Raw genomic sequence first — 233,787 nt, forward strand, 5'->3', positions numbered from 1 at the left:
CCCAAAAGGGTAATATTTAACCCAACTTACAGATTTTAGGGGGGGGCCGGGCCCCATGGGCCCCCCTGTGTATCCGCCACTGACGGTTTTTGAGTTATCGTGTTACAGACAGACAGACAGATAGACAGGCACCATGAAAATATTTTGTATTTAGGTCATTTATAACCCAAATAACTAATTTTGAGTGAAATTAAAAAAACTTTTTTTTTGCTGATCTTAATAGCCTACCATACCTCTTGGTATGGACGGCTAAAAATAAGATTTCATAACCAGTTTTTTTTATATTTAAAATTCAATATTTTATTCGCCTTTTTCTTTAACTTTATTCTTTTCAGTGTAGGTATTTAACAAGTTCTACAAATCGTAAACCTATAATAACGTATGACCAACCATTTTAAAATATCATACATATGTATATAAAATTTTCCTAACAATAGCAGACAATTATATATTATTATAACAAAAATGTCTTAAAAGGAGTGTTTTTTCAACGAATATTTCCGTTCGATGAATTTCTACGAAAAGTTCAGCATCCTTGACCCGTGGCCACGGCCAAAGACCGCCAAACTAAAAGGGATCTCCAAACCAAACACATTCGCACACACGCGGACAAAAGTGTACCCACCGTCTAAGCTAAGATCTATGCAATTTTTTTTGTGCGCGAAAATTTGTACACAGGAAAACCGGTCCGATCGTGCAACAACCAACCTACCACCGCCCAGGGGACTTTCTATACGGCGTGTTTTTAGACCCCTTTTTAAATTCGCAATGGGAAGCAGACCAGTGCCCTTTTGTCTATTAGACGCAGAAGAAGCGCCGTTGCCAAATTTATAAATTGTGCTATTAATTTAGAACTTAAACATGCAAAACATACAAAAACAACAAAATAGAATAAAAAAAAAATTAATCGAGATAGTCTAACCTGACAACACCAATAGAAGAAGTATACATAAAAAAAAGAAGAATTCAACGAGACAATTAATAAAATATCATAATATATTACTTCTAAACAAAAGGAAACATAAGTTAATAAAAACAACTATAATTTTGAAAACTAATAAATAAATACAAGCTTACAAAACTAGAAAAAAATTATCATACATCAGAACAGTGAAGAGAACTCAAAGAAAACTTTCACAAAAATTAACAACAGAAACTACTAAAAAATACAATATGTTACCCAACACAATTAAATTAAAAAATAATTAAAAAGGAGTATACCAAAGAACCCAAGAATTGAACATAAGATATTTAATAAAAAATCATAATGTATTACTTCTCCACAAAATTAAAAACAAGTTAATAAAAACAACTATTACTTTGATAACCAATGAACAAATACACACTTAAAAAGTAAAGAAAATAAGACATCAGTAACCTAACCTAACAGCCAAGAGAGCGCAAAAAAAGCATTCACAAGAATTAACAACAGAAACTGCCACAAAATACAATACGTTACCTAAAGAAATAACACAATTAAATTATAAAAACGAATTAAAGAATTAAACATAAAACAATTAATAAAATATCATAATATATTACGCCTACACAAAACTAAAATAATCTGATAAGTTAATAAAAACAACTATTATTTTGAAAAATAATAAACAAATACACACAAAACTAGACGAAAATCAGACATGAAAACAGCCAAGAGAACTTTCAAAAAAAATTAGGAACAGAAACTATAACAAAATACAGTATGTTATCTAAAGAAATAATACAATAATTATTAGAAGTATACCAAAAAAAAACAAAATTAAACATAATACACTTATAGACACTTAATAGAAATCATAATATATTACTTCTAGAAAAAATTAAAAATAAGGTAATAAAAACAACAATTATTTTAAAAACTAATGAACAATTAATAATAATACGCATAAAAAGCACTCCATGGGAGGTTCGCTGCCAGTATTGAACAGCAGGATGTATGCAAGACCATGTCAGTCACCTACCTGAAGCACGGATACCTCTTCCCAGAAATAGAAGGAGCATTGGCGGCTATAGAAGACCAAGTAGTACCTACAAGAACTTATAGAAAATACATACTAAAAGAAGACGTACCGTCAACAACATGTCGGTTAGGTTGCCCTGCTCAAGAAAGTATACAGCATATCATATCAGGCTGCACATCACTAGCATCAACCACATACCTTAGCAGACACGATAACATGGGGAAAACTTTACATCAAGCACTATGTCTTAAACACAAACTGCTACAAACCTACACACCGGACTAGAAATACACACCTTTGGCAATACTACAAAATACCAGCTACAAAATTTTATGGAACATGGATATCATTACTGATAAGCCAGTGCATCATAATCGCCCAGACATGGTTTTCCAAGACATAGCAGCGAAAAAAGTCACAATAATAGAGTTTGCAGTTCCATTAGACTCCAATATGACACGGATGTATGACGAAAAATATCTATATACCAGGAACTGGCAACTGAAATCAAAAAGCTATGGAATCTAGCTAAAGTTGAAATTCTACCAATTGTTATATCAGCTAACGGACTAGTACATAGAAATATGCAAAGCCACCTAAAAAATCTTCAAATCCCGACCAGCACAATTTTGGCGATGCAAAGGGCTGTGGTACTCGGCACAACATCGCTAGTACGAAAGGTTATATCTCTATAATGAACAGCACGCTTTGTATCTTGGTATACGACCCGATACAAGGATTATTCCAGAGAAACCTGTGATGACAAAAAAAAATACGCATAAAACTTAAATAATACGCATAATACTAATACGCACCTACAAAACTACAAAAAGAAATTAGACATTGTCTTGTTCTCCCTTGTCTTGTTCTTAGTTTTGCAGGGATCAGGCAGAGTACGTAGACGGTCTACGTACTCTGGTTCAGGTTTGGTCTTAGTTCATGGTCCAGGTTTCCAGCAAGACCACGCTTGTACTTTCTCATCAAGGCTTTTACTACATCAACGTTTGTATAGATTTTTACTAAAGACACTTTCTCCATAGAAAATCTTTAAATAAATAATATTTTAAGTAATACCAGTAAAACTTTAAAGAAAGAAACTGTATTTGTCCCATGATTTTTTTATTTTTCAATATGGCACTAGTTGATCGGAGGAAACCTTTTTTAATTTTTATTTAATGAATTATAAGGGGAAGGAGTAAGTAGCTGCGCATTCTCAAAATTAAGGGTTTTAAGAAATTTCGAAATACTATTTGACATGTGGAATTTGACAGATAATTGTTTAGTAATGATTAATGTTTATGCACAAACAAGTGAAAGTTATCATTGTAAAAATTAGTTTCTCCAGTTTTTTCTCAATCCTAAAATTATTGTAAAATTAGGTGGACCCATGGAAACCCCTGGATTTAATCAATATAGATAGTTCATATACAAAAATTTGATCCAAAAATAAAAATTACTTACGTGTCAAGGGGTCACCCATAGACTATAGACCATTTTAAAAATTACCTGTGATGGAAGATCTGTCCAGGAAATATTCCGGCAGACCATATCCAGAGAATGGCTTGGTTTAGAAAATTAAATTTAGTTAATTAGAGTTACAGACAATAGTCACTGTCATGTGTCTTACCGTGAGACTATAAAACCAACATCCAAAAAAGCTGTTGTTGTTGTGTTTACTACGATTTTTATTAAATCTGCAGTTATAGAACAATCAAAAGAAGTAATTGCCATTAACATTAACAACATCTGCAAATTGACAAGCAATGATGACATTAATTTATATTTGATTAATGAATTAGAAGGTCTCAGTTACACTTCCATTAATAGGACTCCATTATCGTTTGTTCTAATTAAAGATCATAAAAGTGATTTAAAAAATATATTTCCGCAATATTTTTTTAATTATGATTTATCAGCATTCATGGGACAATAAACTTTAATAATTCTAAAATATATACTTTATTTTTACTTTTACATGAAATTATATCATCTTAAAGTAAACTTAACTGTAGTAACCTTTTATTATAAAAATATGAAAATAAAATGTCTTAAGCACTTCACAAAAGAAATAGTTTTATTCAGTTTTGATGTACTTTGTTAGTAAATTTATAAGATCAAAATGGTGCGCGTTAAATTTTATAATCCGACACAAAAAAACGACTAGTAAATACAAAAAAATGACAGGACGATTAAATAAAAGGCGTGATACAGACACGTTGGATTAGTGACGAAAAAACGATATAGGCCAAATATAGAATAGATTATCAGTTAAGTAAGGCTAACTAGTAATATGCGATAGGCTTAAGTAAGTTTAGACTAATAAACTTAATCGTCATTCAACACTTAATTACCTTTTAGTCTTGAAAATATATGGATAATAAAATAAACACGATTCTATTATACAGTATGTCCTTGGATTGTCTTTACAAGAGGATTTTTTTTATTACTGACATTTTGAGAAAAATTAATTCTTTATAAAAATTTTTGGTTGTTCTAAAATACTTTTAGAGAAAATTAAAAAAAGATACATAAAAAAATTAAGTCCTGAGAATCAAAAGGCGTTTATTCTATGGTAATGTAATTTCGATTTCATTCTTTGATAGATGGTTACTATTAATTTTGATTAACGGCATATTTTTCCTGTTGTTAAAGTATCACATTTTCTGATAACTATCATCGCCCTTTCCGTAGCATTGAACTAAATAAATGTTGTGCTTTTTTAACATTTTAAAACGGCAAAAAATATGACGTTAATTAAAATTCTATCAATAACAATCTATCAAAAGATGAAAACGAAATTATATTACCATTAGGCTTAGAAAAAATTCAACTATATTTTTATGTTTTTCTTAATTTTCTCTAAAACGGTATGGAAATTTGTAGAACAAGCAAACATTTTAATGAAGAATGCATTTTTCTCAAAATGTCGATAATAGAAAAGTGTTTCCTCTTGTAAAGATAATCCGGGGACATACTTTATATTAATATTTTTGTTAAATATTAAATTATGCGCTATCCAGATATGGCAATATTCATAATATATCCTATTTTGGATATTTAATACGGAAATGCTTAAGGTATAAATAATACAACCAAACATGTATCCCAGATCCCAGATTTTACCTAGAAGTTGAAATTGTATAGCTTTTGAAGACATTTATATATTTCTTTTATTACAAAATTTTACTAAAATTCGGTTATAATCAATTCTTGATAAGTAAAACAAGAGTTTTTGGAGTAGTTTTTAGTTTTTTAGTATAATAGAACTTAACGGTAGAATTCAAAACGTAATATGTTGATACTTATTTCGTAGATCTTAAGATTGGATGTCTGCACTATGGCTAAACAATGAACTTATATTTAATTTAGTGTTTACCTATATATTTTTTTCGTGATAACCAAAAGTTTGGTTACAAATATACTTTTAGTGAGTGATTCCCATCGACACTAATACTATCCTTAATTTTCTTTCGATATGACAATACCGGAAAAAATTGATTCCTGATTGTTTTTGATATACAGGGTGGCGCACCTCATTCGCCTCGGTTGATTATACGAAAACGGAAAGATGTAGAAACAAAATATTTTATGGGTATATGTGGGGAGGCAACGTGCACAATTTAAAATTATTTTGAAATATACAGGGTTTCTAAGAACTAAGATTCATACCAAAGTTATATTTTTTCTTATGGAACACCCGTTTTTTTATTTCATTTTTGGATTATTATGCCCAAAAAAAGGTATTTATTATAAGGGTTAAATATGTTTAAAATCTCTGGTTTTTGAGATATTTAAAGATATTTAAAAATGCATGCTAAAATAGAATATATTATTCATACCCTGTACGTTGCTTTTCAGAATTAATTCTTGTGCTGAGTATAAAGGTAGAGAAATAAACTTTACTTAAAAATTTGATTGCTTCGTTTAATGTATACAGGGTATCAATAATTGCTGGTCTAATTTAAACATTTATTTTACATAAAAACTTCGTTATTTCAAATACAACACCCTGTATTTTTTAAAATAAATCGAGGCAGATTCAAATGCTCTTTTAAACTATATTAGGGTTTCCTATCTGGCTCAGGTTCTGAATAAAAAGCGATTGTTCAATAAAATTGTAATCAAGATGGCTGGTGTTGCCATGGCAATTTTCTAGTGACACTTTTTAGTAGCTATTTTCAAAGTCGACATTAGTTTATGGAGTTTATTTAAATTTATAACAGGTTATTTTTATTTAATTTACCTGCAATAAAGTTAATTAGTAAGTATTTATTATTTTATCAAGAAAAATGAAGGAGCATCCTCTGGCGGAATGAATGGATATTTTACTATTTATTTCATTTTGTGAGGACAATTGCTTGGTTGGCTTGAAGGGTTTATGCCCAAAGATATCTAAATAGGAATTTTCTTGACAAGAATTCCTTTGAAATACTACTTTTCCGATTTCGCATAACTGATAGTGTGGTATGTGAAAAATCTGGCAGAAACCTGTCGTTGGAAGTAAGAAAATGAATTTGCCTTAATTGGTTCTTTTATATAGAAAATCCAATATATCTACAAGTCATCGTAATATAAATCAAAGAACTACTTTTTTATTTTTCTTGATAAAATAATAAATACTTCTTAAATACTTTCCTATTAAACTATTGTAGGTAAATTAAATAAAAGTAAATTGGAAGTCCATAAACTAATGTCGTTTTTAAAAATAGCTACTACCTGTCACTAGCAAATTGCCCTGGCGACACCAGCCATCTTGATTGCCATTTTATTGAAAAATCGCTTTTTATTCAAAATCTGAACCAGATAGGTATAGGAAACCCTAATATAGTTTGAAAGAGCATTATTTAAATCTGCTTCGACCTATTTTAAAAAATACATAGTGTTGTATTTTAGTTTTAAGTTTTGATGTAAAATAGATATTTAAAATAGACCAGCAATTTTTGATACCCCTGTATACATTTAAGGAAGCAATAACATTTTTTTGTAAAGTTTATTTCTCTGGCTTCAAAGTCAGCACAAGAATTAACTCAAACTCAAACCCTTATAATAAATGCCTTATTTTATACTCAAGAATCGAAAAATGAAATAAAATACCGGGTGCTCCATAAGAAAAAATATAACTTTGGTATGGATCTTAGTTCTGACACACCCTGTACATTTGAAAATAATTTTAAATTATGCACATTGCCTCTCTACATATGCCCATAAAAGTTTTTGTTTCTACATCTTTCCGTTTTCGTGTAATCAACCGAGGCGAATGAGGTGCGCCACCCTGTATATTGATTGAAGTTATTTATCGGGAAAAACTTCTATCTATGTTAAATTCCGTTAAGGAAAGAATGTAATAGAATTAATAGAAATTTACTCAATCTGGAGCTAGGTCAGTTAATTGCATCAGCATAGACAACACAATATATAGGAAGAGTGTTAAATAAATGAAAAATTTTTGGGGTGACATATATCGACCCCAGAAATATATCTGTACTCCAGAAGCACGTATTTAAAGTTTTTGGAAGTTATTTCTTAATTACTCGGTTATTTTTAAATCGATGTTTATAATATTTGGTATACGAACAACTTATTTCGAACTTAAATGAAATGTAAAATAGTTTTTTAAATAAATTATACTAATATTTTTTGAGCGACTTTCTAATTTGCATATTAGAAAAAGAAAGCATTTACAGAACTTAACTTATTAAGTTTATTAAGTAGTACCACAGATTAGGTATCCTATAAGTATACAGATAAAAATCTTGTCCCTAATTCGTGGTACGAAAATTGTTTTTATGACGATGTGCAAACGAGTAAAGTTTCCTGTGCGCAAAAATAAACTCGTGTAAAATAACAATAAACAGCGTAATAGAGAGATATCGCTAAACCGAATAGCGTGCATGGACGTTAATAAGGCCAGGTGTTATTTCCTTTACGTGAGGTGGTATTAACTCTCTTCATTTATAGTTATCGGATCGGAAAGAATTCTGTTCGAGTCGCGTCCGCTATTTAAACTTAATCTAACTTTGAAATTATTTTGTTTACTAGGTATTTTAAAACTAAAGGGCTAAAGTGCTTATTTCCAGTGCTTTATTGTTCAACGTATGCCAGTGGGTTTAGGGCAACAAGCAACAAATTCTCTTGGAAGGGCTAAGTCGTCACCTGCTGTAAAACTAAGCCTCTTTATAGGTTCTTTAATATTGGAAGAGGTGGAATCCAAATTTTGGGCCATATTTATTTAATTAAACCTAATCCCAGCTACTTAAATATCAAATTACCTAATAAAACTAAAGTAATAATTCAAAACAATTCAAACATAACCTCAAATAAAAGATCTCGCCGGCCGGCCCCGGTTGTCAAATACCCGCACATGTCCATTTAAGCAATTTTTAAACGTTATTTAGAAATAGCGCTTGGTGTAATTGATCCGCAAATTACGTCAGGCGGTAACGTTATTAGCGGGCGTTGCGTTAAAAATTGACTCGCGCATATCGTAACCATGATAAGGTACGCGTAAATACTACATGACGCTATTCGGTTTTCCGATATCTCTCTAATAACTATGCTGGTCAGGCGCTTTGCACAATTTTAGAGGCCATAAGTGGGCGTGCTATGTGCGAAAACTAGTAACCTAACTAGTGCCCGATTCCGAAAATTGGAACCACGAAAAACAATAAAGAAAAAAGTTTATAATCTGTATAATCTGTGGTAGTAGGGTGTACAGATACAAATACATATAAAAATAGTCCTTATTTTTATTTTCACTAGCTTTAATATCAATAAAACAACTATATTACGGCATTAAAATGATACATCCCCTTTAAAACACAATCAAACTTACTTAAATCAGATATTTTATGGAATATCGTTAGAAAAAATAATTGAAAATCGCTAATACATAGAAATATATTCGACTTACCCTTTTAAACTGCCTAAAAACACTAAACACAGGCATAATTCAACACAATTTTCAGTTAAAACACTTTAATCAACACTTAAATTGTTTTATTCTCTTAAATTTAATCATTTCTGAAACTATTTTGTTGACTGACAACGATAATAAAAAAACACTGGCGTTTGCACTTGGACACGCGCAATATAGCGTCATAGCCTACCTTTTGAAAATATTGGCTTTAAGATCTTAAAATGGTCTTGAATAAGAAAAATGTATATGGAATATACATTATTTTTTATTTAAGACTATATGATACAAGGGATAAGGGTACAATTTATGCTAAAATGAATAAAGCAAATCAATTTTAAGTCCAAATAAAAGTGTATTATTGATATAATAAGAAAACATTTAGCAGGAAATTTTAAAAACAGGTACCTATCTTATGTATGTTGCAATTTGGAACCAATTTACTATCTTTATAAAAATTTGTAAAAAAGATAATTTACTATCTTTATTAAGTTTAAATTGACTACCCTGTAATAGTAAAATATTAAAAAAAAGTGAAGGAAAAATAGTAGAAAAATAGAACTAGTAAAAAAAATTAATGGTCATCAAAACGACGAAATAAATGAATATACGGCAACAATGCCCTCATAACCCTCCTTTTTCTATTCAGATACCTGTTTTATTTGCGCGTATGCAAAAAAAATATTAGCAAACCTTTGTGCCGCTATTCTATAGGGCACAAACCTGATGTCTGACATATAAAATGATATTCAGAGGTAAAATCCAGTAGAAGAGAGGAGAAAAAAATGGACGGTAGATTCTTCTTTGCAAAAGTTCACAAAGGGTACTTGCAAGAACTAAAGCGTTTTTTATTGGTATATTTTTATATTCGATTGAATCTAAGGATAAGAAGGAGCTTCATTTCAATGAGAATGATACCGACCAGTCACTATCGCTTTATTGGGGTCAGTTAAGTTTATCTTTTGGTCTATTGAAATGCTCAAAGACGATTCTAAATTGTCATTCAGAGATTTGATAATAAAAAAAGTTAACCTCAATAGTATTTGGCAGTCTTTAAATAAAGAGATATATTATGGTATTCGATTCTTTAAATAAAATTAATATTTAAAAAAAAATATTTTAATAAAAAAGCTTTTATTTAAATGAGGCGTCAAGTTGCAAAACCAGCCTGATCCATTTTTTTTAATGTCCTAATGACATATATTAATAGTGGGGATCTTGAAATCTACATAAACATAATCCCAAAGTGCAGTAAAAATCGCCTATTCCTATATAAAATTCACTAAAAATTACGTTACTGCAGCAAAATCCGTCTTATGCCGGGACCCCATTAGCCAACATGCCACGCGCCGCAACGCTATCCTATGCGACGTGGGAAAGAGTGTACATATGGGATCTGGGACAGACGAGACGTGTGATAGCGTGTTATGGCGTCGGATGGCGTGACGTAGGGTGGCGTGTTGCCTAGTGTGTACGCAATACATGTAATTAAATGGAAAAACATATGCACAGATCTTCATGGCGTGGGGTAATATGGCGTGGCGTGCTGACTAATGGGGTCCCGGCATTATCTACTTATATTTACTTTACTTTTTTATAGTCATTATTATTACAAATTCCGCATTTTTTCATACAAGTTTAATATTAGATGAGAGACGTCTGTTCAAATCCTTACTTAATTTTAATAAAATAATATATTTAATAAATCAAGTTAGAATGCATATACCGTATGATCGAAAAAATCGACGTCCAGTTGGCTAGCAAATGACCATCGATGACATTTCCCATTATAAATTTACATATAAAATAACGCCGTTTTTTCTTGATCATATTGTAAAACCCGCAATATGCATCATACTGCAACAAAACCCGCCTTATCCAATTTATTTTTGTATTTTTTCTGTTTAAAAAATAAATATTAATATTTAATTCTAGAAAAACGATATACAAAAAAACGATTCCACTCAATGAGCATGTTTTTTGTAAATTATCGCTTCAAACATTTCCTAAAACAGTTTTTGCTTTTTATCACAAAAGAACGCGTGTGGGATAAGGCGGGTTTTGCAACTTGACGCCTCAAATGCTCTAAATTGAAGAATATAAACTTTAAATTAACAAATGTATCTACTAATTTATTATATTACACAATAACAATAATATTTAATATCATAAAAAAGTTTGTCGAGAGATAGGAAATATACAGGGTGTCCCAGGCTGAGCGTGCATTAAAAGTTTCTAGAGAACTAAAATATCTAGATAGGAGATTTTTTGCACATTATTGTTTCACAATGAGATCTATTAATTAAAATATTTTCAATATGGCGGCACTGCCGGAAATTCCGGAAGTTGGCAACAACTTCCTTATTTTAAATGGATACCCCCATTTTTTAGCACATACTTATATTCTCTGTAAAATTTTATAAATTTTGATGTTAAACCACTCTATGTCTAACATTTGCCGTTTTGAGAAAAAAAATATTTAAAATTTTTGGAGCGAAAAAACTGCCTGGCAATTTTTTTTGATGTTTGATATTGGATATGGTCACTATAAATGTTGATAGGTAATTGAATAGATAAATAATCAATAACAAAGTTGTTGAATAGGTACTTCCACAGACACTAACTAAAATAATTGCCTTGGTTTTACCCGAGGTCAGGCAACTATTTGTAGTGGAAAAGCTACGTTGCGAGACTTGGCTTTTTCTACATTTTATTTTTTTGATTGAATAGAAGAATGACACAATTATATCAAACTTCGGCATTATGTTATATTTGAAAAATAAAGGCAATGGATGTTATACATCAAGAATTTTGTTTTTTAATAGTATCTTGATAATTAGAAGTTTAAGCTTTTAAAGAGTTATTTTAAATAACTAATATGTACTTATACTACATATAAATTTCTTCTTTAATAGGCTATAAAAAATGAATGGCTTAGTGTCCAATTTATTTCAAAAACTTATTGTTCTTTTTCTTAGAAAAGTGTATAATTTTAAATGACTCCTTATCGAAAAAAATAAGTACAACTGATAAATTCAAAAATATATAGATTATATATTGTTTGATTTAAACTAGTAAAAACCGTCTGATATTCAGACAGAATGTTTTAAAAACATATTTTGAATCATAAATAACAAATGAAATTGTCAAATTATTCATTTAGAGATATTGCAACACGAAAAATATAGACTGTAGTTTGACCTTAGCTAAAGTCATAATTGAACCAATGTGCATATAGAAAATATTTTTGTATTTTTATTATTCAATGTAATCTAGCTTAAATAAATTATTTTTTATCTGGACTTTCAAAAGATGTAGCCGGAAATTTCTGGTTCTAAATTAAAAGAAAACAGATATATCTCAAAAATCGAAAACTTTGTACGTTGTATATTTGCTATATGCAGAAAACTAAGAATTAAAGACAAAAAAACTAGAAATTTATATACGGGTAATCCCCATAAAAAATATTGTAAATCTTTTTATATTGGGATGTAAGCTTTACATTATAAATGTTATTAGCTGAGTCATCTAAATAGTTCTACTAAGAAAGATGGATCACAATTTCAATTTATTGTCTACAGTTATATTAATTATTATGATACATTACTTAAATTTGTTATGTTTTAACATTTTCTGAATAACAGTCTCTTACATTACTTAAATCCACCATCATCGTCATCATCAACTATCCGTTTTTTTGTCTCTGCTTATCGGATCTACCGTAAATTTTAGTGAGTGTTCTAATATGAATACGAACATATACAGGGTGAGTCTTAAATAAGTGCAAATATTTTCAGGGCTAGTAGATCAAAATTTTTTCAAAAAATTCCAAATTTAAAAAAAAACATTTTCACGAAAAAAACTCATAATCGAATTTCTGGGGTGGTCAAAATATGCACTTATTTAAGATTCGCCCTGTATCATCGTCATCGTCATTCTCAGCTTATTCAACCATTTCCAATTATCCTGTAACCTCCCTCACATATTTACATACTCTCTTTGTAGTTCGGCCTATTGTTGTCTACTGTTAGCTGTGCGGGCCCAAGTTATCCCTGCTAATTTCCTAATATCATGGTCCCATCTCCGGTTTGGTCTTCCTCTAGGTCTCTTAATTCCTCGTTGGCACCATGTTGTAATTTTTGAGGTATAATCTCCTGTACTGAATAGAGGAGTTAGGCAGGGATTAGGAGTTAGGCAGGAATACAGGAGTTAGGCAGGGAGTTAGGTAGGGATGTGTCTTAGCGCCTCTCCTATTTAACATATTCATGGCAGCGCCCTCCATTATAGTGGACAGCAAACTGCAGAAGAGAGGATTGGGCATTAGATACAGATACGACGGCGGTCTGTTCAACATAAAAAAAAACTCAGGGCAAAAACACGTACAAAATTCATCACAGAACTTCAATACGCTGATGACTGCACTCTAGTTGCAAACACATTACAACGTTAACAAGAAATGTTGGACACATATACCTGGGCATACGAAGCTTTGGGCCTTAAGCTAAACATCGACAAAACCAAAATCATGTGCACTCCCCCGGAAGATCACAACAATGCTATAAAAATCGGAGAGGAGCTATTGGAATATGTAACGGAATTCAATTACCTCGGCAGTTTGATTTCGGAAAAGGCCAATATCGAGCACAGGATTATCAGCGCCTCAAGAGCATTCTGGAAATTAAAAGACAGGGTTTTCTACAATCATGACTTGAGTACAAAAACGAAACTTGCAGTGTACCGAGCAATTATAATCCCCACCATGTTATATGGGAGCGAAACCTGGGTGCCGATGCCTTACCGCCGACACATGAAAGCATTAAACAAGTTGCAACAGAGACACCTTAAACAACTCTTAAGAATCCGACGGTTCCATCATGTTTGCAACTCCAACTGCGAGAGCATTGAAGTCATGGTTATAAAATCCCGCTTAAGATGAGCTGGTCACGTATGGTGAATGCAAGAAAACCACATACCAAAATCTCTGCTTTACGGTGAGCTTGTAGACGGTAAGAGGAGGGCGGGTGGACAACTCAAAAAAAAAGGTGAAAAAGGACATTTTCCACGAAAACTTAAAGGGAATTAACATGCAGAATGAGTGGGAAGAAGCAGCTCACATAGAACTCAATGGAGAAGTGTTGTAAACTCAGTTAACAGCGACAACCAAAAAGTAAAGAGGCAACAAAGCAATGAGATTTTTGTCCGGAGTGCGGTAGGCAGATAACATCACGTATCGGGCTTTTCAGTCGCAGAAAGGCTCATGAAAGAAAACGCCTTGCGTGACCATCTTCTGATGCGTGTCAAATACTCGTCAGCGAGTAATGGCAGCGTGTGTGTGTGGTATAATCTGTTGTCCATCCTCCTTGCCAGGTGTCCTGCCCATTGACACATGACCGATTTGACTCTGTGGATGACACCTATTACCTGGGTCTTTTGTCGTATCCACACTATTCTTTTACCGTATCTCTTGGTTATTCCCAGCATATTTCGTTCCATTGAGCGTTGTGCAGTTTCCTTATGATGTCCGTTTTAAGTGTCCAGGTTTCGTTGATGACTGGTAGTACACATTGGTCGAATGTTTTCTTCTTTAGATAAAGTGAAATTTTGGATTTGAATATAATTGAGTTTCCTCCATAAGTACTTCATGCTATCTTAATTCTTCGGTTGATTTCTGGTAGTATTGTAGAGATCCCGAGCTGTGTATTAGTTATCCCAAATAGCTATATACATCAACTGATATACACCCACTGTTTTGCAGCAATTTTGTAATTGCATTTGCAGCAAAATTATTCTTCATATATCGAATAAAATTAGAATAAAAAATTTAAATATGAAATATACGTTAATATGATATATTGATGTAAACTTAAAGCTTCTTTAAATACTGTAGATAATAAAATAATTACAGTTAAAAAATAGCAGTATTTAATTTGTAAAGCTGATAATGACGAGCAAATTATTTAACGATCAAAAAAGTGCAAAAATGTATATAAATAATTTTATATCTTTATTTTTTTCTTTTATTGTATTATTACTTAATTCAACTCTGCGTTCTGCGGCTGGCTCAATGTATACGATAAGTATCCGATAAAGCTTTCTGCCTGTTTGCATAGACTTATTGCAAAAAATCCGCCAAGCGCAATTTTTTATATTTGCCAAATTTATCTGCTAGTGTTTGAATTATTATAAAAATTATCTCCTATACAAATAAAAAACTAGAGTTTTGCGTGACCGTGTCTTGATAAAAATGCGATAGTAACAAACACACGTAGCAACGAAAAAAAATTGCGCTAATTTTCGTATAGTGGATTGATAAAAATTGCATGATCTCGTTTCAAGGAGAAATCAGTGTCGAAACGACTATGTAAAAGAAATAGAAATGCGAATATGAAAAATACTTTTTGATTTAATTGTTTATTACATTTTTGTTTCTATTTCTGTACCGTTTTCACAGGGTTCCTTTTCGAAACCTAAAGAGATAACCAATATCAATATTATTATGTCGAAAAAAGTTTGAATATGAATATGATAGGACATAATCAAATCTGGAATGCCACTTTATCTATAGAAGAAACCATGCAATCAGTGAGATCGAAAAAAATTGTGATGGAATGCCGAGAAGCACTGTCCTGGCTGCGTCGGGGCGGGGCTACTCTGTGCTGGGTGCCAGGCCACAGCAATATGGTGAGCAATCAGGAAGCAGACAGACTCGCCAAAGACGGGGCCAGGGGAGAGGCCGTGCCAAATGACCCACCACTTGTGACGATCAACACACTGAAGGAAGCTATAGGAACTGCCATCAAAGCCAAGCAGCAAGAGACGTGGCAACACCGTGAGGACTGCGCTACAACTCGAAGACTATGGCCAGTGGTAGATAACAAAAAGACAAAACAACTACTAGAGCACAAAAAGGACCTAGTACGCATAATTGTAGGTGTCGTCACTGGAAACTGTCCCACGGGGGTAAACCTCGTAAGATGGAAAGTTTCCGACGACGACTACTGCAGAGAATGCGGAGAGGAAGAAGAAACCATAGAGCACCTGCTGTGCCACTCTCCAGCACTGGAATACCGACGCTTTAAAACTTTAGGGCAAGGTTTTTTGGAGGGACTAGAGGAAGCAGCAGAAGGCAACATCAGCGACATCGGGAACTTTGCAAAGAGCTGGAAGTGCTTTAACGCAAAGAAAGAATGAGAGGAAGGTTTGGTAAAACAATACAGGGGTATCGCAATGGGCCCAAGGCCTCTGAGTGAGGGATCAAATATGATCCCAAACCCCAGCAACCTAACCTAACCTATCTATAGAAGAAAACATTCGGTCAATATGCATCGACGGAACGAAACATGCGGGGAATAACAAAGCAATATATTCCGCATTTCGATCGCCATTTTTTGTCTATTTTGCCATTCGTCGTCTCTAATGGTCCTATCACTCATTGTTCTTCTAATTCCTTCTTCCCATGATATCACTGGTCTTCCTCTTCTTCTTCGATTTCTAGGGGCATATTCTATAGCTCTTTTTAGCCATCATCGGTGCCTAGCACTCATCACATGTCCATACCAGGCAAGTTGTCTTGTTTCTATGTTGTCTGTAATAGTTGTGTATACCTTTCCTGGCTTTCTTCTTATATCTTCATTTCGAATATGTTCTGTTCTTGATATCTGACACGCTCTTCTCAAGAAATCAATTTCCACCAAGTCCACTCTTTTCCTGTTTCTTTCTGTCTATTGTTAGCATTCTGACCCATACGATAAAATAGGCTCTACCGAGGACTCTACTATCGATTTGTAGATTGCCATTTTTGTTTTTAATTTTATTTTATTCCACCAAAGTACTGCATGTAGAATTCGGATACATTTCTGCCCTTGCTATGTTCTATATTGAATGTCCTTTCTTGAAATATTGTAGTTCCTAAATATTTGTATTCTTTGCATTGTTTTATTATTGCTGAGTTCTAAATTCCGTTCTACTTGTCCATCGTCTGCCGTTTTTAGATGTTCTGTTTTTGTCATGTTCGTTTCCACAATCCCCATTTTGCGTACACATCTTTCAATTTTCTGAGCATATAATCAATATCTTTCTCATCATTAGCAACTAACCTGATCCTCGGCGAACAACAAGGTTGTCAAGCAATGATTATCAATCTGTATCCCCATTCCTGAGCATTTACGTCTCTATACATCAAGAGCCTCCTAGATATAGATTTTAAACAAAGTAAGCGACAATTAACAACCCTGTTTAAGTCCTTTCGAGATATTCTGGGGTATATATATATATATATATATATATATATATATATATATATATATATATATATATATATATATATATATATATATATATATATATATATATATATAAGGGTGCTGATATATTTTTGCCAATTTTTACAACGCTTGTTGCGTTTTTTATAAATGTTATGGATTGCGCGGACATATACTTAGTTTAGACCGATTTTCGTCAGAGTTTTGAAAAGGTTTGCTAAGGGTACCGATCGATGGTATGCTTTTTTAATATCGATAAAAATCAGATGAATGGGTAAGTTTCGAAATTCTCTTTTCAATAATTTGTTGTAAGGTGAAAATACTATCTAAGCACGTTCTTCCTGTGCGAAAACCACTTTGCTCATCTAGTTCTTGGCATTCCATTTCGGTTCTCGTTTTCAGAATTCTGCCATACAACCTTCCCATTGCACTGGCGACACTGACACCTCTGTAATTTCCACATACGTTCCTATCTCCCTTCTTACAGATGGAACTAATATATGAAGAAGAATATATAACAAATACCGTAAATAATAGAGTGGATACAACAAAAAACCTAGGTATTAGATGTCTTTCTCAGAATCAACTTGAGGGATAAGTGGTAATGGGCAGGACACCTGGCAAGAAGGACCATCAAAAGATGAACATAAAAATTACAGCATATCACCTACGAGGAATTAAGAGACCTAGAAGAAGACCAAACCTAAGATTAGACCATGACATTAAGAAATTAGCAGGGATAACTTGAACCCTGATAGTCACCAATAAACAACAATGGGAGATTGTCTACATATGTAAGGGAGGCTACACCATAATATGATTTGCATTGATTAAGCTGGAAATGGTGACGTTGTTGATGATGATGATGATGTTGAAGAAGATTCTCAATAAACAGGGATGATATATAGGCTTTATCAATTTATAGTTAAGATTCGTTGATGAATTATTTATAACTTGGCACAATGATTAAAACAACCTGCCCTGCATCAATTTGACGGCTAGGAATTAGGAATATATGGCTGTATATACGTAATTCGTATTCAAGAACTCCTAAAACATATTTTTAACAAATTTAATTTTACCTCCATTTGCAGAAAATATTTTTTTAGCTTTAAAACTTTTCCCCCGCCCTCTTAACTTTAGGGACTAAAATAAAATTAAATTGATTTTAGATTAAATGATGTGCGAAGTTGTCGCTCATTGCTGCCACTTCAAAACGCCTTTCAACATTTTTGGTGTTTTTATAGCGGCTTTATATACTAAAAAAACTTTTAGAAACTAATTCACAAACTGGTTATTTTTTCTCAAATTTTGAGCTTATGTGCGTTTATTTCAATGTGAGTGTTAGAAATATATTTATTCTGATGTAGCATTTGTTTGAAAGTACCGTATGATCGAAAAAAAAACGGCATCTAAGACGGCTGGGAGTGACAAACGAAGATAATTTTGGCGAGGTCAATCTCTAGATGTTATTTACTAAAAATTGCCATAAAACTTGTCAAAAATGAATACTGATTAGAACTATTATAATTTTTGCCTCTTCAAACTCAGGATTTTTTTAACATCCGTTGAACTGAGACAGTGTAAAAATGTTAAGAAAACTACCGATGAATTGTGACAGACAAAATGTTGATTGGATTATTTCGTTAAATATATAAACAGTATGATAATATTAATTGAAAAAATCAAATCAACACATCACAACAAATTGAAAAATAATAAATCAAACATCTAATTCATAATATTATTGTTTGCGCGGTTATAATTGTATAATGTAAATAAATTGCTTGATAACTTTAGCGCTTTATTGATATCCAATTTTAAATAAACAACGGATAGACATAATCATAATTGTAGACAATCTGATTATGCCTATTTTTAAAAAAGTATTGGCAACTTTAGACAAAGAAAATTTCTGATGGAGTTTTGAATTATTTGCATTTTAAAATAAATAGTATAATATATACTTAGTATACTTTTATATAATTTACTTGCGCAAATTCTCAAAACGAGGTGTAAACATATAACTTTATAATATATTCAGCTGATGTGATTTGGTAACAAGAATAAACCTTTCAGGGATCCCCTAATAGAACAAAAATAATGAAAAGTTTATTCTGAGAGGCTCGAGAATCCAAAAAACAAATTTCTTACTGGCATTTTACTTGAGCTCTTTCATAAGCTACAGAACTTTCCTAAGCTACAGAAAACACGAAAACATAGAGTATCACTTTAATTTTAAATACCTCTTAACAGACACAGCTAGTAAAATATAAGATAATATCTGGTAATTTTGACACAATACTGTACAGTCCAAATATGTAGTATGTGTAGTATCATATTCATCTAGTCCAAATATCTAGATGAATATGATATTTAAATTTCGATCATTACTTTTAAAAAACCTTTTCTAGTGTATAATCTAAGTCAGCAAAATACTAATTCACCACAATACACCAAAATACTTTGCTTTTGCATTGGACACGCGTTTCATTAACCATGTTAGCATGGCTAAAACGCTAAAACTACTAAACTCTAATCATCTCCTGCGAACTAAAACCAAAAGTGAGGTGTTTTGGGGTATTGGGGTAATGTATGTTGTATGGGGTAATGTATGGGGTAATGTATGTTTGTATTTTATTTTGCTTTTGTAACATCAAAGGTTCCAACCCCCAACTGTAATATAAATGAAAATTTATGCCTTCATTTTACTTGGCATATTTATACGCCGTATCGCTTATACGCGTCTGCATTTTTGACACTATATAGTGACTTAGCATTGTTACGCAGTTCACATAAACGCGTTTTTGTTCATTCCATATTAGAGAATTTCATTCCAAGTTCTTGGATTCAGTTCTGCTTTAAGCTAGTTTCTGCTTGAAAAGCAGAACTGTTCTGGTCCAGTTAGTGGAGTGCTTGCCCCGTTTCTACCTAGACCGTTTGCTTTTTCATTGCCTTCTATCCCTTGGTGAGTGGGCATCCAAAGTAGGGGGGAACTTTATTTTCTTTGCCGAATTTGTTCAGCTTCTCTAGCCATTCTTTGAGCAACTTCGAATTGATGGTTACTGAGTTGATCGCTTTTAGTGCTGCTTGACTATCGGATAAGATAGTTCCTATATAAGATAAATTGTACGCATCTTTCGATAGCGTAGATTTCTGCCTGAAGGAGGCTGGGGTAGGTGCCCATTGGGTTCTGAGTATTTAGTTTTCGGCTCAAATACCTACTCCTATCTATGTCCCCTCCATCTTTTACGTGCTGAGCAAACGTTTCTCTCTTCCAATCCTTCTTATTGCTCAATACTACAGTGAGATCTTCCTCAAAGTTGTAAATTTTCTTTACAAACGTTCTGCCTTGCTGCACAGACATACTGTATGTCCGTATTTAATTAAAAAAAAAATATACCGTCTCAAAATCGAGAGTTGGATTGGAAAGTTAGCTTAGAAGTTTTGTAGAGGAAATAAATTACAACGGCAAAGTAGAAATCATGAAATGTCATCTGATAACATTTTATTATTATAAAAATTAGAACCAAAAATTTCCAAAATAAAAGTTTATATCTAATAGTAAAGTATATATTATAATATATAATTTAGATAGTTAACATAATAACGGTAAACTAGTTGCTATGAATCGATCAGTTTCATAACACAACTAACAATAATTAACAATCCATATCGAACTAATAAATAATACTTATATGACCTACACCAATATCATCGTCTAAAAATATGTCTGGAAGAACACAAATATAAACAAAATAGATTGCAAGCCTACCGCAACAAAGCAAATTTTGGTTCACACATTTACTTATGTATGTGCGAATATCGAGTCGAAAATGTTATCAGCAGCGTTTCTTTGCCCGGTCCGATAGACGCAAAATATACGTACATATACATGTCTAATTGCGGGTCTACATAGTACGTTTTTAATCTATTAGCAAAACAAGGATCGCGAGAAAAAATTGTTTTAGTTTTTAGTGAGCCCGGCATTGTCTAGGCGTGCGAACGCAAAATCCTCTCGTTTTCGCATATGCGTGTGCGTGTGTGACGGTACAAACTCTTCGTTTAGTGATTATCGGTGGACTTTTGGACCTCGAATAATTTTTGGATGTCTTCGCTGGATCAGAGCGTAAGTTTAATTAATTCGTATGTTCTCTCTCTCTCTCTCTCTCTCTCTCTCGCTTTCTGACGTTTTGTTGAAAGAAAGATAAAAGTTATTTTTTATTACATGTATTAAAAATTATAGAAAAAAATATAGGTAGAGTAATAGTTATTTTTTATACAAGAGACGATAATGCAATTTTATCGTCGTGTATAAAACAATATTTTTTTCCATGGAGAATTACGTTTTAAAAAATATTCAGAAATTATTATTTCAATGAATTTATTACGAGTTGAAAAAAAAATTGTGCTGAGTTGGCGTTGGTTTCTAGTGGTTCTTTTAGTTGTCAGTTTTGAGTCAATATTTTTTAATTCTCTTTCGTGTCGATTGCTGATTGAATTGGAGCCAGAAATGGCTCAAAACGAAATAAGTAAATTACCAACAGATATTCAGGCTGAGGCGACAAACGCCATAGCCAAACTACTTCCATTTAAATCCCGAATAACTTATGAAAAGGAATACAAAAATTTTCAAAAATGCAAGCAATTAAAAAACGTGCGAGAAGAAATACATTTTCTAACCTATCCTCGCTGTTAATGTATCATTTAATCTACCCTTGCGGTTAAAGTACTATTTTATCTACTATTTTTGATAGATATAAGGCAATTTTAACAGTTGCTATGGAAAAAAATAAATTAATACATAGGCAGAAAAAGAAATAGCATTTTAACTTTGTACCTTGATTGAAATGATTGAGTACTTTGGATAAGCAATATCCAAAGTACTCTATATCAAATTATTTAGTTAATTTTATTTTTCGGGAGTTCTTGATTTAATACCGACTTTTTTGTCCTAGATCCAAACAATATATATTTTGGTTCTTTTTTCTTTAAATAACATATACACAATGAGTTATAAATAAATGGAGATATATTTTCACGGGGCTGGTAGATCTTGATAAAAAAACATTTCCTTTTTTGACGTTTTTCAAATATGTCCAAAATAGCCAAATTATTTTATTTTAAAAATAAAAAAAGGAAGTTTTAGTTATATTTTGAAAATCACTGGATTTTTCAGTGTTTTCTTTGCTCTAAATTTAATCTACTGTACCTATGTTGCCATATTATAAAAAAATATTATGCGTTTTAAGTGGAAATTAAAAAGAAAAACATTTTTCTTTTAATGCCAAATTTTCATTTTATTTTCACAAAAAAACTCATAGACAGAAATATACCACCCCTAAAACTATTTCCTCCTATTTAGGACTCACCCTATACAGAGTGAGTATTAAATAAGTGCAAATATTTTCAGGGCTGGTAGGTCTCGATAAAAGAACCATATTTTCTCTTTACCGTTTTTTTTTAAGTCCTCGGGTATTTTAAGTCCAAAATACCCGAGTTATTTTACTTTGAAAATTTCCAAAAAAAAGATTTTTTGATTAAATTTTGGGAACCAGTGGATCTTTTCTGGGTTTTCTTTCTTGTTCAATTTTTTTTTCACGAAAAGAACCTTATAATAGTGTTTCTGGGGTCGAAATATATCAACCCTAAAACATTTGCACTTATTTAGGACTCGCCCTATACCGGGTGCGTCTCAAAAGTGGCTCACCCCTATAACTTTTTTGTTTTTTAGATAAAAAAAATAGATTTGGTATGTTATTGTATGACATAAATTAGGATTGATTGATCTATTCAATTGTTTTTGGTCACTTCCTGTTTCACCGGAAATGACAACAACTTTAGATTTTTAAATGAACCGTCGATATTTTTTTTTAATTTATTTCATAGAAAATGACAAAAAAAGAGAGAGAATGTCATAAGTTGACATATGATATGTCATTCTATTCAGAATGTAAAAGTTGTAGTCATTTCCGGTAAAACAGGAAGTGACCAGAAACAACTGAATACATAAATCAATTCTAATTTATGTCATATTAAATACTAGCATACCAAATCTCGTCTTTTTATCTGAAAAAATAAAACAATTACAGGGGTGGGCAACTTTTGAGACGCACCCGGTATAATTGAAATTATTTTTATGAATAACTCGATATTTCGACTTTTTTTTATGAAATTCTTTATCATTTATCTATATAACATCCGTTTTGGGTATAAAAAAAACAATTACCTACTTACGATAAGTAAGTATAGTAATATAAGTGACAAAAAATTCTAAAATTATTTTTTTGTCATCTGACTATTTTTGGGCTTTCCTAAATTCAATTGAAAATGAACAATATTTCTTATATGGCCGTAGATAAATTAAAAAAAACTTAAAAGTGTCAAAAATCTGTACAGCTAGAGAGAGCTATTTTGACAAACAATATCCAAAAAATTACGGAAAGTACATGCTTTTGAATTAAACTGCCAGATAACAACTCGATTGTAATTGCTTTACACTATTATAAATGAATGATATTTCTTAGGAATTGCAATTGTAGTGCTTATAGCCCTAGAGCTTAAAGTTAGTGGTCGTTATTTTTTTGTTTCTTATTATATTAAAACAATACTTTAGAAACATTAAGCTAAAAAGAATATACATTTTTATTATATAAATATAAGTTATTTTTATACATTAGTATATGAATCTAAAATCTCTTCATAGCATTTTTTCTATATCCAAACTATGTATAGCTACATAAATAATATTACTCATACAAATGATCATTAATGCAAATTAAATAAAAAAGCACTGTCATGTCTCGAAAAATTGTATGTTTTCCTCGTATTATTGAAAATAATTTGAATATTACAAGAAAAAATTCGGTTGAGGAAGTTGCGGTTAAGTTTGGCATAATTTGGTTATTAATCAGCGTCAAATACTTACTCCTATTACTGGAATTAATTTCACAATTCGGTTTTACAGTGGCATAGATATTTCTGTTGGGCCATATTTAAAAAATTGCCGACGTTTCGACGTGTATTTTCGTCTTTATCAAGGCTATTTCCAGCTAAAAGATTCTTTTGTCAGAAGTAATCAAATAACTTATCCCGATAGTATGGGTACAATCAACACTACCCATACTAGCGTATACGTATACCAGGTGATGCATCGTCGTTCGGAACATAGGAAATCTCCTGCAAGGCCAATATTTAAACAGTTCAAAATTTGCATGGGATTTCCAACGACGATGCACCACCCGGTATACCATCGTATCGTATACCCATACTATCGGGATAAGCTTTTGGTTACTTCTAACATAAAGATCTCTTAGCTGAAAATAGCTGGTTCTAAACCTGCCAACGCTTTTTTTTTCTCGATATACCCAATATACCCGGTATATTTCATATACCGGGTGGTGCATCGTCGGACTTCGTTGGCTTCCCTAATTATTTTAGAGAATAATTATATTTAAGTTTATTGAAGAGCACTAAAACCCACATTCAAAAGAATAACTTTAGATATTTTTGATTAGCCCGTTTACGAGTTATCGCCGATTTCTTTTTAAATATTCCTCCTTTCTTATGGCCCTGTATTTACTTATGAGCACCAGTCAAGGTAAAAGATAACTGTCAAATGAAGTTGTCATTTCGGAAATTTACCTATTTAGTCCTTTATTATTATTGAAAACTCATTCCTACATCGGAAATCTTAACGATGTATTTATAAATACAAATTAATATGAATTAAAGTAAAATAAAGTAATCAATTACAAGGTTAATTATAGTTTTATTACAATATTCAATAACTTATTAATTTAGGTACTATTAAATTGTTAGAACTTTAGGATTTAAGAAGATGTTCAAATATACCTCCATCGACTGCTAGACAATAACCCAGGCGATCATAAAATTTTCTTCTTACATTCGCTAGTTGGTAAACTGAAATTCTATTGCATTCGGCAGAAATAGCATTTTTTAACTCGTTTAGATTTGGGAATTTTTTTATCCTTGTATATCCTGTTTTTTAAATGGCCCCAGAGAAATAAATCATTTGGCGAAATATCAGGAGACCTTGGTGGCCAATTTACTGTATGATTTAGGCCAATAAAATTTCCGTTAAAACTACTGTCTAAATATTCCCAAACAACCAGGGTACTATGTGCCGGGCAGCCATCCATTTGGTACCAAACTTCCTGATTTTCCCTAGGGGCATCATGTAAAGCAGGTAAAATATGATTTTCGAGTAGTTCCAAATAATAATCTGCATTTTAATTTCGCGTAAGAAATAATGGCCCGATAATATTGTGTCCGAATATCCCTGCCCAAACATTTACTTTCTGTGGATATTGCGTCCTTGTTTCGACAAACCTGTGTTGGTTTTCTTTGTTCCAATATCGATGATTTTGTTTTTGTTTGTGATTATTTAAGGTAAACGTGCATTCGTCAGTGAAACATATGTTTTTTAAAAATTCCCTATCCGTATTTGCTCTTTCCATCATATCAAAACAAAACGCCTGCCGCCGTCTTTCGTCCCCATCTCGTAGCTCTTGGTGCTTTTCATATTTGAAGGAATAGTATTTATGGCATTTCAAAATTCGAAACGCTGTAGTGTGATCTATTCCTATTTCATCCTCAAGTTTCCTTGTGCTGATCTTTCCATCGTTCTCTTCCACGGACAATAAAACTTCCAAGTCGGTATCATTTCTTGCATCTTCTCTTTGTTCCTGCCTTGCTTCACATCTGCAGCTATTTATTAGGGTACCTTTGGTCTCAAATCTCTGGATATTCCTTGCGATTGTAGATTTTCCAGGTATCGGTCTATTCGGATACAGAGCAGCAAATATCATGTCCGACACCTTTTGATAACTATTTCGTTGATAATACCATTTAATCATCAATACTTTTTCTTCGGTAGTCTAATTCATAGCTAATATTTTCGATGTAGGTATGAGTTTTTAATAATAATAATAAAGCATTAAATAGATAAATTTCTGGAATGACAACTTCATTTGACAGTTATCTTTTTCCTTGACTGGTACTCATAAGTAAATACAGGGCCATAAAAAATGAGAAATATTTAAAAAGAAATCGGCGATAATTCGTAAACGGGCTAATCAAAAATATCTAAAGTTATTCTTTTGAATGTGGGTTTTAGTGATCTTCAGTAAACCTAAATAGAATTATTCTCTAAAATAATTAGGGAAGCCAATAATTGACCCCATTAAAATTTACATGGTATTTCCTATGTCCCGCTCGACGATGCAACACCCGGTATAACATAAGGACGCAAATCTACCACATTATTATATTTACCGTAATTATCAATAGATAGCATGATTGTAATAAGAGTAAAAAAATAAATGAGATTACTTATTAGACTGCAAGCCTCCTTGGTTATCACTGTAATATTAATCTCCACTAAGTAAGATTTTGTCAAATGATATCTGAGCGAATAGCACCAATTAAGAGACCTGCAAGCTGCAGTATAAAGTCAAAAAGCTTCTTAGTTTTTACTCCGAAAAGAGATCAGCTAAAATGACCACAAAACTGTTACAGTCATTACATGCCCTGGCACATAAATCAGAATCAAATTATTCTGATTGTCCAGTTGATTTAGAGATTGGCTCACCCCTATAACTTTGTAATTTTTTCAGATAAACAAACGAGATTTGGTATGTTAGTATATGACATAAATTAGTATTGATTGACGTATTTAACTATTTTTGGTCACTTTCTGTTTTACCGGAAATAACTACAATTTTTGGGTTTTAAATAGCACCCTCGTCTCAGTATGTTTTTACTTTATTTGATAGAAAAGAAGAGAATGACATATCACATGTCAACTTTTGACATTTTCTGTATCATGGCTGTGTTAAACACACTAATTTTTAATCATGGAGTCTTGGAAGTAGTGTCTAATGTTTTTCGTGTCTTGTTCTAGCCAGTTAAAAGATGCCCAAATCGCATTTTTAATCATATCTCAATTTTTTCGAATAGAACAAGGGTGGCTCATTAACATATTTGGAAAAAGCATTTTTTACGAATAATTTGGTACCACACACTTGGTATTTCGAGACAAACTGTCGTTATGATCTGCATGTTACAATTTCAAATAAACCATATGAGAAAATGTCAAAAGTGGACATATGATATGCCATTCTACTCAAAGTGTACTTTTTTATCGAATTAAATAAAAAAATACCGAGGGTGCGATTTAAAAATCAATAGTTGTTGTCATTTCCGGTGAAACAGAAAGTGGCCAAAAACAATTTAATACGTCAGTCAATCCTAATTTATGTCATATACTAACCAAATCTCGTTTTTTTTTATCTGGAAAAATAAATAAGTTATAGGGGTGAACCACTTTTGAGACGCACCCGTATGTTAGCTTTTGGTGTAAAAGAATACAAGTTGAATGCTTTTAAGGCGACTTTACAGTATAATATTGTATTTATTTTGCACACAATGATTACCAGCACAGTTGTGAGCTGTGAACCATCCTAGTGTCTGAGCTACAGTTTAGCCTTTTTTAGCATTCCCGTTTTTTATAGTCTTTAATAATCATGAAGTATTAACTAAGATATGACTATGATTTTCATTTTGCTGAAACACGATACATGTACCAAATTTACCACAGATTCCACTTATGTTTTCCATCTAGATATATATAACTCCCCTTCCTAGTCATTCTACGAGTACTTTCTACATTCTACCGATTCTACATTTTTGATGGATATAATATTGCTATTGAATATAAAAGCCTGGAAATCAAATTAAGTACCTATATTTCCAATATTTTTTGCAAAACAAATTTTAAAGCATGACTAAGATCAACTCTGGTAAATATACCGTATGATCTAAAGAAAACGGCGTCACCGATGGCTTTGAAAAAGATCGCTGTCATTTTATATGTAAAATTATATGGGGAGTGTCATTGATGTTCATTTCCAAGCCAACTGGACGGTTTTTTTTCGATCATACGGTAGTAATACATTGGTAATATATCACGGTTTCAACTTCCATTCACAATAATTAGACGTCTATAATTAAAAGTCAGAAAAAACGACAAACCGAAGACACTATTGATTGTATGCGCTACTAATTGCGTTAGCCTCATTTTTATTTATATTGCTAATTCCATATCGCATTTTTATTTATTTTGCAGCGAGTATCGTTGTTATTCTCTCCTATTTTGCCTTAGATAACCTTCAAACTATTTAGCTGGCTGTTTATTAACCGATTTTTCTCATTATCGAACAAGAATAATATTTAATTAACTATAAAAATATCCAGTAATTACAGTTGCAACACCGAGATTCAATTCTAATTTCTGTGATGGAAATATTTCGTTTTTATTTATGGATTTTTTGCTTTTAATGTTGGATTTTTTCCATATTTTCCAAACATTTTCTTGATGAGGCATAGAATCATGTTTTATTTATACCTAAAAAGTTAAATTTATATTTAGTTTTAAGCAGTTTTAATATAAGTTTTTATCTTCTCTTTAATAACTCTCTTTTAACTAACTGTAAAAATGTACAAAACAAGTATAAGTATAGTTAATAGGGTTACAATTAGATACCTACAAAGTTTTATAATAATCATAAAATATTTAAAGGAAAATTAAAAAGTATTCACCCCTAAAAATTTTGGAAAATTGTTAATATTGAAACAAAGATAAAAAGTATATAGCCAGTTGTTTCATTCATTTTCCTTATATTTTTTAACTTTGAATTATGATATGCCTTATTTTTTGGAGACTAGATTTATTAATTAATTAAATTTTTATCTGCTTTAATATTAAATATATAAATTTAATAAGATTTTATTAAAAGAACATCATATAATGTTATTTAATAATTTGGTAAAACTAGAGGAAAAGTTTGAAGCAAATGTTTATACTTTAATTTATCATGTTTACCAGTATTTGATTTACTTAAAATAAGAATTAGATTTTCTTACTGTAAATATTGATATTTCTTAATTTTATAGCACTACCACAAACATCTTTGTTTTTAATGATAGGCCCAATAGGAAATCAAAGATCAAATTTTCATGGTGTTTCTTTACAATGTTTGTTAAAAATTAGTTATGTAGTACTATGCGGAGATGACTATGGGATAGTCTCTGAACGTTTTAGTTCCCGTTTTCAGTCCAATCACTAAAAGGGATAATAGGCCACTGTTTTTCTTCTTGAGTACCGATAAAGTATAAAAGATAATAAGGAAACGGAAAATAATACAAAAGAGGAAAAAAGATAAATTTTTAGTTATTTCCAAAGTAATTATAATCAATGAAGTCGAGTGTATTAGCTAGAATCAAATTCGATTAAAAGCGAAGCCAACATATACATGTAATAATTATAAAATTAAAAACGATATTACATTAAAAATTTGACTCTACTTTAAATTAAAAAATATCTATAAAAGAAGAAATATATAGGGTCTCTCCAAAAAAATTCTTTATGGGTATTTCGCCACTGCACTACAAGAAAATCTACAAAATAAAATAGTTATTTTTTGTAAACACTTCTGGCGTTAAACCTAAACGGACACTGCTTGTCAGAAGTTATGTTTACAGTAATACAAATTTGCCTAACAAAGAAAAAATGCTTACGACGGAAAGTTTAAAAAAAAGTTTATCTCTTTCTCTTTCCGTCGTCGGAAGCAAAAAAAAATAAAAAAAGTTTGGGGCTTTTTGGTTTTACCTTATTAAGTAATTGTTATCAGGTAGTAATTGTTAATTTTCAAGTATAACTTGGATATAATGTCATTTTAACAGAACGTCAAGGGTTTCTTGTAGACGTATCTGTTTTAAAAAAGTAAAGTGTTCTCGAATAGTTGGATTTAAATATTTTAAATAGTTTTTTTCTTTATTCTTTGTATTTTTTTTGCTTCCGACGACGGAAAGAGATAAACTTTCCGAAACGTTAAGCATTTTTTTCTTTGTTAGGGAAATTTGTATAACTGTAAACATAACTTCTGACAAGCAGTGTCCGTTTAGGTTTAACGCAGAAGTGTTTACAAAAAATAACTATTTTATTTTGTAGATTTTCTTGCAGTGCAGTGGCGAAATACCCATAAAGGATTTTTTTGGAGCGATGAATCCGCCACATAGGTATAGACATTTTTTAATATATAGGGTGTCCCAATATTCCCTGGACATAAAACTACTAAGTATTTTTGGAAGCAAAATAAGTTAATTGGACACAAATTACCTGAACTTCAAACTTTAAAAAAATAAACAAATTTTTTCAGATATTTTAAGAACCGTTATCCCGATTTGAATGAGATTTTGGGTGTCTATGTTTTGTTAAGTGCTTTAACATTTGACGTTCATAAAAATCAAGAAAAAGTACGAGAAGGGTGAAAACTGCCCCCAGCCTTACATAAATTTTAGTATAAATATTTTCCAACCCAACCGGCGACAATTTTTTTTCCTAAAATGATCCCTCTAGTATTTACTACATTTTTTGTATCTTGCAAAAAAACGCCACATCGTTTTGAGAAAAAAATTTTTGGAGAATTTATTTTTCCAGAGCAGACCTACAAAATATACAGGTAGTTCCAATATTCTGTGGACATAGAACAACTACGTATATTTTGAATCAAAATAAGTTTACATAGTGCACATAATTTACTTTTATTCAAAAGTGCTTCGTTTGTCCGTTAGAGGGCATGAATCAAAAATAAACCCGAATGTTAATTAATCTAAAATGTATTATTTTTTTAGAAATATAGAATATTGGAAGTCAGCTTTGAAAATATATTTTATCCGTCAAAAAGTATGCGCGGTGGCGTTTTTACACAAAAGGCAAAAAATGTAGTAAATACTAGACGGACCATTTTAAGAAAAAAAATCGGTTGTCGCGCCGGCGCCGCCGCGCCGTTTGGTTTGGAAAATATTAGTACTAAAATGTATGTAGGGGTGGGGGTAGTTTTCACCCTTCCTGTACTTTTTCTTCATTTTTGTGAAAGTCAAATGTTAAAGCACTTAGCAAAACATTGTAACGTTTTTAGTTCGTTACATGTCTTTTTTATATATGATATATGATGTCCGGCGTATCATTACCGGATTCCGTATCGTTCAGGCCTGATAATTTGTTTGAGGCACTTGGCGTAATTTTTGCGTTCTCTAGTCAACAACCCTGCTATCGTTTCACTGCTCTGTGGAGGCGCTGTCAACATCGCTCCAAGGTTTCGCTCTCCGCGTTTAACCTCACTTTTGGTTCTGGCCGGTTTGCGGCGTTTGCGGCACGGTCGCAAACCCGACTTTTAGAAATGGTAATTTAAATCTTGCTGCATGATTTGAATCAGCTGCCATTTCGAAGCTACAGGTAAAGGTGATTTATTATCTTTATTAGATTCGTTATTATTACTGCGTATTTTTAGGGTAGAGTTTTGGATTGGCCCACCTTAACTCGTATTTGTATTTTGCTGACACGTGTACTTTTGCTGTGGTCCTCCAGAATGTTAAATGGAAGAAAGGACAGTTCTTTTGTTTATTATTGAGCCCTCGGAAGTGTTTCGAGGTAGGTTTATTTTGTTTATTAGACCTTGTTTGGTTTTGAACAAGAGTTTCGTATTTTTGGGGTCTTATGGTTGGATGTCCAAGGTACGGACAGTATCCAAGGTACGGGCATTATCCAAGGTCCTAGTACTGTTCCAAGGTACGGGTAGTGTTCCCATGTATAGTTTTCCTATGGACAGGTGTCCGATGGACGAGTGTCCACTGTACGGATAGTTTATCCTATGTACAGAGTGCCCCAGCGTGGATGTGGCGTAGGTCCCATGCTGCTTTGTTCCTGTTTTTAAGCCTAGTCGATAGTTACGGCTGTATTGGTTCATGATGTCCTCATCCTGGCCCCTTTTGAAAGCACTTTTGTATAGAGATCAATTGTGTCCAATAAACTTATTTTGCTTCCAAATATACATAGTAGTCCTATCTCCACGGAATACTGGGACACCCTCTATATTCTTCCCTCAGTATGCTAAACAGTAACGGTTTGAATGTGATTTATAACGTAACCACCAGTAAATTTCCTAAACTATTGATAATTTCTTTAACGTGCCTAATAACTGTTTTTTATGATATTATAAAACACGTTGCTATTGATTATACAGAGTAAGTCTTAAATAAGTGCAAATATTTTCAGGGCTGGTAGAATGAAAAGACTAAAAAAATTTCTTTTTTTCCAAATTTTTTTTCAAAAAATTCCAAATTTACAAAATCTTTTTTTTTGCGAAAAAATCTCTAAGACGTTTAGGACACACCATTCATATGAATCACACCTCTAAATATTAGCATGTCTTTAAGGAATACCCTGTATATACAGGGGAGTCTTAAATAAGTGCAAATATTTTTAGGAGTAGTATGATTCGACCGCAGAATCACGATTATGAGTTTTTTTCGCGAAAAAAAAAAATTCAAAATTTGGAATTTTTTTAAAAAAAAATTTGGAAATTTTTTTTAGTTTTTAGTTAAAAAAACATAATTTCTTGATAATATCGCAATATAGGGAGAAGATTAAATTTACAAGAAAGAAAACCCAGAAAAGACCCAGTGGTTCTCAAAATTTAAGCAAAAAATTATTTTTTTAAAGTAAAATAACTCTCTTAATTTGGACTTATTTGAAAAACGGTAAAGAGAAAATTTGTTTCTTTTATTGAAATCTACCAGCCCTGAAAATATTTGCACTTATTTAAGACTCACCCTGTATTATATTGTGATTTTGAATCAAGTCACTTTAACCATGTCGTTATCATGACAATTTTAGAAATTTAGCAAGTAGAGTCCAACTAATACTTAAGCAGTTTTAATATTTTTCTATATCGTTGAAAAGCAAGTTTGTTGTCACCCTATAAAATACAAAAATAACGATATTATTCCACTAAATTGAAGAAATTTAGAAATTACGTAAAACTGTTACATTATGTATATCTTAATGTAACTAAGAATATCATAAAATTCATTTAGATCATAAATTTTCAAGACATAATTGATAATCTGTAAAACTTAATATTATATTTTATATTACAATTTTACCAAGTTAAGATGTCAAAAGATTGTATTGTTATACTGACAGTTAAAACATATTTTAAGACTTTTTAATAGTATACTCTAGTAGAAATACATAAACTCTTTCAGTGTTAGAAATCATTAATTACATTCTCATTTAAAAATTATTTTATGCCAAAGAATCAGTCACAGAATATAACATTCGTTTAACTAAACTACCATTCCGTGTTATGATTTAGTCAGTTTGCTGGTCACATAGAGAGTGGCGACAGTAAGATGCTTTTTTTTCTTTATCAAACTATTTAACCATTACTCTCATTAGAGATGCCCCCTTGACCTGTGAGATAGAGATTGAGTGCTATTTTTTGTACGGTTACTGCAGTGCAGTTTAATCAGCTTAGATGTTTATAGTCGGTGATGACCTGAGGAGGTTAAGATACAGTTCTAAGACAGATGAATAGACTTTGGTAACGTACGTAGACCTTGGAACGTCCAAAATATAATTTGCAGGAGCGTCTGAAATAATAAATTTATTTTCGGCTTTCAAACACATATTTTTGTTAGTAATAAATCACTGTTTTACATTAATCTCTGAGTTTTAATTGCTATCTATAGTTCTCTACTTCGACAGCGATGGTGAGACACACTTGAAACGTAAAGCTTAGTAAGGTAAAATTTCGTCTAAGCAAATAGTCACTTAGAAGTTTGTCCCCGTGAATATTCAGCCAGCTGGTATTTACACAAAACGGGTATTTTGATTTTTAAGTGTTTAGCTTTGCTAACGAAATTTCCAAATGATTACTGTTCTAGATTTATCGAAATTTCATATTCAATACAGGGTGTCCCAGAAATAAGTGCAAGTATTTTAAGGGGTGGTAGATCTCGATAAAAGACACATATTTACTCTTTATCGTTTTTCAAATAAGTCCAAAACAACGGAGTTATTTTACTTTGAAAATTTCCAAAAAAAACGATTTTTTGCTAAAATTTTGAGAACCACTTGATTTTCTTTCTTGTAAATTTAATCTAATACCTATGTTACCGTATTATCAAGAAATTATGTTTTTAACTAAAAACATTTTAAAAAAATTCAAAAAATTTCGAATTTTAATTTTTTTTTGCGAAAAAAACCTCATAGACGTGTTTCTGAGGTACTATACTACCAGTTAAAATACTTGCACTTATTTCTGGAACATCCTGTATTTATTATATATACAGGATGTCCCAGAAATAAGTGCAAGTTTTTTAAGGGGTGGTAGGTCTTGATAAAAGGAACATATATTTTCTTTATCGTTTTTCAAATAAGTCCAAAATAACGGAGTTATTTTACTTTGAAAATTTCAAAAAAAAATATTTTTTTGCTAAAATTTTGAGAACCACTGGATCTTCTCTGGATTTTCTTTCTTGTAAATTTAATCTACTACATATGTTGCCATATTCATTCATTATCAAGAAATTATGTTTTTTAACTAAAAATTAAAACGAAACAAATTTTATTTAAAAAAAAATCCGAATTTTCAAAACTTTTTTTTGCGAAAAAACCTCATAGGGGTGTTGAACTATACTACCAGTTAACATACTTGCACTTATTTCTGGAACACCCTGTATATTACAATTCATAATTAAAATTATATCTTAAATCTTTGTTTATCTTAAATCATTGTCTTTACAGTAGGTATGGGGGCACCTTAGACAGACAGCCACTTCCGGTCCAGACACCTAATTCCAGGAACCCAATCAGATAAGAACATGTAAAATACGTTAATAAATAAGAATAAACAGGTTTGAGCCGTGGTGAACCGCTTTAAAACAGAAATAAACAGGTCTAAACAAAAAATGAACAGGTCTGTTGTTTTAAACTAAAAGCTGTTCAAAGCAGTTCAAAAGCGGTTCACCGCGGCTCAAACCTGTTTATTCTTATTTATTAACGTATTTTACATGTTCTTATCTGATTGGGTTCCTGGAATTAGGTGTCTGGACCGGAAGTGGCTGTCTGTCTAAGGTGCCCCCATACCTACTCTTTACAAAAGGAAAAACTTTTTTATTATTGACATTTAGAGGAAAACGCATTCATCATAAGTATTTTTTGCTTGTTCTAAAATGGTTAATTCCGTTTATACTTTTCCAAATTTCCATACCGTTTTAAAGAAAATTTAAAAAACCGTGAAAATATGCTTGAATTTTCCGATATATGATAATATCGTTTCGATATCATTTTTTGATAGAAAATTTAGGAAAATTCAACTATTATTACAGTTGAGGTTTGGAACCTTTGGAGTTACACAGCAAAATAAAACACTAAATCACCACAATACACCAAAACACTTTTAGTTTTACACTGGACGCGCGTTTTGCTAACCATGTTAGCATCATCAGCAGATGATTAAGATTGATATTTTTCATCTGTCGTCCAGTGTAAAAGTAAAAGTGTTTTGGTGTATTGTGGTGATTTAGTGTTTTATTTTGCGTTATTTTGAAATTCAACTATATTTTCATGTATTTTTTTATTTTCTCTAAAATGTTATAAAAACTTCTTTAAAATGGTTTGGAAAAGTATAAACGGGATTAACTATTTTAGAACAAGTAAAATTTTTATGAAGAATGAAATTTTTCTCAAAATATCAATAATAAAAAAGTTTTTCCTCTTGCGAAGTAGAAAATATATTAATTTTTCGTTATTATAATTTAATTTCTTTTATTTATTAGAATCATAGACCTATATAAACGTATTGCTAAAAGTATTAACAATATTTTTCTATATCCATCACCTGATTATACAGAATGAGTCTTAAATAAATGCAAGTATTTTTAGAGATGGTATATTTCGAAATTCCCAGAATCACCTCTATGAGGATTTGTGCGAAAAAAATAAAATTTTGTATTTTTCCAAAAAAAACTTATTTTTTTTAATTTTTAGTTAAAAAAAATAATATCTCGATAATATGGCAACCCAGGTAGTAGATTAAGTTTAGAAAAACAAAACCCAAAAAAAATCCAGTGTTGATTCTCAAAACGTAAGCAAAAACATATATTTTTTAAATTGTTTAAAGTAAAAATGGTTTAAGTAAAATAATTTGGTTATTTTGGATTTATTTGAAAAACTGTAGAGAGAAAATATGTTTCTTTTATCGAGATCTACCAGCCCTGTGTGAAAATATTCGCGGCGATAGTAAGTTAGACGTTTATGCAGTGATAGGCTGGTCTTTGAAAATTTGGATTTTTATGTTAAGGCAGAGGGTATTTAAACTTTTTTGTTGACATTTTGATCAGCATGAAATTGCGCAACTTTACTTCCATTTAACCAACCTCGTATCTGGTCTAGTTTCTAAGATGCCAATAATAAGGCTCGATTTAGTACCCCTATACATATTAAAGATATTTTCTCTTTATAGGTATATTGTTTTGTCTATTTTATATTTTTGATGAAAACTTCCGATTAGATCTATAAAGAATAAACTACTTCTAGGGAATGCAATCCCGCAAATGCGGGATCCCTCTGAGATTCCGCGGGATCAAAGTTGCGGGATTTACCATGCGGGATCCGCGGGATCGACACATTACTACTGAGTAACCCAATCGATCTCGATCAAAGTCAAACCGCTTCGTTCCGGCCAGATGCGTCGACGCTAGGAACCCGGGGGATTCCCCTTACGGTTTAGCCATTAAAAATAAGTGAAACAAACAGGTTAGTTGTTAGATTTCTTTCTGGCGTCTGTGTGTAAGTGAAGAAAAGCGTTTAACTAGTACTTGTGGACAATTTCGTCAAATAAACTGCCCGACATAATTATCGGGATAAGCAAAATTTTAGGGTAAATTTAAAGTTGAATATCTCTTGAACTAATAAAGATTTTGGGATGCGGTTTGGACCAGGTATTAGATGCATCTAGTGTGATTAAGATGCTATTTGGTTTTCGAAAATATATTTACCGAATTCTCGTATACAGGGTGTATTATAAAAGTGTAAAAATTTGATCAAGAATCTTTTTTACCGCAAATTTACAATTTTTAAAAAATCGAAATTTTTACCAATCTGTATTGATATTAGAAAAATTGATTTGATCGGTTTTTTAATTTTTTTTAAAAAAAATACGACGTTTTTTCGAAAAATATGCATTTTTAGTGCCAAAAAAATATTGATATAGAGTGTATCTAAAAGCCAGATAATTAACACAAGTTAAAAAAACCAACATCAGAATAATATTTTTATTTATAAAATAAGTAGATAAATTATAATAAAATTTAAGTTTATTTAATATTAAATATATTTTTTGAACACCCTGTATACATCGGTACAAATTTCTGTACAGCTAGTTTAATATACACGCTATATCAATATATTGTGGGCCTATGCAAAATGTACACAATACCTTTTGTACCATTTGGGACCAAATGTATGATTATTGTTTACAGTCCCGCAATTTTGCGGATCCGCGGGATTGACTGGTTTAATCCCGCGGGTTTGCGGGATTGAGATTTTGGTGCGGGATTGCATTCCCTAACTACTACCTACTTATCCATTTTGCTTTTTTTATAACCCTATTGATTATCAGGATATTTCTGGGCAAAGTAAAATTCTGTTTTTAAAAAGATATAGTAAAAGAAGAAAGAAGTAATTTTTATCACAAATAATCAATTCAAGCTTCCGTTCGTCTTTCATAATAATAAAGATAAAGTCCTTGAATTATAATAAATAATGTATATAAGACCCAATATTTTCACATTCCTATTTAGAACAATAGATCTTATTTTTGCAAATATTATAAATTTAATATAATATGTATGTGGTAAAAAAATTGTGTTCTGTTGAATTTACTATTCTAAGATATCTTGGTAACGGAGGTGATATAAAACGAATGTCAAGTGTCAAGAATAAAATTAGCCCATTGAGATAATGCAGTTTCTGTAAGAAAAATATTAATTATTTCAATTAATTCATTTAAAATGATACGGGGTGGCAATATTTATTTTTAATTAATAGGCTTACTTCAGCAGGCGTAAAATTTAAATTTTAATATACATTAAAAATTAAAATTAATTTAGAAAATTGACTAGATACTTTCATTAATATGATATAAAAGAGAGATGTTTAGTGTATATTGTATTGTAATAAGTATTTTAAGACTACAACTGAAACTAAAGTTATAATTAAAGCACACGAAACTAATAGATATAAAACAGAAAATTAAAAGGTAGTACTTATTAAATATGTATAAATATATATTCCGCGTTGCAATAGTCCTGAAGAACTACAAGCACAAATTAACGAACTAAATACAGCCAGCAATAAAGTAGGTTTCAAAATGAATTTAGCAAAAACTAAAGTAATTTACACCGAACTGGTAGACAAACAATTCTAATAAATAACACAACACTGTTCGAAGTAGTTGAATAAGCTGGACAGTGGAAGTGACTACAATGAAGAAAATCGGAGCTTTTCAAATGTGGTTATTTCGTCGGATGCTGAAGATACGTTGGACGGAGCACGAATGACTACAATGAATCCCTATTACATCGCATGAAGACGCAATGAATCTCTATTACATAGAGCAGGTTTTAGCAACTATTACATAGAGCTGGTTTGAAGTGGAGGCTAAGAATCAGTTTGAGTATTTTCCAAGAGTATGGTTTAGGTATGTGGATGTTATTTTTGCTGTTTTTGACACACATTCAGACACCATACATAATTTTATTTCTAAGTTAAATAATCGTTTTCCTTCCATTAAATTTACGCATGAAATTGAGAACAGCGATAGATTACCATTTCTAGATGTATTAGTTATTAGAAATACTAATAATTGCCTGGAATTTGATATCTATAGGAAAAATACCACCACACGCAGATATATTCCTAATGAATCACATCATAGTGTTGAACATAAAATGGCTAGTTTAAATTTCTTAGTTCATAGATTACTTAGTTTCCCACTTTCCAACGAAAGATATGAAATAGAAAGAGATTACATTAGGAATGTAGCTGAGTGTAGTGGATATTCTCCTTCACTAGTTGATAAATTGATTAGAAAACGTAGGTATAGGTTAATGCTTTCTGAAAATTCGACTTTTCAAGTGGAGAAAGATACGTCTAAATATTTTTCAATACCGTTTGATAGAGAGTTATCCCCTGGTCTAAAAGGAATTTTTAAGAATGTCAATTATAAACTTGTGTATAGTGCTAATAATAAATTACAACAATTATTAGGTAATCCAAAGGATAAACACCTCCACTGCAAAGGTCGGGTATTTATGAAATTTCTTGTAAAGATTGTAATCAGAAATATGTTGGGCAAACTAGAAGATCAATATTAACTAGATTTAAAGAACATTTAGCTCAGATAAGATATGGTAGACCGGATAAATCTTGCGTTGCCGAACATATTGTTGATAAAGAACATTGTATAGATCTTAATAATTTAAAATTAATTAAACAAGTCTCAAATTACAGGCAATTAGATGCATATGACAGCTTAGGGTTTTTATATAAACAAATTTATCCGTCAAGACTAAAAGTTCTCAAAGATAAACACAATATAATCATACACAACGAGCTTTCACATCACATAGCACATTTCACATCCTTGGCCAGCTAAATAGATTGACAGTGAGCTATCGTGGATATAAACACACATTCCTAATGTAGTTTACAATTTGCTTCCAATTTAGAATAATTATAATTATTATACAGGGACAGTCTTAAATAAGCACAAATATTTTCAGGGCTGGTAAATCTCGATAAAAGAAACACGTTTTCTCTTTATCATTTTTCAAATAAGCCCAAAATAAACCGAGTTAATTTTACTTACTAAAAATAAAAAAGTATGAATTTTATGCCCATGTTTTGAGAATCACTTTTTTTTCTGGGTTTTCTTTTTTGTAAACATAATCTACTACCTATGTTGCCATAATATTAAGATATTATATTTTTTAACTAAAAATTAAAAAAAAATCATTTTTTTTTTCGAAAAATACCAAATTTAAAAAAAAACGCGAAAGAAACCTTATAGACATGTTTCTGGGGTCGAAATATACCACCCCTAAAATATTTGTACTAATTTAAGACTGACCTTTGTTTAAATCTATAAACTCTCTGAACACTTTTAGAGCCCCCACAAACGCACAGTTATTTATTTTTATTTTTATTATTAAACACAGGCAGACTGTGCAGGCCAGTCTGCGCAGTTTAACCTGTTACAGCCTGTCGCACACACACGCAATTTTATAGCACAATTTTATCTATAACGAACTGAGTTACGGACTCACTTCGGCACATTTTTTCTAAGTAAAAATGGCCTCCCGAAATACACATCTGTCTTGGATAACGAAGCGAATAAACGCTTATGCAATAAGTAAAAACGCAGAAAAACAACGGTTACTTAAAGGAAATAAGTATTGCCATGTTAATTTGCTTGCTGATTTAACAGTTGTAAAACAGGATTGGTTTAACTACCTAAGAATGAACGACGAAACTTCCTTAGAACTACTGAAATTGACGTCTGGAATTGGGAATTGGGCTCGGTGAGATGCAAGTGTCTTAAAGTTGCTAAACTGATTAGTTTTGATGCTTATGCTCGTGGGTGCTCCGGACCCACTAATTTTCTCTCGTGGGTACCTGAGCACCCGAGCACCCACGTAGTCGGCACCCCTGGCATGAACCAAGAGAGAGAGAGAGAGAGACTTCGAGGTATAATTAAGAAAAGGAAATCGGTATACTTTCGTCATATTCGTCACATCTTATCATCAAAGATAAAATTGAAGAGAAGCTAGGTCCAAGCAGAAGACAGATGTCGTGAATGAAAAACATAAAAGAATGGACACTAATAAATATTCAAGCATTCCTCAGAACAGCAGACAAACAAGAAGAATTTGCTGTAGTTGTTTCTTCTCATCTTTGATTAATCACGATTCTGCTTAAACTGCTTGACGTTTAAAGCTGATTTTTGGCAAGCGGATTGACTGTGGGGTGTAGAGGTTCGATAAGGAGGGGTTTCTCGAACCTCAAATTACAAGAGGGTGAAAACGTCCCTCAAATAATCTATACTAATATATAACATTCTTAAATGACTCACTGATTAATCACGATCCTGCTCAAACCACTCAACGTAAGAAGCTCAATTTTGGCATACAGGTTGATTCTAGGGTGTAGTGGTTCAATAAGAAGGGATTTTTTGAAATCCCAGTTCCAAGGGGGTGAAACCACCCCTCAAGTATTACCATATTTTTTATTTAAAAAACGATCAAGTTTCCGAAAAAACGCTCGTACACGTATATTTTATTTTGTTTTTTACATATTTTAAGATTTTTTAAAAATGTATACAGGGTGTTTCGAAAAATCTGGTCATTGATTAATCACGATCCTGCTTAAAGCGCTTGACGTAAAAAGCTGATTTTTGGAAAACGGATTGACTTTAGGGTTTAGAGGTTCGATAATAGTATTTAAAACCCGGTGAGTTTTTCGGAAAAACTTTTAAACACGTATATTTTATTTTGTTGTTTTACATATTTTAAGGTTTTTTATAAATTTATACAGGGTGTTTCATAAAATATGACCATTGAGTAATCACGATTCTGCTTAAACTGCTTGACGTTTAAAGCTGATTTTGGTAAACGGATTGACTGTGGGGTTTAGAGGTTCGATGAGGAGGGGTTTCTCTAATCTCAAATTCTAAGAAGAAAACGCCCCTCAAATATTACAATATTTGTTATTTTAAAAACGGTTAGTCTTTCAGGAAAACGTTTGGACACGTATAATTTATTTCGTTTTTTACATATTTTTAAATTTTTAAAAAATCATACAGGGTGTTCCAAAAAGTTGGGTAATTGATTAACCACGATTCTGCTCCAGTTTGTATGTTAATGGAAATTCTTGCTTTGCTTTATCATATCACCATTACAAATGATTAATTCGACGCGAACGAAGTCGCGGGTACATGCTAGTATATCCATAAATATTTTGATTTTCTGTGATTAGCAAGATATCTGTCTCCATTCCTTTCTTTTACTTCCACTTGTAAAATAATAAGTTTATGTTACTAAATTAGAATATTGTTTATTAATTTTGTAGGTAGTTTTTCTAGTTCTACAGTGAATGTAAAAATAAATCAGTCTATTTAGTAATTATTAAATATCAAAACTTGCAAAGTTAACTGGTGTTAGTTTTGATTATATTAACAAAAAAATAGGGTTTGTGTGATTATATTTACTAATATCATAATATATTAAAAATAAAATTTAAAACTAAGGAACCGTTTGGAGATATATTTTATACTTAATTTTAGCGTTCTAATTTTTACTTTAATTTTTTTATTATGCAATCTATTATGTTTACATTTTTATTATGTAAATACGAAGATTTTAATCAATTGAATCAATTAACCTTTGCCAATTTTAAACGGTTTAATTAATAACCATATTTTGATTAATGTTTAGTTTTTAATAAGCAAAACAAGGAAGGAACCTACATTTCTCATGTATATCAGAATTATTATTGCTGACACTGGAATAATAAAATCAATAGAAATATTTAAATATTTTAATATCATCTCATCATATCAAAATGTTAAAACGATACATTACAAAAAGGTTTTTTTTGAAATTATTTATTAGTATTTATTATCTACATAAAAGGAGGTGTTGTGTCTAATTAATTATTTTTCTGTAACATTTGAATACATCACTGTTATTTATAATATATTCACATTAAATAAGATGGATAGATAGATAACAAGTTTTACTATGTCACGTAGGTCAACTTATCCTATAAATTTTAATATTTTACTAGAAACAAGTTTGCCAACAAAATATCTTTTGGAAAATACCTATGTTGCCTAATCCCAGCTAAACTACGATCTATAATAATTATATATTATTAGTAATTAGATAATATATTAATACTTTGCTTATGGAAAAATTCTCACGTATAAAGTGTGTTATTTATGGTTGTTAAAATCGGATGACTATCAATAAACCTTCTGACACATCATCTGCTGATGATGTTAACATGGTTAGCAAAACACATGTCCAGTGTTAAAAGTACGTGTTTTGGTTTATTGTGGTTTCAGTGTAACATGTGTGCAGTAATAATACAGTAATATAATATAATACTAATAAACATATCAATACACAATAAAATTATATAAGGATTCTTGCCACTTAGCTGCTTTTATAGAAATTTAATTCTACGCTGTGTTTGTCATAATGTGGATCAACCTGCTAATCCACAAAATAACAACAGATTCACAAAATGACAACCACAGCGCAGAGATAGTTAGATCAACCTGCTCTCACTACCGGTTTCGGAGCCCTACTCCATCATCAGGTGAGCTTGGGAGATCCACAATATGACAACCACAGCGCACAGATAGTTAATTCCGACTTGTCGAAAAGTGTCGGTTAGATATTAAGTCCCGAACGGGAGATAGCGGCCTGCGTGCAATGGTAGTACTTTTGTACCACCGGGGCGCAACTATCGATAGTAAAAGGACGGTAAAAGGTTTTTTTTTCAGGCAAGCCAAATTATAAAATAGAAAACAAATTTCTTGCAGTATAGGTATATAATAAAATTATATAAGGATTCTTGTCACTTAACTGCTTATATAGAAATTTACACATTATGACAAACACAGCGTAGAATTAAATTTCTATATAAGCAGTTAAGTGGCAAGAATCCTTATATAATTTTATTATATACCTATACTGCAAGAAATTTGTTTTCTATTTTATCAATAAACAGTAACATAATATTATATTACTGTTAAACAGAATGTCTTAAGTATTTGTTTGCATTTGGTGCGTTTTGGTGTTGAGTAGTTTGCTGGTACAATAAGCAATAATTTTTGACTAAATGAAATATGACGAATTTCTTTATCTTAATTATTATTTTTAGTTAACCCCTAGGTTTTCTAAATTCAGAAAAATAAATATTTGCCGAAAAAAAGTTACAATGAAATTTTAGTATAGACTCGAGATAGTAGATAGTATAGACTAACCTCACATGTGTATTAAAAACGAGATTAAGAATAATTCTTCAAATATCATAAAAATGGGACAAACTGTAAAAGTCATAAGTTCCATATGCAGTATTATCGGTCATAATGATGGACCAAGATATTTTTGATCAAAAAATTGATATATGGAATAAAATCATATTTCTAAACGACTAGAAAAACCTACTCAAAAGCTTGAAAGTAAGTAAAAAACCTGTAAAATTACAAAAAGAAGTTGGAAAATTCCAAAAAATACAAAAAAAAATAATATAATGCATAATTTTGAACACGATACTTAAAGAAATGCATAATTTTTGTATATATGATTCACACATTATAACTAATAAAAAACGACATAGAAATATGAACAGAAACAGTTGAGTAAATTCAGATAGTAGAAATATATAAAAGAGTAGTAGAAATATATATAATATCGTAAAAAGTTTTGCAAAGTCCATTTGTAATATGAAGCACCAGAAATTTTTGAACAACATAGAACTTAGACCGTTTCTCGAGTCAGCAAGTAAAAAATATAAATATATCTGAAAATTGTTTAATTTTTGTACAAACTCAAGGGCATCATTTAAGATTTGAACAATGGTTAACTTCATCCCTTTTTTATGTTTTTTTTATACTGAAAAAAAATTCAAGAAAAAAATTGAGATAATTACAAAAAGTTGTAGTCGCTATGATTCTGTTTTACAGTTTTCGGGGAAAATCGGAAAAAGTACAACAAAAAATAATAATCTGAACAAAAATGATTCATGACAGAAACAGCATTTGGGTTTGACAACAAATGGCGGGTCAAATAGTAAATGTGTAAGGAAATTGAAAATATAAAAAGCATTTTTTTTTAATAATAAATCATCGAAACTATCGAAATATTTCTTTGTAATAAACTGCGCTTCCTCATTATTTATCATATGGGATGTTCTTCATTCAACAGAACACTCGGAAATTGACTGACCTTCGTTCAGCCTAGAGTTAAATATGCTTGATAGATATTAGTTTATATAGTCTACTGGGGAATTTCTTCTACTAGAAGGTGTTAATATTGTTACGGATTCCGTGGGTCCACTAATTTAAACGCACGATAAAATACTTAACGAATTTATTTTCTCACTTTATACACAATTACTAACTTATAACACACAACAAACTAACTATTTATAAGATTCCTTCACCAAATTGTCCGATTTTCAATTTCCACGCGGTATATTCAAATTTCAAAAACTGTCTCAGTTGTCGATGGCTCCGGCTTATATACTCTGCGGTTTGAGCTGAAATGTTTGGTTTGGTTTGGTTTGGTTGTAAACAACATTTTCAGGTAAAAACAACATTTTTACCTGAGATTATTAAGAAAGAAAAGATTTTTTAAACGAGTCCTAGTTTGTTTAAATCGGTTAACCCAAACCAGAGTAATCCTTATTTTAATAAAGCAAGATTAACCTTCCCCCACCAATTTATTTTATGAGATAGAGCAATATACGCTACAACAAAAAAATACACATTTCCCATTGATTACAATAGCAACATTTAAAATGCCTCTTCGCCTGCATATTATTGAGAAAAATGTTGTTTTCTTATTGGCGCTCCCTGACGGATCTTTTTTGAACTTGAAAATTATCTTCAGCGATTTCTCTTGGTCGATTTACTTACTACAAGTTTTTTTTCCCGAAGTTATACGATAAGTAGTTTCTGAGATACAGCCGGCGTCCATTCTTAGTTGACCACCCGGTACATAAACAATTCAATAAATTGAAATACATTCATATTAAAAATTATTTTTAATTAGAATAAGAAAACTAGTTGTTCCACTCGCGATAATAAAACTTTTCTCTATAGAAATTTTATAAAACTCTTTGCAAATATCCCTACAGAGAGCTGCTACCGTATGATCGAATAAACACGGCGTCAGCGATATAAATTTACATATAAAATGACAGCAATCTTCATTTCATAGCCATCGCTGACGCCGTTTTTATTCGATCATACGGTATTATAAAACAAATATGTGTCCAGTATCTAGATATTTTTTTATCTATACGCAATGTACGAAGAACTATAGTAAAGGTACCTACAAAATTATAAACGAAAAAAACCGCTAAATCCTTTTTTAATGAGATCCCCAAAAATCGTACCGCAGGATCTAATTATTTCATTAGGCAAAAAATCCGGGCTCCGCATCCCCATCACAAAACCAGATGTTCTATCCACGATAATAAAACTTTCCTTTACGCAAATTTCATAAAACTCCGCCCGAGTCTCCCTAATGAAAGTGAAAAACCCAAGGGCACGCCGCACCTCACCCCCCTCGCGGAGCTTCCACCTTCCCTCCCCCTGCCAGCTTACCCCTACCACCTCCCTCATCTCCTCTCGACTCGCCCCCCACCTCGCGCGCCACGCACTTTTCCCTCATTTTCTTTGCATTTCCCGGGCCAGCTAGCGCGCGGTGCTTAGTTTTAAAACTTAAATTTCGTAGGGAAGAATGTCTTAGTTACACAAAATCAATAAAGCTAGAAAGCTTCGACGAGGGGTGGAAGTAAGAGGGAAGGGGGAGGGAGAAGTATATTTTAAAATACTCCGGTTGCCAGAAAGAATCTTTATGAGCGAGATGGTGGGTCGATCTAGTGAAAGGGAGAGGATTTTTTGACGTCGTCGAGTAGAAACAAGGGGGTGTAGTAATTGGAGTGACTACTATATTTGGAGCGTTTTTGTTAGAAGCTTGTTTACTTCATTCTAATACAATATCTAAATTCATTGGTTAATTAATGCTATGCTCTTTCAAAACATCTCTCTCTTTTTTGCTAAAGATCACCCACTTGAAGAACAACTCCAACAGCAAAAAAGAGAGGGGACAATTCCAAAAATTGACATAATAAATTAATGCTGAATTAAAATGGTAGACAACTGTCACTTTTCTATTGTGATTGATTCCCGAGTCTCATTTTTATAGACTATTACTACTATTACTACTGCCAGTTGACGAGTATTAGCCACGCATCAGAAGTTTTGTTCCATGAGCTTTGCTATGATCGAAAAGAACGATATGTAATGTTCTCCGCACATTCCAAAATCTCATAAATTTGTTGTCTCTTTACTTTTTGGTTGTCGTTGTTAACTGAGTTAATTAATTCCTTTCCATTGCGTTCTATTGTGCGCTGCTTCTTCCCACTGATTCTGCATGCTTATCCCCTTTAAGTATTCGTGGAAAACATCCTTGTACCTTTTGAGCCCTCCACCTGGTTTTCTCTTACCGTATTTACGTTCCATATAACATGGTGAGGATTATCATTGCTCGGTACACTCCAAGTTTAGTTTTTGTGCTCAAGTATGATGTATGTATTTAGGCAGAGTATTGTATTTAGACTATATGTATTTAGGCAGAGTTAGACATTCTTAGACAGAGTTATACCGGGTGCGTCTCAAAATTGGGTCACCCCTATAAATAACATATCATGTCAACTTTTGACATTTTCGCTTAGAAAAAATCATGTTTTAAATTTCAATCTAACCAGTATCATTGATGACCATCTCAGTACCACTGATGTGTTAATAACACTAAAATTGTAGTCATTTCCGGTGAAACAGGAAGTGACGAAAAACAATTGAATACGTCAATCACAATCCTAATTTATGTTATATACTAACATAACAAATCTCGTTATTTTATCTAAAAAAAAATAAAAAAGTTATAGGGATTAGGCACTTTTGAGACGCACCCGGTAGACACGTAGTCCACTTGACAATATTGTAACTAATATAAATCTCTATCTAAATATAAATGATTTTAAATGAGAACAAAAAGTTAAGTATGACATAAAAACGGTTGTTTTGATTTATCATAAAAGATACAAAGACTGTCCAATAAGAGGATACATGTCAGCGAGTGTTATTGTCTGTCATTTGACTTCATAAGTAAAGTCGTTATTGGAATGTTGCTTGTCAAAATCTTCCCTGACTCATTGGACACACTTTAGATTAAAACAATGTTAAAATTAAATTTATTAGTTTCTAACACAAATTATAAGAAACCAATCATAATTTGGAGGAATGTAAATTAACGCAATGTACATAATTTCTGTAGTTGATGACAATAGGTGACTTTTCTCTCAATTATTCAGAAAGGAACATTTGCGGATTATGGGCAAGATCATATAGATATCCGAAACTTCGAGCTTTTTAAATGATACCAAGTATTCTATGAAAAAATCGAGCACTACTACGGCAGATGAAAACATTGAAAAGAAATTCACGACGCTTCTAGATCTCTTCTACCAGATACTATATCTTTAATAAATATCCGGGACTGTAGCGCTCAACTGACACCAAACTAGGCCGAAATCAGTTGAAAAAAAAACTTTAAAAAGGCTCTCAAAGGTACTAGAAACTCTTCAACACCTGGCCCATATGGAATTAATAAATTCTAGCAAAAAAAAATCCCAATATCCGAACATCTATCAATCATATTGAATTCTAAACGATTGGGTTTACTACAATTAACATTAAAAATGGATTTACTACAATTAATTACATCATTTGTAATTTATATACAACTAAAGACATTATGTCAAACTGTAATTTTCCAAATTTTACTTACTTCACTAATTCCAAAAAAACTTTCACTGACTTTTTTTGCTACTACATAAAACTACAAAAAATTTCGAAGTTCTTTAGTCATTGGTCATAACAATTAATTTTTTCTTATTACTTATAATTAATTAACTTCTCTATTAGATTGCACTCAATAGCTAACTTTTCCCGACTAATTATTAGTACTACAAAAAAATTGGACTTACTACAATTAATTGCATCGTTTGTAGTTGGAAATAAGCCAAAAAACGAAAGGTTTAGTTTAAAGCGGGTTCCAACGTGACGGGAGCTGAAAAGCCTGGATGCATATCATGGGCTTTTCAATTTGCAGCATAAGAAATAGCCAAACTATAACAAATGTCTAAAATGGATGGGTCTAATAGTTTCAAACAATTAGTAATATTAGTTTTCAATATTGTTAAGGTATATTTTCTTACAATATTAATTTCGCTCAAACTTGCAAACTAGTTTCTATTTCTAACTGCTCCTGTAATAAAAAATTATCTTATGTCCTATGTGGCCCATCTCTAATATAATCCAAATTTTAGTGTATTTCGTAATACCTACATACAAGGCGTTTTATTTTCAAAATATCAAAAAGAAACCGGTAAAGCTCGGCTGATTTATTTTCCAAGTCTAAGCCCAAAAAAACTACGACGATTTTACGAAATTACCAACCCACACGAAATCCGTACTCCCAACGAGAGTGTCTTGACCTTTAAAATAGCTCATGCATAAAAGTCGTATTAATATATTTTCGTACTTCGTCAATGTTGACCCGATCACGTTCCGTCTCTTTCCACACCCCTCAGACAGCCATATGCTTTCTCCGTCTGCAAGGGCCGGTGAAGTTCACTCGGACGTACCGAAGTAACCGAACGACCAACGATTTCTTTTCGCACGGAACCCTTTTTAGAGGGGACCAATGCGCTAATCAAAATTTGCACGCGGGGTGCGACAAGGACGGCGCGATTATCTTCGACGGTTTCGGAGGAAGATAGAGAAATTTGGATAGGCAGGGTTGGATTGGAACATTTTTTGTTTTATCTCGATCAGTGGCGCATCTAGAGGTTAAGTCTGGGAGGGGTAGTGGCTATATTAAAGTACTGTAGGTTTAAATTAAATCTGCGTTGAAATTTTTTGTGACTGCTTTAATTAAAAAAAATATTTTTTTTAATTAAAAATAAAAAAATAAAATATTTAGGTACCTCTGAATTAGACTCCGAACAAAAACCAATAAAACAAAAAATTAATTCACATAATTTATTCATGGACAGGAAACAGTTTCAACAGTTTCTCCGACAAATTTGACTTTTTTTTATTTATAAACGATTTACATTATAAATATACGACAGACAATCGTTGATTCGCCCTATATATTAATGATAAATAATAATAGTAATAAAGATACATACTTATCGAACAAAAACGTATTAAAACAATCCAAGCACCCTTTAACGTAAAATATTAGAAACATTTTTACCGAGGAATTATTGACATTAGTCTATTGTGCGTCATTATTGTGATAAACTCATAGTGCGTTTTAGACGCATTATATAAAAATAATACTGATATTATTCTTTATTATGAATATATATATATTACAAAAAATATCTAGACCTATGTGGCGGATTCATCTTTCCAAAAAAATTCTATTCGATATATTACATTTATAAACTTATATGTCTAAATCAAATAGTAGTATTAAAAATAATTTTAGGAGTATCCAATATAATAATTGTTAAACATTATTCAGATTTGTTCAATTAAATAATCTCCTAAGATTATTATTGAGTTAATAGAATAAAGCAAATCGATGTGGCTCGGAATGAGACGTGCAGATTAACTACTGGCCGCATGAAGGTAACTCAGCTAGACAGATTATACAAGGCAGCAGGCTTCGACACCCCCGCACCCTATATATAAAGGTTCCGGGAATCGTTCGATGACAGGCATCCGCTTTATGCAGTTGAAACACCTCCGAGACGGCTGAAATCCCGTCGAGGCTTCCGAAACATTGTAAATGTAGAACGCCCAGACGAGTCCCCCCTACATCAAGATCCACCAACGGGAATCCACTTGGATTGGAAAATCTGGAGAACACTTTATAATTAGGACCAGAGCGGCATCGCTCCAGTAAAAACCAACCTAGTGAAGTGGGGTATAAATCAGAATGGGGACACACAGTGTGAATGCGACAAAGAACAGGCCATGGAGCTTGTTACCAGATGCAGAAACTGCCCTTATACTTGTAGTTCTCAAGATTTATGGCATTTTTTTATTCAGATTATGCGTCAAATTCTACAACTTTGATGTTATATATACCTAGAACTAGTATTTCTTTAAATGCATGTACCCACCGCATAATAGGATATTTACCTGCGCAGTTTTCGGTTTATTAGAATCGCAGTTGGCCAACTGCCGCATGCGCGGCTCCGTTATAAGATGATTATAGGTAGGTATAGTTTTTCTGAAGTCAGCTGAAATAGATTGGGGCTCATAATTTCGGCACTGTCTTGTCAGCGCTGTTGTCGGCGTCGCATCGGCTGGACAAAGGTATTAAGAATCTCACTTCTTCCAATTGACTTTGGAAATACTATACGCAGATTTCCATGCAAATGATCGTAAGTTCACAGGCTGGTTATTAATAACCTGTGATATTCCCTACGACCACTATGTAAAACACACAAAAACATTTACGTTTTCTAAGCAAAACGCACAGAATAAGATATTACTATGTAATAATAGCTAGATATAACAAAGCTGTCATAGAAGCAACAACTAAAAGTTTTTGACATTACCTACTAAATATTAAGCTTAACGGTTTAAATACCGTATGCTCGAAAAAAGGCGTCAAAGACGCGGCTGGGGAATCATGATAGATGATAATTTTGGCGAGGTCAGCCTCTAAACGTTATTTCCTAAAAATTGATATATAAAACTTGTCAAAAATTAACACTAATTATAGATTAATTAAAAAAGGCACAAAACGTTTCCAGACGTACAGAGATTTCCAAAAAATTATTGTTTTCTGGTATTTTGAACTACATCATTTAAAAATCATTTATACTCGATACAAAAATAAATAACAATCTTCTTAAGGCCAACTGGTATTAAGTGCCATTAAGAAATAAAGAAGAGTGCAATGCGGACCAAACAAATGACATCTAGGGCTTTACCTTGTCAAAAGTATCATGGATTGTCATTCCTCAGCCGTCTTCGACGCTGTTTTTTTTCTGTCGTATGGTATTATACTTGGTATCACATCATATACCGGATGCGTCTCAAAAGTGGCTCATCAGTATAACTTTTTAATTTTTTTTAGATAAAAAAACGAGATTTTTTATTGTTTGGTAGTATATGACATAAATTAGGATTGATTGACGTATTCAATAATTGTTTTTGGTCACTTCCTGTTTCACCGGAAATGAATACAACTTTTGATTTTTAAATGACACTCCCGATTGTTTTTTTACTTTATTCGATAGAAAATGACATTCTTAATAGAATGACACATCATATGTCAACTTTTGACATTTTCGCATATGTAACATGCGGTTAGTAACAACAATTTGACTCAAAGTACCAAGTGTGTGGTTTCAAATTATTCGTAAAAAAATGCTTTTTCCAAATATGCTAATGAGCGACCCTTATTCCATTTGAAAAAATTGGAATAAAAATACGATTTGGGCATCTTTTACCCGGCCAGAACAATACACGAAAAACATTAGTCGATCAAATCTATTTTCCGAGGCTCCTTGATTAAAAATTAGTGTTTTTAACACAACCATGGCACTTCAGTTTAAAATTTAAAATACGATTTTAAAGCGTTTTTTAAAATGTCAAAAGTTGGCATATGATATGTATACCGAGTATAATATATATACCGAGGGTGACATTTAAAAATCTAAAGTTGTAGTCATTTCCGGTGAAACAACAAGTGACCAAAAACAATTGAATACGTCAATCAATCCTAATTTATGTCATATACTAAAACACCAAATTATGTTAAAATGTTATAGGGGTGAGGCACTTTTCAGACGCACCCGATATACTGGTAGGGTAAGTTAAAGCACGTAATTAGTGTTTCAAAAGCCTATGCACTCATGCCAGCCTGTATTCCTATCCAAAAACAGAACTTTTAAAGTAGCCTAGCGAATCCGACTGGTCTAAGTCCGGTTCTGCGTTCATGTAGGGTCGGTCCATCTCTCGCAGCGGAGAACACTTGAAATTTGGGATGGCTGAAATGTTGCATGTTGCAAATCTCGATTTTTGCTAACTGTACCGTGGCCCGAGAGGGGGCTGGCCGTACGCGTCCCCCTCTGCCCCCTCCGGCCGGCTCGCTACGCTGCGCTGGCTGGCTGGTCGGCAGGTAGGTACCTACGAATTTGCGATCTGCCAAATAAAAAGTGGTCCTACAACTTAGGGGTTTGGGAGTACCAAAATGATGAGGTCGTTAGAGAGTATTGCTAGAGTCTACGAGCGCTCGGTTAGACGTGGTGGCCGCTCGCTGTAAGTGCCGTGCTCCTTCTGCTGCTGAGTGAATCTACTGACTGAATGGAAGTGGCGCAGGACTTGCTCGTGCTCTAAGCTGCTTTTGGACTAGATCATGGTGGCTGGAAGCGCATAGATTTTTTTTGAAACGAGGCGCGCGATTATCCTTTTTTATATTTTTTCTGATTTTTTTTTGGAAATATTAGGTAAGTGTTTTTTTATATTTTTTTATTATTAATTTCTTCGATATTTAGAACTATTTATTAATCAGATTAGTAGAGAAAATGATACTTAAAGTATTTTTATTTTATTTTAACATTAATTCATATTATTTAAGACTGAAGTCTTTTAAAATGAAAATCGTGACTTGATTACATTATATATTACCGAGTATATTACATAATATATTTCAAACGTCTCAGATTTTGAATAATTTTACAACTAAAAAAAAGATATTCAAAATATAATGAAAATTTATATGTAGAATAATAATTTCTGTTAATTTCCTAAAAATTACTACTGTACTGGGAATATGGAAATGTAATTAACAGATTTTGACGGGTAGATATGGTATCTTAATCCTTTAAGTGTCAATATCTTAAAACTATCACTCTTCATTACTCGCCTTAAAACAAAGAGACACAAAAATATATTTATTTCTATTTTTGTTTTGTTTTTTATATAAATTAGCAACAAATAAATTATTGGTTACTTACTTATTCATATGAGATATTCTCTAGATAATTCTTGTTTACTTCTAATAAACAGGTAGTAAACGTCTATTTTACGTACTTTACAAATTAATTATTAATATTTTCGAATTTTAGATTCGAAAAGATATAAAAATAATCATAAAACTAATAAAAAATTAATATTATTTTTAATTTATAATTAATGGGAGTTTATTGTATTTCGTTTGATTGGATTACTTAATTTTGTATTTACTGCCTATCTAGCATTTAAATTAGTTTACGACAAAAAATGTTTTGCAACTATTTTGCAACTTTTTTGCGATTATTAGTTAAAAATAAAGTAATTGATATTTACAGTTTTATAAAGTAAAGTTAAAATTATAATATTTGACAATATTAAAAAATATTATGTTTTTTTATTAAAATTAATACCATTTTATTTTTTACTTTTGGTTTAGTTATATACTCTTAAAACGTGACTTAAATACTATACGTTAGGTCATAATACATTTTTAATACACTATAAATATAAATTATTTTTTAATTAAAAAAGTTTGCAATAATTTTCAGTCAAAGCAGTCAAGTTAAAATTAAATTAATAGGTTTCAGGTTTGGGGGTTAGAAACTTTGGTGTTACAACAACAAAATATGTATATGCAAGAATAAACTAGTTTAAGACAATACCCAAAAACACTTTACTTTTAAACACTGGACGCGCCATTATGAGTTTTAATCATTTGCTGATGATGATGTGATGGTGTTAACAGGGTTAGCGAGACGCACGTCCAGTGAGAAAATTGTTTTGATGTATTTTGGTGAATTAGTGTTTTATTTTGCTTGCTTAAATTATTGCCAGTTAAATTAGTTGAAATACAGGGTGAGTCTTAAATAAGTGCAAATATTTGGAGGGGTAGTATATTTTGATCCCAGAAACACGTCTATGAGATCTTTTTGTTGATAATATGACACTATAGATAGTAGATTAAATTTACAAGAAAAAATCCAGTGGTTTTCAAAATTTAAGCAAGAAATAAGTTTTTATTTAAATTTTCAAAGTAAAATAACTCGGATATTTTGCCCTGAAAATATTTGCACTTATTTAAGACTCACCCTGTATAAACTAATAGTTTCCTAAGTTTATAAAATATTGTAAAAATTATTATAAAGGCTAAGAAAATGGGCGTGATTAACATTATTTTAAGGTGTACACACCTACCTTAATACTATTTCATTAATTTGAAATCTATTTTTTATTTTCACTTTTCATTAATTTTCACAAAAAAATCATTTATTTTAAGTTTGTTATTGTAAAATTAATATTGTGATCTTCATTTGATTGTTTTATGGTTTAATTTTTTTTTTAATTTTAAGCTATACGATTGATGGAAATATTCGAGTTCACAAATTAACAGTTTTTTCTACATAAAGTGGAAATAAAATAAATAAATTAATTATCAATGACCTGCGCAAGTGAATAATCTTGTTCTGTAGATTCTTTCTAATATACTTTATAATGGGGAAGAAGGGTTTATATTATGTTCGTGAGTAGTGTACTGCCTTTTTCTGAAAATGAACGACATTACAAAACACAAAATACATTACATGTTTATGTATTAAATTTATATAAAGTGTATAACTTTAATGTATTCAGGTTTAACAACAAGTAAAATAAATTAACGAATATTAGCCATTCGTTTATTATAACTTTTTTAAAATATAAATTGATTAAACTTCTAGAAAACATGTATAATACATATCAATTATACTTACAATTAATTACTGTATTATAAATTACAAAAATTTTGAGAAACTAAAAAACTAACAAATTCAAAACTAGCAAAATGAAGAATCTAATTCCTCTATTAAATCTATTTTTATATTTCCCCATTTAATATTTTATAACTACTATAGAGCAATACTATATTAATCAATACTGTGTATTTTTTTATTCTTTTTGTATTTTTTTAAACATTTTATGATAAATAAAATTATAAAACTAGCTATTACATTAAATCTTGATTATTTGCAGGTTAAATATCATTTCTTTGATTTTTCAATTAAATTATTTTATTTTATTAATTTAACAATTCACTTACAATAAAGTAAAAATAACAATATTTTAACCAATTATTTAAATTATTAATCAATATTTTTTCTCCAATTTTTAAGTAGGTATCTTCTTAAATGATTAATTCGACTGATTATTATAATAAAACTTAATCATTATTATTGTTTATTATTATACTCTGTGTTATTTCTGGTTAAAAATTGAAAGAAATATGATGATTTCTTTAATAAAAGTAAATGTCTGTTTTAACAATAAAGAAATTAGCAAATATTACTCACACGTCTGCTATGTTTAGTTTAAAAATTAAATAAAAGTTGATTAAACTTTCAAAAAATAATGAAGATTTCTAGACTGTTTCTATACGGGAAACAGTATGAATCAACAAGTGGGACATGGAGATTTACTATATTTTACCACCATTTCATTAAATATGTGAAAACAATATAATAATCTATAAAAACAAATATTTTTATATCCTGTATAATTTTTTTTAATTTTCATATTTTTATTATTTAAATAGAATTTTAAATAGAATTAACAATTGATTTATTTTAGGCTGTCCAATTTTTTTTTCAAAGACGAAAAGCAAATCAAACGAAATTAATAAATATAAATTAACTGTTTGTCAGTAAATAATTTATGATTATACTTTCTTAAAAAAATACATAATTGTATCATAACCAAAACAGATTGATTGAACTAGATTTTGTCACAAATTTTTGGCGACACAATTGTCTTTTTCGTTAGATTAAGCTGAAAACTTTGTGTTAACTTAATTATGTTTAATTAAAATTTGTTCTGAAGTTTAATTTGACACCAATAAATTCCCCCTTATTATAATTTACAACTAAAGTTTTTACAACTGTTTAATAATTCTGCACGTTTTTTTAAGCAAAATAAAAACCAACTTAAATAAAAAACTAACTATATTTAAAAACTAATAAATAACTAACTACATTTAAAATATTGTTATTTTATTGTTTAAATATTGCTAATAAGTGATAACTTGTTAAAGAATATTTTAAAGAATGGCAATATATCACATTATTAAATAGATAAGGTCTAGTAGATTGATTGATTATATATAAAAATGGTAATTTTCATTCTCACGTTTTTGGAATCTTCAGCATTGATTTTAAACAAGTACTAGCGATTACATCTGACCTTGTTCGGGTGGTATACTTATAAATAAAGCATAATAGTCTCACAACGACTTATCACACACTAGCAAAACAATGTAAGTACCGAAATTATCTAAGAGGTCCTCAACCTGTTATAGAAGTCTGGTCAAAACGTTTGTCGTTTATGAAAATTACGTTTTTTATTATGCTGTTTTGCTACATCTCTCCAGTATTTCTCTTCAGCTCTGATGAGAGTTGGATACTCTTGATGTACTTGTATCATCGTATGCTACGTGTATCCTGGGGTAGGTAAAGTATCGAATGCGATAAAGAGCTCCTATCAAAGCAATTAAGAAACGGAAACTAGTACAACGATTACATCATAAGATGTAAACGTTACATGGTGCTCAGACTGTTTATTGAAGGTAAATTTGGGGGCTGGAGATTTCTGAGTACTGCTAAATGATCTGAGGTGCAGTTTCATATACCATCATGGTCAGTTGGATCGTCAACCTCCGAAGGGAGACCGTAATCTAAAAATAAGAAGAATGAAAATTACCCCTAATAAATAACAGACATAACAAAATGATCAAAAATATTTATACAGAGATTTATCTTTTGATGATCAAAATAATCTTATAGGGTTAATAGATACGAACGTTATTTTTTCTTTATTTGTTTTTCACACACTTCAATTTTATAAATAAAACTCGAGTGTCGTTTTTGTCTGAAGTTACTTTTATACTAACTAACAGACAATATCAAGAAACTGAGTAATTTGTTAGAAAAAAAGGCTATATACCTATGTGGCGGATTCATCCCTTCAAAAAATCCTATATGGTTATTTCGCCACTGCAAGAAAATCTACAAAATAAATTAGTTATTTTTTGTAAACACTTCTGCGTTAATCCAAACGGAAACTACTTGTCAGAAGTTAGGTTTACAGATACACAAATTTGCCTAACGAACAAAAAAATGCTTAATGTTCCGGAAAGTCCATCTCTTTCCGTCGTCGGAAGCAAAAAAAATACAAAGAATAAAGAAAAAAAGTATTTAAAATACCTATTTAAAATGGTTTTTTTTGTTATATATTTTTTAATTTTTTTAATATTTATTTTTTTTTATTTTTTTTTCTTGCAGTGGCGAAATACCCATATAGGATTTTTTGGAGTAAAATGTTAGAATAATTATAATAATAAAATAAAATATTAATGAAACAAATTTAAGCAGATTCAAAAACAAAGTTAATGTGAAACATAAGCCAATGAAACATTTGGCTTATGAAACATTTCTTGTCTAGGTATACAGGGCGTTTCAAGAAACATGTGCTATCTCTCGTGGATTTTTCACCTTCAAAATTTCATTCGGGTCGCTAAAATCACTTGGAAAAATTATAATAAATCGAAAAAAAATGAACACTTTAACCCCCTGTAGGTACGAAACCAAGCAGAATCGGACCTGTGTTGATATGAAAAATAAATCGTATTTTTACGAGAGGAATCTTCCCAGGAGAGATGGCACATGTTTTTTTAAACACCCTGTAGAATATTTTTCCAAATTGCAGTTAAAATTAAGTATTAAAATTGTTGTTAATTGCATAAACTACCATCTATAATCTACCATTAGCAATTAGGAATAGACTTTGTTAGATTTACATTGTTATACAAGGTCCGGCAATAGTGCGTCGGGCATCTGTAGCTCCTAGAAAAAGAAACTTGGGAATTTCGTTTAAGTGCAAACAAAATAAAGTATTTTCTAGGATGTATTTCGGGAAAATATTTTAACTTCTACAGAGTGGCTCAAAAAAGTGTGAATGGATCAGGATGATTTTATTAAGTGGAACACCCTGTGTATTATGCATTTTTGTCTTCCTTTCAGACCACTTTACATAATCCTAAGATATGAGTAAATATATTTCGATAGTTTCAGAGATATTATTAAATAACTAAAAAATATATATTTTTCGGCCTTCATAAAAAAATTAAAAATACAGGAACTGGCCTGAAATCAAAACTATACTAGGTATTTAGTTCAGATGGTCTGTACTTACTGTGCTATAAATATGGCAATCGTAAATCCTACAGGACGTTCTAAATTCTACGCCAAACTTTCTAAAATATAAAATATTTTTTCTTCGTTTTTTTTAAATGGCACACCCTGTATATTATTTTTTCAATAGATGGAGAATTAAAAAATGAACATTTTTTGTATTTAGAGTATTTCAAAAGTGTTTAATGGTTTCGCAGATATTTGCGGTTTTATATTTCATATGGCATTTTCAACTTCTCCATCTAATAAAAAAATAATATAAAGAGCGTTCCATTAAAAAAAACAAAGAAAAATTATTTTACATTTTAGAAAGTTTGGCGTAGAATTTTGAACATCCTGTATGATTTAAGATTGCGATATTTATAGCAAAGTAAGTTTTGACCATCTAAAGTAAATACCTAATATAGTTTTGATTTCAGAATAGTTTATTTATTAATATCTCCGAAACTATCGAAAAATATTTATATGTAAAGTGATCTGAAAGGAAGCTAAAAATGCAATAATATACAGGGTGTTCAAAAAAATCATCCCGATCCACTCACACTTTTTTGAGCCACCCTATTGAAGTTAAAATATTTTCCTGCATATATCCTCGTACATACTTTAGGTTTACACTTAAGCAAAATTTCCAAGTTTTTATTCTATAAGAGCTACAGATGCCCGACGCACTATTGCCGGACCCTGTATGTAATTCAAATAGTCAATTTACTCATTAGTCGATTTCAAAAAAAAATTCGTTGCGAACTTGAACCCCTCAAAAAATCGTCTTAAGCCGTTCCCACACGGTCGCGGTCGGTGTGGGAAACAACCAACGTTAGACACATATGAGCATGTGCCACATCGTATAGGACACTTGCCAATTGCAATATTGTCGAAACCTGTGCCAAAGGTAAGTACAATTACTGTCCTCCATTCGCGAACTTCAAGTTCCAGTGCTTTACGTCCTGGGCTACTCGAGAACGGTTCTGAAAGGAGCTGTGCGCAACAGCCTGGTGCCTCCATATGGCGCAGAACAGTTCTGAACTTTATGACTCGATTGAATGGAGTGAGAGTATCGCGTTTTTGAACAGTTCAGAGCTGCACAACTGCGTGAATGGAAGGCAGCAAATATCGGAAGCAACATCGTTGATTCGATTCGTTAACTTTTTTTATTTTCTTTTAACTTATTATGTAGTTTAATTCAGTTTTTAAACAAACCGGGCATACCAGTTTTTTTAAAAAAGTTATTTAAAACTGATTCTAAACTGACCAAACCAACAGTTTACATTAAATTGTAAATTAGTTTAGAATTAAAATAGCAAAAGTTTGTTGTTATTGCTTTGCAGGCATCTAGTATTGCTAGTAATTAAAACTTTCTGATTTCCGAATGTATTTTTTAACATTGAAAATGTTTCTGTTATCCTATATAAGGGAGCCCAAATCGAATTAAAATGCTACATTTGCCACACCATGACGTCATATATACAAGGGTATAGGAAATCTCGGCGCAGCGGCGGCAGTCGGCCAGCGCGCGCAGAAACCATTACATCGCTAATTGTTTATTGATATATCTTTATTAGTTTAAAAGCAAAAAATATGGGGTTTGCTTTGATACCTTGTCAAGACATGAGCGAAACTTTTAAATTGTTTCTTTTTTTCATTTAGGCCTTCGTTTTTCGTTAAATGAAAGTTATATTAAAAAAAAATCTCTATTTTTAAACCAAATTTTCGCATGATTGAAATGATTATTCATGTTTAAAGTTTTTTTTTGGTCATAAGCGCTAATGGAAATGTTTTTTTGTAAATAATTATAAAAAATTACTCCCTACGAAGACTTTATTCTGTACTGGATCAAAAAATAAGTATTTGTTTTCTCTATACGGTGGTATTAATATATCGATTTTTGATGATAGTGCCTTTTTACCCTGTTTAATTTTGTACTACTTTCGGAATAAGGGTCCCCATATCATGTACTGTGATGTACTGTACTTCCATCCCTGAAAAATTCAGCTTGTGACACCGAAGTGAGAGGTAACGTCAAAATAAGCTTTAATCTACCTACATCATCATAGGTAGGTGTAGGTACTCTAGGTAAATTCTACCTAGACAGTAGCTGAACTAGCTGACAGTAGTAATTAATTTGTTATCCGATAAGTAGTTGTCATTATATAAGTTTAATCGTCTTATACCTCCTATAACGGTAGGTTTTGGATTTTTCCTGATTGGTTTGTTAAACAAAAATATACTGGGCATATAAATGTCTGTTACAGGTTAATTCGTTAAAGAAATATGTTACACACATATTATTTTAATAATAATAGTATAATAGTAATGGCTATATTATGTTATAACACATTATTGAATTAACAATTGAAAACAGTATTGAATGTACTTATTTTAACCAATGCATTGTTTTGTTTTTTTAATCTCACAAATAAGAAATATTTTATAGTTTTTATTATAAAAAACAGTGATTATACAATTTATTTACACCCCTTACACTGTTTTCTGTAAGGGGTGTAACCAGGAGTATATTTCGTAACCTTTTACGATATAAGAGGGCACAAAGTGTTTTATTACTTAATGCTTAAAATTTAATAATATATTTGTACATAAAATAAAATAGACTAGAAAGTCAATTAATTAATATTGACGTAATTACTAAATAAGTACAAGATTTTTTTTCTAATTATTTTAGTGTATTTTTAGTCACCGAATTATAAAGGAGAGATATCCAACCATTGCATTATTTTACTCACAAATAAATGTTTTATGGTTTTTATTATAAAACAACGATTAATTTATTATACACCCCTTAACCCAAACACTCCAAGGAGGATATTTCGTGACCCCGTATTTAAAGTGGACAAGGTTTATTAGTCAATGTTTTAATTACCCAGCGTCTTTAATAAAAATCTAATGTAATTTTTCATAGAAATGATCTGACATGAAAAGCAAATTTTATCAAAAAACTTTTTGATTATCTACAAGGAGTAAACCGCTGACAAATGTCTGTATACTAATGCCAAAGTAATGCCAAAAATACAAATTAAATACCAAATTTCTCATATAATGCCCCACTAATGCCAAGCTGATTCCAATATAATACCACTAATACCACGAATAATATGTAACACATTTGTTTCACGAATTAACCTGTAACAATACTGGTAGGTACGTGCACAGATTTTTTCCTAGGTAACTTAAAAGTCGTTAAAAAGTCTAATTATATTTAAAGAAGATATAATTCCAACAAATTACATTATAAGGCCAATAATGCACAAGTAATACCATTAAAATTTTAGCGTTTTTAACTTGTGTAACATATTTCTTTAACGAATTAACCTGTAACAATAGTGGTAGGTACGCGCACAGATTTTTTCGCTAGGTAACTTATTAAGTCGTTAAACAGGCCTATAAAAGCTATAACAACATAGGTAACTAATATTTATAATTTAATTCGAGTTTTAATCTCAAATAATAAATGTTTTTACTGGTGTATTTCTGAAGTGTTCATTATTAAAAGTAGATATTCTTCAAGTTATGCGAAGTAATAAGTAATGTTTCCGGTGAGACCGCGTATATGTCACCGGATTCTGGTTAGTATAAAGACTTTTTCTATAGAAAGAGTTTTTTCTATATTTTCCTTTCAAAATAAGACTAATTTCTTCTTATTCTTTTAAATATTACAGTGTTTCTTTTTCCTAAAATGTTATACTTAATTTTCGCTTAAAATTAAAAAATCACAAATGGAGGAAAATATACGTTATTGAATAAAGTTTATACAAATCACTTTACCATAACAAAAAAGTAAAAACATGTCATGGCGGAAGATATTCAGGTGGCATTTCACACATTTATCTATTAAAATCGAGATTAAAATAATAAACTTGCGTAACATGTTATACACGAGATAGAAAGTTTCAGAATCGATTAATACGCAATACGCTACGCAGTCAACTTATTCCTATGCGCGGATGAGCGTCTTCAAGACTCTTCCTTCGGCCAGGGTCACGACGCCGCCGAAGAGGAATCGGCCTACGTTTGGCTAAACAGGCTGGACACGGTGGAGTACGATATTGGCGAGTCTGAATATTTATAAAAATTTGCAAAGTAAAATATGTTGGAAAAATAATTAATCCATACATATATAAAAGCTCAAAGGGTTTTTTTGTTGCATCCATCCCGCCGAAACCGCTTTACCAATCTTGATGATTCTTTTTTTAAATGAAAGGTATATATGTGTAGATTTGTTATGAAGTATTTTTATAGTGCTTAATGGCTATTTCTTTGTGTAAAACGACTAAATACTAAAACATACCTGAAAAACACCTACACACAATACCTCCAGAAATAAATTATTTGTCATTGTCAGTGGTGTGTCAGTTAGATTATATATTACGTTTTTAGATATTTTAGAGTGAGTTCATGCCGCCAGCTTTAGATACATAAATATTAGCACAAAGGTTCGTTTAAACGACATTAGTGAATTAGCTACACAAAGCGATTTTAGGAAATTCATCCTCTTAGAGAGTAAAATTATCTCGGAACAGTTTGTTGTATGAAAATTCCTTACTATTTGGTCTAGAAGAATGAAATCCTACAAAAAGAATTAGAAGAAATTTTTGAAATTCATCAACCAAATGGGTAAAGTTAGTAAAAATTTATATAAAACTTGGTGACTCTGGATTATACACATAAAAATTGGCACAAAGGTAAAGCGAATTTATGAAATTTATACCCTTAGGGAGTAGAATAGGGAATGAAAGTTTGCTGTACGAAAATGCAATACTATAACATTATAAACCAGACAGTATAAAATTTTATACAAGGGTTCATTTAGTGACATCATAACGAAATATATCTTCCTCAATTATCCTTCAAAGAATAAAAAAGAACCTATAAAGAGAGTATTAGTGCTCTTAATAAATAAAAAAAAAGATGAAAAATAAAAAACATCTATGCTCACTAGCTCTCTATAAAGAAGTAAAAAATCATTTAAATCAATGCATGAACTATTCGAGGTGTAACGCGAACGTAGTCGAAAAAGCTAGTAATTTATTAAATTATTTTATTTAACTCATTAATTTTCATTGAAAAGGAATTTTTGTAATTCGCCACTATATTAGTTAAAAACTAAGAAACTCATATCAAATTTAAGTTTTGCGATTTACTTACTTTTTGCTTATACTTTTTACAAAATCTGAACACATTTTAAAAGAAAAAAAGTTTTTGATAATATTTGTGTAGATTGACTACAAGTTGTATAACATAAATTTCTACGACCGGTCTACCTAGTGGTCTGCAGCATCGCCTTGTGGTGCAAACGTGAGCCTGTTAATCTGTGACGTGACGCACAACAGCCAAGAAAAACAGAAGCGTGGCTAAGAATTTAATAATTTAAAAAAAGTCTTATAGATACAGTAGTAGGTATTAAAATCAAAAAAAGGTTTGCCTTTAACAGTTAAAAAATTATATCGTAAAGTGTAACTTTCAGTAAGAATTCTTTATCTGTCATTGATCATGATCTGTCATCATGTTAACCTGATGTTTTGTATGTTATTTTGTTTTTTTCGAGGTTTTTTGCTTGCTTGTTTTACGGATAGGTGCGATCGCATAATTATTATTGATAATGTTTTATTTAATGTTAACACTACTACTTTTTCAGTGAATCTTTAAATCTGTTGTTTTATGTTAAGTTCGTTATTTAAACATATGTATTTAATACACTCATATTAACACTAATCATATTTTTACGTTTTTATTCATCATTTTCAATGCCCCCCCGGTTGCATCTTTGTAAAGGACTGTGAATTTTTTATTTTAACTGTTAATTTTAGTGAGAATACTGGATTTAAAAACAATATTTAGTAAGGTTTAAAATTCTATTTTTGTCTAAATATATATGAAATATACATGATATTATTAATAGTTAAAAATGTAAGATTTTAAATACTTCTTTCTTACATATTCCAATGCAATATTGAAGGCCAACATATACGAAGTACAGGGTGTCCCATTTTAGTTGAAATCATACGGTATCTACGTTATTAGTAAAGATAGGAGGATGCGGTTTGCACAAACCTGTCCCACCTTTTTTGTCAAACAGAAGATGCTGTCAACAGCATCATAGCCCTCTTCGTTTCTGAGCTACAGGGCCTTTTCGAAAATTTTGCAATTTGGGACAGCCCCCGTATCTCTGTTATTATGGATGATATGGAGAAGGTAAAAACTGATTCTTGTAGAACTTTTTACGTAGAATACAGCGACGTAGTTTACTAGTGAATGTAATTTATTAGTGGCTTTCAAAATAAAACAAGAGACAGAGAGCAGTATACTTTTAATAATTCTTTAGTTTCTTTTATTATCAATCATGGCCTACTCATAAATTTGGTTTTTTAATATATTTTTTTTAAATATTGCACTAAATAGTGAAAATAAATATAGAGCGATATACCGGGTGCGTCTCAAAAGTGGCTCACCCCTATAACTTTTTCATTTTTTCAGTTAAAAAACGAGATTTGGTATGTTAGTAAATGACATAAATTAGGATTGAGTGACGTATCCACTTGTTTTTAATCACTTCCTGTTTCACCGGAAATGACTACAATTTTTGATTTTTAAATGGCACCCTCGGTATTTTTTTACTTTATTCGGTAGAAAATGACATTCTGAATAGAATGACATATCATATGTCAGTTTTGACATTTTTGCATATGGTTTATTTGAAATTATACCTTGCGGTTTGTAACGAAAATTTGACTCAGGTTATTCGTAAAAAAATGCTTTTTTCAATATGCTAATGAGCCACCCTCGTTGCATTTGAAAAAATTGAGATATGATTAAAAATACGATTTGCGCATTTTCTAACTGGCCAGGACAAGACTCTAAAAACATTAGACAATCAAATCTATTTTTCCAAGGCTCCTTCATTAAGAATTAGTGTTTTTAACATAGCCATAGCACTCTAGATTTAATTTTAAAATACGATTTTTTATTAAGTGAGAATGTCAAAAGTTGACATATGTTATGTCATTCTATTTAGAATGTCATTTTCTATCATCGAATGAAGTAAAAAAATACCGAGGGTGCCATTAAAAAATCAAAAGTTGTAGTAATTTCCGGTGAAACAGGAAGTGACCAGAAACAACTGAATACGTCAATCAATCCTAATTTATGTCATATACTAACATACCAAATCTGTTTTTTTTATCTGAAAAAATAAAAAAGTTATAGGGGTGAGCCACTTATGAGACACACCCGGCATATTTTTGAGAAGCTTATGGTAAGCCAGATCATATAATTTATAAATATACAGGGTGTTCCGTTTAAGAAAACGTAACTTTATTTCATATCTTTAAAAATATTATTTTCGTACAATAACAGACTACTACACTGTATTCTACGTAAAAAGTTCTACAATGAACAGTTTTCACCTTCTCGATACTTTACCTACTAATAAGAATAACTTCACCTAACAATAACAGAGATACAGGGGGTGTCCCAAATGGCAAAATTTTCAAAAAGACCCTGTAGCTCAGAAACTAAGAGGGCTATGAAAATTGTGCAAACCGCACCCTTCTATCTTCACGAATAACGGAGATACCGTATGATTTCGTCCAAAATGGAACACGTACATTATCGATTATTTTTGTTTATAGAGATCATTATAAATGTACTTATAATATAACGTTATAATATATTTTAATTATAACATATAAATGTCCTTATAAAATAAATAAATTATAAGTATACTGGTAAAAATGCAAATATGATTTTAACCAGTTACTTGTACAAAATTTTTGAAATGTTCATACCATAATAAAATGGACCTAAAATGTCAATTACAATTTTATTAATCTTTTAACAATGTATTTCTAAAGATTTTTTCTATATCTATTTAATTTTTAGAGATTTTTCAAAAATATTTATACCATGGGGTCAATAACTTTGTAAATAAATTTGAAACAAGGACAACACATTGCTGTTTCATTGAATAAAATCAAATTCATGCTATCTGATTTTTCTCAGAAAATAATAGTGCTAAAACAATAATTTTATCTACTAGTAACTTCCATTGACAATTACCTTAATCTATTAATTTATTATTCAACGATAACATCTTATCTAAATTATATTTCTAGGATGTATCTCTGACTAATCATAATTTATGCCTATATGACGAACAAGTTTTGCTTTAGTAGATATATTAGACAAAATAATTCTTTCAAAACTAATAGTCATTTACCTATGTCAGAGATGTAACTATTATTTAGTGATAAAAATGTCTCTTAAGCTAATAGTTATTTTTTATACAAGACGATAAAATGGTATTTTATCGTCCACTGAAAAGATTAATTCAGAATTAATTTCGGGACACGATAATGCAATTTTATCGTCGTGTATAAAACAATATGTTTTCCATAGCGAGTTACGTTTTAAAAAATATTCAGAAAATATTATTCCAAGGAATTTATTACGAGTAAAAAAAATATTGTGCTGGGTTGGCGTTGGTTTCTATGTAATTTGACAAATAAATAAAGCTGTCTCTTTAGTTGTCAGTTTTGAGTCAATATTTTCTAATTCTTTTTCGTGTCAATTTCTGATTGAATTGGAGCCAGAAATGGCTCACAATGAAATAAGTAAATTAGCAACAGATACTCAGGCTGAGCCGACAAACGCTGTATTCAAACTACTTCCATTTAAATCCCGAATAACTTATGGAAAGGAATACAAAAATTTTCAAAAATGGAAGCAATTAAAAAACGTGCGATAAGAAATAAAGTTTTTAACCTATCCTCGCTGTTAAAATATCATTTAATCTACCAATGCGGTTAAAGTACTGTTTTATCTACTATTTTTGATAGATATAAGACAATTTTAACAGTTGCTATGGAAAAAAATCATATTATCTATTTATAAATTAGTTTAGTTGATGTTTTCAAGTTAACGTTTCCTTTTTAACCCCCTATAACAGCCTCGTCTTCACATATCTTTGGCATAACGTTTACCTTACGTTCTTAAACGTAAAAAAAACGTTTACGTAAAAAAAATATGCAGCAACACATTTATTACCAACGAAAAAAAAACGGATATTTTACTTGAACTGAATTGATACACAAGACTACCTCGAGAACTGGCTTCCGTAATTTCAGGAGGCACAGATACACGAATCATCTCAGAAGATCTTTTGAAGGCTATTGGATGGATGTAATGTTCTACAAGCAGAGGCACAGATTAGGTATACTACAAGTTTTTTATGACGATGAGCAAACGAGTAAAATTTCCTGTGTGCAAAAATAAACTCGCGTTTAAACAGCGTAATAACTGGGCCGGTCAGGCGCTGTGCACAATTTTAGAGGCCATAAGTGGGCGTGCTATGTGCGCAAACTAGTAACCTGACTAGTGCGCGACTCCGAAAATTGGAATCACAAAAAACAATGCTTTTGACGATAACTTTATTATCTGTATAATCTGTGGCATAGGTTTACGCGATAAAGAAAAATGACCAGTTGTATACGACAGAAAATCGCTGATAGGCCAATAGGAGATATCAGGATATACTCTCACAACTTGGGCGCGCTTTAAGAAGCATCACCATGCAATCAGTGAGATCGAAAACTGTGATAGAGTGCCGAGAAGCACTGTCCTGGCTGAGTCAAGGCGGGGCCACTCTGTGCTGGATGCCAGGCCACAGCAATGCGGTGGGCAACCAAGAAGCGGACAGACTCTACAAAGAGGGGGCCAGGGGAGAGGTCGTGGCAGATGACCCACAACTTGTGACAGCTCGAAGACTGGGGCCAGTGGTAGATAGCAAAAACCAAAGCACAAAAACTAGTACTAGGGCACAAAAAGAACATAGTACTCATAATTGAAGGTGTCGTCACTTTATATCTTCAGTTGTTACATATATTTAACTTTATAAACAATAATTGTTTCTGTGCCTCTCGTTAGTATGCCAAAATGTTTAATACGTAAATAATTCAAATTGGTATTGCATATTAAAACCTATTGCATATTTTGCACTGATGTGTTGCTTATATTAACCTGATAATATTGAAATTCGAAATATTTGGATTTATAGTCAAAGTTAGTTATACAAGTTGTTTAATATATTGAAGTAGGGTATAAAGTTTAACAGACACAACAGCAAAATAATAGAGGCTTTATAGAAAGTTGTCTTTTCTTCCACAAAATTAAGTAATTCTATACACCTAGAACTAGGATGCTTTTATTGTAATTAAATACTGATTTATAGCATTTGTTAGAGAAGTTAGAACAATTTATAGAGAAGAAAATAACAATTATTCAGAAAATTTTGAAAAATAAGGAAAAAATAAAGGTGAAAAAATCTAAATTTTCTAAAAAAAGTCAATAAAGAGTGAACTAATCTAACCTTAAACTTATACTTTACCCACATTAGGGTTTGACCCACATTGGTTAGAGGTTTTAGTAAATAAAATTTAATTTTATCAAGTATTAAAAATATTTAATTAAATTAAAATTATTAACTGCATTGGCGTGCCACTCGACATCCCAGGAGACACCTTATCAGAAATAATTGAGAAAAAATGTACACCACTGATTTTTTTGTCAATTTTTATATTTATGAAGTAAGGTAACTAAAATTACAACTTTTTTTCAGGTATTATATGCCTGTCCAAAACTCTTTTCGAAAAAAATAAATAAAAAAACAACTCATAGCAGGTTATGAACTAACTACCTTTGCTGCCATAACATCAAGTAAAAATAAGTAAAAAAGTTCGTATAAATGTATGTCCTAAAACGATTAGTTTCGGAGATACAGGGTGGAGAATTTTCATTTTTATTTCGATTTTTTCCTAATAACTAAATAACTAAATAATTTCTGAAGTAACGTCAATATTTGGATGAAAATTGTTGTCTGGAAGTTTTTTGACATGAGAAATTTGATTTTGATATCAATATGACTCTTATTTGTAGGGGGCGCCACCTACATGTGTTTAAATTGTTATGAAGAGTAATAACTTTTTGTCCGTACCTGTATAGAACTACTGAGTATAAAAATGTATATTTCCGTCATTTTTTACGTAAAAACTGTCTCTTAGTAAAAATCACTACGAGCAACCGTTTTCAAAATATGATAAAAAATCGAAATAAAAATGAAACTTCTACACCTTGTATCTCCGAAACTCTGTATATTGTTTTTTTAAAAAATATTTTTTTTTTCGAAAACTACCAAATTTTACAAAAAAATATAGACGTGCTTCTGGGGTCGAAATATACCACCCCTAAAAATATTTGCACTTATTTAAGACTTACCTTGTATAAAATACTTGATAACAACTTACAGTAATTTATAACACTGAACATTGGTATCTTGAGCATATCAAAAAAAAATTATTACAAAAATCTTATATTTTGAAGGTTTAACATCCTGTAAATGTATAACAACGTATTTCCTATTAGATATACCCATTTATACAAGAACTTTTTTAAATTTATTGATAAAATTAGGCCATGCATTTTTCAAATACGTTGTAAACCTTTGGCTTGTTCCAGGGTTGATTGGTAGTGGAGTATCCCTTCTTATTACTTTTTTTTTAATTTTTCAAATGCTGGAATCAACAAGAAAATATTTCTTAAAATATTTTTTTATCATATTATGTTTATTTAAAGAAAAATCGATGTAAATACGCGCGTATCGCCTATGTCTACGCCCATGAGTTGCTTACATGCTGCATTTATTACTTTTATCTCACTTACTTTAAATATTGTCATTTTTTTTATCAGCCTGGTCTCGTCGAGTTCGCAAATATAAAAATTTTGATAAATAGTTTCCAATGGATTTTTGCACTAGCGATCTTGTGCTCCGTTATCATATACAGGGTGGCTCAACAAATTCGACGCTCATACGAACGTAAGTAATAACGTTTTTATTTCCAAGATATTTCTGATATTTCATAGAACAAATAAAGCATTTTCCGGAATAATTATATACAGTGTGTTTATTTCATTAGCTTTGAATGTTTGCTTTATTTAGAATTAATATTGGCACTTTATAATTGAATTTTCATTCTTGTAGAGGAGTCTTAAAATTAGTATCTTTAGATTACTATAAAAAAATTTACACTAATTATGAAAATTATGTATTTTTATGTAATGCGTGATTTACTTTATAATTATTTAGTGTTATTTCTTGGTATTTGTTTACCTAACGGTTGTCACCGTGTAATTTTTATCTCCAGATAAAAATACTCGTTTTATTATTTGTAGGCCTAATATCGCTTATCTGCAGCTGATAAATGTTGGTAGTTTGATTCACTTTATTTAAACAAAAAAAGTTCTTTTTCCAGTTAAAATAAAAAAATAATTTCGCGAAAAAATGTGTGTAAGTAAATATTATATTATGTCAATATAAATTATATCCTTTTGATAAAGTATTAATTTTACTATGTAAAGAAGACACTATACAGGGTGAATCTTAAACAAGTGCACAAGTGGTGGTATATTTCGACGCAGTAACACGTCTTCGCGAAAATTTTTTGAAAGAAATTTTTGATTTTTTTTAAATTTTTTGGTTAAAAAACATAATATCTTTATAATACGGTAACATAGGTTGTAGATTAAATTTAGAAGAAAGAAAATCCAGAAAAGATCCAGAGGTTTCGAAAATGTAAGCGAAAAAATATTTTTTTTTAATTTTTAAAATAAAATATCTCGGTTATTTTGGACTTATTTGAAAAACGGTAAAGAGAAAATATGTTTTTTCTATCGAGATCTACCAGCCCTGAAAACATTTACACTTATTTAAGGCTAACCCTGTATATAAAAAACTGCATGATTATACAAATATATATTTTTTTAATATTTATATTAAAATATTTGAACTTATTTAAACTAACCCTATATATAAAAAAACTGATTATATAAATATATATCTTTTTTCATATTTTTAAATTTAATTCATCTAAAAATTTGTAATCTCGGAAAAAATTATAAAACACACAACAATTATAAAAAGCAGTAATTTTTGAATGTGTTTCAATATGACCTCCCCCCTATATTTAAGTCATTATAAAATATAAACGTCTCATAACATGTCTGGATCATATTAGGTAATAGAAGATAATACAAAAATTAAGACATTAATGGACACATATACAATTAAATAACAAAAAGTGATACACATTATTATTATTTAATTGCTGTATAATATATTAAGGTATCAGTAGTGAAATATTTGGAAAATAAATTACTTTAAATTCCTATTAATTCAAATTTTGAGGAATTTTCTAAATACCTAATATTTAGAAAATTCCTCAAAATTTTATTTTGAATTATTTTTCAACATTAAATAGTTTTGTAGTAGACTTAAGTAGCCTCCTTTAAGCAGATATATTTGAGCGACTTTTTATAATATTTTGATTAATAGATCCGGTTACATTAACTGATATAAATGATGTAAATGATATACTTAAACCATATATAATCTTAATTACTTATTTAATGTTAATCTATTTATGGAATATTCTAAACGTATAACTATTTTCAATTTTTTATATTCGTAAATAATTTCTTTCATCAACTAAGTAGGTATTTCATTTATGAGGAAAAAATAACTACTCATTACCATAATCATCACTACTCATTACAGGTACCTACTGAATTAACTCGGTTGTCTTCTTCGCGAGTTCCGTGTGGACAATATTAAAGTTCTGAATAACACTAATTTATTTACGAACTAATGAAATAACACAAACACTAACTTAAAACTAATTATAACCAAACACTAACTGAAGTAATTTATATTTGGTTTAATAAGTTGAAGTTGTAAGTTTAATGGAAACACAACGATTATATAATTTAGAAATTAAGTTGACTATGGTGTCAGAATGTGTATCGACCCCCAACTATCTACGATTAACATATTTATACTATATTAATGTTGAGTTATACATCTTGATCCCTTGTTCGTCCATAGTTGTCCCCTCTAATTTATAAAAAAATAAAAAGTAAAGTAAAGATTTCAGTTAACGTCTCCTTTTTGCTACCAGGGCTAATCTGGGGCCTACTTTGCTTACGCGGAATCCGAACCGCGGTCCTCGGCCATATCATGGTCAATGGCCTACGAACTTCGCAAGTGTCTAAATCAACTCTTACTCACGAGATATCCGATATCATCCGGCCTCGAACCGGCGTGAATGAGCAGTGTGTGTCAATAGATTTTACACTTTTGCCTTTATTGGACAACAACACGATACAGACTTTCAAATCGGTCACCCGTCTATCCACTAGTATCGCCTTACGTCGCTTAACTTTCGGTGTTTCTAATGAGAACCGGTATTTCGACGTAGCTGGGCCGTTGCCCTATAAAAAAAATATATAAAAAAATACCCCTGACCCATTCTTATAGCACGCCACTGGCGACTCTAATTCTCCGGCTCCAGCGTTCAAGGTCGCACTAGAGCAAACGCTGCCCCTCCTCCCACCCGACCGGAATCCCTTCGCGCTCCCTCCCCTCCTCGCCCTCCTCACCCTTTGACATTGCCGCCAAAAAGCCCGGTCCCATTTTTCGTAGTGCCCGCCGCCGCTACCGCCGCCACCGCCACCGTCGTCGTTCGCGAAATATTTTTAATTGCTCCGCCTATGCTAATGAGGGCTCTCCCTTCGCCCTCCGGTCCTCGCCGCCGTCCCCCTGCCCCCCAGACCCCCGTCAATTCGGGCCCAAAAAATCATTAAATTCTTCGCGGGCTATTCCCGTTGTAGTTGCTTGCGCGCACTCAGCGGCAGCAGCCTCAACATTTTAATTCCGCTCTGTTCTTCTCTTTTGGCGAGCTTCGTTTTTCTCGTTGTAGTTGAGGAGACAATTGCTGGATTCTGCGCTAATCTAAATACACGACTTAATTTTATGGTATTAAAATAACTCGATTTAACTAGATTTTGTAGCATCTTATTTTTCTATTTAGTCCGAATCTGTTCTTTTCTGCTTGTAGTCAGAGATAGTGTCTTAATCTACATAGAATAGGACATAATATATCCCAACAGTCGATTAAAAAATCAGAGATTCTGTTGCATCTGCGGCTGGCGGCAACACAATAGTGGATGACATACCAAGAATGTACAACTTTGAGAAACACCTCAATATGTAGCAAAAAAAAGAACTGGAAGAGAGAAATGTGTATTCAGCAGTTAAAAAACCATTGAACCGTTCTGCTTTCCAAGCGAAAACCAACTAAAAGCGGAACATGCAACGGTCTGAGACACTCGAAAAAAATCCTCAGAACTTACGACCAAGGAAAATCAAAGACTTACCTTGATTTAAGTAAAAAGCAATTATCGGATTGTCACGGGGTTTTTATTGTCTCCTCAATGCACGGAAGCTAAGGAAATACCGCGAATGCAGTTTCTGTGGGGAAAATAGGGAAACACCAGAACACCTCATCACTGAGTGCGCCGAGACGACAACCATTCGTCCATAAATTTTGGTACAACTGATATTGGAGATGGAAAATTATCCTCTATAAAACCGTCCCAGATACTGGCTTTTGTCAAAGCCCTGGGATTGTATGATGAGTTGTAACTCCAGGAAGGGGGACGCAATAGATCTGTAGGTCGCAGTGATTAACCCCCTACCCACTCATTCTACATTCTACATCAGTGGCAACAGGCTCAACATTTTAATCCCGCACTGTTCATCTATTTGGTTCGATCGTTTTTCTCGTTGTTGTTAAGAACGCAATTGGTAGATTTTCCACGACTTAATTTTAAAGCATTAAAAGTAGGTAACTCCTTAAAGATTCTGATGCATCTAATTCTATTTTGAAATATCCTTTTAGTCTATGTCTGTGTTGTCTGTAGCAGTCGGAGTTAATATCTTCAGTTTCTGACATGAAGCCAGAACATTAAAATATTTACTATTCCAATAGTCTGTTAACTCTTAAATATTCTTTTGTGTCTAATTTTACATTTTTTTTTCTTTTAGTCAGGGTCTGTTTGTAGTCTGCTTGCAGTTGGAGTAATGTTTTCATCTGCTTACAAGGCGTCATACTTTTAAAGATTTAGAACTTTGTTTTGCCACACCTGAAATATTTTGGTATTGCTTTTACTCGTGCTTTAAATCGTAAACGTCAGAAGTCCAGACTGGTTTAATAAACTGTTTGAGTATTAACTTTTTTCCAAAATCTTTTCTTCAGAAGCTACAGCTTCGCAGATCTTGAAGATATCGCCGAGAAAAGCATAACGGAAGTCCATTTCCTCAATGGCCACCGGTTATAAACTACATTTAACAAACCAATTGTACCGAAGATAAAATATAACCTCTAGAGATTTATAGAATCTCTTAGGTACACCTAGACAAAGAACAATCAAAGCTTCGTCATAGACGATGCTAATAGTACCGAGATAGGATACAGTATGGAATTTATTAAGCAACCAATGATGAAGAACTTGAGTCTCAACTTATTGCTCTTAGCAGGGATAGAACGCGCATCTTTGCAATCTTCTTCCCAGAGAAGCTCTGGTAAAAACATTGAATGGGGTAATTTAAACGAAACCCTTACAGTACATTCTGTAGTAATGAACTAGAAATATCAAGGAACAATATCTATGACTGCTGGCCAGTAGATTCTAGATTTTAGTTTGCATGGGAGGAGGGAAGTTAATCACTGTGACCGTATAGATCTATTGTGTCCCCCTTTCTTGAGTTCGTATACAGTCCCAGGGCTTTGAAAAAACGCAGAATTTAAGACGGTTTTATAGAGGATTTAATTTCTAGTTCTAGTACAAAGTTATGGTACGAATGGTTGTCGTCTTGACGCACTCGAGATGATGAAGAGTTCTGGTGTTTTCCCATGTTATACGACAGAATCTGCTATCGGTACTATTTCTTAGCTTCAATCTTGAGTGTGTTCAATCTTGGAGGAGGTGTTCATTGAGGAGACAGAGTCCTGTTAAAAACCTCGTGGTAATCCGAAGATTGTTAAATAAAGGAAATCTTTTGATTTTTCTCGATCGTAAGTCGTGATAAATTCCTTTAAGTGTTTTAGAGCCTTGTTGGATTCCCATTCCAGGTTACGGATGGAGTCTTCCAGGTTCTTGACTTCTGCTTTAAGTTGGTTTTCACTTAGGAAGCAGAACGGTTCTCGCCCAGTTAGCGAAATGTTCGCTCTTTTTCTAGCTAGGTTGTTTGCTTTCTCATTGCCTTTTATCCCTTGGTAGGCTGGCATGTAGAAAAGTAAGAGGACTTTACTTTCTTTTCCTAATTTATTCAGCTTCTCTAACCATTCTTTAACCAATTTCGAATTGATGGTTACTGAATTGATCCCTCTTAAAGATGCTTGACTATAGGAAAAGATGACTACTTCTTGTTTCCGATTGTTCCTATCTAAGATAAGTTGTACGCATATTTTGATAGCGTAGATTTCTGCCTGAAGAATGCTGGGTAGGTGCCCATTGGTTTGGAGTATTTAGTTTTCAGCCGCAATACTCCTATCTCTGTTCCTGCTTTTGGAAGCATCAGTATACTACTTATGGTATGGTCTTTAAATTGCTGAGCAAACTTTCCTCTTTCTTTATTTTGTTGCTCAACAATACAGTAAGGTATTTTTCAAACTGGTACATCTTGGTATGTCATCTACTGGGAGTAGATTATTATTATATTTTGCCAACGATTCTATTAATATACAGGGTGATCCTTAAGTAAGTGCAAATATTTTCAGGGCTGGTAGATCTCGACAAAAGAAACATATTTTCTCTTTACCGTTTTTCAAATAAATACAAAATAACCCAGATTTACTTTGAAAATTGCAAAAAAAAATTTTTTTGCTAAAATTTTGAGAACCACTGAATTTCGAGAACCACTTTTCTTTCTTCTAGATTTAATTTACTACCTATATTCCCATATAAACAAATTATGTTTTTAGCTAAAAACTAAAAAAAATTCTAAAAAATTTTAAAAAAAATTTAATATTTTTTTTCGCGAAAAGAAACTCATAATCGTGTTTGTGGGGTCGAAATATACTACCCTTGAAAATATTTGCACTTATTTAAGACTTACCCTGTATAATGTATTAATTATTTACCTGTATTAGTTATTTGTAATGAATTAATTTTACCTGATCAAGATTGTATATTAATCGAAACGTTAACGATATACAAATCTAAAAGCTGCAAAGTATTTTACTGGCCTATAAACAACTGTACCAAATAACAATATTTTACAAATTGCAAGTAACATCAAACATACCACATTTGACAAACATACAAACGCGAAAATATCCGGAATCGGATTTTAAATAAAGCTCCCCACTCTTTGTATGGTAATAAAACATGCCGAGTTTATTTTTCTCCAGAACAACATCTCATAATAATCAGGGCACCACCACCCCATCATTCCTACCCTTCCCCTATCACCGCGGTGTCCAATGTCTCCCCCTCCCCCACGCTTCCAAGTCTCCCGTCCCCCCGGGCGCGTGTTTTAATACCGGCAGCAGTCGCCCAGGTAACAAAAAGCGCGCGAGGGGGGTAAACAGATACTAGTAGAGTATCGCGCGTATATACGGACACACACAAAAAGTAGGAGCGCGAAGGGGGGACCGCGCGCTCTGCGCCGTAAGGGGGGCGGGATGCTGAGGGGAAATAAAGATGAAAACATTGCAGGTTTTATTGCGGTATTGATTATAAAATCAATAAAATATGGCCCAGGCAGGCAGCCGGCAAAACGAAACGGGAAAAATATAGCTGATTCCGCACGGCACAAAAGTTTATCATGTACAGAGAGAGCACTAGGCAACATTCGTCAAGCGGAAGGGCGAGAAGAGAAGGAAAAGTTGGGGTAGAGGATGGGGGTCGGTGGGGCCATTAGAAGGGCGCGCGGGGGAGTGGGCGGAAGGCGGCTAGGGAAAATACGGCCGGGCTTTAAAATGGGTTTCTTCGGGGTTTTTAGGGCGCGGGATTGTGTGTACAACTATATTTTTACTATATATAGTTACTGACTGGTTTATTTAATACCAATGTGACATACACTTTTTATTTATTACGACTCTGATGGCTTACAGTTATTTGATATGCTTACTAATTACTATGATAAATATACAGGGGGTTACAAATTATGAGTTTTAGTTTTGTCTAGTGATGAGCGAGACTGGTCTGGGTTTTAGTCTTGTATAAAAAGCAAGACCAAGACTAAGACAAGCGTTTAATCTGCAAGACCAAGGAAGACCAATGCAAGGTTTCCGCAAGACCAAGACCAAGCATGCAAGACTCTTGAGGCCTTACGGTCTCGCGTATTTTTTCACCTTTATATGATATAGCAAATTACTTATTTATTCAAAATTATTGTTTTAATTAATTGCATATAGTGTTTTCCGACTATTGCATAAAATTTGAAAAAAAGCTAATTCAATATAATACCGGGGTAAAAAAATGCTTTTTCCAAATATGCTAATGAGCCACTCTCGTTCCATTTGAAAAAATTGAAATATGATACGATTTGGGCATTTTCTAACTGGTCAGGACAAGACACTAAAAACATTAGACAATCAAATTTCTTTTTCCAAGGCTTCTTGATTAAGAATTAGTGTTTTTAACATAACCATGGCACTCTAAATTGAATTTTAAAATTTAATTTTGTTTTAAGCGAGAATGTCAAAAGATGACATGTGATATGTCATTCTATTCAGAATGTTATTTTCTATCGAATAAAGTAAAAAATACCGAGGGTGCCATTTAAAAATCAAAAGTTGTAGTCATTTGCGGTGAAACATGAAGTGACCAAAAACAATTGAAAACGTCAATCAATCCTAATTTATGTCATATACTAACATACCAAATCTCGTTTTTTTATCTGAAAAAATAAAAAAGTTATAGGGGTGAGCCACTTTTGAGACGCACCCGGTATTTAATTTCCTAATAAAACTGTCAAAAATCTGACGATTTTTCTGTCAAATACTGTTAATCAGGTATCTTTAAAATGACATATTTTTCCATAAAATATAATAAAATTTTGAAAAGAAGAAGATAATTCTCCCTATTTATTTATAGTACAATCATAGAGTATAGGTATATTGCTTAAATTTAAAACTTACCAAAACCTAATATAAGAAAAAAACACTCCTTTAATTAAAATACAATTATTATTGCAGTGTATGGTCTATAATTAAAAATATGAATAAGTAAAAATAGAATATGTAATATAGATAGATATAAGAGTAGGAAATACAATAGATGTAAATAATATACATAAAAATGAAGCTTATTGATACAATAATTATGTAAATAAAATTTAGTTGGAACTTTCAAGCAACCTAAACCTCATAAAAACAAACTCACGATACCCCAAAAAAAGCGTCATCTGGATATTATTAATTATCTAGTGATGATGAGCGAAAAGAATTATATGAAAAATTCTTTTACTTTATTCCTGCTCTGTATTATAGAGTTTACGTAAAGAATATTAGCATCATTAATATCCATCATTTTTTGTAAATCGTTCTAATTTATTGTTCTCCCCCTATAACATACATATATTTAAAAATGGGTGGTATATGATTAAATATTTGAAGCCCATGTTTAATAATCTTATATTTTTAAAACAGATAATTACACAAAAATGTAAAATGTGAATAATAGAAACATCAATTATTACTTTTAACTCCATAGGCGAAACAAAATTAAATAAAATAACCTAACCAAACTAAGATAGCATAAAAAATATCTATTATTCAACAAATAAGATATAAGAATATCTCGGTATCGCTTATCTTTATATTTCTTTAATATGATAATTTTAGATTGCAAATTCTAAAAAAAATAATTAGAAAGCAACATTTTCATTATATTTTATTGCGTTAGGTAAGGAATTGCATTTTTAGGTCCAGAGATAACATAAACGACCTCGTAATCTAATTTTCTGATATCTCTATATATTTTTTATTTTTTTTTATGAGTGTTATCCCTGTATACACAAGGTGGATAATGAAGAGAAAAAATGATATTGAAAATTTAGTACATAATTCTTTTTTAGATTTAATTATTGAAAATTAGTACATAATCATACAGAATACAGATATACCGGGTGTGTCTCAAAAGTAATTCACTTTTTTCAGACAAAAAATCGAGATTTGGTACGCTAGTATATGACATAAATTAGGATTGATTGACGTATTCAATTTTTTTTGAGCCACTTTTGATAAACACCCGATATACTTAAAAAATAATTATCTTTTTTAGTGTGTAAGGGATAAATTATGTCAACCTCTATACACTAAATTAATGTATGCAAATTTGTATCTTATTTTCAAAATGGATTCCAATTTACAGATATCAGATTAGGAAAACTGAAGAGAAAAAAACAGTAATTTTGAGTGAAAAAAAACTTCTATATTTTGGAGGGTATAAGTCCACGACAGATAATTTTTATTAATTAATATTATACATTACTAGATTTCTAGTTTATAAAAAAGCTCGTATGTTTGAAAGATGTACAAAAACCTATTTCACTGAACTTAAAAAAAGTCTATTAACATATGATTAAATAAAAAAATGTCTATGGATACAATACTAGACTCAGCATTTAAATTTAATAATCGTATTTTAATTTCAAATTTTACTGAATAGGCGTCACATATAAAACTTTGAGATATTGACTCTTTATATATTAATGAACTTTGAACAAATTGGGTGGTTACATAAAATAAGTAATAAAATTAAATAACAAATAAAATAATAAAAATAGTAAAATAATAAGGTTTTATATAAAATATGCAAATAGTAAAAATTGAAAATAAATAAAATCATCACTAAGTGCTCTAATCGAAAAAATGTACAAAAAATAGAATTAATAATAGAAAATAAAAATAGAAAATTTAAGCAATAAAATTAGTAGTGAGGGTAAACAAATTGTCGTAAAATATTGCAAATCGAGTAGCTAAACAACTGAACTGTACAACAGCCCCCTGTATACAGGGTGTCCCAGAAACAAGTGCAAATGTTTTAACTGGTAGTATAGTTCAACCCCAGAAACACGTCTATCAGCTTTTTTTCGCGAAAAAAAAATTTGAAAATTCGATTTTGGAATTTTTTTTAGTTTTTAGTTAAAAAACATAATTTATTGATAATATGGGGCAACATAGGTATTAGATTAAATTTACAAGAAAGAAAATCCAGAAAAGATCCAGTGGTTCTCAAAATTTTAGTTTTTGTTGTTTGAAAAACGATAAAGAGAAAATATGTTTCTTTTATAGAGATTTACCACCCCTTAAAATACTTGCACTTATTTCTGGGACACCCTGTATAACATAACCAAATCAACAAATGTCAACTTTTTAATTTGAATCGGTTTTTAGTCTTATGTAAGTTAAAATATTTATTCTGTCTTTAGAATCATATAACTTTCTATAGAAATGCCAAATCGAAAATTTTATATACGAATCACGAAAAAAATTTTTTTTTTCCATAGCAACTGATAAAATTGCCTTATACCTATCAAAAATAGTAGATAAAATAGTACTTTAACCGCAAGGGTAGATTAAATGATACTTTAACAGGGAGGATAGGTTAAAAACTTTATTTCTTCTCGCACGTTTTTTAATTGCTTCCATTTTTGGAAATTTTTGTATTCCTTTTCATAAGTTATTCGGGATTAACTCTCCCCCGACTCTCGGGACTCCCGAAATTAATTCACTCGCGATTTCATCGCTCGTGAATTAATCTTTCCGATCGACGATAAAATACCATTTTATCGTCTTGTATAAAAAATAACTATTTATTATACTATTTTATTTAATATTATTTTTAAACAAATCCAAAAAAATTACTTGTTCCTTTACATCCTGTATATGTCTTTCGCCTTTTGATAGAATCTCAGGTAAATCCCCAGACACATGCGAGATAAGCCAAGCTTGTTGCATAATCCCCTCTACGAATCGAGGGAACAAGAATAATTTTACAATCTTGGATGAAAATGGGCTAAAAGAAAGTTGATCGAAAGAGTAAACATCTAGAATTTTTATAATCGTCAACATGCAGTTAAAAATATTTGGAAGATGTTTATCAAAAACAATGATGCAAGGATATGTGAGAAAATGGTACAAAGAATTTAACCTTCAGTATAAAAAGAAAACTTTCATATAATTTAAGTTTAAAATTTCATTAAAAAAATTGTTCTCAAATAATTAATACGATTAAAACGAATTAATACCAGTGGTGTACCGATTATTTTTGTTTTGGGGTACATAATTGGATATACTCTTGAATTAATACCTTAACAAAACTCCTGAAAAAGTTTAGAAAAGAGTGCATGAACTTATCACTGGGATGACCAATAAATACCCCTAATTTATACATACAAAAGTATAGTTTTTGCTTTAGTAAATTTTTGCTTTACTTTTTTTAAGTAGTTTTAAGTTTAAGTCAGAAATTGTTTTAGCATTATAGAAAAGGTGGTACCATGGGCATAGTCTTGGTTAGGTTATACTTTATAGAGATAATAACTAGCAGAGCTACAAGCTCATAGAAAACTAAAGTATTTTTTTATTTAAATCATTTTAATGACTTAAGTCATTTGATTTTAAGTCATTTTTCGAAAACTGACTTACGATTTAAAATTTGTCTTTTTCAAAGTGATTTGTGATTTAAATTTTTATTCCGAAATAGAAAAAGATTTAAGTCTTTTTAGAAAAGGCCTAAAGCGGCGGCTACACGACAGCGACTTGCCTGCACGGTATAGTTTGCGCAAACTAGAAGGAACACTGTGCGGTGTCCACACAATGCAAGTAAGAGCGTACATTCACAATTATTTTTATTCTGAATTTGTGGTTCCGTTCGTGGAAATGTTTAGTGACGAATTATTGTATTTTATTGCTGAAACGGTATAGATCGAAGTGGAGTAAAAACTGACTTAAATAGAAAAACATTTTCTTGTACGCATCATTTTTTCTGTTTTTATCGGAATAATGTTTTAATTTTATCGATCAATATATTTCAATAAAACTCGTCATAAACTCCTTATTGGAATAAGTACGAATATCAGACATTTTCTAAGAGTTGATAACTTATAACACAAAACCCACAAAAGTCACAAAACTGTACCTTGAACTCGCTGATACCGTCTACACGTATGATATCACCGCACAAACTGGTTTGCGCAAACTAAAATCTTTAGCAGCGCGACGCGACGTTGACGCAGGGCGCGCTTGTTAGTTTGTGCGTGCTACCGTTTTACCGTCTACACACAGCGAGTTCCCGATACAAACAGGTTTGCGCAGGTATGCTCGTGGTAAAGCTTGTACGTGTAGCCGGCCCTTAAGTCAGATTTTTATATATTTTTATGATACATTTTTAACAGCCGCGTTTCTTTTTAAACTGGGCGGCAGCCAAGTAGCAGAATAAAAAAACAATGCTCAATACCACTAGCTAATAAAATGTTAGTTTTTCGGAACCGGTTTTAAGTATTTGTCGTGTTACGCATGCGGAGTGAGTCTGTAAATCCCCGACTCCTTTATATAGCCCGAAAGACGAACAAAAGAAATTTATCTCGAATATATTGAAGACCACCTTAAAATCTTCCAGCCCTTAGCTTATGCCATCGATATATTACATAGTGATCAAAACTCATCACCATTTTTTAATACTACACACTTTTTATCACCACTACATGTCGATGACATCTAAACTGTAATGGATACGTATAAAGTATTACAAAATTGATTAAATTTTATAAAAAAAAACATATTTTTGTGTTTGTAGTTGTTCTGAAAATTAACCGTTTTATTTTATTTGGTTTTAGTCTCATCTGTACCTACAATAAATTAATAATATGATACTTACTAAGAAAATTGCTAATTGGTAATACAAGAAAATTATATTAACATTTAAAAAGGTACTTAAATTGAATTCTGGTTGTCTTGACTTGAGGCTAATTATATTGATTTAAGTAGTATATAATTTTACTAACTTAACTTGCAGATCATCATGATTTAAGTCAAAAATATTGATTTTAGTCATAAAAACAACTTAAATAACGTTATATTGATTTAAGTCTAAAAAAATGACTTGACTTGAAATAAAATGATTTAAGTCAAAGACTTAAGACTTAAATAATTTTGATTTTACTTAAGACTCAAGGCTTAAGTCTTTTTAAAACTGGCTTGTTGCAGCTCTGATGACTAGTCATCGCACATTCTTCTAGTTCTCAAGCTGTTGATTTCATCATCACCGTCTAATTACCTCTAAATCTCATAATGATTTGGTTTGGCATTTTGTTCCTGCGTTTCATTCATATCCGAACGCTTTGTTTCCTGTTGTTAGCTTTCCTGTCAGGTGATTAGCCTTCGACGACTTACGTCTTACAATCACTAAACTGAGCAATACGCTTTGCTCTGTTCACTAAATATTCACACTAAATAACAACACCAAAAATTATGTGCATCTCCAGAAACTCAAATATGTTTGAAAACTCCACCATAACATAACAATCCAAGGTCCATAGAAAGAGTATATAAATTTAAGTACTTGGGCTACTGGCTTTTCGATTGGACATCTAAAAAGGAAATTAAATGTCGCATCGAACAAGCCCGACAGGTGTTCCTGAGGTTTCGAAGAGATTCGATTTTGACTTAAAACTAAGATTCGTTAAGTACTACGTGTGGCTCCTTTATTGTATGGAAGGTTAACAATGAAAGCCATTTACTATTAGATTAGCACCAAGCGAGTCAAAACCAATCGAGCGAATAGAGAACTAGAAGAAATTGGACCCTTGTTTCTGTTCATATGATCTTTACATTTATTAATTTGGATGCTCTCGTATGCATCTAATTGCCTGTAATTTGAGACTTCTTTTATTAATTTTAAATTATTAGTATCTATAGAATGATCTTTATCAACAATGTCTTGAACAATGCAAGATTTATCCGGTCTACCATATCTTATCTGAGCCATATGTCCTTTCAATCTAGTTAATCTTGTAGTTGACCAACATATCTCTGATAACAATCTTTACATGAAATCTCATAAATACCCGACCTTTCCAGTGGAGGTATTTTATCTTTAGGATTACCTAATAATTGTTGTAATTTATTATTAGCAATTTACACCAGTTTATAATTGACATTCTTAAACATTCATTTTAAACCACGGGATAACTCTCTATCAAACGGTATTGAAATATATTTTGACGTAACTTTCTCTATTTGAAGAGTCGAGTTTTCAGAAATCGCAAACTTATACCTACGTTTTCTAATTATTTTATCAACTACTGGAGGAGAATATCCATTACCCTCAGCTTCATTCCTAATGTAAATTCTTTCTATTTCATATATCTCATTGGTAAGTGGAAAACTAAGTAATCTATGAACTAAGAAATTTATACTAGTTATCTTGTGTTCAACACTATGATAAGGCTCATTAGATTAGTTTAGTTTTAATCATCTGCTGATAATGCTAACATGGTTAGCGAAACGCGCATCCAGTGCAAAAGTAAACCGTTTTTGTGTATTGTGGTGAATTAGTGTTTTATTTTGGTTTTGTAACACCAAAGGCGTAATGGATTTCGTAATTTTGAATTCGCAATTTTAAGCATTTATTATAGTACGAGAGCTAGCAACGTCGGAAAACAAATATTTTAAGACGTATGGTTCTTTGATATATCTTTTACTATGCTCTCTAGAACAGTTTAGAACAATTTATATCTATATAGGATCTTCTTCCAATGCGCAGTAATGAACGCAATGGGTACCGGCAGCCAGACGGGCCGCATGCTGTTCCAGAGAGCATAGTAAAAGATATATCAAAGAGCCAGACGTCTTAAAATACTTTCTCGAAAACGTTGCTAGCTCTTAGACTAGTAAATAGATTAATACCGCAAAATGGGGTGAATAGAAACAGTTTCGTAGGCTATTAGCGATATACCGGTTGATAAAAATGTGGTATTATTTTCCCGAATATTTTAAAACATGGGTCTTTGTTTGTTCTTTGCGTATACATATAATTTGATTTTTGAAAAATATGCATATAAATATTAAATAAAAATAACATTTGTGTTTCTATAAGGTTTTTATCTATTCTATTTCCAACAAGGTGATTAGAAACAGTAAATTATTACATATTTAAGTAGGTTTAACAATAATTAACAATACATATAATATGACAACTTACGTGTATCAGCTTATGTATTACTTTAAAAATAAATATTTTATTTATAAAGTTTTCACGCCATACAAAATAGGTGTTAATCGATCTCACATTTATTGATCAGCTGATTGACAGAAACAGTGCTGCAACAGATAAAAATATAGTTTTTACATTTTATTGTGTATTACCAATGATAGAAAAATTAGATATGTCGACTCTTTTTACTTTGAATATTTTTAATCATGATTTGATTTTTTTCAGAAATTTTGTTTCTATTCACCACCATGTTTCTATTCCCCCCATTTTACGGTACTTCTATATTTCCACATAAAACTATAATAGATATATAGAAAATAATAATAATATCATTATTAATATTTTTTTTTGGTTTCAAAAACAATCTGCTCGTTAGAAACCGATTATTTAAAATAGACCAAGAGTTCAGACACGGGTTTTCTATACTGCATTTTTGCTTTGAATTCGGACAAGTGTTAAAAAACACAGTTATTTTTAAATTTATTACTATTAGTTTAATTTTAAAAACCATGACCTTGCCAAGAAAAATAATGTAATGTAGAAAAAAATCTATTTTTGCATGCTGTCGTCTTGGATAGTTTTCAAGAAAAAGGGAAAAAATAGAAAAAACGAATATTTTATATTTTGCAATCAGTCGCGTTGCAGACGCCGAATTTATGGCCTTCGAAATTGCTTTTGTAGATTTTTTTAGTAAATAACGTAATTAAAAAAATTCTTAGAAATATCGGATAAAAATATTTTAAAAAACTAGACAGGGACGTTGAATCTAAAAATTCATCGCGCATGTCAAGGTTAAAGGACAATAACGGGCTACTCGATGAACATTTCCTGCCAATACTTGCGAAGTTCCGAAATAACTGTATAATCCAGACTTTTGAAGACAAAAAGATTAAAAAATAAACAATTACAATTTCTTTGCGTCTACCATTTTTTAATAAACCAAAACAAACAGCGACATTGATGCAGGTGATGCGTCGCATTCCTTCAAAATACTGTAATTCGTTTTTATTTAAAAAAAGTCACTGAGATCTCCTATAATGAATTAAAATTCTCAGTAAATGTATTCAAATAATTAAATTCAGTTTCAATTATTTAATGTGTGTATTTGCGTTATTTATAAAGCTCCACAACGTTATTTTTAATGTGGTGGGGCTTTATAAATAACGCTAAGACCTACGCTAAACGCTAAAAATAAAAATATCTCGACAGCGCCATGATGTGACTGTCCTCTTTACACCTTGAACGCCGCCGAACGCGAACCGGGGTTAGCGAACTTTCCGGCCGCGATCACGTCTTTCGTTCGCTGTTTTAGTCGGTGGGTGATGCGGGTTTTTAAACACATCTCGTTCGCGGTTTAAGATAAAAAATATAGTCGCGCGTCTAGATGATTCTGAGTGCGCGGCTGTAAAATAGAAATAATTTTGCAATCATCCTTCCGTTCTATGGTGTATTCAGAAAGATTAAAAACTATTGAAGAAGGACCTCCAAATCATATTTGGAATATTAATACTAAATTAAAATCGTGTATTCGTCATTTTAGTGAAAATGTTTATTAAAGTGAACACTTGTTATGTGGTTGTAAGGCACCCAATAAACTTTTTTTTGGCATTGTCTACTATTTTTTCTAACAGATACGTTCACATCTTTGTTTTTTTTTTAATTAAATTTAGCTCTTTTTTTAATTGGTTTGATTATTTTTGTTAACCTGTTTTTTTATAATAATGTAATTTTTGTAACTTCAAAATAAACATTTTAATTTTAAATTTTTTATTGTGTTAGTAGTGTTAACTGCAGTTATTTATTACATCCCCTTGTATTGACCCCCATGCTACGCCGCTGAAAACTAAGTACTTGGCATTCAAAAGTATTTATAAAATCAATCACTATCGATTTTTTTTATAACTGGAATAAATACAAATAAATTCAAATGGAATAATTAAAAGCCCTGACCTAAGACAAAGCTGAATATCTTTAAATATCAATATATTTTTTTTATTAATAAAAAAATATTAAATCAATTTATTAAATATTTTCTGAACTCTGAAAGACTTAAACGGCCTACATACGTAACGATTTATCGTACTGCGCGTTGAACTGCAGATCGTAAAGAAAATCGTACGGCTTGCAGTACAGCCATTTTTTTTACAACTTTTTGTCGAGAAGGGCTACCGTTATGTCAAGAATTTCAAAGAAGAAAGCTGCCGTGCTTGTAGCTGCGGTATTGCTGATAGATGAAGATGATGAACAAAAAGAAATCAAAAAGCGAAATGGTGTAAAAAGTGGTTGCTGGAGAGAAAGATTTTTTTTTCATTTTATTTGCATAATCTTTTAATTTCACGTCCCATAGGCATCTATTTTCTCTATATAAATCAATAAAGTCTTCCCAGAACGTCTTATTTTTTAAATCCATAATATTGATTAAACCAAAAATAAATAAAAATTTTATCGTAACTGCGCGCTGCGGCAGGGAATACACTCCACGCGTTCAAACCCCACCCCAGACACGACCCGTTGATACGATATTTTACGGAAGCTCCGTACTGCAAACGATATGACGACTGCATACTGCAAACCATCCAATTTCCCTACACACGCTACGATTTATCGTTAATGCGGCAGTTTCGATGGATATCGTACTGCATGCAGTACGATAAATCGTTACGTGTGTAGGCCGTTTTAACCAAGACTTTTCCCATAAGAGAGAAGGTGGGGCTTAGCTATATGATTTGAAACTACAGGTTAAGCCGGTCCCACACGTTGCGTCCAACGTTGGTTCCAGCGTTGTAACCAACATTTGTCCTAGGTTTTGACAATATTGACACATTTGAGAAAGTCTGTCTCATACACTATGTGGCAAATGTTCATGTCGTGTGGGACCGGCTTTAGTCTGTTAACCAGCGAGCATACAGTGTGTTAGGATCCAAGTGGCACAGGACCGAGAAGAGTGGAAAGATTTGAGGGAGGCCTACGTCCAGCAGTGGACACTTCAGGCTGGTTGATGATACAGTGTGTAAATAAAATATAGTAAATTTTCTTCTAAAAAATTGGCACTTATGCAGCGTGAATCTTAAACAGGTGCTAATATTTTGAGGGGTAGTATATTTAGAGCCCAGAAACCAGAAACACGTCTGTGAAGTCTTTTTCGCGAATTTTTTTTTGGAAAATTTGGATTTTTCTTTAGTTAAAAACATGTTATCTTTATAATATGGCATAGGTAGTAGATTAAATTTACATTAAAGAAAGCCCAGAAAAAATCCAGTGCTTCTCAAAATTTAGGCGAAAAATCAATTTTTTTGAAAATTTTCAAGTAAAATAACTCAGTTATTTTGGACTTATTTGCAAAATGGTAAAGAGAAAATATGATTTTATCGAGATCTACCAGCCATGTAAAAAATTTTCATTTATTTAAGACTCGCCCTGTATATTAAAATTTATTTTTTTTCTCACATTTTCCCAAAATAACTAACAAATTAAACCAATCTAAAGAACACTAATAATATATACTAATAAAATTAAACTATTAGAAAAGTAAATCTTAAAATGTCTAATTCCTATATTTATACATAATTTAAAAAAATGTAATAAACATTATATTCTTACAAAAACAATATATCTAGATTAATCCATAACCATCTCAACTATCTACAATTTTTTCCTCAATAGTTTTATCTCAGCATTTTTTTACTCGGCAGTTTGAGATAAAGCAGATAGCTTAGAAAATTTAGTTTGAAAGTGTTTGTTCCAATAAAATTATAGGCTGTTTTTTAAAAATAGTTTTATCTCAAAAATATATTTTTTTTATTTCGAAAACCTAGACTAAAATGTGAGAGATTATAGATAAAGCTGTTGTCTGTCCTCAGGCAAAGGTGGTAGGTGAGTGATAATAGTCTAAATAATATTATTTAAAAAAAGTAATATGTTTAATGACGTGTAGTGTTTGTAATCTTAGTTATAACATGTAGATACAATCGTAAGTATTCATAAATAGTAATTTACATACTACATACATATAAGGTTTTTGTTTATTTTTCTTTGGTCTATGAACAATTTATCAAATGGGCACAGATTTTATTATTCTTGTAAGAGAAGTATGTTTTTATGTCGAATTTCCTAATATTCTAATATTTATTTAGCGTATTTCAAAGACTATAAGCCAGCTTATCTGGTATAAAAAATAGCGAATTTATAATAGGAATATAGTTTTGCTGATAACCTAGATTTTAGATTGAAAACCTTCGCGAACAAATCCGCGAGAACACGTAATTTTCCAACAAATAAATATTTTATTAGTTACACAAATATTTTTTGCTTTATTAGAATCAAATTTAATAATTGGTTTAAGTAAAATATTTATAAATAAAATTTTCAATGTTACTTGTTATAAAATACTTTATTATTATACATACCTTCTTTTTTATTATTTTTAGAGAAAACTCAAAATTTAATTGAGGATGCAGTCAATAATCACCACACAGGCTAATACAACTACTTTTTCAAATTTGTCAAGCTGTCGAGAATCTTATTCCCATCATCAGAACAGTTTGACTGAGTCAATTAGCAAAAAAAAACATCCTCTGCACATAAAGGCCTTAAAACTAGCATCATATGACATTGGAATACAAGGAAATGTCCTTGTATTCCAATGTTTGACAGATTTGAAAAAGTAGTTTTATTAGCCTGTGTGGTGATTATTTATTAAGAAAAAACTCAAAATTTAAGTGAGGATGCAGTAATATCCTCACTTAAATTTTGAGTTTTTTCTTAACTTAGTCGGTCACGACTAACCTGCTATTTTCTATTTTTATGTAAAATTCTGAGTTATTATATTGTTTTAATGAATGTCTAAAAATAGACTTGAAATTTTAAATATGGCCTAATAGAAATTATATTTAAATGTCTTCTATAACAATTATAACTATCCAATTTATTCAGTTTAAATTAGCTATAAGTTAATTAAAATTTCTTTATAGAGTTTTTATCCGCGACAATGTATAATAATATAATTTGATAATTTTCACTAATCGAATATCATCTGTAATAATAATATACCAGGTGATAACGAAGTAGTTGTAAAAATCGCTATTGGGCTTATTTTTATCGTATACATTTGAAACTTGTACCTTGTACTCACACTTTTAGTTAAACTGAATTTAATATCAATTTCGGTTTTTCTAAGTGGATATCAGATGTTACTTAGCCTGTATATTTTATTTTACTTGCAAATTCAGTATGAGCTAATTTTGAAGTTAATGATAAGCCCCAAACTTAAAAACCACCCTCTCAAACATCACCGTCCCAAAAAACTACCCCCTAAAAAAACACTCTTTTAAAACATAAACTAAAAACCACTTCTTAAAAAATCATCCCCTTAAAAACACCCCTAATTTTATTTTGATCCGTTCAAAGATTATATGTTCACAATAAGTTCAAAAATTATACTAGCCCTTGTCATTTTATTTCTGTGGTCTGTATTATTATAATGCATAGGACAGAAATAAATACAGGGTGAGTCTTTAATAAGTGCAAATATTTTCAGGGCTGGTAGATCTCGATAAAAGAAACATATTTTCTCTTTACCGTTTTTCAAATAAGTTTAAAATAACCTAGTTATTTTACTTTGAAAATTTCCAAAAATGTCCTACCTATGATGCCACATTATAAATAAATTATGTTTTTTAACTAAAAACTAAAAAAAATTCCAAAAATTCCAAATTTTTGCGAAAAAGGCGTTATAATCGTGTTTCTGGGGTCGAAATATACTATCCCTAAATATATTTGCTCCTATTTAAGACTCGCCCTGTATATACGACCAGTTGTCAGACAGAGAGACAAAATAAAAAGCGGCATACAGTGTTGCCGATTCGTACGAGAAATAAAATAGTATACGAAGATAATATATCTAAGCTATTCAATAATGCTTATTTGTGTTAGACAGTTGTTTAAGCATCTATTACAACTGTAGTAAAATGAGTAATTAATTGTAAAAAATAAAGTCCAACCCTACATGCAACATTTTTCGTAAACACCTACTTGTGCGGTTTGAAATTTTGATGCAAAATCCGCAATACTGCATTGAATAAATGTATCAACTTAACTTTTATCTCTTCCATTATTTGATTTTTTATTTAAGCTGTCTACATCACTGTCTTACAAGTTAAAATCCAGACCACGCAGTTCCGATGATCAGATCAGTATATGACATACAAGTAACAAAAAAATTTTGAAAAAGAAATAATATACCAAAAAAAGACAAATAATAGAAACATTCGGGGAAAGTCCGACCCTGTGCGTTTCATATTTTCGCAACGCGAAGGTGAACTATCCGAGCGGCAAAAAACGCTAAGGGCGCTCTCTTCAGCCGGCGAAAGTGCGTTACGACTCCGATCGCAGTCGGCCAGGAAATAGGAACCGAAGCTCTATTATTCCCGATCCGCTCTAACGGGAGCACAGGACCACCGATGCTCGCTTTTACTTTTAAAAAATCGTTGCCGCCAGCAGCACCGAGAGAGAGTAGAGCAAGCAGGCACCCAAAGCTGCTCCGCTCGATTTTTTATTTTGATATTTTTAATTGCGGGTCTGTACTCGTTATATTCTGCGCATTTTCATTCGCGAATAGGCGGGGTGGTCTCTCTCTCTCCCCCTCCCTCCCCTACCCCCCGCGCTCCGTGTTCCCGCTGCACGCACTATTTTTTAGTGCCGGCTTATTACAGCAGATGTCTCATGGCGATGTCCCAATAAAGAATAAGCGCGGTCCTGGTCCCGTCATTTTTTGCGCGCTCCAAATTTTCATATATTCGCTCGCCGTCGCCCGCGTCGACCTGACGGTATTTTCGTACATTTTTGCGGATGTAGTAGTTAGTTTTTAAAGACGGCCGGTTTTCGAAGGACGCAACTACTCAACAGCGCGCCAGTTTGAATCGCGCGCGGACTTGCAATTTTTTTTCGTTCGAATTTCGCCGCTTTTCGCGGCTTTTCCCTCTCGCGACGGTCAGTGCCTTCTTCAACCCTTTGACGTTTCCGTATAGTGCGAAAACACATGAGTCACGCACAAACACTGCTAGCCGTCGAGTAGACATGGATTTTTCCGAGGTTTCTCTATGACTTTTGGACTTTTCGTTGCATCAAGGTAAACTTCTTCATTGATAAAGTTGCAGGAAAGATATGCTCCATTTTTATTATTCTTTTTTAACGTAAGTTTTTTTTATTCTCACACGTTTTTATTGACTTAACGGCATTCGTAAATATGAATTAATATTTTTAATTTAAAATACTAAAAAAATACTCCAGAATCTGTATTTTTTAAATACATCTTTTATTTGTATCGTACAAATTAAAATTCTTCTTTGATGCCATTGAGGGTGTCTTAAAAAAGGTAATTTACCATATTTTTAATTGTTTTTTTGTTTAAATGTGTCTTTTTTCTAAGTTTTCGTCAATTAAAGATATAATTTTAACTCCTAAAATAAGCAACAAAAACTTTCACTGTATTTTTTATTGTTATCTTATCTTTTTTATGTCTCTTAAACTTTTCATGTCATATATAAAAAATATTTAAACTTTCACAAAGATATTTTTAGGTTTATCTTTTAGGTTATTTTTTATTTTTCGATTAATTATTTCATTAAATATCTTTTAGATTCCTAACTGCATTAATATAAAGGTAACATTTCTCGGTATACCCATTTTTTTGTTAGCTTTCTGTCAATATTTTTAAAGTAGAAAAGCAACAAGAAAGCAATTTGAGAAAAGAGTCCAGTAATATCGCTAAAAAACTCGGAAGAAAAGCTTTAACTTACTGTATTCTTTATTGTTATCTTATCTTTTTATGTCTCTTAAACTCTTTTATTAAAAAATATTTTAACTTTCACCAATCTTTTGGGTTATTTTTTTTTCGATTAATTATTTCTTTAAATATCTTTTGGATTTCTAACTGCATTAATCAATGAAAAAAAATTACAAAAATATGCTAACAGATATTTTTGTTCAATTTTCTCAAACATTTTCCTGTGTCTTCGTTTTTTCTTTTGTCGTTTTCATCAATTAATGTAATATTCTTTTATTCAAACCATTTAAAACATAAAATACCATTAGTTCTTAGAAATTTTCTAAAAAATATTAAAATTAGATAAAAAAAATGTTTTAAATTTTATTACAAATAAATATTAAAAATTATAATTCCTACTTTAATAAATAGTCTTCAAATCGAAAAGAAGCAAAATAAACATTCAATAAAAAATAATATTAAAACCAATTTTTTTTTGCATCTTTATAATTTTTTTAATAATTTATTTTTTTTTACTCAATTACTGATCATTTTAACTTATTTTTTTTTGTTTATAATAATATTTTCCTACCTGTTGATACGATAAAACTCAAAAAAGACAAAAAAAAACACTATTAAATATGGACAACTACCTGTTAAAATCACCAACCAACCAAACAAAATAGAAAATAATTATCACCGTTTATTCTGATCTATGCAAATTTTATTGGCTTTATGAATCACTGTGCTTTTTCTTGTCTAGCTGTTCGTCTGTGTGTACCTAAACGAACGAGTCGGTTCACATATCCTGCTGCTGCAAGCGACAGATAGATTCTGTTCCCTGTTGTCTCAAGGTGTTTCTGTGGGCTGGGGAGTTGCTCTATTTCAAAACAAATAATGCTGGCCCTGACCAGCAAGATTAGGGTCGTTCTACAAGTGATGCGGAAAATTTTGAGAAAGGCTTTATGTGTTTAGGTGTGGATGTAGAGGAAATATAGAGAAATATTTGAGCGATTATTAATTTAATTCGCTGTAACCTTCCTATTAAAGTGATTCTACGAAATTCTTGACTAAGTATCTGAAAATAGTCTAGAATGGTGTTATTATTATTTATTTGGTCAGTGCCGTCAGTGGCGGGTATATTACGTGGAAAACACCGAGATAAATAATGTAACTTAAAAATAATTAGTCTGACTAAAAGATTATAAATTAGATATTAAAATTTCTATAAACTATTATTATTTATTTAGTCAGTGGCGGGTACATACATAGCATTATGTCAAACTATAATTGAATAATAATTAATTTGGGTAAAAATTTTATTGTACTTAATTTAAATAATTATATTTTATTTCTTTTAGTAGTACCAAGTATAACTACACATAATATTAACTGAAAATAATAAAACAATTAGTGTAAAACATAGATTATTGACTAATTACAATTTAACATAAATATTCTGTATCATCATATAACAAGACAAAATTTATTTTATATCAACATTTTTAAAAAAATGCTGAACAAATTATAAAGTGCACTAACCTTGCGATAAAAATTGTTCTAACTACTGATGCAAGAAGATCTATTTTAAAATCATTTTTATAATGCAGATTTACATCTTATCTAATTCTATTTAATTTCAGTAAACAAAATTTGAAATAAAAGTCTGCTATAGAAATACGAGGCAAAATATACAATATATATCATTTGTATTATGATATGTAATTATATTATTAGTATAGGATAGGCTTTATTCATCACTATTATTTTCTTTTTAAAGTACAGCTAAGAATTTCAAGAAAAAATAAAAAAAATAGTAAACCATTGAATTAATTAATAACACTATTAAAAAAAATGCAGAAAAATAGCTCACTAGAAAATGTAACAAGCTGCTTATAGCTCTATATCTCACTAAAAGAGTGTATTTCAATATATTATTATTTTTTTTTCTGTTATTTTCTTTCATAACTACTATGTTTAATATAAATTTGCATTTTACTTCTATGTGAAAGTAATATTTAAAAATTTTAATAATCAGAGTGTAACACCACAGGTAACACTATGAAATATTTTATATCCTATATTTTTTTTTTGAAAATGTAGTTACTTTTGTTTTTATGTCAAATTTTAAATTTGATATAATAAAATTTCCTTCACCACATTTGACTCAAAAAAATTGGCGCTGGGAGGCACGTATAGCCGCCCATACTAAAATATGTTAATAAAAAGTTGGTAGGCAGCTTTTAGTTTCAATTATCTCACTGCGACTTTGACTGATTTTGATATTATTACAAATTTGGTTGCAAATATTATTCCTAATCTTAAATTGAAAACCGCGTTTCGCTAGCTACTGTAATTTTGGAGTTACGATTTTTTTAAATTTTTAACCCACTCCCATATACCCTTACCAACCCCCCACCCCCACCAAAAACTAATGGCCAGATGGGTACCACAGTATTTTTGTGCCAAATTTGGTTAAAATCGCTTTAGCGGTTTTTGAGTTATCGTGTTACAGACGGACAGACAGACAGACACCATGAAAATATTTTGTATTTAGATCATTTATGACCCAAATAACTCATTTTGAACCTAACCTAACCTAACCTCCCTCCCCCCCTCCTCACTCATTTTACATTCTACATTCTAGAACATAACTGGGTGCTAGTGTATGGAGTCTGAAGAGTCTGTCGCGCTATTGTTCCATGGCAAGAGTGTAAAATCTATTGACACTTGACACCCACTCATTGCCGCTTTATAAGATATAAATAACAAATTTTACTTGAATTTTCATTAGTTGAAGGGGGCGGCAAAATAAATGGTGCCTAGGGTATCACTTTAATGCGGCCCTGCACCCACTACTTATTCGGGTCGGTTCGAGGCCAAATGAGATCGGATATCTGGTGAATAAGAGTCAATTTAGACAATCGTCAAGTCGGTAGGCCATTGACCATGATATGGCCGAGAACCGCGGTTCGTTTTCTCCGTAAACAAAGTGGCTCCGTCCAGATTAGCTTTAGCAGGAAAAAAAGAGACGTTAAACACCATTTGTCTATGCAGACTTCAGTATGCAAGTTATTACACATTTTGAAAAGGCTAGTATACAATGACTAAAGAATACAAGGACATATAACGCCCATATACGGGCTGCAACAGAATTTGTGATGTTAGACGCCATTTTTTTGGTTGTAATGAATGAGTCATCAGCTGGGCATCAGCGACAATCTTAGCGATTTTTAATAGTTTGTGTGCAGTGAACTTTGTATAAACTGTATTACAATGGTGATTAGTTGTTCAGCTTTCAAGTGTAAAAGCCGCAGCGATAAGAAAGAGCCAGGAGTTACGTTTCATAGGTAAATAAGCAGCCCACTCCACCTTTTTAGCGTTTTTTTTTGCCAAACCACAACCTGATATGTGCTATACGTCGATACTAGTTTTGTAACTTTTTTTAATATTTTAATACATTTTTTTTCGTAATTAATTAGTATAAGACCACCGTATACACCATAAGCATAGTCAAAAATTTTATTAAAAATATAAATATCTCTTCAAGCGGCTATGTTAAGAAAAATATTTGCCACGGCACTGTTTGGTGGTATGGTAACAATTTGGTAGCAGGTATTATTCGTCCTTGTATTCTTTAGTCATTGATAGTACAGGAGAATGTAACCTAGAGATCACAAGAAAACAACAATAAATCTCAAAATGTCACAGTGGAACAGGGCGAAAACCATCTAAAATGTCTAATTTAATGTAATCTACACCAGTATATTTTTGACACCGTCCCGACACACCAATAGTAATTCCACATTCGTTATAATTATTTCTAGTATATTTCATCTCCCACGCCTATCCCAATATTACCAAACAATGGAAAAACATTGCTCAAAATTTTACGTCGACTTTTACTCTCGTTTACAAAGATAGAACGGCATCGAACGACTAAAAAAAACGTGAAAACAAACAAAGCACCGCGTCCTTTTTTTTCCTTTCTCTATCGGTCCCGAACCCGACCCAATTCCAGAGAACGACCCAGAACGCCAGCGCGCCTGTTCCTTTCCCTTTCATTGTAGAATGCGTAGCGCGCTGGCGGCGAGTGTGCGTCCGCAATTTTTTCCCTCTTTCTCTCCGTGCCGGCTCTATTTTCCGCGTTTCTCTTCTATTTCCCTCCCCCTGCGGCGCTCCATCGCTCGCTTTTCACCCCCTTGTTCCCCCACCAACATCGCGTTGTCCAATCAAATTTTTTATAATGAACTTTTTTAATGATCGGGAGCCTGTGGAGCAGGAGGGCGCGCGTAATATGAAGCGGAGACGCTCTAGGATTACGATTGCCGAAGGGCAGAGGGGGGAGGATGGGGATGGATTGAGGGGAAGAAAAAGTAGAAGTTCCAGGGCAGGACTCAAAGAAAATATATAAAAGGAATGGATTTTTAACCAAAATAATTTGTCAATACTTTAGACGGTTTTAATTAGTTAAGCCTGGTTACACGATCAAGGTGTCTTGGATCAAATACACTCGTTTGGATCGTATCAACTGATTTAACACTAGAATTTAGAGTGTAGAATGAGTGGGAGGGGAGTTAATCACCGCGACCTTGCAGATTTATTGTGTGTCCCTTTTTTGAGTTATAACTCATCATACAGTCCCAGGGCTTTAATAAAAGCCAGTATCTGGGACGGTTTTACAGAGGGTAGTTCTCCATCTCCAATATCAGTCGTACCAAAGTTTATGGCACGAATGGTTGTCGTCTCGGCGCACTCAGTGATGAGGTATTCTGGTGTTTTTCCATTTTCCCCACAGAATCTGAATTGACCGTTTTTCTTAGCTTCAATCTACTGAGATGTTCATGCACTGAGGAGACAGTGTCCTGCTAAAAACACCGTAACAATCCGAAGATTGTTCTTACTTAAATCAAGGAAAATCTTTGGTTTTTCTTATTCGTAAGTCCTCAGAAAGTTCTTCGAATGTTTTAGACTGTTGCAGGATTCCCATTCCAGGTTAGGGTTGGAATCTTCCAAGTTTTTGAGTTCTGCTTTTAATTGGTTTTCACTTATGAAGCAGAACGGTTCTGGTCCAGTTAGTGGAGTGTCCCCTTCTTTTCTAGCTAGATCATTTCCTTTCTCATTGCCTTCTATCCCTTGGTGAGCTGGCATCTAGGGTAGGAGGTAGGAGGGTTTTGTTTTCTTTGCCCAATTTGTTCAGCTTCTCTATGCATTCTTTGACCAACTTTGAATTGATTAATACTGAGTTGATCGTTTTTAACGCTTCTTGAATATCAGATAAGATTTAACCCTAGAATGCGAACCATTCGTAAATTTTACGAAAATACCCAACTGATCAAAAATTGAAAACTATACAGGGTGAGTCTTAAATAAGTGCAAATATTTTCTAGGCTCACTAGGCTGGTAGATCTCGATAAAAGAAACATATTTTCTCTTTCCCATTTTTCAAATAAGTCCAAAATATCAGAGATATATTTTACTTTGAAAATTTAAAAAAATAATGATTTTTCACTTACATTTTAGGTTCCGCTGGATCTTTTCTGGGTTTTCTTTCTTGTAAATTTAATCTACTACGTATGTTGCCATATTCTGAAGAAATTATGTTTTTAACTAAAAACTAATAAAATTTACAATTTTTTTAAAAAAGTTCCAAATTTTTCATTTTTTTGCGTAAAACCCCATAATCGTGTTTCTGGGGTCGAAATATACTACCCCTAAAAATATTTGCACTTATTTAAGACTCACCCTGTATATTTTTTCGTATAATTTCGAGTGTTCGTCTAGCTTCCTTAATCGGTTAATTAGTTTATTGTGCATAACCAAAATCACCATTGCCTCGTATTTTTTGGGAAAAGTTAGTTAGTATGAACATTAATATTTTTTGGGGACATTTTGGTGCTGCTCTTTATTTTAAAGGCGAATTTATGAAAAAGTGTGAAAGAGGTGGGAAGATACAAGACCCCTAACACAAACGGAATTAGAAATACTGTCTCTGGCACTGTCATCAAATGATTGACGGTATTGTGATTCGGACAATTGAAGAAAATTATGCTACTACGTGTATTTTATGGGATTATCAACATGGCGTCTGCAAATGGTTGTTTATTTTTAATCACTATCTGAAAAGAAAGGGGGAGAACTTATAACAAGCAAAAATTGTATGATAAAACTTCATGAGCAACTTACAAGACCGTAGCTAGAGCACCGCTTAAATGTCTCAACTTTAGAATTTCGCTCGAAAGATCGCTCACTTCACAATTTCATAAGATCTAACAAATGAACAAATCAGATTATTTTTAATAAATAAATACCCTCATTTTTTTCTTTTACACTCTGTATATTAGTTTCAGTTCATTCTTACTGCATCGTCTACTAATTTTGCTAATATTATTCTATAGAATAGACACAAATATATGTATTCTGTGGTAAAGCGTCGATTTATTGTTTAAATTTTGTTCTATTTCAAGGGTTTTGGTGCATAGTGGTATAGAAGCTACTAAAAGACAGCTAATTAGTAATGTAGAGTAGAGTTTTGTACTAAAAATTAAAAAAAACATCCAAATTTAAAAAAAAAATGTTTGCGAAAATAAACCTTATAGACATGTTTCTGGGGTCGAAATATACCACCCCTAAAAATATTTTCGCTTATTTAAGATTCGCCCTGTATTAAGCTCAAAATTGTATGTGCTATAAATTTATCATGTATCTATTACAAATAGACTTGTGATGCAAGATTTATTTGACAACTAGAAATTATCCCATTTATGAAAAAAATATCTTTAGAATTTTTAAAAAACTATTTGATTTTCATTATCTTGCTAAATAATCCACATCATCATTATTCTGATATTTTAATAAATAATAATAGCTTTCTAATCATTATAGAAAATTATTACTAGTGTGGGACCTAAAATTTTTACATGCTGTTTAAATCCATTTCATATTTTTCACATTTTGCTGACTTAGAAGAAGAATCTAGACAGAATTATGACATATTTGGTTTTTTTTTAATAATAACAGAATAATAATATTTCAATAATATTTAATCTACAACCGGAAAAAAAATTAAAAGTAGTTAAACGGCCCACAGACGATCCAATCTGTTTTTCAACAAGTTGGACGATTTGGTTTGATTCAACTGTTTGAACGATAATCGTAACGTCTGCGGGCTTGTCGTCTAACTTGTCCTGTTGTTGGTAGTTCAGCATGTTTAAAAATTTGTCGTAAAACTTGGTTGGATCAACGACAAGTTTGAACATCTGTGGCTTTTTCGTGCAGTGGCGAGATACCCAAATAGGACATTTTTGGAAATATTCCATTATAATATTAACTGTATTTATTTAGTAACTTTCGGGTAATTTTTACCTTCTTAATTCTACTATTTCGTTTAATTGATTTTATTATAAAAACAATGGACAAACTTTAATTTATTTATATTTATTTATTATTGTTGATTTAATTTAGTATCAGCTCCACATTACAAGAAATTCAATTATACTATAAAACTTTTTACTACTGTAATTTTAGTTATTTAATATGAACTCTAAATTCTGATCACTTTTATAAACTAGATTAATCTTGTGACTCCTCTAACTCTATAAAAAATTAATTGATTATAAAAACGATCATTATTTTTCTGGTAATTTAAATCGATTATTGATCTTATAGCTATCGAAACAAAATATAAAAATAAAGCAAATACTAAAAAATATAAATAAATTAAAAATAAACTAAAATATAATAACCCCAGTAAAAATTGAGTCAAGGGAAATATAAATTCATTTTTTATTGACATCATTGATAGTTGCCAGATCTAACAAAAGAGCTTAACTTATAACTCAAAAAGGAACGAAAAATCTATACAGGGTGTCCCAGAAATAAGTGCAAGTATTTTAACTGGCAGTATAGAATTCCAGAAACACGCCTATGAGGTTTTTTTCGCGAAAAAGTAAATTGAAAATTCAAAATTATTTGAAAATTTTTTTTGAATTTTTTTCAGTTTTTAGCTAAAAAACATAATTTGTTGATAATATGGCAACATAGGTATTAGATTAAATTGACAAGAAAAAAAATCCAGAAAAGATCCAGTGGCTCTCAAAATTTTAGCAAAAAATCATTTTTTTTTGGAAATTTTCAAAATAAAATAACGCCGTTATTTTGGACTTATTTGAAAAACGATAAAGAGAAAATATGTTTCTTTTATCGAGGTCTACCACCCCTTAAAATATTTGCACTTATTTCTGGGACACCCTGTATATAAAAATATAAATACTATCAAAGTTTAAGAGAATATTCTGTAAATTTTGCTACTATTTAATAATAAGCTCTTGGTTGATTTTTTTGTAGATATCTATGTTGTTCTTTATACACAAATCAAAATTTATGATGATAAATGAAAAGGTGTATTCAAAATACGTCATAATTAGCTACAGTCAAAATAAGTATATTTATTTGCTGATAATGTTTTAGCGAAGTGGATATTTTCAATACTAAACCGTCAATACTAAGATAAGTCTGTTAGATTTTCCGGAAGAGTCAACACCTATCACTGTGAGAACTGGACTTTTTGCAAACCTATTGAAAACCATCGCTCGAAAAGCTTACTTAGAAAAACATTATGGACATGTTTTACGATATGTCTTGATTTCACTTTATTAATAATATTTTGAATCGTCCAGACTACTTCCGTTACTCTTGAAAGATATTTTGTTTATCAAATAGTTATTTTTTATCAGCGTTAATAATAACAGTAAATAAAAATATGATGAAATGACATAGGGAGTAGTTTTAGGTTTTATCGAGTACCTAATTAAATTATAATTAATTTGGAGGAAAACAGAATTAAATATACACTCAGATGCAAAAAAACGCAACGGAGAGTTTGTTCGTCAAATTTAAAGTGTTACATTTTTTTTATTTTTTTCTTTGTTAGGCAAATTTGTATTATTGTAAACATAAATTCTGACAAGCAGCGTCCGTTTAAGTTTAACGCAGAAATGTTTACAAAAAATAACTATTTTATTTTGTATATTTTCTTGCAGTGCAGTGGCTAAATACCCATAAAGGATTTTTTTGGAGAGATTTTTATATTGTCAGTCATGTCGCAAAAATTAATACTTTTGTGACGTTTGAAAGAAAACCTATTTCCTTTTTTTAATAATTTCTAATAGGCTTAGCTACGCCACTGATTTCCAGATAATTGAGACTCCATTGCATACACGCACCTATAAAATCATCTACAAATAAGTTTAACCTTCAGACAACAAAATAAACCGTTGTGTTGTTTTCGTTTAAAAACCGCAAATGTATAGTGTCAAAAAACCCATAATTGTTCCATCTGAAAATGTGATTCGTCTAACCTAATATTTGGGTTTCTAGTTACAGAATATACATACGCCAGACAATCTAGAGTCTAGAGTACCACCTAAAAAATGATAGGATTGTATGTGTCACAAATTATTATATTTGTAATTGAGTAATTTGAAGTGAATATGGCGTTAAAATTCGATCATTATTTGAGATTTTTCCCAATAGATGAGAGACCAATCGACATGCGTTATTCAATAATTAATGTCTGATTAGGTAGTGTGTGTTTGACAAGTTTGTTTAAATCCAAAATAATCGTATAAAGTTATTCTACTTTGAAAATTAAAAAAAATTGAGAACCACTGGTTCTTTTCTGTTTTTTTTTCTTGTAAATTTAAGCTACTATCTATGTTGCCAAATTATCAACAAATTTTGTTTTTCAATTAAAAACTAAAAAAATTTCCATTTTTTTTTAAAAATTCAAATTTTCAAGGAAAAAAAATTCGCGAAAAAAAACTCGTAATCGTGTTTCTGGGATCGAAATATACTATATACCCCTAAAAATATTTGCACTTATTTAAGGCTCAGCCTGTATATCATTAGATGGTGTTATTACTTTTGAAATCACTTAACCCAAAAGGAATTTTTTAATTATACTTTTTAATTAGAAGTATAATTTGGTGTGCGCTTTTTTTCTATTCATTTTTGGTGATACAATAAATACAATTATGTTTCGAGATTAAAAGCGTAAATGTTCTTTATTTAATTTAAAGAATGCAATATACGTACATAACGAAATTGTCATAATTAAAAATATTTGGTAGAATAAGTTATTCTTGCATATTTGACATGCTTGTCTTTAATTAATATATTTATACCCATATGTTTTTGAAACACATGAAATCGTAATCTCATTTAACTAACAAAATTTTATACATAAAATAGTACTGAGTCTGTGGTTGGTTTCTTGTGAAACATTGTTGAAATATTAGTGTTTTAATAAAACATGAATTTAGATGTATCAAATTTAATGAGAGTGGCCTTTTTCAAGAGTTTTTTAAAACTAACCGTCTGATTGCATTATAAGGATATACAGGATGGCCCAAACTGTTTCCGGAAACTTCAGCAGCATATTCTGCAGATAAAAATAAATAAAAAAGTTCGTTTAAATATATGTCCTAAAATGCTTAGTTTTAGAGATACAGAACGTCACGGAAATGATATTTTTTTATTCAGTAGTTTTATACAGGTACGGTCGAAAAGTTATTAATCTTCAAACCAGTTAAAAAATATGTAGGTGGCGCCCTCTACAAGTAGAGGAGTCATATTGACATCAAAATCAAATTTATCATGTCAAAAAACTCCCAGACACCAATTTTCATCCAGATATTGACGTTACTTCATAAATTATTTGGAAAAAATCGAAATAAAAATGAAAATTCAACACCCTATATCTCCGAAACTAAGTATTTTATGACATATATTTATACGAACTTTTTTACTTACTTTTATCTGCAGAATATGCTGCCAAAGTTTCCGGAATACAGTTCGGACCACCCTGTATATTTGCTGTGGTGGTGAGTTTAAGGAGTTTACAATAAGGTTAATAAAAAATGTGTTTAGGAACCCTTGCTGGTTGTTTACATTATTATGGTAGTAATGTACCATTGGATTGTCACGGGGTTTCTAACAGGAGGTTCTTAAGGTCTCCTCAACGAACAACTCAGTAGGCTGAAGCTGAGAGACAACGGCGAATGGCGAATGCAGATCGTGTGGAGAAATTGGGGAAACACCAGAACACCTTATCACGGAGTGCGCCCAGACGACGACGCAACGACCGTTCGTGCCATGAACCTTGGTACGGCTGATGTCAAAGATGGAGAGCTGAGCTCTGTGGAGCCGTCTCAGATACTGGCCTTTGTTAAAGCCCTGAGACTGTATGATGAGTTATAACGCGTTATAACTCATCTAACTAAAAACACACTAAAAAGGGGAACACACAATAGAATATAAGGTCGCGGTGATTAACTTATTTAGTGATCCTGACAATGTAGTCAGACGGTTAGTTTTAAAAAACTCTTGGGAAAGGCTTAACAAGCCGAAACATAGGTATGTAAAGATAAAGTTACTCTTATTAAATTTAGTACATCTAAAAACTTCTTTTATTTTTTTGACATTTCAGACATTGATAACTAATTTTATTAAAAAAAATCTAGAATCTCAAGACGCTCTGTTTTCTAAGTCATGTTCTATGAAAAATGAATGAAAATTGTTAAGTTCTCTATTATTGAAATCAAATATATACAAAAGTAAACTAAATCCAAATACTCAAAAAAATTTCGAAAATAATTATTTAATAAAACATACAAACTTTTATCATGCACTCAAGAGATTATAATTATAGAAAATATTGATCAATATTTGGTAAAATATTTTAAATTAAATCAGAAAACAACGAAATTAAAACCATTATTGATAATTAGTATTATTGGCTGAAAATATCCGATATGCTTGGCTAACACAATTAAAATTGGGATAGGTCAGTGTACAAAACAAATATATAAATAGAACACACGCAATAAAATTGAAAGTTGAAAATGTTTTTTTTCTCACCTATAATGAACTCGTTCAATGCCTGGTCTGGGCCAATTTCAAATTTTCCTATGAGATCATCCAATACATTTATTTTTTCAACAAATACCTACATATTCTCTTTAAAATTCCACTACGTGACGAATAATTAATTTATATGATTTTGTGTTTTGTTATCAAAAAGTTAACATAAATTTATCAAAAATAAAGTAAAAGTAATTGTACCTAATATCATGGAAAAAAAAACGGCGTCAAAGGCGGCTGGGGAATGACAATCGATAATAATTTTAGCGAGGTCAAGCCCTAGACATCATTTACTTGGGCTCTTGTTTATTTTTTAATGGCGCTTTCTGCCAGTTGGCCTTAGAACGTTGTAATTTATTTTTATATCGAGTTAAAATAATTTTTAAATGGTGTAGTTTAAAATTGGAGAAAAAATATTTTTTTTGGAAATAGTGTTTCTGGAAATGCTCTATCCTTTTTTTGTTAATATTTGAAAAGTTTTATGTCAACTTTTAATAAATGACGTCTAGAGAATGACCTCGCCAAAACTATCATGAATTTTCTTTCCCCAGCCATTTTTGACGTCGTTTTTTTAATAGAACGCCCTGTGTATTATTTTTATATTAGATGCAGAATACAACTGGACAATCATTTGTATTTAAAGCGGTTCGATATTTTAACGGGTTTTGCAGAAATATTGACGATATTATACCTAGTGTTCCTGAAAAGTGGCTCACCTCTATAACTTTTTTATTTTTATATTTTATCAGATAAAAAGAGGAGATTTGGTGCTTTAGTATATGACATAAATCCGGATTGATTGATTCAAATTTTATTATTTTCGGTCACTTCCTGTTTTACCGGAAATGACTACAACTATTTTTTAGCGAAAATGGCAAAAGTTGAATATGTCATTCTATTTGGAATGTTGTTTTTTATCAAATGAAACAAAAATACAGTGTGTCATTTAAAAATCAAAAACAATTGAATACAGTCAACCCTAATTTATGTCATATACTAACATACCAAATCTCGTTTTTTTATCTGAAAAAATATTATAGGGGCGAACCATTTTTGAGAAACACCTTGTATTGCATATGGATCTTTGAATGGTAAAATATAAGACAAAAAACACTATGGAGCTACTCTATGACAAAATTTTACTATGGAACAGCCATATGTAATATTACCTCCAATATCTGCAAAGCCGTTAAAAAATTCTTTAAAATACTTTAAAAATTTTTTAGTTATAATCTTTAATTTTTAAAACTTTTTAAAATACTTTAAAAATAAAAAATGGTCCCCTATTTAAATTATACGTCTAAAAAAATATATACAGGGCATTCCATTTAAATAAAAACAATAAAGTTTAGAAGAATGACAATGTGGCATTTTAAATTTGGAGGGCTCAGGAAGTCAATCAGTGTAAGTCAATCAACATGTGCATTGATATAATGAGGTTTAAAAACAGGATTCAAAAATAAAGACTTGATTTGTTTCAAGTTAGTAAATAATAAATACATTACAGAAGTATGATAACCAGCATTCGTAAATTACAAATATATTTCTAATACAAAGAGATAATATAGTTAAATTACTAAAGTGAACGAACTGAATGAATCTTATGTGGTTTTTATTATGTGGGGTTTCCATAATATTTTAATCTCAAAACTATTGCTAAATTTTGTGGATTGTGGTGAATAATTTGTTTAGAATAGAAAGGACATTGCTATTTGAATGACTAATCTAAAACAGGGACACATCAACGTGAGAACAATTTAAAAGCTTTTTTGGGCCGCTTATAACATAACTTTATAATTGCATGTCAATAACATCATCAAAAAAATCCACTAATTTATTTAAATTTTATTTTGAATAATTAACTTTCGCTTAACATTTCATAAATTGATTTTTTATAAATAACGACTCAAGTTTTTCAAATATTTTTTTATATAAATATACATAAATAATTAAATTTCTTTAATTTTAATAAATTCATGTTAATTTAGGGCTTAGACTGTTTCGGGACAGTATGATAGAATTTCAAGTGCATCTTGACTTGTAATTATATTGACGTCTTGGAGTTTTATGCGTGATACAGGGACAAAAAAATGTTAATTGTTCTACGCAAGGTGGTACTTTTATTATTATATATAATTTATATACAGGGTGGCCCATCGAAAACGTTCCGCAAGGCATAACGGTCAGGGTAATTTTTTTTTCAGAAAATTCAAAAACACGTCAATTTTGTTAGTGAGGGGGACAATTTTTGCCCCAAAAATTATTGCAAAATCTTCAACTCTCTAAGTGGGGGTGTCATCCCCCGATTTTTTTTAAATGGGAAGGGGGGTCAAGGGGCACCGCAATGAAAAGGGCTTTCTATTCTCTATACTTTCCTGCTTCGTTTTTGAAGATCGGTCGAGTCGTTGGGAAAATATGAAGGATTGAAATTGGAAAAGTTTTTTAAACATTTATCAGAGTAAATGATAAGGATAAATTCCTTAGGTTGCGCAGTTGCGCAGATATTCAATGAACGCCATCCTGACAAACACCTTTATGGCAAAATTGTTCGCCAGTTAGTAGCAAAATTTCGCGAAACTGGTTCCGTTATGAATAAAAAGAGGCAGATGGAAAATCCTGTAGTAAATGAAGCTATGGAGGTATTCCTATTGGGCCAAGTTGCCATGGACAGTATTCTGAGAAGGAGAAAATTAGCCAATAAGACCGGCGGGAATCGTACGAGTTTCCAAAGGATATTAAAAAAACACAAGTTCCACCCATACAAAATTCAGTTGGTACAAGAACTCAACGAAGACGATTTTGATCGTTGCTTGCAATTTTGTGAAACTATGAGTGAACGAGTGGCGAATGATAATAATTTCCTATTTAATGTGTGATTTTCGAACGAGTGTACTTTCTTTTTGAACGGTGTAGTTAATCGGCACAACTGTCGGTACTGGGCTGAGGACAACCCCCAGGGTTTTTCACGAGGTGCACACACAAAACCCTCAGAAATTGAACGTGTGGGCTGGTATTTTTGGAAATTCTATTGTGTGTCAGTTTAACGATATTGAGAAGAACTTCAACATACAAGTCACAGAACAGCTATCTAGCAACTACCACACCTGATCGTTCAACGTTGTGGCAAGTGAAAAAATGCGTAAACATCTAGAAATAATAAGAAAAAGCAGCAAATTGGTCGAATTTATCCTTAATTATCATTTACTCTGATAAATGCTTAAATAAACTTTTCAAATTTCAATCCTTCATATTTTCTCAATGACTCGACCGATTTTCAAAAACGAAGCGGGGAAATATAGAGAATAGAAAGCTCTTTTCATTGCGGCGCCACTGGACCCCCCTTTCCATTTGAAAAAAGTTGGGGGATGACACCCCCGCTTAGAGGGTTGAATATTTTGCAATCATTTTTGGGGTAAAAGTTGTCCCCCTCACAAACAAAATTGACGTGTTTTTGGATTTTTTGAAAAAATAAATACCCTGGCCGTTATGCCTTGCGGAACGTTTTCGATGGGCCACCCTGTATATTAGTTACTGTGTACAAGAAAAATATAACAAATCAAATTTGTTTATTAACCCCTAGACATAGCCAAAAGTATCTTTTACATTAAAGTTGCTTATGTCATTGTTTTCTCCGATAATAACAAAAAATTAATGTTTCCCCAAAAAATCGTTTTAATGATGCCAAATTCACAAGAAGTCAAGTTGGAAACACTCTGTATATACTATATAACAGTAGGTTTTAGTATGTATTTTAGGTGCACCTCTAGTAACATTGATTAATAAACAAAAAACGTATTTTAGGTTTTCGACATACTGATTTCTATTTTAAAGATAATCAATTACATGTAAGTTGAAATTCGTGGTTTATTCAATAGAATGCTTTCATATAATCTTAACACTCATCTTATCACTACTAAGGGTTTCCCCATGTATATAGGAAAGAATTTTAAAATTCCGCTTTAATTTATTAGTGAAATTGACTTAAAGTAAGTATACTTATACTCTATCATTTTGAAAATCAGGCTAATACAAAAAAACGCTTTAGTGCTATACTGTATACTGGTCATTGAATGTATAGATCCTACAAACTTTTAGTCACATGATTAAGCTTGACCGACAGAGCGTTGCCAACTTTTACATATTTTATTTTATTCAAAATATTTCCGAAAACAATGAATTAATCTACATATATACATATAAAATGCTAATGTTTATCTGTATCGTATCTACTGAAGTAACGACTTGCTCTACAAAGTTGCTTTTTTTACTAAAAGATAGCTAATTGGCTCTTCTGAAAACTGTCGTCGCCGGATTTTTGTTTTTCATTTAATTAAAAACAAATAAAAAGTATTTTTTTCCTGATGTCGCATGTCGTGGCGGATGCGCCAGGCTTCAACTAGTTAATAAATAATAAATAAACTGCCCGTGTCAAATTAAATACCACAGCGATTTTTTTACTCATTTTCAACGAGTTGTAACTTTGAAAAAAATGGACCAATTTTGTTGATTTTTTAGCATATTAAAGATCGTTTTTCGCAGATTGATCTGATTTTTCTAAATTTTGTATAAGATTGTATTTTTCCTACCTTTCTTAAGAGATATGCTAACAAAAATACAAGTTAGAGTAAAGATTGATTATCTTTTATTCCAGATGAGTTATCGTAAAAATTCCAAATACGTCCCGAGATATTAGTCTTAGCTATACCCAGAACTTATAATTCTAGTTAATTTTTTTTTTCAAAATGGCAGCAACACAAAAATTACATTCCCTTTTTTCCCACGCTGTATATCATAGAAAACTAAATCTTATACAAAATTTAGAAAAATCATATCAATCTACGAAAAACGATCTTTAATATGCTAAAAAAATCAACAAAATCGATCCATTTTTTTCAAAGTTACAACTCGTTGAAAATGAGTAAAAAAATCGCTGTGGTATTTAATTTGACGGGCAGTTTATATAAACAGGTATTATATTTACATTAACAAAACTCCCCTCCTTCATCACACATAAGGGGCATAAAGGGGCATTATTACCGCCAGTTTTTTGCAAAGCCTGTAAAGCTGCATCGGCACTACAATCGGTTCTAAAAAGAACACTGTTTGACTTAAAGATCTGCTAGTACAAAATCTTAGGCTTAAGGGATCACAACATTCACTTAAACCAAAAACTCGTAATACAAAACTAAAGTGTCAAAACGAATCAAAATGTCAGGATATAAATAAATATATGTGGCAATTTGACATTTTTTACAGCAGAGCTACCACCTGAATCGCCAGCGGGAAATTTAAATTTCAGGTAGTCAGCCCGGCGCCGAATATGTTCATGGTTGGCAACAATGAATTTAATAATCGCGCCCTCGATGGCATAACTAAAAGTTTATTTGTTATCGACTATATATTCTACTAAGTATACAGGGTTGTTCACCACATACGACACGGAGTATTGTAGCTAAACGATTAGATTTTTACAAATTGTAAGTTTTGGGTTCGTTGAAGAACTATTAGAGCTACAATTTAGAAATCATTTTACAAGATACAGAGTGTCCCAAATAAATAAAAAATATCAAAGTTGTATTTTTTTAAATGGAACACCCTGTATATTATTACATTTTTAGTTTCTATGATTAAAATAAAGGTAAATTTGATAAAGGTTTATTACACTTAAACCTTACCGTTTTTGAAATATTTTCAACTTTGTGAAATTGCAGTCAAAATGTTAAGGCTTCATTTCTCCAAGGCCTATCGAAGTTTTTAATACTAAATATTTACTGAAGTTTATTATTGTGTTGCAATAATAAAAATTATACTACCTTATACAGAGTGTCTAAAATTTTATTTTAAATAATGACTAGCTTTAAACGGCAATAACTTGTTTAATTTAAATAGAACACCCTGTATATTTTATGAGAATCAGATGCACAATTTAATTGTCTATCAAATTGTGTTATACCATTTTTTACCTATAGCTTCAAGTTTCCGTAGAAAATGCATTTTCTTGTAATTTTAAATTCATTTATCAATATACCCATGGAATACTGACATTTTACTGTCACGTAAACATTTTAGATTATTTTTAAAAATGTACCAAATTTTTAAAGAGTACAGATATTAATATTGTCGATATAGTTTGTTTATTTTATTAAAAAATAAAAAAAACTGTTTAAATATTTGTTAAAGAGGACCAATTAAGATGATTCCAGTATTCAAACTACATTAATTGACTGTTTGCGTTGGTTAATAATAATTGCTCCAAAAACTAAAAAACTTAATTTTCTTTGTGTATTAAACAGTGTGGTAAAAAGTAACACCTTAAAAATGATATTTTATTTTTTAACAAATGGTTATTTGTAACAACAGAGACATTCATTTTTATAACTTATTATTATATTGATTTCGGATTCAAATCCACATTTATTTAGAATAATTTATTCACGAACATAATTAAGTATGTAATTAATTAGTCTTTGGGCGGAAATAATGCTGGTATGTTTAATTAATGGTGTACTCTTTTATGAAGATTTAAATAGATTTCTTTTTGCATACAAATGGGCTAGTAATATTATCATTTTGTTAGAAAACAATAATATTACTAGCCTGTACATTTTATACATTTGTTGCTTTAAAAACAATCTAAAATGTCAATATTCCATGGGTATATTGATAAATGAGGTCTAAATTATAAGAAAATGTATTTTCTACGAAAACTTGAAGGGATAGGTAAAAAGTGGTATAATACAATTTGATAGGTAAAAAGTGGTATAATACAATTTGATAGACAATTAAATTATGCATCTGATTCTCCTAAAATATACAAGGCGTTCCATTTAAATTAAACAGGTTATTGCTGTTTAAAGCTAGTAATTATTTAAAATAAAATTTTAGACACTCTATACAAGGTAGTATAATTTTTATTATTGCAACACAATAACTGATCAATAAATAAACTTCAGTAAATATTTAGTATTAAAAACTTTGATACCCTTGGAGAAATAAAGCCTTAAAATTGTTACTGCAATTTCACAAAATTGAAAATATTTCAAAAACGGTAAGGTTTAAGTGTGATAAACCTTAATAAAATTTACCTTTATTTCAATCGTAGAATCTAAAAATAGAATAATATACAGGGTGTTCCATTTAAAAAATACAACTTTATAATTTTTTACTTATTTGGGACACTCTGTATCTTGTAAAATTATTTCTAAATTGTAGCTCTAATAGTCCTTCAACGAACCCAAAACTTAAAATTTGTAAAAATCTAATCGTTTAGCTACAATACTCCGTGTCGTATGTGGTGAACAACCCTGTATACAATAACCTTGTCAGTTGTGTGCTATAGGCTAATAAGGCAGAGGCACATATTATTTTTACCCAGCTATCCAATTTAGCCTATTTTAGAGAGTCCGCGTGTGACCTTATGTGTTATTCGAGGGAATAGAGAAGATAGATAATAGTTAGAAAACTAGTCTCCTGGCCCACAAGGCTGGCTGGTAACTCAATATGCTGTACTAGATCCCTTCGTTATAGAAGACTTAGTCTCTTACATGTTTGACGTTTTCTTTCAAGGGCTATAGTTCTAGTTTTCATCCATCGTTTCTATTTCATCCGTTATTGTTAGTGTTCTAGATAAGTCAGAACGACGGAGGTTTATTGTTATATTCTTAATAATACCAATGTAAAAAAATTATTAAGGGAATTTTGCGCTCTACCATCTTATGGAAAGGTATCATTTTTACCACTTTTCCATTGATCAGGAAATGGACAATCGTACAAGAAGACACTTATTATATTTGTTATACAGAGGATTCTATAAGTAATAACATGTTGAAACTTATCCCATCTGCACTAGCAGCTGTCTACTTAGTACTTACTTTACTATAATAAGATATTTTATTGTGCCTTTTGATAATAGCTATAAGTATTTAATGTTTAAAGAAAATTTAGAAGTGGTTGTATGAAAGAGTAGCATATGGTTTTATTATATTCATATCAAAGACGCCTTGGGGAAATGAACATTACTGAACACTAGATGCCGTTATTTTCGATCATACATATGAAGGGTCTACGGGAAAACTTGATAAGCGCCAATTTTCTAATTTTAAGATTTTACAATATTATAGTAGGTCTAACTGGTCCTTAAAATGGTTTACGGTTTATCTATCTAGTTAAATATGTTACTAAATTTAAGCTAAAAAAATCGAGCTTTTTAAATTTTGAAATTGATCCAAAGTTCAATTACTTTTAAACTATGATTTGAATTAACTTTTATATTGTATGTTTAAAAATATGCAAATATGTCCAGCTGCAATATAAATGTGCATTGTCAAAACTTTATGGCTATAAATTCAACCGATACTAATCAATTTAAGAAAGTAAATGAATAGGGCAGGTGTACATGCATGCCTATTTGCTTAAGCATTGGCGTTTCCTAAGTGAATTTTCTTCCTAAAGAATAAGCCAAACATTTAAATAAAATCGATGGTCTGAGAAGGAAAATACATACCTACATACTGCCATTACTCGCTGACGAGTACTTAACACGCATCAGAAGATGGTCACTCAAGGCGTTTTCTTTCATGAGCTTTTCTGTGACTGAAAGAGGAAAGAAAGAGGAAGGAAAATAGATTCTACGGTTCAAACAATTACAAATATCATCCAGTATCATTTATGGATTATATTTTTATGGGGTTTAGTAAAAAATCTACTCCAAATTGCAAAACCAGTCTTATCCCAAAAACGTTGTTTCGAGATTATATGCAGACTGCTTTAGCAAATGTTTGAAGCATTATTTTACAAAAAAACGACATGTCCATTGAGTGGAATCATTGTTTTGTATCTCGTTTTTCTTAAAATAGAAACTAATATTTAATTTTTAAAGAGAAAAAACACTATAATATACAGGGTGAGTTTCCTAGGATCTCTATGGGTATCTCGGAAACTACTGGAGATAGAGAGTCAGTTAAATGGGGAAAGAATTGCAGTTTTGTGGGGTCATAAATATGCGCTTTTCAGATTTTCGAAAAAGTTCATGGCTTACTAGATATTTTGAAAAAAACAAATTTTGGCTATTTTAAAAATTGTCCCTAATTTCATTATAATCTGTTTTAGACAAAAAGTTTTCAGATAAAAGTTGTAGATAATCACATCCCTAATGAGACTGTGCTCTCCGATTTTTTCTAAAGCCTTTCATTTTTGACATATGACACAAACATATGTTTTTTTAAATGGAAACCATAGTTGGCCATGACTTCATAAATAGCGCCATTTTTTAAGCTTTTCAGCGATATAAGCTATAATATGTTTCTTTCACAAAATTACTGAGTTATAGCCAATTCTTATATTTCTTGACTAATTTCACTTAGTTAGCCATGGAAACAAGTTCAATTGTCGTTGCTCTCAGAAATGTAAAATTGCCACATCCAATCTTTGTAAATTAAAATAAACAAAATTGTAAAAGTTTTTCAAATCAATAAAAGCGTGTAGGATTATTGGTTCAACTTTTCTTGGCCATACAGTTTCTAGAATACGTTGACCGGTGAACGTTACTTATGTTTTTTAGAGAACGATTTTCAAGACATGTTAGAAAAGTTAAATTAAAATACTCGCTCATTAATAGAGTGGTTCCAACATGACTTTCATTATGACACACCAAACTCCCCGCCCCCCATAATATAAGAAATGTTAAAAATTATTTCATTATCATAATTATGTAGACTCAGGGATAGAAAGAGGTGGACCAATTGCATGGGTCTCCTCAGTCACCTGACCTATCCATTTTAGATTTTTTTTATGCGGTATGGTAAAAGAACTTATGAACTTATGAGAGGCACTCGAAGAGGCGGAACAGGAGAAGTTTAATTAAGTCGACCGGTCGTTCTGTGACAATAGCTAGAAATTCAGTTTTAAATAGATGCATTTAGGTACTCAAAGCAATTGCGGATTTTTTTGAGCATTTTCTAAAATAACTTGTGTATGTATTGATTATTTTTTTAAGTTTTAGTTTGTGTAATGTAAATTGTAAAGAGCCCTTTAATAATATATTTTGTCTTTTTATAAGTTATAAATCATAACAAAATTAGAACACCATTGGAAACCGTTCTCTAAAAAACGTAAGTAACTTTCACTGGTCAACGTATCTTGTATGGTCAAGAAAAGTTGAACAAATAATCCTACACGCTTTTCTTCATTTAAAACAAAATATTTATAATTTTTGTTTATTTTAATTTACAAAGATTGGATGTGACAATTTCACATTTCTGAGAGCAACGACGATTGAACTTGTTTCCATGGCTAACTAAGTGAAATTAGTCAAGAAAGATAAGAATTGGCTATAACTCAGTAATTTTGTAAAAGAAACATATTATAACTTATATCGCTGAAAAGCTTAAAAAATGGCGCTTTTTATGAAGTCATGGCCAACTATGGTTTCCATTTAAAAAAACATATGTTTGTGTCATATGTCTAAAATGACAGGCTTCAGAAAAAATCGGAGAACACAATCTCATTAGAAATGTGATTATCTACAACTTTTATCTGAACACTTTTTGTCTAAAATAGATTATAATGGAATTAGGGACAATTTTTGAAATAGCCAAAATTTGATTTTTTTCGAAATATCTAGTAAGCCATGAACTTTTTCAAAAATCTAAAAGGCGCATATTTATGACCTCACAAAACTGCAATTCTTTCCCCATTTAACCGACTCTCTATCTCCAGTAGTTTCCGGGATACCCACAGAGAACTTCGTAGGAAACTCACCCTGTATATGATTCGGATAGGGCGGGTTTCGTTGCAGTATGATGCATATTGCGGATTTTGCTACAGCAAGATACTTGCATCCTAACTTGATTTATTAGATATGCTATTTTATTAAAATTAGGTAAGGATTTGAAATGGATAAGACGTCAGTAGTAATATAGTATAATTGTGTAAAAGACAGATTTTGCTGCAGTAACGTAATTTGTAGGTGAATTTTATATAGGAAAAGGTGACTTTTTGGGAATTTGGGACTATGTTTATATAGATTTCAGGGTCCGCTATTAATATACATATATGTCATTCATGCAAATTACAAAAACAAAATATTAATTTAATAACAATTTTTTGTTTTCTTTCCAGGTGAACATTCATTACGATGGTCGACACTCAACACTTCTGTCTTCGTTGGAATAACTATCAGAGCAGCATCACTTCTGCCTTTGAGAACCTGCGAGACGATGAAGACTTCGTCGACGTCACGTTGGCCTGCGACGGCAAAAGTCTGAAGGCTCACCGAGTTGTTTTGTCCGCATGCAGTCCATATTTTCGAGAGTTACTTAAGGTAAACTGTCATAAAAATATCGTATTCTATTGAATATATTTTATACCTTTATATTATACAGGGTGTTCCAAAGACATGCTCGTATTGGAAGGAGTGATTCTTGGATCTATTCTAAGAAGAAACAAAATCATATGAATGTATGTCCTAAACATCTTAACTTGGAGTGGGACAAAATTCATATTGAACGAACATTGCCCCCATTTTCTCTTTTAAGGGCAAGTTACTATTGTACTTTAAATAAGATACCCAGTACATGGCATCGCCATTCGATGCAGATATTATATCTGTATATGTGTCTGTACCCCGTGGACTATACCGGGTGCGTCTTAAAAGTGGCTCACCCCTTTAACTTTTTTATTTTTGCAGTTGAAAAAAACGATATTTGGTATGTTAGTATATATGGCATAAATTAGGATTAATTGACGTATTGAATTGTTTTTGTCACTTTCTGTTTTACCTCTGTATTTTTTATTTTATTCGATAGCAAAATAAAACACTAAATCATCACAACACACAGATGATGATGCTAACATGGTTAGCGAAACGCACGTCTAGTGTAAAAGTAAAAGTGTTTTGGAGTATTGTGGTGATTTAGTGTGTTATTTTGCTGTGTAACACCAAAGATTCCAACCCCCAACTGTAATTTATTCGATAGAAAATGACACTCTAAACTGAATGATAATATATGTCAACTTTTGACATATTCTCTCAAAAACAAATTGTATTTTATATTTTAATCTAGAGTGTCATGGCTGTGTTAAAAACACTAATTTTTTTTTAATGTTTTAGTGTCTTGTCCTGGCCAGTTAAAAGATGCCCAAATCGAATTTTTAATAATATCTCAATTTTTTCAAATGGAACGAGGGTGACTTATTAGCATAGGTATTTGGAAAAATCATTTTTTTACGGATAATTTGATACCACACACTTTGTATTTCGAGTCACATTGTCGTTATGAACCGCATGTTATAATTTCAAATAAACCATATGCGAAAATGTCAAAAGTTGACATATGATATGTCATTATATTCAGAGTATCATTTATCATTCAAATAAAGTAAAAAAATACCGAGGGTGCCATTTAAAAACCAAAAGTCATAGTCTTTTCCGGTGAAACCGGAAGTGACCGAAAACAAATAAATATGTCAATCAATCCTAATTTATGTCATATACTAACATACCAAATGTCTTTTTTTTATCTGAAATAATACAAAAGGTATAGGGGTGAGCCACTTTTGAGACGTACTTGGTATAGTGTATTGCTCTACAGACTATGCTACCAGAATATATGGTGTAAATTCTAGGATTATACCCAGCTTTCCCATTTCTATGAGATTTTTAACTTAAAAAATGTTTTTCGTGATAGGTATATTCCATACTATACAGCAATCACTGTAAAACTAAATTTAAAGCAGATTACTCAATAATAATAATATATTATTCATTCTAAATGACCTCGGGTCAATATTTGCTAGTTACTTGACCAGTAATTTTGGAAAACGCCATCAACAACTGGACTAACAAAAAAAATTACAATATAAAAATTAGATTTATTAAACAAAGGCTAAAGCTTCATTGAGAACCTCAAAGTTATTGTGAGTAAATTAGTGATTTTGATTTTTTAGCGTAGAAGTTTGTTTCTCTAATTTCAATGTAAACTTTCAGAACGTCAAAATTAGTGGTGGACTACCGCAAGCTGTCCCTAGAATGCTCTAATAATTTTAATTGTTTTTTAAACATTGTGCATGATCGCAAATTCTTAAGTATAAAGTAAACATGCCCAATAATTGTAAAATCATTAATTTCGAGATTCTGAATAAAGCTTAACTCTACACCGAATTTAAAATATCCACATACCTAATATACCTAATATACAGACGAAGTATTTTAATAATAACCGTATATAACTTATGGTACAGTAATTTATTCTTCTTAGACAGTATTAAAAAATTTGCAAATTTAGCGAAAACCACAAAACGTGATAAACCTGTTATCGAAAGGCTAGTAGACAAGAAAACAATTTAAAAATATTTCGTTTATTTTTTAACCATAACGCTTGACGTTTTGATATTTCATAAATATTATATTTTAATAATACAGCTAATTAGAAGAATCTAATTTTCTGACTTTATTAAAAACCTATAATTTATACCATTGATGTTCATAAAAAAGGGTTCGTATAAATGTATGTCCTAAACTGCTTAGTTTCGGAGATACAGTTTCGCTCCCTAAAAATAGTAATCATATTGACATCAAAATCAAACTTCTCGCACCAGAAATCTCCCAGACACCAATTTTCATCCAAATATTGACGTTACTTCAGAAATTATTTGGAAAAAATCGAAATAAAAATGAAATTTCTACACCCTGCATCTCCGAAACTAAGCATTTTAGGGCATATTTTTATACAAACTTTTTTACTTATTTTTATCTGCAGAATATGCTGCCGAAGTTTCCGGAATACAGTTCGGACCACCCTGTATATAATATAAATAAATAGAGATTTGCTATTTTAGATAAATTATGTGTCACCAATAGGGAAAATTTGCTACTTTGGTTGGAGATAATTGTGAGAAGTAATTTATAAATAACATTTGTCGACCTATATGAAGTATAGTAGAACAAAAAGAATTGTGGTTTAGTCTTCAGGGAATATCGCTACTAAAATAAACATTAAACTATTATTATTTTAAATATTATTACAAAATTTAAATATATATAGTTTTTTACAAAGAACTGAATTGTTTTATTAAAGAGTAGTTTTAAGTAAAATATTAATTATTATTGAAAATCTAACAGCCGTCAAATTTAGTACACATCAGTTGAAAAGAAAAGGACAAGTGAAAATTTTAAAATATGTATGCAGTTTTGTCTTTTGCTAATGTACGAATTAATTATATCGGTTACCAACAAAGAATGGACGTCAGCTGTATATCAGAAACTAGTTGTCGTTTAATTATAAGGAAACAATACTAATAAATACATTGGCCAAAACAGATCGCTGAAAATTATTTTCAATTTGAAAAAATGTCGCGCTTCAGAAAATATTGTTTTTGTAAACACTGGAAAATTTGTATTTTTTTGACAAAGTGCATTTATTATATTATTAAAATTTAGTATAACTCTGATTTGGATTAACGAAATTACAAAAGTGAAAAGACTAGAATATCATAGATGTTTAGTTATGAAGTGACTATAGTAATGCATAGCAACAATATTTGTCTTCTCTGTGACACGGTGTTTTGTAAGGATTTTTTATGAAGAAAATAATGTTTGAGAATTTTATAATAGGTACATAATATATATATTCTTTTTTGGGATAATTATTCAAATAAGTTTTATGTTTAATTTTTACCAACGGATAATATTTGCCATTAAATAATAAAATACATATTTTCATTTTATTAAAAGCTATTTCATGAAGATATAAAAAAATCTATTACCCGTTATATATTGTTTTTAGTCCAGTTTTCAATTCTATCAAATAATAATTTTTGAATAGTGAACAAAACACAATATCAATCAAAATATTTTATAGCTTAAATTTAATTATATAAAATGGATTTCTAGTAATAAAACCACATTTGTTCCATTGTTATAATGCCGTTTCATAATCCTATATAATATTATATTGTTGTTGATAATAGTCACATTAATTTACATGTTAAACAAAAACTTAACGACATATTCGATCGTTGTTAGATTTTGTCACGGCTTCTTAAAAATATTTAAGCATGTGTATAGTTCAACAAGTTAGGGAAGATTTAAACAGAAAAATAAATTTCTCTGTGAATTAAAATGACAGGCGATTACGATTATTCACAATAATTCACACTAGGAACAGCTTGCGGTAGTCCCTTGTATCCATAAAGAAAGGCTAACATTTAGCTTATAAAACAATCAAATTTTGATTTCTAACCATAATTTTTCTTGACGGATGATAATCAAAGGCAAAAATGACATTCCTCGTAAATTTATAAGTGTAATTAGTGGAAAAGTTTATTCTTTTTCTACTAATTGAAAATGTCTACCACAAATTTTGACGTTGTGAATGCTTACATTGAAATTAAAGAAACTAATTTCTACGCTAATTCAAACCACTAATTTATTCCACTAATTGCGAGGTTCTGAATGGAGCTTTATACCAAAAATGTCATACGCTATCAAATGTCAGCTACTAGTTATACTGTTACATATAAAACTGACCTTATCGCAAACAAAACTATTACTTTGCTATTACTCTATATTTCCGTTAGACGATTATCTCAAGACGGATAAATTGTCGAGTCATCATTAAATTTCGCGCTTGTAAAATAGATAAATGAATCTATTATTAACGTACCAATCCAAACCTGATTAACTATTCTGCTAAGTTCATTAAAACATTAGATAAAACTAGATATCAGTGGCGTCTAGTCAGCTTGTATAGTGTATTGTTTTAGTTCGAGCTTCAAAATAAAATTGTGGAAGTATTTTAATATTAAATACTCAACTATTTTTTTTTTTTTTTGGAAATTATGATTTCAACTTAAAATGTAATAATTATTTGGTTGTAGAGATAACAACTAGGCAGAAAGGTTTAAATATACATAAATAATTACAGGTAAATTAAAAAATGGCAATTGAGAGATTATTAATAGAATAAAAACTCTGACCCATTCCATGGCTTGATTTAGTTTGGTTTGGTTTAGAACTTATTTAGATTCTATAGAACAAATTATTTTAGAAAAAGATGGCCCTTACCAATCCTTACATAGTCTGGCGTTTATTTTTTATGCAGACGCGTATGAATTGTTTTATGATGATAAACAATTACGAAAAAAAAAATTTTTTAAAATAAATAATAATAAATTTAATAATAAAAATTTATTAAAAAATACTTTTAAACATTTTGTTAATTTCCGTTAACTAGAGTTATACTTAGAAAAGAGAACCAAGAAAATCACCACTTTTGAGATGTGGATATACAGGAGAACCATGAAAATACGGACTGCAAAAATGAAAAATGTCGAGGTTTTGAGGACATATATACCGGGTGCGTCTCAAAAGTGGCTCACCCCTATAACTTTTTTATTTTTTCAGATAAAAAACGAGATTTGGTATATTAATATATGACATAAATTAGGATTGATTGACGTATTCAGCTGTTTTCTGTCACTTCCTGTTTCACCGGAAATGACTAAAACTTTTGATTTTTAAAAGGTACCCTCGGTGTTTTGTTGCTTTATTCGATAGAAAATAACACTCTGAATAGAATGACATATCATATGTCAATTTTTGACTTTTTCTCATATGGTTTATTTGAAATTACAACATGCGATTCATAACGACAATTTGACTCGAAATAAAAAGTGTGTAGTACCAAATTATTCGCAAAAAATGCTTTTTCCAAATATGCTAATGAGCCACCCTCGTTCCATTTGAAAAAATTTAGATATAATTAAAAATACGAATAATTAAAAATACACGATACGATCTGGGCATCTTTTAACCGGCGATGACAAGACACGAATATCTTAATATAATATATTAGACTACCAAATATATTTTTCCAAGGCCCTTTGATTAAAAATGAGTGTTTTTAACACAGCCATGGCACTCTAGATTGAAATTTAAAATTCATTCATTTTGTTTTAAGCAAAAATATCAAAAGTTGACATATGATATGTCATTCTATTTAGAATGTCATTTTCTATCGAATAAAGTAAAAAAATACCGAGGGTGCCATTTAAAAATCAAAGGATGTAGTCATTTCCGGTGAAACAGGAAGTGACAAAATACAATTGAATACGTCAAACAATCCTAATTTATGTCATATACTAACATACCAAATATCGTTTTTTTATCTGAAAAAAATAAAAAAGTTATGGGGTTGAGCCACTTTTGAGACGCACCCGGTATATGTACTGCCAAAATATTATTTTATTGCCAAGCGATTGCCAATGACAGCTAAGGAGACTGCCTATGTCTGCTTTATAATAGTCGACTGATGCTAACGACTGCCAAGAAAATGTACAGGGTGTCCCATTTTGGTTGAAATCATACGGTATCTCCGTTATTAGTAAAGATAGGAGGATGCGGTTTGCACAAGCCTGTTCCACTTTTTGTCAAGCGGAAGATGCTGTAATCAAAATTTTCATAGCCCTCTTCATTTCTGAACTACAGGGTCTTTTTGAAAATTTTGTAATTTGAGACAGTCCCCGTATCTCCTTTATTGTGAATGATATCGAGAAGGTGAAAACTGATTCTTGTAATACTTTTTACATAGAATACAGTGGCGTAATCTGGCTCCCAAAATAAAACAAGAGACAGATAGCAGTATACTTTTAATAATTGTTTAGTTTCTTTGATTACCAATCATGGCCTACTAATAAATATGAACTTTTAATAAAAACTTTTAAATATTGCAGTATATAGTAAAATAAATATACGGTGCTATATATTTTTCAGAAGCTTATGGGCAAGTCAGATCATATAATTTATAAATATACAGGGTGTTCAATTTATGAAAACATAATTTGCATAATAAATCCATATCTATATTAAAAATATGTTTTTCATAAAATAACAGACTACGCCACTGTATTCTACGTAAAAAGTTATACAATAAACAGTTTTCACGTTCTCGATATCTTTAACAATAATAGAGACACAGGAGGGGGGGGGGGCGGTTCAAATTGTAAAATTTTCAAAAAGACCCTGTAGCTCAGAAACGAAGAGGGTAATCAAAATTTTGATTACGGCAGCTTCCGGATATGGTGACTGATGAATCTCAGGACCTGATTCAACAAAACATCTTCAGAACTCTTCCGGATTGCTGCGAAGTCCGGATCGCTATGATGATCGCCAACTGTTTATAAAAGCAAATTTAACCTTTCCCACCTCTTTATTTTTTGAGACAGAGCAAAATGCAAAATTCTGTGCTACCAGAAATTATAGTATGTGCTACTACCACAAAATATAAAAACTGAACTGTATAGCAGGTATATAAATTAATAGTAATTTTGTTTTTTCTCTTTGCTGCAGTCTACTCCCTGTAAACACCCTGTGATAGTCCTGCAAGATGTAGCGTGGACGGACTTACACGCCCTGGTGGAGTTCATCTATCACGGCGAAGTCAATGTACATCAACGATCTCTCTCCTCTTTCCTCAAAACGGCGGAGGTTTTAAGAGTTAGCGGTCTCACACAGCAGCATGGCGACGGTCGTGAGCAGGTCAGTATATTACTATAACAGGGTTGGCATACGGTTCGTATTTTTCCGGGTAGTATGTCCGGGTGGAATTTGAAAAAAATATCTGGGAGATCTAACAAAAGCAACTTAAATTTGTTGAATATTTTAATTGTTACCATGTCACATGTCGACTAAACCAATATTATCCAAATGTACCCGCATATGCCTGGATTTTTTTTTGATTTTCGATGCCACTTGCGGATGTGAATTTTGTGAATTCCTTTGTCTTACTGTTGTTATGATTGCGTGCGATTTATTAATATACGAGGACTCATTACAGTGACAGTTATTAGTAAATTAATTACTAGTAAATTTTATTTCCTATCATTTTTTGAACGTCGTCATATTTTCTATCGAAATTTTGCCTGACTCGTTGGACAGATTTTATCTCATGAAAATTCTATATGCAACAGGTAAATTGGTTTAGAAGTATCAGTATATAACGTGCAATAATTAATTGCAGTATTTAAGCATTTAATAATGCCAAGACAAAAGTGTGTATACCGAGTGCGTCTGAAAAGTGGCTCACCCTCTATAACTTTTTTATTTTTTCAGATAAAAAAACGAGATTTGGTGTGTTAGTATATGACATAAATTAGGATTGATTGACGTATTCAATTGTTTTTGGTCACTTCTTGTTTCACCAGAAATGACTACAACTTCTGATTTGTAAATGGCACCCTCGGTATTTTTTTATTTTATTCGATAGAAAATGATATTCTGAATAGAATGACATATTATATGTCAACTTTTGACATTCTCGCTTAATAAAAAATCCTATTTTAAATTTCAATCTAAAGTGCCATGGCTATGTTAAAAACACTAATTCTTAATCAAGGAGCCTTGGAAAAACAGATTTGATCGTCTAGGTGTTTTTAGTGTCTTGTCCTGGCCGGTTAATAAATTCCCAAACCATATTTTTAATCATATCTCAATTTTTTCAAATGGAACGAGGGTGGCTCATTAGCATATTTGGAAAAATCATTTTATTACGAATAATTTCATACCATAGACTTGGTATTTCGAGTCAAATTTTCGTTACGAACCGCAAGTTATAATTTCAAATAAACTATGCAAAAATGAAAAATGTCAAAAGTTGACATATGATATGTCATTATATTCAGGCTGTTATTTTCTATCGAATAAAGTAAAAAAAATACCGGCATTTGAAAATCAAAAGTTGTAGTTATTTCCGGTGAAACAGGAAGAGACCGAAATCAATTGAATAGGTCAATCAATCCTAATTTATGTCGTATACTAACATACCAAATCTCGTTTTTTTAAACGAAAAAATAAAAAAGTTATAGGGTGAGCCACTTTTGAGACGCACCTGGTATAATAACTAATGAAATACTCAAAGATTAATGTTCTATTAAATTGATTGTTGTATTATAATTAATTAACTATTGAATTAAAGGCAAAGGATTACACTTAACACTTTTTGCCTTTAATTTCCCCTTTAAGGTAAAAAGGTCTATTCGTCTGTTTAAAACGAGTTAGGGAAGAATATCGCCATTTCCAAGCCATCTTTATGCCTTTTTTTCTTACACGGTATATGTATAATAACTAGGAATTTCTAACAGCACATAATCAAATAAGAAAATAGTTTGAGAGGTAAAAAAATTATTTTTAAGCTATATCTACTTGTATATAATAATTTTATCTATTATAACAGAATACCAACTGTTAATTAAAACATTAAAATTGATATTTTTCTTTTATAATGACACTGAGATTAAGAAAAATCTATTATTGGAATTTCGAAAAACAAAAACATCAAATAACTAAAGATATTTTTTATCTTAAACATATAAAACACTCCTTTATAACTATGACGGGTCATTCACGATATCAAATTTTGAATTTATAGATTTATAATTTTATACTTATTTTATTATAGCTACTATGTTATTTTACTTAGAGTCCATTTCACTAGTCCAAAAAAGTAGCAAAATAAACGTTCGGCATTTAACGTTTTATGTAAAACTGGCTAGATATTTTTACACAAATGAAGAAGGAAATTAGAGATTATACTGTATCCGTATTGTAGCACATTTCTAGACAATGTACAGTGGTGTTAGGTCTAGAATGACCTCCATTGCTGCTGTTTGACATGTTCTCATGGCATCTGTGATGCAGATACATGCCAGTCTCTGTACTTTGCACAGGTTTCGCCTTGTTGTACGTTGCTCTAGTTTTGTATACCAAGCAACTGCTCCATAAGTAATCATAGGTCTTACTATCATGGTATACATCCAGCGCAAAATGTTAGGGGCGCAGCCCCACCTATTTCCCGCCAGTCTTCTGCATATCATGAGAGCCTTTGTGGCTTTGCTGGTAAAGTTCTTAATATGCCTGTTCCAGAGAAGTTTACTATCCAGGGTTATTGAATGGAACTACTGCGGTTTTATCTGAGTTAATACTCAGCCCGACAGTCCTGCACCATCTCTCAGCGATGCGGAGTCCTCTTTGGATAATATCACAGGGTGCCTTCATGTTTCCCCCGTGCAATGATGACTATGTCATCTGCATACCCTATGCAGTGTATTCCCGCTAGAGTTAATTCTTCCAGTAGTTCATCCACTACCTACAGTAGGGGGGAGGTCACTCCACCTTGTGGAGTTCCTTGCGTTGTTTTAACAACTGCAGTTTTGGTACCTATCTCAGCCTCTGCTGTTCGCGTTGAGAGCATTTCCCAAAACCAGCGAATTATCGTACCTAAATGATTTGGGGTTAGCCTAGTCAGTTTTGCCTATTTTGGGTATGAAGATGACTTTCGCACTTCTCCAGATGGTTGGTATATATCCCATCGCTAAGCTGCTTCTTGTAATGTTTAATAGATAGAGTGTAGCTATTTCCTGACCCTTCTTTAGAAGGGCAGGAAAAATCCCATCTATTCCTGCTGTTTTATAAGGCTGAAAGGTGTCAATAGCCCATTTCAGTTTTTGTTCTGTTATTACTAGCTTGGCCGTCTCCCAGTCTTCCCTGCGAGGATTGTGGAGTTCAGTCGGAGCTACTTGCGTATCAATAGATATGCTACCTGGAAAGTGTGTATGAAGTAGGAGGTTAGCTCTCTCTTCATCTCCTTCCGTGTAACTTCCGTCAGGTTTCTTAAGTGCCATGTTGGGGATGGGCCCACTCTTGGCCATAGCTTTGTGTAGCCTAGCTGCATAAGTAGTTGAAGTGATGTTTTCACAAAAGTATCTGAAGTCATACCGCTTTGCCCTTCTAATCTCCTTATTATACTCAGTTAATTTCTCGGCGTAGAGCTGCCATTCGCCGCTGGGTTTGGCTCTGTTGAAGAGTCGTCGGACCTCCGATCTAAGATTGGCCAGCTTTTTGTTCCACCAGGGCTTGTTGTTACTTTTTTGTATGCCCTTACTTGTGGGGCAACTAGATTCATATGCATCCGATATTGCACCACTGACTTCCTTTGCGTACCATTCTAGATACAGGTGGTTCCTAGCCCTACCTGCATCTATTTGGTCCAGGTTGTCTACGAGATTGGTGTGGTATAGTTCCCAATCGGTTTTTCTTGGATTCCCCTTCGAATTTCAGTTTGGAGTATGATTCCTCCTAATTTGAACTCGATGATTTTGTAATCTGATAGGGAAGGTTCCGTTGAGACCCTCCAATCTTTCACGTAACTAGTTACACTAGCACTCCCGATTGTTAAATCTAATACTTCCGCTCGCGTTTTTGTCACAAACGTGGGGGTGTTCCCTATATTGAGAACTTCAAGATTGTATGCTATGCTGCAAACCTTAATCAAGCCTTAATCAAAGCACGTGTGTTTGGAATTTTGGGTGTGGCCTAACACGACAGGATCGGTTAGGTTAGGCAGATTTCTGAAATATAATATATATTTCCTTCGGCCACACACCCGCTTTACCCGATCCCTGAGAGAGACCCGAACAGTACGCGTAATAGACTTAAGAGACTTACTTTTATTTTGAAGAACATATTAAATCTTATATAGACACCATTTATTTATTACTGCAGTGCATGTTGGACTAGGATAAATCATTTATTATTATTCTTGGACCTTATTAGTCCAAATTCCTTTTGTTGCTTCAGATCTGCCTGTCAGATAATAGCTTAAATTAAAATGTTAATGAAAATGCACATTTCTTGTATTTGACATTTTTTAAAGTTTTCATCCTTTTTATATTTTCTTACAGTTGGCTCAAGTTCAAAGTCTGATTCGATCTCAATCACAACATCAACAACAACCCCAACCACCTACACCTCCCGTGCAAAACCACCACGGAAACTACACAGACAGGCTGGTAGAAGACGCACTGTTTTCTTCACCGTCATCACCTCCACACGGAGCCACTGTCAATCAGCTTTTAAGAAGGGCAGCAATGCAGTACAGAAGAGATAGGTACACATTCTTCACATTTTTAAATTAAATAAATATTTGTTATACCAGGGTGTCTTGAATAAGTACACATTAAAAGAAACATATTTTCTCTATACCGTTTTTAAAATAAGTCCATAAATATCTGAAATTATTTTACTTTATAAATTTTCTGCAAATTGGTCATAGTACGACGGACAACAGAAGATTATTGAATAATCAACGAGTTTTCAAATTATTTTATCAAAATATAAAGTTGATTAAATACTCCAGTAAAATACCTTATCTCATTTTCATTCATCATGTGTATTGTACCGAGTGATCGAAAAAAAAACGGCGTCAGCAATGACTATCAAATGAAGATCGTTGTTATTTTATACCGGGTGCGTCTCAAAAGTGGCTCATCCCCTATAACTTTTTTATTTTTTCAGATAAAAAAAGGAGATTTGGTATGTTAGCATATGAGAAAAATTAGGATTGATTGACGTATTCAATTATTGTCTTCGGTCACTTCCTGTTTCACCTGAAATGACTACAACTTTTGATTTTTAAATGGCGCCTTCGGTATTTTTTTACTTTATTCCATAGAAAATGACACTCTCAATCGAATGACAACATATGTCAACTTTTGACATATTCGCTCAAAAATAAATTTCAATCTAGAGTGTCATGGCTGTGTTAAAAAAACAAATTTTTAATCAAGGAGCCTTGGAAAAATAGATTTGATCGCCTAATGTGTTTAGTTTCTTTTCCTGGTCGGGTAAAAGATGCCCAAATCGTATTTTTAATCATTATTTTTATCTCAATTTTTTCAAATGGAACGAGGGTGGCTCATTAGCATATTTAGAAAAAGCATTTTTTTACGAATAATTTGGTATAGTCTGTGAAGCGAATAACTTTGAATTTGACAGTTCCCGCGGGCTTTTCTAGTGTTAATTTTATTAGGTTAGCAACTTGCGGCCATGCTGACGCAATGCCGTCTCTAATAGAACAGCCCCGGAGCGAGATTTATGATGTTACGCTAGTTAGATACTACGGATCAATAAATATGTTGTAGAATACATGGAAAACATAATTATTCCTCGTATTTTTGGATTTGTATTTTAAAAATGATATAGTTTACATGAAATATACATATAAGTTTTGTGAATGCAAATAATAATACATCACTATTAGTAGATATTGAATGTTTTTTGTTAAATTAGATCGATTTTCAAACCCCAAAATTTAAAATATATTTTACATTTTACCCATTATCTTATGTACCTATTCATTATTTGTATATTGTAAAACATATGCTGCATTTTTATGGTTCATAGTTTTATTTGCCAAAGTATTTATTACTATAAATAGGTATATATATTGTATTTATTAACTGTATATTATGTATATTTCATGTAAACTGTATCATTTTTAAAATACAAACCAAAAATACGAGGAATAATTATGTTTTCCATGTATTCTACAACATATTTATTGATCCGTAGTATCTAACTAGCGTGACGTCATAAATCTCGTTTGACCGAGGCTGGTCTATTAGAGACTGCATTGGTCTGATATTTAGAAATGCCAAAAGCTGATGACATTTTACTTTTGACAATTATGACATTTTGTGGTGATTTTTGCAAGAAGACTGTGACTTGTTTTATTATTTTCCTTGTCTATTTCACGAAAGTAAAAAGAGTTACCTATCTGATTCGTTCAGGCACTCATTTTAAAGAATATCAGTAACTTTTTTGACAGAGGGATTTTATATTTGCCATATTGGTAAAAAATAACGGTCAAAATTCAAAGTTATTCATTTTATAGACTATACCACACACTTGGTATTTCGAGTCAAATTGTCGTTATGAACCGCATGTTACAATTTCAAATAAACCATATGCGAAAATGTCAAAAGTTGACATATGATATGTGATTCTATTCAGAATGAAATTTTCTATCGAATAAAGTAAAAAAACACCGAGGGTGCCATGTAAAAATCAAAAGTTGTAGTAATTTCCGGTGAAACCGGAAGTGGCTAAAAATAATTGAATATGTCAATCATTCCCAATTTATGTCGTATACTAACATACCAAATCTCGTTGTTTTATCTGCAAAAATAAAAAAGTTATAGGGGTGAGCCACTTTTGAGACGCACCCGGTATATAAATTTATATGGGAAACGTCATCGATTGTCATTTCCCAGCCAACTGGGCGCCGTTTTTTTCCATCATACGATATATACCATGCAAAATAGAACACCTGATATCTACTTTTTTAGCAAATATTTTTAGGTGTAGTATATTTCGACCCCAGAAATACGTCCATGAGGTTTTTTTCGCGAATAAAAAATTTTGCAAATTTCAAATTTTTTGAATTTTTTTTTTGAAATTGTTTTTAGTTTTTCGTTAAAAACAATAATTTCTTGATAATATGGCAGCATAGGTAGTAAATTAAATTTACAAAAAAGAAAATCCAGAAAAGATCCAGTGGTTCTCAAAATTTAAGCAAAAAAGCATTTTTGTTGTAAATTTTCGTTTTAATTTTTGTTGCAAATTTAAAGTAAAATAAATTGGTTATTTTCCACTTATTTGGAAAATGGTAAAGAGAAAATATTTTTCTTTTATCGAGATCTACCAGCCATGAAAATATTTGCATTTATTTAAGATTCACCCTGTATAATAGATGAAAAATGTTAATGGCGAATGTCTTTTATTATAGTAGGCGAATATCGGCTGATCCAGAAAGCGAACACAAGCGAGCCAGATCAGAACATATCATAGGTAATAATAACAATAACGAATTGAATTTATCACACAATCCGCCACAGACTCAGCCGGCAGACTTCTCACCCAGCGCAATGAAGAACAACGCTCTCAACCTAAACGTAAATTCCGGCATTAAATCGGACATTATTGAAGGTAATTCAAACTTTTTATATATATTTATTCTTAGATTGTTCACTGTGTATCTAGTATCTACCAAGCTATGGTAATCGCAAAACAATTTCCGATGCACGCGTCAACGAGTGTTTGAGTAACAAGCGATGACGACAGCGCTGTCAAATTGTGATGGATTTATGAGATGAATTTTAATTTTAAAAGTGACAAACAATATATTTATTATATCATTTTTTAAAGATTTTTAAGTTTTATTTTTAATTTAATAACTAATATTTTAGTAATTAATTGATTTATTTATTTTATAGCTTATTTTACTTATTACATTTTGGCAAAAACTAGACCATTATGAAGATTATTCTAAACGTTATTATGGGTTATTTATTTATTTATTGATGTACATATTACAACGCCATAAATGGTAATAACAAGCCAAGAGGGCGCTATTAATGCACAAACTAATAATCACAGAATTTGATAAAAATTAACGTAGAAATAACTTGAAAGTGATGTAATGTGCTTATCAAACTTACTTCTCTGACTGCAGCCAAGGGTAATAATAAAGGACCTTTATTGTCACGTTCTCATTCAAAATAGTTTATTAGTGAAGCTACAAGCTCTTTCCATCGACTGTTTAAATGCTTCGGCATATTTTTAACACCTAATTTCAAGAAATGCAATACAAAAACTCGAAATTTTAGTTCTTAAAAGAACTGTTTGTGCTTTTAAAGTAAAATTAAAAAAAAAGACTATAAAAATAGGCAAAAGAACGAGAATTACTCACAGAGATTCAACAACAACACGATATTATACTACGAATAATGACTGACATTAGGATAATTGTCAAATAATAAACGACAACCTTGCTGAAAACGGCGCAATGTGACCAACATAGCGATAATAAAATTCGGTTTAAACTAATTTTTGCAGCTTTAGTCTAAATAAAATATCTGTTACAATCATTTGCTCTATAAAGTCAAATGAAGAGCTGCTTGGTATCTTAAATAATACAACAAATTTAAACATTTTTGCCAAAATTTAATTTAGTCAGGTTTACAGACTTTAGTGTCAATGTCGATATGATTGATGACGTGCATCGGAAAATGTTTTGCGATTACAATATATACAATCAATTTGCGATATTTGCTTTTGAAGAAGACACTAATTTTTTTCCTAATTTTTACATTAAAACCATGGCTTTTGGTCCCAATCAACAAACCTATGAAATAGTGTTGTAATGTCACTGTCATTGAAAAATCATGTTATTATTGTCTGTTGGCTGTTGGGCTTAGACACTCTAGCAGAGATGGTTTTAGTTTAAAGTTCCTTTCAAAGTTTTCAGATAAACTCTAACCATAGTTTATTGTCTTTAGTTAATATTCTTTGCTATTACATTTTATAATTTTTATTACAGAGCAGTTTTTAGTTTCTTAAACGGGCCAGACATTATACGATTTATCGTACTACACGTTGTACAACACCAAATCGTTTCGACCGTTGGATCAATGCTTGGATAGTTAAACGGCCTACACACGTAACGATTTATCGTACTGCGCGTTGAACTGCAGATCGTAAAGAAAATCGTACGGCTTACAGTATAGCCATTTTTTGTACACACGATGCAACAGATTGTACTGCCGCAGTTCAGATTATTCACTTTTCGTCGAGAAAGGCTACCGTTATGTCAAGAATTTCAAAGAAGAAAGCTGCCGTGCTTGTAGCTGCGGTATTGCTGATAGATGGAGATGATGAACAAAAAGAAATCAAAAAGCGAAAATGGTGTAAAAAGTGGTTGCTGGAGAGAAAGAAATATTAAAAAAATTAAAAAATAAAAAAAATGTCATAACTGGAATTTCTTTTCATTTTAGTTGCATAATCTTTTGATTTCACATCCCATAGGCATCTATATTTTCTCTATATAAATCAATAAAGTCTTCTCAGAACGTCTTATTTTTTAAATCCATAATATTGATTAAACCAAAAATAAATAAAAATTATATCGTAACTGCGCTCTGCGGCAGGGAATACACTCCACACCTTCACACTTGCGTTCAAACCCCACCCCAGACACGACCCGTTGATAGGATATTTTACGGAAGCTCCGTACTGAAAACGATTTGACGACTGCATACTGCAAACCATCCAATTTCCCTACACATGCTACGATTTACCGTTAATGCGGCAGTTTCGATGGATATCGTACTGCAAATCGTTACGTGTGTAGGCCGTTTTAGTGGTATTGTAGTAGAACTTGCAGCTCGACTCTGTCGTATGGTACGGAAGTACAGCATGCATAAAATCTGTAGTACAACGCAGTAGTAGATACGATAGATTTGATAGTTTGTGTGCAAGCACTTCTTGTTGAAACGAAATCTAAACATTTTTCGTGGCAAATTCAGTACAATACAGTTCATAAAAATTGAAAATAAAAAGTTTTGGTCAGAATTTATAGAAATATATCGTTTCCATGCATGGGTGTGTGGGATGTAAAAAATTACGAATACTTAAACAAAAATTAAAGAAGTGCATGTTATGAGAATCTATTGGAAAAATTAAAAGAAATAAAAGCAGATGCTACTTTGAAATATTTGATTACAATTTTTGGGAGGGTTTTTCATCTTCGACAAAAAAACTACCACACTTGCAGCTATTGTCCTTTTTGACGAACACAAAGCCACGGCGAACACGACAAAATCAACTGGGAAACGATTTATTGTACGACTGACTTTAAACTAGTAGTTTAAGTTCGTGGACAACAGTGCATCCGATCTGTCGTTCAAACGGTCGAATCAAATTTGTGTTGTACAACCTGCAGTACGATAAATTGTATGTGTGGCCCGTTTTAATAAAGTAGTTACTCGATACAACTTTCTTACTTTCATTATCATTTAATAATAGAAGAAAATTTTGAAAACTATATCAACCAAAGTATAAATATTTTTATATTTTGTAAAACAAAACCATATTAGCTGCATAGTTTTAATTCTGTTACAATTAATGGCATTTAATTCGATTAATAATTTCCAGGTAACGGTATAAGCAGTACGGATAGAGAAAACTCACCGTGCTCACCCTCCCCTACTCTACAACACTCAAGATGCCACAGTGACAGTAACGAGAACAACGTCAAAAACGAACCAATGGAATTGCTTTGTAGTACAAATCAACCTGATGACAACAGGTAATAATGATGCCAACAGGTAATGTTGCCTGGGTATTTTGCCACTGAAAGTAGAGAAATCAAAAAAATATTTTGTGAAATAACATTGCGTAGAATACAAACGGAAACTAGCTTTTTTTATACACTAGTACAGCAACCTAATATTTTTCTCAGTGTCTATCTCTTATTGACTGACATTACATTGCCGAGCAATTAGATCAAAGTCCAGCCTTATAACTAAATAGTAGCTTTCGTTTTTTCAGTAACGACTCGGGCGAGCCCACCACCCACGAGAACGGGCCTAACAACCTGCCTCACGGGCCCCACTCAGGGGGCAGTTCAGGGGGAGACCACGAAGACCACGACAGTCCTATAGGGCCCTACCTGACGTCATCGGAGAGCAAGTTGTTCGCCACGGCGGCCGGCGGCTTCAATTTCAGCATGGCGGCGCTGGCAGCCGACCCAGCTGCCCTAGGAAGTAAGTTCGGTTAGTGTGCTTTTTGTTTTGTTTTTTTTATTTTGCTTTTTATTGACTCTGGTTTATCTTTTTTCTTTTTTTTTCATTTTTCTATTTTTTTTTCATTTTTATCTCTATTTGTTTCAGTTTTTATTTGGTATCATTAGTTTTACTTTTAAATTTTCATGTTTTTTTGTCTGTTCTTGTTTGTTATTATTAATATTTTGTTTTTTCTTTTTATATTTACTTTTCTTTGTTTTTATGGTTTTATTGCCTGCTTGCTTTTTTTGTTTTGTTGCCATTGTTGGTTTTCTCGTCTTTAGTTTTCATTTTTTTTGTATCAAATCTTTCGAGATTTGCAACCTACTATGATAAGAATAACCTTGACATAAATATAATTAAAATAAATATATTGAGCGGTAGTACTTGTACATAAGAGTATCGGCTCTTCGGAGCGCATATGAGTGAGCTATATTGAGATTAAATTAAGATAAAAATAGATTTATGGCAACGAACTCAACGACATACGACCTACGCGCACATTTCAGCTGAAATATCTGATGCCTTTGTTGTCCTGTCCATGGTTTTCTTTATGATGCAACACTCGTAAAGAATCATCTAGTTTAATATCTTTTAAATACAAAATGATCTTGTTCTTTAAAAAATTAAAGAAAAAGTTTAAGCAACAGTTAAAGAATAGAACAATTTAAAATATAACATTAAAAATAAAAAGACTAAGAGAAGACTAAAAGAAAACAATTTAGAATTGAATTGTATATCAAGAAAACTGAAATATTACAAGGAGAATGTATTTGAAAAACGCCAAAGAAAAAATATTTTTCTTTTATCGAGATCTACCAGCCCTTAAAATATTTGCACTCACTTAAGACTCATCCTGTATTTCTTTTATGTCTTTGGGTCATTCTGCTCTTGTCATATTTCAGTTTTCTTGATATACAATTCATTTCTGAATTGTTTTCTTTTAGTCTTCTCTTAGTCTTTTTATTTTTAATGTTACATTTTAAATTGTTCTATTCTTTAACTATTGTTTAAACTTTTTCTTTCGTTTTTTAAAGATCAAGACCATTTTGTATGTAAAAGATAATAAACTAGATGATTCTTAAAGACATAAAAGAAATACAGAGTTAGTCTTAAGTAAGTGCAAATATTTTCAGTGCTGATCTCGATAAAAGAAATATTTTTTCTTTGACGTTTTTCAAATAAGTGCAAAATAGCCCATGTATTTCATTTTGAAAATTTGACAAAAAATGAATTTTGGCTAACATTTTGAGAACCACTGGATTTTTTCTGTTCTTTCATTCCTCTAATTTTAGTATAACTGCACAGCATATTATCAAGATATTATATTGATGTTTAACTGAAAATTTAAAACAGAATAAAAAAAGATTTGGAAAAATACAACATTTTCAATAAAATGTTTCGCGAAAAAACCTGATAGATGTTTTCCTGGGATCGAAATATATCACCACTAAAAATATTTGCACTCATTTAAGTCACGATTTTATACATTGTTTAATGGTTTAGCTTTATTTGTTAATGTTGTGTTTTTTCATTTGATTTTTTTTTATTACTTGATAAATACGCAAACAATATAACCAAACACTTTTTTCATTCCTTCAAAAGCTAACCTAAATATTCTATTTTTTATTGTACCAAGGCAGTTAACTGTAAAGTTAACTGCAATAATAAACGTAGATCTGTTTGTTCCAGGTTTAAATCAATCCCTCCAAGGAAACGACTCAATGGCCGGTACCTCACAAGGTAAGACTGCTTTTCTTCTTAATACTTTCAAGAATAAAATAATATACACACACCCCTATATATCTTATTTTATTCTTGTATTCTACAATATTCTCAATTATTTAGTATTAAATATATCGAATTTTGATTTAACACTGCTTATCACTTAACGAAAATAATAAAATATATCTAAAGCAGTGTTTATCATAATAAAAATACATAATTGAATTAAACATGTCAAAGCGTTAGTCCAAAATTTCTCTATTAGTATATTTTTGCCTCCTTTTATCTTTTTTATTTGAGAATGTTTTTGATGAGTGTTACTTTTAACTCTTTCTCTGCAATATTTATGTGCTGTTGTGTATTGTGTGGCGTTAGCGTTTTGTTTTTGATATGTGACGTAAATTTTGGGGGAGCCAATAGTAAAAATGATGATTTCCTTATTTAGTATTATTCACGTTTTTTTTTATTATATTTAATAAATCATTCATTTCTTTAAGACTTCTTTGGAATTGTAAATTTTGTAAAACAACACTATTTAAAATTGCAATTATTTAAACGGATATATTCAACTAGTACCACAAACCAAAATATATTATTACCCATCACTCGTTAGCCAAAATTATCTTAAATATATATTTGTTTATTTTTTTTCACTTTTAAAATATGAGAAGTATTATAATATTATGTAAGCTATATATAATTTATTACTTTTTTCACTTATTTCTTTTTATTTTTTTCTAATATCATAATATATGAATATATCATCTAATATCATAAATATAAATATAACATAATATATCATGTTACGATTCAGCTTTAATTAATAAAGTTTTTAAACTATACAACTAGATCTGAATGCACTTCGAGATATGTATAAAAAACAAGTATAAAATATATTAAAATAATTGTTTATTGTTATTGTTATTCTGTTTTATAAATAAAATAATAACATAATACAAGAATAAATTAATATTTTTTTCGAAAATTGTTGTATGAAAAAGATATTCTATTTATTTTGCAACTACTACTTTCTCTTTCTCTCTACTTATTACTTAAATTATATACTATAGATCATACCAAATAAATCTGTAGTCACGTGATTAAGCTTGACCGGCACAGCGTTGCCGACTTTTATATATTTTCTTTTAATCAAAATATTTCAGGAAACAAAAATGAATTAATTATAAAAATATAAACAGTTATTATTTACATCAACAAAACTCACATCCTTAACAGCACTTAAGGGCCATTACTACCGCTTTTCCGTTCAAAATGTTCTAATAAGGTTGTAGAATGTAGAATGTTTAGGAAGGGAGTTAATCACCGCGACCTTATAGATCTATTGTGTGTTCCCCTTTCTTGAGTTATAACGAGTTATAACTCATCATACAGTCTCAGGGCTTTAACAAAAGCCAGTATCTGAGACGGCTCCACAGAGGCCAGCTCTCCATCCTCGACATCAGACGTACCAAAGTTCATGGCACGAATGGTCGTCGTCTCGGCGCACTCAGTGATAAGGTGTTCTGGTGTTTCCCCATTTTCCCCACAAAATCTGCATTCGCCGTTGTTTCTCAGTTTCAGCCTACTGAGGTGTTCGTTGAGGAGACAGTGTCCTGTTAGAAACCTCGTGACAATCCAAAGATTGTTTTTACTTAAATCAAGGAAAACCTTTGATTTTTCTCGGCTTTCTTGAGCTTATCTAGGCATTCTTTGACCAACTTTGAATTGATGGTTACTGAGTTGATCGCGTTAAGTGCTGCTTGACTATCGGATAGGATGGCAATTTCCTGTTTTCGATAGTTCCTATCTAAGATAAATTGTACGCATCTTTCGATAGCGCAAATTTCTGCCTGAAGGATACTGGGGTAGGTGCCCATTGCTTCGGAGTATTTAGTTTTCGGCCCAAATACTCCTATCCCTGTCCCTGCTTTGGTTTTGGAAGCATCAGTATACCACATGATGGTATGGTCTTTTATATGCTGAGTTAGCATTTCTTTCTTCCCAATCCTTTTTATTATTCAATACTACAGTGAGGTGTTTCTCAAAGTTGAAAATTCTTGGTATGTCATCCACTGGGAGTTGGAGAAGTGGAATTTTCTTTTTGAGGGTTTTCCAAGCCCCTGACCTGAAATTTCTCTCAGTACTGTTTCCGTCAATGGCCATTCTAATCATTATCGCATTGGCATAGCTACCGACGACAATGTGCAGTGGTGTTAGGTCTAGAATGACCTCCATTGCTGCTGTTGGACATGTTCTCATGGCACCTGTGATGCAGATACATGCCAGTCTCTGTACTTGCATTCTAATAAGGTTGCTTCGGCATCTTGTACACTTACACTAAGTGTGGTTCTAAAAAGAAGAATTTTCGACTGCAAGGTCTGCTAGTAAGAAATTTTAAAATTAAAGTAATGAGCACAATTCACTTAAACAAAAAACTCGTAATACAAAACTAAAGTGTCAAAACGGATGACAATATCAGGAAATAAATAAATAAATGCGGGAACTTGATATTTTTTACAGCAGAGCTGCCACCTGAATCCAGTAATAAATTCCAGTTAGTCCAGCTGCGAATATATTCATGGTTGGCAACAATGAATTTAACAATTGCGCCCTCGATGACGTAGCTATAAATTTATTTGGTATCCCTTATAGTTGTGTTAAAACTTGGTTGACACAGTCAAATTGTACTCGGACCAAATACACCTGAACGCTGCGCGCGTCTCACTTGTCTCACTTGTGAGACGTGCATAGCATTATTTGATCATGTCACTTGGTACACTTTGATCGTGTGAACTAGGCTTAAAAAGTGTTTTCTATTCATAATCTCCGAAAAATACTAGAAATGGAGTAATAATATATAAATAAATAGAATTAACTGTTTCAAAATGGAATAAATATACAATTAGACGGTCAAAAAAGACGGTCAGCTCATATATACTAATAATTCATCAAAGATTCGTATATTTTTGATTAATGTAAACATTCATTATTTTACTCGTATGTACATTCAGTCTGGTTGCAACCCTACTTACCTTCAAAATTATTAATTTTTTTATATTTAAAATTGTACAGAGTTTAAATTTAATAAGACAGACTACACAAAATATAAAATTATTGTTTGTGAGTACTAGTATAAAAAATATTGTGCATAATACAAAAACCGTTCGGTTCAATCGTATACGCTAAAAAACAAAGAAAAAGAAAAATGAGCTGGGTTCCACTACAGGCACAAATGAGGTTAAATTGGGGCTTCTTGCCCATAGGTATGGAGGATTTTCGATGTCAGCCTTGCAACAAAAGCTTGAGCTCCTTGACCAGATTGAAAAGGCATATTCAAAATGTTCACATGCGGCCTTCCAGAGAACCGGTCTGTAACATTTGCAAGAGAGTGTACAGCAGCCTTAATTCCTTAAGAAATCACAAGAGCATATATCACAGGAACGTGAAAAACCTGAAAGGGGAAGAAATAATACCGCCTCATCACTCGTTCTATCTCTAATCACAACAAAGTTTTCATGTGTAACGTGTTGTTTAGATCCTATGCAAGCCAGTATATTTAAAACTATTTACCCTTTACTTATTTTCTATGTTAAAGCTTATTAGGACTTAAACATCACTATACATTGTGATACTGAGTCGTTCAAAAGTACAAATATGAACATCATATTATAGGAAAGCAATAAATTTTTGAATGCTCTATATCAAATTTAAGCGCAAAGTTAACTTAATTCCTACTAAAATTAGACTTTTTGTTACGTTTTAATGTATATTATATTTAGAGGAATCGTACAAAATGCATACATATATCTATATTTTATAAATTTTATATAAACTATATTTATTTAAAATAGCTTGGTAGAATTATCGAAAAATCGTCGTTTTTTACTCTTATGAAGAGGAGATTACAACAAAAATACTGATTCGAACTTACTATAAAATATCTATCTATTATAATAAAACTGAAATCTGTAAAAATCCAAATTATTTTTTTCTAATTCACACATTGACATATTTACTATCTAAGTGTTATATAAACAAACTTAAAATAAAATAACATTAATAGGGAGAGTACACATACAGTGTTCCCGTATTTAATACACCGTGTTAAAACTTTTAAAAGTGTACCAAGGTTGATGAAAATATAACACTATGTTTTAGGTCTATCAGAATGATTTTTATATGCAATATCAGAAAGTTACATTGGATTAGACATAATTTGAACTGAACAATTCTAATGATTTGGTTCCCTACCTATCTTGTAAAGAATATATCTAATGATTTTCGATTTTTGAGACCATTTTATTTATTATAAAGTGTAAATCACAGATCAACAAATTATGAAAAACTAAAAAATAGTTAAGTAAATTTAAAATAGCATTAAAGCTTACTTAAATTCGACCTTGGTCAATTTTAGAAGGAAGAATTAGACACATACATAATCAAACATTATATAAATCAAGAATATTTTGTTTATGCTAGGGCCACAACTGCGGCATTAGGGTGATTATACCATTAAAATTAAGGATTTGATTTTAAACAAACCCAGTGCGGTGGTCAGATTTTATCAAACGTTTAGCAAAAATTAGCAAAAAACTTATATAAGTAATAAAATATTTTTTCGATGTGGATGGGTACAATTTCAAAATTAACGGCAACGCCAATCCAAGAAAATTCACTCAGATGCAAAAAAACGCAATTGAAAAATGTTCCGTCAAATTTAAAGTGCTATATATTTTTTTTTATTTATAACCCTATATTTATATTTTTTAGCAAACAGTATATAAATTTATCAAAATATAACAAAACCGCGTTTTAGCTCAAAATAATGTCTATTTTTTGTTTAAACCGGTTTTGTTCTGTTTTTTAGCGGTTGTTTCTTATTTACAGCTGTTTATTCTTGTTTATTAGCGTTTTTTAACTGTTTTTACCTGTTTTGCGTCACCCTCCGATTCACCAACCGTGTGGTGAATGCAGAATCAGCCATTTTCCTCTACTTATCAATTCGTAAATTCAGTTTGTTATAAACATTAGTATTTGGCTAACTTTATATGGTTATTCGAAGGATTGATTTGTATCCTAACTTTGATACACCCTGTGCAATAATTTTGTGAGCAAGTTTTCTTAAAACAGTTTTTTTTGGTTAGAGCCATGCCTCCTGAACATTTTGTTTTTTGGCTCATATCAACACATGCCTTGGTTAATTTTTAAGAGAAAAATTAACTTGCCACCAACAATTTGCAATTTTTCAATTATCATTATATTTTGGTGTTACTTTTCAATATGACGAGGAGGATTTGGTAAGTGTTGTGAACTGTACACTACTATAAACTGGCCCGCATATTCGACAGATCTGAACTTTATAGAACACGTTTGGAACCTGTTTGGCAGGAGTGGTACTAGCTTCGTTAAATGAACTTCGCTTGGTCCTTGAAGAAGAATCTCAGTAACAGAATATGATATTTGCAGCATTTGGTAGTGCGAACCGATGACGGCGACGTCTACAGGAAGTTGTAGCATCCAGTGGAGGCAATACAAAGTACTAAGTTATTTTTACAAGTTTTTTTTCTGTTTGTGTTAGTTATTACTGTTATGTTTTCCTTAATGTTTATTAAAACAAAAACTGTATCGATCCTCTTTAACGTTTTTTAAATTTAGTATAGTGTACATTAATACATTAATTAGTATCTAACGCAGCGCGAACATGATATTACGACAATATTCATCAAAGTCACCTTCTCATATTTGAAAAGAACATCAAAAAGTAATGATAGTTCAAAAAATCGCAAAAATTTGCACTGTTGGGGTTCACTTCCCTCTTTAAACTAACCAAGACATGTGTTGAGATGAGCCAAAAAAGAAAATGTTCAGGAGACATGGTTCTGACCGAAAAATTATATTTACGAAAATTTACTGACAAAATTATTGCACAGAGTTTACGATTCAAAGCCTATATATTTAGATACTGTTTGGTAAAAAAAAATCATAAAAATTAGTCTAAAAATTAAAAAAATATAACATTTTAAATTTAAAATTTTTTCCGTTATGTTTTTTTGCATCTGGGTGTATTTCATTACATAACAAAATTCACTTTTACTTCGCTCTTGCTTTTTTGCAAGATATGCGTGCATTGATATGCGTCACGTTAAATGAAGAATATATTTATCTTTAATATAACAGAAAAGAACATAAATAATGTCAAACATTACAGCGCTGAGCATCTTTTTTTATTATTATTCATCAATCTAAAGATTCATGAAGATAGCCAATAAGAAATAGTCACACTCATCGTTTCATTTTACTAATCTTCGCCACGATAGCCGCCAGACGTGGCCCTAGCATTTTAACTCTAATATCTTATCGGTAATGATTGACGCGGGGCCCTAATCGGATGTTGTATGTTCTCGGTGGGGCGCAGCCTTAGGAGCCAGACGACCTCTCCCCTTGCCACTGGGCGCCGCCGCCAGCCACCGGTGCGACCTCTGCGGCAAACTGCTCAGCACCAAACTGACGCTGAAGCGCCACAAGGAACAGCAGCACCTGCAACCGCTCAACAGCGCCGTCTGTCAGCTGTGCCAAAAGGTGTTCCGCACGCTAAACTCTCTAAACAACCACAGAAGCATATACCACCGGAGGCCGAAGTGAAGCGATACGTGGCTGGGGCGGGGTGGTTGAGGTATGAGACTGAGGTGCAGAGAAAAAGCAGATTCATCCGTAGGGCCCCGTATTTTACTCGATTACGACGAAATTGCTTACTTAGAAGTGCAATCTCTTTAATCCGAACACCACATGATAATTTATTTTTAGAATATAAACCGAGTAAAGGTTGGTTCTCACTATAAGTTTCGTATCCGTTACATTCCGTTTTCGTTTCATTTACATAAACAAAGACAAAACGCTATATCAACGGAACAGAAAGTATGCATATTCCGATTCATTTACAAGATATACTATATATACTTACAAAATATACTTTACGTAAACGGAATGTCACGGAGGAATGTATAATGAGATCAACCTTTAGCCGGATGAAGAAATATTTTAACTCTGAACGTAGGCTTTAAAAGACAAATTTATTTCCTATCTTTTTTACAACATGGTTTACTGAAAATTGTTCTATCAAATATCAACAATAATTTTTATGTTAATAAACGTGTGTTGACCCGAAGCGAGTTGATGTTAAATATCTTCTAAATAATGGTGTTATAATTAAAGCCCTAAAAATACTCACAATCTTATCTTAATCTATTTTGACCATCAGGTGTTATAAGGCTAAATGTAATCCAATAGGAAAATTGCAAACAGAAAAAAGCTTGAAAATTAAAATATCATATAATAACACAGTAATAAACAAGAAATTCACAGTAGAGAGTGATATAAAGTTATAACAATATGTGGTGGCAAAAGAATTATGAGATAGAAAATCTTCTATTTCATAAATTTGATATTACAATGCTGTTGCTTCTATTATCCTAATGATCCAATTCATCCAATTTAAAACTGAATATTATACAAAAGATGACACTGTAATATAAACTATTTGTTGAAATTAAAAATATATGCACTGCATACATTTTACTAACTATATTAAGACAAATTCAGATTGTCAGAAATCTTTAAATTAAACTGAATTAAAACTAAAATCAATGTAGTTAAACGATTATAGTTAATATAATAATGTTTAATACATTTTTTATCAACAAATCTTTATTATGTTCAAGTTTTATTATAGTATTTAAAAATTAGGAAAAGATATATTAGCAAAAAAGAAGAGAAAATAGAGTTTTGGTTGGAAATTTTTTGTATTTTGACTTATGACGTTTATTTTTTATAATATAGTATCCCGATTATTAAATGAATTAAATTATTTGTTGATATTTTAAGGGCACAGTTTCTCACAAGCTAGTTCCAAATCTCTTAAATTTATCTCGAAACTCTTAGAGGCGATAACAACAATTAAAATGTTTCTATTACATGTGACTGGATTAAGGAAATTGCACTGTAATTTGAAATATTATGTCATACGATCCTCAAAAATAATATTTTAAAGCACAACTGATACAGGAAATTTATATACAAGAATTATTTACAAAATGTTTTTAACAGATAAATCAGAAGTACTATTAAAAACAACATTTATGGTTTTTGAAAATATTCCTATCAATAATCAAGTTATTACTTAATATTTAATTTTTAGAATATAGTGAAAAATATATACATAATCGTAAGTTTATATATTATTAAAATATGTTTTTCCTTTATAACTTATGTTACATTTATATAGTTATAGAATTAGAAAAAAAAACCTTAATTGAAAAAATATTGTGATAATAGAATATTTTATTGAGAGTTATGAACATTTTAGGTAACAAAAATAAAAAAAAATATAGTTTATTTCAATTTATGAACTGTTATCAGTTGTGTTTAAGAATAGTTAACATCACGTATACGTCCAACCAAGATAGTTTCCGACAATTTTGTAAATTTTGTTGCTGCATTAAAAGTAGATAAATATCTTAGATAAATATATTTGTCTAACTTTATCTCAAAGATAGCTGGAATAAAAATTAAAATATTAACAAATTCACAATAGTATTGACAATTATTTCCTAATCTATTTTTTTGCAGCTACGAAATCAAAAACTTGCAGACAGCAAAATTATAAAAGTATTGCTTTTAGCAAAACTTTACGCAATAATTTCATTTTATAAAAACACTGTAATCAATGACATTGCACATTTATATATTAATCCCTTTCTCATTTTTTTTGTAATTTTAGTATTTGGATCTTAACATAAAATATTAAACATTTCAATTCTAGACAAATTTACAATTAAGTCAGATAAGTTATAAGCCAGTTTACTTTTCTTCAAATTATTTTTTTTTATTTTTCTACAGTAATAAAAAAAGAAAACTTACAAACGATTTTACAGATAAAACAGACAAAGCAGAAAGCAAATAAATATTTAAATGCTATTAATTTATAAAATATCTAACTCAGAGAGACTTACTATTATCCAAATGCCATAAACAAATATTGGTGTATCAGATACGAAACGGTTATGAACAGAAAGGAAGTACTTAACTATAAAATCTTCCTAATCACCTCTAATTATTTAATCATTTTGACCAAAAACACATAAAAATATTGAATTTAATTCATTATGTTTTCAGTTTTATTCTACATTCCGTTTAGATTTCCCGTTTAGTTTTTATATATTACAATATAATTATGTAAATTAGACCACTATATATTCATTCTTTATAATTTTCAAGGCTTTCAAGCATCTACAAAGTACATATATAAATAGTACTACTATTAAGCAATGATTCTATTTAACATATACTTAATTATATTAAATTTATTTAAAACGATATCTCAAATTAATATGTACATACGAGTGCGTATTATAGTACTTAGAAAAAAATATACCGTACAAAATTAGTGAATTGATGATAATGAGTGACACAAATTCAAAAAAATATCAATCAAAAAGACTGTTTAGTGTACACGTTTAGAGTACAAGGTAAAGTTACCATGTTAATGAGTCTCAACTAAATAAATATATTTTATTGGAAACAAAACTGTTTCAAAGACTGAACTTAGTTGATTGGAAGCAAAAAGGACTGAAAGTAATCAAAATTAGGATAGAATAAAACTAAGAACTGTGATATCAACAGAGTATTAATTTATTTTGGTTTTTCATCTCGAAAATATATTTTTATACAAATAATTTTTAAATTGGAAAAATCATTGTTTACTGTTCACTAATTTTGTACAACTTAATTGAAAATACTATGTATGTAAAATACCTACTAAGAATATGACGTTACATTTATTTTTCAATATTTTAGGCGCTGTGATATTTTGTTAAAAGTTTTATAATTTCTTTATTGTAAAATGTAACGTTATTCAACTTGTATATTAAAATTTGTATAAAACACTCTTTCAGATAATGTTATATAGAGTATTTGCCTTATTTTATATTACTGGGTGAAAGGGGATTTCTTAATAGATATAATAATATATTTTTCATTTAGTATAAGGAAATTATATATAATATATTTTGTATTTTTTAAAGCTTTTAAATGTAGTACATAAAGATAACTTTAAAATTGTGCAATAAAAAATATGTTGACATCGTTAAACAAAAAAAGTTTTTCTAGTCATCTTGTTCTCGTATTCTTTTCGGTATTTACTGATTTAAATTAATACTTTTATGTGCTACATTCGACACCTAGTGCTTGCACAATAAAATAAATAAAAATATATATTTTAGTGTTTAGTAGCTTCACGAATTTTTAGTTTTGTACTACAGGAATCAATATGTTTTTATATTAACATAACAATGGTAAAGTTTACCGTAATTTCATTACTATAAAGATAATATGTAGATAATATGTTGTTAATATAAAAACATGTATATTAATCATATTCTAAGATATCTAGTAAGTTCTTATTACATTACACTGTTTCACATAATTATTTTATTTAGTTAAGAATTATTGTTTAGGGTTAAGTGATGTTCATTACTATATAGATATAAAGTATGTTTATAATTTTCTTAAAAAATGGAGAGGACAGGACTTACTACGTTTAAAAAGACTGAAATTTTATATTTTCTTGAGACTTGAAGGTATTCTTTAAGACTGAATCTGACTAGTTTGACTGATTTGCTATTTGGAATCGCGGTCTATCTCTTATTTTTTTTCTAGACTTTTAAGATATTGGCAACCCCGTTAGTTTTCTTTTGTGTTACTTTGAAATTTTAGAAGAGCACCTTATTTATTACTTAACTTTTAAGGTTTATATTATTCTAATTCAATCCAGTAAGCATTTTTTTATCTATATTTTTCAATACTACGTGCTCTTTCTAAGAAAATTTATTAGTCCTGTTAGAGACGTTTTTTCTTTTTATTTTTTTGCATTATAGGCATGTTTCAATGTTGTTTGATGCAATATTTTATCATATTTTATGTAACTGTTGTGTAACTTTTATTTATGTTTAAATATATTTTTACATTTGCAAAGCAACAGCTTGGGTTTTATTTTTAATGCTTTGAAGATATATTTTAATGAAGACTTTTAACAACACGTTTGTTTTTAAAAGTCTTAGTACTGTGTGTGTGAGTGTTTAAGTTTGTCTGTGTGTGTTTTCATTCAGAAAATAAGGCTTTTTATGCAATACAGTCAGTTAAAATATTATTCATCTTTTTCATAACAAACCGAACAGTTTTTAACTGAATGACTTGCATTTGAGGCTATCAACACTGCGAGTGTTGCCACCACTAAAAACGCAATCGGGAGTGAAAAAACCGTCCGCCAGCCATCTTTTTCAAACCGCACACTCAAAATTTCATGGTTGCCAAGTATACATATGCTTTTTTGTACAATTGTTAGTGTAATCTCGTAAAGGATAGGGTTGCCACCTACTTGGAAATTTCTAAGCGTAACTGATTTTTCAACGGGTTGAAGTTTCTGTATGTTTGTATTTTTGCTTTTATGCTAAATTTATATTTAGGAAAAATATTATAATGTTATATATTTTTTTTTAATTGAGTTAATAGGTTTTAGTAAAGGTAACGTAAGCTCCAAATAATGTTTCGTCGTTAAGATGTTTTTGGGTGGCAACTCTGTAGTTAATCGGCAATATAATAAACAATTCTGCGATAACAGAACACCTTCTTGGGAATACCTCCCGACTTCTAGTAATATCTGAGTTCGTTCTTCCGTTGTACGACCCGATGTCCCACCAGTGATTATAGAATTTTATAAGTATTTTTTTTATTATATCAGTATTACCCACAGATATTCGTGATCACTAATATTTCTTCAATAGTTAGAGAAAAAATAACTTGCGCCTAAAGTTACAGACATTATCAAATATATTTTTGACTTCTTGAAAAAATAATCTAAAGCTGATTAACAACAAAGTTACTTATTATATTCTCAATAATGTTATTTCTTCCTTGATACACTTTAAAATAATGTATAATATTTTATACACCTAAAGTTTAAAGGAATATATTTTCAGTTAAGTGCAGAATTTATATTGTTCAATAAAAAAGAAAATAATGTAATAGACGGACAAAAGTACTGAAAAGAATCTGCGCATTTTTGTGCTATAAAGCGTTATTTTTAACCAAGATAATCTATGGTTTTATCTAATATCCATGTATTATTAACCTAATAGCAACCTTATAAAAGGATAAAAATCTGCAACTTATTATAAAACGTCTTATAATATAATGATTATATACATATACATAACCAACTACCGGCAATTAGCTTGAACAAAAATTTCAGAGAAATTACATTACAATTTTCAATAATTCAAAAAAACTCATGTCACAACATTCGAAGAATTTTTTAAAAATTTTCATATCATACATATTACTTTAAAAATCAATCGTATACTTCTTCTAGCATTTATATTATAATATATTTGATATTAGTGATTCTGAAATATTAGTATACCCTCAACGACCAAGCTAGTAACTCATTTTTTAGCTTTTTGCCCGACCCGAAAAACCTATATCAATTTCAAAAAAAAATGTTCTAATTTGATTGATGAAGAAGTAATGAAAATGAGTTACAAACTTGTTCATACCGAGAAATATTGATATTAACTCAGCACTACTGGTACTACAAACTTATTCAATATTAGCTGGTTATCTTGTGGCGATTTACTTTGAAACAAGGACGTCGGTGTTGAGAAAAACCAAGCTGATATTTAATAAGTCGTGCTACCGGTTAGTCGAATACGGGACAATTCTCAAGTGAGATCGCGAGTGTGCGGTCATTTACATGGCTAAGCGGCATCGTCGGCAATCGTCGTAAGCATTCGTCTCGCGATCGGTTCGAAAGCTGGTGGCGACACGCGCGGCTGCGTCGGCTCTGATCGAGCCGGCCCGAAACAGATGCGCAGAACGAACGAAGTTTTTACTTTTGCAGGGGTATCGCCCAAGAAGGTGTTCACGTGCCAGCTTTGCGGCAAAGTGCTGTGCTCGAAAGCGTCCTTGAAGAGACATATCGCGGACAAACACGCAGAACGGCAGGAAGAGTATCGCTGCGTTATCTGCGAGCGGGTCTACTGTTCGAGGAACTCGCTGATGACGCACATCTATACGTATCACAAGTCCAGACCTGGGGACATTGACATTAAGTTTTTTTAGCCAGAACACATGCCGTTACCTTCCATCGTGGACACAGGTATTAAAACAACGAACGTTCGAACGATTTTGGAAAACGGGACATTTTTTGCACGACTAAATTGCTTCGCTGAGAAACATCTCTTTATTTTTTCACGGAAGAAAATGAATTACTAAAGATATACAGGGTGAGTCTTAAGTAAGTGCAAATAGTTTCAGTGCTGGTAGATCTCGATAAAAGAAACATATTTTATCTCTACCGTTTTTCAAATAATACCAAAATAACCGAGTTATTTTACTTTGAAAAATTCCAAAAAAAAATTTTTTTTTCCTAAAATTTTGAAAACCACTGGAGCTTTTCTGGTTTTTGTTTTATGTAAATTTAATCTACTACCTATGTTGGCATATTATCAAGAAATTATGTTTTTAACTAAAACCTAAAAAAATTAAAAAATCCCAAAAAAAACTCATAATCATGTTTGTGGGGTCGAAGTATACTACCCCTAAAAATATTAGCACTTATTTAAGATTCACCCAAATATCCGGTAGAAAATTTGAAAATTCTATACAACGCTGTCGATTATATCTTAAAATAACAAAAATTGTTTTGTATATAATTCTAGTGAATACCAACGTTAATTTCCTTCACGTGATAAAATTCACAAAGTAGTTCAGAAATACATTCTAACATAAGTACCTATGAGCTATTTATCTATATTATTTTCAACTTTAAGCATACTATTTTAATGTTACAATCAGTAGATTATAAAAAAGCTTTAATGATCAAAAATCAAAATGACTAGAGAATAAAAGTAAAGTTTAATTTTATTGATTAGGATGATTACAGCAAATATATACAGAAAATAAAACTTGAAAAATCGAACAGAATAATAAAAACTATAAAATACACCAGGACTAGGTGGTTTTAATACTTTTCGAAAGAACAGCTAAATTAAACAAGAAAATAGAATGAGGACGCCGTTGTAACTAAAAATACATCTTATAAAACTGACAAATAAAATTCTCCAAAGCCTTTGAAGTCCAACATTATAAAGACGATCAATTTCCGCTAACAAAATGTCATCTTTCATGTAAACTTTCTTATATTTATCGAATATTATAAATTTAAAACCAGATAATATCTACCTACTAAAAATTAGAGACTAGTAGGAAGTCTTTTAACTTTTATGATCAAAGAGTTGCTGTATATTCAAACATTTATTCTTGTTACTCCAGTATATCTCATAATTCATTATTAACTGACATAAGAAAAATTATTAAATTTTTAGAATGTAATTTCCTATTGGAAATGTGTGATTAAATACACAAAAATAAAAATTCAATTATAAATAATAGAAATATAACCCAATAAAAAATAATAAAGGACAGTTTGTAAGATCATTATATTTGTTTATATTTGTTTCTTTTCAAATAGAACAAAGGAAGAAAATACTCAGCTATAAAAAATATGAGATTGATGCAAAAAAATGTCACGTATCCTAACAATGTTCTTACCTTGAAGAAAAATGTTATAAAAAGTGCTAACCTACTAAAAAATGTATATAATAATAGAAAATCATAATATGTTGTTTTATGATTCGCCATTCTTTAACTCAACAAAAGAACACGATAGAGCTCCATTGCTCCATTTTTCACAAACATTAATGTATACTACTACTTTCTGTATCAATTTATAAGGGATATATGTCAGTAAAACATTAAACTGAATTTCCACTTACTAAGTACATGAATTAAATCGAAACAATTATGTTAACATGTATATGTATATTTTTTATATTATACCATTATTAGGCTGTTAATACAATGTCCACACGATTGTGTTGAATTTTTTTTTTGACTGATATAGTTTAGTATTCTATACTGGACAATGGGGCCAGTCGTTCATAACGTATTATGTTCAAGTTAAACATTGAATCCAACTATTTTCATTGGTACCACAAATTTGCACAATTTACTCATACTTATATGCTAAAAGATACCTACTATATTTCATATTCTATCTCTACTAAATGTTTCAAATAAGTTGTATTAATAAAATATATTTTAGAATTATTATTCATCTATAATACATTAGATTAGCATTTTTATAGTATTGCATTCAAGGTATCTCTCATATCAATCAAAATAATGTTGTCCATGAAAAGACAAGTGTGTCATGTCACGTGACAACAAAAAAAATCGTAAATGTCAATAGCTTTTGTACTGCTCCTTAGCTCCCAGTGTTGCCAAATCCGTACCGCCGCTTGACGCCTGCTTACCTCGGTGTTGTGAACGACCTTGCACGCCACTGTGCATGCCCACTCCTTACATTCGACACCCCGCCATAAGTAAAGGTAATATTCCAGGCACGATCAGAATGCCGCCCCCAACCAGCGGTGGCATCAACGAACCCCAGGAGTGTCCCTACTGCCGTCGCACCTTCAGCTGCTACTACTCGCTGAAGAGACACTTCCAGGACAAGCACGAGCAGTCCGACACCCTGTACGTTTGTGAGTTCTGTCATAGACGCTACAGGACCAAGAATTCGCTAACCACGCACAAGAGTCTCCAGCACAGAGGCTCCAGCGGCATGTTGAAGAGACTTCTAAAAACCACAGCTATAAAAAGTGTACTGGGTGTAGGAGCTAATGTAAGTCCTCCACATGGAGGTCAACGGATGCAGTAGATCTTGCAATTTTACCACAAAAAGATCTCTTCTTTGATTAGTTTTGCCGAGAAATGCTTGTAAAGAAAACGCCATCATCAACTAACAAATATAAAATAATAGTATTTCATAATATCTTGATCTATGATACGCCATTCTTTAACAAAAAGTTTATTTATTTTATTATGTTTTACGAAAGAACATATCACTTTACTGGCTCTCTTACAGCTGTACAAAAATGAAAATTCTAGAAGTCACTGCCTTAAAAGTGACGGCCTAGCCGGAAAAATAAAGTACAAAATACGAGTAGAAACAAACATATAGTTTTTATACGTGGTATTTATTTGGCAAAACAAAAATAAATTCTTCGATTTTGCACCACAAACGTTTCGTTGTCGAAGTATTAAAATGCTTGCTAGGTCTACAGTCTTTGAAATAATACAACACTTTTAAAAGGCACCACTATAGATGATTGTCCCCATACTGGGCATGTGTTAAAGCCAACAGTCACTAACATATCCTTACTCATATCACAAAAAAAAACTTTCACTGTATTTCTAGTTATAATCACTGTACTCGAAGGTGATCTGATCGCCAGTCACTATCTTAAAATATGCACCAGAAAGCAAGCATTCCCCTATTCTGTGTTTCTGTGATTATTCGTTACTGTGTCTTGAAAGAAATGAGACTTCCTTGTGGCCAAACCCCTATATTAATTTCTGAATTACTTACTACATATATTATGTGAGAACTTGAAGAAAATGAACAGAATATATGTAATAAATAATGCGGATTATATTATTGCTCATTAGGTTTTTCAACAGAGAACATTATTTAGTAGGTAATAAGGACCCTACTTTAAAATGTAGGTACTATTAAGAGAAACTAAAAATAAACTAATTGTATATGTACGTAACTTACGTTAAAAGAACTTTTGACTAAACTTTCTGTGAATTTTTTCACATATTAGGCTTTAGGAGCATGGCAACATTACAATTTTAAACATAACGGTTTAGAATCTTAAAAGTAATTATTAAATAAAGTGTTTTGCTGCTTCTAAGGCCTCTAATTAATTAACATATCTTTCCAGGGTTAATGTAACTTGTAAATAAAAAATGTGCCAATTTTTTTATTAAATTTTGGTTAATTACTTTTATAATTGACATAGTTAATCATATATAATTTTTAAGTCAGTGTAGGAATGTGTATGCCGACAACATTCTCTATGTGGTCTCGAGCTATGTTTGGGTGGGTTATAAAATTACATCACTAAAAAGGCGAACACTCGAACGTTGTGATTTATTTGTGGTTATTTTTTATCGTCGTATTTATTATGCTTTATATTGATCGTTTTTTGATATTTTTACGAAATTTTCTGTGATTATTTTTGTAAATTTAGGTTAATACACGCTCAGGAGCACATAGAGGAGTTAAATCAAATTGAAAATTTAATATTTTTTTCAAATACAGTACTTACTGATCAAATATTTAAGAAACAAGTAAAAGGGTAATTATAATGATATTTTTGGAGTTAATCTATATAAATACTTTTAATATTTGCTATTTAATTTATTTGATTTACAGAAATCATTTTTTAAAGTTTGTTCCAAACGGTCGATTATTATCAATATTTTTAAAAGAATTTGTGGAATGATACATATCACATCGAAAGGATGTAGGTGATATAAAATACGAACTATATAAGTACTGTATTATGAAAAATGATTAAATTTCAAAATACATCTCTTTTGATCTGAAATAATAGGCACGGTTATTTTTGGAATAGAAACCGTTGAGCATACATTGATGACTGTATCTTTAGTGCTGTGAATTTATTAATATCTATATTTGGGAGAAATTTTTATCGTCTGACTAGGTTAAAAAAATTATTTATTTTTTTGTGATATGGCCCTACCAAAGACGTTTTTTGAATAATAAATTGAAAGATAGAGTTTTTAGCAATCAAAAATATTCTTTAAACAAACGTGCCATTGAATTTTTTTCAAAATTTAATATTTTTAGGGTAATTTCGTTTTTTTAGTATTTTTAAAAGTGCTAATCTTTGCATTTTTTTTTATTTAGTTGTAAGAATGGACTACTGTACCAATTTTGTTTACAACCGTTAAATGACTTCATTGTGTATATGTTAAATGTAACAGCTTCACCGTAATTTTTAAATGTAATGCAATTCATAAAACTTAAAGTAAAATAGGTGAAGAAATATGCAAATAACGGATGTGTACGAAACTGACAGAAATATTGTATAGGTTGTCGTTTATCTGTTTTGATGTATAAAACTATTTTCATTATTATAAATTAGTTGTTAGTTGTAAGTTTGTACAATTAAGCGTTATTCGTTATTACTAGAAGAAAAAAATCAAGCATATCTATATTCATGCCAAGCATACTATACGAGAAAAAAAGTAAGTATATCAAGGAATTACTATAACAGTATTAAAATTCGTACCTAAAGAAATCTATTAAAAATCTATGGGGTAGCAAAAATTAAGATATTTTACATAAATATTTCTTATGTACACATATACCTTTATATAAATAATTATCTTTTAAAAATAATCTTTGGACTACAATGTTTATGTCAACTAGTAATAAAGCCTATATAGATTTTGTTACAAGAATTTGGCGTGAAAAATAGACGTTAGATGTATGTTAAAAGTAAACATGGAAAAACCATTTTAACTTTTGTATTTCGATAATCTCTCCCATTCGTACAAAAAATCATATCATGAGTAATGAACATAACTGTAGGAAATTTTCTATATAAAAGAGTATATTTAGAGAAAATTCTGAGTCTAAATAATAACTCAGGGATAATATATAAACCTAATTTATTTTCATATAGACGCTATCAATTTTTAGACTCAGAAAATGTAACTAGAAAAATGTATAGGGAGTTAAAATGGTTTTCGATGTTTCAGCAAATAATACTTCACTGCCGTAAAATTATGTCCATTATTTTTAAAAGCTTGTTTTCTTTACTTTAAAAGATCCAGTACGAACACTAGAATTTTGTATCGTTTATATTTTGTATTAGAAATCATTATTCAAAAATTCATCTAGGCAACATTTCAGAATACAAGAAAAAAAATATCATACCAAGACTTTACAATATACTTGATGAGGATTCTATACCATTTTGATCTCACATAATACCGGTCAATAAAAAGTAATACAGCATAGAGCAGCCATATCTTTTTGAAGAAATGATCCCCATCTATGATCCACTCGCAAAAACAGCTATTGAAAAGTCCTAGAGCACACTTAATTTGAATTGATTCAAATATTTTTTAAACAATCAATCAATAATTAACATTATATTTTGTGTTTTTTTACTCGAGAATTCTAGTGTGTACCAATCTGTATGAAACAAGTTGCCTTGATATCAGTACAACACATACTTTAAACTACAAAGCTATGAAAAAAGCTTCGAGAGAATGAAATATAGTATATAATAAAAAAAATATGTGTGGTTCTATTTCTGTTCTGCTCGAAGTTTTAAAAATGAAAAATATTACCTCAATACTCAGAATATCCGCAGATGTACTTATATTGTAAAATGTATTTAGTGTAAGAAAATCTGGAAAAAATCTTTAAAAAAATAATTGTACAAACAAAACATACATTTTGTGTCTATTGGTTATTTCCGTCGACAAATATATGCTACATTTTACTTATTTAATTTTCAAAAAATTGTTAAAAGAAAAATCCTGCCTTGATAAATCTTTGTTGTGTAGCATCGATTAAAAAAACAAGAGGTACAACTATTTTTTTCCCGCCACATCTTATATAGGTATCGTTTTAAAATATGTAAATAGTTTCCGTAGTGGTACTTTTGCTTTTGGGTTGATTTCTTTTAATCATAATTAATTAGCAGAAACTAAAGGATTGTTGCCCCAAAAAGGCCACGGCATTGGTAGATCGCCACTTCTTTTTGGAGCGACAACCCTGAACTTATAAAATGCTTCCACAGTTTATGTTTTAGGAATCCATTAGCTTTATTTAAATTTTATAATTAGAAATAATTTTTGTTATAAATATTATTACAATATAATTGTTGGTGTAATAAAAGTATTGAAACAACCAGAAAAAAAGTAATTTTATTTTATTCCTTTAAAACAATCTTCTTTTTATTTAATATTGTCATAATCATTTAGTCCATGATTCACATTTCTTTGTCGATAAGACAAAAAAAAGGGAAAGATTTTATCATAATTGGAAAATAATAAAAATATACACATATGTATGAATAGATTTATTATCTTTCCTTAACGTAATTACTAAAGAGTAAGTAATTAAAAATTCCTGTAAAATAGAGCAAATAATTATCCAATATATTGCATTAAAGAGGAATTTTAAGAAATTAAAATTAAAATAAATAGTTTATAGGCTGATGATATACCATGCTGGCAACTCTAAGACCGTACACTCACGGGTCGTCTCAAGCTCCTAGCCGAAGCGTACCAATCTCTACTTCCTACGTAAATAATGTTCAGAAATCGCGTAACTTTTTTATTTATAAAGATTTTCAAATACTGTCTGCAAAGAAAATATAGCAGAAATATTAAGAAAGTTTTTGAAAAAAAACTACAATCAATTATTTCTAATGGATTTAGAGATATCCATTTTTGAATTCAGAGTTCAAATAGCGCGACCACTATCGAACACCAACTCAATTGCGCTTATTTTTACCAAAAATACAAGTGTTCCTAACTTGCATTTAAAAATTTACAAGCTATAGAGAAAATTACAAAGACTTGTTAATAAACAAACAAATAACGTATCACGAGATGTAGTCAAATCGTGAAGCTGCACGCATGTACACTCTTTCCTAGAATTTTAAGTAATGATTGGGTCGACCGGTCGACCGTGACGAATCTGCAATAACCCCTTCCACGTCTCTTGGCAATGTGCATAGTTTCTCGGTTTATTTCATACGTTTGGCAAGGTTTTCAACGTTCTCTCTTTGTTCAGTAAATTATAAACGCATTGTACTCTTCTTACATACGGAAATCTCGACCCAAAACGAACCTTTGCCAGCCCTTAGTATCCTCAAAACTCAAAAACACTTCCCATAAAATATCAGTGAAAGTAAAAACTAAATCTACTCGTCAGTTACTATCCCCACTGGTCAATTACATTAAGGATCAACTTTGAATATCACGACACTCACAAGTATGTAAAAAAGATCTAAATAAACTTAATGCATAGGTATTTATTGATTCTGAACTGATAAATGAGACAGATTACAATAATATAACCATATATATTTTAAAACAAAATGAATATAATCAAAACATATAGTTAATAAAAATACAGTCCCTTTAATCACTGGCCGACTCTACTAATTCGCTACTGTTATCAACACTGCTGTCATCGCTCTCAACATCAGAAGACGCGCTCGGTAAAGGAGCTTCAGTAACTATCAAGCCTCTTTCCCATAGGTCAGACACAAACTGAAGTTTGGCAGTAATATCTTCAACAGGTATATCTTGAACAGCTGTTATGGAAGTAAGTTATATAATAACAATTTGGTAGCAAAAATACACAACAAATGGGAAAACATTATTATGCATTTATTGAAAAAGGCATGGCCAATATACAACAACTTTCTTATGATTTTGAGTCACCTATATAACCAAATAGTAGGGAAGCGCCACATCCATAAATTTTATATGAAAGGCCCCCTCTTATTTTCAAGAAGCGGTAACCTGATTTTTTTCGCACTTAGTAGTAGCACAGTATAGTAAAAAAATATAAGTTATTTTTATATATAATATAATTTACATATATTTTATGCAAGGTTATTATAATTGTTTAAACGTGTTTAAAACTTTTTTACTATAAGAAATTAAAACTCTTTCTTTCATCTATTTAATAAAAATGAACAAAATGAACCAAACTCTCTTAAAAAGAGAATAAAAAAACAAATAACCCTCAACCTAATATTGTCTAGAAAAAAAATGTTCAAGACATTATAATATTTAATAAAAAATATGGTACTTGCGTGGTACCATTAAGTGCTTGAAAAATCTATTTTTGAACCGGAAAGTACGTAAAACAGGTAAGAACATGTAAAATAAGCTAATAAACAAGAATAAACAGGTTTATTTCAGTTTTAAAGCGGTTGTTTCTTGTTTAAACAAATTTAAACAAGAAAAAAAAACAATCCGGTTAATTTAAGCATTTTAGAAGTTGTTTTCTGTCTAAACTGGTTTATTTTTGTTTATTAGCTTATTTTACATGTTCTTACCTGCTTTAAGTCACATCCGTTTGTTCCTCCTCCACCACCATTGATTTAGAAACCCCCATCTCCCTCTACTAACCCTGTATATATGATAACAATATTGTAAAAAAAATATTGTAAAATTTGTTTAAAATTTAAGTTTTTCATATTATTTTCATATGTTTATTGTCCAAAAAAAAAATAAAAGGCGCCATAAATTCACTTACCAATAAATTCAGGATATTTTTTCTGTAACGTCGCAACTCCAGGAATCAGAGAACTGTCAATTTCAAGCCACTGCTCTTCTTCTCCATGGTAAATTTTGGCATTGTCCGTGCAATAAAACAGTTTGTATGTATCGCCATCTTTAACAAGTCTAATTGCATAGTACCGTAAAAGACGAATTTTTGTATCCAGATCAATTTCGATTCTATCAATACAAAAATAAGTGAATCAGAGAGATTCAGAGATTTATTATATAAATTAAGTTTAAGATACTGACTAATTAAGATGTTAAACTGAAAAAAAATTACCTATTAAATACCTTCCCATTCCTTAGAAAATCTCCGTCAAATTTAGAAGATCTCTCAGCTTCTTCATTGGAGTACAAAGGAGGCATAGCATCATGCATAAATTTTCTTCCTAAATTATCTGCTCCTACATCCACGTCTATATAATTCACTAGCGATTCTATCAAAGATTTTACTTTATTTACCATAAACTCCCTCTTAGTCGAAGGGTCATTTTGATTTACTATTCCTAAATGTTTTAAATAATTAAGTGGTAACCCTTTCCTAAAATATACATACTGCAATTAAAATTCTTATTATCTCAGCCATATTTTACCTAAACTCTACATCTTTTGCTGCAGCATTTTTTATGGCATTTGGTAATATTTGTTCTAGTAAATCTGCATAAGCTGTATGTTGGTAAACTGATACAGTGATATGTAGTGAATGAGCATCAGGAGTTGTATGTCCTTAAATAAAATTAAACTAATAAACCTCTAAATACATATTAGATTTTATATGTACCTTCATGAATTGTGCCTCTTGGAAAGTACAATACATCTCCAGCATTTAGAGTAACTTTCATAAAAGGTGGTCCTAACTCTTCTGCTTTAAAATTCATACTTGAATTTCTTGCGAGTACATCCTCATGCCTAGAGATTAATAAGATTATGAGTAAACTAGTCATACAAATGACAGAAAACACAGATCACACAATTTTTTTTTATTCTGTACTTAAAATACCTATTATATAAAAGTGATTACTTACTTTGGTTTATACAACTTCCAATGCTTCTTCCCCTCTAACTGAATTATAAATGCTTCAATATCATCATAATGAGGTGCAAATCCCTGACTTCCTGGAGGTGTTAGATAAAGATTGGTACCAACCATAGTTCCAAAATATTCTTGAAGACTTGAAATTATAGAATGAATATTTTGATCATATGATTGGGGATTCAAAACCCTGATACTACATCCATTTGAATAATAATCCCACAGTTGTGATGGCACTGCTCTACCTAAAATCATAACCATTGAACAACACTATAAAATAATCAATACTAAATTTTATGCAACTTGCCTTCAGGATTAAATACTTCTTTTTTTCCATTCTCGTAAACAACAACATCTATATTTCTTGTAAAATGTAAAGGGTATTCCCTTAAAATACTATCTAATTTGTAAGTACTAAAGATGTTTTCAAAATAAGCTGTGTCTGACCTACTAATATACAAGACATCTTTTTCCCAATACTTCTCAAAAAATTCCTTGGGTGTAATAGGATCTATTATCCACTTAAATATTCCTATACCTTGTATTACAGGATTAAACACAGTTGTAGAAATATTTATCCTACGTTTTTTTAATTGTAACTCCTTCTCAGAACTAATTTCAATAGAACTGTTCTTTTGTCTTGGCTTATCTAATTTCACTGTAGTTTTTTGGTGGAGTTGTTTATCAATTATAGGTATTAGAATAGGAATTTCATCATCAGAGTGAAGTGCTCCATTTACATTCTGTATTTTTGAAATACCTGCTTTAGATGTTTTCCTTTTACGCTTACGTGTTTTAACTTTTTGAACACCATTTCTATTTTTTTCTTTAGTGAATTCAGGGGCAATATTTTTTGTAACTTTCGACTTCTTTGATGGTGCATGTTTATCTTTGATATTTAAATTAGGCTTTCGCTTTATGTTCTGAGCACTATATATTGAGAACGCCGATACAGAAGAATCCATAATTCGTTAAGAACCAGAATAACAGAAATACAAAAATATATTAAAAAAATTTTCACCGGCCCATGCAATAAGTAGGGTTAGAAACAATTTAATTAGTTTATTTTTTATCTATGGTTAGGAAAGTTGCTGATTCCACTTATTCTATGGTTAGAAATTATAGTGTAGAGTGGATCATATTCTTATAAAGCGTATATGATGTCGATAGTGATGTCTAGGTATATCGATACCTTATAGTGAAACATCGATATTTAATAAAGAGACGGGTAGAAATCATGTAAAAATTACATTAATAGCATAAAAAACTGATTCCTATAATGGTATCGTAAACAATACAGAATCAGAGACGCATAAAAAAGTAAAGCCGAAATCCCATTAGGCCACATGCCACGCCACGTCACGCTATCCCACGTGTTGCGACGTGGGAAAGAGTGTACACATGAGATCTGGGACAGACGAATCGCCCATCATATGTGTGATAGCCTGATAGCATAGGATGACGTGGCGTGGGGTGGCGTGCGCCCTAATGTGTACGCAACACATACGCACAGATCTTATGACTTATGACGTGAGGTGGCATGGCGTAGCGTGGCTTGCCGTGTTAATAGTTAAGAAAAACAGGGAAAATTAAAATTAACTTATCATTTTATTTATAGTTGAACTATTTTTAAAAAGAAATATAAAAATAAAACACTATTATATTAAATAAATAAAAGTTAAAAATGTATTATGCAAAAGTACTATTTTTTATATCTGAATATATAATATTTACCAAGGGCGGATACAGGAATTTATTTTAGGGGGGGGGCCAAAGGTAGAATTTGCTTTTTACGGCGCCATTTTTAACCCAAAAGCCTAATATTTTACTCAATTTACAGATTTTAGGGGGGGGGGGGCCGGGCCCCATGGGCCCCCCTCTGTATCCGCCACTGATATTTACCTAATATTTCTACAATATTAACTGTGATCTGCTGTGATATTAATTTATAACAACCTTAATAGGTATAGTCTATCTAACGATTCAGGGAAGATTTCCACAGACGACATCCAAAAAAAAATGTCAGAAAATACTATTTGTCTGTGAATTAAAACGACAGACACAACTACCACTGTCAGTGATCTTGGTAACAGTAAATTTAATTGAACAGTAAATTTAGTTACGCATTTGGGCAGGATATAAACAAATTAAATTAAAAAATTAAATTAAATTAAAGTGCACCATAGTTAAATGGAAGTATAAAACATTTAAAACATATTCATAAATCCATTTAATTTAGGTAAAAAACTAGTACAATATAATTACTCCATAAAACATTTGGAGCACACATATAAAACTATTTTGTATATAAATTGTAAACACAACTTTTACATATCTGAATCAAAACATTACAGAAAAAATATTAAATTAACAAAAAATCATTTTTACATTAAATAATAATCAGTTTTAGTTTCCAGCTAGTTACATATTATACTAGACCATTCTTCTTAACTTCCTAAAATATAAAAGATTATTTACAGATATACGCATTATTTTGAAAATAATATACATACACTTTTAATGATGCGTCCTTCAAGTCTTTTGGCCTGGCTGCCCTCTTAGGTCTAAATAACAATTAGAATTAATTTTTACAGTGTGTCAAAAAGTTTCCAACAAATTTTTTTATTAATGAGTTACTGAAGAAACTTTATGTGGATTTACTTAAATTGCTACTATGATAATCTGAAGACTACACGGGAAAAACTAGAGATATTAGAGCTTGGTTATTTTGCCGTGCATAGGCAACAAGCATGCATCTTGCAGTTAGTATTACATGTAGTAAATGTATGTATTCTAATAAAAACTTAATTTAACTATTAATTTTCTTCCTACAACAAAAAATAATAGTTTAGATTTAGGTCGATTTATACAACCTTTAATTTGACATCCATGGTTTTTCCCCTGTTTTGTTGTGCATCTTGACATTTTTATTTCGGTTTTTCAGAATATTGCGGTAATTAAAACGATATTAATTTAATAATTCAAAATTGGTAGTAATGTATATTTCTCTAATTATTCAACCGGAAATAATATATTTCTTTAAAAATTAAAACGAACGGGGACTAATTTAGTGTTAGAATGTGTTGCATTTTTCTCGGCTCCAATTAAAATAGACAAAGCTGGTCTTTCCCGTATATTTTTCGTCTGATCTAGACAAAAAATAACATCTCTCCAAAAAAATCATTTATGGGTATTTCGCCACTGCACTGCAAGAAAATCTACAAAATAAAATAGTTATTTTTTTTTTGTAAACACTTCTGCGTTAAACTTAAAGGGACACTGCTTGTCAGAAGTTATGTTTACAGTTATACAAATTTTAACAAAGAAAAAAATGCTTAACGTTTCGGAATGTTTACCTCTTTCCGTCGTCGGAAGCAAAAAATTCCAAAGAATAAAGAAAAAAACGTTTTAAAATATTTAAATTCAACTATTCGAGAACACTTTACTGTTTGAAAACAGATACGTCTACAAGAAACCGTTGACGTTCTGTTAAAATCAGATTTTATACATATACCGGGTGGCGCCTCTCACACGCCGCGGAGGCTCCAAGGAGAACGACAGTTTGTATTGAAATGAAATTTTGTGAGCATATGTAGGTTAATTCAGGGCAGTGCCGTAAATAGGGCGGTGCCACCGGTGCCCAGGCACAGGGCGTACACTCTGGGGGGCGCAAGAATGGCCAGACCAGGCAGGACTCTTATTTTTACTCCTGATATGATTGCTAATTATCCAGCTGAAGAATTAAAAAAACATGCCACTGATTTGAGTATCAAACATTCAGCACATATTAATGCTACTGAATTTTGGGCTGAATTAGACACTTTAAAGAGTCAAGTTGAAACGACTATATTATTTGATAAATGTGACCGTAGTTCAAGTCTGGGTCTTCTTAAAGCTATAGTCGAACTAGATCTAAAAGAGATGTTTTCCAATGTAGTAGTCGCTATAAAGATTTTTTAACAATGCCAGTGACTCTAGCTTCCTGCGAAAGATCATTTAGTAAGCTTAAATTAATAAAAACTTAGTTGCGGTCGAAGATTGGTTAAGAAAGGTTGACCGGCCTAGCGATTTTGTCGATTGAACGCGACATAGGACGGTGCCTGTCGTATGAAAAGTTATCAACGATTCCGCAATGAAGAAACACATTTATATTAGTACATATATGGTACATATACAAATATTATACATATTATTTATAATTATATATTGTATTTATAATTTAGATTAATGACAATATGAAGTCTACATCAGATATAAAAATTTTACAATGGAATATTCGTAGTGTTAATTCAAATCGTGCTAATTTAATCTTATTAGCAAATGAAGAGTCTCCAGATATAATTTTCTAAATGAAACATGGCTAAAATCCAATCAAAATTTTGTTTTATCATCATATAATATAATTCGTCAGGATAGGGAAGATGGATATGGTGGAGTGGCAATTTGCGTCAAAAAGAATATTATTTTTTCTAATTTAAGAAAATTTAATTCAGAAGTTGCTCAATTTATTATTATTAAAATTGCTGATTTAATTTTAATTAATATTTATATTAATTCAGATAAAAATGTTTCGGAAGATCTGTTTAAACAACTTTTAGATGGTTTAGATTTAAATAAAATTATTATTATGGGAGATTTTAATTCCCATCATCCATTATGGGACGAATCTCCTATTAATAGGGGCGGAATAAGGCTTGCAAATTTTATTATAGAAAATGATATGGTTATTTTAAATGATGGTTCTAGAACTCTTGTGCAAAATCCGAATTCCAGTTTGAGTGCAGTTGATTTAACAATTGTCAGTAGCGCATTAGCTATAAATTCTAACTGGAAAGTTATTAGTGATTGTGGAAATAGCGATCATTATCCTACAATTTTACAATTAAATTTATCAAACAATTTATATTTAAAAAAAAACTTTTGTAAATAGTTATTGTGTACGAAATTGTAGTAAAGCTGATTGGCATCTTTATCAACATAAAATAGCTGTGCAGTTAATCGAGAAAGATAGTACTATTTTAGATTATAATGATTTGTCTTTTATTATGAATAGAGCTGCTGATGATGCCATTCCTTTGAAAAAATGTGGTTCTTATCATAAAATTGGAAACCCCTGGTGGGATGAAGAATGTTTTCAGTGGGTTCAAGACAGAAAAAGAGCAATTAATGTTTTCAATAATGTTCCAACTTTGACTAATTTTATCAATGCTAAAAGATGTATTGCAGTTACGAGAAAAAAATTAAGATCAAAGAAAAAACAAAATTTCAATCTTTTTGTGAATTAAATAGGGAATCTAGTATTTCATATGTTTGGGAAAAATTAAAAATTTTCTAATAATAACAGCAATTCTAATAGTTATAACATTTCAGATGATTTAAAACAACAAATTTTTATATAATATGTCTAGTATATACATAGATCCGAATTTTACACTGTCGCCAACATATATAAATAGTAACATTCCTCCATTCACTAGTCAGGAATTTAACTATGCTGTTCAGGATAAAAAAATTTCTGCACCTGGCATGGATGATATTTCTTATTCCATGTATAAAAATTTACCATTGATTGCTAAAAATTATCTTCTTAAAATATATAACAAATGTTTATTTGAAGGTGTGTTACCGGATTCGTGGAAGAAATATAATATTATTAATATCTTAAAACAAAACAAAAATCCTACTTTGCCAGAGAGTTATAGACCTATTGTATTATCTTCATGTGGTGGCAAAATTTTAGAAATTATGATTAAAAAAATCGTTTAGATTGGTTTTTGAGAATAAAATTGTGTTTACAAATGAACAGGTAGGTTTTCGTAAGGGTAGGGGGAATATATGATAATATTGCTTATTTATCTACTTTTTTTTGATGCCTTTAATTCGTCAAATTCAGTTATTGCTGTTTTCTTAGATATAAAATCTGCATATGATAATGTTAACATATACAAACTCTATAATTTGCTTATTAATTTACAAATTCCAGTAGAATTATCTAATTTAATTTTTATACTTTTGAAAAATAGATTGTTATTTTCCAGAAAATCTGATGGTTCCTTCTTAGGTCCGGTTTTAGCAACTAAAGGTATTCCGCAAGGTTCTCCATTAAGTACTATTCTTTTTTAATATTTATATTTCAGAACTTTTAAAAATTATTTAAATGTAAAGATTATTGGTTATGCGGACGATTTGGTAATTTTTGTTAAGGGTTCAAATATACTTGAGATGTCTGAAAAAATTAATAATGCTTTGGAGCTTGTAAATGATTTTCTTATTAATAGAGATCTTTCTCTATCTTTGGAAAAATGTGAGGCAGTATGGTTCACTAAGGGCAAACGGAGAGATCAGCCACCATTGATTCGACTTGGAAATCACATTATTCCATATAAACATAATGTGAAGTACTTGGGCGTTATTTTTCAAAAACATTTAAAGTGAGATTTGCATATTGAAAATATTACTAATAAGGCTAAAAAAGCCTTAAATGTTTTAAGGGCTGTTTGTAGAGTGTGGTGGGAAGCTGATCCTTGTACCCTTTTAATTATTTTTTCTGCTCTGGTGAGATCTCATTTGGAATTTGCAACAATTTTTATTAAACCAACTAATAAAAAAAATTAAATAAACTAGATGTAGTATTTTTTGAGGGTTTACGTATTTGTCTACGTTGTATGAAATCTACTCCTAGATTAGCGTTGTTGGGAGAATCTTCTATGATTGATTTAGAATGTAGAAGAAAAATACTTGTAGGCAAATTTCTGTCTAAATTGTTAACTTTACAAAATAATCCATTAATAAATTTAATTTACAATATTAGAAAAACTGTTAATCCAATTTATATTAATAGTAATAATGTACCTTATGTGGTCTCAGCTTTACATGACTTTCTGCCTTATATTGATAATCTTTATGTTAGTCAAAATTTTCCGTGTTATGAAGTTAGTTTTAATATTTTGAATGATTCTATTAAATTAGTTGATTGTCAAATTAATAAACATGATTTTCTATTAAGGAACAATTTTTGTCAGTATCTGAACGTTTTAAAATTCTCATATTTTTATTTTTACAGATGCATCTAAAAAGATAATAGAACAGGATTTGGAATATATATTCCATATATAAATTTTAAATTTTCTTCGCGACTACCTGATTCTTTAAGTATTTGTAAGGCAGAAACCATAGCTATTCATGATGCAGTAAAGTTTGCTATTAAAAAGAACTTGCGTAGTGTTATTATCTTTTCTGATTCCAAAAGTTAGTAAAAATCTCTTTAAAGCATCTGCTGATTATTGGACCTTAAGAACCAAACGTTTAATTTGTTTAGCAAATTCTAATGGTTTTGACATCAGGATTGCCTGGATTCCAGGTCATTCCAATATCTTGGGAAATACAGAGGCAGATTTGTTGGCTAATATTGGAAAAGATTTAAATATTCCGAAATCTATGGAGATGGATTCAATAGATATTTTTAATTCAATTAAAACTGATATTTTGTGTAATTATAAGGAAAATTGGAAATTTCGTATGAAAGAAAAAAAGCATGTGTATTTTAATATTCAAACAATCTTCCCAGATAAACAATGGTTTAAAAATTTCCAGTATATAGATAGAAGACATATTACAACGTTAATTAGAATGCGTACAGGCCATTGCTTAACAAAAAACCATTTATATAAAATTAAAGTGAAGGAAGATCCATTCTGTGAGTGTGGCTCTGTTGAAGACCTAAATCATATCTTTTTAGAATGTCCTATAAATTTTTTGTTTAATTTGGATTTATATCAAAAATTTATTGAAATGAATTTCCTACTCCACTATCAATATTTACAGTTTTGTCTAAGCCAAGTGAAAAATTAATAGAAACTATTATGATATTTTTAAACATTAATAGAATTAAATTATAATGCTCAACTTTCTATTTTTATTTTCTTTTTTGTTTCAGTTTCCGAATGCAGTCTGTTTGTGTGACCTCTATCCTATGTGCCTTTTTGTGTGATATAATCTTCCTTTCAGCACGTCATTTATATATTTAATAAATAATAATAATAACATTTTACAGTCACAGGTCACAGGTTACCTTCATAGAAGTTAGTTATATTAAAATTTACCCATTATACATTTTACTCAGATAAGAATCAGTGGCCTTGATATGGTTTAGAGCCAGTCAACATCTTGGTCACTCCCAAATTGAGCTGGCGGTTGCCTTGTAGCAGAGCCATTATAAAAAAAGGAGAAGAGAAGAACTTTGTTTTTTTCAAAGTGGCAAATAAATTTTTCAGAATGTCAGCGTGACATGAGTAGAGAAATGGGGGACCGGTATCGTAGAATATACTGCCCGAAATAATAAAAATGTTTTAAATCGTATTCAATTTTATTGGAATCAGCTGTACAGGGTGGGTCAAATTCGACGCTTTTAAATGGAAACATCCTTTTCTATAGGAGATAGACAAAAACTAATATGGGTGTCTGGAGTTCAATTTTTGTCAAAAACATGATGGTGAAAACCGCATATCGATATCTGGTACCGTTTCGGAGTTACGGGGTGTTTTTCAAAAATATGCATTTTAAACAAATCGTTGTAACTTTTTTGCTATGGAAAATTTTGTATTTTTATGAAAACATTTCCAAAGCACCTTTTTACGTAGAATTTAATGGTTTAAATATATTTTTTTTTAAATTAATAATTTAAGATTTATCAACAGAAAATTTGATTTTTTATATGGGACACCCTGTATATTTTTAATTTATTGTAAATAATTTAAAATTACCTTTCGAAAAATATAACACACTTGATATTTTGCTCGATTCCTCTTCGAGATATAGAGTATATAAAAATTCGCCCGCTTTAAATAAGTAGGCTTTGAACGGCACCGGCTGTAATACAAAAAAATTTTAGCTGTGAGCATCAATTAAAACGAAAATAATATTTGCTATGAGAGATGCAGAATTTTATAACAATTTAAAAATATATTTAACCAACATCAACACATTTAAACTATCTAATAACAATAAAAATAAATAGCAAACCAAGACATGATATTTTGCTACAGGTGTTCAAACATATCGACCGTCTTCTGTTATGGACAGACGGGGCAGTTTTGAACATTTCTCGCGGAATTCATTAACTCAGTGGGGGTGAAAGATACCCTCTCATAACTGCTAAGTATTTCTAATTCTTGTCTAGATTATAGGGAAGAATAAGGAACCTTTATTCTTCCGCAAATATATACATAGGATTAGATCCATGGGCACTAAGTCAGGCGGCCTCGACGGACAACGGCTGGGATCTTGGTTAGCTATTCAATTATTCTTGAAATTGGCTGCAAAAATTTGCTATAACTTCAGCGTTCAGAGGCGGTGCGTCGTCTTGCTGGAAAAATATGTTTTTCGAGTTCCATTAAGAGCATTTCATCAATAAGGGGTCCAAAGCCTACTAGTTAAAAGTGGCGAACTTTTAAAAATTCTGTATTTCGAAGGGGATTATAACAAAATATCAAGTGTGCTATATTTTTGGAAAGGTAATTTTAAATTCTTTTCAGTTAATTAAAAATATAGAGGGTGTCCCAAATAAAAAATATATTTTTCTGTTCACAACTCTTAAATTATTAATTTTTAAAAAATCATATTTAAACCATTAAATTCTACGTAAAAAGGTGCTTTAGAATGAACGTTAAAAAAACGGTAACAGATATTAATGTGCGGTTTTCACCATCATGTTTTTGATGAAAATTGAGCTCCAGACACCGATATTAGTTTTCGTCTATCTCCTATAGAAAAGGGTGCTTCCATTTAAAAGCGTCGAATTTGACCCACCCTGTACATAGCATTGCTCTAGGATACCTATAATATCTAAAAAATAACAAGCGGGCGCAGTTATAGAAGCTCGCACAGGGCGCAGAAACTGCTATTTACGGTACTGATTCAGGGCACTGTTTAAAAATATAGAGAGTTCTACAGGGTGTCCCCAAAAAAAGTTACATATCAAAGTTGTGTTTTTTGTAATGGAACACCCTATATATTAATTGATTTTCGGATTCTAGGAGAAAAATAAAGGTAAGTTTTATAAGAGAAGTATATAACTAAAATGTAAGGTTTTTGACATATTTAACATTTTCTAGAACTAGTTATAATTTTTTGTCAGTTAAAACAAAAAAAAATCTCAGGAATTTGCCGAAAATGCAAACTTATCCTACATCAGAGAGAATTGATATGATTCTATTAGTTGGTGAATGCAGTGTGCATTCACCAATTAATAGAATAGTTAAATGCTCCTGATTTTATCTAGTCTGGGTTTTTTATGGAGATATGTTAAAGACAGTGTTTAAAAAACTCGACTAACTAGTGTCGACAGCATGAGATAAATTATTGTAGCTGCTTTTTCAGGTAGAACTCCACATATGCCTTTTAAAATGAAAAGATCCTTTTGAAAAGACAATCATTTTATGCAGTTAACAGGAAAGGAAGCATTTTGAGCATTTGATTTCATCCAGCTAATTTTTGTCGCATAATTATAGGTTTATATCTAGTTTTAATTCTGTAATAATTAAAATATGTTTTAAACGTGTATTTTTTTATTACCCTTGAGTATTTTACTCCACAATCTTTAATTTTTGTTAAATTAATAAAAGGTATTCACACAGCCACCTAGATTTTTTCAAATAATAAAGATTTACTGACGCAAAATCATAAAAATTTAAATATCTGGGAAAATCTTTGTCTGAGGGGTAAGCAACCTTAATAATATTTTGAAGATATATAAATTCCCCATTGAACACCGGAAAAATATACTGGGTGTTCCATTTAAAATAAAGGAGTAACTTGCTTTTAAATGTACTAACGTTTCATATTAATTTTGTCTCACCCTGTATAACTTTTCGGGTTAAATTGCAATTTAGTTTAACATACAATGGTTACTGTAATTAAATATCAGGCTATACAAGGTCAACTAAAATTTAGGTAGCTGTTATCGAAATTTAAAATTTACTCTTTATTTTCACATAATGTGAAATATGTCAAAATCATCAGATTTTAGGTATATGCTTCATAATAAAACTCACCTTTATTTTTTTCCTAGAATCCGAAAATCAATTAATATATAGAGTGTTCCTTTAGAAAAAATACAACTTTGATGTGTAACTTTTTTTGGGGGCACCCTGTATAATTCTATATATTTTTATAAAATGCTTTCAGTTAACCTACATATGCTGCCAAAATTTCATTTCGATATAAAGTACCGTTCTCCTTGGAGCTTCCGCGGCGTATGAGAAGCGCCACCCTGTATTTTAAATATTTTTTTTTGATACAGGGTTGTTCACCACATACGACACGGAGTATTGTAGCTAAAGGATGAGATTTTTACAAATTGTAAGTTTGGGGTTCGTTGAAGGACTATTAGAGCTACAATTTAAAAATATTTTTACAAGATACAGAGTGTCCCAAATAAATAAAATATATCAAAGTTTTATTTTTTTAAATGGAACACCCTGTATATTATTACATTTTAGTTTCTACGATTAAAATAAAAGGTAAATTTGATTAAGGTTTATTATACTTAAACCTTACCGTTTTTGAAATATTTTCAATTTTGTGAAATTGCAGTAAAAATTTTAAAAGCTTCATTTCTCCAAGGGGTATCAATGTTTTTAATACTAAATATTTAATGAAGTTTATTTATTGATCAGTTATTGTGTTGCAATAATAAAATAATACTACCTTATACAGAGTGTCTAAAAATTTATTTTAAATAATTATTAGCTTCAAACGTCAATAACTTGTTTAATTTAAATGGAACACCTGTATATTTTACGAGAATCAGATGCACAATTTAATTGTCTATCAAATTATATTATACCATTTTTACCAATCTCTTTAAGTTTCCGTAGAAAATGGATTTTCTTATAATTTAGAACTTATTTATCAATATACCCATGGACTATTGACATTTTAGATTATTTTTAAAGATGTACCAAATTTTTAAAGAGTACAGATACTAATATTGTCGATATAATTCGTTTATTTCATTAAAAATAAAAAAAAACTGTTTAAATATTTGTTAAAGAGGACCAATTAATATGATTCCAGTATTCAAACTACATTAACTGACTGTTTGCGTTGATTAATAATAATTGCTCCAAATACTAATAAACTGAATTTTGTATGGGCATTAGACAGTGTGATAAAAGTAACACCTTAAAATGATATTTCATTTTTTTAATAAATGCTTATTTATAACAACAGAGACTTTAATTTGATAACTTATTATTATATTGATTTCTGACTCAAATCCACATTTATTTATAATAATTTATTAACGAACACAATTAAGTATGTAATTAATTAGTATATGGGCGGAAATAATGGTGTTATATTTAATTAATGGTATACTCTTTTATAAAGATTTAAATAGGTTTCTTTTTGCATACAAATGGGCTAGTAATATTATCGTTTTGCTAAAAACGATAATATTACTAGTCTGTACATTTTGTACATTTGTTGTTTTAAAAACAATCTAAAATGTCAATATTCCATGGATATATTGATAAATGAGGTCTAAATTATAAGAAAATGCATTTTCTACGAAAACTTGAAGGGATAGGTAAAAAATGGTATAATACAATTTGATAGACAATTTAATTGTGCATCTGATTCTCCTAAAATATACAGGGCATTCCATTTAAATTAAAGAAGTTATTGCCGTTTGAAGCTAATAATTATTTAAAATAAATTTTTAGACACTCTGTATAAGGTAGTATTATTTTTATTATTGCAACACAATAACTGATCAATAAATAAACTTCATTAAATATTTAGTATTAAATGAAGCTTTAAAATTTTTACTGCAATTTCACAAAATTGAAAATATTTCAAAAACGGTAAGGTTTAAGTATAATAAACCTTAATCAAATTTACCTTTATTTTAATCGTAGAAACTAAAAATGTAATAATATACAGGGTGTTCCATTTAAAAAATACAACTTTGATATTTTTTATTTATTTTGGACACTCTGTATCTTGTAAAAATATTTTTAAATTGTAGCTCTAATAGTCCTTCAACGAACCCCAAACTTACAATTTATAAAAATCTCATCGTTTAGCTACAATACTCCGTGTCGTATGTGGTGAACAACCCTGTATATATATAATTTAAATAGTTTTTTTTACTTCCCACTTAGTTATTTTTTTTGCTTCCGACGACGGAAAGAGATAAACTTTCCGAAACGTTAAGCATTTTTTTCCGTTAGGCAAATTTGTATAACTGTAAACATAACTTCTGACAAGCAGTGTCCGTTTAGGTTTAACGCCAGAAGTGTTTACAAAAAATAACTATTTTATTTTGTCGATTTTCTTGCAGTGCAGTGGCGAAATACCCATAAAGGATTTTTTGGAGAGATGAATCTGCCACATAGGTATAGACATTTTTAAAAAATAACATGTTAGACTGAAGTTTTTCTGTTCTATATATAAATGCCACAAGATTGGTATATTAAATTTACATTTATTTTATGTTTTATGATTTAGGAGACACTGAAAAAAAATATTTATAAGAAATTATTCGTCTTGTATTTACTGTCTTTTAGATCATTAGAGTAAAAAAAAATATTTTTTAAATTTTCTACAAAATACAAAATATAAATAAAATGTTGGAAACTTCCTGTATAGTTACAAAACATTTCTCTTAATACTTTTCTATTCTACGTTTTTCGACCGAATAACCCTCCATTTACCAGATTTGGTAAAACAGGATAAATTCACTCTAGGTTTTTACCACTTTTTAAAAAATGACATTTTTTAAATATGAATTATCATAGTCATAGTCACATACAGGGTAGCCCATCGAAAACGTTCCGCAAGGCATAACGGCCAGGGTATAATTTTTTTCATAAAATCCAAAAACACGTCAATTTTGTTTGTGAGGGGGACAACTTTTGCCCCAAAAATGATTGCAAAATCTTCAACCCTCTGAGCGGGGGTGTCATCCCTCAACTTTTTTCAAATGGGAAGGGTGGTCAAGTGGCGCCGCAATGAAAAGAGCTTTCTATTCTCTATATTTCCCCGCCTCGTTTTTGAAAATCGGTCGAGGCATTGAGAAAATATGAAGGATTGAAATTTGAAAAGTTTATTTAAACATTTATTAGAGTAAATGATAAGGATAAATTCCTTCGACCAATTTGAGTTTTTTTCTTATTATTTCTAGATGTTTACGCATTTTTTCACTTGCCACAAGGTTGAACGATCAAGTGCGGTAGTTGCTAGATAGCTGTTCTGTGACTTGTGCGTTGAAGTTCTTCTCAATATCGTTAAACTGACCTACAATAGAATTTCCAAAAATACGAGCCCACACGTTCAATTTCTGAGAGTTTTGTGTGTTCACCTCGTGAAAAACCGTGGGGTTGTCCTCAGCCCAGTACCGACAGTTGTGCCGATTAACTACATCGTTCAAAAAGAAAGTACACTCATCCGAAAAACACACATTAAATAGGAAATTATTATCATTCGCCACTCGTTCACTCATAGTTTCACAAAATTGCAAGCGACGATCAAAATTGTCTCCGTTGAGTTCTTGTACCACCTGAATTTTGTACGGGTGGAACTTGTGTTTTTTTTAATATCCTTTGGACAACTGTACGATTCACGCCGGTCTCATTGGCTAATTTTCTTGTACTGAGCGTACTATCCATGGCAACTTGGCCCAATACGAATACCTCCATAGCTTCATTTACTACAGAATTTTCCCCCTGCCTTTTTTTTTCATAACAAAACGAGTTTCTCGAAATTTTGCTACTAACTCGCGAACAATTTTGCCATAAAGGTGTTTGTCAGGATGGCGTTCATTCAATATCTGCGCAAACCGATTGCCACATTCATTATTTTTAAAAAAAAGTTCGATTATTTCCACTTTTTCTGCAAGTGAGTACACCATAATAAATGTTAAAAAGTTAAACGATATTGAGAAGAACTTCAACTCATAAGTCACAGAACAGCTATCTAGCAACTACCGCACCTGATCGTTCAACCTTGTGACAAGTGAAAAAATGCGTAAACATCCAAAAATAATTAGAAAAAACAGCAAATTGGTCGAAGAAATTTACCCTTATCATTTACTCTGATAAATGTTTAAATAAACTTCAAATTTCAATCCTTCATATTTTCTCAATGGCTCGACCGATTTTCAAATGGGAAGGGGGGTCAAGTGGTACCGCAAAGAAAAGGGCTTTCTATTCTCTATACTTTCCTGCTTCGTTTTTGAAGATCGGTCGAGTCGTTGGGAAAATATGAAGGATTGATTAGGATAAGGATAAATTCCTTCGACTAATTTGCTGTTTTTCTTATTATTTCTAGATGTTTGCAATCGGGTTGCGCAGATATTCAATGAACACCATCCTGACAAACACCTTTATGGCAAAATTGTTCGCCAGTTAATTGTTTCGCGAAATTGGTTCCGTTATGAATAAAAAGAGGCAGAGGGAAAATCCTGTAGTAAATGAAGCTATGGAGATATTCGTATTGGGCCAAGTTGCCATGGACAGTATTCTGAGTACAAGAAAATTAGCCAATGAGACCGGCGGGAATCGTACAAGTTTCCAAAGGATATTAAAAAAACACAAGTTCCACCCGTACAAAATTCAGTTGGTACAAGAACTCAACGAAGACGATTTTGATCGTTGCTTGCAATTTTGTGAAGCTATGAGTGAACGAGTGGCGAATGATAATAATTTCCTATTTAATGTGTGTTTTTCGGATGAGTGTAGTTTCTTTTTGAACGGTGTAGTTAATCGGCACAACTGTCGGTACTGGGCTGAGGACAACCCCAGGGTTTTTCACGAGGTGCACACACAAAACCCTCAGAAATTGAACGTGTGGGCTGGTACTTTTGGAAATTCTATTATAGGTCAGTTTAACGAGATTGAGAAGAACTTCAACGTACAAGTCACAGAACAGCTATCTAGCAACTACCGCACCTGATCGTTCAACGTTGTGGCAAGTGAAAAAATACGTAAACATCTAGAAATAATAAGAAAAAACAGCAAATTGGTCGAATTTATCCTTAATTATCATTTACTCTGATAAATGCTTAAATAAACTTTTCAAATTTCAATCCTTCATATTTTCTCAATGACTCGACCGATTTTCAAAAACGAAGCGAGGAAATATAGAGAATAGAAAACTCTTTTCATTGCGGTGCCACTTGACCCCCCTTTCCATTTGAAAAAAGTTGGGGGATGACACCCCCGGTTAGAGGGTTGAATATTTTGCAATCATTTTTGGGGCAAAAGTTGTCCCCCTCACAAACAAAATTGACGTGTTTTTGGATTTTTTGAAAAAATAAATACCCTGGCCGTTATGCCTTGCGGAACGTTTTCGATGGGCCACCCTGTATGTAATTTATAACAAAAACATTTGTTGCGGACTTTTTAGCACACACTGAATAATTACTAAATAAAAATTATACTTAACATACCTGCCTGAACTCTCCGAAGAGACCGATTCGGGAGAACTGGGTACGCTGAAAATAAAATATTGTTTAATTGAAAACTTTTAATTAGGTGAAAATACCTGTTTTTATTAGTTTCTATTGAACTTCTACTGTCAACTTTTAACTTTTTAAATTTATTTTCAATATTTTTTCGTCGTTTGCGCTCCATACTGTCCTTAGAACTTAGACTGTTTTTACTTAATCTTGATATAGCAAAGTCCATCTTTTCTAAGATTATAGTAGGCGACTTAGTAAACTCCTGACTAAAATGGACAGTTACTGTAAAAATACTGTCTGAAAATAATTAGTTCTTTATTAAAACATACGTTCTAGGTCTCTGTGTGTTGATGCTGTATTTATTTCTTATTTTATTACTGGAACTGTTCCTGGAAGACTTTGGAGATTCTTTTTCTGAATCAGACTTTAGTGACTTACTAGACCTAAGCTGTCTGAGTTCAGAATCTACTAATGGAGATATAGGTGATATATTTCTAGTATGAGATAATCTGAAAATAAACTGAAATGTATCCAGGGTAGCCTAGTTTTACAAAACAGCAGGCAACAGACATTAGCAGCATGCTTTTTATGACTAGCTTCATGAAGATGTATTTTTTAATAAAATTCTCTATTATTTTAAATAAAATCGCCTGTTTATATCAGATATTAGTATGTATTTATCCAACTATACAGGGTGCTACAAATTCGAGGTACGAGCATTGGTATCTCGGAAACCGTAATAGATACGAAGATGGTTAAATTGGGGCAAAGTTGCGCCTTGTGATGTTCACCAAGATACTATCAAAAAAGTTTTTAAAATTTCAAGGATTGCTGAGTTTTTTGGAAAAAACGATTTTTTTTGAAAATCAATTTTATTTTTTCCTGTCGTTACTTTTTAGAAAATCAAAAAACTAATTGCATATTCTCATAGCCACTTTATTAGGGCTATCTGACAGTATTTTTAGATTTTCAAATTAGCTGATAATTTGTGTGATACAGAGGCCGACTTAATATTTTTAAATACGGACCTGCATTTTTTATTTCAGTTTTTGAAAGAACTCGGTCTCCTGAGTACAATGATATGCCACACTTTATACTTTTTTTGTTTTGGGTACCTTAACATCAACAAAACTATTTAATTATTATTTAAAATATTTTCAAGTCCGACCCTGGTTTCTTAAAATATTTAATCTGATTATATTCATTGCAACGATATTGATCAGTGCAAATTATCATTGTATAAGGAAAATCGAGCCAATTGAAAGATTCAAATAAATAATATGCAGCTGAGCAATTTAAAGATATTATTCTTAACTTTTTTTGCTGTGAATTTGAAATTCTCAGTGTACGATCTAACAATATGCGTAATATTAATCGTAGTTATTATAAATAAATCACCTTCTACGAACTAGTTTCCAATGCTCTACATGTTCGAAAGGGTTACCACCTTGCCTATTGCAGAAATTTATTATTCTTTCAATTTTATTTATAGCTCTTTGAACATATCTTCTTCTTATACTTCCGAATGCATTTTGTACTATTTATTGTAAATGTTGAAAAATATTGATTTCACTTTTACAAATGACGTCAAGTAATGCAATTATTTTTTTTATTGAATTTGATTTTTCGTATTCAATGTTTTACCCCACATCATAGTTAAGTTTGAAGGCTTATCAATATTGTAACGATGAATAATTTAATTATTGAAAAAACAGAGCCGGACTTGAATTAGTTTAAATAAATTTTGTGTTCAAATGTCCGAAACAAAAAAAAAGTATAAATTGTGGCATATCATTGTACTCAGAGTTCTTCCAAAATCTAAAATAAAAAAATACAGGTCCGTATTTAAAGAAATTAAGTCGGCCTCTGTATCTCACAAATTATCAGCTAATTTGAAAATCTAAAAATACTATCAGATAGCCCTAATAAAGTGGCTATGAGAATGTGCAATTAATTTTTTGATTTTCTAAAAACTAACGACAGGAACAAATAAAATTGATTTTCAAAAAAATCCGTTTTTTGCAAAAAACTCAGCAATCCTTGAATTTTTTAAAACTTTTTTGATGGCATTTTAGTGAACATCCCAAGGCGGCAACTTTGCCCCAATTTAACCATGTTCGTATCTATTACGGTTACCGAGATACCAATGCTCGTAGCTCGAATTTGTAGCACCCTGTATAATATGTTTTGATAAATAATTTATGTCTGAAATAGATGTTTATTCAATATTAACAAACCACAATAATTACTTTCATAAGTTAAAAAATACTAAGAAATTTAAGGAGTTTATTATCTGAGAAAGGGTTCTGAAACAGCAAAAGGAATGCGGGCAAAAAAATCGCTATACAAAAGCAAGATTTCTCGATATTGCCATATTTAATATATTTTTAGTTCATCCCAGCATACATAATTATACGTATACAGGTTGTTAACTCGATAGTTACTTATAGGGGAACAGAATGGCAACACTGCCTATTGAGAACGCTTGCATTATTAATTTTCTGCCGACTCGTCCCGTCGCGTCGTCATCGGGCGGGCGGGCCGAGGTTGCCATATTTCAAACATAAAGCTCTTGCCGCGAGTAATAAACAAATTAACAACCTGTATATGCTAAAACTTCATTCAGAACCTCCCAATTAGTGGAATAAATTAGTGGTTTCAATTACACTTTATACTTTTTACTTTACGATCTTTCATAATGTCTAAAAAACACAATTAAAATTAATAAAATATCTAGCAACAGCTTGTGGTAGTCTGTTGTATCCAAAGATATTTATCCATAGAGAAAGGATAATATTTTTTTTTTCTAATTTATTAATGACCTCAAAACAGTACAGTAACTAAATACAATTTTTATAAATATACCTAAAACTTTACCAAGTGAGATTATACAATAGCAATTTCAAAAATAGGAAGTCACATTATAACAATTTTATATATATAAGTTCAATTTATAACAAAGTTTAATTACAGTTTGGTTTTGTAAAAGTATTTTAATTGTTTACTTAGTTTTGTGCGTTCTTCATTTTGGATTGTAGTTGGAAGATCATTAAATGTTTGGACACTTCTGTATATTGGAGAGTATTGACATGTTTTTGTAGCACTATACCTATTTCTGTATGTTCCTCTAGTTCTTGTATTATATGAGTGATAGTCACTGCTTTTATTTAATGCAACATTTGTTTTAATAAGTTTATTTTTTATGTAATAAATTAATTTAGATTGTTCATATTGTTTTATTTGTTTAAGATTTAAAAGTGGCACTTGTTTATATAACTGCTTAGTAGGAGTTCCATAATTAATAGAAAAAATAGTCTTTATCGCTTTGTTTTGTGCTCGTTGTAGCCGTTCCATCATGTATTCACTTGCAGTTCCCCAGCATGGTATTAAATATCTTAGGTGAGGCTCTATCATACTGTTATAGAGTTGATATTTTGTTGTGGTATTTAATTGATGAGCGCACCTTTTTATTTATTTTTTTATTTAGCTTATAAAACAATAGACTTTTGATTTCTAACCAAAATTTTTCTTGAAGGGTGATAATCAAAAGCCAAAATGACATTCCCCGCAAATTTTGAAGTATAATTAGTCGAAAAATCAAAAGTTTGTTAACTTTTTCCGCTAATTGAAAATTACTACCACTAATTATGACGATCCGAATGCTTACATTAAAATTAGGTGAACAAACTTCTAAGACTAATTGAAACTACTAATTTATTACACTGATTTCGAGGTTCTGAAAGAAGCTTAAGATTTATTAATTTAACTGATTTCCTTCATTCTGCCCATTATAAACATATATATTTCCTATAGATATCATCCGCTTTGTGTAAGCCGGCAACGCTGAGAAAATTCATCATGCATCCTAGATTCAGCCAACCTGATTGGTGGAGATTCTCTCACGTTTTGTTGTCACGCGGTAGCCATGCTCATATCGTTTTCCTATTGGTCATTTGTACTCCTAATTTTAAACCCCTCCCCGGAAATAGTAACTAATCGGAATATCCAGTGGCGGTGTTATTATATTGTATTTTATACCTTTAACTTGATTTGTGTATTTTATAATTATTACACGTTTTCAAACAAATATTACTATATTTAGGAAATCACCAAACAAAATGTAGATACATTATTTAAAGTAAAATAATATTATAAAGTTTCCTGGAAAATATTATAGAAATCCATATTTTATGAATGAAATCGGCTATGTTTTTAGAAAAATTCGTTACCCTTACCATTACCCCGTTGTTTCAGATCCTTTTGTCACACTGTATTTAAAGTATACAGCCAGCAATAAAGTGGGTCTCAAAATGAATTTAACAAAAACTAAAATAATGTACAACCAACTAGTAGACAGAAAAGACATTCTAATAAATAACACAACACTGGACATAGTAGAATATATATATTTGGTAAAACTAATACACAGCTCGGGATCTCTACTACCAAAAATCAACAGAAGAATTAAGTTAGCATGGAGTACTTATGGAAGAAACTCAATCATATTCAAACCTAGAATACCACTTTACCTAAAGAAGAAAACATTCAACCAATGCCTACTACCAGTCATGACCTCCGCATGCAAAACTTGGACACTTAAAACGGACATTATAAAGGAGATGCAAGTCGCACAACGCTCAATAGAACGAAATATGCGGGGAATAACCAAGAAAGACCGTAAAAGAATAGAGTAGATAGGACAAAAGACCCAGGTAATAGATGTCAACCTAGCAAGGACGGACAACAGATGGACCACAAAAATTACAGCATGGTATCCACGAGCAATTAAGAGACATAGAGAAGACCAAACCTGAGATGGAACCATGATATTAGGAAATTAGCAGGGATAACTTGGGCCCGCATAGCCAACAATAGAAAACAAAGGGTCCGACTACAAAGAGAGTATCTAAATATGTGAGGGACGCTACACCATAATTGGAAACGGTTGAAAAAGCAGAGAATGATGATGATTTAAAGTTTAATGACCGATTAACCTCTATTAATCATCTTCATGCTTTTTATTGGCATTCCAAAAACAGTTTCAAATTGTGATAAGAATATACTGTTAAATCATGTTGAAAAAACTGTTCAAACAATGAGGATGAATTAATAATTAATAAATTTAGCTTGCTTAATACTTTGTACATATTTAGTGCACAGACACAGAGTAATTATATTATAGTATCTTAAAAATACTGAGCTATTGTTTCGGAAGTAATTCAAGATGAAACTTACTCTCTAAAAACTTCTAATTTTGATCTACTTCCAGAGAGATCTTCCCTTTTTATATCACCCAATGCCGATAAGGTTGGGGTTGGCAAACGTTGAATTTCGTCGACAGTCTAGAAAAAAAAACCGCATTTATATTTAAAGTACATTTACGTGATGTCAACAAATCTATTACAGTTGGCTCACAAAAAGAGGCTTCATATTCCATTCTAGTTGAATTAGTACGTGGCGAAAATATCATTATGTCAGTTTGCATTCTTTGTCTTCCTACATTGTCTGTATTTTCTACTACAGTTGTTTCAACATTCAAATGCGTATCATTTACATTTGCTGTTGTTGAACTACATGTTCTGTTTAAGGACTTTTCAATATCTCTAGCTGACAAAGGACTCAAACATATTCTTATCTAAAATTTTTCTGAAATTAAAACCATAATCTTTTATTCGAAATCCTCGCTGTTTTACCTCGCTAAAACGAGATTGCTGATTTATTTCAGAGAAGTAACTTTCTTCAGGAATGACACTCAACTGATCCCTAGTAATAAAAATAAAGTAATGTAAAATTAAAATATTTTCCAATTTCTAGCACTTATAGATTAAACAGAAGTGGCCAATTTCTAATGTTAAATAGAGCCCATACCGGGTGCGTCTCAAAAGTGGCTCACCCCTATATATTTTTTTATTTTTTCAGTTAAAAAAACGAGATTTGGTATGTTAGTATATGACATAAATTAGGATTGATTGACGTATTCAATTGTTTTCTGTCACTACCTGTTTCACCAGAAATGACTACAACTACTGATTTTTAAATGGCACCGTCGGTATTTATTTTACTTTATTCGATAGAAAATAACATTCTGAACAGAATGATATATGTCACCTTTTGACATTTTCGCTTAAAACAAAACTGAATTTTAAATTTCAATCTAGAATGCTAATGCTGTGTTAAAAACACTAATTTTTAATCAAGGAGTCTTGGAAAAATAGATTTGATTGTCTAATTTTATTCGTGTCTTGTCCTGGCCTACTATAAAAGATATCTACCCAAATCGTATTTTTAATCATATTTCAATTTTTTCAAATGGAACGAGGGTGGCTCATTAGCATATTTGGAAAAAGCATTTTTTTAAGAATACTTTGGTACCACAAAATTGGTATTTCGAGTCAAATTGTCGTTATGAATCGCATGTTTCAATTTCAAATAAGTGAAAATGTCAAAAGTTGACATATGTCATTCTATTCAGAGTGTCATTTCTATCGAATAAAGCAACAAAACACCGAGGGCACTTTTCGAGACGCACTCGGTATATATATTTTTGAAGTTTAGAATTCTATATACAATTCTTAGTATGTCATATATTTATTTGCAGATCAAAAATATTTAATTTTTTTCAGTATTCATGGTTCTTTCTCATACATTTAGTAAATTAATTGTCTTTCAGAAAATGGCTTATTCTACTAAATTTTTTACAATAATTTAATACGTTTAAATTTTTAAATTTAATAAATATTATACAAGGTGCTTATAAAAATATTAGAAATATTATGTTACTAAAACTAGAAAAATGAATTTTAATAATAAAAATGCGTAAATGCAATAGTTTCTAAAACTTAAATTACTTACAGGAATTCTGATGTCTCTCTTGAGGTGCCCTCCATATCATCATCTAAAAAAAAATATTAAAAATTATCAAACTGAACTAATATTACAAGCATTATAATACCATTAGGGGGTTCACGAGAAAGATAATCAGATCGTTCATTTCTTCTTGTAACTGAAACATTTTCATCGACCTAAAAAAATCCTAGAATTATTTTTGCCAACTAAATTATTATTTTAGTGCCTCAAAATTATCAGTATCATTATAATTTTCATTGGAATATGATGTCGATGGGATACAAACATCTCCATTTGTATGATTATTTGATACAACAGTTGATTCCGTAGTTGTAGTATTGGTAGTACTTAATCTAGTAAGTGAAACTCTGGGATTCAAATTCAGCACCGTTCCATTCACAGTGTGCGGCTGAACAGCATGTGTTATTGCTTTAGACTGTCTTGATGTAATACCTAGAAATTGAACATATGTTCAAATTTAATTACACAAAATGTTGCATAATGTATTAGAATGACTCTAAATACCCTATGATCAAATAAAAACGGCGTCAGCGATGGCTATGAAATGAAGATCGCTGTCATTTTATATGTAAATTTATATGGGAAATGTCATCGATCGTCATTTCCAAGCCAACTGGACGCCGTTTTTATTCTATCATACGATAGATTATATCCAGGGCTGCAAGCTGATAGAAAACTTCAGTCTTTTTTTGATTTAAATCATTCTAATGACGTAAGTCATTTGATTTTAAGTCATAAAACTTATAGTTTAAATCTTTGGTTTAAGTCATTTAAAAAATTATTAAGTCTATTCCAAAATTTAAAAAGTAAGTAATTAAAAAAAGACTTAAATCCACATAATAGGATTATATTTGTTCATGTAAACATTGTAAACCCTATTAAAGGAAATATAAACTTACTTTTTTCAGAAAAACTGATACTATTATAACGTTGACAATTTCCAGTTACATCCAAAAATAAGTTTAATATGTTAACTAAATTTGGAGTACAGCTCTTCATATTTTCTGTTAAATTGGTGAAAGCCGACTGAACACTCTAAAATAATCAGAAATCACAAACAGAACTAACAATTAATTAAACAACAATGTAATATTTTACATTAAACTTTGATTGCATTTGCAATAAATCTGCTTGTAAGGAGTAGATTTGACTTCTCATTTCGGCATTGTCCTGAGTTAATTTCGTATTTAATTTGGTTAAATCTAAATTCTTTGTTCTTAAGGCATTCAGTTCTATAAACAAAACTAATTTATTGTAATAATCGGTTACAGCTTCAAGAAAAATTACCAAGTTCCATTTGTAATGACAGTGAGCTGCTTCCCTCGGTTTCCCGAAAACTATTTTTAGATTTTTTCTTCATATCCTTTATACTTGGCATGTTAGCAAATTATTGAAGCACTAATTCCATTTTATAAAATAAACTGAAAATAATAAAACTATATAACTTGAAAACAATGCTTCAAAACAGCTTTCTCCTTTCTCTGGCTTTCTGAAATTTTAACCTTAACAATTTTTGACAATTTTGACGGTTAAAAAAATTAGAGTATTTTAAACTTTAAAGTCCTCCTCAGCTTTTGCTTCTGGAAAAATAAGTAATAAAAAGTACGTGACAATTTGTACGGAGAAACAGGCAGAACATTAATTTTAAAATTTACTAATAGGATATACTAGATACGTTAGGTATTTATGTAAAAAGAGAGTAAAATTTAAAACATACTTTATTCATGAATAGATTCTGCAACCTCTAACTAGCGTGACGTCATAAATCTCGCCCGTAGGCTGATCTTATAATAGAAGGCACTGAATGAACAATATAATAAAGGTAGGTATACTACCCGCAGCGCAAACCAATTGGCGCAAACCTTGTATTTATTATTTTATGGCGCAAACTACTGAAAATTTTGTAAACAAATAAATTTGACGTTGAGTTGAAAATGATTTTCATCAGTTTTCATCTCATAAATTATACTATTTTTCTAAATACAAAGCTGAATTAAGCTTGAAATACTTTAAGTTAATTGTATAACAGTTATTAATCTATTTATTATATGTGCTTTTATTTAAGGACACTTTTTACATATTAAGCAAACATATGTAAAATAACTGACGTGGCCTTATTTTGAAAAATTAAGTAGGAAATCGTAATAATGGAAAGAAAGAAAGGAAAAAATAATGAAAATTTGGTATCTTCAGTTGAAAACGGTGAAGTTAGTAATGCGGTAGAGAGTAGAAGTAATATCAAAGGAGATGAATGGAATATAGTACTACTTTTATTCTTATATACTTTACAAGGGATTCCATTAGGGCTTAGTTCAGCAATTCCTATGATTCTACAAAATAGGGGTGTTAGTTACAAACAACAGGTGATACAACATCTTTGAATGGATCATTATATTATCACTTTTGTTAATATAATTATTTTTTTATTTTATTCTAGGCAGAATTTAGTTTTGTCTATTGGCCGTTTAGTTTAAAGCTTTTATGGGCACCATTGGTCGATGCATTTTTCTCAGCAAAATTAGGACGTAGGAAGAGTTGGTTAATTCCAACTCAGTATCTAATAGGTATATTTTTATTCATATAGATTTAATGCAAATTATATATAATATTTTTTTGTAGGATTTTTTATGCTTGTTTTATCTAGTCATGTGAATCAGTGGCTGGGAGATAGCTCCAATGCTCCAAATATAGGAATATTGACATTGTTATTTTTTTTATTAAATTTTTTGGCAGCCACTCAAGATATAGCAGTGGATGGATGGGCATTAACCATGCTTAAGAAATGTAATGTTGGCCATGCCTCAACATGTAACAGTATTGGACAATCAGCAGGTTTCTTTTTAAGCTATGTAGTTTTTATGGCTTTAGAATCACCAAATTTTTGTAATACATATCTACGAAGTGTTCCTCAAGATGAAGGTACTTTACAACTTACTCCAAACTGTAATTAAATAATTTTATTTTACATTTCTAGGACTAGTGACACTACCAAGCTTTTTTTATTATTGGGGTTGGATATTTATAATTTCAACAACTATAGTTGGACTCATTAAAAGTGAAGTTGAACCTCATGATCCCGATCATGCTGTTGTTCATGACAGAGACATTAAGACAGCTTATAATTCTTTGAAAAGTATCTTAACACTTCCTGCCATCAAAACCTTAGTTCTGATATTGATTTCATGTAAAGTAAGTAATGTTATTTTAAATATAGGTATTTATTATATGAATTTAATACTTAAATAAGCCTTAATATTAGTCTGTTTTTAGATTGGTTTTTCTTCAACTGATAATGTCATGACGTTGAAATTAGTTGAGGCTGGAATACCTAAAGAAAAACTAGGTTTAATGGCTATACCTTTAATACCTGTTCAGTTAATATTACCCATTGTAATAGCAAAATACACAACAGGTATTTAATATAATACACTTAATATACATATTTAGAAAAGTATATTTGTTTTATAATTTTAGGTCCCAAACCCCTCAACATATTTCTAAAAGCAATTCCATATCGACTAATTTTTGGGATTATTGCAGCTTTTTTGGTGTGGATAACCCCAACAATGGTGCCAGATAGCTCAAAAGGTTTACCTATATTCTATGTAATTTTACTAATAGGATGTTATGCCTTACATCAGGTAAATATGTCTACCCGGGGCGCCTCAAAAGTGGCTCACCCTTATAACTTTAATTTTTTTAGATAAAAAAAATCGAGATTTCGTATGTTAGTATACAGGGTGTTTCAAAAAACATGTGCCATCTCTCGTGGGGAGATTTCTCACATAAAAATAAGATTTATTTTTCATATGAACATAGGTCCGATTGTGCTTTGTTTCGTAGCTAGAGGGTGTTAAAATCTTAATAATCTTTTGATTTATTATAATTTTCTTCTAAGTACTTTTAGTGGTTTGAATGAAATTTTGAGAGTAAAAGTTACTATAAGTGCTGCATATTTTAATGCTAAAAAAGTGTCGATTAAATCATCAGAGACGTGCATATGGGTTATCACTGGAATATTTTTCAAAAGAAAACATGTGCGCTACTAACTTTTTTTCTTTTGATATCAGAATTTGTAGGCCGTTTAATGCCAGTTGAAAGTTATCTCTGAATATTTTGTTGAATTCGGCCTCCTTGATGAGATAAACGCATTTTTATTAATCACAATTAATAAAATTAAAATAAAACAAAATTAATAAATTATATATTTTACCTAATTTATTATTAAATATTATTGCTATTAGTTATTATTACTATTAGTCCAACCTAGAGCAATTTCATATAAAAAAAGTAATGGTATTTAAGATGATTACAAAAACCCAATTTTTAAAAGTTTTAACATCCTGTAACTCTAAAACTATGTATTTCCATACCCATGTTTATAGGAACTTTTTTTATATTTTTTGATGAGGAATCAATGAGTACTTATTTAAAACTCCCGCAAGTTAATGATATTGAACTGTTTTAAAGGTTACTATTAAACTTGGACCCAGGCAAATTAATAAAATTGCGTTTATCTCACTAAGGAGGCCGAAATCGACAAAATATCAAGAAACAACTTTTAATCGGCATTAAAGTACTTAATTATTTCATTAACAAGAGAAAAAAAAGGCAGTGGCGTACATGCTTTTTTTAGAAAAATATTCCAGTGGTAACCCATATGCACGTCCCTGGTGAATATGTCGACACTTTTTTACCTTTAAAATATGTCGCATTTACAGTAACTCTCACCCTCAAAATTTCATTTGAAACGCCAAAAATACTTGGGAGAAAATTATAATAAATTGAAAAAATATTAAGGCTTGAACACCCTGTAGCTACGAAATAAAGCAAAATCGGACCTGTGTTAATATGAAAAATAAATCTTATTTTTACGTGAGGAATATCCCCACGACAGATGGCACATGTTTTTTGAAACACCCTGTATAACAGAAATTAGGATTAATTAACGTATTCAGTTGTTTTCGGTCACTTCCTGTTTCACCGGAAATGACTACAACTTTTGATTTTTATGGCACCCTCGGTATTTTGTTACTTTATTCCTTTGAATAAGAAGACTAAGGAAGGAGCATATCAAAAATCTTAGGTCCACCGCGATGGGTCAAGGATCCCCACCCTAGAGTCCTTTTTCCGCCCACCATGCATGAATACATGGATAGCATTATGCTCCTTCCTTAGTCTTCTTATTCAAAGCTTTATTCAATAGAAAATGACACTTCGAACAGAACGACATATCATATGTCAACTTTTGACATTTTCAAATATGATTTATTTGAAATTGCAACATGGGATTCATAACAACAACTTGACCCGAAATACCAAGTGTTTAGTACCAAATTATTCGTAAAAAATGTTTTTTTTTAAATATGCTAATTGTTCACCCTTGTTCATACCACCCTTGTTCCATTTGAAAAAATTGATATATGATTAAAAATACGATTTGGGCATCTTTTAACCGTCCAGGACAAGACACAAGACGATTAATTCTGGTTTTCCAAGGGTCGTTGATTAAAATTTAGTGTTTTTAACACAGCCATGGAACTAGATTGAAATTTAAAATACAATTTTGTTTTAAGCGAAAATGTCAAAAGTTAATATGTTATTATATTTAGAGTGTCATTTCCTCTTGAATAAAGTAAAAAATACCGAGGGTGCCATTTAAAAATCAAATGTAGTAATTTCCGGTGAAACAGGAAGTGGCCGAAAAGAATTGAATACGTCAATCAATCCTAATTTATGTCATATACTAACATACGAAATCTCCTTTTTTTATCTGAAAAAATAAAAAAGTTGGATAAGCCACTTTTGAGTAGCACCCGGTATAACTACTGGATGCCGTGATATAACTTCAACAATTTTGTTTTTTATGCCTTAGGTATGTGTATATGCAATGTTTGTTTCGATTATGGCGTTTTTTGCTAAGATTAGCGACTCTTCTGTTGGCGGAACGTACATGACATTGCTGAATACTGTTACAAATTTAGGTGGTAATTGGCCAGCCATGTTAGCACTATATTTTGTCGATCCATTGACTTGGAAGGAATGTGTTGGAGCTGATTCTTTATCAGGAAATATGTGCAAGGATGCTGTTGAAAAGGAGGTATAGTTTAGTTTATAAATGCAAGCCTGGCATACATAGTATACAGCGTATTTCAAACAATATGTGCCATATCTGGTCGGGAGATTCTTCATGTAAAAATAAGGTTTATTATTTCTCATAACAACATAAGACCAATTATTCTGCTTTGTTTTGTAGCTACAAGGGGTTAAAGTCTATTTTTTTCGATTTATTATAATTTTTTTCCAAGAGCTTTTAGCGATTCAAATGCAATTTGGAGGGTATATGTTATTATAAGTGCTACAAATTTTAATGTTAAAAAAAACGTCTACAGATTCACCAGGAACGTGCATATGGATTATCACTGGAATATTTTTTAAAGGAAAACATGAGCGCCACTGACGGTACAGATCACCGCGACCTTACAGATCTTTTGTGTCCCCCTTTCTTAAGTTATAACTCATTATACAGTTCCAGGGCCCTTACAAAAGCCAGTATCAGACGGTTTTACAAAGGCTAGTTCTCCATTTCCAATATATCAGTGAAAGTTTATGGCATGAATGGTTGTCGTCTCGGGGCACTCAGTGGTGAGGTGTTCTGGTGTTTCCCCATTGTCCCCACAGAATCTGCACCAGCCGTTTTTTCTTAGCTTTAATCTACTGAGGTGTTAATTGAGGAGACAGTGTCCTGGTAAACGTACCGTTACAATCCGAAGATTGTTCTCACTTAAATCAAGGAAAATCTTTGATTTTTCTCGGTTGTAGGTGTTGAGAAATTTCTTTTAAGTGTCTTAGACCGTTGGGGATTCCCATTCCAGGTTACGGATGGAGTCTGCCAGGTTCTTGAGTACCAGTTTAAGTTGGTTTCCGCTTGGAAGGCAGAACAGTTCGGGTCCATTTAGTGGAGTGTTCGCATTGTTGCGGATGGAGTCTTCCAAGTTCTTGAGTTCCGCTGTTAGTTGGTTTCGGACTTATTATGTAGTATGTTAATATGAAAAATAAATCTTAATTTTATGTTAAGAATCTGCCGTTGATGAGGATGGCATCTTTTTTTTTTAGTTTTAACTAACGAGAGATGGGATCTTTTTTTTAGTTTTTTCAAACATCCTGTAGAGCATACTATAGAGGAAAAATACAAGCCTGATATATTATTTATTGGTTTGATGTTATGTTGTTTAGAATTTTGGTTTTAGTAATTATTATTTTTAAATGTTTTATATTACTCCCAGTTATACATTTGATTTCTAAATATCAGTAATTTAGATTTTTTTTTATTTCGTACAGTTAAAAATATTTTTTAGGAATGCATAAATTCAAATGGAAAATGTGTCACAACATTAGATGGGTTTTATATAGAGACTGTCATATGCACTGTCATTGGTTTTATTTGGTTAATGTGGGGCGAGAAAAAAATCCAGGAAGTTCAGAGCTTAGACGAGAATGCCTGGAAGCTACAAAGAACTAAGAAAGATAAAAGATAGTATTTAGTGGTGTAAAATAATGTAAACTATTTGTTATTTTTTTATTGCATTTCTGTGCAAATCTAGGCAATACGTAAAGCTGAAGATGTAAGGATTGCTATAAAATTGAATTTAAAAACGGAATATTTAATAGTTTATAAACTATAAAAAAGTATTATATATGTACTCTGTTTTATTATTACGACAGATTTTCTACCTCATAATAGGATATAGCAACAAAAAGTAAAAAAGTTTATTATTGACTTTATTATAAAAATATATGAGGCTTAAAAAAACTTTTTTACATACATTCACATATTTAATATGCAGTATAAGTTTGGTTGATGTCATTAGTCATATTTTGCATGTTTATTTCTCATAATACTGATCATGCATTTATTTTATTATACCTATAATCAAATAACATATATATTTTAAGAAAGAAGAAACTCTTATAGCAATCCATATAATGCATCTGGGGTTATGTAAATAGGGTCCGTCCGGCCAGAGGATATATTATGACAGTGACATTTGTGTCAGGCATGTCAAACATAAATTGTATTTTCTGTCATCGTTTGGATGTCGTCTGTCGAAATCTTCCGCGGTTCGTTGGACAGACTTTAGTTATATTTCAATATCAATTTAACTGGTATATTGATATAATTTTTTTCCTGTAATTTTTAAGTGGGGTTATTTATAAAAATATTGTTTTATCTAATTCTGTCAATTGGGTAGGAAAAAAATTGTGGGTATAAAGGTTATTTAAAACATTTTGTGATAGTTATTTGTTGACATTTTTAAATAAATTTTGTTGCTCTTATTTCATTTCTTAGTATAATATATAAAGCGACTGATTATTAGATTTTTATTAAAGTTACATACATTTTTAAAACTAAAAAGTAACTACAGTAGACACAAAAAATACCAGAAGTGCAACAAAACGTTCTAGAAATATAGCTGCAAACGTTTATCAACTTTTTATTATTCTAAACAATCTAAATGAATGATAAAGGTAAAGATGGTTACCTACCACTGTGTTTTATTGCCCTTCTAGTCTTTTTATAATATCTCTACTATAGGTGTTAATCATGTGACTTTATTTTACTAATTATTGAAATAAATTTATTTTCCATATATTTGTCATCTTTGTCAAAGGTAATTAACCCAATGTTAACTTTTGAAAAATTAATTTACTTTCTATAGACTACAATATGCTTTACGTCAAACATGGAAACGTCAATGCAGTGGCGGCTCGTGGATATAAAATTAAGTGAAGAGTTAATTTTTTAAATTGCGCCGCAGGTGATAATTTTTTTGACGCATTCACCGTTTTGACATTTTTTTAAATATTTGAAAAATTTTTGCTGCATTCACCATTTTGTCAACATTTTTTTTTGTTATTTATACACTAATATCTATAATATTTTCGTTTTAGTTTGGGCTAAAACACATTAAGTAAAAAGAGATACAACCAGTTTTCGATAAAGACATTATTTTGAATTCCAGTGAAAATATAATTAAATATAATAAACATTATATACAGTGTTCCCCATAAAGTTGGATCCATATGGACGTTTTTTTTATATTAGAGTTTTAAAAAATCTTTTTGTGGCAATCACTTCTGCTTTAAAAACAACTTAAAAGGCAGGAAGTCAAAGTTGACAGCTAACATCTTTTGAGCTGTCAAATACAAAATATTTAAAAGAAATATTTTAAAAATTGGTTAAATTATTATTTTAAAAAAGGTGACTAACAAAATTATATTTCACCTTTGACTTGGTGCATTTTAAGTTGTTTTTAAAGCAGAATTGATTGCCACAAAAAGTTTTTTTTTAAACTCTAATACCAAAAAAAAAGTCCATATGGATCCAACTTTATGGAAAGCACTGTATTTATTGAAGGGTTTCCCCGAAAAACGTTGTAACCGACATTTTTTTCAAAATAGAGAATTCAGTGAAATAAGGTTGTAATTTTCATATGTATAACGTTTTTTTCTCGGTTTTTCACTGAAATTTCGATATTGAAAAAATTGTTGGTTACAACCGAGGAGCCATTCAATTATTACATTAATTATTATTACATTAATGTTTACTAAGCAATATTAACCAAAATAAATTTGACTTATTTATATTAATAACCATACTAATTTTTGTAAATCGATGAGCTCAATTTTTCATGTTTCAAATTGTACACCAAGTCATTGATTGGGTTCATTTTTTAACACATACACACACACACACACACAAAACAGTTTTAAAACACAACAAGACAAACAGCAAAAATTTACAAGTTAAATCAACAAAAACCATTAACAAACAACAACAACTTTACAGTCTTTACACTTTTACACTCGCCGAAGTAGCCGAATATTAGCATAAAGGAAGATGAAGCGAACTGTCCAAAAACTCATTCACATCAGTCGCCGATAAAAAATTTCGGGGCGGGGAATTTACATGCTGCCGCTAGGCTGACGTCACGTTACCATGGAAACCGTGCAGCCGCTCGGCTGACAAATATTTTCTCTTTACTTGTGGCTTCGTGGAAACGTACGCGCGTGCGGGACAATAATGCTACTTTTTCGGCCGGAATTAACGATGCGGTGGACCTATTATGCAGAGGTCCGCTCGAAAAAAAAATTATAAAAAATTACCATTTTATTATTTAGATACATGTAAATATTAAACTAAATTAATATTTTAAGCAGTAAAGTTTTTTCTTTGAGTATTTTTTTCGGTGAAGTGCCCCTTCACCTACTGCACCTGACGAGGCGCCACTGCGTTTATGAAATATTGGAACTCTCTGTAAATTGGATCTCTCTAGGTCTACTTTGGAAAAAAAAATCTCAAAATCTATATGCGATGTGGCATTTCTTTACAAAAAACAAAAAATGTAGTAAATACTAAATACTACAAGGATCATTTTACGAAAAAAAAATCGGTCATCGGTGGAGTTATAAAATATTTATGCTAAAATTTATGTAGGGGTGGGGGTAGTTTTCACCCTTCCTGTACTTTTTCTTGATTTTTGTTAAAGTTAAATTTTAAAGCACTTAGCAAAATATAGACATCCACAATCTCATTCAAATCGGAACAACGGTTTTTAAAATAAATATCTTAAATAATGTGCATATTTTTTTAAAGTGTGATGCCCTCTAACGGACAAACGAAGCACTTTTATATAGAGATAAATTGTGTCCAATGAAGTTATATTGATTCCAAGAATACAGTGTAGTTCTATGTCCACGGAATATTGGGACACCCTGTAGAATTGAAAAGGACACTTATAAAACGTTTTCAATTGAAATAAATTAAGAATATGCTCTTATCATTTTATGTGTAAAAATCTCACTTTTTACATATAAGAACGTGAGAAACCGTAAAAATCTACGTCCACATTAACGTTTGTTAAAATAATATTTTTTTTTACTTGGTATACTTATTTTATTGAGATTTTTATTTTCTGTAAATATCGTAATATAGGTAGTAGCAGAAAATGTCTGCTGGAAAGGAGGAGATATCACTTTTCTTATTTATTTTGCGATTTTTATTTGTATTTTTAACAATAACGAAAAAAACGGTATAGAAAGACACAAAAATAAATGCCCATCCCTAATGCCGCATCAATTTTGTTGTTCATCTGGCAGCAAAATGAGAAGACAGGATTCGTGTTTGGTAGGTATTAAAACACATTTTGACGCGTAATAAAAATGTATTATTATATAACACCTTATATACTTTTATAAAGGTTGGTAATTATAAAAGAACTTGTGACACAGACTGTTATTTAATAATAAAATAAGAATGAAGTCTTTTGGAAGTATTACAAATGGCTAAGTCCCTGTACAGTATCAAAATAGAAGCAATACAGGGCACAACACTATTTCTTGTATTGTATTAGTCAATTGGGATAATTTCTTCTTTAACAAAAAATTCTACAACTTCTTCTTCAACGTTTTCAGTATCTGCGCCTAGTTCGTCTGTGTCAATATCTGCAAATAAAAAAAAATATAAATGCTCTAAATGAATATACGGACATCTCTCGACAATGTATGAAACGATCAACGCGTAACAGAGGATTTTCTACTAAGGGCTGGCAAAGGTTAGTCTTGGGTCGAGATTTCTGTATGTAAGAACAGTACAATGCGTTTATAATGTACTGAACAAAGAGAGAACAGTAAACACGTTGCCAAACGTATGAAATAAACTGAGATACTGTACACATTGCTAAGAGACGTGGAAGGGGATAATATAGCAGATTTGTCGCAGTTGACTGGTAGACCCAATCAGTACCTCTGTCAGTACTTAAAGTTCTATGGAAAGGTGTCCATCATGCGTTCAGCTTCACGATGTAATTACGTCTCATGATGCTTTATTTGTTTATTCATTAACGAGTCGTTGTAATTTTCCCTACAGTTTGAAAAATTTTAAGTGCAAGCAAGAAACACTTGCATTTTTGGTTAAAATAAGTGGAATTGAGTTGTTTTTCGACAGTGGTCGGGCTATTAGAACTCTGAATTCAAAAATCGATATCTCGAAATCTATTAGAAATAATTGATTGTAGTTTTTTAAAAAACTTTCTTAATATTTCTGCTGTATTTTCTTCGTAGACAGTAAGTGAAAATCTTTATCAATAAAAAAATTACACGAATACTGAAAATTGCTATGCTCTAAAAGTAGATAGATGGGTTGTTTACAATTTTTGAATGGAAAAAAAAACAAACTTATCGAATTTTTCTTATGTAAACATATTGTAAAAGATCCTCAAAATAAAAAAAAAGTTTCAATATCTAAAGTGTTTCTTGAGTTATGGCGTGTTATGTGTTAAAAAGTTGAGTTTTTGAATTATCGCGATTACTGACATTTTCTCGTTATAAAAAAATGACACCCTAAAGATATCCTTATAAATAATTCCATTTCAGATGCTCAGAAACATTTCTAATGATATTATCTAGTTATCTTTTCGAAAAAAAAGTCTATTAAAAATAAGCGGATTGCGATCGTGATTTTACTTTACTTGATAGGGAAAGGCGTACCGGCAACGCCGCAACAGCACTCCGTCGCATTTCTCTCACTCCGACTTAATAAGATCCCTATGCGATTTACTTCCACACATGTAAATACCGACCCAAGAGTAACAGTTGCCAGCACGGTATAACGCTTCGTCCTACGTGGGCGAAAAAAACGCGCGTTTCGAGCGACACGTGTTTTATCAAGCAACGTTTTCTTATGATATCGTCCTGTATTGGCAATGCAGGATGCAGGATCTCTATGCTTTAATAAGCATAGAGATAATTCATAAGTTTCATAAGGAATTATTCATTGTTCACAAGAAAACGATTTTTGATAGCGTCGCACGCATCGCCTGAATCGCGCGCTTTTGTCGCCCATGTAGGACGAAGCGTAAGAGAAATAATTGAAATGTGAAACTACAGGGTTGCCAGATGAGATTTTGTAAATTTTATGGGACTATTGCTTCAAAATTTCCTAGAATTCTTTAACTTAAACAACATATTATATCACTTGATGTTATGTGTGTATTTTGACTAAATAACCGTGACCTTTGACCTATTTTAGTCTGCAATACTTACTATTTCTAAGGGCCAGCCTTCTAGCCTTCTTCTCCTGCCATTGCTTAATATTCTCCTCCCTGTACTCCCTGAATTTCTCCATAAGAGCGGCTCTTTTCTCGATCAGCTCTTTCGAGGCTTTCGACTGCCGCATACGGTCTTTGCTTTCAAACTGTGCATAATACTTCTTCAGATTCTTCTTGATTTCCTTCTGCTGCTTCTCTGAAAGAAGTGTGGCCGGTCTGGGCCTCCAAAGGACTTGGGCAAACCTTTCCAGATTGATTCTCTTCAGAATCTTACCCTGGAAAGACCACATCCAATATCCTAAAATAAGGGTTTTATTTTAGAAATTGTTTAACAACATATGCTTTTTTCTGTTTATTATGAGTTTCTTTTTACAGAGAAAAATTATATAAATATATTTCTTCTTTTTATATAATCTGTTTGTACTAAAGCTTCATTTAGAACCTCGCAATTAATGAAATAAATTATTGGCTTCAATTAGCGTAGAAGTTTGTTCCTTTAATTTCAATTCAGAACGTCAAAATTAGTGGTAGTAATTTTCAATTAGTGAAAAAAGTTAACAAACTTTTGACTTTTCCACTAACTACACTTCAAAGTTTGCGAGGAATGTCATTTTGGCCATTGATTATCACCCGTCAAGAAAAATTTTGGTTAGAAATCAAAAGTTTATTGTTTTAAAAACTAAATATTATGTTTTCTCTATGGATACAAGAGACTATTGCAAGCTGTTGCAAGGATATTTTATTAATTTTAACTGTGTTTTTCAGACATTGTGAATGATCGTAAACTAAAAAGTATAAAGTGTAATTGAAACCACTAATTTATTCCATTAATTGGGAGGTTCTGAATGAAGCTTTAGTCTACGAATTTGGAAAGACATTATGTCGGGATATGAATTTTAGTGAGATTATAATTATTAATATGAATCTTAGAAAAATGCTTCAGTCAGATCATTCAAAGATAAAAAAATATTTAGAAAAATAATGGAACAAATTTTCACTAGTAAGTAATTATAATATTCAATACCAATTAAACTTTTAGTTACGTAATCGAGTGCGCGATTTTTAAATTCATTGTTGCCAACCACGGACATATTCAGCGCCTGGCTGACTAACTGGAATTTAAATTTCCCGCTGGAAATTTAAGTGGTAGCTCTGCTGTAAAAAATGTCAAGTTGCAGTTGAATATTGTTCTTTTTAGAACCTCTTTTAGTGCATAGTGAACAAGATAGCTTAATAGACGTAAAATTCATTAGAATATTTGAACGGGAAAGCGGTAGTAATGACCCTTTATGTCCCTTAAGTGAAAAGCTGAGTTTTGTTGATGTAAATAATAACGGAACCCTTACTGTACAAATAACTTCCAAAACATCCTAATGGCAGACGAAAACAAAAACACGGCCCTCAGTCCGGGGCACCTCTTAAGTGAGGAGAGGGTGCGAAGAATCCCCCCGTCGTCGACTGTTAGAAACTATAGAAGTGACCAAAAAGTAAAAATAAAAGTATACAATTCTAAAATACGTATTGCGACCTGGAATGTGCGCAGTCTGTCCATGGCCGGTAAACTGGCAAATGTCGAACAGAGATGCGCAGAATGCAAATTGATATATTGGGGATGAGTGAAGTAAGATGGCCTGGATCAGGTAAACAAGCAACTAATAACGGCGTCATTTACTATTCAGGAGGGACAGACACGTTTCATCAATACGGAACTGCCATACTTGTAAGCAAGGACATAGATAGGTCGGTTATGGAGTTCATACCCTTTAATGATCGAGTTATGCTATTGAAGTTACAAACTACACATCGAACACTGAACATAATACAAGTATATGCCCCAACAAACGACAAAAGTGACGCAGAGGTTGAAGATTTCTACTCAACATTAGAGGAGGCGATGAAACTCACAAAGAAGGGTGAAATAAATATGGTCATGGGAGATTTCAACGCGAAAATCGGTTCCGGAAGAGAGAATGATGTCGTAGGAGAGTACGGCCTAGGCACACGAAATGCGAGAGGTGACAAACTTATCCAGTTCTGTATAGAATCGAATTTATTTATTGCTAACACATTCTTCAAACAACATCCTAGAAGACTATACACCTGGAAATCTCCTGCTGATAAAAAAGGCCGTACCATAAGGAATCTGATCGATTTTATACTTGTTGGACAAGAACTGAAGAAATACGTGCAATCAGTAAAAACATATCCTGGCGCAGACGTTAATAGCGACCACAATCCCGTCGTTATGGATTTCCGAATGAGAAGATTCAAAAAGATCGCTAAGACGCAACCAACTCCTAGAATCAACACTAGAAAACTGCGGATACCGGATGTACACACTCAAGTGAGTTCCAGGATCGAATGTGGAATGACAAAATCCAAAATGAAAAACAACTGGATATAATGGAAACCTGGAATAGGATAAAAACCTCCATAACTCTTATTCAGGAAAATGACATTGGCCACCTTGAAACTAATGTGAAAAAAGAATGGATGACTCCTGAAATCCTAGAACTCATGAATGAAAGGAGAACCCATAAGGCAAATCCAGCATTATATGCTGAACTAAACAAAAGGATTAGAAGAAAATGCAGAGATGCAAAGGAACAGTGGATGATCGAGAAGTGTGGAAATCGAAAAAATGGTAAACTGTAACAAGAAATGTTCCACAGCTATCTTACGGGACCAAAATAATGACATCATCTTAGGAATAGAGAATAAACTACAACGATGGAAGGAATACGTAGAAGAACTATTTAATGATAGCAGACCGAACACTCCACCGAAAGCGGATGAAAACATGAACGAAAAAGGACCTGAAATTACCAAAGACGAAGTAATTCACGCAATACGATCCCAAAAAGGCGGAAAAGCAACTGGCCCAGACAATATTCATGCCGAAGTTATAAAACTGATGGCTGAACAGGACAGAAGGGGGTTGCAACTGCTGGTATTCATATTCAATAAAATCTACCGTACAGGGACTATCCCAACGGATTGGCTACGCTCGACATTTATTACCCTTCCAAAGAAAACCCACGCTTCGAACTGCGATGAATACCGCATGATAAGTCTGATGTCCCATGTCCTCAAAATATTTCTCAGAATAATTCACACCAGAATTTATAAAAGATGCGAATACCAACTAGACGAAACTCAATTTGGATTTCGCAGTGGCCTAGGTACTCGTGAGGCGTTATTCGGATTAAACGTTATCACTCAGCGTTGCAGAGACATGAATGTCAATGTAATCGCTTGTTTTATAGATTATAGAAAAGCCTTTGACTGCGTTAACCATCAAAAACTTATAGAAGTCCTCAAAACAACCGGAATAGATAGAGAAGAAATTCGATTGATTACAAATCTCTACTGGCAGCAAAACGCAGTGGTTAAAATTGAAGGAACATCGTCAGAAGAAATCACGATTAAACGAGGTGTAAGACAGGGCTGTGTGCTGTCACCGCTCTTATTTAATATATATTCAGAGGCTATCTTCAAAGAAGCTCTAGAAGGAATCGAATGTGGAATTAAGATTAACGGGAAAGTGATCAATAATATCAGGTATGCCGACGATACAGTTGTGCTGGCCGAGAATGAACAAGATTTGCAGAGGCTAATGAATGAATTAGTTCGGCATAGTGAAAACTGCGGTCTCCTCATAAATACCACAAAAACGAAGGTTCTTGCATTCACCAAAACACCTGTGCAGATTCACCTGGATATCAACGGTGACCCAGTAGAGCAAGTGTCTTCATACAAGTATTTGGGGTGTATTGTAAATGATCAATGCGACCCGAAGAAAGAAATTAGAAGCCGCATAGAACAGGCTAGAAAAACATTTATAAATATGAGACAATTTTTCACAAGGTCAGATTTGAGTTTGGAGCTACGGGTACGCATGGTCAGATGCTACATTTTTTCAGTTCTCCTGTACGGGTGTGAGAGTTGGACTCTTGACATATCGTTAGAAAAAAAACTAGATGCCTTCGAAATGTATATTTACCGCCGTATATTAAGAATATCATGGGTCCAAAGAGTTTCAAATGTGGAGGTTCTTAATCGAATGAGAAAACAGAAAGAACTCATGCTTACCATCAAAGAAAGAAAAACACGCTACATAGGCCACATAATGAGGGGTAAAAAGTATGAACTTCTCAGATTAATAATTGAAGGCAAAGTCCAGGGCAAAAGATCTATCGGCAGACGCCAGAATTCCTGGCTAAAGGACATTCGTAGATGGTTTGGTTGCTCATCAATCGACATATTTCGTATGGCTGTATCTAGAATGACGTTAGCTATTTGGATCGCCAACCTTCGAAAGGAGACGGCGTCGTAAGAAGAAGAAATAATAACTGTTTATAAATATATATTTGAGTGATAGTTTACTAAAATATTTTGATTAACAGAAAATATGTAAAAGTAGGCAAAGCTGTGCTGGCCAAGCTTAATCACGTGACTAAAAGTTTATTTGATATGAACTATATGTTATGAGTTGTTAACCAATCAGTTATGAAATTCACTAAGAATTAACTAATTATATATTTTTTTCTTTTATTTTTAAATTTTTTTATTACTTGTCAGAATTAATTAAAATATGTCAATTTGATTTAACTGTTTAAATAGAGTATCTGTATTTCTGTTACAAAATAATTATATTAACTTTCATTACTAATATTTATGGACTCACCGACCAAAACAGAAGCCAGAATATTACAGTGTACCCTACTTTATATTTGTTGGCGTTTAAAAAAAATGGAACGCCACTGATAAAGCAGTATTAAGTCAACCCTTTAAACAAGAAGACTAAGGAAGCAGCATAATCTATTCATGCATGGTGGGCGGAAAAAGGACTGGGTGGGGATCCTTGACAGTTCTGTTTGACGATTCATTTGACACATTTGAATTTTATTTGAAATTTTGTGGATTTGTCAGTCTTTACAGAGCTTATTTTATGTTATTTATTCTACTACTGATAGTTGTATAAAGGTAGTAAATCTAGATGGAAATTGTGGCAGAACTTAAATTAACAGTGACACTATCGCGATTTATCGAAAAAGACTCTAAAATAGTTGGTTGTGTAGCGTGCGGTAGATCTCGGCAAAAATCGAGTGAAATAATGGAACAACTTTTCGCTAGTAAGTGACTATATAATATATACATATATATGCTCCTTCCTGAGTCTTCTTATTCAAAGAGTCAACCACATCATAGTGTCATAACGGTAACGCGAATTTTGTTGATATCTCCTTGGTATTTTATTCAAAAGTATATGATCGCGGGAACATTATACCGAAATTTAAACGTCAACTTGTTTAAAAGCTCAAACCATTCCCATAACTTTAATAATTATTAATTGCAATTAATTATCCAGTTGTAATCTGCTATTGTTTTACATACTAACAAAATGTGTTTTGATGGCATTTGGTCAAAGCACAATTTTTTAATTCCAACTTACCAGTATCAACTTTGGATTTCCAAAAAGACACTCCAGTGAAGACGTATCGTCCTGTTGGATCCCATTCCACATCAGACATTTGGAAATGATCAGTTGTATTCATAACCAAAAATTCCTGTGTATCGACAAACTCCAGAGAACCTAAAAAATAATATGAAAATATGTGAATGATGAGAGTTAAATATACAGGATGTCCCAGGTAATAATATACACACAAAAAAAGGTATTCCAAACAAAAGTGCTTATTAATTTACAAGTTTACATATAGAATAACATTGAATAACATACCGCCATTGCTTCCCATTCCGGCCAAAACAATAAACTGACCATTAGGTGACCAAAACAAATGACTGCAGGCCCGTTTTTCAAACTTCTTTAACAAAATTGGAGCTAAACCGACCCTAATATAAAATAAATTTATTTATCTTATAAAAATTACAATTATTAAGGCAAACATACTTGACTTCATAAAAACTGACGTTTATACTGAGGGTCTCTCCGTGAATCATAGCAAATTTGGTTCCAACAGGTTCCCAAGCAAAGGCTTGGATTGGTTCTTTGATTTCCACACTATCAACGGGTACTTGCTTTTCTCGCATGTGGAATATTTCAAAATTGCAGTACATTCCCGAATATTTCATCTCATTTTTTTCTTTTCTTGATTTAGAATATCTGTAAAGGAAAATATATTCTTATTGATTCAGATATTCAGGATATTTTTTCCTGATCCTAACATATCTTTTGTTATACCTATTCTGATTTCTGAGAGAAGATTTAAATTCTAATTTATAATTATGTTTTACTCAAACAAAAATAGATTTGTACCTGTCTACTTTAACACACAAGTAATCCCCAGATGTCTGCCAGTGAATTTTACAATCAGCCACATTAAACAAATTCTTTTTTCTAATTTCATTGCGATTTGGTAACTCCAAAAGTGTTACACTAGCTGGTACATCTTTGTCCTCTGCTACCCAGTAAGCCACTATGTTGTCAGTTGGTGACCTATAAAAAATAATATCATACATAAAAACTAATTCATAAAGGTGCGTTCACACCAGCTGCGCCGCTCCGCGCCACGCAAAACATTTTTTTAACATGTACTTTGAAAGTGTATTTTTTTAGCGCGCACAAAAGTATATGTTAAAAAATGAAATGCGCGGTGCGGCGCGGCCTTAAAATATGAATAAAAAAATCTCCATTTGATTAGAAATGTAACCTGTAATGTTTGTAACACAAAATGTAATTGTTTGCGTTAAAAATAAAAAAAAACAGGTTGTTTAATTTACCCTGAGCGTATAACTTTAACAATTAAAAAAACATTGAAAAAGCAAAAAAAATCAGGGATTACTTCTCACAACACAATAATTAAAATAATTAGAAAAATATTCGTTTTTTTAATTATTTCTAAGAAATAAATAATTCCCTCACCAGTTAAAATCCCTGATGCCAGCCATTTTGATAGACTTCTTATCCAACAACCCAAATGATGGAGTTTCATAGATAGATAAGACATCATTTCCAATTCTGCCAAAATACTTATCATCGTGAGACCATCTGAAAATTGGCCAGGGCGATGTGCTATCTATATTGAATGATCGTTTTTCCTGGCCTGTTCTATAACATTTAAAAATTATTTTGATAAACAGCTTTACCTAGTAAAAAAAAACTTACCTGATATCCCATATGACAATTTTCTTATCAGGATTATTACTTTCACCTTGGGGGGAGTAAGTTACTAGATATTTCTCGCAAGGTGAAAAATCTATGTACTGCACATTTGCATGAGCAAATTTTTTATACTGCAAGAACTCTGGGCCTGCCCATAGAGCAATACCAAGTTTGTGGAAAGTTGAAAGGTATGTACCCAATGGAGACCACTTGATGAAGGTCTGAGTCCAATTCTATAATAGAATACATATGGTTTAGTACTAATGTTAATGCCTACATATACAATACTTACACTACGTTCCTCAATCAAGCTAGGATCTGGTAATGTATTTTGCCAAATTTGTACACTTTGACCTTGTGCAGTAACAACAGCATACTGATCGTATGCATCAGGTTCTAATAAGTAATAATGTAGATCTGCTTGTCCTTCGTAGGGTCTAGTTTGTGGAGGTTCCCATTTGTCAGGTATTTGTTCATATTTTGCAAAATCAGTGAATAAATTTACTAAGAAAGTATGCTGTTTATCAATTTTAAACTTATTTGCCAACTCAACAGCCTCAGCTGCATGATTGGGATTTGAATATTCCAAAAAGATATATCCCTTAGTTGACTCATCAGCTTTAAGAGGGTAGTATTCATTAACTATTTTACCAAATTTGCCAAATACTTTGTTTATAACTGATTTTAACTTTTCAATTCGATTAGGGCCTACTTGAGGCACTCCGTCGACCACAATTACTGATTCATATCCATCGGTTTCTTTAGGTTTCTGTTTTAAAATATCTTTCAACAGTTCTGAAATCAAACATCTTGTTATATTTGAGTATAGAACTTTACTCTGTTCAATTAGAGGTTACCATATTTCTGGTAATAAGTGTTCAAGTATGCAAGAACAATAATTATGAATTAAGATATATGAAAGCAGCTCGTACATATATTTGATATAATCTTGAATAAAATCAGTTTTTAAAGAGGTATTATAACAGATTTTAAAACGTGGATAATTCTAACCTAAAGTAAAACTAGTGTTGGAAATTACTCACCCGAGTCCGAAATATCTTCCTCGTATCCTTCGGGATCGCTAAAATTAGGTTCCTCGCTATTACTCGACGCATCACTGTCCTGATTTTTTGAATTTTCGTCACTTTTATCAGACTTTTTCTTAGCCATTTTGGCAAGAAACAAGCAAAAACCAATTTTCGGAAAAAAAAGGATAACCAATATCACCAATATACGAAAACTATTTTACCCTAAATGAGCTAGAGCTAGAAACCACAGAATATTGTGACGGTTTTTTAGGGTTGTCAACATTGAACTGTAGGAATGGTATCAGATATCAATATGAATCGATTCGTTTTGCAATGGATCGACTTATATTATTATAATCCATTTGAATTGAAATGAACAAATTCACTTTGCTTTTTGTATAAGAGTTTTAAGTCATTTTTTGTTATTGATTGTGCTTTGCGTGATAAACGTTAAAACGCTTAAGTTTAAAAATTTAAAATGTAATAGATTTGCTGTTTCGAAGCAACAACAAAATTAAAACCGAGGATGGCCAAAGCGCCACGCGATAAATTATTTCTTCTTCCATGGACCTTTATTTATCTTTTTAATTATAGACTTAACTTTATTGTGACAATTTTTTCAGCTCAGATTCTGGAAATCCTATATACATACTTATAGGGCTCTTAGAAATATTTAAGACAAAAGACAAATATTTAAGATATATACCAAAAAATATTAAATGAAGGAGTAGAATATGAGTAGAATCAGTAGAATAGAATCGGATTGAAAGAATCAATTCGCCGAATCGATTTTGAAGGCAAATGTAGATTCTATTGATGCATCGGCTCAAAGTAAAGATTCATCGATAGGGCAATTCAATTCGGGCCATCCCTACCGTAAAGTAACTTACCTACATCTCTAATGGTCATATATAATATTTATTCTTTATACTATACACTTTTTCTATGGTAACATGTCACATGTCACGATACGATGTCATTTTCGTTGTTAGGATGTGTTCAGGATGTCAAATAAATATAAACAATTAAACAAGGTGTATTTGAAATTTGAAAGCCATATTTGAAAGTGTATTTACCCCTGAAAATATTTAAATTTTTTGTTTTAAAGTTTATTGAATAAAAATGAACATATACACTTTATCAGAGGCTATATTAAATCATGTTGGGGTATCCAATGTTGGTATGGAAGATATGACTTCCTTGGTGATAAAAATATTACTCTTCATTGGAGCTATTTTCCAGATTTATTGTCTTGGTGCATGTATTTTTATTACTGAATCACCAAATGATACAAGCTGGGGTCCGCGGGTATTGAGATATTAGGTATTTTTTTAGAAAATGTTTAGTAATATTGTGTTACAGGAAAGTGAAGATGATAGCTCTGAAAGTAGTTCGCCACAAACTACACCCAGAAGACCTCATTACCGAACCATTCGTAAACCTGAGAAGAAGAAACGACGTTAGTTTTTTAATTGAATAGATATAAGCATTTTGGTTTCTGTATTTCCATACGTTTATGGCATACACCTGTATAGTTCCATTAAGGGATATTTTTTATCTAGTCATTTTTATTTAAATGCTAGTTTTATTCTTATTATGGATAAGCATTGTTTATACAAGGTTTATACGTTGCAAGGTAATTTTGTATTCCATAAAGCAATTTTTGATTATTTTGTGATATTTTGTTTAGCACGGTTATGAATTCTTCATTATGAAAAGTATCTGATATTGTGTGCCGGTGTACCCTTATATGTATGTATGTATATGTAAAATGTTTCAAAACAAATGTTGATGCTGCTAATGCACTTATTAAAGCTATTGATGTCCCAGAAATACCTAATAATTTTTCTCCCATATTCCAACATTTAAAAATTGTTAATAAAAATTGTAAGTCTAAACATCAAGCTATAACTTCCCAAATACGTAAGTCTTAAGAAAATCTATTTTAATTTTAATCAATAAAATAGGAAATTAATATAAGTATTGTAGCATTAGTATATTTTGTAGACTACAATAGATGTTGGTGTGGTTGGTATAAATATAAATAATATTTATATAAATTGAAGATTAACACATGAGCAAAAAATACTGAGTATTTTTATTATTTAATTGAATAAATTGAAATTTAAATATTAAATTTATTATTCCTATTTAATAAAGCATATTAATCTTGATGTTTTTTAAGAAGATAAAATTTCATATATAAAATATAAACAGCCAGGAATATTAGAACATGTACATATATTTGAATTCAGATTTGTCATCTGTCACTTCTGTCAGTGCTCAGAACCATGCTCAGAACTTGAAATATGTTCTATGGGCACAAACTATACGACAGATTTATGGCAAAATATTTTTTGTTTACTTTTTTTTAATTCAAAGGTTATAAACAAAATATGGGTTATTTATTCACATATTCATAACCATATATTGTATTGTATTGTTTCATTTTAATTTGCTATATTTGTTCCTGATCATAGGAAATACCTACTTCCAGATTGTTACAAACAACAAATATATATGACGACATTGACAAATGACAAAATATATTTAACTAGAATGTAGAAAACATTATAAATGGTAGAAAATAAACTTTAATTGGTGATACCAAGGGGTGATACAATGAGTCTACCACTGTTTCCTAAATGTTTGCCAAAATTAACAGACAGGTCATGGTTTGATGTAGACCATCCTTGTGATCATGAAGATGAAGTTGCACAATTGGAAAAAGAACACCAAGACTGGGTAAATTGTATTGTTTGAATATCTTAGAAACAATTTACTAATATAATTGAATGATTAGATTGAGAGCATTTTGAAGACAAATTCAGATCTACCACCTATAGGAAAGAATTCAGCTGAGGTGAGTTTACTATAGATATAACTCAAAGAGTTTAACCAATGAATGTCTCAATTTATTGACTTTTTCTTCAGAATGTTGGCGATGATGAAGACGAAGAGGAGGAAGATAATGATGATGACGACGATGATGACAGCGAAACACATGATGATGAGGAAGAAGACGAGATAGAAATGGAAGCAGGGAATTAAGGAAAAAAAGATGAAAAACAAAAAGATAATCTTGAAAGAAAATATAAACCAAAAAATAACAACTTTTATTTGTTTTTATTCATATAATTCAAAATCTATTCTACTTAAGGAATAAAAGTTGGAATTCTCTCCATGCTTCCGAACAACTGCACCTGGCTTGAAATAATTTTCTCTTTGCCACTTTATCATTTGGTTTGTAGTGTAAGGTCCCTCAATTTTGGAATCTTCGGCGGACCATTTTAATTCCCACTGGAGTTCTATATTTTCAGAGGTATTATCAGATGTTTCAGTATTATCGCTTATTGATGGTTCTAAAACAATTTTAATAATACAGCAAGCAACGGTATAGCTATAATTTCTACAAGTATTTCATTAAAAGAAAAAATAGATAAGCTGACCTTTGAGTTTTTCTTTTTCCTTAACATCAAAATCATCAGCATACATATCCAATTCTGGTTCTTGTACCATATCCTTTGATTTACCATCTTTAACTTTTATTTTAGATGTTATCTGTTCATATGTTTCTTGATAAATGTCCATGTTCCCCAATCTTGTCAAAATCTAAAAAAAAAATCTTTTCTAAAACCTCAAATTTAATACTCGACTATTTTAATACCTGATTGGCTAATTCAGTAAGTTTAGTAACATCTTCTGAAGTTTTTAGAGTACCAGCTTTTTTTCTTTTCAGTCTTTCAACACTAGATAACTTTGTGTCATCTCCACCAAGTCTTTTTAATGCCTTATTGATTGTTTCTTTTGGCTTCATAAATTCTACATAATACAGAAAATATAAATTTCTTCTAAGATAAGCCTTCATTAAGACTTACCTAATATCTGTTTGTAAACCAATATTTGATCAAAGGGTGTATCTGTTTCGTAATCTGAGTCACTTTCTGCACCTAATCCAGCTTCTTCAATATCATATTTATTAGCAAATTCAGCATTGTGTTTAATTTTATGCCAATCAATATTATCTAACCAATTATCCCGCACCTAAAATCAAAAAAGTTCGTATACAGGGAAAAATAAGAATATAATTAAATAAAATGGATCACATCTTTTTCATTTTTCCAAATAAAGTGACCATCCCTGTCAAAGTGACCCTCCTCCAGTTCCTCTTTCATGTTAAAAGCTGTCATTCTTTGCTCCCCTTCTTGTCTTGTTGTTCCTAAACACATCATTTAAATTATTAATATAGAAAATTGACAGTATTACCTTCTTCTTCTCCTTCAATATCATTCTCATCTAAGACATTGGTTTCATCAATAAAATCCTCCTCATCACTATCCAGAGTGTGTTTCTTCTCATTTCCTTGTGTGTAAGTTCTTTTCTCGTTGGTTTCAAAGAATTGGCTTTCGTATTTACGTTTTGACATTTTTCGTTTCAATTAGCGTTTTTCTTTTAAAAATCAAATTGCTGTTTATTTTGCTATCGTTTCGCTCTTCAGTAGATATTTTTAGAGATAACGGAGATTCTGGAACCTGGAAATCTGGATATTTTCTGTGTTTGTAATATGTATTTTTCTTCTAACTTTGACTTGACTTTAATGATTATAAATAATGATAATGAAAGCTGTAAACTAAAACCTTCTGAAAATAAAAACCCCATGAATAAAAATCCGGACTACAAAAAGTCACTAAAAATTTTACTCATTTTTAAATATGATCTCATTCGTTTTTAATAAGTGTCGGCTTTGGTGTCGGATATAAATGTAGCCTACTGTAGAATACTATCATACATAATATAAATATATGACTATAAGATAGTTTTATTTATATCATATAAATAATAGTCCTATAGTCCTATTTTATATCATTTAATTTATATGTTCTCTGTCATATATACTTCATCAAATAATTATGTAGCAGGAACTTGTGGCAGGAACTTTGAATAAGAGAAGGAACCCCAGACAGGAATTTATTATTGTATGGCTTATTCCAATTTCTTTAATTATACCTAGGCCTCTAGCCTGCTGTAGGCCATTCATCAATATGGGTAGTTTAACATGGATAACATTGAATCCAAGGTAATATATTTAATGTTATGTTGCCCTTACTTTTTTTCATATAATTACACACTTTAGATTGAAAGAAGGGATAAATTTAATAAATAATTTGAATAACACCAAATTTGAGTTGCTTTTGACTCATATATCGACTTCAGACACTGATGAACTCTTTACAGAAAATGAGTTAAAGAAGCTTCAAGATACATTAAAATTGAACGAAAGTGAATTACAGCTTCTTCTTCAGAGTATATCCTATCTTTTTAAGCAGAGCAATAAAGTAATACTTAAGCCAACAGACCTACAAAAACAACTCATAGATATCTTAGGTGTAGAAGAGCAAAAATCAGAAATATTTATTAAAGAATGGACAAATCAGACTAATAAAGATTTGGGTTCCTTTGAAAACAGATATGACGTTAAAAATATTTCATGGCAGATAAACTTACAAACTGCATCCAATTTTGGAAATAGGCAAGCTAAACCAAATGCTAGAATACAGTTGGATTTATCAAAGGTATTACTAGTAATTTTTTGTAAAATCATATCATACCATTAATTTGTAAATCTTAATTTTTTTATTGAAGGTTACTGAAAATGATAAAGATGAAAAAGTTATTTTAGAAATGGGAGAAGATGGTTTACATCAGCTGTATAATACATTAGAAACAATACAGTTAAGACTGGATAATATGTCTAAAAATAAAAATTAATTTCTTTTATAAATTTTATTTGCTACAGTCCCCATTTATTTTATCTACTTTATAGTAACTACGTGTTGAATGATTACTAGAAACTTGACTTGCTAATAATGTCTGTAACATTCCTTCAACAAATGTAAGTTCTCTTGATAACTCCTCCTCTTGTTTCAAAACTTGATAAAGTTGAACCATCAACAAACCTAAAAATAGCAAGTTTAAATGTTAGTTATTATATTCATGTTTTTTTATATCTATTGAAATAATCGAAGAACATACCAATGTCTGTAGGAAGATTTTCTATATTATCCGAAATTATATCTAAAAAGTTATCTGCTATTTGTATAAGAAATTTTGAGAACCTCAAATCAGCAATGTGTCTAAAATAAATGTTAATGTACAACAGAAAAACAAAAATGAATATACTTGCTTGATAAAAAACCGAACTAGTTGTTTAATGACTTTTGGGTCTCTATCACTAAGAGCTTTATTGAAGGCTTTTCTTTTCAGCAATTCTCTTAAAACTGCTACTGTTCTTTCCGGATGTTTGGTAGATACGTATGGTAGTAAGGCAGCACCTAAAGCCTTGGAATATTCAAATTTTCTTAAGTGATAATCATATTTTGCTTCTTTCTCATAACTACAAAAAACAAAATTTATCTTCTTAATCTCTATTTATATTATTTTAAACTACCTTAAATCAGGTACAACCTCATCTACTTCATATGTATATTGATTTGCAGCATATTGAAATGAAGACACTTTTTTAGGAGTTTTATCACCTTCTATTTCATCGTTTCTTCTCTGTATTGCTATTATACCATCAACAAGTCCTGCTGCTACTGTAACATCATCCGGTGATATTCCTGAAAAGTAAATATATTTACAAAAAAATTATGTACATAAAGAAGTAATCCATTACCTAAACTTACAACTCCATTAGAATAGTCTAATGTATGAACCACCTAAAAAAATTAGGATTAATAAAAAATAGATCAACTTTAACTATCTTTACCTTAAAACTACTAATATCATAAATTTTAACGTGCCTGTCAAGGCTGCCTGATAATAATCTTTTACCATTTGAGGCCAGCTTCATACAAGTTATCGTTTTGTGATGCTGTGCCAAGGCACCTCTTAATTTACCACCTGCTAGTACATCCCAAATCTACAAAAAAATCTGTAATGAGTATTAAAGATATTTTTTTAAATATAGAGATAATACTTTTATATCGGTACCACCACTACTTAGAAACATGCCTCCATTAGGCAGAAATAATAAAGACTCAATAGGACCTCCATGATTCATAGTCATCACTTCTTTGTCAGTTCTGGTGTCCCACATTTTAACAATATTATCATAACCTCCTGAGAGAATTATATTTGGGACATCCGGATTTACTACTCCAGCTCTATTGAATGTAAAAAACAGAGGGTATGACAACTGCCATATATAATATACCTTTGATACTTACCTGATATAATCAGTGTGTCCTATAAATGTGTGAAGAGTGTTTTCAGTTGGTACATCCCAAACTCTAACAGACTTATCATCAGAGAAAGATGCCACATGGGGATGAGAATAGATAAAAGCCACTCTATGCACTGGTGCTGAATGCCCTTTAAATAATCTGAAAGTTTAAATATTTATTTTATACTATCTTAAATTAATAATAATATTGAACTTTTTGATTTAATTGATGATTGCCTTTATCAATAAACATTTATAGGTATAAAAGTTAATTTATTATGCTTAACTAGGTACTTTGTGTAATTTAAAGTTTTTACCTTAACATACTTTTGGTCGATACATCAAATAATTTAACATTTTTCTCCTCACCTCCCGCTAATATTAGTGTACCATCGTTTCTGAATATAGCCCCATAAGCATTTTCTCTAAACCTCGAAAGATTTTTTGTTACTAATTTTGTTATTGGATTGTATACTTGTACTCTCACAGAACATGTTACTGCAAAATGGTGAGGTTCTTGAGGAGAAAAATCTATATATTCTATAGGTCCAAATTCTTTAACTAATACTGGTTGCTAAAACAATAGTTATTAAACAATTCATCATAGAGTATTATGTGATTCTGTTATAAACAGCCGAAACTAACTTGTAATTTTTTCCAGTAAATAAAATCGGGTGTGATTTCTGGACCACTTTTTTGATAAATTTTTGTATTTAATTTTTTAAACGAAGACATGTTAGTACGTTAAATAAATTGTTTTAAATAAGACGACAATTAAGAAATAAAAATACACATGCTCAGAAAAATTAGGAAATTTTGGTATCCTAACCTCCTAACCTAACCTACAAATTCAACAAAACAAATCATCCAAGATTTACATTATATGTATAGGCAACTACAATATCACATCTAAATTTCTAGTTGCTTGTTGTAGGTGTGAGGATGTTAATTGTTTAATCGTATACAGGGTGTTTGAAAAATCTTGTGCCATCTTTCGTGGAGATATATCTCTCGTAAAAATTAGATTTATTTTTCATATTAACTTAGGGCCGATTTACCTCGTAGCTACAGGCTACAGGATGTTTAAGTATTTGTTTTATTTATTATAATTTGCTCCCAAGTGCCTCTTAATTAACGATTGGAAAATTTTAAAAGTTACTATGAATGTTACATACTTTAATGCTAAAAAAGTATCGACATATTCACCAGGAACGTGCATATGTGTTATCACTGGAATTTTTCTAAAAAAAATGCGAGATGACTTTTCGAAAAAGAGCGTCACTGACTTTTTTCCCTCTTAATTAGGGAAATTGTGTAGGCCATTTAATGCCGATTTATTATGCATTATATAAACACATTTAAATGGTTAATACTTCAAATTACAGATTGCTACATTTATTATTGGTTTTGCACTTTTATTTCTGTTGCATTTAAAAGGAATATATAAAATATTATGAAAATATAGATAGTAAAGGATCTTATTAAAGGGAAAGACAAGTTAAAAATTTAAAAATAATTTGTAAAAATATAATTCATTGTCATCGGATAAAATCTAAAAATTAATAATATAGAGGCTGTTAATTAAAATAATTATTGAAGTTGAATCTAGATTATTATATAACAGGAACTACCAGAAAAATATCTACAAAATCTTTTAGCTAAAGATGCTGAGCTCCTGAGGCATTACTGCTGTCTCAAATTTTCTTCTATTATAACATACTATACCTATAATCAATCTACTTTTTTATATGAATGGAAATAGGTATTTTCCCGGTAGGATACAATGTGTATGTTATGGCAGGTTATGGACACTTATGTCAATCATATGTCAATTTAAAATAAAATTAAACTATAAGCACTTATTAAAGTTCATGAATTTCTTTTATTATCGATTCGGAACATCTTTTAATAAAAATCTATCATGCAATGGTTTTCTATTTGCAAAAGTGTTAAAATATTTATTTTTGTATTTATTAAAAGTTATGGATTGATTTTTTTGGATTCTTATTTCGTTTCTTAAAAATATTTCAGACGTATTTCTGGTAGATGGAAGGAATATTAACTTCTGTTTCAGATGTGCTGAAAAAGAATATTTGGTTCCAATCAAATAATTTGATATTTTGTCGTGTTTTTTTTTGTAAAATTGCTAACCTGGATAATCAGATTTGTTTTTGGAGATTCCATCATCTGTAGACTCTTCCAATTGGTTTACTGGAATCAGGTTGTCAAATTTACTCCAGTCTAACTCGTAACAATCTATACTTCCATTGAAAGAAACTATAGATTCAAACTTATGATCCCATAAAATTTCATGAGCTAAATAACTTGAACTTGCTTCAGTAAATGCACCTAAAGATTTATAACACTATGTAGATTGTAGAATGAGTGTGAGGGGGGTTAATCACCGCGACCTTAAATAGCTTTGTTCGGGTTCTTGTTATTACCGATTCTGAACCGTCCTAGAACTCTGCAGCGCATGCGCAATTGAAATAATATCTTCATATTTCCTTCTGCGCATACGCATCACAGTTCTAGGACGGTTCAGAATCGGTAATAAGAGAAACCCGAAGTAAGCTAATATCTACTCTGTCCCCCTTTCTTGAGTTATAACTCATCATACAATCTATTACTACCTTTTTTTATTATCTATATTTATATTTACACAAAACCTGTGCAAAGTACAGAGACTGGCATGCATCTGCATCACAGGTGTCATGAGCATAAGGTCATCCTAGACCTAACACCACTGCACATTGTCGTCGGTAGTTATACCGTTATAAGAATGTATAACTTTAAGAAACACCTCACTGTAGTATTGAGTAATAAAAAGGATTGGAAGGGGGAAACGTTTGCCCAGCATGTAAAAGATCATACCATAACGTGGTATACTGATGCTTCCAAAACCAAAACAGGGATAGGGATAGTATTTGGGTATTATTTATTATATAATCAATCTACCCAATCATCTACCCAATCATCCTTCAGGCAGAAATCTATGCTGTCGATAGATGCGTAAAATTTATCTTAGATACGAACTATCGAAAACAGGATATAACCATCTTATCCGATAGTCAAGCAGTATACTAAAGTGATCAACTCAGTAACCATCATGATTCGAAGTTGGTCAAAGAATGTTTAGAGAAACTGAACAAATTAGACAAAGAAAATAAAGTCCTCCTAGTCTGGGTGCCCGCTCACCAAAGGATAGAAGGCAATGAAAAAGCAAATGATCTAGCTAGAAAAGGAACCCTCCACTAACTGGACCAGAACCGTTCTGTTTTCCAAAAAAAAAGAACTAAAAGCGGAACTGAAGAATCTGGAAGACTCCATCCGTAACCTGGAATGTTTTCCAACTGGAGTCCTCCAACGGTCTAAGATACTCGAAAATGTTCCTCAGAACCAAGAAAAATAAAAGATTTTCGTTAATTTAAGTAAAAACATACTTCGGATTATCACGGGGTTTCTAACAGGACACTCTGGCTCCTCAACGAACACCTTAGTAGGCTGAAGCTGAGAAACAATGGCGAATGGAGTTTCTGTGGGGAAAATGGAGAAACACTAGAACACTTTATCACTGAGTGCGCTGATACGACAACTGTTTATCCCATAAACTGAGATACTCAGACTGGCTTTTGTTAAAGCCCTGAGACTCGATGATGAGTTATAACTCGTTCTAACGCTTGAAAGGGGAACACACAATAGATCTGTAAGGTCGCGGTGATTAACTTCTAAACAATAAGCCTTGTTCTTTTTAGTCTTATACACAAAAAACCTTTAACCCTCCTAAACATTCTACATTCTACCACCTTTTTTTATTTTGCCTTTACCACAAAACTGCAAGAGTCTTGCATACTGTGCCGTGGTTTTGCCTCTTGCACTGGTCGGTCTTGGTCTTGGGGATTTACCAATAGTTTTGTCTTCGTTAGAAACTGCAAAGACCAAGACCAGTCTCGCTCATTACCACACACACACTATAAATAATATATTCTCTTATCTACTTATACACCTTTACCTGTGCTTTCTACTGTGCCTGTTAACAAAACGATAATTTCAATTTTATGGGTCTTTAATATTTCGGGAACTGAAAAATCAGATAGTGGTGAATTTTCGTCAATTATGTGATACACCGTAAGTGGCCACAGAAATAATATATTGCCCCTGGTTTCATCTGTTTTTAGGCATAATTCTGAAAAAAAGTACTTTTTATAATTATTATTCCCTTTATTTACAAAGAAATTTTTATTGGGTAAACATGTAAATTTTAGGCTTTCAAGAGTTTTTTTGAGTAACTAGCATTATTTAATTAACACTTAAAAATCGCTGGTTATGTTATTTCTATTAAAATAAGTGTAGTGGCGGCTTCGATAAAGATCTCATCGAAGAGATGAGATTTGCGATCTTTCAACATGCTGAATATTTTTAACTGCCCAGTACCCAGACCACAGATTTGGCGGCTACTGTACTAGAGTATACCTACATAGACTGACGAAATTATCTTTTATATAATCTGGACGTGTAGTACGTGAAGTGCGAAAACATCATAGAGTTAAAAAATTAAAAAAAACGCTATCGATTTGGTCGTAAGATCTGTGATTTGGTCGTAAGAACTCTATGATTTGGCATGCATATTAAATCATTGTGTGTAGGACCCCTTGAACGATATGATATGCATACCAAGATTGCAGATCTTATCTCTTCGATAAGATCTTTATCGAAGCCGCCATTACACGTTGAGTTTTGAACTGAATCGAAGCACTGTTTTTTGGTTAACATCTCTCAGAAATCGTTACGTGTAAAGCCCCTTTATCCACGACTCGTCTATAATTTGATTATTATACATGAGTTTATGAAACAATAATAATATTCATTATTCACTAGCGAATAATGGTTTCATTATTCACCGCTTTCACGGATTTCTCGATCCAAACTCCAAACAAGAGCCTGCAGCTGTGCTCGATCCAAACCGGCTTGGTTTTATTTAATTAGTTAAAGCTAAATCAGTTAGCTATCTAGTTAAAGAAAATGTCAATGTATTGTTTCCAGGTTACTTACTCATTATACTCGTTCAATATTTTTTTGACATTAAAATAAAAACTTATATTAATATTATCTAAATTTTTTTGATAGTCCTGGATAAAGTATAATATTCTACTCGCATATAATGGCTGTTATTGACTTGGATGATTTATGACACTCGCCTGCGGCTCGTAATAAACTTCATCCGCGTGAATAACAGCCACCATTATATGCTCGTTGAATAATATACTATTAAGATACTCTAAAATAGTAAGGTGAATGTTTAATGCACATAGTGATTGTTTTTGTCAAATAGCACATAATTCATTGAAATGTATTTGGTATTTTCTGGGGCAAATTTTAGTTATAGAAAGTAAAGCATTATGGACAACATGCAATTGTCCAGCTAAGAACAGAATCAAGTTTGAGTGTTTAGCTGTTTGAATTGTTCACCTGTTTGATAATTATTAAGTAATTCTCCTTCTCTAGTACGCTCGTTCTTAACTAAAATAGCTCTAACACTAACTTCTACCAGCCGACTTCTTCTAATATCTCCCACTCGGAACATGAAACATAGTTTTCCATCTCTACGAGAAATGACAGCATTTCTGGAGAACTGGATAGTATGGGTTGCTAATTTCGATCGAATCATTTTGGCGAACACCAAACCTACAAAAATCATGTACATACAATATTATTTGACAATTATTTACAGAACTCAACCAACATATTACACTAAAACAGTTAAAACACTTAGTGTAATATTATAGGTAGATACATGTATAACAATAACGTTGCATTATACCATATGATCGAAAAAAAACGGCGTGAGCGATGGCTATGAAATGAAGATCGCTGTAAATTTATACGTAATTCATTATTCGATGTTCATTTCCAAGCCAACTGAACGCCGTTTTTTTTTGATACCCCTACACTAATTAACACACGGCGAAATATTTGTAACATGATTCGGAATTATCGTATATTTATTTGTGTCCGTTTTTTTTGATGAATGTAGTATAGCCGATGGTGGTTCGGATTTGATATACATCACAAGTACATAAAATTTCTAGAGACTGAGACAGTCTGTTTAAGAACAATCTTCGTATTGTCGTCGGGGTTTTTAACAGGACACTGTCTCATCAATAAACACCTCATTAGGGGTCTAATTGGGGTGTAAGGCTAGCTCGCGTCCGTAGCAGAATGCTACACGTGCACCCCGGGTAACGCTAAATGAGCTAGTGCGACCCTCGGCAGCCAGACAATATCTCCGGATCTCCTGGCTATTATACATGGATTCATATATTCGGAAATCTTCCAAACACGGCCCTTCTCAGGACTAATTGACAAAAAATCTCGGAAAAATAATTCGAATTTGCCAATTAAACGCCGAAGGTCTTAGCAGAGCTAAAAGCGAGTACATTTCGAAACTCTTGCTAGACCAAAAGATTGACATGGCTGTTATCCAGGAAACCCATATAGAGAGTGAAGACCAGCAACGTCGCAGAGGCAAAATTCATGGTTTTGACCTACTTGGAGCTACCTACCACCGCTCATATGGAGTCGCAACCTACGTTCGGAATGACATTGAAAACGCTATATTATTAAATTCTACAGTAACCTCAAACATCCACCAAGTAGTAACAAAAATAGCTGACATTACCGTCGTTAATGCCTATAAGCCACCTCAAACATCCTGGCCTGATAATGTCCTAAATGTCTATCCACACCCTGCAATATATGCAGGCGACTTCAATAGCCATCACACTGCTTGGAAATATCGAACCACTGATGAAAATGGCGATCGCCTTGCGAGCTGGGCTGATTCACATGATCTTCACCTAATTTTTGATGCCAAAGAACGAAACTCTTTCAGATCAGCTGCGTGGAACACTGAAACAAACCCAGACCTCTGTTTTGTCTCAGAGAATGCCAAACGTCCTATATCAATGTCGAGGAAAGTTCTGGATGACTTCCCACACAGTCAACATCGCCCCATAGTTCTCGAAACTGGAATTAAAATTCCGATAATCCATTCTACACCCAGGCCTAGGTGGAATTTTGGAAAGGCCCAATGGGACAAATTCGCTGTGGAGTTGGATAAAGTCGTCAGATGGATCCCTCCTAAAAGCCACAATTATGGTAGATTTGGCAAAGCCGTTATAACAACAGCAAAAAAGTGTATACCACGTGGATTTCGAAAGGAATATGTCCCAGGATGGAGCGACGACATGGAACAGCTCTATCAGGAATTTCAGAACAACGGAGACTATCCAAAAATATCCTTATGAGTTTTTCGCCACTGCACTGCAAGAAAAATCTACAAAATAAAATAGTTATTTTAACGGAGACTCTGAGATAGCAGACGAGCTCCTTAATCGTCTTGATATAGAACGCTGTAAAAAATGGGAAGAAACGACAGGTAGAATGGATTTCAAAAAATCTAGCAGGGGAGCTTGGAGCCTTCTGAGAAAACTGGGCCAAACCCACCCACTCGTGAACTACCGGAAGTATCAGCAGACCAAATCGCTGCAAGAGTGATAACACTCTCTAAGGCCCCTAGCAGCAAACAACGAAACGCAAATATTAAAAAACAACTGATAATCTGCCGCCAAAAAGCAAGTGCCCACTCTGAATACGCCAAGCCATTCTCTGTGGAAGAAGTGGATAAAGCACTGGAAGACACCAAATCTGGTAAAGCTCCTGGATTCGATGGAATTCACCCCGAATTCCTCAAAAACTGCGGGAAACATACAAGAATGTGGCTGAGTAAATTTTATTCCGATATCCTACTAACAGAGCATATTCCAATAGAGCTCAAGAAATCCAAAATAGTTGCAGTTCTAAAGCCAAACAAACCTAAGAACTTGCCTGAAAGCTACCGCCCAATAGCCTTATTAAGTTCATGCTACAAACTTCTAGAACGTATGCTATTAAACCGAATAGGCCCATTGATATTGGAACATACTCCTGTTGAACAGGCTGGATTCAGACCGCACCGTAGCTGTGTGGACTAGGTACTCAGCCTAACAACACACATTGAAGCAGGATTCCAAAAACAGCTGAAGACCACTGTGGTGTATGTTGACTTGACTGCGGCGTATGACACGGTCTGGAGAGAAGGTCTTCTATACAAATTCCTCAACGTAGTACCATGCAGTAGAATAGCATCTCTATTAAACAACATGCTGTGCGACAGGACCAAATAATAACAGGAAAAAACAGGAGTAAAATTTGTAAAAGGTGTCTACCTTAATAATGGGCTCCCTCAAGGCTCGGTACTCGCACCGGTACTGTTTAATCTATATATCTCCGACATTTCACATACAACGTCAACAAAATTTGGGTATGCCGACGATTTAGCTCTTGCCATCCGCAGTAAAACTATAGAGGAAGCTAATGGCCTACTATCAGAAGACCTGTCTGTACTGGGAAAATATTTCGCAAACTGGAGACTAATCCCAAATATGAATAAAACTGAAGTGTCGTGCTTTCATCTCAATAATAAACAAGCACGCCTGGAGCCCCAAGTATACTTCAATAACAACTTGCTACGTTATAACCCTTATCCAAAATATCTAGGAGTAACAATGGACCGAACACTCTCGTATAAAAGGCATCTAGAGAATACCACAGCTAAAATAACTCTTAGAAATAATATAATACACAAACTTTGCGGTACTACTTGGGGCGCAAACGGATCCACTCTTAAAACATCAGCTCTCAGCCTAGTTTACTCAGTTGCTGAATATTGCTCTCCAGTTTGGCTAAACAGCTGCCACGTAAACATAATTGACACCAAACTTAATGAGACTATGAGAATAGTCAGCGGCTGTTTAAAAAGCACACCTCTACCTTGGCTGCCCACTCTGAGTCATATTGCACCTCCCAGTATTCGAAGACAGGAAAGACTCGTTAAGGAATATCAGAAAATATTATCAAATCCCCATCTTCCAGTCCACAACGACTTGCCAGATGCCCGTCTGCGAAGACTGAAGTCTAGATCCCCCGCACTACTATTAGCAGAACAACTTTTGGGAGAAAACTTCAGTATAAATGATAAATGGAGGGAATACTGGGACTCTTTGAAACCAGATCAAGCAGCTTATGTCATCGACCCTACAACAGCTCTACCAGGGATGGAGCTGCCCCGCCACGAGTGGAAGGTACTCAACAGGGTAAGAACGTCTCATGGCATATGTCGTGATTCTTTTTATAAATAGGGACTGACCGGATCACCGACTTGTGACTGCGGAGAACCATGTCAAACTGTTCATCACATTGTAACTGAATGCCCTCTTACAGCATATGGAGGAGAAGCGAGTGATTTCTTTGAAGCCACAGTTGAACTGGATCAATAGCCTAGATTTTAAAATTTAAGTGTACTTTTTGTAATATGTTTTGTGTATAACTTTTTAAATATCTAGTTTTATTTTTACAATTTGTGACAATCTGTTTACATGTTATACTGTGTTTGAATATATACATTTGATGTTGTAATTAAATCCATGTACGCCATACGCTAAATAAATAAACCTCATTAGAATGAAGCTAACAAACAACGGTGTGTGCAGATTCTGTGGGGAAAATTGGGAAACACCAGAACACCTCATCTCTGAGTGCACCGAGACGACAACCATTGGTGCTATAAACTTTAGTACGACTAATATAGGAGATGAAAAACTAATCTCAAATCCGTTTTAGAGACCTGAGTCTGTATATGATGAGTTATAACTCAAGAAAGGGGGATACAATAGATCTATAAGGTGGTGGTGATTAACTTCACCCTCCCCTCCTATACAATCTATAATCTATAAAACACTAAAAAATAAGATCAAGTTTAATGCACATAGTGATTGTTGGTCAATGCGTTGAGAGGAACATGTTTAATGACCAAAATATTGGAGGGTATTATAAGGGTATTATAGACCATAATGCCATGTAATATGGAATGGTCCTATTTTGTATCCTAGCGTTAATGCTGAAATATTGTTGAAACAACATACAAAAGATTCAGTTATTAGATTTTATATTAAAAATTATAAAAAAATAATGATGAAGTAAAAAAACAGTGTAATGTGCAGTCTAGGTTCATTCCTTGGGCCAAATTGGTTTTTGAATAATTGCAATTAGATATTACTTCCTATATCATTCTATGTATATGCTAAAATAAGGTATATCTGTAATACTCAATGTTTTATTACCTATGGTAAAAGAATCAATAATAAGTCCGACGATGCATTGAACGCATAAGATAAAAATGGCTTCAGGACATTCTTCAGTAATCATTCTCAGTCCGTAACCAGTGGTATGCTGTGTCTCCATTGAAAATAAAAAGCATGAGCTAAACCCGTAAACCTCCAGCACGCAGGGTGTCCAACCTTTTTTTTGAAAAAAAAAAGATAAGTTTGTTAATTAAAATAATTTCATTCAATCAATTTACCTGATTCGGATTGGTACGGAGGTAAGTGATCCTTTTGTAGATCTCCATGAACTAATGCTATCAGCCACCAAATAAGGGCAAAGAATAACCAAGACCCAAAGAACTCTAAAACTTAAAAATAAAGAAAATTTAATTGAGGAGTTATATACTTGTCTGATTAATTTTATGTCCCCATTAATTAATTTGGATTAGAGGGAGAAATACCATGTCTAAACTTATTAAATTGTAGGGGTGAGTAAAGGTAATAATATGATAGCACTCTATAAATGTTATAGACGGTATGATGAGTTATAACTGAAGAAAGGGGGAGACAATAGATCTTAAAGGTCCTGGTGATTATAATCCCCCTTCAACAACACCAAAGGCAGTTACCTTTCCATAAAGTCCATGGGATTTTGTGGCTGCTCTAACTATATCAGGAGAACGTGGCTAAGTTACCTTAGTTTGGGTACAGGAATCACAGATAAAATGCAAAGCTCAACAATACCACTCATGAGTAGAAGTGGGCAAAGATTGAACGAAACGTTCATTTGAACGAATATTAAAAATGCATCGTGAGATTCTATTCATTGTTTGCAATCCGGTTCATTCAATTAGTAAGTTTTTAAAAACGTAAGTTTCGCTAAAAACGAAATTGTGTTTTTATGCAACTCCAAATAAATATTGTTGGCCTCTGTTCAATGTGATAAAAAACGGCGTCAGCGATGGTTATAAAATGAAGATCACTGTTATTTTATATGTAAAATTTTATGGGGAATCGATGTTCATTTGCAAGAAAACTGGACGCCAATTTTTTTCGATCATGCGGTATTATATATACTATTTATTATGATTTTTAAATCGGAATTAAAATGTGACTTTAAAAATATTAAATTGGTGTTAAGAAGTCTTATAAAAATAATCAATCCAATTACACCAGTGTCATAACGTTTTGAAAAACAAATAAAAGAACTGAATATTTCTTTTTCTGGTCCCTTAAGTAATTGTCCTACCAAATTATCACCGGTAGTGCCAGTTACGATTCTTGTTTTTATGAAACGTAATTTGTGCATGTGGTTCGTTGAAATGAACGAATCGTAGAAGTTGATTCAATATGAGAATTTGAATCGTGTGATTCGATTCACTAGTAAGAATCGTAATGCTCATCACTACTCCTGAGACCAGAACTTGAGACCAGAACTTGAACTGAGACCAGATACTGCAAAAGCAACTACAAATGATAGGATAACATGTCTTTGATATGCTATAGTATGATCTTGATATATTTTAGAGATTAATTATATAAGAGCGGTAGCACTTGGGGGATTCTCTAATGTCTGTTAAAGAAAATTGCATATTTCTTTTGTTGTTTTAGCTTATAACTTTGTAACAATAGTATTATATACGTATATATCCGAGTAGTTAGTATTTTAAATATTTTTGCAAAATGCTATTGTTTTCAATTATAAGTACATATAAGATATAGACAAGGATATAAAATAAGTGTGAGAAATATATATTTAAAGCGTTTTAATAATGTATCCTTGAAAAGGAAACCAAACTGTATCATTGTTAAGAAGCTTTTACTCACTACTATGGATATTGTAAAGATGCATTACCTAAAAATTGTATTGTCCACCTCCATTGTGCATCTAAGAGAGAAGCAAACATTCCTTGCAAATACTTCCAACGATGATAATGTTTTGCGTTAGTTTTAAACACGTTCTTATATCCATTTTTAAAAACTATTCGTTTAGGCACTCTCCCAGGTCGTTTAGTCATGGTGTAATTGTTTCTTAAAAGAGACCAATGCAAAGAGATGTAAGGATAAAGCTAAACTTTAAATTTATTTACTCTATAATATGTTACTTACTCTGTATCAAACATTATTTCACTTCTGTCTTTAAAAACACCCAAAAAGCAACTTAGATTTTACATTGTTCTTTATTGCGATACTTTATTAATAATTTCCTCGAAATTTGACGGACATTACGCAAGTTTAGTTTAATCAACTCTTCTTGAGTGTAGGTGTGCTGAATGAACGACCGGCTCGGATGCCTTTATTTGAACAATAAAATAGTAATAAATGAAGAAAGAAATTAAACGCTTATAGAAAATGTCTAATAACGTCAAATTACACAAAGAGAGCCTATACCTATAAATAAGACACAATGATAAAGTTTAACGAAAATAAGACATTTTCAATTGTAACAAGTCTATTTATAAAGTACAATAACAACACAGAAAGGATACATACGTATTTAATACCATTGTCACAATGTTGGCTAACAACAAAAGAAATATGCAATTTTTTTTAACAGACTGTTCATGCTTCAAGCATGCCCGCAGTTCAAGATTAGAGAGTCCCAAGTGTTACCGCACTAATATAATTAATCTATAAAATATATCAAGATCATTCTATCGTAATGAGTGACACATCTCTTAAAGATTTACTCACTGTTTAACGGCTGCTTTGTAATTGCTTTGGCAGAATCGCAGAAAGGTTCTGGTCTCATGAGTGGTATTGTTGAGCTTTGCATTTTATCGGTGATTCCTGTACCCAAACTAAGGTAACTTAGCCACGTTGTTCTTATGTAATTAAAGCAGACACAAAATCCTATAAACTCCATGGAAGAGACCTCTATGCACTCTATGGAGGAACCTTTGGTGTTGTAGAATGTACAGTATAAGAGGAAAAACTTTTTTTATTATTGACGTTTTGAAAAAAATGCATTCTTTATAAAAATTTTTGCTTGTTCTAAAATGGTTAATCTGGTTATCTGGTTTATACTTTTCCAAATTTCTATACCGTTTGAGAAAAAATTAAAAAAAAAACATGAAAATATAGTTGAATTGTTGTCCTAAAAATTAAAAGGCGTTTCTATGGTAATATCATTCCAAATTCATTCTTTGATAAATTGTAATTGTTAGAATTTTAATTAACGCCATATTTTTTGCTATTTTAAAATATTAAAGAAGCTCAACATTTTTTTAGTTCAATGCTACAGAAAGGATCATAATAGTTATCGGAAAATGTAATAGTTTAACATCAGCAAAAAATATTACGTTAGTCAAAATTATTAAGAACCATGATATTACCATAGAAACGCCTTTTGATTTTTAGGACTTCTTTTAGAAAAAAATTCAACCATATTTCCAGGCTTTTTTTTAATTTTCTCTAAAACGGTATGGAGATTTGGAACAGTATAAAAGGGATTAAACCATTTTAGAACAAGCAAAATTTTTTATGAATGCATTTTCCTCTAAATGCCAATAATAAAAAAGCTTTGTCTCATGTAAAGATAATCCAATTTTTCACAATTGCCATTCGCTTTGGCATTAAAATGTGTGTAAGAGTACCAAATTTCAGAAAAAAGTACCAATGTTCTTAAAAATTAACAAAATATATTACTTTTATTTAACATTTTGAGGGCTGTAACTTATTGGGGAAGCATTTTTGGACGTATGTTCATAGGAACTTTTTGTTTTATTTTTATGTGTAGAATCACCCAATAAGTTAGATAGGTACACTATTTTTTTGACATCCTGTATAGAATTCAAAAAATCTGAGATGTGATATTTTAATTAACTACAGAAAATTATTATATTTCCAAATTATTTTTTAAATAAGTTTTTAGTTGATTAATTGTTTTAAGACAACTGTAGGCTCGTGGGTAACCAATATGATTGGTCGTTTGGAACATAAACTTACCACATGAAAAAAATTACAGCAATTTCCAAGTTTTAACAACAAAAATACTTTATAATGACCAGGATTATGAAGAATAATGAACGGTTCAACAATTAAACTATTGTCGTAAAAGTTTTGCCCTTGTATAAACATTAGATAAACTCGTTAAGATGGGAAAAAATTAATATTTCCTGAGCAGTAAATTCGTTCTTGTTAAAAAGTATTTATATTTTTTTATCAATATTTAAACATATAAAATCGTAGATTAAATATATTCATATCTTGTTCCTGGGAATTGCTCGTTTCATTACAAAAGATTTTGGAATTGCAATAAAACAATGACTCGGTTAGTCCAAAGTTACCGCCTTTTTGCAGAAATACTATTTAATTGAAGTCTGCCCAACGAATTAGGGGAGATAATTCGACATAAACATCCAAAAAATGAGAGAAAATCGTATATCTGTGAATTGAAATGAAAACACAACTGCCACTGTCATGTATCTTACTGTTGGACAGATTGTAGTATAGTCAAATCACTTTTTCATTAAGGTATCTCGAAAGTTGACTAGTAATAATATAATGAAGGGTAAGACTTAATAAATATGATTTAATTAAGAACCGAAAGTACCCTGCAAAAACCCTAGACAATATTCTCAAGACAGTGTCTTCTTCCACAATTACGTAAAACTATACAGAAAAATTTATCATAAGACTATAAGAGCCGCTAAGGACCTTTATTATAATAGGAGAATAGTCAATTCTGTTAATGTTGCTAGAGAAACATGGTCTATTGTGAATGATTTGAGAAACAAAGCTTTTCTTCGTCTAGCAATCTCTACCTCACCTGAGAACCTTAACGATTACTTTGTAAATGTAGCGAAAAACTTAACTAATACCATATGCCTTTTTCATAATCCACTTTCTTATCTTTGTAATGATAATGTAAACTTACACAGTTTCTTTTTTTCGACCGTAGTTTTAGAAGAGCTTCGCAGTACAATTAATACCATCAAAACAAATCCTCATCAGGGACCGACGGGCTAACTTTAAAAATGTTTTCGAATCTGCCAGAAAGCACTCTGAATCACCTAACTACTTTAATAAACATGTCATTCCAAAATGGTATTTTTCCAAAATGTCTTAAGACGGCAATAATCATTCCTCTGCATAAAGGAGGAGACAAAGATGAAGCTTCTAACTATCGCCCAATTGCACTCCTTCCAACGCTATCTAAGATCATAGAAAGGTTGGTTAAAGGAAGGCTGGTATCTTTTCTGTTTAAGTACAAAATACTTACTGAACATCAATTTGGATTTCTAAGCAACAAGTCCACAAATGACGCTATGTTTTCCCTCCTTAATAAAGTTTACTCCAGCCTAAATAACCATCATTCTACAGCAACAATTTTCTGTGATTTTTCTAAGGCGTTCGACTGTGTAAATCATAAGATCCTAATTAATAAACTGCAGCACTATGGGTTCAGGAGAACATCTCTCGAATGGTTTAAGTCGTATCTGAGCAACAGAAGTCAACTTGTGAGGGTGGATACCACGTTGTCTTCTAGCAAGCCAATAGAATGTGGAGTACCACAAGGCTCAGTACTAGGCCCTATTTTGTTTCTTCTTTTTATTAACGACATTGCTAACATAAACATCAGTGGCAAAATATGCCTTTTTGCGGACGACACTAGCTTCACTTGGAGCAACAAGGACGTCACGGCACTTCATAGGATAATATCAAATGACTTAATCACCATTAAATCTTGGTGCGATTTGAACCTCCTGAGTCTCAACATTTCTAAAACTAAAGCTTTGTCGTATCAAAAAACTCGTTGCAGCCTTTTGTATTTAACAACACCACCATTGACGTCGTAAAATCTGTAAAATTCTTAGGGCTTGTTGTAGATTCTCTGAAATGGGACATGTATATCGAAGCTTTGTCGAAAAAATTGAGCTCTGCCTGTTTTGCATTAAGATCTGTTTCTAAGGAGCTTAACTTGTCAGCGGCTAGAACTGTTTATTATGCACTTTTTGAGTCGCACCTCAGGTATGCCCTTCCATTCTGGGGTACGTGTTGTGCGACTCAATTTGACCGCATTTTCAAGTTCCAGAAGAGAGCTGTTCGAACTGGGACTAAACAGCAGAACTCATTGCCAGGACTTTTTTTTTAAAATTAAAAATATTAACTCTTCCTTCCTTATTTATATTTGAATCCGTTTGCCTAATACGTAAGCATGTATCAGCTTCTCAAGAAAGGCCATCTCACATTTATCCACTCAGGAACGCGGAGCAAGATCTTTATCTACCTACCCCACGCTCAGAGTTAGTTAAAAGTTCAATATTATACAACTCGAAAAAAATGCACAATCACCTGCCATTTGAAATCAAATCGATAACATCATTTTCTTCATTTCGCAAAGCATTGAACTCTTATTTACTAGACAAGGCTTTCTACGCCGATAATGAATTATATTTTGATAATCGAATTTGATTTTGTAAACACTGGTCTAATGTTTGCTATTGCTATATTTACCAATGACACTGAAATAAATTTATTTAGAAGTCATTGATATTTACTATAAACTAACTAAATATTTTTGAATATTATTTTTATTTTTTTTATTATTTTTTTTATTCTTTGACATTTTAAACATTTATAAATGTTTATTTTAAACAATAAGACTGACAATATTATTTGTATAATGTTTTGTATTATCTTTTGTTTGTTTGTTTGTGTACCTTGTTTGTTTACTTTGTTTGTTTACTTTACCTTTGTCTACAAATTCTAAAATTTTTTAGCAATAAAGGCATTTATTTATTTATTATATCCAACTGCAAGTGTGACCTATTGGTGCGCCAGCCTGAGGAAGATGCTCTCTCTCTCTCTCTCTCTTGTCGATTCCATATTTATGGGAAAGGAACATCGGACAAGATAAGGCGAATAGCCAAGCAATATAAAATTAAAACTGTTTTTAAATCTGGGACTACTCTGAGAAGTGTCCTAACAAAAACAAAACCGAAATCATGAAAACAAGAGAAAGAGTGCATCTACCAGGTACCTTACGAGTGCGGTGAGTCATATATTGGAGAGACAAAACGTCCTCTACATGTACGACTTGACGAACATAAAAAACATAGGCAAAGAGGTGCAACAACGAAAACGGGTATTGCAGATCCTGTGTGGTCCAAGCACCACAACATAAAATGGTCGGAAGCTCGGGTTGTCCACAAAGAATCCCATTGGAAAAAGCGTAAATTTAAAGAGGCCCTATTCATAGATCGGGGAAGTTAGCAATTCATTGAAAGCAGGAATTATAAAATACGATCCTTCTTGGGCTGCTACAATCCTGCCTTATCCTGCTTTAAATCCCAACCCAGCCACACCTACCAATGAGCTATAGGTACTTTTATTTTGGTTGCTGACTTCCCACTTGGCAACACATGAGAAGCACGATCGCCAAAACTGGTTCCTGCTTGCGCTGCTATACCCCTGTTGCATCCTGCTCTAAATTTCATCCCAGCAACATTTGCTGTTTTTAAGATACAGCAAGTTTAAGTTTGATTGGTGACGTCACACATAGCAACACAATAAAAGCAGGCTGGCTGAAACAAGTTCCTGCTTTTTCTGCTATAATCCTGCCTCATCTTGCTTCAAACCCTATACCAGCCACTCTTGCCGTTTTTGAAATACAGCAAATTTCGTTTTGATTACTGGAAATCGGAAATTGGGGAATTGGAGTTTTCCAATCATGTAAACTGTAAAAGATTTTTAAAAACAAGGTTTTATTTAAATGCTCTAAAAAGAAGAAAATACTTTTCTGTAACACTTTTACTATCAACTTATAATCTCATTACACAATTTATATCATATAAAAGCTTTTTGCTGACTTGTCCGCTAGGGCACGGAACGAAACGTAAAAAACAAATGCTTAAGGATAGATTGACCGTCAAAAATACATACGTTTCTTAGGTTAAAAAAAACACAAAATAACACAAATCACACTTGTGAGAACTATGGATTCAAATTCATAGTAGGAAACTGAAAAATTTGAGGTTATGGTTCGCGAGTACGTTAAGGCGCTTTCGGGTGTCACACTAAAAACTCTAAAGTTACTTCTGAGAACACTAAACCTGCTTTATTTTGTTTAACTGTTCGGAATAATTATTTATGGCTTGGAAGCTTATACATATTTTAGGTAAATAGAGCAAAAAAATGGCAGCCTAAGCTAAAACTTATCAAGTTAAAAAACATCATTCCTAATCTTAATGTGCGACTGATTACCAGGAATCGATTCGTTCTATTTTAAAAACGACAAGAGTGGCTGGTATGGAGTTTAAAGCAGGATAAGGCAGGGTTATAGCAGCCAAAGCAGGAACTTGTTTCAGCTATCCTGCTTTTATTGTGTTGCTATGTGTGACGTCACCAATCAGACTTAAACTTGCTGTATCTTAAAAACAGCAAGTGTTGCTGGGACGAAATTCGCAGCAGGATGCAACAGGGGTATAGCAACGCAAGCAGGAACCAGTTTTGGCGATCCTGCTTCCCATGTGTTGCCAACTGGGAAGTCGGCAACCAAAATAGAAGCATAGTTTAAGGAAAAGAGTAGTTGCACTCTCGCAAATATTTTCTGGCAGTTTTTGCAATCTGTCGAATATCAGCAGATTGCAAAGCGTTTCAGTTGGATTCCGTCCGTCGAGCTGCGAGGTTCGAGCGTTGCGTCCCAGCACAGAGACAGATTGACAAAAAATGAGTGCCTTACTGTGTGCTGCTATTAATTGTAGTAATAATTCCAAAAAATTGTTCTTTGAGTTTTTTTAGATTTCCAACGGATGTAAATCGACAAGCTGATAGTAATTATCAATTAACATTTAATTATATTTGTTTATTTTAGAAGCTGAGATATTATGTAATTAATTAAATGTTATTATTTTTTTTTAGCATGTGGGCAGATTTTAAAAATAGTTTTTTAGATATACAGGCTGTTTCAAATATGTGCATAAAAATATTTTTTGGTCAGGGAATTTGTCATAAAATTTTCATTCCAATAATAATTTACGAGATAATTTATATAGATTGGTTTTTGAAACAATTTTAGAGTAAATATTTTGTACATCTAAAGTCTCCACAAATTATTCATATTTTTTAATTGAAAGAATTTTATAATAGCATAATCTCTTATAAATTTAACGGACTGTATTTTTTTATGTTTTTTTTTAATTTATTTTTTATTATAAGTGGTCATAATATAACAATACTCAAAATATTATAGACAAAATATTGAGTTTATATTTGAGGGAAGAAAAGTGCCACACCTAGCTTTAAACCACCGTAAATATACAGGGTGGCCCATTAGTGCGAGGAAGTCCAATATCGTCGTCGTTGTCGGAGATGTGAAAAAAGTTTTATTCATATGTTTCAGGGTTTATAAAGGGGCGTATCCTAAATATTTTGTTATATACAGGGTGTCACAAAAAAAGTTATGGTAAACTTAGTTTTATTTTTTTTTTAATTATTTTACAACATTATTTTACATCATATATACATTATTCTATTAGGGTATTTTTTATGGCGTCACCAAAATCGGAATATTTAAAATGGTATATCTCAATTTTTTTAAATGCAACATTCTGTATATTATTTTTCTGTCAGACGCAGAATTAAAAAGTGAACATTTTTTTATTTAAAGTGTTTCTAAATTTTTAACGGTTTTGCAGATATTGGCAGTATCATATTCCATATGTCTCTTTCAACAGTAATTTTTATCAAAGCCACCTGATAAGATCTTTGATATTTTATCGTTGAAAATCCCATATGTAATGAAGTACAGAAAATATTTGCAAAACGGCTAAAAATTTAAGAACACTTTAAATACAAAAAATGTTCACCTTTTAATTCTACATCTGAAAGAAAAATAATATACAAGGTGTTACAATTAAAAAAATGAGATACAACATTTTAAATATTACAATTTTGGTGACGCCATAAAAATATCCTGTATACGATAAAGTAAATTTTTCTACACGAATTTATTCTGGTATCCTTCATGTCTAAGAAAACATAGCTAAGTATTAATAAAGTTGTGTTCACTATAGTTTTTTATCACTTTTCGTATATAATGTTTTTAACCAAAGTTTTAGCAAATAAGAAATAGAATGGCAACACCGCAGTGTACTTTAAATAAAGACAATGTACTATATGCAGAATTTCATGCCGAATCCAGTTATCTACAGAAAATTAAACTTGTTATAAATAAAAAAAAAGTTGTAGAATATCTCTGAAATAGAGAATAATATAAAAATATGTCATTATATATTTTTTCCGCATTTCTTTCCATCAGAAGATTTTCAGATACAGAAGAATTGTTACCTACACGAAATGTGAAAATATTCTGTTTTCAAGCAAGTTTTTACTCGATGATGATTTTTTTTTATTTTATTTTATTGTGATGTTTTTGTGTGTATTTTCCTAAATACATATCTGTGAAACTATGGCGAGTGCCACGACTATATTTTGCCTAGTTAATAGACCACGACTATAACAGCTACGTCAGCTGACTTTTATAAGTGGCAGAAAAAGAACAAAGGATTTGACAAGGAGTAAAACTACTAGTTTCCTTATACTATGATAGAAGTAACTATAGCTCAAAATAGGTAGGTGTTGCTGGGTTCGGATTTGAAGCAGGATAAAGCAAGATTGTAGCAGTCCAAGCAGGATCGTATTTTATAATTCCTGCTTTCAATGAGTTGCTAACTTCCCTCACCTCTTACAGATATCTAACAATAATAAAATCTTTAGCAATCCAGGTGTGGAAATTTCAGCAATATGGCCAACACTCATAAAACGCACCAATGCAGGTATACTTAGTGCCTCAACCAAACCTCATGCTTGACTGCACCTAACTAATTCAGGGATAAATGCTCGGCTCTAGTATATTAACCTCAGTAGTTTTAGGAGTTAGATTAGTTCACACTTAACGGTCAGTGATACTTCTGACCGAAACGTTTTGTAAGCAAAATAAATAAAGATACTGGAAGTCCGAAATTCTTTTAGTTTCAATAAAAAGTATGTTTATTGTATACGAAATAATTTGCAAATATACTAAGTGACATTGAAAATAGAACACCTACTAAAAATTGTTTAATTTTGTACACGAATGTAGGTTGACAAAAGGCGTAAATGATTAAAATTTGGAGTGAAAATATTGGCTCGTTACCTTGTCCATGTTAATAATGTATTGGACCACCTCGATGTTTTATACATTCGTTGAGCCGTCTGGGCATGGAACTATTCAGATGATTTATGTCTTCTTGCGGTCTTTCATCCCATGCTAACTGTATCTCATGCCGAAGAGCTTCTAGTGTCTGAGGAGGATGCG

The 233,787-nt window shown here is 31.4% G+C and overlaps 10 protein-coding genes and 1 long non-coding RNA gene across 39 annotated transcripts; 5 read left to right on the forward strand and 6 right to left on the reverse strand.

The window, feature by feature from the left end:
• The first annotated feature begins 21,013 nt into the window (after positions 1-21,013).
• On the forward strand, positions 21,014-153,825 carry LOC115879385 (broad-complex core protein isoforms 1/2/3/4/5). 28 transcript variants are annotated; one of them, XM_030896186.1, is made up of 10 exons: positions 92,979-93,382; positions 117,059-117,260; positions 124,287-124,475; positions 128,675-128,880; positions 131,560-131,759; positions 134,766-134,919; positions 135,147-135,385; positions 137,072-137,137; positions 150,057-150,329; positions 152,503-152,634. In XM_030896186.1, exons 2-9 carry the CDS (start codon positions 117,075-117,077, stop codon positions 150,290-150,292), a joined length of 1,476 nt encoding a protein of 491 aa, XP_030752046.1. In that variant the 5' UTR covers positions 92,979-93,382; positions 117,059-117,074; the 3' UTR covers positions 150,293-150,329; positions 152,503-152,634. The 28 variants fall into 28 exon arrangements, with proteins under 28 accessions (XP_030752035.1, XP_030752036.1, XP_030752038.1 ...); XM_030896188.1 differs by having other exon boundaries at positions 135,147-135,376; XM_030896192.1 differs by having other exon boundaries at positions 92,980-93,382; positions 150,072-150,329.
• Positions 153,826-158,146: 4,321 nt separating this feature from the next.
• On the reverse strand, positions 158,147-161,516 carry LOC115879320 (ribosomal oxygenase 1). The gene is made up of 7 exons (XM_030896090.1): positions 160,771-161,516; positions 160,456-160,708; positions 160,212-160,339; positions 160,024-160,156; positions 159,711-159,971; positions 159,405-159,607; positions 158,147-158,451 (listed from the first exon to the last, which is right to left on the reverse strand). Exons 1-7 carry the CDS (start codon positions 161,426-161,428, stop codon positions 158,276-158,278), a joined length of 1,812 nt encoding a protein of 603 aa, XP_030751950.1. The 5' UTR covers positions 161,429-161,516; the 3' UTR covers positions 158,147-158,275.
• A 1,162-nt stretch (positions 161,517-162,678) lies between these two features.
• LOC115879229 lies at positions 162,679-185,469 on the reverse strand. Its single transcript, XM_030895931.1, has 14 exons — positions 185,083-185,469; positions 184,894-185,027; positions 184,695-184,830; positions 184,001-184,227; positions 183,881-183,950; positions 183,781-183,823; positions 182,622-182,691; positions 182,333-182,563; positions 182,164-182,270; positions 177,258-177,437; positions 177,012-177,194; positions 176,917-176,961; positions 162,977-163,027; positions 162,679-162,918 (listed from the first exon to the last, which is right to left on the reverse strand). The coding sequence occupies exons 1-14, from the start codon at positions 185,171-185,173 to the stop codon at positions 162,897-162,899; spliced, it is 1,590 nt and encodes a 529-aa protein (XP_030751791.1). The 5' UTR covers positions 185,174-185,469; the 3' UTR covers positions 162,679-162,896.
• Positions 167,719-168,675, forward strand: LOC115879230. Its single transcript, XR_004049677.1, has 2 exons — positions 167,719-168,159; positions 168,400-168,675. It is a non-coding gene; the product is annotated as an uncharacterized LOC115879230 (long non-coding RNA).
• Positions 185,470-185,685: 216 nt separating the features above from the next.
• On the forward strand, positions 185,686-192,446 carry LOC115879245 (acetyl-coenzyme A transporter 1). Of its 2 annotated transcripts, XM_030895952.1 has the most exons (9): positions 185,686-185,808; positions 185,861-186,158; positions 186,233-186,359; positions 186,415-186,714; positions 186,770-186,984; positions 187,066-187,207; positions 187,270-187,436; positions 189,671-189,895; positions 191,154-191,508. In XM_030895952.1, exons 2-9 carry the CDS (start codon positions 185,943-185,945, stop codon positions 191,331-191,333), a joined length of 1,572 nt encoding a protein of 523 aa, XP_030751812.1. In that variant the 5' UTR covers positions 185,686-185,808; positions 185,861-185,942; the 3' UTR covers positions 191,334-191,508. The 2 variants fall into 2 exon arrangements, with proteins under 2 accessions (XP_030751812.1, XP_030751813.1); XM_030895953.1 differs by having other exon boundaries at positions 185,686-186,158; positions 191,154-192,446.
• Positions 192,447-195,000: 2,554 nt separating this feature from the next.
• Positions 195,001-205,300, reverse strand: LOC115879172 (eukaryotic translation initiation factor 3 subunit B). Its single transcript, XM_030895864.1, has 10 exons — positions 205,074-205,300; positions 204,323-204,825; positions 204,034-204,263; positions 203,791-203,976; positions 203,185-203,364; positions 202,819-203,031; positions 202,648-202,760; positions 202,360-202,500; positions 196,900-197,202; positions 195,001-195,300 (listed from the first exon to the last, which is right to left on the reverse strand). Exons 1-10 carry the CDS (start codon positions 205,198-205,200, stop codon positions 195,206-195,208), a joined length of 2,091 nt encoding a protein of 696 aa, XP_030751724.1. The 5' UTR covers positions 205,201-205,300; the 3' UTR covers positions 195,001-195,205.
• Positions 205,301-207,462: 2,162 nt separating this feature from the next.
• On the forward strand, positions 207,463-208,172 carry LOC115879166 (anaphase-promoting complex subunit 15). The gene is made up of 3 exons (XM_030895854.1): positions 207,463-207,803; positions 207,862-207,921; positions 207,993-208,172. Exons 1-3 carry the CDS (start codon positions 207,681-207,683, stop codon positions 208,107-208,109), a joined length of 300 nt encoding a protein of 99 aa, XP_030751714.1. The 5' UTR covers positions 207,463-207,680; the 3' UTR covers positions 208,110-208,172.
• LOC115879164 (CD2 antigen cytoplasmic tail-binding protein 2 homolog) lies at positions 208,154-209,709 on the reverse strand. Its single transcript, XM_030895852.1, has 6 exons — positions 209,325-209,709; positions 209,165-209,277; positions 208,937-209,102; positions 208,726-208,880; positions 208,508-208,670; positions 208,154-208,420 (listed from the first exon to the last, which is right to left on the reverse strand). Exons 1-6 carry the CDS (start codon positions 209,482-209,484, stop codon positions 208,185-208,187), a joined length of 993 nt encoding a protein of 330 aa, XP_030751712.1. The 5' UTR covers positions 209,485-209,709; the 3' UTR covers positions 208,154-208,184.
• Positions 209,710-209,936: 227 nt separating this feature from the next.
• LOC115879165 lies at positions 209,937-210,833 on the forward strand. Its single transcript, XM_030895853.1, has 3 exons — positions 209,937-210,135; positions 210,193-210,631; positions 210,702-210,833. Exons 1-3 carry the CDS (start codon positions 210,101-210,103, stop codon positions 210,825-210,827), a joined length of 600 nt encoding a protein of 199 aa, XP_030751713.1. The 5' UTR covers positions 209,937-210,100; the 3' UTR covers positions 210,828-210,833.
• LOC115879163 (U3 small nucleolar RNA-associated protein 15 homolog) lies at positions 210,828-213,129 on the reverse strand. The gene is made up of 10 exons (XM_030895851.1): positions 212,929-213,129; positions 212,601-212,857; positions 212,288-212,443; positions 212,038-212,224; positions 211,828-211,980; positions 211,735-211,777; positions 211,507-211,678; positions 211,243-211,452; positions 211,092-211,192; positions 210,828-211,015 (listed from the first exon to the last, which is right to left on the reverse strand). The coding sequence occupies exons 1-10, from the start codon at positions 213,016-213,018 to the stop codon at positions 210,843-210,845; spliced, it is 1,542 nt and encodes a 513-aa protein (XP_030751711.1). The 5' UTR covers positions 213,019-213,129; the 3' UTR covers positions 210,828-210,842.
• Positions 213,130-213,967: 838 nt separating this feature from the next.
• LOC115879401 (ATP-sensitive inward rectifier potassium channel 11-like) lies at positions 213,968-224,871 on the reverse strand. The gene is made up of 8 exons (XM_030896226.1): positions 224,595-224,871; positions 224,341-224,516; positions 222,743-222,853; positions 222,504-222,680; positions 217,753-217,968; positions 216,296-216,469; positions 214,435-214,632; positions 213,968-214,362 (listed from the first exon to the last, which is right to left on the reverse strand). Exons 1-8 carry the CDS (start codon positions 224,606-224,608, stop codon positions 214,169-214,171), a joined length of 1,260 nt encoding a protein of 419 aa, XP_030752086.1. The 5' UTR covers positions 224,609-224,871; the 3' UTR covers positions 213,968-214,168.
• Between the last annotated feature and the right edge of the window lie 8,916 nt (positions 224,872-233,787).

The sequence above is a fragment of the Sitophilus oryzae genome, unplaced genomic scaffold (genome assembly GCF_002938485.1).
Source record: "Sitophilus oryzae breed Bouriz unplaced genomic scaffold, Soryzae_2.0 scaffold_1576_pilon_pilon, whole genome shotgun sequence".
Classification (NCBI taxonomy): Eukaryota; Metazoa; Arthropoda; class Insecta; order Coleoptera; family Curculionidae; genus Sitophilus; species Sitophilus oryzae.

Excerpts from the sequence above, each read along its gene's own strand:
- LOC115879166 (XM_030895854.1), top strand. The coding sequence starts at position 207,681 with ATGAGTCTACCACTGTTTCCTAAATGTTTGCCAAAATTAACAGACAGG. Across the intron at positions 207,804-207,861 it reads AAAAAGAACACCAAGACTGG|ATTGAGAGCATTTTGAAGAC; the intron begins GTAAATTGTATT and ends TTGAATGATTAG. Across the intron at positions 207,922-207,992 it reads TAGGAAAGAATTCAGCTGAG|AATGTTGGCGATGATGAAGA; the intron begins GTGAGTTTACTA and ends CTTTTTCTTCAG.
- LOC115879165 (XM_030895853.1), top strand. The coding sequence starts at position 210,101 with ATGGGTAGTTTAACATGGATAACATTGAATCCAAG. Across the intron at positions 210,136-210,192 it reads TGGATAACATTGAATCCAAG|ATTGAAAGAAGGGATAAATT; the intron begins GTAATATATTTA and ends TACACACTTTAG. Across the intron at positions 210,632-210,701 it reads TACAGTTGGATTTATCAAAG|GTTACTGAAAATGATAAAGA; the intron begins GTATTACTAGTA and ends TTTTTATTGAAG.
- LOC115879245 (XM_030895953.1), top strand. The coding sequence starts at position 185,943 with ATGGAAAGAAAGAAAGGAAAAAATAATGAAAATTTGGTATCTTCAGTT. Across the intron at positions 186,159-186,232 it reads GTGTTAGTTACAAACAACAG|GCAGAATTTAGTTTTGTCTA; the intron begins GTGATACAACAT and ends ATTTTATTCTAG. Across the intron at positions 186,715-186,769 it reads AAGTGTTCCTCAAGATGAAG|GACTAGTGACACTACCAAGC; the intron begins GTACTTTACAAC and ends TTACATTTCTAG.
- LOC115879164 (XM_030895852.1), bottom strand. The coding sequence starts at position 209,484 with ATGTCAAAACGTAAATACGAAAGCCAATTCTTTGAAACCAACGAGAAA. Across the intron at positions 209,278-209,324 it reads TATTGAAGGAGAAGAAGAAG|GAACAACAAGACAAGAAGGG; the intron begins GTAATACTGTCA and ends TGATGTGTTTAG. Across the intron at positions 208,421-208,507 it reads GGAAAAAGAAAAACTCAAAG|AACCATCAATAAGCGATAAT; the intron begins GTCAGCTTATCT and ends AAATTGTTTTAG.
- LOC115879385 (XM_030896175.1), top strand. The coding sequence starts at position 117,075 with ATGGTCGACACTCAACACTTCTGTCTTCGTTGGAATAACTATCAGAGC. Across the intron at positions 117,261-124,286 it reads ATTTTCGAGAGTTACTTAAG|TCTACTCCCTGTAAACACCC; the intron begins GTAAACTGTCAT and ends TCTTTGCTGCAG. Across the intron at positions 131,760-134,765 it reads TAAATCGGACATTATTGAAG|GTAACGGTATAAGCAGTACG; the intron begins GTAATTCAAACT and ends AATAATTTCCAG.
- LOC115879172 (XM_030895864.1), bottom strand. The coding sequence starts at position 205,200 with ATGGCTAAGAAAAAGTCTGATAAAAGTGACGAAAATTCAAAAAATCAG. Across the intron at positions 204,826-205,073 it reads GGAAGATATTTCGGACTCGG|AACTGTTGAAAGATATTTTA; the intron begins GTGAGTAATTTC and ends GTTTGATTTCAG. Across the intron at positions 202,761-202,818 it reads GTCAGTTTTTATGAAGTCAA|GGTCGGTTTAGCTCCAATTT; the intron begins GTATGTTTGCCT and ends ATTTTATATTAG.
- LOC115879229 (XM_030895931.1), bottom strand. The coding sequence starts at position 185,173 with ATGCCAAGTATAAAGGATATGAAGAAAAAATCTAAAAATAGTTTTCGG. Across the intron at positions 183,824-183,880 it reads TTCTCGTGAACCCCCTAATG|ATGATGATATGGAGGGCACC; the intron begins GTATTATAATGC and ends ATTTTTTTTTAG. Across the intron at positions 182,271-182,332 it reads CCTCTTTTTGTGAGCCAACT|ACTGTCGACGAAATTCAACG; the intron begins GTAATAGATTTG and ends TTTTTTTTCTAG.
- LOC115879320 (XM_030896090.1), bottom strand. The coding sequence starts at position 161,428 with ATGGATTCTTCTGTATCGGCGTTCTCAATATATAGTGCTCAGAACATA. Across the intron at positions 160,709-160,770 it reads AGAAGTATTTAATCCTGAAG|GTAGAGCAGTGCCATCACAA; the intron begins GCAAGTTGCATA and ends TTATGATTTTAG. Across the intron at positions 160,157-160,211 it reads AAGAGGCACAATTCATGAAG|GACATACAACTCCTGATGCT; the intron begins GTACATATAAAA and ends ATTTTATTTAAG.
- LOC115879163 (XM_030895851.1), bottom strand. The coding sequence starts at position 213,018 with ATGTCTTCGTTTAAAAAATTAAATACAAAAATTTATCAAAAAAGTGGT. Across the intron at positions 211,981-212,037 it reads GTGGTGGTACCGATATAAAA|ATTTGGGATGTACTAGCAGG; the intron begins GTATTATCTCTA and ends ATTTTTTTGTAG. Across the intron at positions 211,193-211,242 it reads CTAGTTCGGTTTTTTATCAA|ACACATTGCTGATTTGAGGT; the intron begins GCAAGTATATTC and ends CATTTATTTTAG.
- LOC115879401 (XM_030896226.1), bottom strand. Across the intron at positions 222,854-224,340 it reads GTGGACAATACAATTTTTAG|TTTTAGAGTTCTTTGGGTCT; the intron begins GTAATGCATCTT and ends TTTATTTTTAAG. Across the intron at positions 222,681-222,742 it reads TCCGTACCAATCCGAATCAG|GTTGGACACCCTGCGTGCTG; the intron begins GTAAATTGATTG and ends TTCAAAAAAAAG.